This window comes from Achroia grisella, unplaced genomic scaffold (assembly GCF_030625045.1).
Source record: "Achroia grisella isolate CSIRO2021 unplaced genomic scaffold, CSIRO_AGI_Agris_v1 utg2167, whole genome shotgun sequence".
In the NCBI taxonomy this organism is placed as follows: domain Eukaryota; kingdom Metazoa; phylum Arthropoda; class Insecta; order Lepidoptera; family Pyralidae; genus Achroia; species Achroia grisella.
The window spans coordinates 1,643,112-1,931,469 of record NW_026712716.1 but is presented as its reverse complement, the minus strand read 5'-3'; the positions used below and the strand labels follow the sequence as shown (position 1 = coordinate 1,931,469).

General features: G+C 32.6%; 5 protein-coding genes across 8 annotated transcripts; 3 read left to right on the top strand and 2 right to left on the bottom strand.

Moving 5' to 3' along the window:
- The first annotated feature begins 1,583 nt into the window (after positions 1–1,583).
- Positions 1,584–16,572, top strand: LOC131842360 (protein tipE). 4 transcript variants are annotated; one of them, XM_059190899.1, is made up of 4 exons: positions 1,584–1,673; positions 12,867–13,972; positions 15,398–15,462; positions 16,221–16,572. In XM_059190899.1, exons 2-3 carry the CDS (start codon positions 13,011–13,013, stop codon positions 15,423–15,425), a joined length of 990 nt encoding a protein of 329 aa, XP_059046882.1. In that variant the 5' UTR covers positions 1,584–1,673; positions 12,867–13,010; the 3' UTR covers positions 15,426–15,462; positions 16,221–16,572. The 4 variants fall into 4 exon arrangements, with proteins under 4 accessions (XP_059046882.1, XP_059046885.1, XP_059046883.1 ...); XM_059190900.1 differs by having other exon boundaries at positions 1,588–1,673; positions 12,789–13,972; XM_059190901.1 differs by lacking the exon at positions 1,584–1,673 and adding an exon at positions 1,703–1,795.
- Positions 16,573–24,087: 7,515 nt separating this feature from the next.
- LOC131842363 (dynein regulatory complex subunit 4) lies at positions 24,088–30,004 on the bottom strand. Its single transcript, XM_059190905.1, has 7 exons — positions 29,919–30,004; positions 29,417–29,456; positions 28,444–29,136; positions 28,165–28,352; positions 27,462–27,692; positions 26,392–26,534; positions 24,088–24,257 (listed from the first exon to the last, which is right to left on the bottom strand). The coding sequence occupies exons 1-7, from the start codon at positions 29,919–29,921 to the stop codon at positions 24,176–24,178; spliced, it is 1,380 nt and encodes a 459-aa protein (XP_059046888.1). The 5' UTR covers positions 29,922–30,004; the 3' UTR covers positions 24,088–24,175.
- A 1,079-nt stretch (positions 30,005–31,083) lies between these two features.
- LOC131842369 (uncharacterized) lies at positions 31,084–34,089 on the top strand. The gene is made up of 4 exons (XM_059190910.1): positions 31,084–31,407; positions 32,401–32,517; positions 33,252–33,356; positions 33,825–34,089. Exons 1-4 carry the CDS (start codon positions 31,168–31,170, stop codon positions 34,044–34,046), a joined length of 684 nt encoding a protein of 227 aa, XP_059046893.1. The 5' UTR covers positions 31,084–31,167; the 3' UTR covers positions 34,047–34,089.
- A 27,073-nt stretch (positions 34,090–61,162) lies between these two features.
- Positions 61,163–220,787, bottom strand: LOC131842357 (uncharacterized). The gene is made up of 3 exons (XM_059190897.1): positions 219,934–220,787; positions 100,161–100,489; positions 61,163–63,197 (listed from the first exon to the last, which is right to left on the bottom strand). Exons 1-3 carry the CDS (start codon positions 220,082–220,084, stop codon positions 63,057–63,059), a joined length of 621 nt encoding a protein of 206 aa, XP_059046880.1. The 5' UTR covers positions 220,085–220,787; the 3' UTR covers positions 61,163–63,056.
- Positions 220,788–276,569: 55,782 nt separating this feature from the next.
- LOC131842362 (uncharacterized) lies at positions 276,570–279,143 on the top strand. The gene is made up of 2 exons (XM_059190904.1): positions 276,570–276,756; positions 277,224–279,143. The coding sequence occupies exon 2, from the start codon at positions 277,234–277,236 to the stop codon at positions 278,527–278,529; it is 1,296 nt and encodes a 431-aa protein (XP_059046887.1). The 5' UTR covers positions 276,570–276,756; positions 277,224–277,233; the 3' UTR covers positions 278,530–279,143.
- The last annotated feature ends 9,215 nt before the right edge of the window (positions 279,144–288,358 follow it).

Here is a 288,358-nt window from a genome sequence, read left to right as displayed (position 1 = left end):
GCTATTTTATTAAAGTAGGTTAACCACAAACGAATATGTTAACAATATTGGAATATTTGGCCTAAATGTTATTATACTTCACTAATTATATTCGTAATGAAATTCCTTTTATTCAAATATTCATTGTCACATTATATCTACGTCACAAATGATTCTTTGATGTCAGTTCCGTTGAAACCGGGTACATGACAATCTATTAATTATTCAGTAGCCCTAATTACTGTTTTTAATTAATAAAAACTTTAATCATAGCTTTTTTATTTTACATAAATTATTACGAGATCTGTGGGGCGGAGATGAATTTATTATATCATTGTATTGATTTAGATAAAAGAGATACCAGGTTCGATTCTCTGTTGAATGCCGTAATCATAAGCTATAGTGATAGCATTCTCTCCTTCTAACTCGTACCATACAATGGTAACTATTGATCGATATATTTTCAAGGATTATGTGTTTAGAAAACTTTTATTACCTACTTGCTTATATATAAAGAAATAATTTGTAATTATATTCAATTTACACAAAATTATTTGTATTCTTTCTTTAAAATAGTATAGAAGTAATATTTATTCAAATAAACATAATATAAGCACTTTTGAATAGTCCTATTTTTTTTTTATTTTACCACTCATTCGGAAGGAAGACTCATCACAAGAAGAATTAGCAAGAAACTTACGTGTTTCTCTTTTAAATAAAAGTTGTTCAGAATTATATTATTAAGAATCGTGTGTGAACAAACTGCCAAATAGCAAAGTTGATATAAAGAAATCAATAGTTGAGTAACAAAATAAATCAGTTATAGTTATTAGAGCAGATCACAACTAGAACAGCACCCGTTTACGAGCACAACTTTCTTTGTTCATATCTACATATCCGTTTCACCCTGCACGAATTCAATGACGTACGCGTCATTTGACATTTTATCAATATTCAACCTACCCCAAACAACTTTCCCATTACAACGTAAACAGCGAAAACATAGCAACTCAACGGGAGTGATGTGCTCTTCCCAAAATTACGTGCCTCACTATAACATACATTTATGTTGATTTTGACTCGCACCCGAAAGTACAACACTCTTGAATTTTGTATAGCTGTAGCCCTTTAAAGCGCACAGGAAAATGATCCCAATAAAACTTGGTAGTAAAACCCCAGAATTGTAGAGGAGAAAGACTGTCTGTCGCCGTACAGTTGCGGAGCATATGACACGAGCTGTATCGACCGGCTCCGGCGACGCGCGCACTCAAATAAACGAATGTCTTACGAATAAAAATTCCAAATTCGAAATTCAAAATTCAAAAATGGATCAAAATATTTTTAATTTACAACACAAAACTTTTCATAAATTATATTCTAAATTTGAATACGTTCTGAAATTCGAATTTTGATTTATTGATTAAATTAAGAAATTGAATGATATAATTTAATTTGTTTCATTTATGAATTTAACTCCTATTTATAATTATAAAGTGTTTTTCTTTTTAATAATTTATACGTTAATGTCATTAGTATGTGTACATTGAGGCTTTTGAAGTGCCAACAATACCAATTTCACACAGCCTGCGCCCAGTAGTGACTGAGTCGCGGGATCGTGTCGACGTCTAACAATAATAGAGACGTTTTCCGAAAAGGGATACACTAAAAGACGTTTTCCACATAACAACACAATGGTTAAGTGTTAAAATAAGTAGTGTTTAATGATATTTCATTTCAGCAACGGTTATTGTGTGGCAACGCGTCTGTGAATAGCTTTGTTGGGCTGGTTTACTTAACACCTAGGCCACTATTTCTGGTCTGTATGACATATTTGTAACATTCACCCCACTTGTATCCCACTTAGTGTATTGGCTGGTACAATATTTTAATATAGACGGGATCAGGGGTAGAATTGTGTTAAGTCATGTCTGCATTATGGCAAAATTGCGTAAGTTTTGCTGAAAATAATGTTGTTATTGTGTTAACTTATTTTTTTTCAAGAGTTGTTACATAAACGTTGCGTGTTACGGTTTTAATCTTAAAATAAATAGTCGTTAGAGTACACTCAATGGTATTTATACAATTTCGTGCTAGAGTACACTGGAGGCCTTTAATATTAGTATAACTCGAATCTATGACGTCAGAAGTTTCTTTCGTTTGAGGTTAGGTTATGTAATAGGACTTTAATATTAAACTAGTTGTACCTAACGTTTAACTCATTTATAAAAGTTAAAACTAAACTATTTTTATTTTGTGTGTGTAGGTGTAGTGTGATATCAGGAAGTATTGGAGCTTATTTTGTATGTTTGATGATGGAATGGAACTTGTGCCTGTTTTAATAGAATATACTAAAAGAACACCAGTGGAGAATGATAGGATGATCATGAAGTCAGTAGTGCAGTTAGTTCATAGTAGTCAATTCATGATGATGAGTAATCATGATGTAGCGGTAGGGGCAAGTTGACTCAAGCTGGTAGATTGCTAACAATGGAGACTCAGTCAACATTTATACAAGTTTTTTGATAATAGTTTCTGTAACTATAATCCAAAAACTTCTCCAACTACTTGGAGGATTACTTGGGAGGAAGGGAATTGTTAGTAATGTGGTCTAATAACCCTATTCCTAGATATCTGGATTGCCCTCACCGTGGATTTGGGATAATAGTTTGTGTAACTATTGCCCAAAAACTTCTCCGAGATGAAAAATACTCAACAAACTCGGCTTACTTGGAGGGAAGGGTATTGTTAGTAATGTGGACTTATAACCCCATTCCTAGATATCTGGATTGCCCTTACCGTGGTCTCTTCTGGGAACCATCATGTTAAATTCACCATGAATTTATTTAGGGCTATATGACTTAACCTCATGTTTATCTGATCATCCTCCACTGGTGCCCCGCCAGCGTAAACCGTCAGCACAGGCGGGTGCACCATTCCATTATCATCCATAAAAAAAGGATTAATAAAAATACTGCATTCACAGATTATATCAGTTCTACTGATTACAAATTGTCTATTCCAATCGTGATATTGGGAAAATCATTAAAACTATAATGGAGTCATAGCATACAAAGATTGACATCTTGATTCATCAAACAATTCATGCAAGTTCACCGGTTATGAGTAATTTTCTCGGCCAATTTGCAATTTGTTCACTCAACCTTGTTTAAAGTAAATGAGTTTAAATTCACTTAAATTTCCTGTCGCCAAGTACCTTGCTTTGTGAACTGTGTTTGGTGAGATATGGCAGTGGAATTATAGGGTTAGCTGACAGCCCATCCTTTTTAATGGATGATAATGGATTGGTTCACCTATCTGCGCTAACGGTGTGGTACGCTGGCGAGGCACCAGTGAAGGGTAATAAGATGAACATGAGGTCAGCTCAGTTAGCACATACTAACAAATTCACAAGGAATTTATCATAATAGTTTCCAGGAGAAACCGCGTGGAGGTTAATCTGACATGGTACATTGCCAGCAATGGAATCATCACTGAAAATTACTAAGAACTCCTTTCCCACGATATAAACAGTGTATATTGTATGGCAGAGTAATTATAGGGTAAATTCACAAGCCCTCTTTGTCCTCCGAGATGGTAATGCAGATGGATGTCATGGGTATCGCATGATGACGTGATATCCATAATTCTGTTCATAATAGGTGATAGACTCGGTCGTGTAGCGGTTTAGTACACCACTTTGCTTCCGATGGTTTCGGGTTCGATTCCTATCACGTTATAAACATTTGTATTCATGAGTACGACTGTTTGTATCAATGTGGGTGTTTTCTATGTATATTATATATGTATTTAAAAAATATATATCTAAGTTTTTTCTATCAGTTGTCTAGTACCCATAACACGAGCTCCACTTAGCTTGGGACTAGATGGAGGATATTATTATTATTATTATAGGTATAAATGATGGATGCCACTTTCCATCAGATAGCCCGCAATTTCGTACCAGTTATATATATAATTTTTTTTTCTTTTCACTATTCAATATTTTTTATTAATATTTGGATATTTGAAATGACAGACAAGCAAATAAGTCTGGTTAGACCGTATTGCTTGTAACAGCTGTGATATTACATAGGTATTACAAAGGGATGAAAGAAAAAATACAGGTTTGTAAACTTACTGAAGGAAACAAGTTCGTATTGTAAAAGGCAATGAGTACATTTTTCATTCACAAAAGAAATCGGCTTATTGATGATTAATCTATACAAATAAATATAATTGAAGTGTCTGTATATAATTTGAAGTTAACGGCTGTTCATGAATTGCATATGAAAGTATATACGGTAATTACATAAATTTTTTTTTTAATTTTTTATCTGTCTGTCGGTCTTGCTAATCTCTGAAACGGCTGGATCTTTTTGACGGAACTTTCACTGTCAGATAGCGAATGTTATAAGGAGTAAGATAAGCTAGCTTGATTTTAGAATATTATTTATTTTAATTAATAAAAAAAAAACCTCCACACGGGCCAAGTCGCGGGTAAGACTAATAATAATATATAGGTACTGTCACGTCTGTTCTACCTAGGTAGACTTTGTACAAAGTCGTGTACAATTTTTTTTGTTATCGTTTTTTTTCGCTTCATTTAAGACGGCGCCATCTAGTCCCATGGTAAGCAGAACTTCTATTATGAGTACTAGACAAGTGATGTAAATACTTATATATATATATAGTATAGATATATATACATAATATAAATAGATAACACCCAGACCGATACAAACAATCATAGTCATAAATACAAATGTTTGCCCCGTGCGAGGAATCGAACCCGCGACCATCGGAAGTAAAGCGGTGTGTTAAACCACTAGAACACCGAGGCCGTCAAACTATGACTTAAATCAGTGATCGTAATATGTCTTATTGCCACCAGGGCCGATATAAATATATCCCTTCAAAACAAACCAGGCAAAAATAATTTTAAAAACTTTTTAATTTTTTTTTTATTTCTTTTTAAATTTAGGGACTTTTATACCATCTAAGTACATGTCAGTCCCATTGTACCCTAAAAGTAATCACTCCATTACCTAACCAGTGAACAAATTGCCTTAGCCGCACTGTCTGAAGGATCGGCTAAAACAGTTTGTATGGCACCAACATCTAATATATTTATTTCATGGTCTGACGTTATTCCATATCGTAGACTCTCGTTCCTGACACACTCCATCAACAAATGATATACATCCTCTATTGTACCACATACTTCACAATTTTGTGAATTGCTTTTTTTCATCAGGTATGCAAACTTTGCCGATGGATAATGTCCAGAACGGAGTCTATGCATCTTTACTATGTGAGAACGTGTACCCTTCACATAATTGCACCAAGGCACCCGGGGTGGTTCTGTCTGTATTGTCTTGTACCAAATGCCATTAGAATGAGATATACTATCAAAATGGGTTTTCCATTTCTCAAATACAATTCTTTTGAATTTATGCATAACTCCTGAATAATAAGGAGCTATCTCTGTTGGTCTGCCATTTAAGACTGCTGATTTGGACAACCGATCTGCCTCCTCATACCCTTTTATTCCTATGCGTGAGGGAATCCACTGAAAATTCACTTAAAACTTGTTATGTAATGAGGGGTTAAAATTCCTGCTAGACATTTATAAAACACTAGCTGCACTCGCGACTTCGTCCGCATGGAATTTAACTTTATATTTCTAAATTAAAAGAAATGTTCTAAAATCAAAGTAGGCTAAGTTACTCCTTTTACAGTTACCTACCAATAAAAGTCCCATCAAAATCGGTCCAGCCATTTCAGAGATTAGCCGGAACCAACAGACAGACAAAAATTGTAAAAAGTGTTATTTTGGTCTATGTAGCGTATTTATATTCATATGCATGTAGTTAAAAACGGTTATTACAATATTACAAACATACACCTCAATTTTATTTGTATGTATAGATTAACAAATTGATCATCGGTTAGCATTTTTAAGACTTTTTCAGGCGAGAGTAGAGTAGCTATTATTGTTTGGTAATGGACTAGAGACTAGACTAGACTAGGGGGCCCCAATCCATTGCGACTTTGACGACTTTGACAATTTTGACGATTTTGACGATTTTGACGACCTCTGTGGTCTCGTGGTCTAGCACATCGCTTTACGTCCGATGGTCGCGGGTTCGATTCCTCGCACGGCACAAACATTTGTATTCATGAGTATGATTGTTTGTATCGGTCTGGGTGTTTTCTATGTATATATTTACGAAAATAAATGTATGTACTTGTATCAGTTATCTAGTACCCATAACACAAGCTTTAGTTAGCTTAACTTGGGACTAGATGGCGCTGTATTTTATTTTTTACATTGCACTGAATAAAATATTTTTCTTTCTTTCTTTCTTCTTTCTGTGTGAATTGTCCTGAGATTTTTTTTTTCTCAGCTTTTGCTGGTTTATTATTATTATTATTGCGGGGCCCTGGGCCGTGCTCAGTGTGTCCAGTACGGAAAAGGGGCCTGTGAGTAGGTATACTCGTATAGTGCATGTAAATCAGCTTAATATACTTTTATGACTATCCCACTAAGTACAAAACCCTGTTAAGTCCTAAAATAGTTATGCAAACTTATCTCAACCTATTGTTATATCATGCCTGAAACATGTCTGAAATCAACTCAGCTATTTTGGCTAGATCAATAGGCTGGATTCCAGACTAGGCAGACAGTCTGGCGTCAGTTATAATTTAATGGAGCTACAGTTATAGCGTAGGCCAACCAGCTTGTGGATCTGGGTAATTATTATCTGCTTATATTTGTTTTTCTATATATATATATATATATATAAAATTCTCGTGTCACAGTGTTTTTTTTTCTCCTTTTATATGTTTCACCGTTTTTTTTAACGTATATATTTTGATTTATTTTAAATCTTAGACTCCCGCTGCGATTTGATACAGTGTTAGTTGCCATACAAATTGAAATTGAAACTCAAAATATCTTTATGCATGATTTTTATGATATGTGTCTGTGTATTTCTCTGAGCTTAACCAATTTTAATGAAATTTTGAGAATAGGATATTATCTATTTTTATACCCATAAGTGATAAGGGTGGCCCACCTGGAATTTTTTTTTTTAATTTTTCATGTGGCATTAATAAGAATATTAAATTAGAGATATAGAGAAGGTAGCACGTTCATCGAAACATACAAACTGTACAGTTTCTATTAGTATAGATAATAAAGTACGCGTAATTGTTTTTTAAACCTTTCAAGAGTTAACAGTGGTTAAAATGTTGTTTGTCAAAATCATCAATATCAACATTAAGACGAGGAAAACCGCGGGTAAAAGCTAGTTTTCGCAAATTAAGGGTAAACCGCTAGGGTTTCGAACCTCGGCTCTTCTCTTCTTCATGTTTATTTATTTCTCCTCACAAACATGATGGCAACAATACATGTAGTATTGTTTATAGTAAAATACTTAAATTTATTATTTGAATTGATTTGATGTGAGGAGCTGGTGTCTGAGATAGGCATAACCTGTAATACAGATCACCAGGCCCCCAACCGAAATGTGATATAATCGTATGTTCGATCCCCGTTTGAATTGGACGGGGGATCGATCAGAGGGGTCATGTAGTATCTATATTACTGACTAGCTCTATGCCGCAGCACTGTCTTGGTGTGGTAAAATGAGATTGTTTGTCAATATCAACATTAAGACAGAGAAAACCGCGGGTAAAAGCTAGTTTTCGCAAATTAAGGTCATCGAAAGGGGTTCGAACCTCGGCTCAGGCCGTCGTAAGTTCGATCCCCGTTTGAATTGGACGGAGGATCGATCAGAGGGGTCATGTAGTATCTATATTACTGACTAGCTGTATGCCGCGGTACTATCTACGTGTGGTAAAATGAGATTGTTTGTCAAAATCTTCAATAACAACATTAAGACGAGCAAAACCGCGGGTAAATCTAGTTTTCCCACAAATTAAGGCCAATCTTTATCTATATTTGTCTAATAGTGTTGAGTCTTGACTATAACATTTAACCCTTATTACGATCTTTACGAGGCCAAACATCCCCATCTAGAGAGTTTAGTGGCATTCAGACGCCTTTATTTGAAGATGCTTCGGAGATTTCAACGTGTAGTATCTATATTACTGCTAGCTGCATACCGCGGCATTGCCTTCATCAGACAGTCTATGCTCTGATAATGTTAACCTTTAAAAAGGGACTTTTTTTCCTTTATTTGTTTCACTGATATTGTTTTCTTAATATGTTGACTTCAGCTGTGATTTGATATAGAAGTTTTCTTAGGACTAATTATGTTTCTCTGTTAATTATATATATACATATTTATGAACGACGACCTTGGTGGTCTAGCGGTCTAGCACACCGCTTTACGACCGATGGTCTCTATTTCGATTCTTCGCATAGCACAAACATTTGTATTCATGAGTATGATTGTTTGTATCGATCTGGGTTTTTTTATGTACAATATGTATGAATTTACGAAAAAAAAATATTTATTTATTTGTATCAGTTATCTAGTACCCATAACACAAGCTTTAGCTAGCTTAACTTGGGTCTAGATGGCGCTGTGTGTATTGTCCTGAGATTATTATTATTATTATTTATATATACACATATTACATACATATATATGAGATTTGTATGTTTTGTAGGATCAATAAACTCAAAAGATTATAGGAATCTTAATTTATATATAGATAAGTAAATTCTTTATTAACCAATTACAGACATATCTGATATATAAAATTCTCGTGTCACAGTTTTCGTTCCCATACTCCGCCGAAACGGCTTGACCGATTCTCATGAAATTTTGTGAGCGTATTGAGTAGGTCTGAGACTCGGCCAACATCCATTTTTCATCCCCCTAAATGTTAGGGGTAGTCCACCCCTAATTTTTTTGTTTTTATTTAAAGACAAAACAACGTTTGCCGGGACAGCTAGTAACATATATGAGTTACAGGAAAAAATATGAAATTATATTAAAGTCGCTGTCGCTGTCTGTCCCTATGTATGCTTAAATCTTTAAAACTACGCAACGGATTTTAAAGCGGTTTTTTTAATAGATTGAATGATTCTAGAGGAAGATTTATATATATAATACATGTACACCCTTTTGAAGTCGGGGCTAGTAGCTAGTGAATTAATAAAAGAAATATAGGTAACCTTACCGCAAAGGTAAATAGACAGCCAGCTCAGCATACAGATACATCTGCAGCCCTGATATTCTGTTGGCTCCTGTACCTATAATATACTTATCACTACAAATTTACATGAATAAGTATTAAATTGTAGGATTATAAATTTATAATTCCTACAATAACGATTTTAAATAAATAGTTAAAAAAAAAATGTAGGTTATATATGTATAGATCATCATCATCATCATTATCGCAGCCCGGAAGACGTCCACTGCTGTTCCAGTTCACACTTCCAGTTTCTGTCAATGTCATATTTTTTTAATACAGACACTTCTTTTAAATTAAATTCATTACAATTATAAAAATAACAAGTATAAAGCTGAATAAATTTCTTATTTAATAAATTAGCGAAGTTTTTTGTATATTCTCTTCAATATTGTAAAACATACTTTTGTTCTATCACCAATAGTTTCCGCAGCGCACGCGCCGAAAGATATTTTATACCATTTTTTACACCTTGAGTTACGTTACTAAAGTTTTAGTAAAGATCCCTGATCTTTTCTACCAATAAATATAGCCTATGTTACTCACGGTGAATATAGCTTTCTAATGGTGAAACAATTTTTGAAATCGGCAAAGTAGTTTTTGAGTTTATTCATTACAAACATACATACACACAAAAATATAAATCTTTCCTCATTATAATGTTAGTATAGATAAATTACAATGAAATTATTATATTACTATTATTATGTCGGAGATGGTTGGCTGGTTGGTTAAAAAATCACATTGCCCATCAGCTATTTGCACTTCTCTTTCAGTTATTTAAAAAATAATTCTTGTAAAGTTATAAAAATATTATAAACCTTCTAATAATCCGGGTAAACATCCCTATATTTGGACAGGATAGCCGTAAATCATGAAAACTACCCAGGTGCCCTCGGGGACGGTAATTCTTGGTCGGAACTTGAGCTATGAAAATAATATCAACAAAAATTTACAATTAATATTAAATGACGAAATTTTTGGATAACCTGTTGCCTCTTGTTGTTAAATAATATAAAGGATTTTATAATTAAAATCTATTATAATTAAATGAACAATGAATTATTAAAATATGACTACTATTATTCTTACTTCCTTACTAATACATATATAATATTATACATTCGAAAGTAACTCTGTCTGTCTGTCTGTTTCGCTTTCACGCCAAAACTACTAAACCGATTTAAATAACATTTGGCACACAGATAATCTATACCTTGAGGGAAGAACATGGGGTACGTTTAATGTGAAAAAAGGGTTGTAAGTGGTTGTAAGGGGAGATGCGAGATTGCATGAAAGTATCGTCATTTTTTAAGTTAGAATGATGGCACTTTTTTTGGCTTTTTTGGGTTAGATTATTAATTTTTATTCTTTATTTAGTCAAGATTACTTTTCCACGCGGGCACGGCTTGTTTGAATATATATTATTTGAGACTATTATTTGAATAATCTATTATTTATTGCATAAAGATTTCTGAAATGAGGTAATTTATATCTATTGTTTTTTTTTAATTTATGAGAAACAATAAATTAAAGAACTTCTGTTATTACTATGAGTCATAATTTAAAATATCACTCAGTGCAATAAAGTTCTTTACTAATATAACAATTAATTTATTAAAATTAATTTCATATTACAAATTTAGATATTCTTTCGAAAATAAAAAATTATAACACGTGCACGTGCATCTGCGACGTGCTTTGTCTTTCACGATGCATAGTTCCAGCAGTAAACTGCAGTGGACTGATGATGCAGATGCATTCAGCATGCTCTTTGATTTCGAATTTTCTTCCATTTTCTATATATAAATATAATTATATATAATTTCAGACATAACACACTAGTATGTTTAGTGAAAGTTACAATTTGATAGATTTTCTAATTAGATCAGCGCATAAGTTTTTATTCTGGTTGCGTTCTGTGCTAAATCAAACTCATATTTATTACAATTTGTATAAAAAAATTGTTAATATTATATATTTGTTTGTTATTATGTATAATAGAATATAGAATAATACAATTTGATAGCAATGAATAATATATATTAATTTATTACTATACATCCCATTTTATATACATAATTACTTAAATAATTAACCAATAATATCTTATTGTATTTTTTACATTGCACTGAATGAAATATTTTTCTTTCTTTCTTTCTTTCTTTCTTTCTTTCTTTCTTTCTTTCTTTCTTATTGGAATACCACTCTTACATAGACTGCATATGCTCCCCCGTTTTTTCTAATAAACATTTTCCTCCTTAAATACACATACAGACATAGACGTTATTTATAACCAACGGATAAATATAATGATGTTATAAATTCCACAAAGTTGCGGGTAATATTAGTATATCTTACCTACAATATATAGGGAAACAACTTTCAAATACATTTGGTAATGTTCGGGGCAAAATTATTTATATCGGAAACACTTCTCGTAAAATCGACTCCGGAATGCCGGATATAAACTGAAAATCATTACCATATTTGTTAAGGAAAACTCTTGCTGAACATACATTAGAAGGGTATATGAAGAGTTTATTCATTTTTGGTCATATTTTTATCTTTGACGTAGTCATTGTTTAGTTTTAGGTAGACATTATTTCCCTCTGATCGATAGGTCCAGTTCAAACGGGGAATCGAAATTACGACCTTAGATTAAAGTCGTACCCCTCAAGCAGGAGTTGATCTTCAGCCACTCCAAAAGTCCTTCCGCATCGTGGAGTGCCATCCGCACTCGCCCCCTATCGTTTGGTGAAGCTGTAAAGGCCAACTGTGGTGAAATAGTTTGCAAAAAAAAATTATTATTACCAAAATGACAGGATCTTTTTTTTTTATGGATGATAATGGAATGGTGCACCTGCCTGCGCCAACGGTTTACGCTGGCAGGGCACCAGTGGGGGATGATAGGAATGACAGGATCTTAACACGTTTTATTTATAACTAGCTGTTCCCGCGACTTCGTCCGCGTGGAATTTAACTTTATTTTTCTAAAATATAAGTAGCCTAAGTTACTCCTTATTACATCAGCTACCTTCCAATAAAAGTCCCGTCAAAATCGGTACAGCCATTTCAGAGATTAGCCGGAACAAACTGACAGACAGACAGACAAAAATAGTAAAAAATGTTATTTTGGTGTAAGTACATACGTAAGTACTGTATTTAAATTCATATGCATGTAGTAAAAAACATTAATTTCAATATTACAAACAGACACTCCTATTTTATTTATATGTATTTAAACAGTGTTACAATGCTCATAATTATGGGTCAACTATAAGCAACGTTTAGATTGCGAATAAATAGAATGTGATTATTCTAAGGATCATTAAAACTCAGATTAATCCTGCGATTAAAGATAAGGAATCCACGCAATTTTGTACCGTGTAGGTATTATATGTCTGAATGGTCAGGTACTAATAAATTGACACGTAACGAGGCCATTTGAGTAAGAAAAATCGACATGTTGCCTGCCTTTTTTTTAGGTTTGGCATTATTCTGCCTTACTTGCATTCTACAATACGCTTACGTGGTGGGCTATTGTAATGCATTTAGAAGTACGTCGCCATATAAGGCTCCAGATACCATGTCGGTGTTAAGCCTATAATGGTCTTTAAGGTCCAATTCACTTTCAGATACACGGGGAGACCAGATAGCTTTAGACAAAATAATAAAGTAAACCAGCCCATATTAAAGCCCATTTAAATTTATAGAACAATGCAATTAAACGTGCGTGAAAAACAACAGACATAGCTCAACAAGTGTGACAGATTGACGATTGACATGATCATATGCATGAAATGACACAGCCTAGCTGAAACAAGCGCTATGATCGCTACTAGCGACCCCACGCCACCATGGCTGATGAAGAAGTTATACCTCCAACCTTCCAAGAGAAACTACTATTCTATACCACAGCCAGTTTTGTACTCCTCGCCACATTTAGCCTTTTCGCTTTCTTATTCTTAGTACCATTTGTGATAGAGCCAGCGTTCACGACAATATTCATGCAATTCGATCCTGTAGCAGCATTATGTGTGACCGCACAAGTAAAACATTTGGTAGGTGCAAGCAACTGTTCGTGGGCATCCTGCAGAGAAGGTTGCACCAAGGATCTATTTGAATGCACCCAAATACGAGTGAACTACAAACTTGGCGATTATCCTAATATAACAGCGACTGACGTTGAAAATTTGGTGCGGGTAGAAAGAGCTCTGAGAAAGGATTACGAGTACGAGAATTACGAATCTTCAGCCGACAAATCATACCCAGATATGCCTGAAGATCAAGATTTGCCGGACGTGTTACCCACAGGTCTTCAGGGGAACGACTCAGAATGGTACTTCACGGGTGCTCGCCTCTTCCCAAACGTGAAAGGGTGTGGTTACCCACCCATTTTGAATTGCACGATTTTCTATGGGAAGTACAGACCCTTAGGCACAAACTATACTTGCTACTACAGCAGGGTGGACCCCGGTTTGGTGATAACCGAATTGGATATGTGGCAGAACACGCTGAATCTGGTGTACGCGATGGCTATACCAATACCGTCTTTCATAATATCGGTGATATATTTAACGTTTGCGTACTTTAAGATATACAATACTGAGGAGGAATCTGAACAGGAGCCGTTGAAGAATGATGCTGAAGCAATGGCTACGGGAGATGATGAGAAGCCAACAACTCCTGGCTCTGATACATTCAGAGAGGATCTAGCACGGTTTGGGCATCAATTGAAAATGCAGTTAGCAAATGAGAATTCAAAAGAAGGTTTTGAATCCAACAGTCCGCCAATTTCAAACTCTGCTTCTTTATCTGGGTAAGTAGATTCAGTGTTACTAATTTGCATGTAATATATTTGGTTAGTATATATGATATTATTCAGTTGAAAAATAAATAATATGTTTGCATGTGTAGATATAATATATGTGTATTCATTGTCATTGTGTTATCTTCTTTAAATAATAATTATTTCTAGTTGATAATTCTTATTTAATAAATATTATTTTATTGAATTAAAATTATTAAATGAGATTTTTAAATACAAATTATGTTTAATCTACAAATCTATTATCTCCGATTTCATAAACGGCGGTAATATAGTATTAATTAATTATTTAAATTTTAATTTATATAATACTGAGCGAGTGGCTTGGTCGCAGTCAGGTTAATTATAAATATTTCATTTATAAATATTAATAACTATTTAATATATTTATAATATATTAAACATTAACTTATTACATAAAAGTTACTTAAATATTTAATGGAGTTTTATGATAACTTTATACTTCACATTGCGAGCTATCACTATGTAAGCACACGTAATGGACCTGTGTTAAGTAAGTACTTAAAATTCCCTACAACTTTCCACGCAGTGAAGTACTCTTAAAGACCTGCTATTACGTAAATGTAAATACTAAATTTCTCATTGGTGGATATGACAGAGATAGATAAAATATAACATTAAATCTATTTCTAAAAACAATATCAATTATTTGTTCTCAGCTTACAGTTATTAATTTACTTATGGGTGGATATTTTTTTAAATTAAATACAAATTGAGACGAGAAGATGACCATAGTAATTAATATAAATAATTGTATCAAAAAAAATACTTTTTTTTCAAATAAACTTACATTGAAGCAGTTTTGAACAGTCATCACATTTTTTTTAATCTACCGCACATTCGAAATGCTGTCTCATCACAAGAAGAACGAGCAAGAAATTTGCGTGTTGTCATTTTAAATAATTTTTTTCTTACTTTACATTTTTAAGTTTAAGTGTGTGAATACAAACTACCAATTAGCACTAATTCTAAATAATAATTAAACACTCAAAAGAAAAAATATTGAATATACAACCCACTGGTTAATAAGAGGAAATCAGGCATACTGTATATTCTATATGAACTTTTATTAATACACTTTTAGTGTTTCACAGGATATTGAAATTAATTGTTACCGAACTTCCTTACTAAGAACCCTAGAATTATAAATGACCAATCAATATGCGACCTAAAAGAAGACACTTTTAGGTCACTTATTGATTGGTCGTTGATATAAATATCATATCACAGATATACACATACGAGTAGGTAGATATTTCCGATAGAGTGGGTAAAATATTGTTTGAATTTTAAACTCAAGCGATTCTAGTCTTTATTACAGACTCCCTTAAGGTAGAGTTTAGGGTACCACATCCACCTATTTCAAATGCTCACATAATTTATCTAATGTTATAGGACCAAGTCATCCTTCGTGAACGCCTAACCTGAAACTTAACAACAATAAATACCACACAATAGAGGTACGTTCCAAAGCTTTGGCTTCCTTATTCCTATGGACTTAATGCTCAATTTTGTATACACGCGTTAATTTTACACTTCCATGCACCGAAAAAAAAAATCAAGCTCTTAGATAATTCGTACAAAGCGCTAGTATATAGCCAAATGATAAAAAAATTTATTTATGTTTATATATGTAAATATATATTATTATTATTATTTATACTATTTTTATATATTCCATGTTGAAAATTTTGCTTAGATTGCTTGATTATTTCATTTGGTATGCTTATAAAGTTGGATTAACTTTTAGAAAATTTATATTAATATTTTAGATCTAAATTTAGTAATTAGTGTCTTAATTCTTTTTTATATATGATTTGGATTACTTCTTTTCATTTCTATAGATAAAAAATTACCACTCTACTTCAGGTTATATTTCTGACTGTTTGGTATTGCAGTTATATGAAAATATTACCATTTAAAATACCTTTTAAATATTTGTTATTAGATTGAACTATGTTATTATATGACAGCAATAACATAATGTAAAACACTTTAAGCACGAATTAAAATTTTTGATTAATCTTCGGTAATGTAGTACACCTATAACATACTAAATAAATCCGAGGGATGCAGGTTGGCTCGCCCCATATAGGCATGCCAAATATTGCGTTCTTCACAGTTATTAAGGTCTCTGACTATCTCATCCAAATTTACTGTCGTGAATATATTTGTGGGATTCATAGAACAACATTAGAAATTATTTTTTATTTTACAGATGACAGGATTCCTGAAGAGTTCTGAAGTTACCTGAAGGTTACGGTTATAGAGTGTACCACGAGTTAAGGTGAATTTATATGAAAAAGAAACAATTTAGGCAGAATAATAAGTGGTCGATTGTGATTTTGTACAAACATACAATATTATGTATATCTCACTCGTTTACTCCTATAGGAGTGGAGACGAGTGTAAAGGGGATAGCTTAATGAAAAGACGTTCGGATATTATGACGGATATAAGCGAAAGAGATTTTTTATAACGCGTTGTGAAATAAAAATTATATGTATTGAAATATGTCGTGGTAATAATTTCAAATCAAGCAATATTCCATACTAAATTGACATACGTAATTGAACTTAAATAAATAAAATAATATAAAATGTATTATTAATTAAGTAATAAATAAAACGTGTTCATAAAACATTTACAGTGTCATTCATTAAAATATATTTAATTGGTATTTTCATTATAATATTACTTTTAAAATAGAAAATTAATTATATTTCGTATTGCTCAAGCTCGAGTAAAAATACAAATGAAATTATTATCACGATTAAATAAATCATATTAGAAATTAAAGAATTTTATCTTCAATAGGAAATACGTTTTAAGATTTTATGCTCGTATGCTACTGTGTGTCAAATTGCACGCGTGCTGATACCTCCATAATGAACAAATTCATTTACTCTATTTATTTAAAAGTATATATTAATTTCTTCATTAATTAATAATTAAATTTACTGATTAATATTTATGTTATCCTAATTAATAATGCTGATTATAGAAGATATAGATATATTAATGAGTTATATTTAAAATAAATTAGATTGCAAAAATATAGAGAAGAAAAATATCGACAAATATTTAAATACATCGATAAATATATAATTTATTATAAACTATATAAATCATTATCAGTATAATTCATTAATATTATTTGAATATGTAATGTTATTTTGTTATTAATATAAATGTTTATTACGTAATATCAAATACTACATTTTTAGACTAAGCCTTAAAGTTAGTGAGCTTTAATTATATTATTTGATACACAAACGCAAAGTAATGTGTATTTATCTGCGTATCGTTGTATTCATTGGGCACTGTTTTTCCTATACAAATGTTATTGAAGCTACAAAATAATTGTTTGGTTTCACTTATCGTGTAAGGCTTAAAATAATGTATAACTTTAATTATGAATGTAAAAGTCACAATTTTATAATACTAATTGTGATAATCTAAATTAAAATGGATTCGAAATTTGCATCAAATTAGAATATTAATACTGACTACAGTAGTCGTGAATTTTTTATCCCAAAATAAAACTATTATGTTCTGTACAACACGTTAAAAACCTGCCAATATACATGCGAATAGTAATTAGTAAAAAATAGTACATAAATCATTTAGTAACAAGGTCCATTTTTATTTGGATAACCACAAACCTTATTTTAGTGTTCGAAACCGCCCAATCATATAACTCGCAAGTAAGGCAAAACTATTCAGAAGGCAATTGTATGAATTTGTATGGAAACGCGTTTATATTTATATCCTTATGTAGGCGGTATCGATTCTTCCGTCCCATGCCTGAGCTATTTAAAAATTCATCGATAGTTATTGTCCACACCGATCCGAACCGACATACCGAAATAGAAAGTTGTCTAATCAATAATTTTAACAATATGAGTTATGAATATAATTTAACAATATGAGTTTCGAATATGAGTTTTAAATATTATAATGACATTTTTAAAAATAGCTTATATTGCGTGAGTTGTTGTTGATTACTTTTTTAAATGTAATTATTGAATTACGTGAATTTTTATTGCCTTTAATTTCGTCATATACCTACAGATCAAAAAGGCTTGTGAATATTGCATAAATGCTAGATTTAAATATAGTTAGCGGAGTCGTGTTATTCAAATTGTAGTTTCATATAGTTTTGCTCTTTTGTTAACTTCGGGACCATTACTATAGGTTCCAAGTTTTGTAAATATTTAAATGGAAAGTTTTTATTCAATATTTGTTACTTGTAAATTTTTTATCTTAAATATATGTATGTATGTTAATTTATATTCCAAAATTATAATTGTTATAAAGAAGAATAAAAATGCTAAAATATTTATCAACCACTTAGACTGGGAGTTTAATAATTAGCTATTTAATGCTAAAGTCTACGCACATAATTAGAATAAAAATTTAAAAACTTGTAGATAATTAAGTAACAAGAAAAGCCACTTCTTTTATTATTAATTTGAAATTACGAGTACCTATGTTGAAAAAATATGTTTAAAGGAATTCATATTATTCATATAACATCCTTACGATTTAACATATTTTTTTCGAACTAGTCTAAAGCTGTTAGCCGCAGCTGGCCTTTATAGCTTCACCGAACGATTGGGGGTGAGCGCAGATGACCCTCCAAACCCGCGGAAGGAGGCATTTTCTGCATGACGAATACGATTTTAGTCAGAAGGCAGGATGCTAACCTCGACTCAGACCATCGTAATTTCAGACGTTCGGGAATTTAACCTTTCCTCAAAAACTATTGAGTCCATAAGACGTTGTAGTAACTTTTTACAATAATTTAATAATTTATATTTTTACGTTAATGTATGATATGATATACCAAATTGAAACCCAATAATAATTATCTATTCATGAAATAGAACATTCTGTTCCGAGATTTTTACTATTAATTGAAATCTAAAACAATATACAAATCACATCATCGATCGATTTAGTGTGAACAGTTGAAAAAAATATTAACAAATAACGAGAACTCATGCTTCTGTCTGCTATAACTGCACAAGAGAAACGTTGATTCTCGGGAAGTAGATCCCAATGAAGCATACATTCTCGCAATTTAATTTCATTAATCATCTCAGGGTTTCAATATCGTTGTATTCTTTATAACTTGTATTTGGGATTGTAAAAGGTGCATTAGTAGTAATTTCACTATCTTACTATTTCTTATTAAAATACATTGTTTACACAAAACTCACTAAATAATAATGTTGAAATTATATGTTCGAGCGTTTAATTAGGTTACATAAACAAAATATCTTTAATAGCTTTAGTATTAAGTGACAAAGCAATTCATTAATATATCAACGTAATTTAATGTCAAATTATTATTTCTAAATGTTAATTGTATTACGTTAACCCTGTAAATGTCTGAATTTTGGTTGTGTAAATTAGGGTTTTAATGTAGTAACAATGACATCCAGATTATTATTGTCGTTGCGGTAAATAAATATGTAATTATAATGCTTATATCGTTGATATTATTATATTTATTTAATGATAAATTAATGAAAATATGCAATAGTATTTAATTTGTGAACAAGCGTGAATGTAGATATAAAATGTGAATTACAACATTCCACATTCAATAACGTGATGTATAATATTATAAAAACGTAATGATGCATTCGATATGAAAATAAACATTATTATTGTTGTTTTTAAATAACAATGAAGTAAATAAATATTATTATAAAGTGAAGAAATAATGAATGGAATCGAAGAGTTAGCTAAAATATTTGGCGAGCTATTGGAATTATTAAAAAATAATTTGCATAATATTTGAATTGATAAACGCTCTCAAATAATATTTTACCTATATATATATAATTATTTTTTAGTAGAAATAAAGAGAAAATTGTAATACAATAAATACTTAGACTACTGCTTAATATGCGCTATAGATCTTTATATATATTAAAATTATATATGTTTATTAAATTCAAGTTTCTATTGCAGTAGTACACTGTAATAGAAATAAACACATACTTAATCCATTTATCAATAAACAGTAATATATTGTTTTAACAAAAAATTACTTTATTATTAAGCTTTAATCAAATTAAAATCAAACATCAACTAAAAATTGTTGCTTCAAATTCTTGATGTTGAGATTGTATATAAAAAATAACCTGTAAAAATGTATTGGTTGATATTTTTATAAGGCATAAGTTGTGTGCCATTAAAATCATCGAGTCCACAAGTAGTGTGTAGAATGATGTGAATTGCTAATTTTAACCTTTCATTACAATTTGTAAATGATTTAGTGTTAAGATTTCTAAGCAATCTTAATTAAAAAATGTGTTCTAGTTACACACGCGCATGCAATACCTATTTATATTAATTTAATCTAAAAATTATACATTTTCTTTACTATTATTAATTATATTTATTATTAAATTATATATTATTAATATAATTTAATAATAAATGTCACATTATTACAAGTAATCTGCAATATTAAATTTAGCTTTTATTATGTAACTGAAAAGTTAAGAATACCGTATATTACGCTTTCTTATATTATTTAATGCACCATATTAATACAATATATCAATTTAAATGTTTTATAATTTTAAATTAAGTATTATTAAATAGATAATTGGTGGTAATTCATAAATTTATATATATTATTACTCTTGTTCACAATAAACTAATGAAGTAATTGTTAAGGAGCGAATGGTTATATAAATATTATTTAAAAAAAGAACACTTTTACAAGATTTTATATATGTTATTTATTAATGACCTTTAATGATTTTAATGAAACATATGTTATATTTACATGTATTAATTGATTATGAAGTATGTTTAATGTTTTATATATTATATTATATATATAATACGCGTGTAACAGACTTAACATTAGTGCCGCAAATTCATGCTATAACAATGCGAAATATTTGCAATACTCATTGATCGCTGTAATGCGTTTTCATTTCGAACTGTTGCCTTATGACTGTTTTGTACATAAGAATAAATAAAAAAAAAGTTAGTAGGAATAAAGTACACTTATTGGCTTCGAAGTGTGGTGTTATTTATTCACGTAATGTTGACCTTTCCGTTTCCCCATACATTTAGTATGAGCGGATCGATTTGGGATTTGTAATTCGGCTGGTGTACGCCAGATCGTCTTTTTTTATGCTACGATAGTGGTAATCAGGCATACGGCTGGATGGATGGTTTTATTTTTATATTACGATGGTGGCAAACACGCATACGGCACATCTGATAGGAAATGGATTACCGTAGCCTATGGACGCCTGAAACACCAGAAATGTCGCGTGCGCGTTGCCGACCCCTAAGAAACCTTAATGTACCCTTCTTGAAAAACCCCGTAAGGACTTATAGAGCGGCTGTAGGACAACTCCCGCCTGACGTATTACACTTTAGTTTAAGGGCACCGCTAGGGGTTCTAACCTCGGCTCAGGCCGTCGTAATTTCGATCCCCGTTTGAATTGGAAGGGAGATCGATCGGACAGAGATATTGCGGTGACAATCAAAGATTGATGGTAAACGGTCACTATAGCCAATGGACGCCTGTATGACGTGAGTCACGTCCGTATCCTCATACATAATAAAGTGATATCGTTAGTGCTGTTAATGTAAATAGGTGACGGTTAGCACTTACCATAATCTTGTTTGCCATTCGACTTGCATATAAAAAATTTCTCAGAAAGAGTGTTTTCGACCTCGACTTATGCCAAAAAGTGAGTTCAAACTTTGCCGACTGTAAAAACCGCCTTGTGTCTGATAATGGAAACACTGATAACACTGAGCCTCGGTGGTTTAGCGGTTTAGCACACCGCTTAACATCCGATAGTCGGTTCGATGCCTCGGTGTAAATATTTTTTTCCATGACATGATTGTTTATATCGGTCTAAGTGTTTACAATGTTATTACATATTTATTAAATAAAAAATATATCAGATGTTTAGTATCCCATCGTGATAAATTCCCGCTGAATTTGTTGACCTAACTGGGGGGAAAGAGGATTGTTAGTAATGTGGACTAATGATCTTATTGCTAACAATGTTCCATGTCAGGTTGACTTCCATGCGGTTCCCCCTGGAAACCATCGTAATATCTTAATAATTCTTGGTGAATTTGTAACAATGAGCTAACTGACCTGACCTCATGCTCATCTTATCATCCTCCACTGGTGCCCCGTCAGCGTATACCGTTAGCGCAGACGGGTGCACCATTCCATTAAAATTAATTAAAAAAAAATGTTGAATACAGAGTTACAGTTTATACTATATATCCTATATTTATATATACTATACTATATTATATTATATGTTATATAATATAGTATACTTTATTAAGGTTTCTTAAGGGTCGGCAACGCGCACGTGACACCCCTGGTGCTTCATTCGTCCATAGGCTACGGTAACCATTTACCATCAGATGGACCGTGTGCTTGTTTGCCACCATAGAAGTATAAAAATATATATATATATATATATATTATATATACTATATTTATCTTACCTGTGGTTTATACAATGCAGTTGTGTCTCTATCAGACTCATTTCAGTTATCCACTGTGCAGTGTGTAAGCTGAATTTTTGTTGGATGGTGAGATATGTTGTGTGGTGTTCTTCATAGACCACCGTTACCTCTTAGCACCCGATGTTTGCCAATACTATTACCACAGATAATATAATATTACATACTATTACATAACAAAATATACAAAACCAATCAAAGAGTGGAACTCACTCGTACTTTTTTATAATTTAAGAATTTAGTGTGTCCTTGGATTGATCAATCGATTCTATAAATGGCATTGGGGCCGAATTGAAAATTATTAATGACACTATAACGATCCTTAGTATTGCCCGGAACTTGCCGCTAGGGATGATCAATGTAGTAAACATAAATATCGATATTTATCAGCATGACTGTTGATTTTAACTGATGATGATTAAGAAAACTCGTAGCTCGTATTCTTTTCTATGACGCCAACTATTAATATAGTAGTAGTAATATAAATAATAACTATACGAGATAATTCTCGTAGTGTTTATTTTACAGTGTTGTCATTATATTGTAATAAACATCGGTATTTATCACGATGATGTCGAATAAGAAAACTCGTAGATCGAACAATCGATATTTAATATCGATATCGACAATGAACATCATATATTTCTAACATCGAGCATCCCTACTTGCCACTCATTTGTCTTATTCATATTTAATACAGTAATTTCGTATTCAATATACGTATCAATCGGATTGGATAATTTGCTGGAAATATCCTCACGGTCATAATTCTATATAGAGTAGTTAGAGGTGCTGTAAATTTTTATGACATTTTGACATGGGACGAAACATTTCAATTCAAGGAAGCATGACATGACACTGATCTTCTGCGCCTTCCTAAAAGTCCACTAAAATTTTACCCATATTTTTGTGGCTAAATGAACAGACCCTGTTTTGTGTAAAAAAATTCTTTACAACTTTTATTTAAAAGACTTTTACATATTTCTTGCTGTTATCGAGTTATTTCCATAGTTTTTCAACCCAATTCTTAATATTTTCATCCCTTTCCCGCTAACTAAAATCAAAATTTCTTTCTGAATATTATTATTCACGTATTAGTGGATTTATTTTTATATATTGCACCAAAAATGGTCACATCATGTTTAATTTAAAAATTTACTGGACTGTAGGGGGTGAAGGTTGGGACCTCGGGGCGAGCTTCCTTGCCCCGGCATCGACTCCGGGGCGACAACCACCGGGTAACTGGGTTGACAGCCTCGTAGGGCAGGTTTCTAAAACTATGTATATATACTTAGTTTTAGAAACCTAGAACATATTCAAATTAACTTATCCTACCTTAAGAAGTAGTACCATAATTGGGGAATGGTAATATTTTTTTCTTTTTTTCAAAAACTTTTTGTAGGTTTACGGGACCTCTTGACGATGTACGTCAAAACACACCTTCACCGCTCGTGTTTCCCTCCCTGCCCAACCAAATCTGGTAAGAGCCTGCTAGTGCAATTATATAATGATTATACAATGATAAAACATTTATGTTTATGCATTGATTAATTTATTGATTATTTTACAAAATATATAACCATATATGTATTAATGATTTATGTGGAGTACCTAGGTTTATACAACTTGCTGATTTTAAGGATCTTTGGTGACTAAGCCTGCAGGTCCTTGCCCGATGACTGGAGACATGCCAGCCACGGCAACTGCTTTCAACGGCCTGTGAAAAACACGAAATTTTATTCATTTTTTTCAGGCCAGCCCATATTATAAATACCTTATAGACTAACAAATACTATATATTACTGACTAATAATATATAAAGTATAATAATATTATAAAACTAATTCGGATTCTTCAACTCTATGGTCAATAGATATCTTCTGGGAAAGCGCGCTACATCCTAGGCCTGGCCATCATTTACCAACAGATGAGGTAAGACCAAGCGCAATCTCATTATTAATAAAAAAAAAAAAAATAACAAAATATATATATGTATATGGTCAGTATGTCTTAATGGATGATAAAATATTGCTTCCACCAGCAGTAACAGTTTACGCTGGCAGGGCAGCAGTGAATGATGATAAAATGAGCAGTACTAGTGCAATCACAAGATACGATTCCTTTAGAACAAGGGTGTTCAACCCGCGGCCCGCGGTCCGCTTGCGGCTCGCTGGTGTGTTTTCTGCGGCCCGCTAATAGCACAGGCCCAGTTTCAATAGCGACAACAATTAAGCAATAAAAAGTGCATTTAATATAAAATAAAAAAATCCTTATAAAAATATCGATGGTGCGGCCCGCTGTGCAGAATAAAAATGTTTTTGGCCCTTGATTTATAAAATGTTGAGGATCGCTGCTTTAGAATAACAACGTATGAGTATAAATAACAACGTAGTGTGTTTTTTTTATGTATGATAATAGAATGGTGCACCCGCCTGCGCTAACGGTTTACGCTGGCGGAGTACCAGTGGAGGATTATAATGAGCATGAGGTCAGGTCAGTGAGGCCATCGTGATTAAATAACCAAGAATTAACCACGATGGTTTTCAGGAGGAACCGCGTGGAGATCAAACTAACATGGTGCATTGCTAGTAGGGTTCATGATTTCTCGAGCTTTTCTATTTCTCGGGTCTCGAGAATTCTCGAGGTTAATTTCTCGGGTCTTCTCGGGTTGTCGAGAAATTTACATTTACGTACGTTTGGTTTAATTTTTGTTCCAATAACGTCAAAAAACTCAGTGGTTTCATTTGAGACGGAAACCACTGCATTTTTTGTTAAATATTAACTATAAAATTTAACTATAAAATTAATTATAAAACTTTTATTGAGTAGGTATATTTAAAAACATTATACATATTATGAATAAGCCATTTTTTTTAAATACTGAAATATATTAGGTTCTTAAATATGAAATTAGCGTTTTGTCGTACTGGCCACTTTGATCTTAAATATCTCCTCTTTGGTTAGAAATTTCAATTTCAAATTTATACGGCTATTCACTCATGCATTTGTTTTTCGAAAACCGTAATACATGTGCTTGGTTTTTTCTTTGGGTCACTCAGCTTACAAAATGGAAAACTTAAAATATCGCGTCAATATACCTACATGAAAGAAAACCTTAATATCTTGTATTATTGTGCCGCCACGCAATACAACAAACGTCAATTTAATTTCTATATAGGTACTTGATTTCTCGAGTTCTCGACTTTTCTCGAGCTTGATTTCCCGGGAACAGAACCCAAGGATTTCCCGGGAATTCTCGACCCGAGAATTCCCGGGAATGAACCCTAATTGCGAGTAATGAGGCACTAGACACCATTACTAACAATTCCTATCCCCCCGTGCCCGTAGTGTAATTTATGTATGATGGCAATGGATAGAGCATACCTGCTATTCCAATTGCTTAAAAAAAATTCTTGTGACAGATCATGAGATTTTCTTTTTTATACTATTATGCTATTGGCTGAAGTTACAGTTGGTTTTTACAGCTTCGCCGGACGAAAATACGAGCGAATGTAAAGGGTACGGCTACACTAAACAATGGTATTATTGTTCATAGAAAATACCATTTACACATAGAACCCATAAATGTAGTTTACAATTCAATATAAATATTATTATTCAACAGTTTAAAATGTTACAACAGTAATTTCTACAATACACATATTTATATTTTGCGCCATCTATTCAAATACTCTGAAACATTTTAACTTTGCTATATTAAAATACTTAATAGTACTCAATGTTACCGGTAGATGTCGCTACTACAATTAGGTACAAATTCAAATAGAATCCCACGCGCATTCATAATTCTACAACATACCAATAGATGGCGCTAATTCGAAATAACGTACTTGAACCCAAGCTCTTCTGCTGGTATCCCAAGTTTGGCAAGTTTTGCTTCATAAGTAGCTAGAAGATCATCATGGGCCTTTCTTAGACGAGCAGCTTCATACCTTAAATCTTCAACTTGTGTGTCTTTTAGTTTCAGCAATTCCTGAAATCAAAAAGTTAAGGTGTGTTACTAAAACAGTAATTATTATTTTTATATGAGGTACTTGTAGATAATGTAGTTTTGTATAGGTGAAATAATAATTATTATGATTATCAAATCAGTTTCAATATTACAAACAAATCTAGAGAAAAACTGTTTTTATAAAGAGGAAAGGTTTGATTTTTAGTTTGTAATGCATTAAGTTAAAAAAATGTCATTTTTTTAAATACTTTTTGCATATGCGTTATTATATATATCTTATATATATAATATAGACTTGTCAGTGAGTAAGAAAAGCAAAGCAACGCAACGCCGCGGGACACTGCTAGTTCTATTATAATTAAGTGAGCTGTGTTTCAGTTGTTGGGTGAATATTAATAATAATAAAGCAGTGAAATTACAGGATACGACTCATGACATCTTGGTTGACTCTGGAATGGCAACGCATAAGTGGTATCATGTGTGTTACATGATAACGTAATGTCCAATTTACTGTTCATGTATAGAGGGCTACCGCTTACCATCAGGTGAGAACATCCGCTTGTTTGTCATACTAACTATATAAAAAATATATTAGGTATATTGCCAGCTTTTTACGGTGTTTAATAATGATGTGGCAGAATAAATAAAATCTATTTTGATTCAGCAGTATGTATATATACTTTCTTTTCTTTTCTTTTCTTTATATACAAATTTCACAAAAACAAAGACTAACTGCCTATAGTTCAATTGCGCTAACTAGATTTTTTTTTTCAGATTTATTTATTTGCCATGTAAAACATGTTACATGTAACTTGTCAGTTACAAAATTATAAATCAATAGTAAAAATTAATATAAATTAAATTGGTAAATCTTTATTATCTTTACATACAATCGGTAAGGCTATTTTATTTTCATCCCTTAAAAACTTAAGAAAAAAAGATACTAACATGGATTTCCCTCGGCCCCAAATCTCTGTTTTCTAAATTCTTCAACTTCGCTTCCAATAACGCCGTCTTCAGGGATGCCTTCTGCTGCACCTCCAGGACCGCTCTGGAGAACCTCGTCTTCAGTTCGTCCCTCTCCGCCACTACTCGGTCGAACCGCACTTGGAGCACTTCATACTCCCACTTCAGTACTTCGAATTGCTTTTCAAGTGATGTTAGTTGCTTCGTTTTTGCCTGTCACAATATGAACATAATATAATATCCCTGGACAATTCACATAACGCTATCTAGAGTTAATTTAAGTACAGCTTGTGTTAAGACAACTCATAAGTATACTGAGATACTTTTTTTGTAAATAGATATATAATATACATTGAACACACCCAGACCAATTCAAACAATCATAGTATTGAATACGAATGTTTGTACCGTGTGAGAAATCCCAGTACTATCAGGTACTCCTGATGATCTCGGGTTCGATTCTTAGCAGTGTGCTAATAAACCGTGATGTATTAGTACTCCGGAATATCATCGCCTGAATGAGCGGTATCATAGATGTGACTAGATAATAGTGTTTATAATGGGCGACGGTTACCACAAGTGGGCCGTCAGTTTGTTTATCACTATAATTAATAATAAAAAATATAAGCTAATTAATAAACATATTTAGTGTTTATCAAGTTTAATAACTTTTAATAGTACTTACAGCTAGAGCCGCCTTATCTCTATCATAGTTAGACATCTGACGTTTCAGTTCTTTGTTATCGATGATAGCAGCTTCTAGAGGCTCCCGCAGACTCTTTGTTTCTGCAACTGCATCTCTAGCTACCTTCTCTGCTCGTTCTTTTATCTTTTGCATTTCTTCCATTTGCTGTTTCAAACTGCTTATCAAACCTGTTAAATTATAAATAAATATTATTACTATTGTCATACTCACTGTCATACTCAGGCATTAATAAGTTTAGACAGTACATCCAGCTCCTACCTAAATTATTTAAAGTTATATCATTGTAATAATTTTTCAAATCAGCAAAAGCCCTTTCATGATGAGCAATTAATTCAGACAATTGTTTATTTTTTCTTTCTTCGACTTCCGCTATTTCAGTTCTGTGCTTCACAGTTAACTCAATTTTAGTCTCATGAAGTTTCTTATCTGCTTTTTCTTCTATTTGCCTTGCTCGCTCTTGAAATACTTCTCTCGTTTTCGATAATTCTTCTGCATGAATAAGCTTAGCTCTTCTTAGTTCATCTTGGGAAGCTAGTATTTTCTCTCTCATTTCTTGTCTTAGTGCCCTTTTGTCATTCAATAATTCCAATTCTTGTTCAGTGTGTTCTTCTTTAGCCGCTTTAAGTGCAACTAAATTTTCAGCCCGTAAAGCAGCTGCAGCGGCTTGTTGCTCATATTTCAGATGCTTTATTTTCTGCTTTTCAGTTTCCAACAGTGCTTCATTCTCTTCTTGAGCCTCCTCGGTTGCTCTTTCTCTGTTTCTTAATTCCGCTTTGGCTTCATCAAGCTGTTGCCTTGTGATCTCCCAGAAAGTACGAATTTTGTCCCTCTCCAATTGGAAATAATTTCTTTCCTCTCTTTCCTTATCTAATTCCTCTTTTACTCGTAACGTAAATTGCTCGAGTTTTTCTCGAGTCATCTCAGACGTGTCCACTCCATCGATGACAATGGCTGAAATTATAAAAGTGTTTATTTATTATTTATTTTACTTTTATTGGAAAATTAAATATTTAACAATCGATATATAACACACATAACACTATTACCAAGCAACTCATATTACTATGATGCCACATGATAACGTGATATACGTAGTGCTGTTCATGTACATAGGCGACGGTTACCATTTACCATCAGATGAGCTGTCAACTTATTTGTGATTCCAATCATATAAAAAAAGGAATTTGAAATATTTTTAACAAATTATATATAGTTATATAAAAGATAATACCTGGCGCTTTCTTCCCGCCTCCCTTTCCTCCTTTGGGGGGCTGTAAAGTATAAAAAATGTTTATTTACTTATACACTTCATTTGACGACCTCGGTGGTCTAGCGGTTTAGCACACCGCTTTACGTCCGATGGTCGCAGGTTCGATTCCTCGCACAGCACAAACATTTATATTCATGAGTATGACTGTTATGTAAAAAAAATCTAAGTATTTGTATCAGTTGTCTAGTACCCATAACACAAGCTTTAGCTAGCTTAATTTGGGTCTAGATGGCGCTGTGTGAATTGTCCTGAGATTATTATTATTATTATTACACCAAATACAGTAAATAATAAAAATAGTAAATAACAATAAAACTAAATGACACAAAAGTAAGAGTAAGAGAGAGTAAAAATAAAAAAAGAGTACGCAATAAACATAAATATATATGTTCATTAATATATTTATAAAAAAACTTTACACTGTTAATATAAATAAATAAATACATGTTGAAATATTACTTACCATTTTAGTTTATTTTTAAAATTTTAATATTAAATATAAAAAAATATATATATTATTTGATAACAATCAGGATTAAGATCTTTGTGTTCACTAAACCGGTCAACAGAATGCCAATGTTAACTTGGTCGCCATGACAATAGCAGTTTCCATAGAAACCATAAAAACAATTAACGAAAGAGGTTTTACCATAGCAATAGTCACAATGATAAAAGCTTTAGTTGTTATCGTGATAATTATCATAGAAGTAAGAAGATAACAGTTTTATCACGTTATAATGAAAACGGAATTTTTTTTCGAAGTATTTTATTCGTCTCTACTCTACTGCCCGACTTCCAATGGTCGCGGGTTCGATTCCTCGCACGGTATAAACAATTGTATTCATGACTATTGTTTGTATTGGTCTGGATGTCTTCTATATATATTATGTATGTATTAAAAAAATTATATAAAAATATTTGTATCAGTTGCCTAGTACACATGCTCTGTTACCCTAGTTAAAGGGTCTAGATGACGCTGTGTGAATTGTCCGGAGATATCTTATAATAATAATAAATTTATTTCATTAACATAGATGTTGTACAAATTTTTTTTTTACATATCAACAATCACATATTTTGTATGTAAGCATAATTAAATACTTGTGATAGGAGATCACACTCTTCTAGGGTTATTTATTATTATATTAAGAATTTGTTTCTACTGTAAAAGACTGTGTGGGTGTGTGTGTGTGTGTGTGTATGTATGTATGTAAGTGTGGAAGGGTGTTGGATGCAAATGTATGTTTATTAAAATATTATAATCATTATATATATATTACATTGTGACTACATTTCTCAGGACTAGAGTCCAATTGCTCATAGACCATGCTGTCAAAATACACATAGGTACCTACGATTTGGTCAAGGCATTGGATGCGAGCAGTGCAAGACCGATCTATGTGATCATCTTTGGGGGAGACCTATGTTCAGCAGTGGACGTCTTCCGGACTGAAATGAAGATGATGATGACGACACATGGGTAAATCAACAAACCCGGAACAAATCAAAGAGAAGCCGGGATTGGTCGCTAGTGAAATATATAACAAACTGTTTATATAATACTTTTTTCTTAACATAGTTATTTGCAAGAAAATTAACGTCAAAATATAAAGACGTTGTCAGTTCAGATAATCACATTAAAATTATCAGTGTCGAAAACAATGTAAAATAACATAAAAAACCATTCTTCATACAATATATAGGGACCCAAGATGTTTCTTCAGGCTTGCAATACTGTACTTTATGGCGTTATTGTATTAAGTCTTATTTTAATTGATTACATACTTGGTAATGGGCTGGTTGAAATATCCCAGAAGATGTTCTGCAAGTTTGCATGTTTCGTTAAAAGATCTATAAGGGAGGAAGTGAAGCAGGCTGCTGTAATAAGCGAGAATCCTATCAGTCTACCAGTTTTGTTTACTGAAATTATAGTTTTAACTCTGACTATAGCAGTAAGTTCTGTTAAACATAGTTTTCTTTAATGTTCCCTCTTTTTCACGTAATTGTCAACAGCTTCTTTATTTGCAAGATGCGTTCCTTTCTAAAGAGATATAGCACTAAAATCTCTTTCTTTTTCATGCAATTGTCATCAGCTTCCTCATTTACAAGATGCGTTCCTATCTAAAGAGATATAGCACTAAAATCTCTTTCTTTTTCATGCAATTGTCATCAGCTTCCTCATTTACAAGATGCGTTCCTATCTAAAGAGATATAGCACTAAAATCTCTTTCTTTTTCATGCAATTGTCATCAGCTTCCTCATTTACAAGATGCGTTCCTTTCTAAAGAGATATAGCACTAAAATCTCTTTCTTTTTCATGCAATTGTCATCAGCTTCCTCATTTACAAGATGCGTTCCTGTCTGAAGGGATATATAAATAAAATTTCAGCATACGCAGTCATGACAGCTTAGACTTAGTAATGCAAATCATGAGATGTAACACATGTATCACAATATACTTTTTAACGTACATGAAATTATTTTCTGTTTGTTTATTTATAATTAATAAATTGAAAATATGTTTATTTCACAATATAATTCTTAACCTAAAGTCTAATAACCTATAGAACATTTACAAAATAATAAATAATAATCCAGGGCATTACGCACAACATCATCTGGTCCTAAATTATGAAGAGCTTGAAGGTATTGAGTTAAATACTTAGATACGTGTTTTTCATAAATCCATACATAATACAAATAGAAAAAACTGAGTCAAATACTCAAGAAAATAAATTATTGTATTACCCGCGACCATCGAAAGTAAAACGGTGTGCTAAGCAGCTACTCCACCGACGGCATCTTACTAATATTATCTGCAAATAACATTGTACTTAATTTTAAAATTATTAACATAAAACTAAAAGAATTAGACAATCATACAATAAATCCATCGAGCGAAGCCTGGGATGATCACTAGTCTTTCATAATGAACAACTTTGCAGTGTCTAAACAAATACAAGCAAAACCGCGGTCACGATAGACTTGATGAACTACTTCATCAGAGCAAGGAGGCGCTGCGTCAGACCAATGAGTTTCTTGAGAAATGGCGCCTACGGAGGGTAATGTCTTTCCTTCCTTATTATCACCTGTTGCGGAATAATAATACGATGTTGTCAGTTGAGACGATGTAACACATGATTGTGAACTGACAAATCCTTATTTCCTAAAGTTACTTACGCATTTATATGGACATTAGTAGTTCCTTATAAATGCGTAAGTAACTTTAACTGTCTTTCTGTCTCGCTTTTACACCAAAACTACTGAACCAATTTAAATGAAGTTTGATATGCATATAGTCTAGACCCTGCGAAAGGACATGGGCTAGTTTTTAATGCGAAAAAAGTGTTGAAACGAGAGATGAAAGTAGAAGAAAATAAGGGATAAAGTTTTTATGGAAATTGATCATTTTTGAATCTAGTAAACTTAAACATTTTTATTTGTTTTTAGGGTTACATTATTAAATATTATTTCATTATTTGGTCAAGGTCACTATTCCATGCGGACAACGTTGCGGGCACAGCTACTCTAATATATATAATTCTCGTGTTAGTAGCCATACCACGACTTATTTTCATGAAATTGCATACTCAGTAGGTCCGAAAATAGGTTCTTATCTATTTTTATACCCAAATAAATCACGTAGATCTTGTTCATTTATGTATATAGACAACGCTTACCACTTGTGATCAGGTAACAAGTTGGGACAAGTGCCCCATGACATAACTACCTAGGTACTTCATTATAATATATTTTTCTATTATCTTCAACAATCGACGGCAGTTTTTACTTATAGATAAATTGCCAGGTACCCGCCGAGTATTCCTATTTGGATGACGAGCCACAAGAGATCCAGCCTCTGAAACTAGAAGTTCCAATACTGCACATGGCCATAGTCGATGTAAGAATTGTGACTATTATTTTTTTTAATATTATTTTATTAAATTATTTCTCTCGTGACGATGATTGACTTACGGCATCTAGTAAATTTATTTCCGATCTTCTATTTGCTTGTACATTCTTCTGAAAATGAACTGAACGAATTTTATAAATTTTTTCGTCTATAAACAGTAATTTAATCTCTTGAAAGATATAGATTTTTAGCCCTCCTTAGTTCGAGTCTAGATGGCACTGTGTGAATTGTCCAGGGTATATTTTACTAGCTGTACCGACTGTTTCAGCAGCATTAAATTTTTTGCCTATATGTTATCTTGGTGTATAAGCTATATTATTGTAAAGTTTTATTAAAATTCATTCAATAGTTTTTGCGACTAAGAGTAACAAACATTCATTCATCAATACTCACAAACGTGGAAATATTTATAATATTAGTATGATAAAATTATAATTAAATAAACATCTCTTACAGACTCAGGGTACAGCCAGGAACCAACCTGAAAGCGGTGATGCCGGTGATACCATCAATATCACCGACTCTACACTTCTCTCATCGACGTCACTGCTCGATGAAGACTTAGATTCTATACCGGATCAAACTCTTGATCGAATAGACGAATCGAGACGAGTCGAATTAAGAAACCGATACTTGTGGAATGTGACTGAGGAAGATGCTAATAATGTGGAGAATTAATTTGTGTCTTGGCTTGTATTTGTGTATAAAATGTTATCATTATCAGTAATAATTTTTTATTCGAAAATAATGTATTCTTATGTTTTATTAAGCGGTTTGGGCTCATCATCATCTGCTTCTTCCTTATCCCATTCAGTTGAGGTCTGCCTAATATGTTTTCTCTTCAATTCCATCCCTGTCTGTAGTCATCTCATTATTTACTCCCTTTATTACCATATCATCTTCCACATTGCTATAAGGAGTTTGGGCTATTTCTCAAAAAGGTCTGAAGCAATTTAGAGTTCGCTAACTAGGCTCGACGAGACTATAAAAATAACCACTACAAACACAAAAATATGATTGACACGTATTTAAAATTGAAGAATATGACGCTAACAATTACGGTATTAATATTTCTAATGATGTGCTCAGTGCGTCAGCTTTAAGTAATCCCACAAAGCACCCCAACTAATATTGCCAGTGGAGTGTTAAATAAGTAGCGACTAGTGGCGACTTAAGGACGCAGAAATTAATATCTTCACAGATTTGAATTTATTACTGCAAATTACTGTAATATTAAGAAGTAGACTTTGTAAATCGTCTATCTGGGTACCTTAGTCTCACCTACTACAGGGGTCATGACAATTACTTAAAGAGAGGCTCAATCCAGTGTCATTGAATTGGTATTTTAACGTTCCCCCTGGAAACCGTTGTTATAAATTCTGGTGAATTTGCCACGACGGTCTAACTGACCTAGTCCTATGTTCATCTAATCGTCCTCCACTGATGCTCCGCCGTGGTAAACCGTTAGCGCAGGCGGAGGTGCCGTACCATCATTCAATTGCAGACTCTCGAAACTTGATCTGTGTCATATTTTCCCTACTTTTACAAATATTCTTTGCAGTTCCGCTCTTATTGGTCATAGGGTGATATTATATAGCCTGTAACACTCGCAAATAACGTGGCTTTTCTTTGTTAAAAGAATTTTACAAATAGCTACAGTAGATTCACAGATTACCACCTACAATCTCACAAACTTTTTAAAAAAATTAGAATAGATTAAACAAATAAAATTAATCTATGTTTCTAAAGTAGACACACCACTATGTTTGAACTCTGCCTGAACGGACTTTATAAGTCCCTCTGTAGAAAGTAAATAAAATATAGCAAGCCAGAAATAAGTTATATGTTTCCCCACTTTGTAGGGGATTAGGCATTCGCTTTGTGGGATCAAATCGCCTCCGTACTTATTACGGCGGTGTTATACATTACTTATGCAACACTGGGTATTAATAACTCGAAGGGACTCGGATATATTATTTCGTATGACACGTAGACTGTCCTAATTTGCGGATCAGTTCTTTTTGATGAAGCTTCGGTGGTCTAGCAGTTTAGCACATTGCTTCACTTCCGATGCTCGTTTTGTATTCATGAATATGGTTATCTGTATTGGTTTGGATGTTATTTTATGTATAGTATATGTATTTACAAAATAAAAAGTACTCACTAGTTTTTTAGTACTCATAACACAAGCTTAGCTTACCTTGGGAATATTATTTTGTCTGTGTCTTGGGACTATATGGCGCTTTGTGGATTGTCCAGGGTTATTACTATTATTGTACTTTTACTTATTTATTATCCATTTCTATTAGTTGTTCGTATTAGTCTAGTACCCATAACACAGACTCTGCTTAGCCTGGGACTAGGTAGCGCTGTGTGAATTGATCTGGGTTATCATCGTTGTGTACCCTTTGTTGTATTTTAAATGAAAACCGTAGTGCCTTTTTGGAGTTTTTATGGTTAATAATGAAATTGTCCTGCTCTAGTGATATATTTTAGTGTTGAATAGTTCATTTTATCAAGGATACCTATAGGCTTAACATCATGCTACGCCTACGAGCAACAATGAAAACGTAGACGAAGCTGCGCTGGTTAACTAGTCAATTACAACTCTGTTTACAACAAAAACCACGATAATAAACCAAAATCACTACACAGAGAAGCATCGAAGCATATTTAATACTATAATTTAGTTGGTTCAAACAATACACACGTGTCAAGCAAACGATGAAGCACAACCCTTGTTCCACAATTGTGGTATAATGATACCACGGGTTTATGATGGATAGATCCACGCCTTACGGGCTCGTGATTGATTTAGGGTTGTGCCACCCCTGTGGGAATGGGTGGCAATTTTTAAGGAGATTACTAGTGAAAAGTGAACGGTTACGAAAATAGATTTGTTCTTTTGAACTCTATTAATATGTGAAGCAAAAACTTTGTACTGCTTTTTACGAGAATTGCGCATACTCAGGAGTTTGAAATTTGGTAATCTTATTCTTACTAATATTATAAATGCGAAAGTAACTCTGTCAGTCTCGCTGTCACGTTAAAACTACTAAACCGATTTAAATGACAGAAAGGACACAGGCTACTTTTGAATGCGAAAAAAGGGTTGTAAGAGGTTGAAAGTGGGGATGAAAGATGGTATGGAAGAATCGTCATTTTTGAAGCTAAAAGCTTGAAACTTATTTTTGGGCTGTTGATTAAAAATGATTAATATGACATTCTAAGTTTTTAAAAATATTACCCTTAAGGGGGATGATACTACTTTCATCCCCCTTATGGGTAATTTTTTTATACATGTTTATAAATAAATATTTACATGATAATAAAATGGACGAAAGTTTTTACATCCGAATAACATATAGACTATAAATATTTAAAAATATATTATGTAAATTGGACGACATTAATGACAAGTGTGATGCAGACGAAGTCGCGCGAATCAGCTAGTTGTACATATAGAGAAGGAATGCAATTTGGTATTTTTTTTAATTATGCGTAAAAAATACATTACATCAATAATAAAAAATACTACACACATTAAGACACATTACACACGTCTTTGACACACGCATTTGTACTCTTTTATTTATTGTTAGCTAGCTACTCGCCTCAGCTTCGCCCGCGTGTACATGTATTATACATATAAACCTTTCTCTTGAATCACTCCATCTATTAAAAAACCGCTTCAAAATCCGTTACGTAGTTTCAAAAATTTAAACATACCTACATAGGCACCGACAGACAGCGACAGCGACTTTATTTTATACTATGTAAGTCTGTGGTCAAATTGAAAATAAATTAACATTATTTGTCTATAGTCATATTGAATGTAAAGAATAACCATAACAAATTTACTAATTACAATATATTTATTTAAATTATGGACGACCACTGGAATTAGAACTGTCGAACAATTATAGTAAAGAAAGAAAAGACAGAAAGAGACGTTTTGTATTTTTTTACAATTCTACAGACCCCTCTGACAATTTTGTATTATAGCAGATACCCGTGCCTTTCTATGTTATATATATATATCTATAATTATTTAAAAGAGCAACACGCAAGTTCCTTGCTCGTTCTTCTTGTGATGTGACAGCTTTCCGAACGAGCGGTAGATTAAAAAATGTAATGACTATTCAAAAGTGCTTCAATGTAAGTTTATTTGAATAAATGATTTTCTATTCTATTCTATTCTATGCTTGTTTTGAAGCAGATGACGGCTTCTGCCCACCCTCCTTATGCAACATATCTTTACATTTAATTCCATTACAATCGGTTCAGATCTTGATACTATGTTTATATCTTTCATTAAGAAAATGCAAAAGCAATTCGCTTATCTAGTTTCCGGTTCAAAGCATACGACCGACCTGAACAGAATCGCTACAGAATTGATAGTCATTTATCAAGACATTATGAAACTGAATATTCTATCTCTGAAACTGTATAAATTATTACCATAGATATTATTTGTTTATCTGTGGTTATTGAATGTATCTATACAGATAATATATATAAATTATGTGTATATATACATTTTTACATTACATTACACTTAAATACTTACACACGGTGGTTTTGGTGGTCGCGGATTAGCAAACCTTACTTCCGATAGCCGAGGGTTCGATTCCCATTATACGGTGCAAACATTTGAATGCATGAGTATGATTGCTTGTTAGTCTGTAGCTATATCCACGTGTAATTTGTATGTATAAGCTATATTACTGTAAAGTTTCATCACAATCTGTTCCGTAGTTTTTACGTGAAAGAGTAACAAACTTCCATCCATACTCACAAACTTTCGCGTTTATAATATTACTAGATGAAAACCCGGCTTCGCTCGGGTGAAATGTGGGTAGATATTTCTGTAGTCATCGGTTCTCATGGAATATTAAAAGTAATCAAGGCATAGATTTGTAAAGCTTCGTTCATTGTGTTTAATAAATATAGTAAATAAAAAGTGCAAAAGTTTTTATAGAAATTATTTTTATTTTTTTGTAAATTTTAAGTTGGGCTAAAATGAACTTGTATCCAGAGCCGTAAAACAAATTAATAAAAAAAAATTGCCAAATTTGTCTCGCAATCTTCTTGTCCATCCATACTCACAAACGGAACATTACCAAAGAATTGTGGACATATCAAATCTTGCATTGACTTCACCATGACGTCGACTGTTGACAATACCTCTATCTACCATCTTTATTAACAGTCAAGAAGGTTATTATTCTGTTATTATTATAATCAAAATTAAGATATCATTGTAATTGGATTACGATATAAAACAAATCCAACACTGAATTAACCTGACAAGAAGGTTTCACTTGCCAGCAGACTAAAAGTACCAGGCGCCCATGATCGGGCAGGCGATCCATTTATCACCCACCAGTGCTTTTTGTCCCTATTCAATACTTTTTGCGCGCAAGATTAAATTTCGTACGTCTCGTCTCGTTCCAAGTCCGAACCATTAATACTCACCAACTGTTTTAAATTGAGCTACCTCACCCCCTTCTCTTGTTACCAAGGACGACGTTCGAAGTGCAAATTCGAAGGTATACAGAGCTCAGTGGTTTTGGACGTGTCTGTCCCCATCTCGAAGTTAACTTTTTTATTTTTTAACACGTCTGGTTGCTGTTACACTGATTATGATTTTGTGGGTTTGGGGATTACTGAGAAGGTACGAATTGGTATTTGATGACACGTCCCTTGTTGTTTTTATTTTTGACCGCTCTTGTCAAAATGTAATTTAGTGCTTCTCTAACAAAGTTTCTGATATTATAAAAGTATATCGGTACGAGTAATACAGATACCTTGCAACTCTCTGTCTGACATACAAATGAAATTAAACTTAAAGACACTGTTGTACTGCTCTCGTTAAATAAATAAATAATAATAACCCTGGACAATTAACACAGCGCCATCTATTCTCACGGTAAGCAGAGCTTGTGCTCATGGATACAGACAACTGATATAAATACTTAGATATATTTTTTTGTGAATACACACATAATTTGTATAGAAAACACCCAGACCGATACAAACAATTATATTCATGAATGCAAATGTTTGCACATCGAACCCGCGACCATCGAAAGTAAAGCGGTGTGTTACTAGACCACCGAGACCGTCGATGTCAAAATAAAAATAAATAATATTAGGTACCTAAATCAACCACTTAATACTAACATATATTTTGTGCTTACCTATTGCCCTTCCAGATACTTAAGAGTACTTGAGCATCGTATTTTTTTTTAAGACTTGTGGCACTTCGATCTACACACATCTATTGTGCCCTTTTTCAAAGTTCGCTGGCTAGACCCTAGAGCATCGTATAATGTCACGATTTTTTTTTCGAACTACTCTTTTGCTGTTGGCCTCAGCTGGCCGTTACATTTGCACCGGACGATAGAGGACGAGTGTAGATGGTACTCCAAACCCGTAGAAGGACTTATGGAGCGGCTGATGGCCAACTCCGCCCGACGGATACGACTTTAGTCTGAGGGCACAGTTGGGTTCGAACCTCGGCTCAGGCCGTCGTAATTTCGATCCACGTTTGAATTGAACGTGGGATTGGTCGGAATGGGAATCTCACGATTTTAGTTAAGTGCTTATATGCGAACCGATGTCATATTCTGAGATAGTGAATACTTAGTCAAAAGTCCTGTGCAATGATAATCTGTCTTGCCTACTTCAGCCATCACGCATTCATGCATGTAAGGAAGTTTTATTTCGCTTTGAAGTATGTATTGTAACAGTGACATAAAGAGGAGTTATCACTTTAGTTTAATCATATATTATCTGTGGTGCAAGAAGAATGCAGAATGAATACCAATAACGTTAATTTGACGACCTCGGTGGTCTAGAGGTCTAGCACACCGCTTTACGTCCGATGGTCCCGGGTTCGATTCCTCGCACGGCACAAACATTTGTATTCGTGAGTATAATTGTTTGTATCGGTCTGGGTGTTTTCTATATATAATATGTATCTATGTATCTCTATCAGTTATCTAAGACCCACAAGCTTTAGCTAGCTTAACTTGGGACTAGATGGCACTGTGTGAATTGTCCTGAGATTATTATTATTAATATTATTATTACATGACGACATAATGCTGTTCATGCATATTGATAACAACTAACTGATAACTTTACATGGGATGGGATTATTAGTAATGGGGATTAATGCTATCAATGTACCACAAGTTGACCTCCACACTGTCCCCTTTGGAAACCATCATGGTTGATTTTTGATGTTTTCTAAACGACTTCGCTCAACCACTAGTGCTCCACCAGTGTATACCGTAAACATAAAAAAATGTCCGCCAATAATAGGGTTTTTATGGAACTTACGTTCAAAGTCGGTAATTTTTTTTTATTTCACAATTATAATGGTTATATAATACCAGTGTCATCAGCTTAGCAAATAAATGCATACGTTCTTCCACACAATGCAAGACAAATTACATCGAAAATCCTTCAAAACCCGCCCCTAACATTTATAAATCACCAAATATAGTACGTATATTATTTGATGAAAACTACTCCTTGCTAGAATTAAATTGTTTGAAAATAATATTTAGCACTTATAATAATCTCTATTTCAATGACATAAAGTCTAAAATAAACATCGCGGTTACTTTTAAAATATTTGTAGTTGCATTCTAAATTCAAACATTCGAAATGATGACTGTTATACACCAAAAAATGCTAGACCTACGATAACTGTAGTACGTGGTACAATATGAAGGTCTGCTATAAATGGTTTTGTTTTTCAAAATGGCGTCCGTATGAACGGCCACGTGTTAGTCACGTGACACAGAAGAAAATGCAAGCGTCGATCTGGAATAACAACTTAAATGCCATCATTAGGAGTTGATTATAGTTTTTTTTTGTGTAAGTTTGTTCGGAAAGGATTTGTAATAGATAGGGGCATGGTTGGGTATATTTTTTGTTTTATTCGTCTATTTGACTGTAAATAATAAATAAACATTATTTATTGATAAAAGAAAATGTTTCACAAAGTTGTTTCATAGTAAGTAAAAATTGAACCCAAGAGATATACTTAAATGTTAAATAAAGAATTCTGTAAAAGAAAAATATAATTCTAGTTACTTTTTGAAATAATTATATTTTTCTTTTACTATTTTATTTTTATTTGATTCATGAAATATAGACCTCAAATGTCGTTTTAAATTTTGTATACTTATGATTTTTTGTTTCCTTTTGTTTATAATTCAATTTTAGACAATTAGAGACGCGTTATGATTATTACATATACATATAGTGATATGGTTTAGTTTTCTTCAAAATTATTTTTTTGTTTGCCAACACCGCTACAACTAGGTATAATGTACGATTTAAAAAAAAAAGCCACCATAGCCAACTTCTATTTCTACTAAGTATTTATCCCTTCGTTTAAAAAAGAATAATCTACATCGGTTCAATATTAACTTGGCTTACTATCATGCAGTGTAATACATATAACGTGCAACATATATGTTGCAGTTTTATTTTATTTGTGTATAGGTAACGAAAAGACTAGGTACATATATAGAGATATATAATATGTAAATATTGATAAAAACAGAATGAAATATAAAATAAAAATGTATTATTTTTTTCTTCTCTCGTTTGTTGTTTATATTGTATTTTTGTTACATTGCACTGAATAAAATATTTTTCTTTCTTTCTTTCTTTCTTTCTATAAAAGAACTATAAATTTTAAAATACAATTTTAGAAAAAATAAACATTTTTGATTAGCCAGTTACAACTATATATAGACACAAATAATACAGTATTTAATCTCTTTCAAAGTCGGTAAAAAAATCATAAAAATATAACTCTGCTCATTTTATTCCCACCACCAATGACTAAGTAGAAACGTTATTAAATATAAGACACGTGACCAAAAAATTAGCCCCTTTGTAAAACACAAAACGGCGGGCGGTGTGAAACGCACCTTAGGCTAATGTGAATGGGCCTTTACCGGTGGTTAACTCTAAATAGTTTTTGAATTATTCGCTGATTGTATCTAATTTTTTAATACGATTTAGGGGGTAAAAATTAATTAATAATATTTCTGGGAACTTAACTATGACGACCTCGGTGATCTAGCGGTCTAGCACACCGCTTTACGTCCGGTGGTCGCGGGTTCGATTCCTCGCACGGCATAAACATTTGTATTCATGAGTATGATTGTTTGTATCAGTCTGGGTGTTTTATGTATAGTATATATGTATTAACAAAAAAATTATATATCTATGTATTTGTATCAGTTATCTAATACCCATAACACAAGCTTTAGATAGCTTAACTTGGGTCTACATGGTGCTGTGTGAATTGTCCTGAGATTATTATTATTATTATAACTATGTTCATTTGTCGATTTTACGAGTAATTGAAGTTAATCTGGGGCAATTCCATTTTTATATTTGATAATAATGAAATAGTGCACCCTCTTGATAAACACCTAAGTTAATAAATTTACCATAAGATCTGGTCGGTATGCCCATTCCGGCATATTTACCAGGAACTTATCACGATGGCTTCACTCCCTCATGTGTTAATAACTAATAATCATTATAAATATCTCTGGAAACTTAACTTTGTCCATTTTATGGGATAATTGAAGTTATTCTGGAACAATTCCATTTTTAAGTTTTTTTATTTGTTGATAAATGGTGCAGCTGCCTGCGCTGGCGATGCACCAGAAGCTGATAAGATGACCATAAGATCTGATCGGTTATCTCATTCCGGTATATTTACCAGGATTTTATCATGATGGCTTCACTCCCTCATGTATTGCCATTCTAGACGACAACATGTCGTAACATGTCCTTTAATATCAATCAACCTTCAATCTCAACACTTACAAAATAAAGCTTGTTGGTATTGTTGGTTTTGACAGAGGTACCAAAAAGTACTTTGTTATATATCATCAATACGAACAAATCATCATTGTCTTGCCTTTATCCCAGTATTCATTCGAATCCCTAGTGGTGCCCTCAGACTAAAGTCGTATCCGTCAGGCAGGAGTTGGCCTTCAGCCGCTCCATAAGTCCTTCCGCGGGTTTGGAGTGCTATCTGCACTCGCCCCCTAACGTCCGGTGAAGCTGTAAAGGCCAGCTGCGGCCAACAGCATTAGAGTAGTCCGAAAAAAAAAACATATTATATGCTTTAGAACGATTTAGAAGAAAGTATAAAATAATTCCTTTTTATAATAATCAGGGTAGGAAATAATCGAAACTTATCAATAATTACGTTAATATATGAAACATGAACACCAAAACACCCCTGTCGAGACATTTGCATCGATATTGAATGTCCAACCGCTTCTGTTGGATAATCAAGGGATGATTTTACAATGCAAAGATCAGTAAACTCAAAACAGATATATCATAATGAAAAATATAGGTAAATATCGTTGTATTATTTTAGAAACACAATTACTTATATTATTATATTATTAATAATACTATTATACACAATAATATTAATTATATTATTATTAAAATACACATATATTTGGATATTTCGACTTAAAGTTTTTTTATACTACGTAGGTGGTAAACAAGCATACGGCCCATCTCATGGTAAACAATAGCCTTCATAGGCTACGATAACCGTTTAAGTTGAAACACCAGCAGTGTCACGTGCGCTTTGCCGACCCTTAAGAAACCTCAATATACCCTATATTGAAAAACCCCATGCTGTAGTCTCGATAAACCTCGGCGGGAAGTTCATTCCAGAATCTTAGGGTACGCGGAAGGAAGTTCCTCTGAAACAGCACTGTCCGAAACTACTAAGGTTATGCTAATTTTTATTGTATTAGATTTAAAATTTATTTTTTGGCACTTAGCCCATGCTAATTACTAAAAAACTAATTGAAATATTAATTAATAGTTTACTGCCCTGGAAAAGTAGAGGGTAATGAAATAGATGACGTCATTTATTGTTGTTGTTATAGATCTAAAAAAAACATTTAAAATAAAAAATACAATATAGTTTTTACAAACGTAATAACCATACATTTTTATTACACTTTTGTTCTATTTTTCTTCTTATTCTAATAGTAAGTAATATATAAATATTTTAAATGCAGAATACCGTATTTTTATACGTTTATTATAATAAAATACTTATAGCTAAGAGCAAACTACGTGTCTGCAGATAAACTCCGACAAGAGTTTAGCAGAGCAAAAAATGACAAATGTTGAAAAAAAAATGCTTTTGTCTATGTATCTATCTCTCAAATGTATACACTTACGAAGTCAAGGACGCCACTTGTTTACTAATGTGTCAGGCAAATACTCAGACGGGTTTGTACAAAGTTGTATGCGATGTCGCGTCTGTATCAATTACTCTATGGTCACTCACGAATATTATTAAGGATTCCCATTTAGGGGCTGGACAGCGTGTTTAAGTGATATTAGAAGCGAATGCAGCCACGTCATGATTGATTCCGGCAATTTCGGCAGACTGTACACGAGTCGTCGTTATGTGGAAGTTGGATAATGCACTCAATATTAGGTACAGTTAGATACATTAATATGGTAACACTCTATTAGTTCATAAGCGTATTGAATTTACTATGGAAGATTTTTTTAACTGAGTACCTATTTATATATATATATATATATGATACTAATATATCTATATATATATATATATATCTAACTCATATATATATATATATATATATATGAGTTAGAAGATTTTTTTTTAATTTAATATTAATGAGTTTTCTAAGCTATATAAAAAAGGAGCAGTTTAAATTAATTAATTATTCACATACAATATGTCAGTTGTAGATTTGATCGGGGTCATTTTTGTAAACTGTAACTTCATATATTTACACGATGGCAATCACTTACCATAAGGCGGGCCTTCTTTGTCAATATTGTCTTGAATAAATTTATATCGTACACAATAAAGCTATATTGTAAACCGATTTTGATGATTGCCTTCACTGTGCCATAGAGTAGAGAATATTCTCCACTCTATGGCACAGTGAAGAAAATTACACACTCTAGAACTACAGTAAGTTATCAGTAGAGAAAAAATACAGTACCTACTTTTTTTTTTTCGGACTTTTCTAATGCTGTTGGCCGTAGCTGGCCTTTACAGCTTCACCGAACATTATGGGGCGAGTGCAGATGGCACTCCAAACCCGCGGAAGTACTTATGGAGCGGCTGAAGGCCAACTCCTGCACGACGGATACGACTTTAGTCTGAGGGCACCACTAGGGTTTCGAACCTCGGCTCAGGCCATCGTAATTTCGATCCCCATTTGAATTGGACGGGGGATCGATCGGGGGGGCGCCCGGGGACGCTGGTGTGGAGCGCCCGGGCGCGCGCAGGCGCCCGGTTGAATGCGCGATATTGTGTGCTTGAGGTCGTCGTCTTCGCCGGCGAGGACGGTGTCGTGTGTGTGTGTAAAAGTGTGGTCGGGGTGGAACGGGTGGGCCCGTGGGGAGGTTACCTGCCGTTATGGGGTCGTCGGGGTCAATGAGAACGTGCCTCGGGCGACGTTGTCGCGTATGTCGGATATTACTCCTCGGTGCGTAGTCGACCGCACTGACTATAAGCGAATTAGGCTGGGATTGGGCAGAGTCGAAGTAGCGTCGAGACGCTTCCTTCATAAACTGCTTGATGGAGGGCAGATTAAGATCGCGGTGGAGATCTACGCTGCGAACGAACCACGGCGCACCGGTGGCTCCACGCAGAAACCTATTCTGTATGATCTGTAGTCTGTTGATTAAATAGTAGGGTATGTGGGCGAATACGAGACTAGCTTAAGTCATGATGGGACAGTACCTACATGCAAATCAACATATTTTTAAAAGAAGAAAAAAAATGTCCTTTGTAATCTGGCTGCGTATAACACAACTTTAATGTCATCACACAACCCGTCGATGACACAATCCCTTCATGGGTTATTCTCCATATATTGTCATTTATAACAAACTAATGCACCACCCCGGTTTCACCTGAATACTCATTACTAATAATAATAATAATATATAGTAAATACCCAGCAAAAGCTGTGAAAATAAAACATACAATAATAATAATATTTCAGGACAATTCACGCATCTAGTCTAGAGCTTGTGTTATGGGTACTAGAGAACTTATACAAATATATAGATATATTTTCTTTTTCGTAAATACCTGCATATTATGCATAAGAAACATCCAGACCGATACAAACAATTATACCTATGAATACAAATGTTTGTGCCGCGCAAGGAATCGAACCCGCGACCATCGAAAGTAAGGCGATGTGCTAAACCGCTACACCACTGTGACAGTCAACAATTATAGAATTTATTATTTAGCTTTTAAATTAAAAATAGTATATTTTAAAAACTTCAAACTTAGTTTTCTGAATAATGTTATTTTATATATCTATACATATAAATAAAATTGGAGTGTCTGTTTGTAATATTTAAATAACCGTTTTTTACTACATGCATATGAATATAAATACGGTACATACACCTAAATATTTTTTTTACAATTTTTGTCTGTCTGTCTGTCTGCCTGTTTGTTCCGGCTAATCTCTGAATTGGCAGGACCGATTTTGACGGAACTTTTTTTAGCAGATACATAGCTGATGTAATAAGGAGTAACTTAGGATACTTTTATGTTTGAAAAATCTTTTATTTTAGATAAATAAAGTTAAGTTCCACGCGGACGAAGTCGCGTATACGGCTAGTTACAAATAATATTTGCAGAATATACTCGTATGTGTATTTCTAATATTTTTATAACTGTGTACGACAATTATTCATTTTATTTATTATTTAATTATTAATGAGTTTATTGTAATTTGTTATTTGTTATGGGTATTGGTTATCAATTACAAATTCAAATTTCAAAAAATTATTTCTTCGTATAGGACATTTCAGTCACTTATGAACGTCAATTTTTTTATATTATAATTTTTCTCTACCGTCCACTAACAACAATATCTCTATTACAATCTAATCACTAAATTCATATCTACTACATATGTACTGGTACAGTGCTTCCTAATCTGCATCTTGTTATCATAATAAATGACTAATTGATTACGTAGATTGACTAATGATCTAATTGACGTGATTAGATTACGTTTGCAGCATCTATGAATATTAAATTTATACAGGACTAGCTTTTGCCCACGGCTTTGCTTGCGTTAATTTAACCTCTTAGGGGTGGAATTCATTAAAATCCTTTCTTAGGGGATGCCTACGTCATAGTAGCTTTATGCATGCAAAGTTTCAGCCCGATCGGTTTGAAATTGACAAAGTTTCATACAAACTTTCATCCCCTATTTTATCCCCTTGGGGGTAGAATTAATCAAAATTCTTTCTTAGCAGATGCCTACTTCATAACATCTACCTGCATGCCAAATTTCAGCCCGATCCGTCCAGTGGTTTGGGCTGTGCGTTGATAGATCACTATGTCAGTCACCTTTGAGTTATATATATATACATATATATAGATTTGATATTTGTTTATATTATTACGAGCTGTGTCCGCGGTTTCACTCGCGTGATATTTATAACCTATATATTATTCTGATGTATAACCTATATTACTCTAAAGTTTCATCAAAATCCGTCCAATAGTTTTTGCGTGAAAAAGTAACAAACATCCATCAATACTCACAAACTTACTATAATAATATTAATAAGATTACACAGTTATTTTTTTTAGAGATGATAATGGAACTCTGAACCCGCCTGTGCTAACGGTATATGAAAGAAAAGAAAAGAAAGAAAATTGTTTAATTGGTACACTGAAAATAATTTTTAAAATTAAATTTACATTTTATATTAATAATTAGAGTACCAACTAGGTCTCCGCTCAGCATATGTCGTGACGGGGTGCCACGACGCTGGTTTTCAGCGGACACCTTATATACAATAAATATAATAAAATAATAATAATAATACACATACATACATAAATCCAGGCGGACAACACAAAGCAAACATTTACGACATAATACCATATATAAATAAAAATCAAACATACACTACACACTGAAAACATAAAATAAACATAAACATAAATTCTGGTGATACTAGTATTACCCTGCATTACCCCGCTCTTGGAGTGCAGACACATCACGGCACAGTTTTCTGAGTGAGGAGGAGTATTTTTTTTAATTTATTTTTAAAAATTTATGCTGGCGAGGCAGCAGTGGATGATGAGTAGTTTACGACCATCGGAAGTAAGACGGTGTAAATAACAAAAAGAACTGGTTTATTGTAGAAAATTCTCATAGTAGCATTTGTAGATAAAGGGTAGGTACAGTCTTAAAAAGTGTTGGTATCACATTGAAAAGAATAACCCTACATCAACCCGATCCCCAGAATCAAAAAAGCAATATGTAACAAATTTGTTTTTCAATCTCGCACCAATTTTGCATACGGAACCCCGTCACCGCATAGCGCAAGCAAATAAAACGCGCCATTGTGGTTTTTACGATGCGTAAATATTTTTTTTTTTCTATTTTTTTTTTATTTCAACTTTTATTGGCGTCGCAAGGTGGAAATGAAAAGAGGATTTCTCCTTTCATAACCGCTTTCTATTGTCGTCGGAATTTGTTAATAAGCGAACAGGAATACGAGATTTTTTTATAACCTTTTTTCTGTTATTACTGCTGTAAACAATTGTTTGTTTTATTTATATCATAACTCGACATTAGGTTTTTATTATAATACTTTTTTTTATTAATCTTTACATAGTATAAAACAATGTCGTTGTCGCTGACCGTTCGCTTCTATCTTGTAACTAGCTACTCAGCCCGGCTTCGCACGGACATACATGTATTATATGTGTAAACCCTTCTCTTGAATATTCTCTATCTATAAAAAAAAACCGTTTCAAAATCCGTTGCGTAGTTTTAATGATTTAAGCATACATAGAGAGAGATAGCGACAGCGACTTTGTTTTATACTATATAATGATTACGGATTTTAATGCAGTTTTCAGCAATAGATAGAGTGTTTCAAGAGGAAGGTTTATATGTATAATACATGCGTGTTATAGAATAGTAATGCATCCTTTCGGGACGGGTTGTTCATTAAAAATAAAGCGACATTTCCAACCTAGAAATATTCGTATTTAATGAGTAGATATTCTTACCACGGTGGACCAATTACCATTACTTCATCGTATTATCATTTTTCACTCTCAGTGATGATCAGATTCGACCCTTGATCCTCGAATTTTTTCATTCTAACCAGTAGTTTTTGAGATTATTGCGCTTAAGAAAATTGACCAGCAAACTTTTTAGATACGATATTGAAACCTTCAAAAAAGAGCTTATTCCTTTTTAAAAGGCCGACAACGCACTTGCAATTACCCTGGTGTTGCTGGAGCTCATGGGCAGCGGTAGTCACTTACCATCAGATGAGCTGCAAGTTCGTTGGTCCCCTGTGCTATAAAAGAAAAGGTTTAATATTAAGTTATATGTATATATAAGGTTTAGTATAGATTTTTTTACAGGATACAAATGTTATAATAACTTACTACTATAATTATAGTACAATTATATACATTTAACTTAAAAGGTAACTAACTAACATTATTAACCTAAAACTAAAAGCCTTAAAACATATAATATAATAATTAAAATATATTATTAAAAGGAGTCCCTTTAGGACAGATTTTTTTATTCTTTTATTATGTGATTATTCTATTAAAAGAAAAGATAGGGTTGTCTCTCAAAAAGTTCCACAAAAAATCTATCCCTCATTCTGTGACACCCCTGTAATGTGTCAATGTAATAGCTATAAATAACATATAGCATATTAATATTACTTGTGATCGATGATTGTTACCTTGTCTATATGCAAATCGGGAATAGTTCGCGGCTGCCGAAAATTTGAATTTCAAATTTGTATTATTTGTTTATTTTTTCGATACGCCACCTAATAGTGCATACATTGCTATTTGAATACGTATGCAGATTAGTGTGGTTTTTTAGTTTCGACCTTTTGCTGTATGTACTTATTGCAGCAGATTTATTTATTTAAAACAGAAACATGTGTACAAAACAATCGAAGAAACTATGACATTCACAAAAGTATTAGACCACATCATCACTTAACTTTAGGCGGTCAAATTAGAATAGAATAGAATAGAATAGAAAATCATTTATTCAAATAAACTTACATTGAAGCACTTTTGAATAGTCATAACATTTTTTTTTTAATCTACCGCTCATTCGGAATGCTGTCTCATCACAAGAAGAACAAGCAAGAAACTTGTGTGTTGCTCTTTTAAATAATTTATTCTTACTTACAATTTAAGTTTAAGTGTGTGAATACAAACCATCGATTAGCACTAATTCAATTAAATACTCAAAAAGAAAAAAAATATTGAATACATAACCAACTGGTTAAACAAATAATAAGAGGAAATCAGTCTTAGTGATTAGAGCAGACCAGTCCCTACAAGCAGCACCCGTTCACGAGTATGACGGATGAGCCAGCCATCACTGCGCTCGACCATATTTTAGGGAGCCCAATGACCCGGCCCACCACGCCGCCACAAGTCTGGACATTTTAGTGAGCATGACTACTCAAAACACCAGACCACGTCATAGCTACTCACAATTGCCATCTGATGTTTATAGTATTCACATTTCACATAAGAATGCATGCGGCAATTAATACAAAACCCGCTACGCTTTCATATTTCTAAAATAATTGAATCAAGAAAGCAATGAGATAAACAAATTATAACGTTGTATGCTAATAAACTAATTATTTACTTGATATGTTGTCGTCTAAGAATTCGTCTATCCTGTAATAGGCTTTCTTACACAAAAATTGTTTAATATAAGATTTGAATTGCCTCTCTGTCAGATTTAGTGCAGATTCTGGCAGTTTATTATAAAATCTTACGCAATTACCATAGAATGAATTACTGACTTTGTGCAGGCGGCATTTAGGTAAAATTAGCTTATTTTTATTGCGTAAGTTTCTATTTGTACAGTCTTTAAGTTTTCTAAAACTGTCTAAATTCTTCCTTGTATACATGATATTCTCATAAATGTATTGTGAAGTAACGGTGAGGATATTTGAATCTTTAAAACACTGACGTAATGGCTCTCTTGAACCCATACCATAAATAGAACGTATGGCTCTCTTTTGTAAAATAAATATAGTATTTATATCGGCTGCTTTACCCCACAGTAGTATACCATATGACATAATGCTATGGAAATAACTAAAGTATACAAGTTTAGCCGTCGCCACGTCTGTTAATTGCCTAATTCTTCTAATTGCATATGCAGCTGAACTGAGTCTATTGGCCAATTTTGAAATATGGGGCCCCCATTGTAATTTCGAGTCCACTGTTATACCTAAAAAAACTGTATCATTAACAAAATTTACTATTTCGTCATTAAGCAATAACTGTGTATTTATTGGTCTTACATTAGGAAGTGTAAATTTTATACACTTTGTTTTGCTGGAGAGATAATATCAAATTTAAAAATAAAAAACAGTATGAAACTGTGTTACGATTATCGACGCTCTCCTTCGTGTTTATATAATTTCGAAATATACATCCTATAACGTTGCTTACATTTAATAAAATTTAGAAACTTTTTAATTTTATTTTATCAAAACAAACAACACATTGAAGTTAAAAACAAAAAAAAGACCTGCATTCGATATGTGTGCGAACAACATAGCATTATGTGTGTGTGTGCGTGTGTGTATTACAGTATTATATCTTCATTACATAGTATAAAACAAAGTCGCTGTCGCTGTCTGTCCGTCCCTATGTATGCTTAAATCTTTAAAACTACGCAACGGATTTTGAAGCGGTTTTTTAAATAGATAGAGTGATTCGAGAGGAAAGTTTATATGTATAATACATGTACACCCGGGCGAAGCCGTGGCGAGTAGCTAGTATTATATAATATGGAATATTGGAAATTATGTGTTTATTTGTTTGTTGCTTTATGACTAAACAACTCACCGGATCTTAATAGTCGATGATCCCAATCTCTCTGGCTGTATCATATTACTTAGCTTAAGGCGAGACTTCGCATCGCTTTGTGTGTTCTACCGAATATACAACGGACTGTGTTCTGAAGAATTGTTCAACATGATGCCTACGGCTATTTCTTGCATTGCTCGCCATCGATAGGGAATTCATCCCCACACGGAACCTAAGTGGTCTCGAACAGTGCGGTATCAGAGAAGCTTTCACTTAGATTGTGGAATGAACTACCTGCTGAGGTTTTTGAAAAACCCCATGATGTTGTAGTCGTAGATGGCGAGCGGTGCAATGGTAAAAGGTAGCCGTAAGCATTATATCGAATAATTCTTCAGACATCAGTCCGTATATACTCAACAGTTACCACTTCATCACGTCTGCCGTCATGCTTGCATCTTTGCTATTCCAATACATAAAAATACATTTTCTAATAAAGTTTCTATGTCATTTCGACTGATTAAACTGACAGGCCTTTCGATAATGTCGGTTGAAAAGATCGATGGGTTACTTGATAAGCTTCAAGCAAATATAACTGCGTGGTTAAATAAACAGGCTTCCGTACAATTGGAATGTAAATAGATGAAACAAAATCAGTGTTTACGTTAGGGTGGCCAACCCTAAATTGAAAAAAAAACAGGATTTCAAGTTCTATAGATACAGGACAATTCAGTTTAAAAACAGTAATACTCCATTTATGGTATGGGTTCCAGGGAGTCATTGCTAGAGAGTTTTAAGGAATCAAATATCCTCACCGTTGCTTCTCAATACATTTATGAAAATATCATCTATGCCAGAAGGAATATAGACAGTTTCAAAAGAGTTAATGATTGCACTAATAAAAACTTACGTAACAATAACAAACTGATTTTCCCTAAATGTCGTTTGGCTAAAGTTAGTAATTCGTTTTATGGCAATTGCGTCAGGTTTTACAATAAAATACCAGAGTCTGTTATAAATCTGCCAAAAAAAAAGATTTAAATGTCAAATAAAACAGTTCCTTTGCAAAAAAGCTTACTATAAAATTGAAGAATTCGTTAACGATAATAATGTTTTTATAGAAAAACTTTAAACCCATAGCACTGACAATATTATCTGATTATATTAATAATGAGTGCGTAGCGACTTCTATGTTGATTATCGCATGCCTCTTACTTGTTATACTGTAATTATTTATATAAAAAAATTATCTATTAAAAAGAACAACACACAAGTTTCTTGCTCATTCTTCTTGTGATGAATCTGCATTCCGAATGAGTGGTAGAATCAAAATATGACTATTCAAAAGTGCTTGTAATGATTCTATTTGAATAAAGATTATTTCTATTTCTATTTCTATTTCTAATATAGTTGTAGTTAAATTAATATATAGTGCAAATAACTGAAAAATTCAAATATTTAAAATATTTTCTTTTTTATAAAAGTATTTTTGTGTACTGTAGCACTGCAACCTATATATATCTATTATGCTCGTCCTTTTTCAGAGATCACTACCTAGACCCGTCAGGGATATTCTTTGGAGCGATGGTTTTTATCTCCTCAAAATACAGTGTAAACTTTCCAAAGAAGATATTATGTTTATCCATGAGTGGGCTACAACCATATGGCGTTTCCTCTTACAAAAGTATTTAAATACATTTTTTTTTATAATTAAACCGAATATATAATTTAAAATCTATTAAGGACGTACCAGGATACTGTAAAAACTAGGACATGTCCTGGGAAAACAGGACGGTTGGTAACTCTAGTTTACGTGGATGTTTGTGGGAACAGGTAATTACATGTATCTCCCATTCAGTGATGGGCGTAAAATAGATAAAGGGAGAAACATGTAATTCCCCACGAAATATGCAAGCGCACAATATTTTGTGTGAAAGTCTAAAAATGTTGTGTTCAATCTATAGATCGAATTATGTCAACGACTTTGTAAAATAATAAGTACTTTCTATAAAGAAAGTGTGTGAGCTGAGAGTAGAGTGAGTTTAGAGTAGATTACAGTATTTTATGATATCAGTAGAATAGAATAGAATACAAAATCATTTATTTAAATAAACCTAATTTCAGTCATAATATTTTTTTTTATATACCGCTCATTCGGAAAGCTGTCTCATCATAAGAAGAACAAGCAAGAAACTTGTGTGTTGCTCTTTTAAATAATCCTTGTAAGCTCACATTTTACAAGTCAAAACGTGTGAATTCAAAATAGCAATCAGCAGAGTAGTCTTTTAAAAAATGTCTGAGTATTCTATACTCTATCTACAGTGTTTTTTTTATGTTACTGGAATTGCAAACTGAACTAGTTTAGTTTAGACGGAGTAGACAATATTTAGTATTCTATTTAGACTACAACATGGGGTTTTACAAGGTACATTAAGGTTTCTTAAGGGTTCGCAACGCGATCGTACACTCCTGGTGTTTCAGGCGTCCATAGGCTACGGTAACAGTTTACCATCAGGTGGGTCGTATGTTTGTTTGCCACCTACGTCGTATAAAAAAATATTATATGTAGTATATTTATTATTTACTAGTTGTACGCACGACTTCGTCTGCATAGAACTTAACTTTATTTTTCTTAAATAAAAGTAGCCTAAGTTACTTCTTACATCTTCTGTCTTCTATTATCTTCTTACATCAGATACCTGCCAATAAAAGACCCGTCAAAATCGGTTCAGTCATTTCAGAGATTAGCCGGAACAAATAGACAGACGGACAAAAATTGTAAAAAATGTTATTTGGTGTATGAACCGTATTTATATTAATATGCATGTAGTAAAAAACAGTATGTACATATAGTTACAAACATACACTCAATTACTATATTAGTATATGCATGATTTATACACATGACAATAATTTGAATATATTATTACCTTAATGTATTAAACGATAGTCCTGAGCTTATTATTATTACATTAAACGTTACGTACTTATTTAAACGTCAAATGTTGTACCGCGGACGACCTCGGTGTTCTAGCGATTTGGCACACCGCCTTACATCCGATCGTCGCGGGTTCGATTCCTCACACGGCACAAACATTTGTATTCATGAGTATGATTGTTTGTATCGGTCTGGTTGTTTTCTATATACAATATGTATGTATTTACGAAAAAACAATATCTATGTACTTGTATCAATTATTTAGTACCCATAACTTTAGCTAACTTAACTCGGGTCGAGATGGCACTGTGTGTATTGTCCTGAGATTGTTATTATTATTATTATTATTATTTTATATTATTATAATTTTTTTATATTATTTTTTCTCGACTTTCGCCAGTAATCTTGGTATGTACGGGCCTAAGCCAAGTACATAACAATATTCTATCTTAGGTGGATATACCATAATACAAATGTAGGCCTAATCTGTCTGTAGAAACTTTCTAACAATGCGGCATGTATTTAGAACTGCAGCCTTCTGTAGTTGGTATAAATTAGGGGGCAAGTTCAGGGTATTTAGTGACTGATGCATGTGTTTCGGTACGACACCTGTAGTTGAGAGGACGATTGGGACTATTGTTACTTTTTGTAAGTGCCAGAGTCGGGTTATATCTGTTTGTAATTCTTTATATTTTGTTATTTTTTCGGCTATAATAATAATATTATTATGTACTCAAATAGTTTAATAATATAAATAAAAACACATGAAATAATATATAAGAGTAATACAAAACGGATACAATCGAACGACCGCACAATTTCAACTCATTCCTGAAATTCCCCACAAGTTGTTCGAGATGTAGCAATAAATCGTTTTAATTTGTCACTGTACGTAATTAATTACACATTAACTAAATGTAAGAGATGTGTTTTCAAAATAGAATAAATTTATATATGATTGTGGATTGTTATAAGAGCAGAGGAAGACCGAAAAAGAGATGGGTGGACTGTGTGAAAGATGATATTGTAAGAAAGGGAGTAAAGAACGAGATGACTGCGAACAGAGATGAATGGAAGAGAAAACATATAACGCCGACTACAAATAAATGAGTTTCTTCATGTGATGATAACTTAGAAATAATATGTCATAATTTAAATTAATGTCTTACAATGTACAAAGATTATTATATATTAATATGTTTAATAAATATATTACTTATATTATATTCAATAATAATCATATAATAATTAAGAGCCATCTAGACCCAAGTTAAGCCAGCTAGAGCTTGTGTTATGGCTACTAGGTAACTGATACATATACATAGATATTTTCTTTTACTTATATTATATTTAATAATAATCATATATATATAATTAAGAGCCATCTATCATCATATGATAATCCCAATCTAGTGTTATGGGTACTAGATAACTAATATATATACATAGATATTTTTTTTTGTAAATACATACATATTATACATAGAAAACATCCAGACTGATACAAACAATCATACTCATGAATACAAATGTTTGTGCCAAATCAAGCTATATTATATTATACACAAAAGTCTTTCAATCAACACTTTTACGAAAAAATATCCTTATATATTTTTCTTCTATTTATCACACATTCTTATAATTCATCCATTTAACTCATTCTTCATTTTATATATTTAAATTCATCATAAATGCTATTTCTTTTTTTCAAGTGGCTCCACTGAAAATCAGCGCTGTAGTGATACGCTGCAGCGCCAGCTGAGTGGAAGCCTTTTCAGCTCATAGCGAAATATTAGTTTTAAGTTTTCTTTTTTACTCTGTACTATGATGCTGAATACATGATTATTATTATTATTATTATTATTATTATTATTATTAAAAGTTGTAATTATCTATATATGTACAATAAAAGATTGTCATAAAAACACTTGTCCATATTACTGACGGATTCGGTGGTCTAGCGGTTTAGCACGCCGGTTTACTTCCGATGGTTGCGGATTCGATTCCTCGCACGGTGCAAATAATTGTATTCATGAGTATGTTTGTTTGTATCGGTCTTGATGTTTTCTTTGTATATTATGTATGTATTTACTAAAGTATCAAAATATTTATATCAGTTGTCTAGTACCCACAATACAAGCTCTGCTTACCGTGAGACTAGATGGCGCTGTGTTAATTGTCCAGGGTTATCTATATATTTATTTATATTGTTAAATCCAGGCAAAGTCGGGTGGGCTAATATTATTCGACAAAGTTCTCTAATTTTAACACTTATGATACTTTACAACATCGAATTGCGTACCATAAACCTATCGAGTTCTAAAGTTTAACTGAAATGCATCAAGTCTAACTGACCACATTAACTTAACTGCTCAACTTAAACTTAACTCTTCCTGATGTTTTTCCAACATTACTGTGAACGACATCTAACTTAGATGTATAGTACTTGGATACCATATGAGTTTAAAACTTAAAGTGGAGTTGGCAACACTTTATAATGGTCTAGAAAATTGTTTGCAGTTATGATTGATTAATGTTGCCACATTAAGCTCTGAAGATACACTTTACACAACTAAGCAAAAAGTTATATATTGTTTTAAAGTTTTATACTTAATTTGTATGGACTTTGATGAATGAATATTCTAGAAGTTCCTTCTAGTATTGTGAATATAAGTTTGCCACTAATTAAATTTTATAATGTTTTCTTTATGTTATTTTCACATATTTAATTACTTGATGTAGCGGTTCGGCACACCTGCTTACTCCCAATGGTCGCGGGTTCGAATCCTCATAAAAAATCATGGTACAAAATGTTAATGTTCATAAGTATGATAGTTTATATTTTGTTGTTGTTGTTTATATTATGATTTATCTTTCCATCAGTTATAATGTCAAGTCTTATTATATTTAAGTCCTATTCGAGTATTATTATTATTTTATTATTTCTTTTTTAAAATAGAATGATATTTTAATAAATTAAAACACTTTTATTTATAAAAAGTATATTTTCAAATAAAGAATATTAAAAACAGACATAATAATTGGCAGCTTCAAATAATAATGTTTCTTACATAAATGATAATAGAATACAAAATTCATAATTAAGTCACCTTGGTATGACTGAATACAAATAGATTATACAAATAAAGTTTAAAACTAATTAATGTTACATTCACTAATGAAATACTAAATTAACTAAAATATACAGGCCATGAAATATTATTAACATGTAGAATCACACGTCTCTAGAATATTAATGATTAAGTATAAAAATATGAATTAATCTAAAAATAAGAATCATTGTTAATATATTTTTTTTAAGAAATAAAAATAATAATCGCTGTTTCCGTATTGTATGTAACTAAGAAAGACACGGTAGTGTGAATAGTCTTATATCTAAGAATAATTACAATCATATTGCTTAAAGGTTCACTATTAATATACCTTAATAATATTACTGTGTTACAAGCAGGAAGCTTCATCAATATTCGTATAGAAGACACAAGTTTTCATTTAAACTACTGTAATAAAAAATAGGCAATTCAGAAATTCAATTAAGTTCCTTGCCAGTTCTTCTCAATTGAATCTATATACTGAACTGGACGGTAGGGAGAAAAATTTTTTCATTTAAACTACTGTAATAAAAAAATAGGCAATTCAGAAATTCGATTGAGTTCCTTGCCAGTTCGTCTCAATTGAATCTATATACTGAACTGGACGGTAGGGAGAACAATCTTTTTCATTTAAACTACTGTAATAAAAAAAATAGGCAATTCAGAAATTCGATTGAGTCACTTGACAGTTCTTCTCAATTGAATCTATATACTGAACTGGACGGTAGGGAGAAAAATCTTTTTCATTTAAAATACTGTAATAAAAAAATAGGCAATTCAGAAATTCGATTGAGTTCCTTGACAGTTCTTCTCAATTGAATCTATATACTGAACTGGACGGTAGGGAGAAAAATATTAATATAAAAACTTGACGTTCATAATCATCTAAAATGTCTTATATGAATAAATTAATTTTGATTTCATTTGAATATTATTCTTCAGAGTACATTTATAAATCTACGAAGAATAAAAAAAGGTGAAACGGAATAAACTATTAAAATTACAAGAAATTTGTATCAATTTTCACGTGTTTCGTAGTATTTATTAGAGACTAGTTCGTAAAATGCGATTGGAATTAGAAATAATAATAATAGATAAATAAATAATTAGAATTTATATTTATATAAAAAAGTGAATTAGAATTTACTTTTTTTAAAAACTTATTCACTTGCCAAAAGTTTACTGCTTGTGCTAGATTGTTCAATCGAATCAGTCACGGCAACTGATGTAATAAGAATAAAATAAATTAATGAACATCATTTCGTGAATAGAATAGAATAGAAATATTATTTTTATTCTATCAAACATTCAGCATGCAGACTCGTCACAAGAAGAATGAGAAAGAAACTTGCATGTTACTCATTTAAATAAATGTTGTTCAGAGTTACATTTCTAAGAATTTTGTTGTTTAGTTGTCTTTAAAAATGGCAATAGTAATAATTTTTATAGACCAAGGCACAGCTACAATAAGACAAAATTAGAATCATATCGTATCAACAGTTAAAGAGCATGATGGAAGATCGTGGAAAGTAGCAAGAGCTCCACCGACAAGAGCGTGGCCTTTAAATTATGAATGAATGAATAATTTATTACTAAAATAAGATCGAAAACACTCAATACAACAAATAATAACAATAACATTGTGTCTTCTATAACAAATACATATGTAAAGTGTTAATTATGGAAATTTAGAAATCTTTCTCTACATGTTTATAATCTTAAGTGCGTTAAGCATACCAATTTTAATTTATATACAAAACTCTTAAATGCATTATTTTTTATTGTTATTTGCATTTAACTTTGTGCTAACAAATATTTTTGCTACCATCCAAATGTTTAATAATACAAGTAATAATAAAACTAGTATATTGTTATAGATGTGAGAGTTTTATTATGAGTTACATTATTGTCTCTTAATTTTTTGTCTCTATCGCTTACAATTATATGAATTATCTTTTCAAGTGGACAAATGACGTTATAAGTAATCGTGACTATAAACATGACTAATATCCATGATGATTACAATTTAAAGTGTCATGGTGATGATCAAGTCATTAATAGTCTAAGAATTTAAATATCAAAGTAAATACCTGAACCCACTTCAATAAATGAACATGTACCTAGAACATTAGCATGGTATTTTTTTTTATTTTATTCGTTAGCACAAAGTAGCAAAATCCATTCGGCAATTAAGAGTTTCCAAGAGATCATTAGGAAAACTTCTTTTTTTTTATTTAAACCTCATCTTAAATAAATACAATATCACATTTGAACACATGGTTCTGTAATCCTAAAACAAAACACTAAAAATACTAAATACAAAAAGAAAATGGTACCTAAGAAGCAACAAAGTTTTGTTCCCAAAATATTTGTTCCCGTTAACGTAACTTTTATGTTTACAAAACCCGTTAAAATTATCATCACAATTTGTCTATCCAAATCTGACTCATTTACTAATTTGCTATTACTGTTTATAGATTTATTTGTATAATTATGTAATTTGACTTTTTTCGGTCTACTCTAATGCTGTTGGCCGCAGCTGGCTTTTACAGCTTCACCGGACGATAGGGGGAGAGTCGAGATGGCCCTCTAAACTCGCGGAAGGATATGTAGCGCAGCTGAAGGCCAACTCCTGATGGTACGATTATAATTGAACAGCGCTACAGATATCACGTTATCATGTGACGTCTGTGATTCCACTCATGTGTTATCATTCTGGAGAACATCATGTCTCTAATCCTGTAATTTCACTGAATTATTATAACCGAAAAACAACCCATAAAGCAAGCTGTTCAGCGACTGACATAGGTCGAATTTTGTCAATGATAAAGATAAATATGTTTAGATCAGAACTTGGCAAATTCAATGACTCATTCGCTTCGTTCAGGTCTTTCTTCGTCAAGGATGATGTACACAAAGAGTACTACAGGAGATGAGAGATTGTTTGGGAGGGATCCCTGCAGTCCCAGACCTTCTAGACAAAGCCAAGCTAACATATGTGAGATTGGGGTACTCACGAGTTTTTATAACTCTATATCAATGAAAATTATTTTCCAATGTGCTACAAAAATAAACTGTTTATTATAAACCAATTGAACATTAATTAACGGGATTTTTAATAACATTAAAGTATTGAGACAAGAGTAATTCAAAGCCTCAAAAACTTAAATTTACGAGTAATCAACTAGCATCGTACTAATAGAGTATTATTTAAATTATATTATATAGCTACATGCATTTTCGAGTCCAAACAATTAGTCGAAATATATGCTCTAACTGTTTAAGTATGGTTATTTTGTTGTATATATCGGATGCTTAATAATAAAGAGCATTAAGTGAATATTCTTAAATTTTGGAAATTGGATCATAAAGCAATACTTTAAATTACATTTTCATATGTGTAAATATTTTGAGTTACTACAGTTCATTATTAAGAGTGCGATTTTAACACATGCCTTGTCGTATCTGCCCTTGCTTATACCTCTTCATACTCCGATGAATATCCAAAACGTTAATATTTTCTTAAAATATTAATATTTTGCGAATGTACAAAAATTATTTTAAACAGATACAACCAGGACAATTAATTTTATTCTTATAACTAATTATTTACACCAATAAAATTATATGTAATATTAAAATATCCATCTCTTATAAAAATCTCCACCGTAAACAACTTGGCACGAACCCCAACCAACTGGCTTAAGTTTAAATACATTACAATATCACTAAAATAAACATTTCCATTATTACAAATAAAAAAAATAATAAAATGAGATCAATGGATGATATATTTTAGGTTTGCCCTCTTTGGAACAATTTGTGGAAAAACGGACATTTTATTACATTTTTCGTTAAATAAAATCTATTACTTAATCACACATATTTTATACAATCTCAAAGAAGCTGGTCCATTTTACAAAATATTATACTTTATACTATTATATAACTACGTAATAATATTTTTATATATGTACGCATATTATATAACTATGGATATATTTCAACACCGAAAGCGGAATGTTAAATTGACGTTTTAATTATTAATAATTATCTCAACAAGAATCGTAAATAGCAAATTGGACTGCATTTATGGAACAATACCACATTTGCATGAGAATGACAATAATCTTACAGTAATGTTGAAAAAGTGTTTATATCACTGGCATATTATAACAATATAAAAACATTCAATATAAAAACTGCCCCGAGTATCTCTTTTACATTAATTTATAAAATGTATAAAACTTTTTATTATATAAAAATTAAAAAGACATTTCGTTTTTGGTTATTTAAAAAAAATATTTCTATAATAATTATTTAAAATAAGAACATATTTTTATAGTTTTTAATATTGTCTGAATACAATCGTCTTTATTAGATATTCATATTATTTAAATTAAGAATAAATTCTAAATTCAAAATATTGTTCGATCAAAAGTTTTATACATTTTAAATGTGTATAAAATACATATTCATTCCGTTTGACGTATAATATAATCACACAACTTTATACAAAGTCGTGCGTTATTACGTCCCGTATAAAATTATTATATACGTATAAAAATGTACTTACAATAATTATTTATATGAAAAAGCGTGTCGTGTTGAATAACATGACAATTATTCGTTGCACGCTGTACATTGCTGCGTATATAATGCCGTAAGTACTGTTTGAAAGTGTTAGTTCATCGTTTTGTAGACAACAACTTCCAACCTACCATTAACAGCACCGCAGTACAGATGGAGCCGGACAATTTGTTGGGTAAAATTGATGAGAGCAGGGACCCTTCAGATGAAGTATCGTCGTCTTGAGATGCTGCGTCGATCTGTAATCAGAGAAAAATAATTGAACATTGCAACTTTAGTTCCTGTTCATATAGTCATTGTTTCCAAGTAACTCGAGATAAACAACTACATATGGATCATGAGTAACCTAAACCGGTGAGGCGACTGAAATCACAATGAAACACAATACGAGCTTCAAAGCCTTTGTGACCCGGGTCCCTATAAACATGCTGTCCACCTCATGAAGGAAGACTACTGGCCGAAGGGTCACGTCCGTTACCAACCCTTAAGAAGCCCTAAATGTACCATTCTAGAAAAACCCCATAATCAACAAAATAGATAACATTGGCTGGCAGTTTGTTGTAGTAATAAGAAAGAAGACTAGGTAAACGGAGAAAATATATTAATAATAAATATATAAATATTGACAACAGAAAGAATGAATTGAAGTATCAAAAAACAAGAATGTAATATAAAAGAATTATAAATTCAAATACAAATTTAGAATATAAATCTGATTAGCCAGTTACAACACAGTTTAATCCACAACCAATGTCTATGCTAGAGGAAGCTCCTCTGAAACCTTAGACTCTGTGGTCTCTCTGTAAGGTGCATTATTAATATGTATTACAAATTTAATATTACAATTACTAAATAGCACAAAACACATGCGGTAGATTTATTATTTTTTCTCCGAATATACATCTCTTAAAGGCAAGTGCGCCACTGTAATCCGCTCATAAATCGGGTGATCGTAAACTGTACTATTCTCCAACAAAATTAAATTGCCGAATATAAACGTGTATTAAGTATTCACATGTTATTGCTTGCGTGATATAAACCGTCTAAATTGTATTGACTGGGCATCGAAGTGCGCCTATAACACGAACTTGCAGCCCCAATAATAAAAATACCATTTAAATTATCCTTACAATAAAACAGTGGAGTGTATCACTCACTTGAATTGCTGGCTGCAATCCCTTTACAGTTTGCGACTGCAAGATTGCCTGTCTGAATATTTTTGAGGTTTATTCTTTCACTGACTCCAATGGAAGAATAAACCTCAAGAATATTGCTTAATGAATGAATTAATTTTGTTTAATTCCGCTATATATTAGAGAATACATATAGAAAAATAAACGTGAAAGGGATTGTTCAAAATATGGACTAATGACCACATTGCTAATGGTATACCATGTCAGGTTGACGGTGAAGTTGTAAATTTCTGATCATTCTCTCTGATCGACTCCCCCTTCTTTTCAAATGGGGATCAAAATACGACGGCCTGAGACGAAGTTCGAACCCCTAGCGGTGTCGTCTAAAGTCATATCGAGGTTCGAATCCCTAGACTACGGTGCCCTCAGACTAAAGTCATATACGTCAGGCGGGAGTAAGCCTTCAGCCGCTCCTTAAGTCCTACTGCTGATTTGGAGTGCTATCTGCACTAGCCCCCTAACGTCCGTTGAAGCTGTAAAGTCCAGCTGCGCCCAACAGCATTAGAGTAGTCCGAAAAAAAATGGAGTGCTATCTACACTCGCCTCCTATCATTCTGTGAAGCTGTAAAGCATTAGAATAGTAAAAATAACTTTTTACCTCATTAAGGGTTCTACGACAGAAATCGTGTCGCAATCGTATCGTATCAACTAAATACCTTTATACTCGCGTCTCGTACTGAACTTTACGAGTGCATTGTTTTATTAATATCTATAAAAAGTGATTCCAAGTACGGGAGTGTTTGCTAGAAATGTTCTCTCATAGCGTTCACTGTTTACAGTCTTTATGCATTCGCTAAGTTTATTGTTCTCGTGATTTGGTTGAATGCTTACATTTTAAATTTGTATGTTGACAATTAGCCAGTTTTAGGAAATTATTAACCACTAGCTGTTCCCTCGACTTCGACCGCGTGGAATATAACTTTATTTTTCTAAAATAAAAGTAGCCTAAGTTACTCCTTATTACATCAACTACCTGCCCTAAATCCCGTCAAAATCGGTCCAGCTATTTCAGAGATTAGCCGGAACAAACAGACAGACAAAATTTGCAAAACAAAATTTATTTTGGCATATGTACTGTATGTATGTTCATGTGCATATAATAAAAAACGGTTATTTCAATATTACAAACAGACACTCTAATTTTATTTATATGTATAGACTAGGTTACCCGTGCAACTTCGTTTGCCTTGATATTTATCATTACATTACATTGTGTATCTACAATGGTGGCAATCAAGCATAAGTAAATGGTTACCGTAGCCTATGAGCGCCTGAAACACCAGGGGTGTCACGTGCGCGTTGCCGACCCTTAAGAAACCTTAATATACCCTTCTTGAAAAACCCCATGCTGTAGTCTCGTGGGAAAACCTCGGCAGGAAGTTCATTCCACAATCTAAGTGTACGCGGGAGGAAACTCCTCTGAAACCGCACTGTTCGGGACCACTTAGGTTCCAGTGTGTGGGGATGAATTCCCTGTCGATGGCGAGCGGTGTGGTGGTAAAAGGTGGCTGTCGGCATCTTGTCGAACAATTCCTCAGAACACAGTCCATTGTATAATCGGTAGAACACACAAAGCGAGGCGAAGTCTCGCCTCAAGCTGAGTGATTCGATACCGCCAGAGAGATTGGGATCATCGACAATTCTCATAGCACGTCTCTGAACCGAGTCAAAAGGACCGAGCTGGTATCCAGGTGCTCCCGCCCAAAGATGAGAGCAGTACTCCATGTGCGGCCGAAACTTAAATAAGAGAAGTCTCCGGTCCGCAGTGAAGTACCGCCTCGCTCTATTGAGCACACCGAGCTTCTTGGACGCCAGATTTACCTTTTCTTCCAGGTGACTGCGGAACTCAACAGTACTAGAGATGTCGACACCGAGAATCCCAATACTCTTAGAGATGGTAACGGACGTGTTCTGGAATTGAGGAGCCACAGCAAAAGGGGTTTTCTTAGCGGTGAACGCGCAAGCTTGTGTCTTAGTAGGATTGAATTGAACTAAATTCAATTATATCTAATATCTAAGTATTTATTTTAGTTATCTATTACCCATAACACAAGCTCTGATTATAGTGAGAATCAATGGCGCCGTGTTAATCTGTACAGGGTTATATTTATTGTTCTAACAAATTTTCGCATTTCTAAAATTTCGTAAAATTTTAACAAATTACCTTACCATTGTAAATTAATATATTAAGAGAACCATAATAGTAACATGTGTGCAGTATTTAATTCAACAAGATTAGAGACCGCAGGTACAAAATCCCCCTTAGCAAATTAAAATCCGCCCATTGTACAGGGATCGTACAGAATCTGTATAATTTTATTATACCCTAATTTTGGCTACAAATTGAATTCCCGGTCGCTAAATCGCTTTCATTATTAACAACGCGGAGAGAGACGGTGATATATAACTTCTAATAGGGTAGATAAAGACGTAAATATACATCCACCTGACAATCTTGGAATGGTATCAATTGCATTTACATTTTAAAGAGTAAATAAAAAAATAAATTTGTTTGCCACGAAATTGGGTGTACTTACTTTTAATGTAAGCGATATTTATCTTTAAATAGAGACTGTTAAGATATAATTTTAAGTGTCTTTTATGGTAAAGAAGTTACGTTTTACAATTTATACTTTTTAATGTTAGTTTGTTTTATCACAGTCTGTATATAACGAGAAAATTTATAAACTTCCAGCTGTGCCCGAACTTGCGTGAAATTTTTTTTTCTAATGTATAATAAGCATTATTAATGTAAAGTTTCATCAAAATCCGCTCAGTAGTTTTGCGTGAAAGATTAACAAATCCATCCACCCATTTACTCTTCCATACTCATAAACTTTCGCGTTTATAATATTAGTAAGTTAAGACTAGCTGACAGATGTCCTAACTTGACTATGAAGTTTTCTAAAGTTTCGCGCAATTTTTTTATTTTTCTCTTTCTTCAAGAAGAACTTTATCATGACAATAATTAACATAACAAAAAAGGAATGAGCGAAATAGTCCTGCCGTTCAAAAAAAAAATGCGACTTCAGAAGTGCTTGTATTAAGTTCATTTGAATAAAGATTATGTCTATTGCTATTACCCAATTCGAGTTTTAGAAGCTCGTTTTTATTCTTAACCGTAATTATCCATGTGTGATAGAAAGGTCCCTATTCTGGATTGGTGCTAATGCTATAGTTATTTCGACTACCATGATGCATAGGTACTGTTACTGCGAGCGGGACTACTGTTTTAATTACTACTATTTTAATAAAAACCAAATACTAGTAAAAATGTGTATTCTCCCCAAAAGGGCTCACAGCAAGAAGTAACAAAACAATATTAGTCAAAAGTGACATATAAAAAACATAAAGTTTATAAAAAGAATGGTAGACAAGCAGGTACGAAGTCGCGAGTTTATTACTAGTCATTACATAGTATAAAACAAAATCTCTGTTGCTGTCCGTACTTCTTTATGCTTAAATATTTAAAACTACGCAACTGATTTTGAACCGGTTTTTTTAATAGATAGAGTGATTTGAGAGGAAGTATTACATATTATACAATACATGTACACCCGAACGAAGCCGGGGTGAGTAGCTAGTATTAGCTATAAAACATTTTTAGAAAACTATAGATTTGTTTATAATACAAATATTACGGTTAGTAAAAAGGGTTCCATAGGGAGGCTTGTGTCAATATTAAAGATCTACACAGACAGTTTCTTTGATCTTGTACTAAAAGGTATGGAAATATTGGTTTTCAATCAAACATATCAATACATGTTTATTTATTTAGTTGATATCGTCCTGATTGAATTGTTTACTACTCCGGTTTGCGTACACTAAAGACAGTGAGTTCGAATCTGATATGTGATACAAAAAATCTTTTAAGTATTAATTTATCTATGTATATCGCACGGCATAAACATTTGCATTCATGAGTATGATTGTTTGTATCGATCTGGGTGTTTTCTATTTATAATATATATGTACTTAGCAAAAAAACATATATCTATGTATTTTTATCAGTTATCCACTACACCCACGGGGAAAAATGTTGGGTCACTTGATACGATACGACGAACTAATTAACAACATTATAGAAGAAAAAATAGATGGAAAGAGAGGAAGGGGAAGACCAAGAGACAGCTATATCAAGCAAATTAAAGAAAAAGTTGGAGTCGTGTCATATCAACAGCTAAAAGGACTGATGGAAGATCGTGGAAGGTGGCGGGAGCTCCACCGACAAGAGCACAGCTCTTAAATTAAAAAAAAAATCCATTACACTAGCTTTAGCTATCTTAACTTGGGTCTAGATGGCGTTGTGTGAATTGTTCTGAGATTATTTACTATTATAATAATAATATATATTATTATACATTACAATATAATAAACTAACACTACTGAACTTTATTCAACACAACAATGTTGTATCGAATTGTCACAGCAATAAACTTTTATCGATATATTGCGATGAAAATAAAAATTTCACATGAATGAAATGAAGCATCGATAAACTATCGATATGAGTTTGATGTGCAATATTTATTATAATCAAACTGAATATTTGAAATATGACAATATAACGATCAGCTTTCATTATGTAATGATGTGATGAACAATTTTCATAAGAAACGGATAAAATATTTTTATGTTTGTAGCAATTCTTGTCCCTGACGGGTCTAGGCAGCGAACTTTGAAAAAGGCTGAGCACAATAGATCTATTTAGGTCGCCGTGTTACAGGTCCAAGCACCTGACAATAGCCCAAACAACCCAATATAAAAAAAACAGTGTTGATTATAAAACTCCTCCGACTTATTTTTCTTCCTTTTCTTATGAAATTTTGTGTGTATATTCAATATGAGTATAAGATGTTAGAAATGTTTCATACCCCTAAGTGATAAAGTGGTCAACACAAACAAAATATAATTAATTTTTTGAACAGAATTTGTTATATATACTTTTTATGACTCGGCATTCAAAATACATACAAGTACACAAACAAAATATAATTAATTTTTTGAACAGAATTTGTTATATATACTTTTTATGAAATAACATATTATGTTGCTATTAGTAAATTTATATATATGTAATATGATGTTATCTGTGCCGACGAACCGACTAACGAGCCCCTCAACATACATTTTTTTTAATATTACATATATTTGTTTAAGATAATTGACCTAACATATATTATTTACTCCTGCTAATATTATAAACGTGGAAGTTCATAAGTGTGGATGGATGGATGGATGTTTGTAATGCTTTCCCACAATAACTACTGAACGGATTTTAATGAAACTTTACAATAGTGTAGCTTATACATCAGAATAATTCATAGACAATAAATATGCGAGTGAAACTGCGGGTACTAGTATTATATCTTATATATAAAATTCTTGTGTTACCAAACTCGTTTGAAACAGCTTGACCGATTTTTATGATATTTTAAATGCATATTCAATCGGTCCGAAAATCGGCTACTATATATTTTTCATACCCCTAAGTGACAAGGGTTTTCCACCCCTATTTCTTTTTTTATTTTTGTACATTTTTTTATAATGTGATATTAAATATACATACAACCCTAAATTTTCACCCTTCTAGCATATACCACTATTTTTGTGAGTATATTCAATAGATCTGAGAATTGGATGTTAACGATGTTTCATACTTCTAAGTGATAAAGTGGTAATCACAAAAAAAAATTATTGAACAGAATAATATTTTATGACTCGGCATTAAAATATACACAAGCCTAAATTTTCACCCTTCTACCATCAACCCCTATTTTTTAATAGCGATTTTAATTTATATAGCAAAACAACGTTTGCCGGGACAGCTAGTATTTATATAATTTAATTGTGTTTTTAAGATACCCCGTCATGGTTATTTAATGGTGAGACGGTGCAAACATATTACATCAACCATTTTATGGGTTGCTTATAGAACTTTTATTCTAAGCTAAAATGTGCGCTATAAACCAACAGACCAACAATGTCTGACGGCTATAAGGCGCTTTACTTTGACGTTTTAAATCTTCAATAAAACCAACTGCTAACTCTTAGTTCTAGATTTTATCTGCATCATTGAAATATTTTATTGTTCAACTATATGAATGCAATATTCTTTATGCCAAATAGTTTTCCAACGAGATACAATGTGATGAGCTCGGTGGTGTAGCGGTTAAATAAAATACCTCACTTTCCTATGGTAACGTGTTCGAAATCTAGATATTAGAAATATTTGTATGTATGACTATTTATATTAGCCTGTATTAAAATTACATGTATTCAAACAGTTTTATTTGAAATATTTCACCAACAGTTCTCACCTTTCTTTTGCTTATATTTAAAATTAATAAAGCGGTCATTAAAATACACTCCAAAAATTTGTTTATGTAAATTTATATAAATATGCAGTGTAAGTGCAATTTTTTAAACATGTACAAGCTCATTTGATAAGAAAAAGAACTGAGTTTCTTGTCAGTTCTTCTCAGCTCGAAAGCACTCCGACCTGACGGTAGATTGGACATATCATAAGAGTCTGTAATAGACTACACGAATAAAGATATTTAGATTTTTATTTTGAGTGTTTTCGATTGATTTAGCTATTAAGTTTATGATTACTTATTTAATATTTTTATTTAACAGTTAGATACAATTTTTAAGAGGCAACAAAATATCTGACATCTTTTGAATTGCAACGCAGCAATCTTGTAAGAGCATCGTTAAACGCCACATTGGCAACAAACAATAATTTCGAAACATCGATACAACGCACTGACATTTATGACGAAACAAATAAATTATAATCGAATATAAAGAACGCACTACATCGAAGCGTATCGCCGAGTGTGTCACATCACTATAAAATTAAAAAATGGAGCGAGCGCGATGTGCATTTGTTTTTAAGTGTTCCGTATAATAACTGAAATAGGTATACATACGTTGACACAAAATATGTTTTATTAACTAAAGCCTATCAGGTGTATTTTAGTCAAGTCCACGAATTTGTGTACAAAATTGGAATATAAAAACACTAAATTTTAAGAGCTAACTACGCCTTAGTTTATATTACCGTAATTTATTAGTGAAAATCATCAAATAAGTCGTCTCTGAGATTTGCGCTCAAAACGCACAGATATTTTCACATTGTTTAGATATTACGTTGACGAAATCCCTCAATAATATTTATTTTGCATTTATCATTCATGTACAAACAGATATTAGTAGTGTTTTTATTATATTTCTCTATAAGCTTTGGAATTTATAATTTTTAAATTCTACAACGGTTGAGATAAGATACTTTTAGAGAACACTTTATAAATATAATGTCTACTGAAATAAATTATTTTTATACTATAACAAAATATAAAAAAATATGTATTTCATTATTATACTTTTATTTTTATATTTTTATTAAATTTTGCCTATTATTTAAGAACAGTTGGTCATATGTTTTGTACTTATTGTGAATTTAGCCCGTAATACCAACTAACACAACACTTGAAACTGGCCGCGGAACCCCAAGTATCTGGCCGCATAAATGCGTCACAATAAAAAAGTTAAGTTATTCTTTTTTTTACTGAGTATATTTTTATATGTATTATTTACGGTCAAGTCGTAAGGATTTTGGCTAATCGCTATCTTGTAATAAACTTGGATCTCTTTCATCGTAAACTATGTTATATTTAAAAGCAATATTGAACTTTATGGTCTTATCAATAAAGCTTCGGGGCTAGTGCGCGCCACGTGAAAGGTCTTAGGGCTGTCATAAATTATTTATAGATTGAAATATATGATTTTTTTGTTAAGTACATTTATTATTGTTACTGTTTTGATACCGCATGGCTTAAATGGGGAAATGGATAGTTTTCATAAAAGAAATAACAGGTTCAAATTAGGATAAGGGGGAATTAATAAATTATTTTTTCAATCCACTACACCACAGGTTTAGGAAACAGCACGGAAATACCGATGGTCGCGGATTCGATATCGTTGGAAAAACATTGTATTCATGAGTGTTGTCTATGTAACATAAACACTGCTTAGAACTAAGTGGCGCTGTGTGAATTGTACAAGGAGATATTATTATACATAATATATATATTCAACAAAATTGTATTGTACAAATATTTGTACCGTGCGCCGAATCGAACCTGCGACCATCGGAAATGAAGTACTGTGCTGAACCGCTAGATCTCCCAAATCGTCGATACGAGAATGGTATGAATACATTGAAAAGTATTTCATAAAATTACAATATCGGTGTGTCGGCATAAAAACATCATTAACAACAAAGAACAATTTGGTTCAGTAATGACAATAAAAAACGCCAATTAACACTAAACATTCGATAATGGATGGAACCCTTTATCGCAGTTCACTCGTAAAATTACATGCAGCACAATAAACCACATTACATACCTCATTTTAGTCAATGCTTCTCAAACTTCAGCGATATTTTTTTGCGGACGCAGTTGGCCTTTCATCTGATTGCACTAAGAATGAGTACGTAGCGGTTTCTATGTTAATTATCGCATGCCTCGTACTTGTTATTGTGTAATTATTTATAAAAAAAAACTATTCAAAAGAGCAACAAACAAGTTTCTTGCATATTCTTCTTGTGATGAATCTGTTCAGAATGAGTGGTAGAATAAAAAATGACTATTCAAAATTGCTTGTATTGAGTTAATTTGAATAAAGATTATTTCTATTTCAATTCGATATATGTGGGTCAAAGAACCAGAAGCAGTGCAGTGCTTTATAAACTGATATTAGGAAGAGAGTGGTTATAAAGTGGGTAACGGAAATCTATATTCTCGTATATATGTAACCTGTCATATACTACTACAGTTTGGAAACCACTGGCACGCATAAAACAGCGTCATGCGCACGCGCCGCTCACATAAAAATCTCAAATAAAATCTCTGACGTTTATTTTCCCTGACATTGTGTCTGTGAAGATGACGGCGTGATTTTTTTTTAATTTCGTCTCGTCTCGTTAAAGTTTATAGACAGTTAATATCGTAATAACTAATAATTTCTTGACGAGATATTCCTGTGGGATTTAATTTTTATGGGTCGTTGTTGTTTGATGACAAATTTGTAATGCTATTATGTTTTTTTTAATTTATTATGACTACAAAAATAGTACAACACGAGACTATACATATGTATACAGTAATGTCTTATATATGTAGTTTATATATTATTATATTTCATATTTTGACGTTCTGTTCACTTATACAGATTGTTTTGAATTGATTCTAATTCCATATTTTTTATATTACCTTTTTTCTCTATAAAATACATTAAAAAGATATAAATATAGTTAAAGAAATTAATATTATTTCTCTCTGGTTTGTTGTTGGAATACTTGTTGTAAAGTATATTATTTTTGTAAGTACAGACAGTAATATTTGACCTCAGACTTTAACAATAAATAAAAGAGTATACATATATGCCTGTGTATATAAAACACGCGGCTATATATGTAATTTTTTTTATTGAATAATATATTTTTTATGCATAATATTAAAGATATATTAGCATTCTGAACTCCTTCTTTATATAAACTATAATTGTGCGAAATTTCATACTCTTTCGTACGCGCAATTTTCGTAAAAAGATACAAAGTTTTTGCTTCTCGTATTAGTATATAGACACCAAGACTTTTATATTTATATGAATATCATCGCTTCTATAGTAATTTTGTACACATGTTTCTGTTTCAAATAAATAAATAAAGTAAAAAGTAAAATAGATTTCTTATGTACTGTAACATTTATATTATGTATTCTTATGTACCTTTTTATTGCTACACCTTAGGCATTCTAAATTTGAATTATTTCATTTCGCATAATTTTATTTTAGCCATAAAAAAAGTAACAAAAGATATCTTATTCCTCGCGTTTTAAAATTCGAACGCTAAAACAAAAATGGCAATAAGATACGGCCATGTTTAGAACAATAATAAAAATTACAATTTAAAGGGGAGCTGTCTGTCTTAAGAGTTTAATTTTTACAACAAATCTTTTATTTCTCCCTCGGTTTATATCGGCATAGTAAAGAATCGGGAAATAAAAAGGGAAACATAAAAATTGTGAACATCAGATGGGATAATAGAAATGGCCTGTTAGGGGGATGATATTTGCGAATGTGGCAAGTCTTTGATTGATCTTGTATATGTATTCGTCTAGAAAATTCCAATGACTTTAAATAATACTTTAGTTAATTAGTTCTTATATGTAACTACGAGCTGTGCCTGCGATTTCAGCCGCATGAGATTTATAGCCTATGTTATTCTGATGTATAAGCTATATTACTAGTAAAGTTACATCAAAATCCGTTCAGTAGGTTTTGCGTGAAGGAGTAAACATCCATCCATGCATACTCACAAACTTTCGCGTTTATAATATTGGTAAGATAGTTTAGTGTAGTTTCAGTAATTAGACTAATTATTAACTCTATTTATAATTACTTAGAATTTAATTAGATCTTAAAATTCAAGAAATAAAAATGCAAGAAAATTTATAATACAAGTACGTTAAAGAACCAACTTAAAAAAATGGGAAGGCTTTAAATTCGACTAAAGATTTTTAACTTCTTTTTTATTCGATTGCAGGTAGCTTTTGTTTTGTCTCATATTGATATGTATACCAGAAAATAACAGTAGTTTTTTAATTATCTTTAATAAAACAATTGAAGCCAGTATAATCGTGATCTGAACATAGTATTATGAATAATATGTTCTTGAAGATGTACTTAGTTTTTTTTAAATGTACTTAGTAGAAGAAGTACTTTTTTTAAATATATTTAGTTTTTGATGTATTTTATATTATAAATAATAAAAATAACCTTGAACAAATAATACAGCGCCATCTGATTTAAACACATAGATATTTTTTTTAAATACATACATACATAATCATAATCGGCTTCTTACGTATACCATTTATTTGGGGTTGGCGTAATATGTTTTTCTCTTCCATTCATCCCTATTCGAAGGGATAAATAAATACATAGAAAACACCCAGACCGATACAAACAATCATACTCATAAATACATATGTCTGTACCGTGCGAGGCATCGAACCCGTGACCATCGGGCTCGTTAAATCGGAACCCCAAACTCTATTTCATAGACTAAGATAGAGCAAGTGGAATGGAAATCTTTTATTCTCGATACACACGTGTCGTGCATCGTCTAAATCCATCGTTTACTTTACAGCCGATATGAAATTCACATTTTCCATGTTGCGTTATAAAAAAGTAAAAGATCTTAAATTTAATATCGTTTTTATTGTCGAGATTACAATAATGTGGGGCCGCTATTGACTTTTAAGGTGTTTCGCGATAGGACGCCAGATAGATTTACTAGAGGGAGACTCTATAAAGTTTTAGTTTTTAAACAAATACGTTTGTTTAAGAACCACTTGTGCATCTATTTTTTAAATTCAAATTAAAAAATAATATTTTTTTCATGTAGGACATTTTAGCCGCTTATCAACGTATAACATAACATACACAAAAATATGGAAAAATATTAACATAAAAAATTTACGTACATAAGTGGCCAAAAGGTCCTACATGAATAAATGAAAATATTAAAATACATAACAAAACAAATCAAAAATTATTTGTTTTGTTATGTATTTTAATGTGTATTATTATTGTATATATAGGTTTATCCTAAACTCTTACGGCCTTATTACAAAAAGATAAACCTGGTTTACAATATTTTAAACCATTCACAGTTCTTCTTACAATTGAATCTGTATCTTAATTTGATGCTATGGTTCGTTCCCTTACAGAAAAAATATTATTGCAAAAAATTTTACGTATATAAACGGCAAAATAAGTCTAGTTTTTAAAAATATTATTAATTTGATTAAAAATATATTAACTAAAAATTATTTAAATTTTACGACAATAAAAATATATAAAAGACGTTATTTGTTATTTTTTCACTCATTTGACTTTGAAATAGTCACCATTCGAACGATCCAATAAAAAGTGCAACCTAGTCGAAACGTCGAGAGAGATAAATACCTTTATTTACCATAAAATTATTCGTGTTAAGACCCGGTTAATAATTTAAATAATGTATATTAAACACGAAAGTTTAAAAATAACTATATCTGTATGTACTATTACTATAGGTATATCCTAAATTCTCATATTGGCTACGCTATCTCCATACCAGACGGTAACAACACTGTATGTTTATTGCGGACATTATTGCGCAAGCATTTATTCCCATATAAAATCTTTAAAGCTGTACTGCGTAAAATATTTTCATAACAAATGCGCAATGCGTAAAAATGGGGATATTATTAACAATAAATCGTAAAAACGCGTCATATGCGAATCAACACGCCTCGTGTATTTACTGTCGAACGCGTTAAATAGTATCGGTAATATCGGTTTTAGGTGGTATTGAATTATATCTATGTATCGGTTTTCTGCGGCAGATATCGAATTTGTATTTTCAATATCTTTAGGTATATATTTTAAATTATTTACTGGCTGGGCCACAGTGAAGGAATTAAGATGAGCAGGAGGACAGGTCAGTGAGCCCATCGTGGCAAATTCACCAGGAATTACATATAGATATAGATATAGATATAGATATAGATATAGATATAGATATAGATATAGATATAGATATAGATATATATATAGATATAGATATAGATATAGATATAGATATAGATATAGATATAGATATAGATATAGATATAGATATAGACAAAACTAGTTATTAATAAAAAGGCTGTTTAAGATAATTATATTTACATATGGCACATACTACCAATAACCCATTACCTGTAGTCATGGGAATAGATATACACAATAGACCTCTTGTTAATCCTATTACAGTGTTTACTAAGTAGAAAACGACCCTATGCTATTAATTTTAAGGTATCTTTTACATTAATGTAGAGTTCGTGATATTGAATGGCTAATGTGACCACAAGTTCCGTCTCTATGCGTCCGTTGAATAAACGTTAGAAATTTTACAAGCGTGTGAATATAATATAATAGAATGTTATAACTAAAACTTTAGACGAGAACATTTTGTTGAACATAATACAATAGTGAAGAAATTAGAACGAAATCAAATATTCTCATTTCCACTATGAAATTAATATGAGAATATCTGATTTCGTTCTTGGTATGTATATTTACATACTAATAATATAAATGAGAAAATCTATCTGTCTGTCAGTTTATTGCCTTTTCATGTCTAAATGGCTAAAATCTTGATATTAGTCGACATGAATATATACTGTTCTATTAATATAAATATAGGTTGTCTCATATAAAATTAAATTAGAAAACGTTTGCTTTGTTATATTATTTAAATATATATCATCATCATCATCGTTGCGCGTGCTCATGGGCGGCGGTAATCACTTACCATCAGGTGAGCCGCATGCTCATTTGTCCCCTGTGTTATAAAAAAATCAACGAACTAAACATGACCGAACCGATATAACCCTGTATTACCTACCTGCCTACAATCCAAATTAAGAAACATCAAAGTACCGAAAAAGTATTAAGTACAAATCCTTATTTGAAAAGAGATCATATTTTTATTAAAAATCGTTCCAATAATAAATATAGGGACAGTATGCAATGATATTGATATAATCTAATATTACAATGAGGTAGGTATTATGAGACGACAAACAACTCAAAGGGAATAGCATAATAAGCTTGCAAATATAAATCACGCTGTTCTTTGTTGATATCGTAATGAAATCGGATGAATGAATAGGACCGTTAAGGGGAAGCTGGTATAGTTTTTTAATGCTGAAGACATTTGTCCTAATGGTATATCTTAATCTATATTAATAATTACGTCAAGGGGTATAGTAGACTCGAACAAAACCTTATGTGGATAACAAAACATAAAAAAATATTGATTTCGAGTCGACAACATATATCCGCAAAATTCGGATTATGGAGTATTTCGTTAAATTCTAATGACACTGACAAACAAACCGCAGTCGCCATATTTTCATTTCACTAGCATTTTCTTCGGTTTTTGATACTTTTTTATGATAAAAAAGTATGTGTTTTTTTCTTTAAACCTGAAATTGGCCGATTGCGAGACAAATTTGGCAATTTTTTTATTAATTACGGCTCTGGATAGCCCAACTTAAAGTTTTACAAAAAAATAAAAATTATTTGTATAAATACTTTTGCACTTTTTATTTACTATGTTTATTAAACAAAATGAACGAAGCTTTGCAAATCTATGCCTTGCTTACTTTTAATAGTCCATGAGAACCGATGACTACAGAAATATCTACCCACATTTCACCCGAATATTTTTTTATATTTGTGAGTATGGATGGATTTTGTTGTGAATAATCTTAAATATAAAACAGTAATATAGCTGATACATCTGAATAACAAATTGGCTATAATTTGAAAAGATATATAATGATAAATATCATGTGAGTGTTAGAAAAGAAGAGAATATTTTTTTAATATTTTTTTTTTATGTGAATAATCTTAAATATAAAATTCTCGTATCACAATGTTTGTTACCATACTCTTACGAAACGGCTTGATTATCAATTTAATCAATTTAATTATAAATGATTATCAATTTCATATCCCAAAGTATTTTGCCACATAAATTAAAATCAATATTAAATAATAGGGGTTTGGTGATAGCAGAAAGAATATTTAGGGTTGTATGCATTTTTAACGGCTCGTCATAAAAAAAATTCTCTAAAAAATAAAAAACATTTTAGGGATGGACAAACCTTATAGGTATTATACCCTTAGGGGTATGAAAAATAGATAGTAGCAGATTCTCAGACCTACTGAATTTGCATATAAAATTTCATAAAAATCAGTCAATTTCGGAGGAGTATGGTAATAAACATTGTGACACGAGAATTTTATATACATAAGAATATATCACAAAATGTTACATATAACTAACTCGATCCCTTTTCGAATAGAAAAAGAAATAATAAAGTATATCACTTCCCCTTAACAGTGCACCTTAACGAAACTTCCTCTCAGCATCCGCGCACACAATATAGGTAAGTCTGAAATGTCATAATTTGAAATCCAAAAGTATAGAGATAAAAAGGCATCAGTATAAAGATTTCCCCCGCGTTTTCCGCTTTTATTACTTAGACGACTTTTGTGATAAGTGAGATTGGGGTTTTTTTTTGTATGAATTTAAAAAAATTATATTCAGATTGCACGTTTGGTTTTGCTCGTCCGTACTAATATTAGAAATGTGTAAGTCTGTCTGTCTATTTGCTTTTATAATATATACGTGGGCTATGTTCTAGTATACCAAGCCGCGCGGACAGCGTCATAATAGAATAACAAAATAATTGCTATTTTTTAAATATAGTTTAAATTATACAATTCACAATAATATATTTTTAACTTACTTATAATAAAACTGGCTATTTACAGCGACTTTCTATTTTAAGATAAAATTCAGTCTATGTCCATCTTCGTATAACAATTCTATATATATATGTAAAATTTCATCAAAATCAGTTCAGCCGTGATCAGGTAACAAACAAATAGACAGACAGACAGACACTTACTGTTATAAACACTTTTTAATTCGTATTAGCATATTAAATATCCCGTTTTGTCTACTATATGTCACAGTGTCAGTTGCCATAATTCTCCGAAACGACTTAATCAATTTTCATGAAATTTATGTACTCGTATACTCATAGGAATAGGTTGTTACCTATTTTTAACTCCCCTAAGTGATAAGGATGGCCAACCTAAATTTTTTTCTATATTTTTTTTTAATCACGTAATATTAAAAGTACATACACTCCTTTATTTTCACCTTTCGATCATCAACATCTCTATTTTATAATAATGATATTAATTTATATTACAAAACAACGTTAGCCAGGGCAACATATATACACACTAGCTTTTGCCCGCGGCTTCGCTCGCGTTATTTTATCCCCTTAGGGGTGGAATTTATCAAAATCCTTTCTTAGGCTTAGTCATAGTAGCTTTATGCAAGATAGTCTCAGCCCGATCGGTTTAAAATTGACAAAGTTTCTTACAAACTTCCCTTTTTTATCCCCTTGGAGGTAGAATTAATCAAACTCTTTTCTTGCGGATGCCTACGTCATAACATCTACCTGCATGCCAAATTTCAGTCCGATCCGTAAAGTGGTTTGGGCTGTGCGTTGATAGATCACTATGTCAATCAGTCACCTTTGAGTTATACATATATATTTAGATTTCAAATTATAATAATGCAATATACATTGGATATATAGATCAGTGATAATATAGACAACTTGAAGTCATAATTTGCAAATTATTCCGCAATGGCTCAGTAATTAATGTCGTCACAGCGAATAGGTATCAAGTCCGCCAACGCTCTTGTATCTCTTAGATCACTGACACCACTCGGAATTTCATAAATAAAAAAGGATTAACGTTAAAAAGTGCAAAAAGTCAAGCTACCACTCCGAGTTAATGATACGGCACGGCGGGTGCTGGAAAACAAAGGATCGGCACGCTCTCACACCGACATGTAACCCAATACATCTGTGAGGATTAAAAAACAACATAATCTTTGTCTTATCCTTAATCCTTAATCATCATCATCACTACATAGTGTAAAACAAATCGCTGTCGCTGTTTGTGCGTCTATATGTATGCTTAAAATTTTAAAACTACGCAACAGATTTTGAAGCGGTTTTTTAAATAGATAGAGTGATTCAAGAGGAATGTTTGTATATATAATACATGTACTCCCATGCGAAGCCGGGATGGTAACTAGTAATAATATAAATGTGTATGTAGGGATGTTATTTACGCTTTCACTCAAAAAAATACTGAACCAATCATCATGAGATCTTGTACATATGTTTGTGGCGGTATTAGAATAGAATAGAATAGAAAATCATTTATTCAAATAAACTTACATTGAAGCACTTTTGAATAGTCATTACATTTTTTTAATCTACCGCTCATTCGGAAAGCTGTCTCATCACAAGAAGAACGAGCACGACATTTTTATTATTACTTACATTTTTAAGTTTAAGTGTGTGAATACAAACCACCAATTAGCACTAATTCAATTAAATACTCAAATAGAAAAAATATTGAATATATAACCAACTGGTTAAACAATTAATAAGAGGAATCAGTCATAGTGATTAGAGCAGACCAGTCCCTACAAGCAGCACCCGTTCACGAGTGTATATATATTATAATATATATATTATAAACGCAAAAGTTTGTGAGTATGGATGTATGTTTGATACTCTTCCACAGAAAAAGTACTGAACCGATTTGGATGAAACTGTACAGTAATATAGCTTATACATCAGAATAATATATAGGCTATAAATATCACGCGAGTGAAACCGTGGGCACAGCTAGTGAGCAATAAACATATTCTTGATTAATGAATGATTTTTGATTTTGATAAAGTATAACTATTGATTTTCGTTTAAAGTATTTTTTTATGATTTTTTGTTTATTTTTATATTATTCATTCTTTTTATTTACTATGTAAATATATATTATTAAATTTTTAATTTTGTGCTATTATATATTTTGTTCCTATGTAACAGTATGACCCGAAAACTCAAGGTTGAAGGCTTGAGACCCGTCGCATCTAGAGATGTCTCGATTTTTTTCTACTATTTTCGATCCGTTTCCCGCATATTCTCTACAAAACGTCTGACTCAGCTTCCTGCCACTTCATAGCTCAGCAGCAGCTCTAGAATGTTCGTTTTTTACCTTCACCGAACGGTACTCAAAGGTTTGTAAAGAATATTCTCAACAATAAGATTCGAGGGAGCAAAGAGGTTTTGGTGAGATCGTCACACTCGTTGTCAAATATTAAGCTAAACTCTAAAATATAAATTTATTTATTTATTTATTCATTTCAATATTACAACACCATTACAGTATATCCAAATCGGTGTCGCAACTTAATACAGTATACATATATATATATATATCAATTTACAACATAACATATTTTATTACATAATATAAACATTATAAAAATTCTAGATACTTTTGAATGGATAAGATAAATAGATAAGATATGTTCATATAAATATATATAACTCAAATGTGACTGACATAGAGATCTATCAACGCACAGCCCAAACCACTGGACGGATCGGGCTGAAATTTGGCATGCAGGTAGATGTTATGACGTAGGCATCCGCTAAGAAAGGATTTTGATTAATTCTATCCCCAAGGTGATAAAATATGGGATGAAAGTTTCGTCAATTTTAGATCGATCGGGGTTAGACTATGCTTGCACAAAGCTATACTATGACGTAGGCATCCCCTAAGAAAGGATTTTGATAAATTCCACCCCTAATGGGATAAATTAATGCGAGCGAAGCCGCGAGCAAAAGCTAGTTAAATTATAAAAACATTAGTGTTATTGTGCACGAGGATTCACTCCCGTAAAAATGATAACCTATGTGTTAATCTGATGTAAACTGTATTATTACTAACTTTTATCAAAATCAGTTCGATAGTTTTTGCGTGATAGATTAACAAACATCCATCTACATTCACGAACTTTCGCGTTCATAATATTACTAGCTAGTGTCCGCAGTTTCATGTGCATCAAATGTATGGTCTGTATATTATTTTGATGTATAAGTTATATTACTGATTTATTTATAAAAATCCAGTCCAATTTAGTCTCAATTTAGTAAACATCCATCGATCCATACTCACAGACTTTGACGTTTAATCACTAAGTAAGATGAATGGTAAACAAGCTATCGGCTCACCTAATGGTAAGAGGTAACTATGACCTATATAGGTATAAACAGCACAACGATCATGTTACATCCATGACACCACTCGTGCTTTGGCATTCCTAAGGACATGTCTCACATCCTGTAATTTCACATCGTAACATGACCCTACAACTGTAAGCAACAAAGCAAGATTCTTGGCCGTTGAAATAAGTATTGTGAATTTATATTATTATACAGCTATATAATCTTTATAATACTAAAATTGTTATTATATTTTAAGAAATAGGAAAAATTATATACTTTACGGTAATATAGCTTATACATCAGAATAACACATCCTTACTAATGTTATAAATGAGAAAGTAACTCTGTCTGTCTATCTCGCTTTCACGCCAAAACTACTGAACCAATTTGAATCAAATGTGCTACACAGATAGTCTAGACACTGAGAATGGACATACTACTTTTTAATTCGAAAAAAGGGGTTTTAAGGTTTTACAATGGGCGAGAAAAAGTTTGTATGGAATTATTGTCATTTTCAAAGCTGGAAGCTTGAAAATATTGGTTAAAATATTAAATATATTTCCTTCATTTGGTTAAGATCACCATAACACGCAGATGAAGTCGCGGCCACAGCTAGTATCATATAAAAAAACTCAAACATTTCTCAACCTAAGTATCCTCAACCGATTCATACACAATTATAAGCATCACAGATCCTACAGCGTCATTTTTCACCGATTTTTTCAAAGAGATATCCCCCTCATTTGTAACTTGTTTTACTTTTTCCATAATACCATCCTTTTCGTTTTCTTTTTCCTTTTTTTCTTTCTTTTCTTTCCTTTCGCGAATGTCTCGGGTGATTGCTTCACACAAGTATAGTCTACGACCGTGGCATTTTCTTTTTAATCTCTTATCTACTTGATATGAGGGTTGCGGAGGAATATTTAAATGAGTCTCAGAATCAGGTGTTTTGAATGCGACTACTGGTTCTACCGTGTTTTGCTTCACTAAATATTTATGAGTTCGTGATGCTTTTTCGGGTTTTTCGTTACAATCTTATTGTATTTTATGGACCATTTCTTAAATAGGTTTATGTTAATGTTAATAAAAAATCTTTGATAGGATGAATTGTATTGTTTATTGCTTTGAAAGAATTCGCTTTTTGAAGTTATATTTTTTGTCTTTGAAGATACAAAATTTCTTGCTCTTTTATACATTTCATTTTGTCCCAGTCTGGTTAATTTTATACGATATTACTAATGCGTATATCTGTCTGTCTGTTACTTGTTTAATTAGTTTATTAATTATTTAGTCTGAACGGATTTTAATGAAATTTAACACTATGATAGATTGTATCACGAGAACGGCATGGACTGTATTTTATATCAAAAAGTAATCTAGAACACCTAGTATTCATATAGCATATTATAAAAAAAACTTGACGAGTTCATGTAAATGTCACTAATATACAACAAGTAGGTGGTAGGTCTTGTTTTTAAATTTGGTAAATTTTATTATGCATTTATTACTTCGATTATTGAAGTGGCAAAGAGATGCAGTAATAGGTTTTAGGGTACAGTGGGACTGGCATGCACTTTAAGTTTCTACAAAAGTACCTAAATTTCAAAGAAATAAATAATAAGAAACAAAATTATTGAAGTAGGTACATATATAACATTAAGCTATGATTCCTAGACTCGAGTAAAACTAAAAAGTTTAGAAGGAACGCTAAACGCAGGCCATGCCGTGGGTTATAGCTAGTATTTTTTGTATATTCCTAGCATTTCTTTTAATTATTTACATATATAATAACTTCAGATACTACCTTTTTGATATAGATAAGGTATAGATAGGCTATTTTATGTCCCTGTTACGACAAAATCACTAATAAAAATTAGTACTAAAGTAATAAAAAAGAAACCCACAATAAATATCGAAATTAGATAAACAAAATAAAGTAAAAAAAAGACATAAACAGAAAAAAGTAAATTATAAACAACCTATTTATCTTTTTTAATCAAACTAAACGCGTATTTGATATAATATATCCTTTTAAAGAAATCCTCACATAGATCTAGGGATGCCAATCGTACGAAGATTGTTATACAAAATTGAGATTTTCGGCCATTGTTTTCATCCAAGAACAAGTTTGTACGAGATTATAACTTACAAAAATCGGTTATAAATATTGAAACTTACTAATTATATATACGCGTAGTTTGAGTTTTTTTTTCGGACTACTCTAATGCTATTGGCCTTTACTGCTTCACTGGACGATAGGGGGCGAGTGCAGATGGCACTCCAAACTCGCAGAAGGACTTATGGAGCGGCTGAAGGCCAACTCCCGCCTGATGGATACGACTTTAGTCTGAGGGCACCACTAGGGGTTCGAACCTCGGCTCAGGCCGTCGTAATATCGATCCCCGTTTGAATTGGAGGGGGGATCGATCGATGGATGTTTGTGTCTCTTTCACGTAAACATTATTTACCAGTTTTTGATGAAACTTTACAGTATTATAGCTTATCATCAAAATATAAAAAGTAAGTATGATGCTTTATGAGGACGTTACGCTATTACTTACTATTATTTTGTGTTAAAATCGTTCTGTATATCTGTGTTATTATTTATACGAAAAGATATAAGTGTGTTATGACGGTTATAACACACGGTGGAAATTCAACCTGAGCTGAAAGCGAGGGCGTAATAGAGCCGAGTGTGCTAAATACGCACGTATATCACGATATTTAACAACACGCTTGCGAGGATATAGAATAAAAATTCATTTTTTTATAGTCTGTTCAATTTTAACTGTGATGCTCACAGTAGGTTTCCCGCCGTTTTACTTTTTTAAATCAGCGCGCTGCTTACTGGCTGGTGCCGAGCGACTGTCAATTCGAAATTTGAAATAAAAATATCAAATAGCGCGGTTATGGAATTATATACGTTATGGAAGTATAATTCCAATTTCCAATACTATATTTAAAAATAGTATCAATTTTAACGTTTGTATAGTAAAATTTACTTATTTTTATATTTTGTAATGTTTTTAAAGTAAGAAATTATAATGAATGATTAATGTTTCAAGTTTATAATGTATTTTTATAATTACAGAATGAATATTTGTAAGCTGGTAACAGCAGAATATGATGAAACCTCTAACATATAAAGAGCAACACACAAGTTTCTTGCTTGTTCTTCTTATGATGAGACAGCTTTCCAAATGAGCGGTAGATTAAAAAAAAAATATGACTATTCAAAAGTGCTTGAATTAAGTTTATTTAAATAAATGATTTTCTATTCTTTTCTATATATTTACCACCATTGCACATACCATATTCTGGCAAATAAATAAATAATTATGCGTATATAACGCACGCATGTTGTATGAGCTGGTTTATATCACGGGGAGTGTTCTGAGGAATTGTTCGGATTAATACCAGCTGCTGAGTTTCACCACCGTACCACCCGCCAGAAACTGAAATACCATCCTGATCATCTGGATGAATGGCGGTCTTCCACAGTGCAGTTTTCTAGAAACTTTTTGCCTCGCACAACCACATTGTGGAATCACCTTCCAGCAATGGTATTTCCGAACCGATACGATACTGAAAACTTCAAGAAAAGAGCTTATTCCTTTTTAAAAGGCCGACGACGTACTTGCATTTCACCTGGTGTTGCGGGTGCTCATGGGCGGCGGTAATCACTTACCATCAGGTGAACTGCATGCTCGTTTGTCCCCTTTTTTTTTTTTATAACACATTATAAAAAAAAAATTATCGAAAATATATGTTTTGAGACTGCCAACCCTGCAGAGACGATCCGAAATCCCCAACAAAAAGCCTATCCATTTCGGATCACAGCAATTTGCTTATGAATATTAATGGCGACGAACCGTATAAGACGGTGAAAGAAATGAACTGAGGACACCCCTCCGGTTATCCGGACAAATGCTAAAATACATTTGACGGATGACAAAACATGAGAGATTATAAAGAGGCATCTCTTATTTTCCGCACATTTAATATTTGTGAGTGTTTGCTATGTGAAAATAATAATAATAATCTCAGGACAATTGACACAATGCCATCTAGACCCAAGTTAAGCTAGCTAAAAAAGCTTGTGTTATGAGTACTAGATATATATTTTTTGTAAATACATACATATTATACATAGAAAACACCCAGACCGATACAAACTATCATACTCATGAATACAAATGTTTGTGCCGTGCGAGGAATCGAACCTGCGACCATCGGTCGTAAAGCGGTGTGCTAGACCGCTAGACCACCGAGGTCGTCGAAATACGCAGCACGAAATACGCAGTTTTATGTTATTCAGTTTTATTTAGCTGTAAAGTTTATGAATTTTTATAATATTTTATTTTATTTATTTATAAGAGACAATATTAATCTTAAAAATAAAATAAAATTTTGCACTTAAATTCACATTTCAATAACTATTATTTTTTTTATAGTTTCGACTGCTTAAGTAATTTTTTTTTCACTATCCTAATCGTCCAGACTAATTATGTTATTTTTTTTATCACTATCCCTACCGTCCAGTTCGACTAGTGGTAAGAAACTAAACTGGTACATATGTTTGTTTTTATATGTCATTTGCAATATGAAAAATAATCATAGCATTCAAATAGTAAATATGTTATTTATAATACTAAAAATATAAAATAAATCGTGGTTAAAAAAAACAGCATATTCAAAATATCGAAAGTCTATTCTGAACATCTAACGCCAAACAAAGTCGTCTCCCAATAATCCTTTACAGAGAAATAGACTTTAATGATTTCGATGATCTAGTGACTGTGATGACTTCAACACACTGCTTTACTTCCGATGGACGCGGGTTCGATTCCTGTTGTTGTTCGATACGGTACAAACATTGTATTCATGAGTATGATTGTTTGTATTAAGTGTTTTCTATGTATTTATAAGAAAAAATACATAGTACAGTGGTGTAGTACCCATAATACAAGTTCAATATAAATAGCTCGGGACTAGATGGCGCTGTGTGAATTACTCAGGGGTATTAAAAAAATAACCAAAGAGTATTTCTTCATAAAAATATTTTTAGTGATTAATAATGAAATAATAGTTAAATAACGGAAAAAATACAATGAATTAAAATGACACAATAACAAACAAACATATCTAATCCAATATGTAGAAAAACTTAAAATCATAGCGCTGACAATATTATCTGATTGTACTAATAATGAGTGCATAGCGGTTTCTATGTTGATTATCGCATGCCTCGTACTTATTATTATGTAATTATTTATATAAAAAAACATTTATTCATAAGAGCATCACATAAGTTGCTCATTTTTCTTGTGATGAATCTGCGTTCCGAATGAGTGGTAGAATAAAAAATATGACTATTCAAAAGTGCTTGTATTGAGTTTGTATGTATTAATTCCATTTCTATATATTACTGGCTACTTGCCCCGGCTTCGCACGGGTGTATATATATTATATGAATCTCTTGAATCTCTCTTGACTCTATTTATTAAAAAAACCCGATTCAAAGTCCGTTGCGCAGTTTTAAAGATTTAAACATACATAGGTACGGACAGACAGCGACAGCGACTTTATTTAATGCTCAATTTACACTTAGCTCGAGTGGGCAGGGAAGTGAGCAGCGCGAGAGTGTAAACACGAGTAGAAACACTTCCCATGCCATTGGCGCTGCCACTCGCGCTGCCCGGCGCTCCCTCGATTGTCGGTTTTTCGTGCGCGAGTCAAAGGACTGGCAGCGCGAGTGGCAGCGTGTTTTTACATTCAGCCCTCTCGCTCAGTTGTCGCCCGGCAATATTTCCGGCAGCGCGAGTGGCAGGGGAAGCGGCTGAATGTAAACATAGCATTATTATACTATGTAATGATTCTACGATTTATAAGTACATCAAATAAAATACACAACCATATGGGTATTTGAGGCATTAATACATAAATGTATGTATAATACATATAACATACTAACTACATATACATATATATTCTCTTAAACTCAATTCAAGCGTACCATTCTGAGAGATATCGTATTTCATACTGGTAATTGTCTCGGTGCATTTCGAAATGGCTAATAAAAGACATGGAACCATATCTCAGTGAATATTCACAATAACACCTGCAGTTAGTACGCGCCGATGGTAGCCGCTTAATTAGACAAGGGTTCTATGTGATATTGCGCGTTATTCTACCATTTTATATCTCTCCCGCTGTGAATCAGTCGCCAAGAATAGTGCGTGATACAGACTGTATATTTATTTACATTTTGTAATAGACTAGTTGTGCCCGTGACTTCGTTCGCGTGGTTATCACAAACATTTCATACGACAGCCTCGGTGGTCTAGTGGTTTAGCATATCGCTTTACTACCCGATGCTCGCGGGTTCGATTCCCCGCACGGTACGAATATTTGTATTCATGAGTATGATTGTTTGTATCGGTCCAGCCGTTTCCTATGTATAATATGTATTTATTATACATAGAAAACGACCAGATTTATATCAGTTGTCTAGTACCCATAACACAAGCTCTGCTTAGCTTGGGACTAGATGGCGTTCTGTGAATTGTCCTGAGATATTTATAGTTATTTATATATTTTTTGGGTAACTTGAACCGTTTACGCAGCGGACCCAACGGAAGCCCTCAATTTACGCGTTTTTGAAACTTTTTCACTGATGCTTCGCTTCTATTGGTCGTATATAATATCATATATCATAAAGCCTTCCACGACAAATGGACTATCCAACACAAAAAAAATATTCAATTCGAACCAGTATTTCCTGAGATTAGCGTGTTCAAACAAACAAACTCTTCAGCTTTATAATATTAGTATTTATACGTGAATTTTACACGCGTGTGCAATATCGTTAAGTCGTGATGCAATTTTAGTCTTTAAGACCATATTCACAAAGTACATAATGTGTATATTTATTTACATTTTATAATAGATACGTAGATATTGCATGCATGTGCAATGTAGTGTAACGTGTTAAATTGTGTTGCAATTTTAGACTTTAAAGACATACTAATAAAGTACATGTGTAAATTTAAACATGTGTAACAGGATATTGTTTGAATCCTTGAGGAAGATGTTTACGAAACAAAAATAGGGTTATGTTTCATATAGGTAATATTAAACATGACCCTATTTTCGTTTCGTAACCCTATTTGGTAATTGAAACTATTGTAATAATTGGAATATACTAGCTCAATGTTATTGCTTTATACCTGTTATCTATACATATAAATAAAATTGGAGTATTTTAAATTGGATTTGTAATATAGAAATAACCGTTTTTTACTACATGCGTATGAAAATAATTACGGTACATACACCAAAATAACATTTTCTAAAATTGTTGTCTGGTATCTGTTTATAACGGCTAATCTTTGGAGTGACTGGACCGATTTTGACAGGACTTTTATTGGCAGGTAGCTGATGGAATAACGAATAACGTAGGCTACTTTTATTTTAGAAAAAAATCTTTAATTAACTTTTTTGTGAAATTCCACGCGGACGTAGTCGCAGGTACAGCTAGTGATAAATAATATCAACTGTAGATATCAAGGTGAATGTTTAGGTTTGAGGGATATAGCAGTGAAATTATAGGGTATGGATACATGACACCTTAGTTCTTCGGAATGACAATCCCAAATAGGATAATCAGACGCATTATCAACTGATACCATCATGGTGAACGTTTCAATTGAGGCTGAGGTAAGGCAGAGAAATTACAGGGTATAGACAGATGACACCTTAGACCTCTTTAATGGCAACGCATGAGTGGTATACAGTAGTCACACTATATGTCCCATGGTGCTGTTCATGTGTACGATATCATCACGATTTTTCGTTATGGTCCGCGAGCCCGGAACAGGTCAATGTGACCCTGAGTTGGATATGAAAATTTGAGAGATTCCTGTTCCTCAACCTGCCATCGGAACCGTAGTTGACTTTCAACAGGCTTTCACAATTAGCTTAAACATTTTAGATGTTTTCGGAAATGATTGAAGAAATTTGTCTTTAGCTCGCGGACTATCAGGTGGCCCGCCAGTTTGATTGCCATTACAGTTGTATATAAAAACTTTTAATATATATATATACATATATATATATATATATATATCACAAATAAACAGCTCATTAAAAAAAATATTATCGAGTAGGTGCGACAAAGAATGGTTCTATAAACAGAGCAGTCTGTAGGCACTAAAGTTTGTCTTGCGATCAGTTACGATGTTGTTTCAGTTGTGGACAACTTCGTTTACTGCTAACTAAACAGTTGTGGTACAAGGTCAGGTTAAAATTAACGTTACAACTGTATAGGGAGATGATTTTAACTTTTAATTGCAGTTACTGTTTGTTTTTACAAGCTTATTTATGTAAAAAAAAGGAATGTCATGATCATAGTTTTGTAAGTGTAAATTATTCTTATATTAATAAGTGAAGAAAGAACTTTGTAAAAGAATTATGACGTAACCTTAACTTTGTGAGTGTAGTTATTATTATTTATTAATACGAAAAGCAAAAACTATTTGCCTTTGTTTATGAAAATTGTGCGGAAGAAGGGCGTATGAAATTTCGCAGACTTATAGTTTATATTAAATATTACGTTATCCTTTGGTTTAAATAAAGGAGTGAGAATACGAATATTTCTATATTATAATATTAGTAAAATTATTAAAAAATAATTCTCAATTTTACCAAGAGAAATGATATTATTATGATATAATCCTGTAGGATTGCAGTTATAATGTTTGAGTGTCTAATCTTGAAGAAGAAAGAAACCAAAAAGTTGCAAGATTAACCTATAAGTGGGTAATCCTTATCTATGGGGGGATTGTTAGTAATGTGAACGGATAAGCCTATTACTAGATTACTAGCAATTTATCACGTCAGGTCGACCTCCACGCGGTACCCTATCAAATACATCGTTATAAATCCTGGTTAATTAGTCATAATAGGCTAACTGACCTTACCTCATGTTCATCTTATCATCCTCCATTGGTACACAGTTACATTATCAACAAAATTTCTTAGCATATTCAATTTTTTTTAATTTATTCATTGTTTAAAAAAACAATGTGCAATATAATGAAACTAATTTATTTCCGTATTAGAATTCCTCAAATCATTACCATTTCCCCCTGTTACAATTAAATTGATGAATACACCGCCGTTTCACGTGGCGATTCATTGCGGCGATAAAATGTTCAACTAACAATTCGTTGAGGATGTTAACTCTAACTGAAATGAGTCATTGTTCAGATGCTAAGAGCCGACAGGATCGTAACGTAAATCTGGAAATCGTCAGGTACAAAGATGTAAGTTTATTGTGGAAGAGATAAAATGTTTATTACCATCTTCGCTGTTTAATCTATGATTCACTGCAAGACATTTTATTTTTTTTGGAATAATATTTTTTTTAAAACTACTCTATTGCTGTTGGCCGCAGTGGCCTTTTTTTTCGTTTTTCTTCGTGGAAAGACCACAGACATAGAGTCCGTGCTCTTATTATATTAACCTTTTACAGTTCAATTTGACTTAAATTAATTAAATAAATCAGTAAATATATTTTGGCCAGGCCCCATATAACAAATTTATGGATGTCAATATATTAATATAAAAGTAAAATAATAATAATAAATAACCAAAATTAAGTATAAATTTTGCAGTTGGCCTTTACAGCTTCAGATGGCACCGTTAGGTGTTCGAACCTCGGCGCAGGCTTTACTTTCAACTCTACCTAAAATACGTTGTAATATGCAATTAAAGCAATTCCAATAGATATGTAAATATTTGTGTTGTTCAGAATCGAACCTGTGACTATCGAAAGAATACTTAACCATTTCACTATCAAGGTACCTATGTAGGAATTTGACACACATAATCTATGAATAGATAATTTCTTATTATTTATATGATAAGTATAATTTTTAAGGTTTTCATTCCAGATACTTTACATCAATGGTCAATACTAAACTAAAATCAACTTTAGTAAGGCAATTAATTTGATACTAAAATAAGTTTTATTCTACTCTCAAAGACCAAATCTCATCAAAACGCGAAAGTTTGTGAGTATGGATGTCAAAAAAGTTTCATCAAAATCCATTCAGCAGTTATTCTGTGAAAAAGGAACAAAGATCCATCAATCTATCCATACTCACAAACGTTTGCGTTTATAATGTTAGTAAAATATGTAATAATAATAAATAAATAACTCTGGACAATTAACACAGCACCATCTAGTTCCACGGTAAGCAGAGCTTATGTTATGGGTACTAAACGATTGATATTAATACATTTTTTTAAAATACATATAGAATATATATAGAAAACACCCAGACCGATACAAACAATCATACTCATGAATACAAATGTTTATACCATGCGAGGAATCGAACCGAAGTGTACTAAACACAAAATTTTAAAAATAAGAACATAGAAGCAATTGTAATGAATATCTACTTTACATATAGTGGTCACTCTATTCAATTTTGAATTTAAAATTAATCTGTATTATTGTAAACATGTGTAATATTAATTTGAAAAGAATACGAGCTGAGTTTCTTTTCAGTTCTTCTCATCTCGAAATCATTCCGAACTGACGGTAGATTTGACATATCATAAGAGTCTGTAATAGACCTACATGAATAAAGATATTCTGAATTTGAATTTGAAATAGACAGAAATAACTTGTCTATTCATGCATTAAATCATAAGTACCTACAGTAAATAAATTACAGTAGTTTGACAGGCGACCTATTTGAGTCAATGTGACAAAAACAAACGTGTGTAACTCTGAAAATAGCATCTCTAGTGGACTGCAATTATGCAATCTCTCCATTTTAACTGTTCATCATCGACTGTACCTACGTCCTATTATTTTTGTTACTATTTAGGAGTATTAAGCAGCTACTCATAAGTCCTAAATAGCAACAAAAATAGTAGTAGTGTTGATAAATTAAAAATAAATGAAATGACAGCGTACCTATCCCATTTTCTGTATTCTTTATGGTAACATAATATCGTATTTTATGTTATATATATATACAAAAAAAGTTAAAAAAAAAAAATACAACACTACTCTGTGTTCCTAAACTATATACTCTGTAAGTACTGTACTCTGTGTGTCTCTGGTTAAGTCCACAATAAAACACTAGTAAAACTGTGCATTAATCGTTTAATTATAAAATAATATTAAAAAACCAACAATTTACAATATTATATTGCTATTAAAAATACATAATAAAGTTAATTAAATAATACAGTAAATAACCAAAATCAATATATAAAAAAAAATATATTTATATTGGTATAATTTTTATTTATGTATATAGGTATTTATAAAAAATATATTCATGTGTGTTGCCCATTGCAAGTTCTGTTGAGTTGAAGACAAGATGGCGCTGTGTGAATTGTCCTGAGTTATTATTGTTGTTAGAAATGTATGCTTATAACATTATTTAAGCTTGAGTCGAGAACTATATTAGAATTTAGTAAAAACAACATCAAGATGCTTGATAGTAAAGGAATGTTGAAAATATTATTTTAGTGCAATTTATCTGCGACAGGACTCGGCGACATGAAGAATAGAATAGAATAGAAAATCATTTATTCAAATAAACTTAATTTAAGCACTTTTGAATAGTCATAACAATTTGTTTTTTATCTACCACTCGTTCGGAAAGCTGTCTCATCACAAGAAGAACGAGCAAGAAACTTGTGTGTTGCTCTTTTAAATAATCCTTGTAAGTTTACATTTACAAGTCGAAACGTGTGAATACAAACTACCAACAAGCACTGAAGTGATATGAAAGCACTTATATATAAATATTATAGAACAAAGTGGTCCCAGGTCTGCCTATTTGTATGTTAGCGATAACGACGAATATATTGAATGAATTTCCTTACTTTTTATTACCAATTGAAAAAATGATTTCCCAAGTATATTTAGGTGTATTATTAATTAAATTTTTATGTAAATTAATTAAAAACCTGTGCGAAGTGTAGTGGGTAACTAGTTATATTCTTAAAACAAGCCGTCTCTACATTTCGTTGACTTGAACGGTAACAGCAAATAAAAACAATTTTATTTGAACGTAAACCTATGTATTTGGCGCAGATAGATATGTTTAATTTCGTTTCAGTCAGCACTTTCATTTTATTGTAACATTAACTTTTACTCGATACTTTAGTTGGGGCGGATTTAGATATAGGGGGAAATCATTAATACCTAAATCCGTCGAAAGTGGATGACAGATGAGAGAAACTTACATCTGTGATACTGTTGACAACAATGTCGCTAAGAGTTACGCATTTTGTAATTTAATCTTTATACGTAGAACCGTATTGGATATATAATGTTTATTAATCAATTTTATTATATAAAATATTAATAAATTCTTTAGTTTATTATAGTATGATAATAAAATTAAACTTTACATTTATAATTCAGACGAACGATAACGCCTGATATTTTACAATAGCAATATTTTGAGGGTTTGAAACATTCGGTATAATTCTACGAAGTAGGCGTTCAGTAAGCAACAAGGACAGCATAAAATCACTTATTTACAATTTAACAAGAAAATTCCGTGTTAAAGGCGAGTCTATGTCATGGTGAATGCTACACTTGACATGCCTACATTACATTTCGCTAAGCATCATTATTGTCGTGTCCTTTGCGCTCATTCTGCAAGAAGGAAGACCTTAACAAGGCGACCTATTGTGCCATAGAAGTCAGTAAGTTCTGGTCTAATAATATGTAGATTATATTACTATTATACGAAAAAAGAAGCTAAGCATATTAATATGCAATGCGGCAAAGAGTTAATTAATCCGATCTGTTATCTGTTCTTACATTATATGCAGAGACAGTCAAAAATATACATTGAAAGTTGTGTTTATTATTCTCTATATTAATACATAAAGCAAAAACTTTGTACCGCTGCGGGGACGGCGGAGTATAGAATTTCGCACGTTTATTGATTATATCGAGAACAAGTCCAGAATGCATTTTTTTTTAATTATGCATAAATAATTAAATCCATTAAAAAAAGAGTACACACCATACCATCTATTTGACACAAACACGCATACATACTCTTCTGTTTATTATTAAAGTCTGTATTCAAGTTGAGAATAGTTTAATATTTTTTGCTATAGGCTTTTACGATAAAACCTTCATAATGTTCAAACTTGACGACCTCAATGGTCTAGCAGTTTAACTGCACTGCCTTACTTCCGATGGTCGCGGGTTCGATTCATGTTTGTATCGGTCTGGGTATTTTCTATATATAATATCTACGTATTTAGGAAAAAAATATCTATATATTTGAATCAGGTATTTAGTACCCGTAACACAAGCATTAGCTAGTTTAACTTTGATCTAGATGGCGCTGTGTGAATTGTCCTGAGATTATTGTTATTATTGTAATAATTGTAAATAATTATAATCGAATTTCGACCTCTGAGTCGAGTTTAAAGATACGTCCAGCCGTTTTGTCATTTAACCGTAATACAGCCAGACAATTTTGCATCTATAATATTACGGATAATTTAAAGTTGAATCCAAATGTTTTAACATCAAAGCTAAAAATAATAATAAAATTACATATAATACTAAGTATCATTGTATAAATAATCATCAAGCCGTTTCAGAGATAAACTAACCGCATTATTACATAAAACGTAGTAAAAACACGAATTGTTTTTCTAAAACGCACGTGTTTGAAACTCTTTGTTGGACATAGTGAGTCATTGCCGACCGACGAACTGTGGATAAATGCATTAATATAAATATGCGTATAATTATAATTGTTTATATCTTCGTTATTAGTACCTTCACGACTATATTCAGAGATGGGGGAGTTTAAGGATATATATACATATATAAAATTGGAGTGTCCGTTTGTAATATTGACATAACCGTTTTTAACTACATGCATATGAATATAAATACGGTACATACACCAAAATGACATTTTTTACAATTTTTGTCTGTCTGTTTGTTCCAGCTGAATTCTGAAGATCTCAATTTTGATGGAACCTTTTTTGGGAGGTAGCTGATGTCATAAGGAGTAAATTAGGCTTTTTTCTTTTCTAATTTCAGAAAAATAAACTTAAATTCCACGCGCACGAAATCGCGGGTACAGCTAGTTATGAAATATATTTTGACTCTAATGAAGTGCCAGTTGGTAGTTTGTATTCACTTTAATGTAAATTTAGGTTAAACAGTTATTTAAAAGAGCAACACGCAAGTTTCTCGCTCGTTCTTCTTGATGACACAGAGCAACACGCAAGTTTCTCGCTCGTTCTTCTTGATGACACAGAGCAACACGCAAGTTTCTCGCTCGTTCTTCTTGATGACACAGAGCAAGACGCAAGTTTCTCGCTCGTTCTTCTTGATGACACAGAGCAACATGCAAGTTTCTAATTCGTTCTTCTTGTGATGGCATACCATTTCGAATGAGCGGTAAATTCAAAATATGTCTATTCAAAAGTAAAGTATGACTATTCAAAAGTGCTAAAATGTAAGTTTATTTGAACTAGTGGTCGCTGAATCGTCGATATTCGACCATAATAAACTTTAATTATATGTAAGTTTCAACTTTATTAAGAGTATATTGTCAAATACTGTACTTATATGTGTGTATTCAAATACATAGTACATGCATAGTGTTTTTTTTATTGATTTAATGTTTGTATAATTAAAATAAAAAAAATATATTGTACTTATTGTAACAATTGCTATAGATAAGATGAGCATGAGGTCAGGTCAGTTAGCCATCGTGACATATTCATCGTGAATTTATCATGATGGTTTCCAAGGGGAACCGCCTTTAGGTCAATAGCAATGGGGTCATCAGTCGACATTACTAAACATCACCTTCCTCCAAGTTAGTTCTGATTATAAAAAAAAGACACTAATAAGTTATTTAGTGTGTGACCCAATTGCTAACTATGTGTCGTGTTTTTTTTTACCACAGATACTAGTTCCCCTTACCACTACTATTAGTGAGTGCGTAGCGGTTTCTATATTGATTCGGCATGCCTCTTACTTGTTATTGTGTAACTATTTATTTTAAATAACATCTATTCAAAAGAGCAACACACAAGTTTCTTGCTCATTCTTCTTGTGATGAATTTGCTTTCCGAATGAGTAGTAGAAAAAAAAATATGACTATTCAAAAGTGTTAATATCGAGTTTATTTGAATAAAGATTATTTCTATTTCTATATGTAATTCACTCCCATACTGATACCATCCCTTGGTAGGTGTACTCAGGTGATAAAAAAAAACAATATGTTAACCATATTGTTTTTTTTTTAATTGTGTGTAAATTATTAATAAATATCGCAAAATTTATTATAACAATATACCTATTTACTTTGCAATATAATCACAAAGGTACGTTGGCCTACAACCGCAAAGCAAACCACAATCAATTAATTATTTCACGCGTATTGCGTGTCAATTTAATTAATTTACATCATCTTTTCATATTATACTACAGACTTATTACAATACTAGTTAGTATTGTTATAAAACGTAATAAATCTGTTACTGGGTCCGCGTGGAATTAAATAAAAATACTAAAATAAAAGTAGCCTAAGTTACTCTCTATAACTGACAGAAAAAAATTATTATTTTTGTGTCAATTTAATTAATTTAATGTATAACCTTCATAATTATATAACAGATTTACATTACTAGCTGTTAGCTGCGGCTTCGCTCACGAGGACTTAAAATAAATATATTTCTAAAATAAAAGTAGCCCAAGTTACTCCTTATAACATTAGCTATCTGCGAAAGAAAGTCCCGTCAAAATCGGTCCAGCCATTTCAGAGATTAGCCTGAACAAACAGATAGACAGACAGACAGAGAAAATATGTAACTTTCTGTTGGAAATCATTTAGTTTTTTTTAAGCCGCTCGATCCAGCCGTTACATTTTTTTTATGTAATTACAATATATTCTTTTATATGCATTTACTGAAAAGGAAACGTTTCAATTTTATTTATGTGGGAATGAGGATTCGCGAATAACAGGATGATTATTTTATAGAACTCCTTTTATTTAAATTACAAAAAAAAACATTTACTATGATACATGAAACGACCTAACTATATGGCAGTCTACGAGGAAGAGAGCGATGCCCATCCTCTTTTTCCATTCATTCCTTTCTCCATCCATTCACTCTTTCGTTTCTATCCATTTGCTCCTCTGTTTCCATTCATTCATACTCATTCGTTCCCATTCGTTCATACCGCCAAGTTTCAAATCCTACATTTATTTATATAGATTATTTTATACAAGTGTGTTTGTTGTTTACATTTTGTACTTCGCAGAATCTTTAAAAAGTTCTTTATTAAAATAGAATGTGCGTTTTAATAATTCTTATCAGTGTAATGCTATTATTCTAGTTTTAGAAACAAAGTTGTTATCTGTTTTAAGATGGTCTCAAAGAATAGGTTTATATATCTTCCTACATTTTTGTATATCTTGCTTGCAATCTTAAACTGAGAAGTGGAACTCAGACGTTACGGGGAAAAAGGCGATTATTAGTAATATGGATAACCCCATTGGTAGCAATAAACCATGTCAGGTTGAAATCCATGATGGATATTCCCTGAAAACTCATGGTGAATTTACCACGTTGGAGTAACTGACCTGACCTCATGCTCATCTTATCATCCTCCACTGGTGACTCGTCAGCGTAAACCATTTGCACTAGCGATTTACGCTAGCATTATTAAATTTAAATTAGGGAGAATAGAGTGACTACCAGCATATGCCATTGCATTGTAGTAACCAGAAGAGTAGCACAAGTAGCACCCATTCACGAGTATGACGGAGTTGCCAGTATAAACACAATGTTTACATAAAACTAACAATCTCAATATAACTAAGTTTCACCATCGTACCACCCGCCAGAAACTAAAATAACATTCTGATCATCTGGATGAATGGTGGTCTTCCACAGTGCGGTTTTCTAGAAACTTTTTGCCACGCACAACCACATTGTGGAATCAACTTCCAGCAATGATATTTCCGAACGGAAACGATAACGATATTAAAATGTTCAAGAAAAGTGCTTATTCCTTTTTAAAAGGCCGACAACGCCCTGGTGTTACGGGTGCTCATGCGCGGCGGTGATCACTTACCATCAGGTGAGCCGCATAGCGTCCCCTGTGCTATAAAAAAATCTTGTTTCACTTACCTCATCTGTATCAGATGTCACACCGTCAGCCACGTCCGTTCCTCCCTTGTCCCTCCAATGCTTCTCACTCGACACAGAAAACGTAAATCTGCTATCTCGCCGCGGACTCAACAAGAGGCCGGCAGGAGTCCTAGGGCTTCCGTACGTGAAGATCTCCAAGTTGGTAGTGGAGAATGGATCGTTCCCGTTGTCGGTTCTGGGACAGACGAATACATCGTCTTCCAGGTCAGTGTCGAAGGTCAGCGTGAGTGGAGGTGAGGATGCTGAGCGCCTACTGTGAGCTATAGAGGTTGTTGGCCTTTCGACGTCCGATTCGGAGTATGGGCGATCTGAAAAGAAAAAGGAATACAGTTGAGTTTCGTGCCAGTTCTTCTCATTTGAATCCGTAAACTGAACTATACGGAAGGTAGGGAAAAATCTTATTAATATTATATAAGCGAAAGTTTGTGAGTCTGGATGGATGTGTGTTACTCTTTCACGCAAAAACTACTGAACGGATTTTTAATGAAATTTTACAGTAATATGGCTATACAAATCAGAATAATAGACACAGCTAGTATTAATACAAAAATTTGTAATACATAAGTGGACGAAATGTCCTAAATGATTAAACAGCTTTAGCCACGCAACTTTGTCTGCATCACACTTACTTGAAATTCATGGTTATATGTCGCCCAAATTTAATATCTTTTTAAATTATAGCCTAAATTTTATTCTGATGTATAAGCTATATTACTGTAAAGTTTCATCAGAATCCGTTCAATAGTTATTGCTTGAAAGAGTAAGAAACAGCCATCCATACTTACTTGAGACCTCGGTGGTCTAATGGTTTAGCACACCGCTTTACTTCCGATGGTCGCGTGTTCGATTCCTCGCGCGGTGCAAACATTTGTATTCATGAGTATTTTCTATGTATATTATGTATGTATTTACAAGAAGCTATTTTTTAAATTATAGCCAATGTTTTATTCTGATATGGTAAGAAAGGGAGTAAATAACGAGATGACTGCGAACAGAGATGAATCTTCCATTACAAAAACATATTATGCCGACTACAAACAAATAGGATAAGGAAGAAGCAGATGATGATGTTTTATTCTAATGTATAAGCTATATTGCTTTAAAATTCCTCAAAATACGTTTAGTAGTTATTCCATCATCAGTAGCTAAGCCTTCATCTTGTTTCCTATTCCAATTAGAAATTAAGATTACATAGAAATTCACAGAATTTACATTGTCCTATATAAAATTTACGTCGAAACTTTAGAGAGTTGATAAAAATAGAATTACACACGAGTACTTTAATGCAGGAGAGATTTTGATATCTATAAATAGTTTGTAACATCAAATCAAGCAGTTTAATAGGGACACGCTTACATTCAATCTTTATTTATAACTGTACCGTATAGCTGTGCGTCCTACCACGCGGACCTAGTCGCGGACTAGGTCCGCGTGGTATAGCGACATTGGATCATCATCATCCACAGCTGAACATAGGCCTCTTTTAAGGCGATCTTGATTAGCATGAAACAGGTAATAACTTAACCCAAAAAACCCACAGAAAAAGTTTCATCGTTCTAACTTCAAAACCCTAATTTAATTTACCCCCTTAAGGACTTTTTTTTTACTTTAAATTTCAATATACAACAAAAATAAGTTTCAAGCTTTTAAAATAACGACGAAATTTGCAACTCGTCTTCTAGATTGGGTAGTCAGAGAGTCGTAATATGTTTGAACTGACACTGGTCATTCGTTCCTCCTGGAGGATGAAGGTTGGGGCCTCGGGGCGAACCACGGCAACAAATTCGGGTGATAACAACCCTCGATTAGCGGGGTTGTAAGCCTCTTCGGGTGGGATTTAACTTATGAAGAAATACAATAAATTAAACTTAACGTAAATTAAGAATTTGTTAGTTTTAGTGTATTCGCAAATTAGTGTTTGAAATACCCAAATTTTGTTTATTTTTAACTACTATAATGCAGTTGACCGCAGCTGGCCTTTACAGCTTCATCGGACGATAGAGAACGATTGCAGTTGGCACTCCAAACCTGCGGAAGGACCTGCTGCGGCTGAAGCGGCTGAAGGCCTACTCCCGACTGACGGTTACGACTTTAGTCTGAGGGCACCGATAGGGGTTCAAACCCGGCTCAGGCCGTCGTAATTTGATCTCCGTTTGAATTAGGCGGAGGATCGATCAGTGGAAATTTTGACCCAGCATAGCAGGGGGCGAATGTGTCAATGTTTAGCGAATTATTTTATTTGTTATCGGTGTTTCCAACAACGGGGGATCAGTTAGAGATAAAATTCGAATTTCGAATTTTTTTTGTTGTATAGATTTGAGCTTGTTAGCTTTGTAGCGTAAATCAGAGTAGTACATCACTAGGACTTGACTCTCCCAATGCGACTATAAAATAAGGTAATTAAAGATGTCTCAGCACAGATAAAGTACAATCTATAGTAATAAATCACAGTTTATTAACCATTTCGCCTACGTATAGTTCTTGTGTGGGCAGTAGGTTACAGGGTCACTTAGTTTTAGCAAAAGTTTAAACTTACCTTTTTTTTAATATCCGCCTGTCTCATTGGTCTAGTGGTTCAGCATACAGTTTTGTTTCCGATGGTCTCGGGTTCGATTTCTAGCACGGTGCAAACATTTGTATTCATGAGTATGATTGCTTATCTGTCTGCGTGTTTTCTATTTACATTATGTATGTGTTTGCAAAAACATTTAACAATTTATACAGTTATCTAGTACTTGTAACACAAGCTCTGCTTAGCTTGAGACTAGAGGGCGCTGTGTTAATTGTCCAGGGTTATTATTATTTACATATATTATTAAACAAAAAAATTGTATAAATTCAATAATATATTATATATTGAATTAATATTATAAATTAAAACAGGTCATGTCCTTCAATATTAACGCAATAAAGTATTTTTTTTAATTTCTGGGACTACTCTTATGCTGTTGGCCGCAGCTGACGCTTACAGCTTCACCGGACGATAGGAGCCGAGTGCTGTTGGCACTCCAAACCCACGGAAGGACTTATGGAGCGCCTGAAAACCAACTCCTGCCTGATGAATACGACTTAGACTGCGGGCACCGCCAGGTGTTTGAACATCGGCTTATAAATAAAAAAAATATTATGATTAGCTTTCAAGAGAAGACTTGAAGGATGTTATTTGGTTTGGTAGCGGAGCCTTCCGAGAAATATTTAGTCACCAAGATTAACAACATCAGACTTAGCAATACGTAATTAATTAAATTCCAAGTTCCTACAACACAGCTACCATTTAAGTACGCAATAAATTTATATGTTCACTTTTTATTTTAATTTGGACCCGATGAAATGTTTTAGGGACCATTATTAATATAGTTAAACGGGTTTTAATGTGAGTAATTTTATGGTAAATAAAGGTATTTGCCTCTATCGGGGTTTCGACTAGGTTACATTACACATCATGATCAGATCTGTGATCATGACTGATTAAGTTTTTAGGATTACTAAATTATATAGGCCCATGAGACGATATATGATGTGATGGCCTGTGAACAGCTCTTTTCGTGGCTGTATAAACCGATACGAGAGCGGCATGGCCTACCACAGGCTCGACAAGAGAAATTATTGGCAGTAGTCGGTATTGAGCCGCCTAGATGACCGTTCCGTCTCTTGTCAGTAAGTCTTTAAATAACGAATTACCTGCCAATATGACTAATATTATAAACGTGAAATTTTGTGAGTATGGATGGATGTTTGTTACTCTTTCACGCAAAAACTCAGTTAAACGGGTTTTGAGATGAATAATTTTATGGTAAATAAAGGTTGACGATTTGACCAGGTTACACTAGCCGAGGTCACGAGCTGACTGAATTAAGTTTTACTAAGTAAACAACAAATTTTATATTAAAGTTTGCCTGTCTGTCTTACTAATGTTATAAACGCGAAAGTTTGTGAGTATGATAATAATAATAATAATAATCTCAGGACAATTCACACAGCGCCATCTAGTCCCAAGTTAAGCTAGCTAAAGCTTAAATTATAGGTACTAGACAATTGATACAAATACATTGTATGTTACTCTTTCACGTAAAAACTACTGAATGGATTTTAATGAAAGTTTATAAAAATATAGCATATACATCAGAATAATATATAGGGTATAAATTTCACGCGGAACGGCTGGTGTGAAGAATGGAGACCAAGATGACGAGCAAAGAAAACGGCACCGGTAGTCGTAAAATATTGTGTAATTGACTTATATCATATAAAAAAAATATAATATTATAAAAAACATAAATAATAAAAAAGGTTTATAAAACAGGAAACTGTTTGTACAATGGTAAATAACGCAGTAATAAAAATAAAGTAGTAACAATGGTAAATCAAAGTATTTACCTCTTTCGACTAAGTAAAGGTAACTTATCTCTCTCGACGTTTCGTCCCATGAATGGATGGGTTTGACTTTGGTTTCTTTAGGTGTTCTTAACATTTTGAAATGTCGTCTTAATGTCTTTCGGAATAATATATATATATGATCATGAAATTATATGTATATATAGATAACATTTTGGTTCACCTACATATTTCTTTCAAGTAGTCTGTCTCTATAATAAAGTTCCACCTATAGCACAATGAAAAATCAACATTGTATTTTAGAAGACAATAATGACAAATACTCAAAGAATAAAAAACCTATAGGGGCCCGACAGAACAAAGAAAAGCAATTTGTTATCAAGCGAATCGATGGAACGAGTACCAGGTTAGCAGAAGCCACGAAGAGTTGGATACAAAATGTATATGTATAAGAAACACAAATTAATAAAATCTTGGACCGTCCGAGGAGCGAAACCCGTTCCGTGACACACGTGCAGCGACCGGCCGCCGCTAGAGAGGGATGCACTGTGCTGTTGTCTTGTTCTAAATGCAACGTCTAGTATTATATGGCTATGGTCAGATAAGTGTATTATTTTGATTTTTTGTAATTATATGTCATAACCAACAAACCAAATGGCGAGGTAAATACTTTGAAAAATTATGCTATATCTGTTTTTCGCCTTTTGAATCTTAGAACAAAATTATCTCAGAACTATTTTATTGCACCTCACACATACTGCTTGAGTTAAAACTATGAGCAATTCTGAAACTAATACTAAACTGTACTTGCAATAAAAATAACTTTATTACAATAATACAACATTTTGTTAGTGTAATTGTTGTACTTGGACGTGTATTACTAGATAGATAAGCATTTTACTAAAATTAAATTTAAAAAAAAAAGTTTTTTTTTTTTAATTTGAACGTAGAGAATTCGGACGAGCGAACATTGATGAATGGAAGAGAAATTGACATGATGTGAAGAACACATTACGACTCCAAATAAATGGGGTAAGGAAATAGCAGATGATGATTTTATACGATTACGATAGAATAGAATAGAATAGAATAGAAAATCATTTATTCAAATAAACTTACATTGAAGCACTTTTGAATAGTCATTACATTTTTTAATCTACCGCTCGTTCGGAAAGCTGTCTCATCACAAGAAGAACGAGCAAGAAACTTGCGTGTTGCTCTTTTAAATAATTTTATTATTACTTTACATTTTTAAGTTTAAGTGTGTGAATACAAACCACCAATTAACACTAATTCTATTAAATACTCAAATAGAAAAAATATTGAATATATAACCAACTGGTTAAACAATTAATAAGAGGAAATCAGTCATAGTGATAGATTTATTTATTTATTTTTACAAACTTGACATTTTCATAAAAGAACACAAACACATAGGGACAGACAAAACGCGGAAAATGTAGCCTAATTTACATAACAATAAACTAGATGCTTATATTAAATATAATATAATACAGAAAGTATTATAACTCGTCATGTCCATACAATTCTTTCCCACTGCACGCTGATACGCGAGCTTGATGTTTTTTTCTTTTTTTTTTATCGACACTGGATGCGTAACACAGGTGTTCAGAGCTTACGCCTATTTACAATAACTCTAGGTTTTATTATTGTTTATTTAAAATACATTGTGTTGACCACAATAGTCTGTGTGTAATACTATTTTCAAAGTATAAAATTTGCCAAAAAGAATTTTACTTCAATTTAGAAATAACAAGTTTTATTCTTTTTTCAAAAAAAAATTTTTTATGAAAAGGCGTAACAAGTTACCGTCCTACTTTATAGTATATAGCCTATATATGTATGGTACATGAACTACGTGTATCTGTAAAGGCCAGTTGCGGGCAAAGGTATGAGAATTGTTTAAAAAAAAAATCAGGACTCTATGAGTCACTGATGGTATCCCTTGTGTATTTCCATTTGGTAGAAATAAGATATCATGCATATGCTTTATAATATAACTAGGTCCCTTGTGACTGCAAACTTCACAAAGATTTACAGATTTTGCCTAATGGAAGAGGAAACGCCACTACACATTCTATACTACAATCATACGCACTCTTGCATAAACAAAATATTCCTTTAGAAAGTACACACTCTATCCTGAGGATATAAAAACCATCGCTACTAAGAATATCCTTCAATTCTTGTTACTGACGGGTCTAGGCAATGAACCCTAAATTATGGCGAGTACAATAGATCTATGCAGGTCACAAACTCCTTAAAAAACATGTCGCTTATCATCGGATTGTCAGCTTGTTTTGCTATTTTATTTATTTATTTAACACAATATAAACCTACAGCTAATGGCCAACACGTTTATATTTTAAAACTATTATACTTTACTATATATACTACTTAAACTATACAATGACCAAAATATTCTTATTTTATTTATTATGGAAGGCAAGGCTGTACACGTCAGCATCTTAGACCTTATATGAAATTAAATTTAATAATTGCAATGCTCTCATAGTGAGACAATTACTAGCGTGCATTGTGCCTATATCACGTGCTATACCAGTTACATATCATCATCATCATCATCAGCCCACTGCAGTCCACTGCTGGACATAGACTCAAGGTACGCCAGTGGGTACGATTTTCAGCCTTACTCTTCCAGTTACTGTACACAACTCTACGTCGCTTCACCTAACTGCGGGGCGTCTACTCTACGTTGCAGTTTCCAATCTCCACTCTAGAACACGTCTACTCTAACGAGCATCGGTACTGCGACATATAAAACCAGCCCACTGTCAATTCAACTTGCAAATACGAAGAGCTATGTAGGTGACCTTAGTTCTGCGGCGAACTTCGTTTCTGATTTGATCCTTTAGACAAACTCCAAGCAGATTCGGTTTTAATCCCTCAGAGAAACTCCAAGCAGATCTTTTTCCATAGCTCGTTGAGCGACTTTAAGATGGTGGACGAATCGTCACCAACCAGACGTCCAGTTACATAAAAAAAATCCCTCAGAGAAACTCCAAGCAGATCTTTTTACATAGCTCGTTGTGCGACTTTGAGTAGGTGGACCAATCGTCAGTGTCGACGTCCAGTTACATAAAAAAAAACTTAAATATTGTATTTACTGGAATCACAGTTTACTTGCGAACTGATTTCATCAGTCTCCTCTTGCGGTACATTAATTTGCTAATTCGTATGTAATTCCAACACTAATGATAGCCGACCGTTCACTAGAAACGCATAATGGTAGGTTTGCGCAAGCGCAAGTGGGTAGCAAATTATTTGTATGAGTTTTCATACTGCGATTATACGACGACAAACTGATAATCATTCGCATAATATTACTAATTTTATTATATACTAGTAAGTAGCTGCGACTCGGTTCACAGCTACATTTGTAGACGCTATCTGTTACTTTATTAATACTTATTTATTTATTATTAATTAACTAATAGATATCTTAACATCTAAATATAGTAGTAATTCAAAATGTAAATTTTGTTACATTGTTATTTGAAGTAGATTGAAGAATGGATTGACATTAAACTGAGGTAGCGAAAGTTTAAGGTAAATTATAAAACAAAAATAAGGTAAGGAGTAATTGTAAATATTGGCGGCACAGGAGCAGGGGAAATGGCATCAGAAGTGAAGGTGAGTGTCACTATATTGGAAAGGGTCCCTAAAACCACAGTCACAAGTCTCAGGCACTACTTGGAGTTTTTCTTCCTGTAACACAACAACCCGGTATCCGTGTGGTGGTTCCAGGGAATGCTAGAAAGTCGTCATTATACGTTAATAAAAGAGAAGGGAATACAAATAATGAACTGTCTGGTGGTGTTTTACTACACATCATAACTGCTAAGTAAGGAGTGAAACTTCAACTTATAAAACAAAACCATTACAACAATATAAACAGTTTCGTACTTACTATGTTTAAATGTAAACGCTGAGGTATATATAAGTAGCACATCAAACACTTGGGTGCAATAAAACGGTCAGTTTTACGACAAACATAAATCAACCATCGACGGGATCTCGATCATCAAACGACAAAGTCCGTGCAGAGAAAACGCTGCTTAAGTATTTAAACTTAGAAATGGGTAATTGAAATATATATGTTTCTGACATTCTAACACTTTAAATACTTCATCAAAAATGTTATATATTTTTTATATTTTATCAAATTAATGTTATTTTGCAGTATTAGTAATTTCTGTTTCACTGCTTAACAGTATTATGTTATTTTGTTTAATTCGGCTATAATTACCACGAATATTGTAAACTTGACTACCGTCACGACCTTATGTTTTACAATTCCTGAAAACTAAATTGTTTTGTTGTACAATGAACATATTAGTTAGTATGAGGTGCCCGTTCTTTACCCCTGAAGCGGACTCGGTTATAAGGTGTTTATGTTTATTACGTTTACTATCTACCCTTTTCTTATCTTTACTTTCTCTATCCACCTAAACGATCTTATCGTTAAGCAGTTTCTTGCAGATTATTTATTTATTTAAAACTTTATTGATTTTGTACAATAGGCGGGCTTAATGCTAATAGCATTCTCTACCAGCCAACCTTAGGGAGTGCAGAGATACTCGAAGGCGGTTTAGTTTTAAGAAATTAAATGTAATTATATTAAATAGATATAAGATCATACATATACATGATAATATACTACATACAAACGAATTATGAGCATACATACATACATATTTATATATATTATAAACATACTACACATATAAAGTCATCGGTTGAGATTAACTGCAAGAAACTGCATAAGGATGAGGTCGTCTTTTGTAACATTTATTGTATATTTACTAGTTTAAACATTTCCTGCATAAAGACCATAAATAAATAGATTATCAAGACTCCGTACTTGCTGTTCTGTAGCAAAGCAAGCACACTCGGCGATATAAAGAAGTTGATGACTTCATAAAAAGTAACATTTCTATTCTTGATTTAATCTAAAAATGTATTATTAAACCTGTTGATATTAAATGAAATAAATTTAACACTTGGTTAACCAAGGATTAGACAATGAGGCTTACCTAACGGCAGTTAAGGATATTCCCATAATTAAACTCGTTTTGACCAACATTCACACGTCGTTGACCACTGCCCTCCCAGCTCGATAGATTTGTCACAACTATCAATGTTTAAAGTGATTATTCCAGTATACAAACCGATGACTCCGCACAATCTATTGTCATCATTACACCATGATTAATCGATTGACTGATCGTTGAAGATTCTCAGGATTATGTCCATCTTTCGGTCCTTACGGGTTTGAGGGATGATTGTGAGAGTTTTTTTAAGCGATGACAGAATGGTGACATTCCTATTGGTATGGCGTGAGTTGCATTAATCGTCGTTTAGTAGATAGTTCTTTGGACCGGAATTGTAATAGTTGATAAGTTAATTTTACATCTGTGTTGGGCTTGATTTATTTACCGCAGTTTCAGTTGTTGTTGTAAACGAATTTCTTTTTAAAGTTTTGCGATTCTGTGTTAATTATTTGAAAGTTGCAATTGTACTGTTCGCGTGACTCAAGTTGTATTTGAAACTGCTAAATATTTTGTCCATTTTATAATTTCATTATTAATAGTAGTATGTTTAATTATGTAATTATTAATTACCTAAGGACTACATAAAGTATTGAATAAAAATAATTGAAATATTTTTTACTATCTTCGGGAGTAGTGGTTAAACAGGCTCTACTTACTTTGACTGCGGTATCAAATACTATATAGTACAAATGTTTATATTTTTGTCTAGGCAGTTTCTATTTAATTTGTAAATACATTGGTTTTACAAAAAAATATATATTCTGTATCTGCTTTATTTGCAACAAGGTGAATCTGTGAATTATCTCAATGGCTATTTATTACAAAAAAGGATACTTGTGTATATCTCCTAAAATTATGTTTAAAAGTGCTAATATTATATGATATATATTAAAAAATAAATATACATGGAGATATATTTAATTGATTTGAAACAATTTATCTGCATCAAATATTAGAGCTTAACCCAACCAGAGGCGTACAGGCGTTTTGATATGATTACCTATTATTATACTTAATTGTTCTAACCATTACTGTGATATACGAAATCATAGACAACGGATCATTAAATGCGATCAAACCATCACTCCGACCATAGACTAACATTGATGCTTTATTTAATGACTTTTTGTGAACAATAATTCGTTTGTGTGGAACATTTTTATGTTTATCCACCACTGGTTTACGTCTACTATTAAATACAGTAAAATTATTAGTTTCTTTATGGTTTCTAGTGGTGGATCTGTGGTTTGGATGGTCTTTAAGGCTCGTTTTAGGTGAACGAAAAAAGTGTTTACCATATTTCTTAAATCTCTGACTATTCGATTGCTTTTGATAAAAGGTTGTCATGCTATTCTGACATGTTTATTGGTCTTTAAATTATATTTATATGGATAGTTAATGGATGTTAATTTATATGTAGTATTAATTTATAAATGATAAAGGGTTCTAGCGGTTTTACACAGCGCTTCACTTTCCATCTGAACTAGGCGAGACAGAGGTATCCTTGGAGATCACTTTATATAAAGTTTAGTTTGAAAAAAACGGAGACGAATCCTTAGTATGTAATATAAATTGTAATATAGTAATAACTATCATACGTACGTTTGTACATAACAATCGCAACTGTACAACGACGAGTTTATTTCCAAAGCGCGAGCGAGTCCAAACGTTGTCATTGTATGCAAATACATTTCAAACCTCAAACTTATTAAAGCGTCAATACACGACACGATTAGTCGACTTAATTTTGATCGTATTTCTCCGCAGTTACGAACACGTTTTTTTATTGTATGATGATGGAATAGTGCACCCGTCTGCGCTAATTAAACGCTGGCGGCAGACCAGTGGGATGAACATGAAGTCAGGTCAGTTAGCCCTTAGTGATAAATTCACCAGAAATGTATTTAGAACCAACATATGTAGAGAAAGTGAGTAATAGTCATTGAGGAAAAGATAGAAAGAAAGAGGGGGAGAGGAAGCAAATGAAAGATAGAATTGGAGTCGTGTCGTATTAAGGTTTAAAGAGTATGATGGAAGATCGTAGAAAGTGGCAAGAGCTTCACTGACAAGAGCGTCGCTCTAAAATTATGAATGAGTGAACTTATTTAGTTATAGACAAAAATATTAATATTAGGTCTATTATTTATGCCGCGGAATCGCGGTACAATGCTAACGCTATATCCCGACTTCAGCATTGGCGATATTAAGTACACCGTGTATTTATTGAGTGGTAGTGGTAGTAAGAATCCCACACTGCCCCTCATCACACCTCACGATAAAAAGAAACAAAAAGGCCTTTATTTCTATGAGACTAGAATAGAAAACAAACTGGCGACCGACATGACGACAAATAGTCACCATTGCCTTTAATCATAAAGAATAATATGGACATCCCAAAATGAATGTATGATGCCAGTACTCTTCAATTTTCCCATGACAGCTCAGATGACACGCATGTATACCCTGTAAAAACTACTACATTCTATATCGGTGCAGAACCATCTGGGATGCCGTACATCTGTACCCTGTAATTTCACTACATCCTATCTCGGTTCAGAACCATCTGGGATGCCGTATATCTGTACCTGTAATTTCACTACATCCTATCTCGGTTCAGAACCATCTGAGATGCAGTATATCAGTACCCTGAAATTTCACTACATCGTAATATGTTTAGAACTATTTGTGATGCTGTACATATGTACCCAATAATTTCACTACATCCTATATCGAAGAGAACCCCCTGAACTTGACAGATCGACCCGATCGATCGGACGAGAAATCGTGTCGTCTGTAGATGCAGTTAATTATTATGCTTGAGCACTAAACAGTATGAATAATAAATGATTTCTAGCAACATACTCGTACTGTTGTAGACGAGATACAATTTTTTTAATATTATTTGACTGGCTCGGTGTGTAGCGGTTTAGTACACCGCTTCACTTCTGATGATCGCAGGTTTTATTCCTCGTATTCATAAGTATGATTTGTATCGATTTGGGAATTAATATTTGTTGTCTAGTACCCATAACACATGCTCTGCTTCGCATGGGATTAGATGGCGCTGTGTAAATCGTTTAGGGATATTATCATTATGATCTGTGAACTATATTTCATCTGAATCTGTCGAACCGTTTTAGTGTAATTGAGCAACTAACATTGAAACATACCAACCTAAAATGGTAGTTCATGGTGATAATAATAAAAAAAAAGGATCGGGTAGGCCCTAAACAACCCGACAAATAGATAATATCAGCTGTGCCCGTGGTTTCTCCCACATGAAATTTATAGCCTTTGTGTTACTCTCAAGTATAAGCTGTAAAGTTTCATCAAAATCCGTACAGTAGTTTTTCCGATTAACAAACATTCACCCCAATCCATCTATATATACTCACATACATTCGTGTTTATAATATTAGTAAGATAAAATCCGTACCTTTCATCGGAACAGAATATAAACAGACCATAATATTCACTTATTATATGCTACAATTTGTACGTTTGTGTTCAATAATACAGAAATAATTCCGATGGAGAAAATCTAATTTTATTAGCTGGAATGTTGCCAGGATAAATAGAAATACTCGTATCATATGACCTGGTTGGGAGATGTTAGAAATTGTTACTCATGCGAATATCATTTGGTATTGTGTAATGAGATTGTAATGTTTTGATTTTATTAATACACTTAAAACGATTTATTACATATTGTAAAAATAAATTGAATTTTTAAATATAAGTTTTTTTTAATTCTTCTAATGTTATTAGCCGTAACGGGCCTCTATACCTTCACCACCGCATAGGGAACAAGTGCAGAATGCAATGTAAACCCGCGGAAAGATCTTTGGAGCCGCTGAAAGCCCATCCGTCAGGTAAGATATTAGCAAATATGGACAGACAGACGAACGAAAATTTTTAATATAAAGTTTTATAATATAAATACTGTATATACTTTCATATGTATTTAGTAAAAGGCTGTTAATGTCAAATTACAAACGAACAGATCAATTTTCTTTATTTGTGTAGGTGAATAAAATCTTTTGAGTTTAACTTCGAAATATTCACTTGACTTGCTTAATAAAGCAGTTAACACTACATTTAGGTTTATGTAAATTAATTCAAAGAAGAGACGGAGAGTCATTTCCTTAATTACTGCCTTCTTAATAACTCGAGGAACAATCGCCTGTCTGCAACACAACAAAAACAGTTACGAGTCCCCGGCTACCGTACTACGCATCAGTCAAATGGTAATATTGACCATTGTTGCTTTGATGTAGTCGAGAGTTTAAAAATACCATTTTCTGTACCTTTTACAAATTAATGATAAATTGCTTTTAGTGTTGCAATGTCTGTGTCCACTTCATCAAGTTTTAGAGCGATTTTCTATGCTTATACAATTTAAAAAAGCATAGAATTGGTAGATAAATATTTTAGAATATGCGATAATTCATTGCATGGGGTATGAAGACGTGATATCTTAGTACTCATTAATGGCAATGCAACTACGTCAATTGTTCACGTGATGTTTTATGATGCTGTTTATGTACAACATGATATATTATCTTAGACTTCAGAAATGGCAACGCTTAAGGGTTTCTTTTTCAAACGATGTCGTGATATACTTTTTAATATTCAATGTCGATTATGATCGACATTGAATATTAAAAATATATTAAAAAGTATTGTATATTATTACATTAATTCGAACATTTGGACAATTACTGAATGATACAATAATTTATTTTTCAAAGTATTCTTTGATGTCATAAAAATTGTTATTATTAAGTCATTCATGAAGCTTCGTTTTAAATAAATTGCAGTTCACTGTTTTTGTTTCATTAGTAATTTTACTGTATAACACATAGGTCTGTTTACGAAAGCTAAGGATATAAATAATGGAATACATAAGCTGTTTATGGAATACATATAATACATAAATAGCTTATGTTATATTTGTTTGAATTTGGAATGTCACTAATTACTGGTTAGTAACTAATTCCCTTATTTTTGTCCTTTGCTTTCATGAACAGACCTATGTATTCATGTACAAAATTACATATTTCGCTAATGTAAAGCGTATGTGTAATTGTAAATGTAGGTACATAAGAGAGTTCCCTAAGATACAAAAAAACGTATTAACAATTGTGAAGTTACAGCCCGTATATCGGTACGTAATTTATTTGCGGGCAACCATACTATTTCGTTCGAAAATTTTATAGCACAAATATTTTCGACCGGACGAATCCGTTCCAAAATTTTATTGCATTTAAATATTTTCGGCCCGTATCGGAACGCGCATTTCGGTAGCTGCGGTCGCACAAAATCGGCACCGACCAGAAATTTTCGGCACCACCGATTTTGTGAAACAGAAAACCGTTTTTTTATCGTTGCGGATTCGCGGACCAGCTTGCGGTTTGGTTTTACGATGGCCGTAAAAATCTGAATCGAGAGTCTATCTTGTGATTTGTGATGCACCATGACGCGTGGGTGTTTGCTACTGTCGTCGTAGTGATGTGATTTAATAACTATTTATATCGATATCTTATAACCGACTTCGAAATTAGACATTCTCAATACCACTAGTATTATTTTGGTAACACGAACAAGAGAACAAATGATCGTTTATATTTATATTACAATATCTTTGGCAATTCTCAACGGGTTGTGATGACCTGGATACGTATTGTTTTGAGAGTGATTTCTTCTATAGTGCAGTGTAATATTTTGAACAGCAATGATGAGTTATTATGAATATATACTGTAATACCACCGTATTAGAATACATATTCGTAAAACTCATCTCATCAAAATATTAATGTAATACTGTTAGTTTAACTGTTTATGGTAATGTTTTAGGGCATGTTATGCGGAGGAACGAGGATCATGTCTTATGGAAAGTGTATAATATGAATGTGGATGGATGTAAAGGAGAGGACGCCGTAAGAAAAGATGGATGGAGTGTGTGAATGATATGAATAAAAGAAGAGTATGTTCAGATATGACGACCGATAGAGAGCAGTGGAAGAGAATGACATACTGCGCCGACCACAAATAATGGGATAAAGGCAAGGCAATGATGATTGTAATGTTTTAGTATAACAGTATTAACGAAAGCAAATGAGAATCACCTTATTTGTTTTGATAATATTTAGTATACATACTGTTCCGCCCTAAAGATCGTAACTCGAACAGATTCTCCAAAGAACTCAATTTGAAAATGAAAAGTTTCGTGTGAAATTTTACTTTCATTTTTGCATAATTGATTTTAATATTGTAAATGTAACATATAACAATAAAAAAAAAACTTATTTATTAAAAATGTCGATATATTTGAGCAAACACTACACGTTATCAGTCACACTTTAGAAAATAAAGGTAACACGCTATCGACATATCGTAAGAGCCATCTCTTAAGGGCACTGACCTAAAAAAGGCTTCGGAAACGAAAAAAAAAGATATATTTTATTTTCGAGATACAAGTACTATCGTGGCATAAATTAAAGGGTTTATTATTTTCTCTTTTTCTTGTGCCACGTGTTTTGGATGTGAGCACTCGCGGAGGCTTGGCGAGAAGTACAGTCCGCAAGGAAACTTAGTTATTTTAAAAATAAACTGCATGTAATGATAAAGTCTTTTTATTTTATAATCTATATATAATATATATTATTATACAATGTCCCCTCACTGCGTCTGTCTGTCGCTGTAGCGTTGTTAATCTCACGAATTACTGAACAGATTTTTATACCGATCTCGGTGGTTTAGCGGTCTAGCAACCGCTTTACGACCGATGGTCGCGGGTTCGATTCCTCGCACGGCACAAACATTTGTATTCACGAGTATGATTGTTTGTATCGGTCTGGGTGTTTTCGATGCAGAATATGCCAAAATTTATGTATTTGTATCAGTTATCTATCAGGTACTCATAACACAAGCTTTAGCTATCTTAACTTGAGTCTAGATGGCGCTGTGTGAATCGTCCTTAGATTATTATATACTGTTTCATCCAAAGACAATATGATTTCTGTTCGTGCAAAGATCCGCATCTTTGGTCTTAGATAAAATTTACGAAAGTTTTCTTCTTACTTATTATAAATATTTGGAACATTTTGTGCCGAATTGTTGACAATAATCCGATTTTTATTGTATTACAGATATTTCGATTCTGTAATTGCCATACGTTATATATATACAAGTACCGGTAAAAAAAATTACACGTACTTATTGTAATGCTTAGTTGTAAAGGGCATAAGCTGAGCGCTATATGTTATAATCTATGTTATGTCTATGTTTTCATATCATAGTACATATAACATAGTATCCTTGAGACTAAACAAGGAGTAACGGGAAAAAATAATAAATTTCAATATACCTTGATACAAACCGAGCGATTATGTAATCCATTTAATTCATCAAAATTTATTCCTAAGTTAGGCTAAGTTTATACTAATAATTAGTTTAAGTTAGTCTCAGTAACCTGCTTAGCAAGAGACCCGAGAGTCGTAACTCCTTGAGTAGATGACGGGGCAAAGATGTTCGCCCCGAGGCCCCAACCTGCACCCAAAGGGGGTGCAAATTACCAGTAATAATATAATTGTAATATATCTTATTGTAAGATAATATAAAAATAATATCACATAACAATTAATACAGCGTTATCCAGTCCACGGTAAGCAGAGCTTGTGTTATAAGTACTAGACGACTGATATAAAAACATAGATATATACTTTGTAAATACATACATAATATACATACAAAACACCCAGACCGATATAAACAATCATATTCATGAATACAAATGTTTGTACTGTGCACGGAATCGAATCCACGACTATCAGATATAAGGTGGTGCGCTAGACTATGCTAGAAAATAACATGACACTAGAGTACAGAGGCCGTGTACTATTTTACCTGGCTTTCAGCTTATTGTACTCTATACGATGTAACTCTCTATATGATATAAGATAGAGAGAGTCTAAAAAAATGTTGAATAATTTATTAGAAGCTCAGTGTTGGAATAAATGATTCATGGATCTCAGCAACACCGACGATTTATCAGTGACATTATTGAAACATTAATGTTTATTTTAAACGAATTATATAAATATATAATAAACATTTTATAAATAGAAATTATTAACACAGGTGCTGAATTATGTATATTAAAATGTCATAAAAAACTAAAATAATTATAACAGTAATCCTGTTATGTTTATAGATGAGGTATCGTTTGTTTTTTTAACAAAAAAACTGACGACTTTGGTGGTCGGCTTAGCACACTTATTTCCGATGGTCGCGGGTTCGATTCCTCGCACGGCACAAACGTTTGTATTCATCAGTATGATTGTTTGTATGCCGGGGTGTTCTCTATGTATATTACTAGATACTCGTCCAGGCTTCGCACGGATGTACATGTATGTACATATATTATACATATATGTATATAAACCTTCCTCTTGAATCACTCTATCTATTAAAAAAACCGCTTCAAAATCCGTTGCATAGTTTTAAAGATTTTTGCATACATAGGGACAGACAGCGACAGCGACTTTTTGTTTATACTATGAAACTAACTACTCGCACCGGCTTCGCACGGGTGTACATGTATTATACATATAAACCTTCCTCTTGAATCATTCTATCTATTAATAAAACCACTTCAAAATCCGTTGCATAGTTTTAAAGATTTTTGCATACATAGGGACAGACAGCGACAGCGACTTTATTTTATACTATGCAATGATAATGATGTATGTATTTACAAAAAAAAAATATTATTGGTATCTGAATGTTCTCTATGTATATTATGTATGTATTTAAAAAAAACTGTTTTTGCTGTCTCTACCTAACAATATCACGATTATTACCGTTCAGTTACGTATAAACTGGCTCACTACTGGCTTTACGCGGTACCGCTGTGTGCGTAATTTATATATGAACTGACACCTGGCTTGTGTTGGTGTGTGTTAGAAAACTTGATGTATTATGTTGTTGTATGTGTATTTTAGTCCGTTCGCTGCATACAACGTGACCATTTATTCTTTGACTCAAAACGGGACATTTATTTACGTCAATTAATAGACGGTTAATAAAAAAAATCTTTAAGCATTATTGTTGGGGCTCCCTCGGTTCTGTAGCGCATCAGAGATGTTTGCAGCAGCGCGGGTAGATGGATTTGAAGCCATAATGCGTAAAAGAGCTGCATCACTGATGTCTAGAATTCGGGGGAGCTCAAACAGCATCCTAACTGTTGCGAATATACCTGATTGTCCGCTCCAGAGGCGCTGGATATCGTTGCATTGTGGACCCAGTGCTTCTGGACGTGGACACAGATATATGAATTAAATATATTTACGTATATGTATATTATAAGTTACTAATATAGTTTTATAAGTTTTTACTAACACAATATGGATGTAATCCGAATTAAAATTAACTAAATAAATTATCCAGAAAAAGTTAGCTAAAAGTTAAGTATTGTCGGATGAAAAAAATTGCTTTAATAACGCTAGTGAAGCTTATAAAAAGTTAGTTTACAAGTTAAGTATTGTCGGATGAACAAACTTAAAGCTAGTGAAGATTTTAGGTAAGACTGAAACTCTTGGCACTTTTTTTTATAATCACATTAATTATCAACAACAACCGGCCCGATCGACCGCACAAATTTTTGCGGAGTTTCCAAAAACGGGATAATTTTGTCAATTTTTTTTAATTATAAAAACGGACAGTCCCGTTTAAAACGGAACGTCTGGTCACGCTAAGCATACAGTCTCGATATCGTGTGCTTACAGATTTCGTACCGAACTTTTTGTGTGTACTTTTTATTCTATATCGCCAATATTTTTTCCCCATCTGTACATTAATAAGTGGGTCGGACGATTTTATCAATTTTATAATTGGACGGCGCGGACTATTTTCGTTGTAGTGTATACATTTTTTTTTGTAATATGATACGTTGATGGGTATTGAATTCCACGTTGGGATATTGGCAATTATGATAAAAAATATGATAAAATTACATGCTACTTTATACCACGGTATATGATAATAATTATATTTTTAACTAGCTGAATTTCATTTTATTTTCCTAAAAGTAAAAGTAGCCTAAGTTACTTCTTATTACATCAGCTACCTGCCAAAAAAAGTCCTGTCAAAATCGGTCCAGCCATTTCAGAGATTAGCGACTTGGTCCGCGTGGAAGTTTATTTTATTTTCCTAAAAGTAAAAGTAGCCTAAGTTACTTCTTATTACATCAGCTACCTGCCAAAAAAAGTCCTGTCAAAATCGGTCCAGCCATTTCAGAGATTAGCCGAAATAAACAGACATACAGACAGATGGACAAAACTTGTAAAAAATGTTATTTTGGTGTATGTACCGTATTTATATTCATATGCATGTAGTAAAAAACGGTTATTTCAATATACAAACAGACATTCCAATTGTATTTATATGTATAGATAGGAATGTATAATATATTAATTTTATCAGCCTCTTTAGACTAGAGGATTGCTTCGTAAGCTGTTTTTTCGTTAATCATTAAACAAGCATAATGTGTAAATAATGTCTGTGAAATGTACTAGTTATTTACATCGACTTTGGCTGTTTTATTGCTCTTATATTTTTGTAGATATTAGGCTAAATAAGGCTAACTTTTGCCTTATATAGGTATTATTACTACTTAGTATGATAAAAGATAACGTGTACGGCCTCATGATACAATCTTAACGTCAAATTTCGTGAAGATTTGTTGAGGTGTTTAGTCGTGAAAATGTAACAGACAAACAAACAAACATACTTATCAACAAGTTAGTATTAGTAGAAAAATACCCTTCCGATTGATCCCCAGTCCAATTCGAACAGGGATCGAAATTACGACGGCCTGAGCCGAGTTTCGAACCCTAGCAGTGCCCTCAGACTAAAGTCATATCCGTCAGGCGGGAGTTGGCATTCAGCCGCTCCATAAGTACTTCCGCGGGTTTGGAGTGCCATCTGCACTCGCCTATCGTCCGGAAGCTGGAAAAGGTAACTGCGGCCAACAGCATTAGAGTAGTCTGAATAAAAAAACACTGTTGAAGACATAGTACAAAATGTGTCACTTTGATAAAAGTGAATTGAGTGTAGTAATAAAAAAAATACTCAACAAGATCCGAAACAAATGTGATCGTATCTATCACGAGTAATTTCCATGTGGCAACCGGTACCGTTAGCAAAAACAAAAGCCTACCATCGACAAACTTAAAAGTAAAACCACGCAACCGAATGACAAGGGATTATCGACTTTACACCATAACAATAAAGTGTTGGTGATAATTTTCCACGTGTTACAATGCGTGTACCGGTAATGTAACACGGAGATTAGGGTTGTCATCTCTAAAATTTTGAAACCAGAACAAGACGCGTGAAAACCCCGGATTTTAGAGTCCAGAATATATATTATAAATGTCATAAATCAGTTTATTATTTATTTTCAGACCTTAAAATGAAATGTAGAAAATTTTATCATCATTTTAAATGTACCTAACAAAACAGAATCTTACTACAGTTTGTTACAGATTGTTTTAATAATCAGTTTGATTATTTTTTGTTCTTAAAATAAAAAACAAATTATTAATATACTTTATTATTAAATTTAAAAAAATTACATTACTCTGGGCGCTGGAAGGTCATTCCACAATGTGGTTGTGCGTGGCAAAAAGTTTCTAGAAAAACTCACTGTGGAGGACCGCCGTTCATCCAGATAATCAGGATGGTAATTTAGTTTCTGGCGGGTGGTACGGTGGTGAAACTCAGCAGCTGGTATTAATCCGAACAATTCCTCAGAACACTCCCCGTGATATATGCGGCAGAAAATGCAAAGAGATGCAATAACTCGCCGCAGAGCCAATGGGTCGAGTCTGTCACAAAGACGTTGATTACCAATCCCGGACAGATGACAACCCTAGCGGAGACGAGAGTGTAGTGATACAAAAATAATATAATAACAGTAATATTGTTGTTATTATCTGCCACTTATAGCTGTACCACTGTTTGGTTGCGTGTGATGGACTTATGATTGTTTTGAATTGACATTATCGTTCAATTCTTGAGCCAAGTTATAAGAATAGAATAGAATGGAATAGAATAGAATAGAATAGAAATAATCTTTATTCAAATTTTGCTTAACTTACTTAATATAAGCACTTCTGCATAGTCAAATTTTTTATTCCACCACTGATTCGGAATGCAGACTTTACAAGAAGAATGAGCATGAAATTTGTGTGTTGCTCTTTTAAATAAATGTTGTTTTAAATAGATTTACATTAACAGGGATTAGGCATGCGACAATCAACATAGAAATCGCTACGCACTTAATCTTTGTTCAATCAGATAACATTGTCAGCGCTATGAATTTTAAGTTAGATATTTTCTACAAAAATGTATAAGGATATTTACTTTTACTAAAAAAAGATGGATGGATTGTGTCAAATATAAATTCAAATTCAAAATATCTTGATTCATGTAGTAAGGTATATTACAGACTCTTATGATATGTCAAATCTACCGATTTCGAAATGAGAAGAACTGACAAGAAACTCGGCTATTCTTTTCAAATAAACGTTGTATATGTTTACAATAATTTAAATTCGTTTTAAATTCGAATTTGGGAGAATAGAGTGACTTCCAGCATATGCTATTGCAAAAGTAAAAAGTCTAATCAGTGTTCGTAGCTTAAACAGACCAGTCCCCAAAAGCAGCATCCGTTCACGAGTATGACGGATGTGCCAGCCATCATTGCACTCAACAATATTAGAGGGCGCACATTGACCCGGCCAATTGGCAAGGCACATCGACATTATCAAAGATGATATGAATAAAAGGAAAGTATGCTCAGATATGACGGCCGATAGAGATCAGTGGAAGAGAATGACATACTGCGACGACCACAAATAATGGGGTAAAGGCAAGGCTTTATAAGGACTTTATATGACGAGCGTGCATGGCAATAGTTGTTCATGCACGGGATTTTCATTTAATGTTAGACATAGACACCTATATAAATATACATTGTAAATAAACTGGCTTAAAAAAAAATTCAATGGAGTTTCTTGACAGTTCTTCTCAATTGGATCTATATATCGAATTGGATGGTAGGGAAAAAAATAAATTTAGAATGTTAAAATTTGACGTTCATAAGCGGCTAAAATGTCCTACATGAATAATTGATTTTTGAATTTTGGATTTGAATATTTTGAATTTTGATTAGTTGTTTATGCACGGGATTTTCATTTTATGTTAGACATAGACACCTATATAAATAGACTTGTGATAAGTCTGCGTTCCTAATGAGTTGTAGAATAAAAGATAATGAATGTTCAAAATATATATCAAATTTATTTCTATAAATATTATTTATGAAGTTCTGCTGAACAGTTTAGTCTTCAAAAAAACAAACAGACATTTTAACTTTATTACTGTCTGTACATAATAATCTAAGGACAATTCACACAGCGCCATCTAGAGCCAAGTTAAGCTAGCTAAAGCTTGTATTATGGGTACTAGATAAATACATAGATATTTTTTTCGTAAATACATATAGAGAAAACACCCAGACCGATACTAACAATGTTTGTGCCGTGCGAGGAATTGAACCCGCGACCATCGGAAGTAAGGCGATGTGCTTAACCGCTAGACCATTGAGGTACTCAGTACATGTTTTCTGGTACAGAATAAATATGAACAAAAATAATCTGTACTAATACGATTTTCCACAAAAGTATTTTTGGGGCGGCGTAATACCTTTTTTATCCACGAATAATAGGCGATAATGCTACGTTGATTATTTTTACATCAGACTGAATATAATACCCTATTTAGGGGTTTGATAGCTTTGAATAACAGGTGCGTCCCTTGTTTGTACATGTTCATATTCAATTAGATGGATTTTTTTTTAAATACTTATATAGGACAAGGAAATAAAAAAAAAATTAAAACAATTCACACAACGCCATATAGTCTCAAGTTAAGCAGAGTTTATATTATAGGTACAATTGCAATAAATACGTAAATATTTTTTTTTGTAAATACATACATAATATACATAAGAAAAATTCAGATTAATGTAATCAATCATGCTCATAAATACAACTGTTTGGACTGTGTTTGGATGTGGACAGGAATCGAACCCAACACCATCATAAGGCTGTATGCAAAACCGCTATTTTGTAAATACATACATAATATATAATACAAACAACCACACTCATGAATACAAATGTTCGATTCCTCGCACACTACAAACATTTGTACTGTGCGAGGAATCGAACCCGCGACCATCACTATAGCAACATAAGGCGTCGTGCTAAATCACTACACCAAAGATTTAGATTTAGAATCCAAAGATATTTTAGAATGGCCAGTAATAAACGTATCGAAAACTCTTCAATAACTAAATAACTTTTTACCATAAACAAATATTTAGTTGCTAAGTAAAAGAGTTTTTAATCAATTTACAGTTAATACTTTAAAAAAATGTAAGAATCAATTTTATTATATTTTAATGCTTGGCTAAACCGATCAATTGGTATTTAATATGAAGTTAGATTGTAAGATGTTATTTTTTATCAAATCAAAAGGAGACGCGCTAAACTAGTATAACTAATTTAAAGTCTCAGAGGACCGAAATAAAGCGAATCAAACCAAATTATATAAAGGATACACAATCTCGCCGATTTAGATGCGCACAACAAAAAATATACCAATAACTTTAATTGGTAAACTCTAAAATATATCTAAAAGCAACAAAATAAGCTAAAAAGACCTCGGCTGAAGCAACAAAACAAAATAAAAGAAAAAAAGAAAAGATCCGTCACGAACATAGGCGAGGGAGAGCAAAAAGAAAAAAACAACTACACAAGTTCAACGTTTATTTTGGTTGCGTCTCACTCGTACACATACTAATATTGTATCGCTGTCTCTTTCTATCAGGCCGAACGCTGGACACCTGTGCCTTAGTTTCCCCTGAGTACCAACGACCTCTCCACCAGTCCGGGACGGAACGGCACAAGTATTACAGATAGAATATCTAATTTCATATCTAAATGTATATGTATACGGTGCATATTGGGGTGATGGTGATGTAATTATAGATGTGTTATTTTTTGAAGAAAAGCAATCATTGTCGTATACCGATTTGATTCGTAGCTGGTTCGAAAGCTTCGTTTTTTTTTTGTTTTTTTTTTTTTATGTTTAATGCGTAAACTAATGTATTGTAATAATAATATGAACACCTGTTCCATACTAATCCTATTGTTGAAATCCTACAAAATGAGGTAAATTGTGGACCCAATATTTGTGTGCGATTTTTTTTGTCGTACCTACCAACAGTGCATTAGTGATGAATAGGGTTTTGTTGATATTTTTTATTACTTACTACATAATAGGTATATGTTGTATATTATGAGTATATAATGTATGTTTATATTTGTCTGAGTGTTTTCTATAGATATTTTTGAAATAACTAATTTAAGTATCATTTGTCAAGTATATATATGTTTACTGTTGTTATATGTAATATGTACCTATATTTATTATATATATCGCTACACAATCATACTAATATTATAAACAAGTTTGTGAGTATGGATGGATGTTGAATGGATGGATTTTTGTTACACGTAAACTACTGTACAGATTTTGATGAAACTTTACAGTAATATAGCTTCGAAATCAGAATAACACAAAGGCTATAAATTTCGCGTGAAACCGCGGGCACAATTAGTTAATAATAATAATAGTAAACTAGTACAACTCATACAACGCCATCTAGTCCCAAATTTAGCAAGTTTCGTTCTATAGGTCCTAAACAACTGATAGAAAACCTTACACACATTTTTTATATATATTTTTACATTGGATACGTTCAGATCAATGTTTATAGGCGACGGTTACCAGTTACCACTTACCATCAGGTAGACCGAGAGCTTGTTTGCCATTACAATTACACGAAAAAAATAAAATCACGAATTGACGGCCTCGGTGGTGTAGCGGTTTAATACATCGCTTTACTTCCGATGGTCGCGGGTTCGATTCCTAGCACGGTACAATTGTAATCATAAGTATGTTTATTAGTATCGGTCTGGGTGTTTTCTATATATATTATGTAGGTCTTTAAAAAAATATCTAAGTATTTATGTACCCATAACACAAGCTCTGCTTACCGCGGGACTAGATGGCGCTGTTAATTGTCGTGGATTATTTATTTATGAAAATACAAATTTTTGTATAGTACAAGAATTGAACCGGCGACTATCGCCAATAAAGCGGTGTGCTAAACCACTACACCACTGGGTTGTAAAAACTAATTAATAATTACTAAATATATTCGAAGCCAATTACAAATTTGTAGTACAAACATTTAACACGTGATCGCATGTCGCTACTAATATTGGATTGTTAGTTTATTGTTGGTTGTGACCGGAATAGAACCGAGATACCGGCGGTGCTTGTCTTGTATTACTTGACAACTTAACAATTATCTCTACCGCATAAAACCATGCATAATTTCCAACGTTTAATGAACTATTTATTTAAAATCAATTTAAAACATTCATGACTTTGATTATATTTAAGACTAGCTGCACCTGCGATTTTTTCAAAAATTAAAGTAGCCTAAGTTACTCCTTATTACAACAGCTACCTGCCAATAAAAGTTCCTTCAAAATCAGCCCAGCCATTTCAGAGATTAGCGGAACAAACAGACAGACAAAATATATAATGTAAACTGGTATCTGAATTGGTAAGAAACTCGACTCGTATATGTTATTTGTCATATTTTTTAAAATATCTACATATACTAACACTGTGAACTCGTGCGATGCATTTCAACAAGTAAACCTATACTAAATAAACAGCGAAAGGGTAACAAAGTAACCGCTGCCAGCGGCTGAGTGAGGCGGTTCGCTAATGCGTTCTGGTTTTGACACAGCGCTGAAATTGATTTATTATCATTCACGCCTTTGGCTGTATGACTGAGGTTTGTTTCATTTGTGGTGATATTTTGAAATATTCCCAGTTTGCTCTTTATTCAAACTCTAAGACTATAACATACTAGCAGTGCACGCGGTTTCATCCGCGTTAAATTTCAATATAAAATATAGCCTATGTGTTAATCTGATGCATAAGCTATATTACTGTAAAGTTCCATTAAAATCGGTTTAGTAGTTTTTGCGTGAAAGAGTAACAAACATCATCATATTTTTATTGTTTAAGGTAGTTATTTTGTGTATTATGTATACATAGGTATAATCCATAATTAATTATTTTTAGTATTAAAATATGGTGAATTTGTTACGATGGGTTAACTGACCTGACAACATACTCATCTTATCATCCACTGGTAACCCTTAGCGCAGACGGGTGCACTATTCCATTCATCTATAAAAATAAACATCATAACGCACTTATATCTTCTCCATAACGTTATCATCCATAAAAAAACCATCATAACGCATGTATATGAAAAATAATAAATTTCTTGATATTCTACATACTTAATAATAATAATAATCTCAGGACAATTCACACAGCGCCATCTAGACCCAAGTTAAGCTAGCTAAAGCTTGTATTATTGGTATATGACTGATACAAACATAGATACATTTTTTTCCTAAATACATACATATTATACATAGAAAATACCCAGACCGATACAAACAATTATATTTATGAATACAAATGTTTGAGCCGTGCGAGGAATCGAACCCGCGACTATCGGAAGTAAGGCGATGTGCTAAACCACTAGACCACCGAGGCTATCAAACGAAGTCGGGAGAAACAGTTAGTTTTTTCATAGAAATGTATAATCTTACTAATATTATAAACGCAAAGGTTTATGAGTATGGATGGAAGTTTGTTAATCTTTCACGCAAAAACTACTAAACAGAGTTTGATGAATCACACTTATACACCAGAATAACATATTGACTGTAATTAAAAAAAAACATACTATGCCAGTTCGTCAAACTTATTCAATTTATATCATCTCAACACTGCTCTACCAATTACCAACTAAGTCATATGGTTTAGATTGACTGGAAGAGATCTCTATCACCATCCTTGCTCATGTTGTTTTTAATATATATGTACTATTTTAAGTTACAAGTGCAATTAAGATTTGCACACGACTTTGTCTATAAATATAACTGTAGCAACAAATGTCCTGCTTTATTCTAAATGCTGTACTGTATTATATGCAAAATTTCATAATTATAGGTTAAGCAGTCGGCGCGTAGTTATATGTAACAGATAAATTGTTTTTATATATAGACTAGCTGTTGTTTTGCCTTAAAATATAAAAATAAAATTTAGGGGTGGACTACCCCTAACATTTAGGAAGATGAAAAATAGATGTTGGCCGATTCTCAGACCTACTCTATACGCTCACAAAATTTCATGAGAATCGGTCAAGCCGTTTCGGAGGAGTATGGGAACGAAAACTGTGACACGAGAATTTTATATATAAGATATATATATGACTGTAATGAACTTTAAATATTTAGTTAATAAGTTATGTACTGTATGATTTATGTATATAATATTACAGATGTAATTCTGTAATAATAAAACCTTTGTTGATTCAAGACTCTATTCTACTTAAATTTGATCTAAAATAAAAGTAGGTAACCTAATATATAGAAATCTATATAAATTACAAAAATAATCATAAGTATCGGTTGATCCTACGTCTTACAACAAACTTTAATTATTTAACTTCATACAATTGGCAGATACAACACCATGCTACATTTTCTATCAGTCACCCCTAGTAGCTTAAAAGTTATTTTTTAGGCTGTTAATTAAATATAACTAACTAAGGTGGTAAAATAAAATAATTATTTTTTGAAATACGTGACTCGTCCTCTATTGTACGCAGACGAAGTCGCGGTCACAGCTAGTCTACTATAAAAATAATCGGTTAAAGCAAGAAAATAGGCACATAAAAAAAGTTGAATATTAAAAAAAAATACAGGCAATATAACTCGCTTTTAGCCTTATAAAATAAAAAAAAACCTGTCCTCAAACGGCTACTTATTTTATGGGAATATTTTTTATGGCCGTATGAGTGTAACCGAATCACGACAGGAATGGTTTTTTTTTTTCCAGCCGTGAATACATTATTATGTTGATTTGTGTGAATGATAAATGATTTTCCGACAATACACCGACGTACAAGTGTTAACTCTAATTGATTATGTTTTAAAATCAGCTTAGATTTAGGGTTCCGCTTGTAATAATTTTTCTATATTTTTATATCTAATAGAATAGAAAATCATTTATTCAAATAAACTTAATTTAAGCACTTTTGAATAGTCAACATTTTTTTAAATCTATCGCTTATTCGGAAAGCTGTCTCATCACAAGAATAAGCCAGAAACTTGTGTGTAATAATAATAATAATGATAATTTTGTCATCCACAGGAATTATACCAAAAAGTCTGAACAAACACCTAGACACGTTGCATATCCCCTCCTCTACAATAGACTTATTACAAAAAACCGTCATACTAAACACATGCCGAATAGTAAGAAAATTTCTTTCTTCATTACATAACTCATCCATGCATGCTTTTCTAAAACAAAAGTAGCCTAAGTTACTCGTAATTACATCAGCTACCTGGCAAAAAGTCCCGTCAAAATCGGTCCACCCATTTCAGAGATTAGCCGGAACGAACGTTTCGGGGGTGTATCGTCCATAATAGAATATTAAATATAAAAATTACATATCTAATTCCTAATGAAATATATTCTTATGTATAAAGTTTTCGTGTCACAATGTTAGATTACCATACTCCTCTGAAACGGCTTGACCGATTTTTATGAAATTTTATACGCATATTCAGTAGGTCTGAGAATCGGCTACTATTCTATTAATATTCTATTTTTCATACCCCTAAGTGATAAGGGTTGTCCACCCCTAACATTATTTTTTTATTTTTTGGGCATTTTTTTTTATTATATGTTATTCAAAATACATACAACCCTAAATTTTCACCCTTCTATCATCAACGCCTATTTTTTTTGTTTGCCGGGACAGCTCATTTTTGTAATAAAAAAAAACTGTACGGAATCCCTTCATTATCAAATCACTCTGCATTTACTTATAATTCCCACTGTATCGTTACCGAATTTAAATATGAATGTAGGGATCAATATCATTAGGTACTTTGTCGTGAAATGGACACTTTATACTTAGGGGTTGAAAAAAAGAAATAAGATATTAAATGAGGAATAAAATTATTGGGCACTGGAGATTGGGAACCGCTGGGGTGTTAAAATTTTTTTAGCTTTGTATTATACTATATTAATAGTCTTGTATAATTTACACAACATCATCTAGTCCCAAGGTAAGCAGAGCTTCTGTTATCTAAATATATATAACTCAAAGGTGACTGACATAGTGATCTATCAACGCACGGCCCAAACCACTGGACAGATTGGGCTGAAATTTGGCATGCAGGTAGATGTTATGACGTAGGCATCCGCTAAGAAAGGTTTTTGATTAAGTCTACCCCCAAGGGGATAAAATAGGGGATGAATTATTGTATGAAACTTTGTCAATTTTAAATCGATCAGGCTGAGACTTTGCATGCACAAAGCTACTATGACGTGGGCATCCCCTAAGAAAGGATTTTGTTAAATTCCACCCCTAAGGGGATAAATTAAGGCGAGCGAAGGCGCGGGCAAATGCTAGTGGTTAATATAACTCTTATATATTTTTTGTAAATACATACAGAATATACATAGAAAACACCTTGACTGATACAAACAATCATACTCATGAATACAAATGTTTACCGAGCGAGGAATCGAACCCACGATCATCGGAAGTAAAGCGCTGTAGTGGTTTACTACTAGACCAACTAAACCAACGAAAACGAACTATTCCTGTGCTACGAGGACAGCCATATCTTATTATTATTAATGTTATAAATGTGAAAGTTTGTAAGTATGGATGTTTGTTACTCTTTCACACAAAAACTACTGAACGAATTTTGATGAAACTTTGCTTATGCATGAGAATGACATATAGGCTATATTTTATATTGAAATTAAACGCGGGTGAAATCGCGGGTACAGCTAGTTTTATATTATGTAGTTTGTTTGTCACATAAATTATTTTAAAATAAAATCACGTGAACAGATGAAATCGCGTGAGATAGCTAGTATAAAATATATTTAATTACCAGTGCCCCGAGTAGTATTAAACTATTAAATGGATCTGTAGATCAATTTGAACAAATTAAAGATCAAAACAGCAGATAACTGGTAGTATTATGTATATTGTATGCATGTGGCTACCGCACAAAGTTGATCGACCTGCGGCCTGCGCGCGCGCATCCCGTCCGCTTTTTCTTGTATGTCTGTATTGTTCAGTCGCTAATGATTTGGTGCCGTGTCATTCTAATATAATATACTAGCTAACTCGCGCAACTTCGTCTGCATTACACTTACTTGATATATCATTATATTTTCCACAACTGACTTAGTATGTTTTTTTAAATTACAGTGAATATGTTATTCTGGTGTATAAGTGTGATTCATCAAATTCCGTTTAGTAGTTTTTGCGTGAAAGATTAACAAACATCCATCCATACTCATAAACTTTTGCTTTTATAATATTAGTAAGATTATATATTTTTATGAAAAAACTAATTGATTCTCCCGACTTCGTTTAACGGCCTCGGTGGTCTATCGGTTAAGCACACCCCTTTACTTTCGATGGTCGCGGGTTCGATTCATTAAGATCATCTAGTCAGTTGTGGAAAGTTGCTTTTTTTCGGATTACTCTAATGCTTTTGTTGACCGCAGTTGTCCTAACTGATTCTCCCGACTTCGTTTAACAGCCTCGGTGGTCTATCGGTGAAGCACACCGCTTTACTTTCGTTGGTCGCAGGTTCGAATCATTAAGATCCATTCATCTAGTCAGTTGTGGAAAGTTGCTTTTTGTCGGATTACTCTAATGCTTTTGTTGACCGCAGTTGGCCTTTACAGCTTCACTGGACCATAGGGGGTGAGTGCAGATGGCATTCCAAACCCGCGGAAGGACTTATGGAGCGGCTGAAGGCCAACTGCCGCCTGACGGATACGACTTTTAGTATAAGAGCACTGCTAGGGTTTCGAACCTTGGCTCTAGCCGTCGTAATTTCGATCCCCGTTCGAATTGGATGGGGGATCGATCGGAGTGGCAACCGGGGGCACCTGTGTGGAGCGTTGTATGCCCTTTGCTTTTATTAAAAAAAATTATGCCCTTACGCTGAAAAAGACATTTAGACACATTATCGCATTTATTGTACTCGTTTGGAAAATATGGATGGAAGAATTAGTCTGGAAGTGTGTGTATGTGTATAAAAACATCCAAAACACTTTCACCTCATCTTATATTTCAGAACCTCACTCGAGGTATCAAAAGAGGTTAACTCACCTCTTAAAGATGCAAAACAAACCGTAAATTAAACGCCTGATAAATCGACGGCCATAAGTGCAATACGGTGTTCTGTGTCCGGCTTGGTGCAAGTGATAAGCGGAAGCGATTCAAATTACTTATTTAATTTGCAAGAAAATTAACAATACGATGTTTGGTTTACACGTACGAATCTAGTACTACTAGTATTTTATGGTAAGAGAATACCGTGAGTGTTGTTTATCCCGATCTTTCATTGGGCAATCTAGTGACGGTAGTTGAAAAAACTGCTCCCACCGACATTGACATCGCTATTACTTCAGTCAGCTCGTGATCACGGCTAGTGCAAACTACAAGACTAGGTTACTCGAAACGTCGAGAGAGGTAAACCTTTATTCACGTTAGAACCCGGTTAACAATATAAATAATTTATTGTTTAATTGTTTGTAAGTTTAGAGATGTAATTTATTATTATTTTATATGTATATAAATAATTTATGTATATTTTTCTTATAAATTTACATAGTAGTGTCGGTTCAACTCCGATAAATAATTTAATGATGTCCAGACAATTAATGCAACAGAAAACAATTTGGACGTAAACAATATGACAATTTTTTTATCACAAATATCTAGTTTCCGAACAATAGCACACAAGTTCCAAGGAAATAAAATAAAATTTGATTTAATTAATATTTACATTTCTTATTTTTTGTAGCTATTGAACAATAGGAATATCTAAAAGGATAGGAAGTTCTAAAATTTTTATTAATTATTTAATTTTTCCAATACTCTGATCTCTTATGTTTTATAGCTATTTATTTTTCTGGAGAAATACCGGTAGTCAGTCCAATTTGCAGTCACTTCGTGCCGAAATTGCAAGTTTTAACACGAAACAAATACTAATTAACATTGTCTGAATACTACCTGTAAATTATACTGACAAGTGAATGAGTAATGCTCTTAATAATCTGTGAAACGTTCGTGTTACAATATACGCTGTGCAGCATAAACAAAATTTCTTTTTTCTTAAACATCGAAGAAGACAAAGTCATCACTCCATACAGATTTGTTATAGATGTTTGTTACCAACCTTTATACAGTTATACTTTATTTTTTCTTTTTAATACATTCATTATTTTTTATGTTTTATATGTGTAGATGTTAGTGTATTTTTATTAATAATTTTGTCATAATGTTCTGCATAATTTTTGTTATACTGTATTTAAGTATATATTTAATTTTAAGAATTTTTAATATTGGTGGAAGAAGAAACAATTTATGTATTACGGATACAATTTAATATTTCACTCGCAAATATAGAATTGCCAGCAATGCTACATTTAAAATATTTTTAAATTTAACAGTTTTTAATTAATATATATGGATTAATAAACAAATGTACAGGTGAAAAATTTTATATTTCACGTGTCCTAAACTACTTCACCAATGAGGTTATCATAGTAAGCAATTGTATACAAAAGTACAATTATCTCAAGAATCTAAGGTTTTATGTTCGCTATAACCTCAACACCTAACCCTTATTTTCCGACCATCTGTTTCCAAGACCAGATATATAACAGATGAACATTCGGCACGTAGAGACATGGGTAAACTCCAGATGTTTGACCTACCTCAACGCACCACGCTCCTATCAGTTGCGTTAAGGAGATACGGCCACAAGAAAGATATTGGTAAGATTGTTTTGTATTCCCAGTATGTAATAAAATTTTGTTATCATTTTCATAATTATAAATGATTTCCACATCTTTACGTAATATAACATGAAGTAGCTTTCGCTGTCTGTCCGTTTAGCTCATTTAAACACTACATTTACTCTAAACCACTAGATAAAAAACCGTACTTTATTACGATGCACACTAAAAAAAAATGCCCTGAAAGCAGAATGTGTGGCACACTACATTTACACTAAACAAGTAGATAAAAAACCGTAGTAGTTAATTACCGATGCACACTAAAAAAAATGTCCTAAAAGCAGAATGTGTTGCCAGATTTGCGCAGCTACTCTTACAAAATAAATTAATATATTGAAAAGATCCAAGCAGTGCTATATTCTTGACCAAAAAATTTTTTATTTCCTATTTTATTGATTTATGTTGGTGAGAGTTTTGTATGGCATATTTTTATAATTTAAGATAACCTATAATTGACATAGTAAAAAGTGAACTATAAGAGAGTATTTTAAAAATAATATAAATAGTACTTTATAATCATAAATTTATTAAAAAAAAATCAACTGTGTATCAGGGAAAAGAGATTACAATAATGCTTGCAGCATAAAAACATCTGTGTATGGTAGAAATGTGCTTACATTAATAATACTTGCAGCAAAAAAGGCCAAAAAGTGCTGAAAGGTATATATTGATTCGAAGTTTAAAATTAAAAACAACTGGTTAGTTTTCAACTCCCGCAGACGGTCTGACTTAACAAACTTTTTTACCATTCCTCATAAACGAATAACAAATGAAGTATAAACACCCAAGCGCCGTCACGAGAAGTTCCCGACTATTTATTAAACTGAAATAACCGGAATAGTAAACAGAAGTTTCGGGCGTTCAGTTTATTGTTTACTACGTTTCACTTTGCACTGAAAGGTTGTTATTGAAAAATGCAGGTGTTGAAATTAAAAACCTCTGTAATACTTAATGTGGCTGGAGCGGGAACACAACTACTATTTTAATTAAAAATCAAATAATAATAAAAAAAGGTGTATATTTCCCAAAAGGGCTCACAGTGAAGAGTAACAACAGTTAGTCATCATCATCTACTTCTTCCTTATCTCATTTATTTGTGGTCGTCGTAATATGTTTTTCTCTTCCATTCATATCTGTTCGCAGTCATCGCGATATTTACTCCCTTTCTCACTATATCATCTTTTACACAGTCCATCCATCTCTTTTTCGGTCACTTTTGACTAACAATAGTTAGTCAAAAGTGACATAAAAAAAAGATATTAAACATACAAAGTTTATAACAAGAATGGTAGACAAGCTGCCATCAACAGATATTGTAATTGCTAAATTGATTTCTGCTAATATTTAAACTTTACTTGCCAATTGGTGGCCAAGACCAAAATTTTCGAAATATTTTTAGACATTCAACATCTAATTTAGTTTTTATTGAAACGGTTATAAAATACGATACGTAACTGTTATATGGAACAAGAAGAATATTCTGTTTTGATGGCCTTGATGGTCTGGTGGTTTTGCACTCCGATGGTCGCGAGTTCGATTCTCTGCACGGTACACATATTTGTAGTCAAGAGTATGATTGTGTGTATTAGTTTGAGTTTTTTCTTTGTGTCTTATGTATGTATTTACGAAAAAATAGTATTTAAATATTTATATCAGTTGTCTAATGTTCATAATACAAACTCTGCTTGGGACTATGGAGGCAGACTTCAAGTAGGAGTTGGCCTTCAGCCGCTTCAAGTCAAGTCAAGTTCAAGTCCTTCTGCCCACAGAGTCTCGGAGTGCTATCTGCACTCGCTCTCTATCCTTTGGTGAAGCTGTAAAGACCAGTTGTGTCCAACAGCATTGGAATATTTCGAAAAAAAGGCCCTGTGTGAATTATCCAGCATGTTTTTTTTTAATATTATCATTATCGTCACAGAACCTACTTCCGTATTCTGTGATTATCATTACCACTTTACACCAGGAGGTTTGCTATTACAGCCACATAAAAAAATCTATAGTATTGAAAGCTTTATACATTTTGTAATAAAACAATCGCATCTTCGTCTGTTAATGAACAATACAAAGTGTAGTGGTACAAAATATAATATTTTCCAAGCCATTATCCTCATAATGGAGGAATGAGGTAACACGTCAAAGGGCGGTGTGTCGGCCCTTTTAGAAATTAGGAACATGTGTACAGAACTTAAAAAGTACGTCATGATTTACTGTATATACTGTATTAGTAGTTTTTTATTTATATTAAAGAGTAAGGCCCGTTGGGGTTGAATTAATATAGGTCCCTAAATTAATAAAAAAATATATATTATAGATTTGGCACCTTGTGGACTAACCCACCAAAAATGGTTCGTAAATTATTAAAGAGAAAAAAAAGTTTAACTTGTTAAAAAGATTACCAATCTTTTTAACAAGTTAAAACAAAACACAAGTCCTCTCTTCCAGGTTGTCTGTAAAAAATTTACTATTACTTTTCTATTTACTATTTTTCTTATTATGTTTCTTCTGTCTACACAATAAAGAGTTTATTATTATTATTACTACATGTAATACGAGAAAAACAAAAAGAATTTATTGTTATCTGAAAACATTGTACTCCTTTATTAGTAGTAAAAATATCAACAAACAGTTAGTGATAATGTGCATTAAAAATAAAAGTTAATGAGCATTAAAAATTAATATCATTTAATGTTTACAACACCGTATACATATATAACGGTGTCATTAAAATTGTAATGAACATTTTGTAAAGTTTATAAGCATGGCGCTAGATGGCATTATAAACAAATACATATAATTTTATGATGCACTAAAACTCGCTATTAAAGTTTGGTAATGTGAAAGATATAAATAACAGTTCCAAATTCAAAACATAACAATATTGCAGCAACACGTAATGATACTGGCCTGTATGTAATATGAATGAATAATAGCAATAGAAATAGAATAAATACATAATCGATAGAATAGAAGGATATGAAAATAAAAGAATATAAAAAATATTGGAAACTTTTTTTTGTTGCTCATTTATAAATATGTATGTAAATACGAATTATTAGAGCTACATAGAGTTGACTATCCGTACCACTACTGCTAACACTGCACCCTAGACACTACATTGCTGCAGGTAGAAATGGTGCCACTTCATCATTCACTTCATAGAGATGTCTTTCTCTTACCAACAAACTTCTCTGCCGCTTTAGAGAAAAAAATTACCTACGGATATTACCCTGGGTTGAAGGGGATGGGGATATTGTATAATTGAAAAAAAAAGCAAACAACATGACGACTCTATTATACATGGGATCATAATCACATTTTCTTAAATAATGTTCAACTTCCAATAATGGTTATGCTTCATCACAAGATTTGACATCCGTGATTCCCCTTCATGCATTGCTATTTCAACCATAGCACATCAAAGGTGTCATGATATCGCTGGCATTAAGCAGCTTGCAAAAGTAATCAACCTGGCAGTAGAAATAGGTGAAACAGAAGTTCCACGGAGTCGAATTACTTTGTATTTAAAATAATAATAATAATAATAATAATAATAATAATAATAATAATAATAATAAATTTATTGTGCATAAAAGAAACAAATAATTACTAAAAGGAAATAAAAAAAGAAGGATATGCAAACAAAAGGCGGCCTTATCGCTTAAAGCAATCTCTTACAGACAACCTGGGAGATAGAAGCATTGAGTAACGGAAAGGTAGATGGCGCACTATAAAAAGTTAGATATTATATGAATACTAAATACATACAAATACCATTAATATATATATACATATAAATAGAATACACATACATATACATAAATAGAATATATAATTAAATACATGTCTAACAAAACATGACATTACAGCAAGATTTTTAAATGGAGAGAAAGTGAGATTTTACTAGGTTTTTAAAAATGGAATGGGATTGGGCATATCTGATAGAAAGTGGCAAAGAGTTCCAAAGACGAATAGCCTGGACAGTGAAGGATTGGGAAAAGAAGTTAGTAGAATGAGGAGGGGTTACCAAACAAAGACGCCTCGTACTGCGCAACTCTCGGTCTTGCGAATCTTTATGAAACACGAAGATCTGTTTTAGGTAACCAGGAGTGGAAGAATTGAAAAGAATAGAATAAAGGAGGGACAGTAAAATATTATTTACATTTTTCTTTTTTTTTTCAAAAGTCATTTATTCATGTAGAACATTTTGGCCGCTTATGAACGTCAAATTTTTACATTCTAATTTTATTTTTTTCCCTACCGTCCAGTTCGGTATATAGATCCAATTGAGAAGAACTGGCAAGAAACTCAATTGAATTACTTTTTTTTTAAAGCCAGTTTATTTACAATGTATATTTATATAGGTGTCTATGTCTAACATTAAATGAAAATTCAGTGCATGAACGTGTCATTCAAGTAATCGTTTAGTGAGTAATAGGCTTTGCTCAGTAAATATGATTTAACAGATGTTTTGAATTTATTTAAGGGTAATTCCAACATATCCTTTGGTATTTTATTGTAAATTTTTATACCTATTCCCATAAAAGACTTATTAACTTTTTCTAAACGATACTTGGGGACAGCAAGTTTGTCTTTAAATCTAGTATTAATATTATGAATATTGACACGAGAGTAAAATTTAATGGTTAAACATTACATTATTAACCAGAGGTGGTAGCTATCATACAATATTATTTCTCACATCATGATTTAATATTTCCACCACGTAATGTGACAATCGGTCAGTCGCCCGGCATACAGTGACCAGACGTGACCATGCATGCATATGCCGAAGATAGCGGGCGATAGTGTTTGTTTTGATCAAAACATCATTATAATTAACACACTACCGCTTTTCTTTGCTGTTGGGTAATTTATTTAAATCTTCTAATGTATTTACATTGTGATTATTGATTATAACGATGAAATAGAGCAGAGTGACGAGCGCAAAGAAAATTAATTGCGAATGAAGAATTGTTTTATAGTGAACTCTAAGCTCATTGTAATAGGCACTAGTTGAGAATAGTATAATAAGTATGAAGATAGGTGAGTTAAAATATCGTCGAGATTTTTCCCAATATTGTTTCTAAAGAGGAGAGGGAGTTGTAACTTATATATTACCCATTTATACAAATAAATTCCCAATTAACAACTTTTCACTAAATGCATATGATAGTTTATACAGTACTTATATAAAAAAAAATTGATAATAATTTTTAAAAATATTTGTCTGTCAATCTGTTTGTTCCTGCTAATCTCTGAAATGACTGGACCGATTTTGACAGGACTTTCACTCGTTAACACCTTATTTAATTTAGGCTACTTTATTTCAGAAAATGTATTTATTTAAATAAATAAAATAGTTTCTCGCGCTCGGACTTTTGACATACTGGATACTATATGATAATTATATAGACTCTGCAATATGGTAGAGTAAGGCAGGGTAAGTATAATAGACCCCAATGAGTCGAAGTGCGATAGGATAAACCTGACCCCAAATATGAGCACAAAGATAAGATAAAATAGTAAAGTCAACATAGGTATGTACTTTTCATTGTTATCTATGAAGGATACACAAATAAAAAAAAATACATGTTTAAAAAGCCTTTTCTCCATTACTATAAGTAAATTTATACAAATATTATTTGTTAAGTTTAAAAGCGATAATGTCAGAAATTACTGGTTCGTATTGTTAAATTATTTTAGTATTGGATAATCCATTTATCGAGAAAATTTATAAGCTATATATAACATATAATATATATAACATATAAGCTAGATATAACATCACGCTATAACCTATAGGAGTGGAGCAGTAATAAAAAAAAGTTGCAAATATGGAGTCTCTTATGTAACATAGATAAAGTTGATAGTAATAAATAATATTGGATGATATAGAACGGCCTATGATGGTATAGGAGCGGGGATTATTAGTAATGGGGATCAACAGTGACCTACATATGGTTTCCCCAATAATCCAGCATAATTAATTCCTTGTGAATATCAAAGAGATCAGAACTTGGGATTGTCAGTAATGAGTCATTTCTGGTCGATCCCCATATGGTCTTCCCGCAAACCATCATGATTAATAGACACTTTAGGGCAAATGATTGTTAGTAATGATAGAGATATTCAGTGGATTACGTATACAGTTGTAAATATAATTTATTTCGTTCCGATTGCAGTTGCACGTTACATACAAACTGTTACTTAGCAACAATACTTATTTTAAATGTGATGGATTATACTTTTTCTACTTCAATCAATGTGCCTAATACGGTCCCTTAATCCATTACATTTAAGACATTCCACATCTCTACATTTAAATAACATACATAATATAAAACAATATACAGAAGAGTAAACAATAGAACTACTAGCAAAAAACATATCCAAAATTAAATCTGTTAAAATACTAATAATTTCTGTAGGACCTATATGATAGAGATATTTAGTGGATTACGTATACAGTTGTAAATATAATTTACTTCGTTCCGATTGCAGTTGCACGTTACATACAAACTGTTACTTAGCAACAATACTTATTTTAAATGTGATGGATTATACTTTTTCTACTTCAATCAATGTGCCTAATAAGTAATACGGTCTCCCAAATGTACCATCATGATTAATTCCGGAATTTGTCAACAAGATCAACATTTGGAAATGCTAGTAATGGGTACTAGTGGCCATACCATGTCTAGTGGATTCCCATACGATCTCTCCATTAAACCATCGTGAATCATCAAAAAGACCAAAATTTTCATTGTTAAAACCGTTGTCATACTGTCACTCATGTGTTGTCATTCTGGAGGACTAACATGTTATGATTTATATCTTGCAATTTGTTAGATATTGCTAAAAATCAACTGTAAACAAACACAGTTTGCAAACACTGTGACATCCTCCTCCTGACATATTACACCTCCAGCATGACAATGCATGAGTGACAGAATTACTCATGCGTTGTATCTCCTAATTTCTTAGATATTACTAAAAATCAACTGTAAACAAACAGAGTTTTCAAACACTTTGACATGGTAGTCACACATGTGACATGAGTGATTCTGTCACTCATGCGTTGTCATTATTTCGGTCGGTTATGACCTGTGACTTGCAATTTCTTAGATATTACTAAAAACCAACTGTAAACAATCACAGTTTGCAAACACTGTGACATGCTAGTCTCCTAGCATGACATAGCATGAGTGACAGAATAACCCAAGCGTTATCATTCTGGAAGACTAACCAATAAGACAATGTTATGACACTGTTACATGTTAGTCACACATGTGACATAAGTGATTCTGTCACTCATGCCTTGTCATTGTAGAGGACTAATATGTCATAATAATAATAATAATTTATTATCAGACAACATAGTCCATTATCTATATCTTACAATTTCTTAGATGTTGCTAAAAATGAACTGTAAACAAACTGTTTGCAAACACTGTGGAACCGGTCCGTCGAAACGGGTTATTAAGTTGTGGGCGTGGAGCGGGCCGAAGACCGGTAATCTTACGAGTATGTTATGTTATTACTTTACTAGTTACCGCAGCTGTTACTAGAACCTAGATCTGATGAGATACGTTTTACAAATCCATCCTCCTTCTTATAAATGTATACATGTAACAAGAGCTGTTACCCGCGGATTCGTCTGTGTGTAGTTAAAATAAATAATATTTCCAAAATAAAAGCCAAAGCTACTCCTTATAACATTAGCTATCTATGAGTTTAAATCCAGTCAAAATCGGTTCGGCCGTAATAAAATTCAAGTGTCATTTAGCAATTTCAAATTAACAGCTTTTCATTAATCAAAACTAGTTAGACTACTTAGATCAAAAAATCTTTGTCTATTTGTTCTTGCTAATTACTGATATGGTTGGACCGTGTTTGATGGAACTTTCACTCGCAGATAGCAAATTTAAAAGGAGTAATTGAGGTTACTTTTATTTTAGAAATTTTATTTTTATTTATTAAGTCGCCACAAACAGACACTTATATTTCATGTATTTATATATATGAATATATAAACTCGCTCAGCACTATTAAATTGCGCCAACATCGCTTGTCCGACGAGTGCGTACCGTTAATTTTATTGTTCCTACACAAATAATGCATTACGATGCAAGTCGACGCACTATATTATATTTTGATGTACCTTATATGGCGCCAATTGGAATCGTTCATTGTATATATAATTCGTCAAACTACATTGTACAGTCTTTAAACCAAAGATTATGTATATGTGTATGTATATGTGCATGTGTATGTGTATGTGTATGTGTATGTGTATGTGTATGTATATGTAGGAATAAAAACTGTTTTAAAGATAATAATCGCAAATTTATTGCATGACCTCATACATTTCTTATTACACTTTATTATTTACTACCGTTCCTTCCCGGTTTGATCTCTTGATCGTATTCTTAGACTAAGGTAGACTAGTGGACGAGTTTTTACAAAATTACTTCATTATGATGGTTGTGATAATTCGTATATATAGATGACAGTTACAGTTACCATCTACGATGGATCCCCCGTCCAATTCATCGGGGATCGATGTTACGACTGCCAGAGCCAAGGTTCGAACCCCTAGTGGTGCTTGCAGACTAAAGTCGTATCCGTCAGGCGGGAGTTGGCCTTCAGCCGCTCCATAAGTCCTTCCGAGGGTTTGGAGTGCCATCTGCACTCGGTCTGCATCCCCTATCATCCGTGAAGCTGTAAAGGCCAGCTGCGACCAACATCATTAGAGTAGTCCGAAAAAAAAAGGTACCATCTTGTTTAGTTCTAGTTATATAAAAATAACAACTATTTTAATAATAAATATTAATAAAATAATAAAACAGTATTTTTTTTACAATAAAATGTAAACAAAACTGACATTCAACTTGCAAACTTGTAGTCCTTGACAGAATAGTCCTCCGCTGTCTACGCAATTCAAACATCGTAAACTCACCGTTCGTTTCATTTAATATCTACCTTAAGTCTTTATCAATAAAATGTAATTTTAATTGCATCAATATTGCACATGTTGCTATTTATGTTGTTGTAAACAATTGCATATATGCAATTCTCATTTGATAGGCATGTTTATACTGAAAATGGAAGCTGGAAAATCGTTGAACATAATCTGCATGCCCTTGACATTAGATGCATGCTTTGCACGTTTATAGAATATTTATAAAGTTATCTGTACGTATAAATACTCAGGTTGTATTTATTAATTCTACAAAATAATATTAATAGAACTTTAAACCAATGCATAAATAATTTACAAAGAAATTCCCAACAATGAATATTGTAAGGAAATTTCTTTTTCTTCACTTCTATCATTATCATATAACTCATCCATGCTTAGCGAAAAAAACATATAAAATATATGTAAAAGAATAATAATAATAAATTATTTATTTATCAAGATTTTTCTTTTAATCATAATAGCATTGATTCCAACACTAGGCTGGGCCTGTCCTGTAGAAACCAGAACACGAATTATGATGTAAAAAAAAATACGAGCTGAGTTTCTTATCAGTTCTTCTCATCTCGAAATCATTCCGAACTGACGGTAGATTTGACATATCATAAGAGTCTGTAATAGACCTACATGAATAAAGATAATCTGAATTTCGAATTTGAATTTGAATTTAAGTCTAAAAGTAAATCTTAAATAGTACAGCTTAAAACATATTACACTAGCTGTGTCCACAACTTCATTCGAATAGAATAGTGCCCTTAACCAAAAAAAAAACAAAAAAAATGGATTCATCGTTCAAAATGACGAATTTTCATTCAAAGTTACATCCCCTATTTTATTTTACCCCGTTAAAGGTATAATTTTCATAAACTTTGAATGTAATATTTTTTTGTATTTAACCAATCACCCAAAAAATAAGTTTCAAGCTTCTATCTTTAAAAATGACCATACGTTCACACAACCTTTCATCTCCCTTTTCAACCCTTTTTTTGAACCCCATTGAACAATGCTATGTCCTTTCTTAGGTTCTAGACTCTCTATGTAATAAACACCATTTCCAATCTTAGATTAGTAGTTTTAGTCAGTCATTTTCGTCAGGTAGACCTTCAGTCACTCACTCATTTATACAGAGTTACTTTCGCATTTCGCATACAGCTTTATTAATATCTATAAAAAAAATATTTAAAAGAGAAAATGTTTACGTGGACAAAGTCGCGAGTACAGCTAGTACAAAATAAATGTCCGATATCCAGTCTATGAACGTCTATAGTATTCTAATGTCGGTACGTTATCTTTACCTCATATGCGCAATTACAAATAAACACATCATATAATACACATATTTATACATATATATATATATATAAACATTAGTACGTACAGACCGACCGGCGTCTGTGACATCACAACTCTTTGTTTGGACCGCCTTTGTTAAGCACTGTTTGCTAATATTGTTATATTTCCAGTGTTGACGTTAAGTATTAAGTTGTGAGACACTTGTGTTAACAGGACGAGTTGTTTAACTTACCTTTTTAAATAAATTAAAAATAATATGTATATTCAGGACTCTTATTCGAGTGAGGGTAGGCAGAGGTGTTGTCAAAATTTGGTGTTATGATGAACGTAAACAGAGAAGAATTCTAACAATTATTTTGAGTTTTATTACGTTGATAAGATACTGCAATAATTGTTTTCCTGATAGAGATATGTACAGACAGTAATCAGGTATCATTTTCTTACATAATAATAATGAAGTGTGGTAAGAAACCAGCGAAAGCTGAGAAAATGCGACAATAATAATAATAAGGAAAGATGCGGAAAGCGGTGCTGTTAGATTCTGCCCGTATTGTACGCCGGTTTTTCTCCCTGGGGCCCTGAACCCCGGCCGACTGTGCTTCTGCCGGGGGTATGTTGCCATCTCCTCTCCTTAAGAGGGGACATGAGAATTTGTTTTAAGTAAAAATAATAATAAGCCGGTCTCCATCCCTGGGGCACTGAACCCCGGCCGACTGTGCTTCTGCCGGGAGTAAGTTGCCATCTCCTCTCCTTAAGAGGGGAGATGAGAATTTTTGTGAAATAATAATAATATCTCTCGACAATTCACACAACGCCATCTAGTCCCAAGCTAAGCACAGCTTGTGTTATGGGTACTAGACAACTGTTACTGTTTGTATTAACTTGTTCTATGTATAATATGTATCTACCTTAAGTCTAATATGACTTAAGGTAGATACATATTATACATAGAACAAGTTAATACAAACAATCATAGTCATGAATATAAATGTTTGTATCCGTGCATGGAATCGAACCTCGGAAAGTAGAAAGCGACCATCGGAAGTAAAGCGGTGTCCTAAACATCTCAACCACCGAGTCTGAATGTATAAATATATTTCTTATTTATGATACTTTTATTAACTTTTATATAATAAATATTTTTTGGTTAAAAGTAAAAGTTACACAATTTCTTGAGTAACGAGAAATTAGATAATAACAACAAAAATATGTTCTCAAATTCTAAACCAACATACCATAGCAAGATCAATCTTGCAATATTATTCTCAAACGAGTGTACTTCCAAGAATAATAAGCGTATTGAATATAATTTTACATCTAACCAGTGGCACACGAGATTTGACCTTGGAGAGTTCCAAATAAGGGTGCAATTCCAATGCAGAAAGACATCGGCTCTCAAGGATGCAGATCTAGGAATGGTTACAGCATTAGTAGCAAATGCCATTGCAACAGATCATGACCACCAGCTGCGCTCGTGTGTCACCATTCAGAAATAACTGGACCAAACTGGGCAGACTTACTGGCGGCACACGCATATACAGATATGTGATGATACCAAAAGCAGGTATCGGTATGTACGCTTAAATACCGATTCGGTGAAGTATTTTGTACAATACTAGTGTTTGCCGACTTTGTTAGTGATACGCATACAGATATACGAATAAACAAATTTCTGTAAAATGATACCAAAAGCAGGTATCGGTATTAAATGTTTAAATACCGAATCGCTGAAGTATTTTGTACAATACTAGTGTCTGCCGACTTTGTTACTGATATGGATGTACGAATAATTCTGTTGCTATAAATGAATAATTTTTGTAACAAATAAATTTCTGTAAAATGGTACCAAAAGCAGGTATCGGTATTAAATGTTTAAATACCGAATCGCTGAAGTATTTTGTACAATACTAGTGTCTGCCGACTTTGTTACTGATATGGATGTACGAATAATTCTGTTGCTATAAATGAATAATTTTTGTAACAAATAAATTTCTGTAAAATGGTACCAAAAGCAGGTATCGGTATTAAATGTTTAAATACCGAATCGGTGAAGTTTTTTTTTTACAATACTAGTGTTTGCCGACTGTGTTAGTGATACGCATACAGATATACGAATAATATAAAAAAAAATTGCGCACAAATGACTGCATTAGCTTATTACTTAGCTTACCTTAAGAATTGAATCTCATCATTCATCGAAATTGCATCCAGCATACAATAATAATAATAATAATTATCCATCCTCATCATTCATAATTTATACTATCATTGTTTGGTGATTTTTACCCGCAATGATCAGTCTATTACCCCATCAAAGGGAGATATATAATACATATATACAAAATAATAATAATAATATCTTTTAAATATGTAAAGGAAGAGAAAGAAAGAGAAAAGATAATAATAATAATAATACTCTTTATTCTTCATAAAAAGTATTCAGTATATCAGGAGGCCTTATCGCTAAAAGCAATCTCTTACAGACAACCTGAGCTTACGTTAGCCGATTAAGAATCGAACCCAAGACTAGTTGTATTATCTATTACAAATATTTATTGCTAAATACGTAATACAATTGCAATTTGTATTAGTGTTATTACGTACGCCAATACTCATGACACTGAGTTGTTTACATCTTATTGAGATAATTGTTATGCAATATAACAAGTGTTATCTAATAACAACGTGTCTATGTACGTACATACAACGTCACTTTGTGATAAATTGTTACATGCTTTTATAATTACAATAAATTATAGGCTTTTTTCTTTGTCTTGTTTTATAATATTTATTGTTTACTAGTGACTCGCATCGGCTTCGCTTGTGATTAATCTGAGATACGATAGTACGCTAGACCCTTACTACTTTGGATTATATTCTGCGAAATATGGACATATTTAACATGATTAATGAAATAAAAATATCTCTAGATTCACACAGCGCACTGTATAATAAGAGTTTATGAGTACTAGACAATTGATACAAATAAATATATGCTTTTTTTTGTAAAAACATACGTATTATATATAGAAAATGTCCAAGCCGATACAAACAATCATACTCATGAATACAAATTTCGGTATAGGTTGAGGAATCGAACCCGCGATCATCGGAAGTAAGGCTGCGTGTTAAATTGTTAGACCAACGAGGTCGTCAATTAATAGATACTTACTCAATTAACAAACACTTTTTTAAGTTATTTGTTCAAGTTACGAATAATAAAAACATAAGAAGAATAAATTTGCTTTAATATAGCTGGTGAAGATTTTAAGGAAGAATAAAACTCTTGGCACGGTTTTATTAAATTCATCTTAATTAACATCACAACTGACTGGCTTGACTACTCAGATATTAGCGCGGTTTCGGAGAACGGGACAATTTTGCGTCCCAGAGTTAATTTTGGGACACCTGGACACGTAATTATAAAAAGGGACAGTCCCGTTCAAATGTTGCATTGACATAGACAATGAATCATAGTGCTAACTATCCCACATGAGATATTAGTCGTAAAGATATATTTTTTTTAAATTACATTCAAGAAACAAAACTGCCAGTTACGTGTCCATAGAGCATACAACTCAATTAAACTGGCATTCCTTTAAAAGAATCTGTCATGTCCTGACAAATTCTATTCCATTTGAAACCAACAACGGCCAGGAATGTCTCTTAAAACAGAAATACCACGTATAGGGGACTTTTGTCATTTAACCTGAAATTAAAATGTCGAAAATCGATGTTACTGTCAACTTGTCAGGGTCCCGGCTGCATTTGTCATGTTGCCGGCACAATTTTTTAGGTTTACCCCAAGATTTGGGGAGATCACCGCCTATCCTTAAATAGTATGTTTTTAAAGGTCGACATGTTAATGGACTTCTAATTTTGTTTTGTTTTAAAAGAATTTGCAGTACATTAAATAATGGTTAAAAATTGTTTTTCAAAAAATAATGAAAGAATTAGGAGATTTTGAAATACGTATTGGTTTTCATAATTTATAGAATTTCTAGAAGGTGAGTCGTATAGAGGATTTCCATCGACAACCTGGGCTCGAACCGTCCAGCAGGATCTTTTGACGATGGGTTTAATACCTGAATGGACTTAATATCCAAAAAACAGCAATATTCAAAATACTAATACTAGATTTAAAGACAGACTTGCTATCCCCAAGTATCGTTTAGAAAAAGTCAATAGGCTGTGGGGTCGGTAACAATAAATATATAAATAAAATTTCCGCTCAACTAATAATTGGTATATTGAAAAGAATAATATTAACAATAGATTATCTTAAAGAAAATATAGATATATATATGGAACAGAGCTGTATGTGGCGAGTGACTGATGATGTGAGAATATTTTATAGGTGAAATGTGGAACGTGTCAGTCTGGTCTGGAAGCGGCCAGTTGTCATGAAAAGAGGTAATGATGTGAAATGATTATAATACAAATTTATACAGTACACCATAAGGCTTTTTATGGAAATAGGTATAAAAATTTACAATAAGATACCAAAGTATATATTGGAATTACCCTTAAATAAATTCAAAACATCTGTTAAATCATATTTACTGAGTAAAGCAATAGGCTTTACTCTCACTAAACGATTACTTGAATGACGAGCGTGCATGGCAATAGTTGTTCATGCACAGGATTTTCATTTAATGTTAGACATAGATACCTATATAAACATAAATTGTAAAAAAAATGGCTTTCTTAAAAAAAAAGTAATTCAATTGAGTTTCTTGCCAGTTCTTCTCGATTGGATCTATTAGGTAAGGGGAAAAATTAAAATTATAATGTAAACAATTCGACGTTCATAAGCTGCTAAAATGTCCTACATTAATAATAATGTATGATGTTAGATCTTCTATTGAATCTAATCACAATATAGATTTAAATGTAATTTAATAAACTTTAAAGGTAATCTGCAGTACTGAAAAATAATATTATTTAATTTATTAAATGACCGCATTATGACTCAATATTAAATTCAAGATAATGATAGTGAAGTGAGTGGCAAACGTCGATTGTTTCGTCTCTAATTATGAATACTTCGAATTTGTATGATATCATGCAAAATATGAATCATTAATAGACTTAGAAAACATTATAAAAGATGTTACACTAATTATAATTAATATAACCTAAGCTAATGTAAATTGTATTGCGTAGTTTAATATTATAATGAGCGAAGTTGACATCAAAACAGTAAAATAGATTCTATTGTTACTCTCCAAACATATTTTAATTGGTCATTGAAGCATTTATCAAAATAACAAATTGAAAACAATATATCAAACACACTCGAGGAAACAAAACAGTTCAACTTATGACAAATGCATTTCCATAATTTAAAAGTCCCCAAAATAGTACAATAGAGGAACGAGAGCAACTTAATCTCAACTAAAAATCTTCTGAACTTAAATGAATATTAATAAAGTGGGGACAAAGAGTCACCCTAATTTGGGGTAGGCCAACTAAATTCGAATAAGTCAAAAGACAAAACGCTGCTTAAAACTCGACGCCTGAACGTTTAGATTAATGTTTCCCTTTTTTACTACACTTTTTTTGGGAGCTGACAAAAGAAGCCCCTACGTATTGAGACAGTCAATAAATTTGGTTGTAATTATAGTTACGGACGTTTTGTTGAAAGGTAATCTGAGTTAAGACTGGATCAGGTTGTTAAATTTATCAGTAAAACAATAAGTAGCGTAGATAATAAATTATTGGATGCTTCTAATAAAAGATCAAAAGGAAATGGTTTTAAAGCCTTCGTCGTTACGCTTATGGATTACATAGTAGCATTTAGAACAAGTTATGGGAATGGATACTGAACAGATTTAAGACTGTAATGTGTACAAATTAAAAACAAAATTGATTCCTTACCTGATGATAAACTACTTATATTTTAAATTAATATTTAGCTGTATTGTTAGATACATTTGCTTTAAAATTATTGATATAATAATTAATATAATTACTGTAAACTTACTGCACTTAAAAATAAGAAAATAATAGATTGTAATGTTCAGCTTCAGCTGTAGGTATATATTAATTCTCTTGAATATTTCTCTGATACTTTTACGCCATTTCATGTGATAAGATATCATTGGAATAATATTCAAGGTTGTTAAATAATAATTGGACAAAACAGTAAATCACTGATTATAACAGTTTCGGTGACTTAGTGGTTTAGCACGGCTTGACTTCTAACGGTCGCGGGTTCGATTCCTCGCATAGTACAAATATTTGGACTCGTTTGTATCGGTTTAGATGATTTATTATATTGTGCATATATTTACCAAAAATCTGTATCTAAGTATTTACTGGTATATAAATTGTTTAGTACCTCTAGTAATAATACAAGATCTGCTTGGTTTGGTACTAGATGGCGCTGTGTGAATTATCCAGGTTTATTATTATTATTGTCAATTATCTTACTAATATTACAAATGCGAAAGTTAGTGGGTATTGATATACATATATAGGAATGGATGTTTGTTACTCTTCCATGTAGAAATTCCTGAACGAATTTTAATGAAACTTTACAATATTATAGCTTATACATCAGAATAACATATAGGCTATAAATTTCAAGCGGGTGAAACCATGGGCTACAGCTAATACTTTATAATTACATCATCATCTGCTTCTTCCTTATCCCATTTATTTGGGATCGGCGTAATATGTTTTTCGCTTTCATTCATCCCTGTTCGCAGTCATCGCGTTATTTACTTCCTTTCTTACCATATCATCTTTCACACAGTCCATCCATCTCTTTTTCGGCCTTTATAATTACAATACGTTTAAATTTTATTCTGTTCCATCCAATATGCAGAGCTTAATTATTATATTGCAATTCAGAAAATTCGTCATTAAAATGCAATCACCATCGTCTGTAAAGACGGAATGATTTCCAAACTCATTTCGCATTCATAAATTGACCGTTAGTAACAGTTTGAAAAATTAACGACTTATAAAACGAACTAACTCCTCAATAGACTTAAGCTTTAAGGAGCCACTTCAAGAACTTCCACCGTGTAGATGTCAATTTTGCCCAATCACCACTGTAACATAAAATGTAACGAGGACACTTAAGCTCAGCGCAGACGGCACTGAAGTTAGATCCACTCGAGTTCCGGATTTCCCAGGAACCTGGAGTTGAATATGAATTTGAGATTTACGTGACTGAAATTTGGTTAAATATTTTTTTAACTATCTTCTTGTAAGTTTTCTCTTTAGAATTAAACGTTTTGATTGTTAAATATCCTACGTATATAATTCTTTAAATAGCGTAAATAATCAGTTAGAGGTAATTGATTTAGTAGCTTATATTTTACCAATGTTGAAAAAAGCATCTAGTGATAAAGCTTTCGACTAGCTTTGAATTTCTCGACTTATACTATACTATAACACGTTATATATACATATAAACGTTCCTCTTGAATCACTTTATCTATTGCTGAAAACTGCATTAAAATCAGTCGCGTAATATAATATACTAGTTATACTTGCGACTTCGTCCGCGTGGAATTTAACTTTGTTGTCCTAAAATAAAATATTTTTCTAAAATAACAGTAGCCTAAGTTACTCCTTATTACATCAGCTGCCTGCCAATAAACCTCTCGTCAAAATCGATACAGCCATTTCAGAGATTAGCCGGAACAAACAGGCAAGCAGACAACAATTGTAAAAAATGTTAGTTTGGTGTATGTACCGTATTTATATTCATATCCATATAGTAGAAAACTGTTATTTCAATATTACAAACAGACACTCCAATTTTATTTATATGTATAGGTATACATATATAAACGTAGAACATATAGTTATATAGTTTTTACATTGGTAAAATATAAGTATATATTAAAACAATTACCTCTTCTTACTGATTATGAGTTCGTAATATGTATTGTTTGCAAGACAATTCACATCCATCTCATTCTTAGTTAAACGGAGAACTAGCTTCTTTTATGATACTAGACAACTGATATACATAGCAAACACCCATACAGATACAATCAGTCATACTCATTAATACAAATGTTTGTACCATCGGAATTAAGACGATATGGTAACCGCTACACTATCGAGGCCGTCAAAGTTACTATAGGAGATAACAGTTTCGCGTAAGCAAACTCGCGGTAAACAGTAGTTATTTCATAAAGACTTAGTAGCTTTATGCTTCATCTCATCTCACATAAGTTATAAACGTATAAACACAACTACCCTTTGGTCCATTGCGTCTAACAGCACTCTTAAGATATAAAGCCATATCATATATGTTATAACTTAAGTATGAAGCGCGGTCAATTGAGCTAAGATGTCTACATATATATACTAACTAAGTATGACCAGATAAAAATTTCAAATTTCATTTAGTGACAATTTGACAGACGTTCAGACGCTTTTGGCTTTTGTAAAACATAGAAAGAGTCATCTACGATTTCGTAGCTACACTCTTTAAACGTAGTCCATGTATGTATTATTAATTTATTATATGTAAATTGGTTGTATACATGCTGTACACGCGACTTCGTCCGCGTGGAATTTAACGTTATATTTCTAAAATAAAAGTAGCCTAAGTTACTCCTTATTACATCAGCTACCTGCCAAAAAAGTTCCGTCAAAATCGGTACAGCCATTTCAGAGATTAGCCGGAACAAACAGAGAGACAGATAAAAATTGTAAAAAAATGTTATTTCAATATTACAAACAGACACTCCAATTTTATGTATGTATATATTAATAATATATTAGACATAAAATAATATAGTCCTTAATAATTTATTATTTCCCCTTTTGGAGGTTGTTTGTCAGCTATATTTAGCCTATTTACATACAATTAATTATTACCTCTTTTGGTCAGTGTTACAGGCTGTATGTTGACCCAATTTGACAAGTTATGCATATTAAAAATAATGTGAGCAAGGATGGGCTTATATATAAGTGTGTTTGGATGGATGGATCGTGGATTCATTTTTTTGTAAATACATAGAAAACACCCAGATCGAAACAAACAATCATACTTATGAATACAAAATTGTACTGTACGAGGAATTGAACCCGCGACCATTGGAAGTAAGCCGGTGTGTTTAACCGCTATACCATCGAGGCAGTCAAGTTTGAATGACATTACAGTTAAATATAAAATGTCGAATAGATTGTGTCTATATTTAACGGAATATAAATATTTAACTACAATTAACTCAATACAATTACACTTACAATTACAATGGTTAATTTTATAACCCTTATACTATTTTCGGCAACATGGGAACCATTTGCCACTCGAGGTTGAAGCAGTTCTAATAGTTTAATAACGTCTTGCCAGCTCAAGGCACTCGAACGGTTGTATTATTGGTAAATTGTTCAATAGATTTTTTTTTATATGGGAACGTTTAGTATCTGAATTTGTATTTCATACCCTGTTAGTCGGTATTATATACTAAACCGAAAGCCAAGTGATAAGAAAACTGAAAATAAGTTTTCAATTCTACCTAAATTATTAATACTACAAAAATTATTGACCTAACTACCTTTTTTATTGATCTATTGTGTAATATATACTTTGAATTTTAAGAAAGCCTGTATATAAAAATTATCCTTTCTTTCTTTCTTTTTCTTGTTGTACAGGATAAAAGTTCTGAGGAAGAATTTGTTCTAACGCATTGGCATGTATTTCTCTATCCTGCCTATTTTTGGTGCCAAGCGACTTGCTTTCTACGCTGTATTCTTAAAATCAGTAACAATAAAGATCAAACAAATAGTAGGTCACAAGTGTCACATGGTACAAATATGTTACTGAATTCAATGCTGCAGCAATGCAAAAAAAATGTTGCTCCTTCAGCAAAAACGCACACTGGCTTTTTGCCAGTGCGCAGCAACAATGCGAGCAAACAGCAAACAATGATTTTCAGAAATAGCATTCAGTGTGTAACATTGTGTTAAAGGGTAGTGAAATTATAGGATATAAAGTTACAACCATGTTACGTCCGTGAGCATACCATATTACGTCTGTAGAGATGTTCATGCCCATAGGTGACGATTATCATTTTCTATCAGGTTAGCAGTTATTGTAGTACCTCTTAGCTTATGTGCCTTAAAAGTTAAATAAAAACAAAAGACAGAATATAACGGGAATTTAGAATCAACAACTCAATTGTAGGCCGTCAATTCGTACAAACATGTCGCCGTTTTATTTACATGTAAACCTGTGCAGCAGTGACAGAGACAGCACGAGGTAGTGCATCGTAGGCAATAATTTTCCAACTCTCATCAGTGTAATTGGTTCTTGTTTTACTATATATTTATCGATAAGTTTACTATTTGTAGTAGAATTGCGTGTACGCATACAACCTGCATGGACATTATTTTTAACCGGTTCGAAAATGGAGTTTGTTATCAATTGTATAGTAATTCAACTATGTAGCATATAGAGCAATAATTTCGTACCTGTTTCATACCAGAGAGCAACTTTATTTCTTTATTCCTACCTAAGATGATAAGATTCATAAACAATAAGTGCTAAATTAAAAAAAAAAAGAATAAAATTATGATTCATCATCAATAATGTCACATGTATGTCAATGACTTACGTTACCCTCAGTTACAAACGTTTGATTTGAATTTCAGACATATAATGAATAAAAATACATTGAAATTGTATTGATTTAAATCTATGCAGACGATATTTGGAGTCATGAACTGAATATGGAAAGCGGAAGGTCGCATATGATGGAAGGCATTGGGGAGGGTCTATATGTAACAGTAGATAGATAGATATAAGTTAAAGTGATGATGATTAATGATAAGCCAGTTATGGACCACCGATCTTATATATACTAATGCAAACGGTTCATATTTTACAGCAAAGGTCCTAAAATCTGCTCAGTATAACTCTGTAGTTTTGTGGGAGAATAACCACTTTACAAAGTAAGAATACGATTTACTTTTTCTGATTGCTAAAACAGAAAAGCAAATGAAAAAGTAAAAAGGTAATGAATTAATACAGCTATTATTCATTAGTAATTCCTTTTACAATACCTTTTTTAAGGTTGTTGAATAGGGTTTAACGGTTTAAATTAGATTGTGAATTCAGAATTACACTAACTAAGCTACAAAAGTCATATTTATTTTCTGAATTTTAGCAATAGAATTACACTAATGAAATAATTCATATTTATTTTGTAAATTTAAACTACATATAAAAAAAAGCTAAAGGCTTGATTAATGATCAAATTATAAAGCATTATAATCTTCATGATAGCATAATAAACGCGTGTATCTTATTAATGTGTTTAATAATAATATGTAACGTATAATTATCGTTATTAATATTTAATCAGATAAACATATCCAGTCCAACTTTGTCATGACTGCCGCGAGCGATTTTTCATTAGCATTCGACTCAGTCACTCAGGCCAAGTACCTACGTGGCGTGGTAACTCGCAGTGGAATAATAAAACAGATACGCACATAATAAGGTTCGGACGTGGAATCAAAGATTTATTTATCACTACTCATTAATATGTTTTTCTTTCTTATAATAAATATGTTTATACATATATGTTACAATTGGAAAAAGAAGCAAGATAATAGATACTTTTTTTAAAACTTTCGCGTTTACACACTATCAATATAGTTAAACAGGTGTTCAGTTTAAACACCAGTCAGCTCGCAATGTAGTTAAAACATCGAGAGGGGTAAATACCTTTATTTACCTTAAAATTACTCTTGTTAAAACCGTCCAATTCAAACGGGGACCGATATTACGATGGTCTGAGCCGAGGTTCAAACCCCTAGCGGTGCCCTCAGACTAAAGTCGTATCCGTCAGGCGGGAGTTGGCTTTCAGCCTCTAATAAGTCTTTCCTCGGGTTTGGAGTTCCATCTGCTCTCGCCCCCTATCGTCCGGTGAAGCTGTGAAGGACAGCTGCGGCCAACAGCATTAGAGTAGCCCGAAAAAAAAAAACTATATATATATATTTATATATACTCGTCGAACACTTATACAAGAGTTATAAAACGTAGTCCTAACAATCTGAGGAATTACCGTTCATAACTGCATTTAACTCCTGCTATTACATGGTTAGGTTGACTAACTGTTTATTATTTCAAATTGAACTTTATACACACCAATTAAGGATTGTTTTTGGCTAATTTACTGTTATTACAGTGATTCGTTATTTTGAAAATTGTAAGATAATGTGCAAGTAATGCGTACATAATGTAACATAATGAAATGATGGATTATCCTGTATTTTTATGCATTAAAAGTATGTCATACGATTATGTCGTAATTTCTTTTGCAAGTGACTTCGAGAAGTTTCTTTTTTTGTGTGCATGTGATATTTTGTATATATTTTTGTAACGATTGTTATGAGTATAATTTTTGAAATGCCTTTTTGTAGTCTACCTTGCTATAAAGGTTTATAGTCTGACACTATAAGTCATAGTAAAAAAAAGAATTATTGCTTAAGTACTGTTTTTCGTAACTTTAACTTAACAATTAAAAGTAGAACGTTACGTTTATTATGTGATGGGTAGACAGAAGACATTTCCATTAAAAATATATAAAATTAAAGCTTGACGGCCTAGCTGGTCTTGCAGTTTAGCACACCGCCTGACTTTCGACTTCGGGCTCGATTACTCGGATATTTTTATTTAAGTTTATATTATACATGTATTTACAAAATATATATATAACACAAGTTCTGCTTGACGTGAGTAGATTGTGTGAGAATTGTCCTTAGACATTATTATTTTTTAATATAACAGAATTGTCATAAAAAGTAATGTGTAAAAATTACAATTCTGTAATTTAAGATGTAATAATAATTTTAAAAGTAATATAATGTTAATGAGTTCGCTTGAGAGTGTACTTATAAGTTACCAGACAGATACATCTATATAAAACATCGTGTCCCCGTCTGTATTTGTGTGCGCAACATTTTTTTATACGACCGTAATTATTTTTACGCGCAACTTATTTAAAACTTAGTGTACACTAACCGCACCAGATGCGTACAAATTCTAAAATTTTTACGACTCAAGCCATATCCACGAACACGTGCCTACGTGCGCGCGCGCATTATTTTCAATGTAAATAAATATGACATTAAAGTTGGCTCGCGACGCGCAAATGTAAACACACCCTTAGATGGGGTTTTATGGGGTACGGTAGGGAACGGTGAAGAACGAATTTTTAGTGTATAACCGAAATGACATCTTTGCTATTAGTTTTTTTTATTTGTCCACTTGTAAACTTATAAAGAGGTGTATATAAATGTATTTGGGTGTACTAGTAATTGCCAATCGAAATTCGACCATAATTATTTTAAGTTACAAGATTGAACATTATTAAGATAATAATATAATATGTGTATAAAATAATAATAGTGTGTGTAATATTTTTTATTGTTTTAATGTATTGTCTATGCATAATTAAAAAATAAGTTATTTATTTATTTTTTATTTAGGATCAGGAAAACAGGTACCTGTTTTTGATCACACTTAGACTCATAGATCAACACAATTAGAAAACTTATACTTATTTTACATTTTCTATGTACTATGTTATTGTAAACCCAACATGCATGATCACAAATTATATTAAAGTATTAAAATATTTGGGTCGCATACAAACTAATATATTTTCTACTTATAATTATTATAGTGTATATGTAGTAGGTTGAATGAGGAAAATATATGAGATATGTTTGTTACAGGTTTTACTATAGATACGAGGAAATGAATTTGTATGTGCGAGAGTGCGTTATGACGTAGCACGCGTTCTCTATATAAACTATAAGTGTGCGAAATTACAGACTCCTCTATCCACGCAATTTTCGTAAAAAGGGTTACAAAGTTTTTACTTCACGTATTATTATTATTATAACACTTTATTGCACCAACATATAAAGGACATGAACGAATTAAAAACAAAAAAAAAACTAAGTACAAAAGGCGGTCTTATCGCTCTTACAGACAACCTTTGGAAAGAGAGTATTTACAAAAAAAAAAAATAGAGTAGGTGGCGCATTAGTGGAAATATAAAAATTGTATACACTTATGTAAACAAAATAAAATATAGTACATACACAAATTTACATATATATACATACATACGAATACACAATAATATAATATAATAATATAGTATACATCAAATAATTATACATAATCAAATATTACACATATAAACCAGAAAAAAAAATTATATCATACTAGTTAAACGTATCAATATAATATTATTATAAACCAACCATGTAAGCACTAACATTATTATAAACTTTATCTTGCCAACAGACTACCATAGAGCTTGGCAAATTATTGGTACGAATAAATATTATAAAAAAAAAGACAAACAAATACCAACTGCATTCAAGCGATGTGCTGAACTGCTAAACTACTGAGGGCGTTAGTGACCTTGATTTGGAGGATATAAATCTTAATTACTTTATTATACGGAACCGTTTTAATATGTACACAATTATACTTTTTTTTTAAGACAACACGGTGTGGGGTGCACGTACTTTGATGTTCATTTGTTTGTGTATTTTGAACACAATAACTGTGTACGCAGGTTTTTGTGACTGTAAAGAAACAAATGATTATAGAAAGCAAACCAACCCCTTCTTTAGATCTCAACACTGCGTCCCACAAAGCAAGTTTGTTAATAATAATAATAATCTCAGGACAATTCACACAGCGCCATCTAGACCCAAGTTAAGCTAGCTGAAGCTTGTGTTATGGATACTAGACAACTGATACATATACATACATATTACATATTTTTTTTGTAAATAAATACATATTATACATAGAAAACACCCAAACCAATACAAACAATCATACTCATGAATACAAATGTTTGTGCCGTGCAAGGAATCGAACCAGCGACCATCGATCGTAAAGCGATGTGCTAGACCGTTATACCCACTTTATCAAAATCCTTTCTTAGGGGATGCCTACGTCATAGTAGCTTTATGCATGCAAAGTCTCAGCCCGATCGGTTTCAAATTGACAAAGTTTCATATAAACTTTCATCCCCTATTTTATCCCTTTGGGGGTAGAATTAATCAAAATCCTTTCTTAGCGGATGCCTACATCATAACATCTTCCTGCATGCCAAATTTCAGCCCGATCCGTCCAGTGGTTTGGGCTGTGCGTTGATAGATACCTACGTCAGTCACTTTTGAGTTATATATATTATATTTAGATTTCACGTGAGTGAAACCGCGGGCATGGCTAGTATATATGAATATATTATTATTGTAAATGGACAAATGTAATCAGGGCCGTCTCCTCAAGTCTAGATATAATAAACAAACTTTAGTACATGCATCTCGGTTGCAGGTGTTCCGCGCAATTACAACTCGCTCCGAGTATACGTGTCAAGGTCCAATGTTATACTGTCTGTTATACTGCAATCAGTTAACATACTGGTAGTTTGATTGAATAAAATTAATTGATACTCCATAAACCAGTAGACTTACGGCACAGAGACGTGGTCGCTAACTATGGGCCTCATGAATAAGCTCAAAGTCACTCAGAGGGCGATGGAGAGGGCTCGGGGTTTCTCTTGATTGAATCAGAAATGAGGAGATCCGCAAAAGAACCAGAGTGCCCGATATACCCCGAAGAATTGTAAAACTGAAGTGGCAATGGGCAGGGCACATAGCTCGTAAGCCATTGGGGCAGTAAAGTCTTCGAGTGCCGACCGCGGACCAGAAGACGCAGCGTGGGAAGGCCTCCAGCAAGTTGGACCGACGATCTGGTTAAGATCGCTGGAAGGCATTGGATGCGAGCAGCGCAGGACCGATCGTCGTGGAGATCTTTGGGGGAGGCCTTGGTTCAGCAGTGGACGTCTTCCGGGCTGAGATAATGATGACAATGATGAAACCAGTAGACTGATACTGATACTGATAGATTTCAGCAATCCAAGACAATTCACACATAGACACACCTACCACCTAAACTCAAGGTAAGCTAGCTAGAACTTGTGTTATGGGTAGGTACTAGATAACTGACACAAATACATAGATATATTATTTTTCGTTAATACATACATATTTTACATAGAAAACACTCAGACTGATACAAATAATCATACTCATGAATACAAATGTTTGTGCAGTGTGAGGAATCGAACACGCGACCGTTGGAAGTGAGGCGATGTGCTACACCGCTAGACCACCGATGATCAATAATATTTAGGGATGGCCCAATGGTCGAAATTCGACCAGAATTTATTTAAATTATATGTTTGAATATCATTAATGTTCTATTGAACTAATTAAAAAAAAATTGCCATCTGCACTCTTCTCTATAAGAAACTGTAACTGTAAGAAATTTCATACTCCTTTCATACGCATAGGTAATGAAATGGGCAAGGATAACTGAATCCATTAGGTAATGAAATGGACTTCCGCAAAATAGTACCAACTCAATAAAATATAAGAGTTTCGTTATTTATATTATGTTATAATATATTTTTTTATACTACAATGCTACAATGCAAACAAGTATACGGCCCATCTGATGGTAAACAGTTACCGTAGCCTATGGACGCCTGAAACACTAGGGATGTCACGTGCACGTTGCCGACACTTAAGAAACCTAAATACCTTCTTAAAAAACCCCATGCTATATGTAAATTTTTTTTTTTAATTATGCATATAAAAATTATATTAAAACAATAAAAATTGCACCTAGAAGCATACGATATTCTTCATTTGTGATTAAATTTCAACCCTTACATAGTCTAGGTCAAAATAATATAAAATCATATTATATATATTTAAAGTCTTGTTACCAAGCAAGCTTTCAATAATGACAAGGCAGGCCGTATGCCTATTTTTGTTTCCACATTATAGAAAATTAATTCGTTTTGACTCGAACTAACAAACATACAGTTCTCTTGAATAAGCTGTTTTAAAATATCATTTAATGTTCGAATGATACATCTTAAGAGAGTAATCTTGAACTGGTGTCCGGTTACAGTTCAAAAGGACCGTCTTGCCAGTAACGATACTATGTCCAAGTCATAAGCTTGTAGCGATTTATTTTTATTTATTACCAACCCAAAAGATATAACTGATTTTGAAAATTCCTTTATATCATAGAAACCTCATAAAAACCTACATTATAATGTGTATAATATACAAGATGGAGGCGAATTTTTTTCAACGAAGTTTTTCATGGATAAACCGTGTGGGTGCCGGGTCCATTGTGTTTCAGAGAGGGAAATTCCGAGCAGGTCCTGGGACTTATGGCCCTGTAGTTGTAGGTTCAATGAGCTTTTTTGCCGACGTACGTCCACTGACCTTTTATTTAATTAAAAAAACAATTGTGTTATTTAAATAAAATAGAGATCCTTATAATAATAGCGGGAATACACTTAATGTAGGGATCTCCATCTTTTTTGTAATAAATTTTTAGCTACTATAACGTAGTTTTTTTATGGATGAAAGTATTTTAAAAATAAGTTGTATCTTTTTGTGTTAATCCATTATAAATCTTTTTAAAATGTTAGGTTTAATAATTCGACATAGTTGTATGCGTGGCTTTGTTTGAATACATACTTGCTTTTTTATTTTAATGAATGCTATATAGACTTTAAATTCAAGAATATTTGGCTTTCTTTTAATTTGCATGTCTTTTATGGTAAATATTGCTGAACAAATTATTTTAGGTTACAACTTATGTACTGCACCTATATTTCATAAATAAATAATTTCATTTACTTATTTATACTGGGCGTTGAAATTTTCATGAGAGTGAATGTAAAACGCTGTCAGCGTATACCTTGTGCCAAAGGTTAACTGAAGCATCGACTGTAAGCGTTCAATTTGTCGGTAATTAACTGTTAAAGAAACGTCAGGTTTGTGTTGGCTGCAGATATTATCTGGAACCCGACACTGTCTGATAGGCATACAAGTGAAAGTGTTTATATTTATTATTAATAGAATTGAATCGCAGACACGAACATGGTCTTGTAGTTTCGTAAGGGATGAAGGTTTGAATCTTGGGGCTAATCCCTGGTCCCCATTATCATCTCCGGAGGTAATAATTATTCTCTGCACCGCCTATGGTTGACTGGTAGAAAATGCCGCATGGTGTTAAGTCCGCCAAATGTACTGTACTATATATTGTATTGTGTGCATTAAAGTAAAATAAATAATCCCCTTTCCCCTCTACCCGGGGGTTACCCGGGTAGAGGGGAAAGGGGATGATCTTATTAGTAATAATGTACCATGTAAGGTTGACCACGCGATTCTTCCTGGAAACCATCGTGATAAATTCTCGGTGAATTTGTCACGTAGGCCAACTGACTTGACCTCATGCTCATCTTATCATCCTCCACTGGTGCCCCGCCAGCGTAAACCGTTAGCGCAAATGTGTACACCATTCCATTATCATCCATGAAAGAAAACTCAGGATAACGGGGTCTAAACGTATTATTGGGTGCATTACTAGACTTTCATTGACTAATACTGGTTATCAGTACCCTGCTAGGAGGCAAAGGATGGGGCCTTAGGGCGACCCCGTTTGTCCCGGTATCAACTCTGGGGGCAACAAACCCTGGGTAACGGGGTCAAAGTCTATTATTAGGAGCATTACCAGACTTTAATTGACTGACACTAGTAATCGGCACCTCCCTAGGGAGATATTGGGGCTCGGGGCACCTTTACCCCGGTATCTACTACGGAGACAACAAGCCCCAGGGTAGCGGGGTTAAAACCTATTTAATGGAAGTGTTACTAGACTTTCATTCAAATCGAATCAAATCAAATCAAATATAATCAATGGGGAAATATGTGGACAATTTTATTAATACTGACATTCTTTTAATATTTATATCATATTTCATGCAAATAAATACATTTAATTTAATTTCATTGCATTTCAAATTTATTTGCGATAAACATAGGTTTACATTGAATGTTATTATAATATAATACCCCATTATGTTTTGACACTGGTCATCGGTACTTTCACCCCCATGGCCCCTCTATGGGGGTGAAAGTACCATCTAGGGGGGTGAAGGTTGGGGTCACGGGGTACCTTTGCCTCACTATTAAGGGGGGTAACAACCCAGCGCTAAGAGTCTTATAATCCTGCTATCCGGAGCGATATGGTAATGTAAGGATGACTGTACTTAGTAAGTAACCTGCTGGTTACTTAAAAAACTAACTTAAGCGAGGTTTTGTTTTACCACTAGATGGCGCTGTGTGATTTATTCGAACTACTTATACAATACTGTACACTTACACTAATACTATACAATAACTACTAATATTACTTATACTAACACTATACAATAACTACTAATATTACTTATACAACAGCACCTTAAACATAAATTTAACGAGTTGCCGCACCTATTTGTGTATAAATTTTACCCACGCCTTGTGTATTCGTATTTAAGTATAACGTAATTACAATTCTAAAATATTAAACTGTAAATGAGGAGCGAAGTGTTTTTGTACTAATTAGTATTCACATAGTGTAATGGAGGATATAAGTACGAACATCGAATGACTATTATATAATGCGATATATGTATGTAGAATCTTAATGTACATTCAGGTAAGGTATTAGACTAAAATAAAAATAGTATTAGCACAGATAATATATAGTATTAGTATGTAATATTATATTATCTGTGGTATTAGTTAGTAAACCTTAATATATCTTATATATAAAATTCACAGTGTCACAGTTTTCGTTCCCATACTCATCCGAAACGGCTTGACCGATTCTCATGACATTTTGTGAGCGTATTGAGTAGGTCTGAGAATCGGCCAACATCTATTTTTCATCCCCCTAAATATTAGGGGTAGTCCACCCCTAAATTTTTTTTTTATTTTAAGGCAAAACAACGATTGCCGGGACAGCTAGTTATATATAAAATTCTCGTGTCACAAAATACTCCTCTGAAACGGCTTGATCGATTTTTATGAAATTTTATATGCATATTCAGTAGGTCTGAGAATCGGCTACTATCTATTTTTGATACCCCTAAGTGATAAGGGTTGTCCACCCCTAACATTATTTTTTTATTTTTTGGGCAAATTTTTTTATTTATATTTTATTATTATGTGTCATTAAAAAATACATACAAACCTAAATTTTCACCCTTCTATCACTAACCCCTATTTTTTTATAGCGTTATTAATTTATGTGGCAAAACAACATTTGCTGAGTCAGCTAGTATTAAACATAAAACTCTTTTAAATAGGTATTTGTTTTATTTTACATCTTCTTTAATTTCATTATTTTAAATTTTACCCTTAATAAAGTCGTAACGATAGTGAAAGTATCTGTTTGTCAACTTATATGGTAGGGCTTCACGTAAAAATGTCTGGAAGAATTTGAATGTGATATTTAAAACATGTTATTAAATATATGTCAACATATATTCTAAAAAAAGTTGATAAATATATCCGCCAAAATGGCTAAATGATTAATTTCTATTATCTCTATTTTTTTTATATTTTATCAATTACTTTATGAACGTAATGTAATCAATAGATGGCGTAGCTATAATAATAATATCCCTGAACAATTCACACAGCGCCATCTAGTATCAAGTTAAGCAATGTTTGTTTTCTGGGTACTAGATAACTGACCGTCTACTGATGAATCGTGTCGTATTAATATTTAAAGAGCATGATGGAAGATCGTAGAAAGTAGTAAGAGCTCCACCAATAAGAACGTGGCTCTTAATTTAAGAATGAGATTGAGGCAACTGATATATATACTTTTTTTTGTAAATACATATATAATATACATAGAAAACTAATGCAGTCATACTTATAAATACAAATGTTTACACCATGGGAGAAATTGAACCCGCGAGCATCGGAAAGTAAGAGGTTGTGCTATACCACTAGATTACCAATCTGATGATGCATTATTGTTTGGTTTATCGTCAAAAGATGGCGTTTATAAAATACGCATATAAACTCCAAAGTATAGTACAAAATGTAGATTTAGGCAAAAAGAATAGGTAACAAAATCTACTGGCTTTTAAAAGGCAAGTACATGTGTAATCAGATGAATAAGTTTTATAACGGACAAAGTCGCGTGTAAAAAGTAATCATTCAATCTAATTATACTAATATATATAATAGTCATAGTCCAATATATCTATAAACAGTGAATAGAGATAATTGTAATTGATACTGCACTCACGTGCTCGCTGTAATTTGAAATAAATTACAAAGCGCTTGAGTAAATTACAACTTTAGTAAAATACAAATGCACGGGTTATAGTTAATTTTATCGATTATTGTAATAGGAAATATAGTATATGGTGGTGCCACTGAATTCATGTCACTGGAATTACAAATACGCTAATGGCCGCGGGTTCGATTCCTTGCACGGTACAAACATTTGTATTCATCATTGTGATTGTTTGTTCTAGGCGTTTCCTATTAGCTGGGATGGAGGAAATAACAGCACAGATGGTATGCGATGGACTTCTTAGTATTCTATGGATTCTCCAAGCAGGATCTGGATTCATCGTGTAGCGGAGAAGGAGCAGCAGTTCCCGGAAGTTATGACCAAACCTTGTCATAAGTTCCTCCTCACTTCTCCTTACCTATACCTGGAGAGGTATAAGTATAGAGAGCAAATGCATATGGCACTCCTAATCTGCGGAACTTATGGAGTGGCTGAAGGCCGACTCTTGCCTGACTGATACTACTAGAGATATGAACCTCGGTTATAGTGGTATTTTTTTTTTATATAACATAGGGGACAAACGAGCATGCGGCTCACCTGATGGTAAGAGCCGCCCATGAGCACCCGCAACACCAGGGGAATTGCAAGTACGTTGCCGGCCTATTAAAAAGGAATAAGCTCTTTTCTTGAAGGTTTCTATATCGTATCGGTTCGAAAATACCATTGCTGGAAGGTGATTCCACAATGTGGTTGTGCGAGGCAAAAAGTTTCTAGAAAACCGTACTGTGGAAGACCGCCATTCATCCAGATGATCAGGATAGTATTTCAGTTTCTGGCGGGTGGTACGGTGGTGAAACTCCGCAGCTGGTATTAATCCGAACAATTCCTCAGAACACTCCCCATGATATATGCGGTAGAAAATGCACAGAGATGCAATATCACGCCGCAAAGTCAATGGGTCGAGTCGAGTGGTAATTTCGATCTCTGTTTAAATTGGATGGGAGATGAGATCGGAGGGGCAAATTTCTCTCCCTGTTCGACCAAATCTGGTAGGAGCCACTCTAGATGCACTTTCTGTTGTACATCTCAGCAGTTAAAGATAGGCCAAGATCTCTACTAGTACTATACGTTTATCGCAGTATTGGTTAGAACGAGGTTTGCATTCTATGACTAGACTGGCTGCCGCGGACGAATTGGCGAGAAGAGGATCAGGCATGACGGTAGCAGGCCCCCTCCCGCTTCTGCCAATACCATTCTCACAACTTCGATCCTGGATTCGCCAAAGATCCACTGAGATACAAAACCAAAGATGGAAACAAACGACCGATTGTAAACAATCAAAAGTGGCAATTCCCAGAACAAATCAACGAATAACAAAACGCCTAATAAATCTGGACAGGCATAACATAAAAACAATGATAGGGACAATGACGGGCCACTGTCCCTTAAACAGACATTTGTACACAATAGGTGCTACAGACAGTCCCCTATGCCGGGGCTGCTTTACAGACAGTCCCTTATGCCGGAGCGGCCGTTTCCTCGGCTGCTTAGCCGAGGAAACGGCCGCTCACGTAATCCTGGAGTGCGAAGCAGTGACCACACAACGAAATCAAATCCTCGGAACGGTGAGGTCGCTCCGAGAAGCCTGCGAAGACACCAGGAGACTTCTGCGCTTCTGGGAGGAGCTTGGCTGGCTACGCTAGTAGCCTGGCTCTACACGCACAACGGCCCGAATGAGAGGCTAATTGCGGAAAATGGAGTCCAACCGACATTGACATTGACATTGACTAGACTGGCTGGTATAGCAGTCGAAGTATGTTTGGATATTCGGAAAGAGAGTGTATTGTTATCTTGCATTCATATTAATATATCAGTGTGACCTATCTATATTATTGTAAAATATTAAACGTGTTTTTATGTTACTTTATCTTGATCAAAAATATATACTGTTTATCTATTATTGTAAGTTATTTACTTGTACACCACTAGTTACTCTGTTAAAGTGAGAAGTTCGAAGGTAACTTCCCTCACAGTATTCAGCATATGTCTTATATATATATAACATATTAAGGTTAATAAAGATATCTTTATCATAAAACATTACCGAGATTGCAATCGTATAATCGTATAGCCACATTTATCTCCACCTGAGGCACTATATAGTGGTATACATAATGATGCTGTGTGCATGTACATTATCTAAGATCGTCCATCTCGTAACTGGCTTTTGAACCCGCTGGTAGCTCCCGTGCTACTGACATGCAGGGTTGTCAACTCTATTTGTTATTTTATATCTCTATATACAATATACAGCTAATACGTGGTCAAGTGTCTTGAGTAGTCATGCTCACTAAAATTGTCCAGACATGTGGCGGCGTGGTGGGCTTGGTGTTTTGGTTCCCTAAAATATGGTCGAGCGCCGGCTCATATGCCATACTCGTGAACGAGTGCTGCTTGTAGCGACTAGTCTGGTCTAATCACTACGACTGATTTATTCTTATTTTGTTACTCAACCAGTTACAACGTAACTAACGATATTTTTGACAACATCGAATTTTTTTACGTCAATATTGTCTGCATTTTTGCCACTTATACACCAATTTGTACTGTTTCACGCAATTCCAAGACATATTTTGATCGAAATTCAAAAAGAAGATTTTCGTTTTGACTGTAATTTTTACATGTTTCCCTGAAGGAACCGATTACGATCTTTAAGAGAAGCGTGAGAGTTTTCATGTAATTCTATACAAATATGATCAAAATCATTATATGTGAATTGTCGTGGGTTATATTCCTTTATATTTAATATTCAAATATTCAAATATTGCGTCAACCCTATATGGCTACCGTTGAGCGCCATCACTTTTTGCCTCTGATGTCTAATGACAAAGCCATCATTATCTAATCACGAGCCGTCAGATTTTTTTTATAATATGAACCAAACTAGGTAGGTGTTTCAAACTGTCCACCCGTCGGTTTGTCTGCTACTCGATTATGTAACTCTATTACTAAAAATTCTTCTTGGTAATATGTATATTAAAATTGCAATTTTTGTATACCCAACTCCTGTTTCTGTCCCTAAGTTACCTAAGCTAGGTTTACCTCCTAGGTTTGTAGTTCCGAGTCACCTAAGCACACATTCTAAGTTTTGTAGTCCCAAGTCACCTGAGACCACATTCCTACTGTTTGTAGTCACCAAGTCATCTGAGCCCACACTCCTAGGTTTGAAGTCCCGAAGTTAACTGATCCTAGATTTCTAGGTTTGTAGTCCCCAAGCCATATCATCATAAACCCATAACTTTATATAGATATATCAATCAACCTATTAATGAGGTATAAAAAATAGGCAAATACCGGTATAATACTTTACTTACATACTATTGGTACGGTGTGAGTGGTAGATATGTATTTGATTTGTTAGTTACCTGGAACAAAAATAAATTCTTTTAGCATAACAATTATAAATAAATAAACTATTATCACATAGCATTAACCTTATCATACTTAAGATATTTTTGGAAGTACATACATAAAATTTATAGATAACAAACAATTATAGTCAGGAATACATATGTACGTTTCTATAATGCAAAAAACCAAACACGCGACCAAGACCATGAGAAGTACGAGCCTAAACCGCTATACCAGTGAATCAGATATAATGATAACGTTGGTATAATGTCTGATACGTTGTTGCACTTCAAACTAAATAAGAGTTTCAATTACCTGAACATAGTCCACGCATTTATTCTAGTTGCGTATGATGTTCGAATTTAAAACTGCATAATTGTACCGTAAAACTTGTTCTCATTAACTTAGTACAACGATTTAGAAAAAAAAATAGAGTAACAAAAAAAAGTCGTTTGCTAATTGGTTTGTAAGCTTTGTTTTGGTTGAGGGTGAAATAAGAACAGAATAAGAGGCATGTCATATAAGAATATGATATCTTAGGCCTTTTTAGTGGTAGTAGTCCGTAGTGCTATTCAAATATATAAGCGACAGTTACCATTTATCAACAGTTGCCCGTGGCTTGTATGCCATTGTATGTACGGGGCCATACATACATATAATATTACGTCAGAGGGAGTTCGAAAACAAAGTCCACACAGTTTGTGTCAGAATTTCTAGAAGAAATCTATGACACCTCTTAATTTTAGTATTAAAACACGTAATCTTAACCTCTATACACTATATACACTACATATTTACATACAAATAATTTATTAATAGATTTATATTATTTTGTTTAATTCCGATGTATGAGATTACATACATATATTTTGGAAACCTGGTCATCAAATACCAATTGTTGTGGAGTCTACTGAACGAGGCATCTTCGGGTATTGAATAAAGTTCGGATATAGCTTGGAAGTCTAGTGATGACAGTTTAACAACCAAATTGCGATGGAAACTCTGTGTTGACCGTTCCGCAACAAAACTGCGACTTTTCAAAAGTAAGAATATAATAAAAAATCATTTATTCAAATAAACCTTCATTGAAGCACTTTTAAACAGTCATTACATTTTTTAATCTACCGCTCATTCGGAAAGCTGTCTCATCACAAGAAGAACGAGTAAGAAACTTGCGTGTTGCTCTTTTAAATAATTTTATTATTACTTTACATTTTTAAGTTTAAGTATGTGAATACAAACCACCAATTAACACTAATTCAATTAAATTCTCAAATAGAAAAAATATTGAATATATAACCAACTGGTTAAACAATTAATAAGAGGAAATCACATAGTGATTAGAGCAGACCAGTCCCTACAAGCAGCACCCGTTCACGAGTATGACGGATGAGCCAACCATCACTGCGATCGACCATATTTTAGGGAGCCCAATGACCCGGACCACCATGCCGCCACAAGTCTGGACTTTTTAGTGAGTAAGACTACTCACAACACTCACGTCATAGCTACTTAAGTATTAAGAAATAATGTTAAATAAGGATTATTAACCATTAGGAGTTATCTACATATACAATCTGCCAGCTACCACCAATCAGCTATTCATGCAGACATGTTGACGCTACACACGTAGTACATGTCCTAGGTCCAGAACTAGGACTTGATTGAACGTGTTGAATAGTGATGCGACCCGTTATATATCGTGACACAAGTGTAATGTATACACTAGTGAGGAGCATAACTTAACGGTTCTGAACTTGAGGCATGAGAAATTATCGATTTAATGAGTATATCCCTATTATGAGGAAACTATTTTTTTGTGTTTAGTGATTTATTACCCTTAGTTACTCACAAGCGTTTATACCCCTCCGATCGTCCCCCGTCCAATTCAAACGGCCTGAGCCGAGGTTCGAACCCCTAGTGGTGCCCTCAGACTAATGTCGTATCCGTCAGGCAGGAGTTGGACTTCAGCCGCTCCATAAGTCCTTCCGCGGGTTTGGAGTGCCATCTGCACTCGCCCCTAACGGCCGGTGAAGCTGTAAAGGCCAGCTACGGCCAACAGCATTAGAGTAGTCCGAAAAAAAAAAGCATTTATATTACAAGTTGAAGTACCCTGAGTTACAAGAGGTTGCGAGTTTAAATCTGACCTAACAAAACTTTCATTTACCTGTATACTTTTTTCTTTGACTTTTTTGAGTTACGTTATGGAATATCTTTTCTTTATTTGGTCAAGGCCGCTATGACACGCGGACGCAGTCGCGGGTACAGCTAATATTTAAATAAAGATATGTTTGAATCATGGTAAAAACCGAAAAACATATGTTTTGGGTCACCTCATATCAATACCATAAAAAAGAGAAACGTCAAAGTTACTGAAATTTAATACTTCATAAAACAAGGAAGATATGCAACGGTGCACTATAATTTCCTAATGCAACGCGTGCGCACACAACACAATACAACTGGGTCAAGATCAGTCTGTTAATCATTTGCGATTGTATCTGTACAATTAGAACTCAATTAGGAAGCAATATTAAGAATTCAATAATACACTACAATTTTATATGAAACCTAGCTAGCTATTTCCCGCGGTTTTACCAGCTCACAAAATTTAATACAAGAGCAACACGCAAGTTTCTTTCGTTCAGAATTAGTGGTAGATTAAAAAATAAGACTATTCAAAAGTGCTTATATAAAATTTTTTTTAATAAAGATTATTTCTAATCTATCATATAACAAGCTGTGCAAGAGTAACAAGTTTATCATTATGCGCTTAGCTTAGTGCAAGGTGTACCCTGTCCACCCACACTAGTGTGGGAGTGCGGTACAGGTTGCAAATTCGGTGTCAGATTGTATCGTTGCAATAATCTCCTAAACCTCACTCAGACTTATAATACTAAATTTTGTTTCATTATTATTGCAACTCATATAGATAACTTTAAAAAATGTTATTGTCACTGGAGCGACTACTATTTTAATTAAAAATCAAATAATAGTAATAAAAGTGTATATTTCCGAAAAGGGCTCACAGCAAAAAGGAAAGTAACAATACATAAAGAAGTCAAAATTAACATATAAAAAACAGATTCTAAAAATATTATGTTTAGAAATAGAATGGTAGACAAACTGCCAGCAATAGTTATTGTAATTGTTGAATTGATTTCTGCTAATATGCTTAAACTTTACTTGACAATTGGTGGCCAAGCCCAAAATATTAGAAATATTTTAGTATTAGAAGCAGAATTAGAATTAATCTTTATTCAAATAAACTTAATATAACCACTTTTGAATAGTCATATTTTTGTATTACCATTCGTTCAGAACACAGACTTATCACAAGAAGAATGAGTAAGAAACTTGCATGTTGATCTGTATAGAGGACTTATGTATTTTTTTGAGGTATAATGGTGAGGACTAATATTTGGATTCTTGGATAAGCGTAACAGCAAACAAGTTACAAGCTAACAGTCTATCTGACGGTAAATAGCATCATCATTATCATCACGTAATCCGCAGTAGCAGTCCTGTGTTACCATTCCAGGATCGAAGAATCGAACCCGCGACCATCGTAATTGAATCCGTGTGCTAAATCACTGGACCAATGAGGCCGTCAATTATAAATACATTTATGGTTTATGTTACACTTCTCTATGAGGAGGATACCTGAAGGAAAATTATAATATATTTTTTTAAGTTGGTAGGTAGGCTTTTTTTCGGACTACTCTAATGCTGTTGGCCGCAGCTGGCCTTTACAGCTTCACCGGGCGATAGGCGGCGAGTGCAGATGGCACTCCAAACCCAGGGAAGGACTTATAAAGCGGCTGAAGGCCAACTCCCGCCTGACGGATACGACTTTAGTCTGAGAGTACCGCTAGGGGTTCGAACCTCGGCTCGGTGGGTTAGACTATTGAATATTTTTTCTTTATTCATTCAAGGTCACTATTCCATACAGACGACGTCGCAGGCACAGCTAGTACATTATAAGCAGAAGTATTTACTAGTTGGAAGGCAATAAACCTAGCAATTACAATACACCGTCATTATATAGGTACGCACAGTTAACACTTTCCTACGCAAATCTGTAGGAGATTAGGCTTTACGAAATATTCAACACGAGCAGGTGTTGAATATTTCTAAATAAGTGTGTTAAATATTTCTAAAATAGTTATAGACACGTATTTCCTAAGACAACTAACATCAACTGAATTATAGTGTTTATATGCTTCTATAATAATAATAACCCTGGACAATTAACACAGCTTTTTTTTCGAACTACTCTAATGCTGTTGGCCGCAGCTGTCCTTTACAGCTCCACCGGACGTTCGGGGGCGAGTGCAGATGGCACTTCAAACCCGCGGAAGGACTTATGGAGCGGCTGAAGGCCAGCTCCTGCCTGACGGATACGACTATTGTCTGAGGGCACCACTAGGGGTTCGAACCTCGGCTCAGGCCGTCGTAATTTTGATCCCCGTTTGAATTGGACAGGGGATCGATCGGAGGGGCGCCCGGGGGCGCCGGTGTTGAGCGCCGATTGCGCGATATGGTGTGTTGGGGGTCGTCGTCTTCGCCGGCGAGGACGGTGTCGTGTGTGTATATAAAAGTGTGGTCGGGGTGGAAATTAATACAGCGCCAGCTAGTACCACAGTAAGCAGAGCTTGTGTTATGGGTACTAAACAACTGACAAAGATTTTTTTTGTAAATGTATACATATATATGCTTTGATAATAATAAACCTGGACAATTAACACAGCGCCATCTAGTACCACAGTAAGTAGAGCTTGTATTATGGGTACTAGACAACAGATATAAATACTTACATTTTGTTTTTTTGTAAATATATCTTAATCTTAATAAAGGCAAAAGTTTGTAAGTGTGGATGTTTGTTACTCTTTCATGCAAAAACTACTGAATGGATTTTGATGAAACTTTACAGTAATGCATCAGAATAACATATAGGCTATATTTTATATTGACATTTATATATTGAAATTTAACGCGAGTGAAACCGCGGGCACAGCTAGTAGATCATATACAAGACCGATATAAACAATGAATACAAATGTTTGCACCGTGCGAGTAATCGAACCTGCGACCATCGAAAATAATGCGGTGTGCTAAACGGCCGAGGCAGTCAAAAAGTAATATAACAATTAACCATAAACAAAGCAGGTATATCTCTCGTATCATAGACAAAACTATTTATTACTTCAATTGAATCTCTATGCGTATTAAATGCGTTGGTCAGTCTGTCTCTCCGAAACTGTGTCGCAACAAGTGGGTTGTTATTGATGGCTAGTCCCCAGTTTAATTATACTGTAATAACTTAAGCAGGCCCTATAAATTGAGGTTTCTGGTTTTAAATATACATTACTAACGATTAGTAACTATTATGAACCGATATAACTACTTACTATGTAGAAAACCTATATTTCCTATTTAAGGAATCTCAGTTATCCTGATTTTGTACTGAGGTTTCTAAAACGTCGTATATGTGAACACCTCAGTTCAGCCGACAAGCAACTGGATTTGTTCGTAAAATTGTTGTTTACTAATATTATAAACGCGAAATTTTGTGAGGTTTGATGGATATATGGATTAAAGTACTGCACGAATTTGGAAACCTGGACATATTATTATAATCTATTTTATACATGTAAAAATTCATTTCATTTAGAGATCAGAATAATTCAAATTCATAATATCTTTATTCATTAATCTACCGTCAGTTTCGAAAGATTCCGAGATGACAAGAACTGACAAGAAACTCAGCTCGTATTCTTTTCAAATTAATATTATATATATTTATAATAATACAGATTCATTTTTAAATTCAAACTAGGGAGAATAGAGTGATTACCAGCATATGCTGTAACACATCTTTATTAATAATATAAATTAAAAGGTAACTCTGTCTGTCTGTTTGCCTGTCTCGCTTTCACGCCAAAACTACTAAACCGTTTCAATAAAATTTGGTACAGATACTATAGACCCTAAGAAAGGACACTTACTTTTTACTTAGAAAGGCTATTTTATAATGCGAAAAAGGGTTGTAAGTGGTTGAAAGGGAGATGAAAGGTTGCATGGAAATATCTTCATTTTAAAGTTAGAAGCTTGAAACAAATTTTTTAGGCTATTCATTAAATATAAATAAAGAAAAAGGGTTGTAAGGGGTTGAAAATGGGGATGAAAATTGTATGCAAGTATTGTCATTCTCAAAGCTAGAAGCTTTAAAGTTGTTTTTAGATTGTTGATAGAGTTGTATGGACTTCTGTATCCAAATTCGTCATTATTGAAACTTTTTTATTTGGCTTTTATTGGGTTAGATGAATATTTTTTCATTATTTGGTCAAGGTGACTATTTTAGGTAGACGAATTCGAAGGTACAGCTAGTAGGTTATAAGTTACACGTAGGAGAAACTGCGGGCGCAAAAAATATAAACCAAGGCAAGGCACCAAGGCAATAAAAGAATAGAATAAAATAAAGATAACAATATAAATACATAATATAAGTATTTCGCCACTTATAAATATATAATCTTCTATACATAAATAATTGCAGTGTCGTTAAATATCAGTTCTGTACAAATGAAATGGCAGACTTGCTTTGCATCAACAAAGTTGCAACTCATACTGAATTCACTAACGAAACTCTTAATGCTATAGAAATAGATGTCATTTTACAAGGCGAGTGTAAAACTGCTTGCCATGTAGGATTAAGGCTTACGCAATGTCAGCACGACTCTGATGTACTGTTTTGTATTTGTCTTCCAGTTTTGCTGTCGTCGAAATGTTCGTAGAGGGGGAAAGGGGATTGGAAGTAATGTGGACTCATGACTCCATTACTAGCAATGTACCATGCCAGGTTCTTCCACGCGGTCTCCCCTTCCACCATCGTGATAAATTTCTGGTGAATTTGTCACGATGGGCTAACTGACCTGACCTCATGCTCATCTTATCATCCTCCACTGGTGCCCCGTCAGCGTAAACCGTTAGCGCCGGCGGGTGCACCATTCCATTATCATCCATAACAAAATAAATGTTCATATATATAAATACTGAAATACCTGAATCTTACCAGTTCCCATTACTAATAACCCCTCTTGGTTATTAGTAATGGGAATTTGTAAGATACATACATACATACATTGGTGAATAGTTGGCAATAGTTTGTATAAAAAATAAGAGAGAATAATATTACTAGCTGATACGGCAAACGTTGTTTTAATAATAATATATTTTTTAATAATCTCAGTACAATTCACACAGCGCCATCTAGACCCAAGTTAAGCTAGCTAAAGCTTGTGTCATAAGTGATACAAATACATAGACTTTTTTTCGTAAACACTCAGATCGATACAAACAATCACACTCTGGAATACAAATGTTTGTACCGTTCGAGGAATCGAACTCACGACCATCGGAAGTAAAGCGGTGTATTAAACAGCTGTACCACCGAGGACGTCATTTGTTTTGCACTATAAAGTGAAGTACTAAAATTACAATAAAAAATAGAGTTTGGCGGTAGATGCGAAAATTTAGGAGAGTATGTATTTTTAAACCTAGATCATAAAAGAGAAATTAACAATTAATAATAAAAAAAAAATTGAGGTAGGTTCTTCTTATCACTTAGGAGAAGAAAATATAGATAAGAGAAGCACCTCTTTTTACGAACGGAAGAGTATGAAATTTCACAAACATAGTTTATAGAGAAGGATACACTCCTTCTCTATGCTAATCTTTTGTATAATTACGCATAAACAACATTGCACGCATTAACCATGTCTATATTACATACATAGAAGTGTTACCTTTGACATTATTACCTTAATAATGTTCAAATTTATAATTTAAATTAATTGTGGTCGAGTACCCACAGTGTCCCACAGCCACTAGTTTTTTAGCTCCAATAAATGTTATAGAATCAATTGTCAATTTCATATTGAAACTCTAGCTAGATATAGACGTGAATACACATATATAATAGTAGGTACGTATGTATAAATATAAACATAGACACATGAGCTTTTGCAGGCAGGGAACAGCAGAAGCGGTTTTGGAACCGGTTTATAGAATACTGCACGTTGACTCTGAGAACAATTCTGTGGAGTAGATATATTTTATATTTATTTTAGACTGTTTCGGTAGTCTAGCGTTTTAGCAGACTACTAGCGATGGTCGTGAACTCGATTGCTTTATATTTAAAGAAACAGATAGCTCTATCTTCACGTCTATCATTAAGTTCCGTTTAGCTGTGATAGGAAATAAACAGACAGATGTGATAGACTTTTGCATTTGTAATATAATGTTTACATTACATTACACAGGTACATTGGGATATCTAATGGAAATAATTAACTTAAAGAAATATTAAACTTATTGTTGTATTGATACTGTTCAACGTTTGTAAATGGAATGCGTCTAGAATTGGACAAAAAGATAAATTTTGCTAAAAGAAATAATTTATACAAAATTATTTTTGACATTTTTCAAAATACATTTTCAGAACCTCAATCAAAGCAATGTGTCTTAATTTATGAATCAAAATTTAAATCAGTAATAGTTATTATATTATCTTCGGAGTAGTTTAGATGTAATTTAAATGTAAAATTAATTTAGAAGTTATGACGGTAGCTCCGTCATAACTTCTAAATTAAATTGTGACCCTAAACTCCTAAATAAATAAAGCGTTTTTATTTTAATAAAATTTGTTAAACATACTCGACTCAACAGCTTCTGAGTCCTGAGGCTAGATTTTGCCACGAGCGTCTTTATTACCCCCAGTCTACAGATACTATCGGTCTCTACGTACAATCACTTACTATAACTACGAGTATGTCGTTTCCTACTTCAAAATAAGCCTTACTTTGTTTGAAGTAACGATTGGTGTTCGCTCTTGTTTTATTGTCACAATCGCTTGTTTGTTCAAGTTAATAGATAGACGTGTATTGAATATCTTATTCTTTATTCTATATTTATATATTAATACGTGAAACAAAGACCTTGTACCCATTTTTACGAAAATTGCGCCAATGGAGGAGTATGAAATTGTGAACACTTATAGTTTATAATAATAATAATCTTAGGACAATTCAGACAGCGCCACCTAGACTCGAGTTAAGCTAGCTAAAGCTTGTGTTATGAGTAATAGATAACTGATACAAATACATAGATTTTGACATATTACACATAGAAAACACCCAGACCAATTCAAAAATCATACTCGTGAATACAAATATTTGTGCCGTGGAATCGAACCCGCGACCGTCAGACGTAAAACCGAGGTCGTTAAAGTTTATGTAGATAAGGTGTGCAGAATGGTAATATTTATTAAATTTATGTATAAAAAAATATATTAAAACAATAAAAAATATTAGACACATTACCTACCATGTATTTGACATACGCATATATACTCTATTGTTTATTGTTGAAGTCTATGCTCAAAGTTGTTTAGTACTGATAATATATGTTTGTACGTATTGCACGAGGACCGCTCGTATTATTATTATCTGCTGTAAGTATATGATAGTACGTAGTAATATAGTATATGTTACATATAGTATTTACGATAGATAATTCTACAACCGAACTACGCAAGTGCAAGCGATAAGGGGCATAGTATTGCGTTATATTGAACTCTGCTTAAGGGGAGTGTAGTGATAGTAAAATTATATACTTATTGTTACACTAGCTTTTGCCCTCGGCTTCGCTCGCGTTAATTTATCCCCTTAGGGGTGGAATTTATCAAAATCCTTTCTTACGGGATGTCTACATCATAGTAGCTTTAAGCATGCAAAGTCTCAGCCCAATTGGTTTAATATTGACAAAGTTTCATACAAACTTTAAAATTTTATCCCCTTGGGGGTAGAATTAATCAAAGATTCGTCATGAACATCTTTGTCAAATTTCAAACAGTGGTTTGGGCTGTGTGTTGATAGATCACTATGTCAGTCACGTTTGAGTTATATATATTTAGATTAGGTATCATGAACTAGTAGGTTAACTTACTTAGGTCGTGTGTTTGAATCTCGCGGCACTACACTTACTAAATTGCCCAGTGTTAGTTTAATAATAATAGACTAATAAATAATATATATATTGATTTATATATTTAGCATATGCCTAATTCCGATGGTATAATTCCTCGCGTGCCGTGCGAGGAATTGAAAACATTTGTCTTCAATGAGTATGATTGTTTGTATCGGTTTGGGTGTTTTCTATGTATAATATGTATATATTTATGAACAAGAAATATACATATGTATTTGTATCAGTTATTTAGTACCCATAACACAAGTTTTAGTTAACTTAACTGGGTCTAGATGGCGCTGTGTGAATTGTTCTGAGATTATAACATTGAGTGTATCCAGGAGATATATCATGGTCAACACCAGTAGTCCATATCGAGGACTACTGATTTACTTCTACTCAGGTTGTATTTTTGATTCTGGCCGCACAGGTTTGGTTAAGTTGGATATATACATTCTTAGTTTGATACTAGATGGCGTTGTCTTAAACATAGGTTTGTATAATTATCTTGCTATACATGTTAAAAGTACAATATCTATACATTTGAGCACTTACCAATAAATACACATTTAAAAAACGAGTTCATTCTTATCATCTAAGACTTCAGCCTTAATAAAACTAGTTAATAGAGTCATTTTATCGGATGCTGGTAATATTCATTTTCTTAATTGTTAATGTATATATCTCAATATATATTACTCAAAGGTGACTGACATAGTGACCTATCAACGCACAGCCCAAACCACTGGACGAATCGGGCTGAAATTTGGCATGCACGTAGATGTTATGAACAGCTCAAAAAGGATTTTGATTCATTCTACCCCCAAGGGATAAAATAGGGGATGAAAGTTCGTATGAAACTTTGTCAATTTTAAAATCGGGCTGACATATGCATAAAGCTAATATGACGTGATTAATGATTTTGATAAATTCATTGTTTAACGACGCATTAATATATATATATTTATATATACTATGTAATTAGTATATTTATTGTATTAAAATTAGGTCAATTCTATTAATGTATATGTATTTATGTGTATTTTTTTTAATACAATTCTATTTTAATTCTATTAGCCGCGTTTATGTATGTCTGCACATCCCTAAAGTTGACTCGGAGAGAAAGCTATAGCATTAAGTCTATTTTTTATACCAATTTTAGAGGTCAACAAAGCTAATAAATATATAAATGCTAAGTGCTGCCATCTGTCGTGTATTGTCGGTAGACATGTTTGTTTGATCTGTATTTAATTTCTTTTTTATCTGTGCCACTAGTAAATTAGAATACGTTATTTTAGGTTATGGTATAATATGATTTAAAACAGAAAAGTGATTTATTGCATCATTAACGCATACAATACTCGATTCGTAATGACCTAAGTACAAACAGACAATACTTATGAGTAAATCGGGACGTGTTACCATTGAATTTATAACTACATACTTAATTACTTGATTAATGAGTCATTGTTTAGACGCATTAATATATAAGTTAAGTTACGTTTTGTGTTTATTACAAATAGTTGATGCTTGTGATCGTTTAGTAATTCTTTAGTCAGAATAATGATAAAGGTACTAATAATGAATAAGCTACATTGAAAATCCACATGATATTTTGAAAATTAAAAAAAGAAAAGAGATAATAATCATAAAGGTGTCTGCAATATGAGCGTCTTACATCTATATCTGTCTGGTATTACACTTTTATTATTATTATCTCTTCATTTTGAGACTTGAAAAAAGAATAAACTAAATTATAATAATGATAAAGGTGTAATACCGATCTGCTTGTCTTAATCTAAATCTGTCTGGTATTACACTTTTATTATTATTATCTCTTTATTTTGAGACATAAAAAAAGAATAAAGAAATTATAATAATCATAATGGTGTAATAACAATCTGCGTGTATTAAATCTACATCTGTCTGGAATTACACCTTTATTATTATTATCTCTTTATTTCGAGGATTAAACTAAAGTAAAGTGTTAAGAAAGAAAAAAAGTTATAATTATATAACTTTCTGACGTTAAAATTAGATATTTGTTTACTGAATTAAAAATCTTTTCTATTTAAGATATATCGAGAAATCACAAATTCTTTTAAAAATTATCTTCAAATAAACTTCAAATCATTTGTGCTTATTTAATGTTATAATAGGAAACAGGCTACGTCTTAAATAAAATAAAATAAAATATAAAATAATCGTCAGAAACTTATTTTCATAACATTTGTTCACTTAAGTTAAAATCTGTTTAAGATTTGTCCTGTAACTACATGACGACACAACGACGACCTTGGTGGCATAGCGGTTCAGCACACCGCTTTATGTCCAATGTTTAACGACAAACATTTGTATTCACGAGTATGATTGTTTGTATCGGTCTGGGTAACTTCTATGTATAATATGTATGTATTTACTTATCGTCAGTTATCTAGTTAAACAAGCTTTACTTAACGCGGGACTAGATGGCGCTGTGTGAATTGTCCTGAGAAAAAAAAATGATCATCGTGCTTATTGAATACTAGCTGGACCCGCGAATTCGTCGGCGTGGAATTTAACTTTATTTTCCTAAAATATAGATAGCCTAAGTTACTCCTTATTGCATCAGCTACCTGCCAATAATAGTCCCTTCAAAATTGGTAGAGCCATTTCAGAGATTAGCCGGAACAAACAGACAGACAGTAAAAAATGTTATTTTGGTGTATGTATCGTATTTACATTCATATGCATGTAGTAAAAAAGGGTTATTTCAATATTACAAACAGATACTCCAATTTTATTTATATGTATAGATTATAATGGGAAACAGGTTATTCCTTAAATAAAATACAAAATAATCGTTTGAAAGTTATAAAGACTGTTAGTCTGCTCGCTTAAGTTAAAATCTGTTTAAGATTTGTCGTGTAACCACAGAATCTATTTATCGTGCTTATTAATCTATACACATAAAGAAAATTGGAGTGTCTGTTTGTAATATTGAAATAACCCTTTTTTACTACATGCATATGAATGTAAATACAATACATACATCAAAATAATATTTTTTACAATTTTTGTCTGTCTGTCTATCGGTCTGTTTGTTCCGGCTAAAATCTGAAATGGTTGGACCGATTTTGACGGGCCTTTTATTGGCAGGTAGGTAATGTAATAAGGAGTAACTTAGGCTACTTTTATTTTGGAAAAAATCTTTTATTTAAAAAAAAATAAAGTTAACTTCCACGCGGACGAAGTCGCGAGAACAGCTAGTATGTAATATAAAAGGAATCAGGCTGTGCCTTAAATAAAATTAAATCAAATACAAATTAAAATGTACGTTATCAAAGGAAGCTAAACAGCGCACGCGATAATTTTATAGAAAATTATATTAAAATTAACTAGTAATGATTAGTTTGTGGTTCACTGACAAAGATTCCTTACTTAGACCGTTTTACACAATATCTAAGAATAGAATATATTTGTATGTTATTGACTCTATCTAAATATATATAACTTCAAGGTGACTGACTGACTGATATAGTACCAATAAATATGATATTCAAGGTTTGTAAAATCTTTACCCTTAAGAGTGTAAAATAAAAACGACGAAAGTTTATATGAAAATTCATCATTTTTAAAGCTAGAAGCTTGAAACTCATTTTTGAGGCTGTTGATTAAATATCAATAAATATAATATTTAAACATTAATTTGATATGCTTAAGAGAGTAAAATAAAATAGGATATGCAAGTTTGTATAAAATTTATCATTTTTAAAGCTAGAAGCTTGAAACTCATTTTTGAGGCTGTTGATTAAATATCAATAAATATAATATTTAAACATTAATTTGATATGCTTAAGAGAGTAAAATAAAATAGGATATGCAAGTTTGTATAAAATTCATCATTTTTAAAGTTAGAACCTTGAAACTCATTTTTGAGGCTGTTGATTAAATATCAATAAATATAATATTTAAGCATTAATTTGATATGCTTAAGAGAGTAAAATAAAATAGGATATGCAAGTTTGTATAAAATTTATCATTTTTAAAGCTAGAAGCTTGAAACTCATTTTTGAGGCTGTTGATTAAATATCAATAAATATAATATTTAAACATTAATTTGATATGCTTAAGAGAGTAAAATAAAATAGGATATGCAAGTTTGTATAAAATTCATCATTTTTGAAGATAGAATGATGAAACTGTTTCTGTGGTTTTTTTTTTTTTGGGTTAGATTATAAAATATTATTTCCTTATTTTGTCAAGGATAATATTCCACGCCGACGAAGACACGGGCACAGCTAGTCATTCTAAAGTAAATTCCACGCGGACGAAGTCGCGAGTACAGCTAGTCTAAAATATAATAAGAAGTATCCTGGTTTAATTGAAACAAAATTTAAATCTACTATTAAAATCTGTGATACCATTTGCATGCACTGGACGGCAGTATTGTTTGCTATAGGTTTATGCCTAGACAAAAGTAGCTACCAATAAGCAAAATTTTCTTATTTTTGTATTCCTGAATAATGTTACAAGAATATCTAACAAAATAAATACTAGTATTAGTGGGGAGTGGTTAAATCGTAAATATATTATACATTCAATTCGCTTTGTTCATCGTTATTTAGGTCATGAATTCAGAATGTACTCGCGTTTTACGATGTGATAAAATCATATGCCGATTGTAAATCATTGGATTAAATTATATCTTATTGGTGTTTGTTTAAAGTGCAAAATAATTTTGTGCTGAGTAGACACTTATGTCATACTAGCCGTTACATGCGACTTCGTCTGTACATTTTTGTTATTAAAATGAATAAAATTTCCAAAATGTAGCCTAACTTCATCAGATAATAATCTGATTGCACAAATATTGAGTGCTTATCAGTTTCTATGTTGATTGTCGCAAGCCTAATCCTTGTTAACATGTATTTACTTAGTACAACACTTATTCAAAGGAGCAACACGTAAGTTCTTGCTCATTCTACTTTTGGTGTCACATGTCACATTGTATTTTGTGATGACGATGCTGCTGTTTACAAAAGCGATGATAACAAAACACTATCGACCAGACTGTTAGCTTATTGGACAAGAAAGAAAATAATACTTTTTTTTTAAATACAATTTACATATTTTTTTAATACGTTAGTTTCTAACTAGAAATTTCTATTAATATGGAAATTTATAATACCATTAATGTATAATATACTATTTCAATTATTTTTGTGTTACTTAAATGTTCATTTAAGAATTTTTTTTTTAAATAAATTTTTAAAAAAAATTGTTATATACAGAGATTTAAAAATTAAATGAAATCCTAGATCACTTGAATGTGATTTTTCATACATATCTATAAAGTAATATTAAATATTTACTATACGTACAGTTATCTTAATTTTACAAAATTGAATTTACTATTTTACGGTAAACATTCCAAACTTTTTGTTTTTAGTGCGTACCAAACAATCGATAAAACACAATGCTACTGTTTCATCGATACAATTTTCTTAAATTACATATTATAATGCAAAGAAAAAAACTAATTCTATTCCAATATTAGATTAGCTTACAACACCACGGTCCGGTTACGGCATCTACCATTTTCGACCGCATAATATTATATTTTCCAACACCGCAAAACCGTTTGCTCGATACGACAAACTGGAAACACGTAGGGATGGGATACAAATACAACTTACATTTATCGATATACTTTTAATACAATTTTACTGGTGACATTCTAACCAACGGCATATTTGCATGCCAAAATGCTGAATGGAGTAATTTCAGTGTATGTGTGTTAGAATTATTTAACTTATATATACATATATATAAACAGATGTTAAAAAAATAAATGGGTGTTATTTTGTGTCTATTGTAAACGCACTGAATACATATATTTTCTTTCTTTCTTTCTATCGTGTAAGTTATTATTAAAGAAACATGATATGAAATATTTGATCTATATAATCTGTTGGCAATAAAACGACGAAGGTAGTCATACAAGTACATTTATCATAATAATAAATGTATCAAAATTTACTTTTTCAGATGGTATTTGTTTAAGATTTCTTTTGTCTAAACATTGATCCACATTTAACAACAAAGTCTGTGAAAATTTCATCGTAATACGACAAGCCATTTTTACTAGAAAACTTAAGATAAACATACAGACATTGTCTCATCACGATTTTATTGTATATCATTAAATCTATATTAATAATAATCTTGTAAATTAGTGCTGCTTGTAGGGACTGGTCTGCTCTTATCACTACGATTGATTTAATCTTATTGTGTTTTATATTTGAGCCTAAATAAATTAGTGTTGGTTGGTAGTTCGTATTCACACTTTTCGACTTGTAAAATGGGAACTTACAAGGATTGTTTAAAAGAGCAATACACATGTTTCTTGCTTATTCTTCTTGTTATGAGACAGCTTTCCGAATAAGCGGTAGATTTAAAAAAAATGGTCGTCTATTCAAAAGTGCTTAAATGAAGTTTATTTGAATAAATGATTTTCTATTCTATTTTATTGTATTCTTAATAATAATTGATTTATTTGTCAATGATTTTGGGTACAGTACAAGATGTTAATGAAGACATTACCATACAAAATCTGCTTATATGAATATATCTATATCTGCGTATAAATATTTATAGAGTAATTTATTAAAATGAAAAAAAAAACATAAATATCAAATTCAGTCTCTCATTCTAAATCTATATACATATAAATAAAATTGGAGTGTCTGTTTTTTTAATATTGACAGAATCATTTTTACTACATGCATATCAATATAAATACGGTACATACACCAAAATAACATGTTTTATAATTTTATCTGCCAGTCTCTCTATCTGTTTGTTCCGAGTAATCTCTGAAATACCAACCGATTTTAACGGGACTTTTTTGGCAGGTAACTGATGTAATAAGTTACTCCAACTTAGGCTACTTTTATTTTAGAAAATAAACTTAAATTCCACGCGGACGAAGTCATGAGTACAGCTATTCTATAAATAAAAAAACGTCGATATCGACAAAACAACGTCACTAATAGAGAAAGAGAGGAGATGCATTAAAGTGTATGGTAGATTTGATCAGCGCACGCGCCACAGTCGTAATACTGGTTGGAACATAATATTATTGCGATTATTCCTATCTCGCATTTGACAGTGTAGACCACCGGATGGAATAAATAAATTATGAAACATTTCTTAAGAGAATATACACTACATATATATCTATACATATAAATAAAATTGGAGTGTCTGTTTGTAATACTGAAATAACCGTTTTTTACTACACGCGTAATAACATAAATACGGTACTTACACAAAAATAACATTTTTTACAATTTTGGTCTGTCTGACTGTTTGTTCCGGCTAATCTCTGAAATGGCTGGACCGATTTTGACGGAACTTTTTTGGCAAGTATTTGATGTAATAAGAAGTTACTTAGACCAGTTTTATTTTTGAAAAATAAAGTTAATTTCAACGCGGATGAAGTTGCGGGAATAGCTAGTATATAATAAATGTGTTGGCTATTAGCTGCAGCTTTTTTTTATATTACTCCTTACTAATATTATAAATGCGAAAGTAACTCTGTCTGTCTGTCTGACGTGCATTTACAAAAAAACTACTGAACCCACTTAAATGAAATTTTGTAGACCATATTCGCGTATAAAATTTCATTTAAAAGGAAATATATTTTTTATGCGGAAAGAGGTTGTAAGAGTTTGAAAGGAAATGTAAGATTGAAAATATCGTCATTTTTTAAACTAGAAGCTTGAAGCTTACTCATTGGACTGTTGATTAAATATAAATAAACATCACTTTGACGACCCGGTGGTCTAGCGGTATAGCACGCCGCTTTACGACCGATAGTCGCAGGTTCGATTCCTCGCACGGCACAAACATTTGTATTCATAAGCATAATTGTTCGTATCGGTCTGGGTGTTTTCTATGTATAATTTGTATATATTTACAAAAAAACATCTATGTAAATGTATCAGTTATCTAGTACCCATAACACAAGCTTTAGCTAGCTTAATTCAAGCCTAGATGGCGCTGTGTGAATTGTCAAAAAAAAATCACTTTAAAAGTTTCTAAAAGTTGATAGGTAATATATAAAACAATAAACGATATGAAGTTTGCATGGAAATTCATCATTTTTGAAGCTAGAACGATATTATGCATGTTTTATTTGTAAAATAATTAGCCTAAATAATTAAAAATGCTATCCAGTTAGTATTTCACGCAGACAAAGTCGCGGGCATAACTAGTTTAATAAATAAGAAAAGAGGCAGTCGTTTAAACCATAATTTCATAATCGTTCATTATCACAAACGAGAGTGCATCATACCACACGTTTATGTTGCTATACCACGACACTGTGGTAACGTGGTATAATAAATCAAATGTTAAATGCGCATATTCGTGGCTCTGGATGATGTATATTATGTGACCACTTAGCACAGATGACTATTAGACGGTAGTGTTTTATGGCAGATAAAAAATATTTTGATTTATATGTGGCGATGCATCTTATTTCTCACTATCCATTAGCTTTTAGTGTTATATCAATACATAATTGGTTATAGTACTTTATACCATATACAATTTTATCAGCCTCGGTGGTCTAGCAGTTTAGTACACCGCTTTACTTCCGATGATCGCGGGTTCGATTTTCGCACGGTGCAAACATTTATATTCATAAGTATGATTGTTTGTACTACATATATTAGGTATGTATCACAAAAAAATGTAAGTACTTATATCAATTGTCTATTACCCATAACACAAACTCTGCTTACCGTGGGACTAGATGGCGCTGTTTTAATTTTCCAGGGTTATTATTTATTTTAACGTAACATAACATAGGAGTCAAACATTGTAGGCAATAAAAATGATGAACAACGAGCAAAGTTAGAGGAAAAAACTGCCCAACAGGGCCCTGAAACCTTCTCTGGTGTGCCTCGTTGGCTAGAATTGGGACATCTCAAATAATAACTAAAAAGGAAGCACTTAATCTTTGGCAAAACATGCCAGGATTAGTACATTCAAAAGTCCTAATAACGGGGCACTCGAATCAATACATCATCAATATCATGACTACGGCCTTCACTGGACACTGCAAATTGATTAAATATATGGCAAAATTAGGCCTGAGCTTAACAAGACTCTGCAGATTGCCAAGCCGAAGAGGAAACGCCACTAGAGACTAAACTCCTATGTAATTGTAGCCCATTCATGAATAAACGCAATATCTCCTTTGGAAAGTGTACACTATATCCTGAGGAGATAAAAATCATCGCTCCTAAGAATATCCTTCAATTCTTATCCTAGGCCTAAGTAGAGAACTTTGAAAAAGGGCGAGCACAATCATATAAATACAATCAGTTACACAGATCTCTGCAGGTCGCAGTGTTACAGGTCTTAGCACCTGATAATATACCAAAACCTCTTTAAAAAATTAATAACAGTTACGTATATACATGAAAGCACTACGGACATCACTTTGTCATGAAACACTTCGAAAATATCTGACTGTTCGACGACCAGACTACAACGCCGAATAGTCAACACTAGGCTTCCAAACCATATCTAAAATATATTCATAGAAATAGAAATAATCTTTATTCAAATAAACTCATTACAAGCACTTTTGAATAGTCATATTTTGATTCTACCACTCATTCGGAATGCAGATTCAAAACAAGAAGAATGAGCAATAAACTTGTGTGTTGCTCTTTTTAATAGATGTTTTTTTATAAATAATTACAGAAAAAATATTTAAACAAGTAAGAGGCATGCGATAATCAACATAGATGTCGCTACGCACTCATTATTAATGTAATCAGATAATATTGTCAGTGCTATAGATTTAAAGTTTTTCTATAAAAACATTATTATCGTTAACGAATTCTTCAATTTTATAGTAAACTTTTATTCATTGCCTGATGATGCCTCGTTTAGAGGTGAAACATATATAAGAGTAGACCTGATAAAGGTCGGAATTTGATCACTAATGGTGAAGCCAGTAGCGGTGATAAAGTTTCCGCACTAAGATCTCACACATGCGAATTGTAGTGGAATTAAACAAAATAATATAAATCGATTAAATAACATGGACATCGTAAAAAGATGGATTGTGGTAAGGATCAAATAAACTTTGGTTCTATTCCAATAAGTTCCCAACAAAATCATATAAATCCATTAAGAAACGACTTAGTAAAAACATATATTGTATTGTGGTAAGGATCACTAAAACTTTGGTTCTATTCCACTTAAGTTTCCAACAAAATGTTACAGTCACAGGCTGAACTAGTGTAATATCTCTCCTATATCTTGGATAGTAAAACTGTCAAAGGTGTGTTTACATATACTTTCAATGATGTTTACTATAATACAAAGTACTTTTAGTAAGACATGAAATGATTCGTAATTCTCTACAAAGCACGTAATTTTATAGGTTAAAATTTTATTAACACCTTCAAATTACAGTTCGGTGTAAGGTACGTCCAGTTTCTCTTTGTTAACTTCGCTACCGGCTTTTATGGGAGGGTTAAACTCAAGTTACTTTGTGTCGAGTAATTCCCGGCTTTACTTATGTTTTCTAACTTTAACTTATGATTTATTCGCAGTGCTTACCACTGATTCGTTTGCAGACTGCGTCGGGATATAAGTTTATAGCTCTCGTAAATTTTATGATAGTATTTACTGGGTGTTATCAATTACTATAATAAATATGAGTGTTTATGTTTTTGTGCTGAATGCCTAATTTGACGCCCTCGGTGGTCTAGGAGTTTAGCACTGCGTGGTATTTCCGATGGTCACAGGTTTAATTCCTCGCACAATGCAAACATTTCTATTCATGAGTATTATTGTTTGTCTGTATGTATTTAGAAAATACATATTTATATCACCTATTTAGTAACTATAACACAAGCTCGGTTTAGCTTGGGACTATATAGCGCTGTGTGAAATGTCCAGATGTTTGCATTGTAATTACGAACCTAACAGGGTAAGCATAGTGATAAAAAAATTACAAGTGTATGATTTGCGGCCGCAAGTGTATGAATATATGATTTTTGAATTAGAATTTGTATATGTTTCAGTAATGTAGACGACGTTAAGAAATAAACTTACTTTTTCTTTTGAAAAAGAAAAAAAAATTGTATGTATTTTCTTTTTCAAAAACTTTCTACTTTGAAAAAGGAAATACATACAATGAGAGAGAGAGAGTGTTTTTTTTAAATTTATGTTAATGGAATGATGCAGCTGGTGGGGCACCAGTGGATGATGATATGATGAACATGAGGTCAGGCCAGGTGAACCCATGGTGAAAATTCACCACAATTTATCACAATGGTTTTCAGGGGAAACACGTAGAAGTCATACTGGATTGTTAGAAATGGGGTCAGCAGTCCACATTACTAACAATCCTCTTTACACTATCCCCTCGGATCCGACTGATGTTACGACGGCCTGAGCCGAGGTTCGAACCCCTAGTGGTGCCCTCAGACTAAAGTGATATCCGTCAGGCAGGAGTTGGCCTTCAGCCGCTCCATAAGTCCTTCCGCGGGTTTGCAGTGCCATCTGCACTCGCCCCTAACGTCCGGTGAAGCTGTATAGGTCAGCTGCGGCCAACATTATTAGAGCAGTCCGAAAAAAAAATTTACACTATCAAGAGTGATTCAACTAGAGAATATTCTAAATGAACTGATCGTCATTAGCTGCCCATCATCGCACTGCATTATAAAAATGAGCTGATCCATAATAAGTGCTCATATTTGTATCATAATTTGTACACAATACACACTGCTTACTGTAACCGTAAACAGAAAAATAATAATAAATAACCTTGGACAATTAACACAGTGCCATCTAGTGCCACGGTAAGTAGAGCTAGTGTTTTTTTTTTTTTGGATGAAAATGGAATTTTATTTTATTCAGTGATGTAAAAAATACAATATAAACAACAAACGGAAAAAAAAAAGAGCAAATAAAATGTACATATAATTAAACTTAATTTACCATAACTTGGTGTACCCACCTGCGCTAACGGTTTACGCTGGCGGGGCACCAGTGGAAGATGATAAGATGAGGTTAGGTCAGTTAGCCCATCGTGACAAGCTCACCAGGAATTTGTTACGATGGTTTCCAGGGGGAACCGCGTGGAGGTCGACCTGACATGGTACATTGCTAGCAATTGAGTAGAGCTGGTGTTGTTGGTACTACGATATGAATGCGCAAATACATGTACATAGAAATCACTTAAATTCGTCTCTCTCTCTATTAATATGATCATTCATCTTTTTTTTTTTTTTAACGGGTGGGATATGTGAGATTCGTACTCACTAAAAACTCCTAAAAAGTATTCTACCTCGACAGCTGTAGCGACGGCCAGCTCTGTGAGGTGTTTAGAGGTACAACACGACAATCTAGGTAGTTTAGTGGTTTAGCACACTGGTTTACTTCCTATGGTCGCAGATACGATTCCTCGCACGATGCAAACAAACATTTGTATTCATGAGTATAATTGTTTGTATCGGTCTGGGTATTTTCTATGTATAGCATGTATATATTTATAAAATAAGTATCTATGTATTTGTGTCAGTTGTCTAGTACCCATAATACAATCTCTGGTTACCTTGGGACTAGATGGCACTGTGGGAATTGTTCAGGGATATTATTTTTTTTTTCCAATAATTCTCATCTCCCCTCTTAAGGAGAGGAGATGGCAACATATTATTATTATTAGTAGTAGTATATATATATAGTAGAGTAATACCTTCAAACCTTATTATTTTCACTATTGTCGCATTTTCTCAACTTTTATCGGTTTTTTTACCACACTTACTGGTCGAAACGTTATAAAAAATGTTCAATAAACAAAACTGCCGTGTGTCAGATAGGTACCTACTGGTATAGAAGCATCCATTAACTGGATATAAAAATTATTTTTTATTTTACAACCAACTGCCATCGGGCCCATTATTGCCGACTGTCACGATGACGCTGCGCAGGCGCACGCGTCGCGTGTGGCTCTCGAGTGTCGAAATCTGTTTCCTACTGTAATTAGTGTGTGTAATATACATTTATATTACATTAATAATATCTCCTTATTTTACATTTTTCTATTATTTCCGTATAGTTCCCTCTATTTAATTTGGCTGTACTTATAATTTGTTTATCAGATCATTAAGTATTTATTTATACATATTTTTTAACTTTATGTATATTTATATATGTATATTATTTTATAGAAATTTATATATATAAATATTTTTTTATTTATTTCTCATTTTTTTAGTGCACCGCTAAGAACCTTTATCTGCACTACTCGTGGTTACCTGGTAGATAACGCCGCAAGGTGTTAAGTCCGCCATATGTACACATTGTTTGTATGTATTGAAGTTAAACAAATAAATTAATTAATCATACGTTTGAAAAAATTTTTTATGTGAAATTAGACTTTAATTCTAAATCGTTAGAGTGGATTTTCAAAAATTTGTAACTTACACATAATTCAGTATTGTCCATACATTAAAAATACTTTTAAAAATTCAATTACATGAAATTAGACTTTAATGTCAAATATTTAGAGTGGATTTTCAAAAACTTGTAACTTTCAGTTAATTAACTATTGTGCGCTTTATAATTACTTTTACAATTCGTTGTTCAGTTAAGTTGATCATTTGAAATATATCTTAATAATTAAAGGACTTAAGGAGAGAGACTGAAGGCCAACTCCTACCTGACGGATACGACTTTAGTCTAAGGCATCGATAGGGTTCGAAACTCAGCCACTCCTTATACATTTATAGTTGCACATCGTGAAAGAAATTTGGAAAAAAATCTAGAAGTTTCTTTTGGTATAATTCAATTGTAATTAACATTTAAAATTCCTGGGTTGGCTTGCAAAATAGTAGTTGAGTGTACGTGCTTGGTTTGAATTATAAATTGTTATACAGACCTAACTAACACGTGTACATACATGTTCTTAGTTGGGCTGTGACATTGTATCTATACAATCGAATATTTTGTTAGCATAGTCGATTAAATATAAATAGATTTTTATAGAATGAAAAATGATTTTTCGTAATTTAATAAGCCATCCTAATATTTGAGCCTCTTGGCCTTTGGGTATCCTTGTTTTTTTAGGTCACAGCTTAGTCTCGACTTTTAAGACTAATTGAAAATAATTCGTTTGTAAAAATAATAGATATATTTTATAAATATAAACATGTACAAACTCATTTGAAAATAATAAGCGCTGATTTTCTTGTCAGATCATCTCAGCTCGGAAGCACTCCGAACTCATTGTAGATTTGATATATAAGATTCTGTAATAGACTAACTTAAATAAAGATTATTTGATTGATTTATTATTATTAAATATAATAATAAAAAAAAAGATCGATTATTTTGTCACATCCCTAGTTCTCGGTTGTCTAATGGTGCACATAAAGTTGTTCGTAATACACTGATGAGTTGATATGACCTTACAAGTGGAGTGAATAAACCTTTGTCCAGCGTACTGCTTTAGTATTGTTACAGTTGCTTTTAAAATAGAAAAGTGTTTGGTATAGCGTTTATTCTTAGAAATAGTCATGATAAATATATGTATGTATATATATATTAGTTAATTTTTTTTTTTTATGAAATCGCGAATAATTCACAAAAATACAAATAAACTATAAAGACGGGTGAAATAAAGACGGGTTAATGTTTGAATAATTAGATAATGTTAGAATACAAATAATATTTATTCAAATAAACTAAAAAGTGTGAAAGATGATATGGTAAGAAAGGGAGTAAATAACGAGAGAACAGGGATGAATCGATTACGCCGACTCCACATAAATAGGATAAGGAAGAAGCAGATGATGATGATCAAACTAAAAATTAGTATTTTTTGAAGTTGAAATGTTAATTTATCATAGAAAATAGTTTATTAAAATAGAAGTTATCCATACACAATTTTACATGTTCACTGGTGAGGTAATGGAGTGATTAGTTTTCGAGTACAATAGGACCGGCATGTACTTAGATGGTATAAAGTCCCTAAATTTAAAAAGAAATAAAAAAAAATATGTTGTTTATTTTGTTTGTTTGACATTAGAGTAATTTTCAACAATAATAATAAACTAATTCAAATGTTAAATACATAAACAATAAATAATTGATATAGAAAAAATCGCGTAGCGTCAGTCCAGTCCCAAATGAAGACAAAATTGCAAGGTAATCCTATAGGTATGTCTATCAAATACTTTTTTAATTATGTAGAGGTATTACTTAAATAGAAGCAGGGATTGTTAGTAATGGGAGTTAGTGGCCTAATTACTAGAATACCCTATCAGGTCGACCTCCGCGCGGTCCCTCCTGAACAACCGTGGTGGTGAATTTCCTAGTGAAATCGTCATGATGATGCTCCATCATCATGACGATTTCACTAGGAAATTAGGCATGCATATAGGTACCATTAATACAGGCGGATCCACTATTCCATTATCATCCATTAAAAAAAATATACTTTTGTATCGTACGGGAATCGAATGCGCGACCATCGGAAAGTAAACATGCCAAATAGACTAGATAGATTATCTTTACCTAATGGTTTTTGCTCATTATAAAGATATTCTACTTTTTTTGTATTAAAATATTACATTCAATATAAAACCTTAATTACAAAAAGTAAACTCATCTATATACCCATACTATTATAATTTAAAGTAATATAAGATATAATATAAAAAGAAAAAAATACGTTAACATTTATGGATCCACGATTATTAAAGTCCATCTATCGCATTGTATCTCTATTTATCGACCAACTCACTTAAAAGCGGTAATGGAAGGCACATTGGCAAATAGTCACGACGTCTGTGACATTCATTATCGACAATCATGACATTGATGCCCCTCCGCTCTACTTACTGTTTAGGTATTTTGTACATGTACTGATTACTACCTTAGATCTCCATAAAGTGTTTTTTTATTCTACCACTCATTCGAAACGCATACTCATCAAAAGAAGAACGAGCAAGAAACTTGCGTGATGCTCTTTGTAATGATGTATCACTTTATCACAACAAATATTCGACGACCTCGGTGGTCTAGCGGTCTAGCACACCGCTTTACGACCGATGGTCGCGGGTTCGATTCCTCGCACGGCACAAATATTTGTATTCATGAATATGGTTGTTTGTATCGATCTGGGTGTTTTCTATGTATAATATGTATGTATTTACAAAAAAAATATCTATGTATATGTATCAGTTATCTAGTACCCATAACACAAGCTTTAGCTAGCTTAACTTGGGTCTAGATGGCGCTGTGTGAATTGTTCTGAGATTATTCTTATTATAAATATCAAAGCATAGTGCCATTAACAACAAAGTACCATCTTAGAGTTCAGCCATTACGTTGCTGGACAATTTTTAATAAAAACACACGTTCAAACGTTATAGATGATAAATTCGATATACTTTTACTAAATGAAGCGTAACGCCCATAAGCCTCTGTGCTTTCTTTATTTTGTTGGTGCATCAACAATACGGCTCTACGCGTTTGAAATAACCGCTATTAAGCTATTCTGAACCTTATGTCTTTGACTTAAAAGGATCAGTGTTGATATTGGAATGGTTTTGTAGATCCAAAGTTGGTGAAACTCTGTATCAGATATTGTCTATTGAAGCTTGTGCAGTCGATGTTGCTTGCAAATGATTTATGATTTTATTCCGGTGCAGACTTGTCATTAACTTCATAATCTCATTTATCATAAAAATGTTGGATAAGTTCTAAAATTGAAGTAAATTATGTAATTTTGATAAATTATAAATTACACATTATTTATTTATAATACGAAATACTTTTTACAATTTAATTTCTCGTATTGTAACACATACTAAGTATTACAATGTTATATTATAACATTTATACAATATAATATAATTATTGTCATATCATTTTCTTATATTATTAGTAGTGCTCGTTTATATAATAGTAGGGACGCGCCCGGCTTCGCACGGTTGCATTAAAAATCATTGAATTTGTCGGTTTGTTCTATACTATAACACGCATATACTATAAATGTAAACCTTCATCCTCAATGACTCTATCTATTGCTGAAAACTGCATTAAAATTCGTTGCGTAATTTAAAAGATATCAGCTAACAGACAAGTTTTAAGTTACGTAAAGATTCGTCTTTTTAAATATGATTATATTCGCTTAAGTATATTCTAAAATATTAAATTTGAATAACGAAGAAAGACTGATTAAACGAACACAATCATCACTTAACAAATCTGAAGAAGAAGAAGAAACTAAGGAAGAAACCAAGAGTCGATACTTAAATTTAGATTAAACAATAGTTGTGCTTCATTACGTCTTAAACATCTATCATTATAGATCTTTGATGATGTTGTTTAATCTGCTTAGCCCATTAGAAATATTTGATCAAAATTATCATAATTTTTGGACATAAATTTAATTAATAACAATTTATCAATTGGATTCTCAAATATGTAGACAATTGCCTCAGACTATCCCATCCTTCTGGAGAGTTGATATAATAATCCTGATGTTATATTATAACTAGTTGTGAGAACTTTCTATATCCCTCCTTTTAAACCCTTACAACCCATTTTTCGGATTAAAAATTAGCATACGTCCTTTCTCAGATTCTAGACTATATGTGTACTAAATTTCATAAATCTGTTTAGTAGTTTTGGCGTGAAAGCGAGACAGACAGACAGAGTTACGTTCGCATTTAAAATATTAGTAAATTAATACTCTATTTTATGTAGTTTATACAAGCCTATAAATTCAGGGTTGCAGTAGATTAAATCGAATGTGGTCGTGTCAAATTACTCCTTAACTTCTAATCGAAAGTTAATCTGACGTATAATAAACTTTGTATGATCGATTGATATTACTGTTACAACGTTTATTTTTTCATTAACGATCTTAATATTATGTGATTTTAGTTCGTTTTTATTATATATATAAGGTTCAGTATCTGTTGAATGTGTATCGTTAATGGTAGTTTTAGGTTTGTCAAAGTTTCGGTCAGCTTCACAATTTTTTGTACGGGGTTACAATGAGAGATTAGAGACAGAAAAGTGATTGAACTTTATGGTTGACTGGGTCGTACGGTTTCTGTTTTAATAAGGTTTAAAGTACATGTTATGTAATATTGAACGTCACTGGATGGCAGCGTATCGTATTACAGTTTTGTTTTAAACTAGCTGTTACACACGACTTCGTCTGCGTAGATTTTTTTTATTAAAATAAAATATCTGAATAAATCAAGTGGGCCCCTCTCGAAACCATCAGGTAAATTTTCGGGGCTATCATCATCATGATATCAACTACCATCAGTATCTCTTCATTCTCTTGAGCTATCATTATTATCAGTCTCAGCGATCTAGCGGTTTACCACTTGATTTTCGATGACTGCAATTCCTCGGTGCAAACATTTGTATTCATAAGTACAATTGTTTGTATAGGTATCGGTGTTCTCTATGTATATTATGTATGTATTTACAAAAAAAAATATCTAAGTATTTAGCGGTTGACTATCCATAACACAAGCTCTGCTTAGCTTGGGACTAGACTAGGCGTTGTGTGAATTGTATAGGGTTATTATTATTTTCATTAGTATTATTTTGCTTTATTTTCTCAGCTTCTTCTGGTTTGTTACTCTTTGTAACATTTACCACATAATTATTATTAAGAACAGTTTCATACTTATTAATTATTATTATTATTATATTTATTAATTAAAAAAATCCTCCATTTTAGGTATGCACGCGATAAGAACTCTATTAATTTCTCTTTATTTTATATTTATACAATTATATATGTAGGCATTGTTCCAGACGAAACCTATAACATACGATTCTGTGGTTAACAGTGATTCACGATAATATTGTAAACAATGAATATACTCATATGTGATGTACCTACTTACTGAAAATTATGCGATGTTATTCTCAATAAATACGCAGCAATTAGTTTATTTACCTGCAACAAAAAATACATGTATGTGATATATTTATATATAATCTCGCGAACATTTATTCATGTAGGACATTTTAGCCACTTATGAACGTCAAGTTTTACATTATAATTTTTTTTCCCTATCGTCCAGTTCGGTATATAGATCCAATTGAGAAGAACTGGCAAGAAACTCAATTGAATTACTTTTTTTTTTAAATCCAGTTTATTTACAATGCATTTATATAGGTGTCTATTATATTGTACGGCCTATAGTCCTGGTCCTAGACCAGTATTTTTCAACCTGTGGGCCGTTTTTTGGTGAGTCTCGGGTAAAAGTTAAGAGGCTGTGTTCCAAATAATAGGTTAACAAGTGTTTGTTTGACTAAAGATTATTTATTTTTCTATATTATTTTCTGGACACATAATAATCTAAATACATATAACTCAAAGGTGACTGACATAGTGATCTATCAACGCACAGCCCAAAGCACTGGACGGATCGGGCTGAAATTTGGCATGTATGTAGATGTTATGACGTAGGCATCCGCTAAGAAAGGATTTTAATTAATTCTTTAATTCTACCCCCAAGGGGATAAAATGGGATAGGGGATGAAAGTTTACATGAAACTTCGTCAATTTTAAACCGATCGGGCTGAGACTTTGCTTGCATAAAGCTACTATGACATAGGCATCCCGTAAGAAAGGACTTTGATAAATTCCACCCCTAAAGGGATAAATTAACGCGAGCGGAGCCGCGAGCAAAAGATAATGTACATGATAATGATACATATACACCATAATAAAAACAAACTCTCATTCTTTTAAAACGCACAACGGTTATCTTGTGATGATCGCTGATTCAATTCTTGCATTATGTATACATACAAATATTTATATATACATATATATATACATACAAATATTTATATTCATTAGAGTATTATTTGGGTGTACTATATTACAATATATTAAGTATATGCATTCAGGTAAAAAACAACAACAATATAATAAGAAAGAAAAAGAAGATTGTATTGACAGAAAAACTAAGTTAGCTTTGTTATTAATAATGGTATTACTATTATTATTATTATAACAAGAGTTTATTTTATGCATAATAAGAAAATATATAATATAAGAAAATACAATAAGAAAATCAGTAAATAAAAAAAATTATTACAAAAGGCGGTCTTATCGCTATTTTCTTACAGACAACCTGCTAACAAGGAATAGGACTAAAGTACATAGAAGAAGCAGATGGCACACACAAGACACTATAATTATTAAACGAATAAACGACATACATATATAGATATATATAAATAAACTTACACATATACATACAAATATACAACATATGGGAAGATTTCAGAAATAAATAGGAAAAAATGAGCTATAGAGATCTTAGACGATTTTTCATCAAGTTAGAACAGGTTACAAGAGATGAACGTACACAATTCAGATTAACGTAACTGATAATTTGAGCAACAACATATAATCCTAAAGTTAAATATCTCTTTTGTATAATGCGACAATGAAGAATAGATAAGAATAATGTCCCAGGTAAAGACAGAAGAAGGTTTCTTTGTATATCGTTTGAAAGTCAGGTAAAAAGGTTGAATCCATTTTGATACATGTTACGACTTACAATGGACACGTCTGAACATGTCCGTCAATATAACAATGTTGCGGTTATCAGTTGTAAACAAGCGTGACCATTTAAACATCTAACCAAGCATTCTATTGGCAATACGTTCTGTTTTTAAGAATAAAAATTAATACAAAACACTTGAAATTCATAAGCGCCTAATATAGCCATCGAAAGTAATAATCATGGTCAGCATGGTCTATGGGCAATTGGACTGTAGTCCTGAGGAATGTAGTCACAATGTAATATATATATACAATGATTATAATATTTTAATAAACATACATTTGTACCCAACACCCTTCCACACTTACATACATACATACACACACACACAGTCTTTTACAGTAGAAACAAATTCTTAATATAATAATAAATAACCCTAGAAGAGCGTGATCTCCTATCCCAAGTATTTAATTATGCTTACAAGGAGATCCCAGCCCCGGCATATATAAATAAGAATATGTGATTGTTGATATGTAAAAAAAAAAAAAATTGTAAAACATCTATGTTAATGAAATAAATTATATTAGTGGTTAGTAATATTAGTAATTAGTAAATCTATTCACAATCGCAAATAAAATTGTCTTTGGTTCTACTAAGTTGAAAAAAAAAAATCGGTATATGAGAACTAGCCAAGTAAGAACTTAGGTTACAATATATTGTCCTAAGTTATAAGTAGAAATGATATTTTATATTGTCATAAATAAATTTCAAGATCGACTATTGAACTTGGCACCCATTTAGATCTTACTTCTTTTGTTCAGGACTGACCATTTTCATCACCGATCTAAACGGGTGACCAACTTAGCACCCGTTTAGATCTTACTTCTTTTGTCGTTGAAGTCAACAACCAAGGCATACATCATAATACTTTTGTATTGATTGACGCATGCATCCTCATGTAAAGTGCGAATACTGTAACTACCATATAGTAATTTTAAGTAGCTATGACGTGGTCGAGAGGAACGAGTAGTCATGCTCACTAAAATGTCCCGACATGTGGCGGCGTGGTGGGCCGGGTCATTGGGCTCCCTAAAATATGGTCGAGCGCAGTGATGGCTGACTTATCCGTCAAATTCGTGAACGAGTGCTGCTTGTAGGGACTGGTCTGCTCTTATCACTACGACTAATTTAGTCTTATTGTGTTTTAATATTTGAGCCTAAATAAATTAGTGCTGATTGATAGTTTGTATTCACGCGTTTCGATTTGTAAAATCTGAACTTACAAGGATTATTTAAAAGAGCAACAAACAAGTTTCTTGATTATGATTTCTTCTTATGATGAGACAGCTATCCGAATTAGCGGTAGATTTAAAAAAAATGCTGACTATTCAAAAGTGCTTAAATTAAGTTTAACTGAATAAATGATTTTCTATTCTATTCTATTCTATAATACTGAATTGGATATCATGTCAATCATTTTCTCTGGTCTGAAAATATCTAAAATAACTTAGATAGTTGTTAATACAACTAAAGCCTAGTGTTGCTGATATACTGGCCACATACTTTTATAGTTCATATATTATATTTTTCTAAAGAATTTTATTATATATTTTTGTATACAGAACATTTTAATATCGAATAAAGATTGTGACACACAACAACACCTAGTAAAAGTTAGCTGCAGTTCAGAAGGTGGCTTGAGGAGTTATACCATCATAAATTATTTATATTATATTTGGGAGTTTAGATTGATAAAAACAAAATCATTTTAAGGAACCAGAAAATCAGTGAATTAAAATTAAAGTTCATAGAACTAACCGCAAAATGCTATTATTTCCGAGAAAATGCCTCATTGTTCGATGGGTCCAACAGGAAAACGTTTGCTTTGTAATTTTCTCGGAAGCCAACTTTTTGTATTCATCCTGTGATGATGTTATTTATAAAATGACCTACCTCAAACCATCATCTGATGATGTTGATGATGAGATTAATATTTTAAACCGCCGAAATGAGTTATTCACATGAAGCGACTTACCCTAAACCATCATTTGATGATGAGTTGATGATGAGATGTATATTTTAAACCACCGAAATGAGTTATTCACATGAAGCGACTTACCCTAAACCATCATTTGATGATGAGTTGATGATGAGATTAATAATTAAAACCGTCGAAAGTGAGTTATTTACTAAGTGTCCTTCCTCTAATCGTCATTTGATGATAAGTATAGATATTTTAAACTACCGAAAATGAAAGCAAAAGTAGTATAGTGTTATATCGTTTGAAACTTGGAAGTGATTGTTAGTATTTTTTATTGGAGAGTATTACGGCTGGCAACGGCAGTGAAATAGGGTAATATAAATAAAATTATTTACCAAACTTATAGATGTATTTAGTGGTAGCGTATATAACACAATGTAGCAAAACAATATAATAAGAAATATATGTCAAAAATTGTATATAAAAAATATATGGTTTAAAAATAGAAATATCTATAAAAAGAGGACTGTCGCCAACAGAGAGTTTGGGCTATTGTCAGATATTTAGACCTGTAACACTACGACCTGTGTAGATGTGTTGTGCTCGCTCTTACTCGAAGTTCGCTACCTAGATTCGTGAGGGACAAGAAGAATATTCTTAGGAGCGATGATTTAAAGTTAAAAGTTGTTAGCAATAAAAACCACTATTCTCTGATAGAAATGTTTGGACTAATCTGGTGGAAATGTTAGGAATCAACGCTGATAATTATGATACCCTATGACATTGTCGACACCACTCAAACGTTGCCATTTTAGCAAACGTTGCCATTTTAGCGGACTAAGATGTCGGTGTCTTATTAATCTCTTATCCTGTAATTTCACTACCTAATCTGCACCCTACAACCAAACCACAGCAAGCAAACTACCTGCGGGTGATGTAGGTGAGTCTGAGGTATATCCACTTACTTAGATTACTTTTTACAGCTTTCCTCTTGTAATTTAGATTATAATAAAATAATAGAAATAAACTTTATTCAAATAAACTTAAGATGAACTTTTGAATAGTCACATTTTTTTATTCTACCACTCATTCGGAACGCAGACTCATCACAGGAAGGATGAGCAAGACACTTGTGTGTTGTTCTTTTAAATATATGTTGTTTTAAGTCGATTTACATTAACAAGGATTAGGCATGCGAAAATCAACATAGAAACCGCTACGTTACATTTATTATGACCCGACTTCTGCCACTACTGGTGCCCCGCCAGGGTATATCGTTAAGCAGGCGGGACCACTATTTTATGGTCACCCATAAAAAAAAATCCCCCCCTCCGATCGATTCCCCGTCCAATTCAAACGGGGATCGAAATTACGACGGCCTGAGCCGAGGTTCGAACCCCTAGTGGTGCCCTCAGACTAAAGTCGTATCCGTCAGGCAGGAGTTGGCCTTCAGCCGCTCCATAAGTCCTTCCGCGGGTTTGGAGTGCCATCTGCACTCGCCCCATAACGTCCGGTGAAGCTGTAAAGGCCAGCTACGGCCAACAGCATTAGAGTAGTCCGAAAAAAAAAATCCCATACACGTTTATTACTTGATCCATCGCTAAACCAGTTTTTGATTGCTCCAGAAACATTTAACTCCCTAATGAACGGTTTCAAACAGAGTTTATCTGTTCCCATTGTAATATCTCCGAAACCTCGTCACGATTTCCAACAATACGCAGAAGCAGCTTGGGAAGATACGATGGTATTTAACTAATATAATTTTTAGTTATAAATAAGATAAAATCTGTAATAATAGCCGGTTTTTGATGGTTGACGTTTGTTTTATTATGTTTTTTATACACAAAGAGACAGAGTCCAAATTGTCTCTAAAATAATCAGATCTTATACTAATGATTGCATACTGGACAACGGATAGACATACCTTTATATCATATTTATTAAAATAAAAATATATATCAACAATTATGAATATAAAAATTTCTATTTTGAAGGATTCAAACTAGAGACCATTTGAGTCCATCCGACACCGGAGGTACGCACACAATGTATAAAGATATTCAAATATTAATGTAATAAAAAAATTAAACAATATTATGTTATTATTATAACTATATCCCGCTGAATTATCATAAAACATAGCAAAAAAGTTACATTATCCCTGGACAATTCACAAAGCGCCATCTAGTTCTAAGTTAAGCAGACCTTGTCTTATAGGTGGGTACTAGACAGATGATAAATATACTTAGACAATTGTTTTGTAAATACATACATAATATACATAGAAAACACCCAGACCGATACAAAGAATCATACTAATGAATACAAAAATCTGACTCGTGCGAGGAATCGAACCCGCGACCACTGGCAGTAAAGCGGTGTGAAATCCGCTAGACCACTGAGGCAGTCAATAATATTCATGTAACCTAACCCTACCGCCCAGTTCGGTATATAGATCCAATTGAGAAAATGACATGCGTATATTTAAGTAGAATGAAAATTTTCGAGTGCTTGTTGTTATAATGAAGTTATAAAATAAAGGGATTATTACACTTATTTTCGTAAGCAATAGTGCGTGTCAAGTTCCCACGTGTTTTAAATAGTAAGTAAACTTGTTGTACCCATTAATATAATAGTAAAAGAGCAGTAACAATGTCATACGTTAGTCATAAAACGTATAAATTTACATAAATGACAATTACAGCTAACCAGCACAGATTAACTGATAAACAGAGATCGCAGTATATTGGAGGAGTTATTTGAAAATTCTATATTTTTTTCATGGATGATAATGGAATGGTGCATCCGCCTGCGCTAACGGTATACGCTGGTGCCCCACCAGTGGAGGATGATAAGATGAACATGAGGTCAGGTCAATTAGCTCTTGGTGACAAATTCACCAGGAATTTATCAGGATGGTTTCCAGGTGAAACCGCGTGGAGGTCAACCTGACATAATATATACTGTTTTAAACTTGACGCGGTCATTATTTATACGTATAATTAGTAAAAATCACGGGATCTTACCACGTTTTATATTTATTTGCTGAGTTCCCGATATTTCGGTAGTGTTGAAACACCACCATGTTCCAATCACTGGATTGAACTAAACTAAATAACTACACCAACCAAAAGTATTAACATCAGAACGGCATTATATCCCAAGAATGGTTAGAGAGGCCATTGAAATACAGAAATATAAAAATTTCAATCGAGAATCTGGAATCCAGTGATTGGTTTAATTAAACAAAAACACAAAACGCGATCGAAAAGTGTATTAAATGTACGTAAAGATACTGTGAGTACAGTTTGCCGAGATGAATATCGAGCGAGTTCCAGTAGTAGCAACAAACGAAGACGAGTGAAGGTAGACGCATATGTCTGCCCATAAAAAAATTTCATTTTCCATCTACCCGCTGCTCTTCAGTTTACCCGTGATCATGGTGGTTGAAACACTACCGGAATATCGGGAACTCAGCAAATAAATATAAAACTTAGTAAGATCCCGTGATTTTTACTGACATAATATGTTATGAAATTTGTTACAGTATTATTACAGTGTCATAGAAGAGGTTTCTGCTTCGTGAGTGTTATTTTTATTTGGGTTAACAAATACTGTATAATGTGCAATGTTTTTTTCTGACTACTCTAATGCTGTTGGCCTCAGCTCCCTTTACAGCTTTACCGGAAAATGGGGAGATGGCACTCTCATGATTAATTCCTTATAAATTTACCACGATGGGTTATTACCCCGGCTTTGCACAAGTGATTAGAAATCTTTGAATTTCTCAGTTTTTCTTTACCTCTACAACATTTATATGTTATAAACCTTCCTCTTGTATCACTCTATCTATTGCTGAAAACTTCATTAAAATCCGATGCGTTATTTAAAAGATCTAAGCGCATAGACAACACCGCTGACTTTTTTATACTATGTAAAATTCATCATCATCATCATCATCATAATCATCGGAAGACGTCCACTGCTGGACATAGGATTTGATGTAAGATAATATATAATATAATAAAAAATAATAATATAACTATGTAAGATTAAAGAAACATTATGTATTATTAAAAAAAATTACCTACAATCTATAAAGGTGATCTGTTTACATCTTAGATATCTATCAAGTGATAATATTTATTTTTAAAAGGTCGTAACTTACTCTGTAACGATTAAGAAATCTGCGCTTAGTTCTTTAATTGTTATATTTGTTTAAAGATATCTGAGACTTAACTGCTCTGTTACTCTATGACTACTAAACAATGGAGTGGAGAATGCTTTGTCTCAATATAATTGGTCACACGTGCTCGCTATTGTATTACACTTCTAACACAAGATATTAAGAAAACAATCCATATTGTGTTAATAAAATTAGAATTACTTTTTATACTTTTTATTAAAGTTTTGTCCTATTTATGAACACAAATATTTGTATTGTTTGAAATCGAACGAGAGACCATCAGAGAGTAAATCAGTATTAAATTATTAGACTCATTGGTTTTTATACGGGCTTGGTGGTGTACCGGTTAAGCTTTACACCGGTTTAGTACCTATGGTCGCAGGTTCGATTCTTCACACGGTGCAAACATTTGTATTATTATGAGTATGATTGTTTGTGTCGGTCTGGGTGTATATATGTATGTGTCTATGTATATTATGTGTACATTTAAAAAATAAGATCTAAGTATTTATATTAGTTCTCTAAGTACTCATAGCACGAGCTTTGCTTGCGTAGGGGTAGATGGCGCTGTGTAAATTAATTATCTAGAGTTACTTATTTATTATTATTATTTCATATACAAAAAATAATCGTAAAATATGATTAAAAACTTATTGGTTCTTTCATAGTCAAATGCACTTTTCATTTCACGGAGTATGATGGATTTAGGTAGGCCCGAGGGACAGATAAAAAATGTTTTAGTACCTCCAATTAGGGTAAGTAGTAAGAGGTTTAATGTTTTATATACTTTGAAATAGAATCCGGTTTAATAATAATTTGTTTAATATTCTGGAATTATATTTAAATCCTAACTAATATTATAAATTGGACAGTAACTCTGTTTATCTATCTGTCACGCTAACACACCAAAATTATTAAACTGATTTTGAAAATGAAATTTTATATACAGATAATCTAGATTCTCAGAATGGATAGGCTACTTTTTAATGCAATAAAACGGTTGTAAGAGCTTGAAAGGTTAGACATTCAATGTTATTATAAATTTTACCTTTAAAATATTGGTTAAGAAAATAAAATATTAGTTAAGAAAGTTTGTATGGAAATTCGTCTTTTTTTAAACTAGAACTATGAGACGTTTTTTCTATATTTTTTTGGGTTAGTTTAGGTTAGATTACAAAATATTTTAGTTTACCCAAGATCACTATTTTGCACGGACTATGTCGGTAACAGCAAGTTTAGAATGTAAAAATACAGAGATTATTAGAATATAGAGTTAAAGTTTGACCTATCCTTGACATTTTATTGTAACCAATAGGTCTATAGCGTATTAGTTGACAACTTGTAAATTATAAAGGACATAAACACTTACAATGTTATTTGATGATCATAGTACATGTTGATACTTGATGTTAATTGCTCATGTTTTTTTATAGCACAGGGGACAAACGAGCTTTTTTTTTATAACACAGAGGACAAGCTTGCGGCTAACCTGATGGTAAGTAATTACGCCGCCCATGAGCACCCGCAGCACCAGGGGAATTGCAAGTGCGTTGTCGGCCTTTTAAGAAGGAATACGCTGTTTTCTTGATGGTTTTAATATCATATCGGTTCGGAAATACCATTGCTAGAAGTTGATTGCACAATGTGGTTGTAGTCGTAGAAAACCACACTGTGCAAATAAATAAATTGAAGTTTTTTCTTTCATTTCACTAAATGCATATAAAAGTATATACGGTATTTAAAAAAAAAATTTGTAAAATTCTTCTGTCTGTTTTTTCTTGAAAATATCTAAAAAGACTACACCTACTTTCACTCGCAAATAGCGAATATTATATATTAAAAAATCTATAATATATAAAAAATATCAAAATTTATGTATTTTAATAATAAAAAAAGTTTAATTCCACATGTATGAAGTCGCGGGTGACTATTAGCTAAAATATACAAACAGACATACCCATATATGTATAGACAAATAGTAATCATTTAATTTTTGTCATTTTATCTTTTAGTTCAGTTTCGTGGAAGGTGGACTTACAGGGAAGCATAGGTTCGTAGAAGCTGATTCTGTTGACATCATTCAGGAATTAAGATGAATTCTTAGTATTTACATTGTTACTAAAGCAATAACAGGTTTGATTGGATTATTACACTACTGTTAAATATAGGAGGCATAAGATCATGAGGCTCGCCTATTGGTAAATGTGTAAATATTATTTCTTTCTTTGTTATATCTAATTTAAAGAATTTCTTTTATTGCATGTCACCCATATGCTCAATTATATCCTTAAGTTGCTTGAAGAAAATGTTATTAGCAATAAGGCTGCCTAATTGTAATTTATATTATGTTAGAGCGTATTTTTTTTGTATAGAAGTAATCTTTATTTGAATAAGCTTAACATGAGCAGTTTTGAATAGTCCTATTTTTTATGTAGTATATTTTACTATGCTAGTGATGATGAAGCATACGGCCCATCTGATAGTAAACTGTTACCGTAGCCTATAGGCGCCTGAAACATCAGGGTATAACTCGCGGGGTGCTGATCTTTAAGAAAATTATATAAATATTATGAATTCAAAAGTTCTTGAGAATAATAGCTGTCTGTTTGTTGCTCTTACGCAAAATCTACTGAATTTCGATTGGAATTACTTTTGATCCTTAAATAGATCATATCGTAACTATCCTATAAGGTAATCTAGGATATTTTTTACCCGAATTCAATCGAGCAACGACTGGGTACACTGCTAGTCGTTCATACAGATATTTTTTTTATTTTACGGTTTTGTCAGATTTGATCTGATAATCTTTCTATTATAAATCAACTTGTGTTGATTGACCATCAATCTAATTTGCGTAGGTACACATCGATATACCATCACGACTATTATACTAAATGGGGTAGTCAGAAGCTTGGTAAATTGTTAATATAATGTTGAATAGCAACACTTGACTTTTATTGTAATAATTATATTTTAATAAATTCTACACAAACTAGTTTTATTTGTACTTTGTGGTCTGTAATGGGGTCATTTTATGAACACATTCTCCCCTATAAACGTATAAGAGTTTTATGAACCGTCTAATATCTTTATAAAGGATTTAAGAGATTTACATATCTTCTTTATTACATTTCAAGATTATGTTGTGTTGTAATTGTTGTTTATTAACTTTTAAATTTACGAGTCAACGCTATAATGTAACAATTTGGTGGTTGTCGCACGGTTTTTTAACTGTTAGTTAAAATACTCGTATGTTATTTTGATGAATAACGTAATGATTGTGTACGTTAGCAATAATAATTTTTTTTTATAATATTTAAAGAATAAAACTGGTTAATTTCGATTCAGAAATACCCAATAAGGGTTCAACAAACAATACTATATCTGATATAAAATCTATTTACGATAAATAATTTCTTTGTGACTATTAAATCATGTAAATGAAAATATAATTAAATTTATTGAGCCTGGGTTGAGATTAAATTTATATCTATTAATAAAACAAATCGCTGATTTCGTCTGTCCTTTTGTTCGCTTACTTTTTGAGCATACAACAGATTTTGATACTGTTTTTACTAACATTATAAGATTTATTTCTGAAGTGTATATTATATTGTAATGCATGAATATAGTCTAATTATTTAACATCCTAGGTAGTTTAGAATAGAATTGAATGGAATTTAATTATTTAACAGTCTAGGTAGTTTGCTTTATTTTCGATGTATCGATCTGAGTGTTTAATATATATTTATTACTAGCTACTCGCCCCGGCTTCGCCCGGGTGTACATATATATACATCTAGATGGCGCTGTGTGAATTGTCCTAAGATTATTATTATTTTTTTTTTATATATATAATATATATCTCCCATTGATGGGGTAATAGACTGATCATTGCGGGTAAAAATCACCAAACAATGACAGTATAAATTATGAATGATGAGGATGGATAATTTTTAAGTGAAAGACAAAAATTTGCGGACTATTCTAGAAGTGTTTAATATTACAGCTTTTTGGAGAAGGATGAAAGTAAGTGGGTGAAGTTGTAATATCTTGAGGCTAGTGTGTAGGGATGTTGGGATGACATGATATTATTATTATTTATTTATTTATTTTTTCTCAGCTTTTGCTGGTTTTCTCTATTATTATTATTATTCTATAAAATAAGCTATATTCGAGTATCTTGCTTGTTATTCTTGTAATAAGTCAACTTTCTGAATGAGTAGTAAATTAAAAAAAAGGTAATGACTATTCAAAAGTGCTTACATTTAATTTTATTTATGTATTCTATACTATAGGCGACGCTTATCACTTTCTGTTATGTAGGCGCCAGCTCGTTTATTATTCCAGTTGAATAAAAAATCTAGATTTGAATAAATACAAATCTACTTCCATAACAGAAGTTGTATATTGTTATTCAATAACAGTAACGGCAGGTTATTTAAATTCAAACCCCGTTGCAATAAATTACTATTCCTCCCACGGAGACGAATGTTGGGCCATCGAAAAAAAAAGGTCAAAATACACCAAATCGGGAATAGAACTGAACCCAGACAATGCTCTATTGAACTTGTCTGGACTTGTATAGATAGCAAAAAAAAAAAAGAATGCTAAGTGCGACTTCATTTATCACACAAGGTTCCGTGTTAAAAAAAATAAAGCAAAAACGGAAAGAAGATTGAGAGATTTAAATAGGTTCGAAGTCGAGATCTTTGGCGTCTGTAACCACTAAGCAAAAATGCTCTTAACTATTATAGATTGTGTATGTAATATTAATGTTATAAATCTTTAATATTTGAGTATGCATGTTTGTTAGTCTAACACGCAAAAATTACTGACAGGATTTTAATGAAATTTGCAAAACTAATAGATCATATTATATATATTAACAAATAGAAGTATTTCTTGTGCAAAGCTAGTGTAAACTGCTAGTTTAAACTTGAACACTTACGATTTTGTAAATTACTTAATTTAAAAAAACCTTGACCAATTCTAAAACCTTTCTTATCTCTAGAAAATTATACTATTAATAATAATAAATCATTTTAGATTTACTAAAAATAAATAAATCATTTTATTTTACTAAATAAAAAAACTATTCAATAATCTTCGGCCTCGGTAGTGTAGCGGTTTAGTACACCCCTTTTCCGATGGTTGCGGGTTCGATTCCTCGCACGTTGCAAACATGTGACCAGGGCAGGTTCTTGGTTACTATAAAATGACTATTACCGTAAGGAACCCTAAAGCCTGGACACCTGTTCAGGACAACACCTGTGGAATATATTAAACCCTTCTACATACATATTTAGAGGCATACGGTGGGTCGGAAAAAAAGGATTCGATGAGCTGATAGCAAAGTTATAGAGTTTATTTTTAAAATAGCGAGCCTGCACATTCTTAAGTATGTGAGTTCCTATTTCGTCATATTATATATGTATACTTCCAATAAGATTATGATAATAATTCAAAAGTGCTATTTTTTTTTAATCTTTATAGTACAAAATCATGAATACAAAAGGCAAGCTTGCCATATGGCATTTTTTACTGGCTAACCTTTAGGTAGAAATAGAAAGCGTTGTAGGATTCTATTATGATCAATAATAATACAAAGTGGACGACCTCGGTGGTCTAGCGGTCTAGCACAACGCTTTACGACCGATGGTCCCGGGTTCGATTCCTTGCACGGCACAAACATTTGTATTCATGAGTATGTTTGTATCGGTCTGGGTGTTTTCTATGTATAATATCTAATCTATGTATTTGTATCAGTTGTCTAGTACTTAGCTAGCTTAACTTGGGACTAGATGGCGCTGTGTGAATTGTCCTGAGATTATTATTATTAAACTAGCTGTCCCGGCAAACGTTGTTTTGCCATATAAATTAATAGTGCTATAAAAAAAATAGGGGTTGATGATAGAAGGGTGAAAATTTAGGATTGTATGTATTTTTGTATCATAAAAAAAATAGAAATTAAAAATTTTGTCTAATAAATAATAAAAAATAATTTAGGGATGGACTACCCTTAACATTTAGGGGGATGAAAAATAGATGTTGGCCGATTCTCAGACCTACTCAATACTCCTCCGAAACGGCTTGACCGATTCTCATGAAATTTCATCACGGAGGAGTATTGGAACGAAAACTGTGACACGAGAATTTTATACATAAGATATTTGTACTGCGCGAGGAATCGAACCCCTATGTAAGTGATGCTTAACCGCTATACCATCGAGACTATTATAACTTATAAATATCTTTATGACACGAATGTAAATTAAATATAGACCATTAAATTATGCAAACAACAGGTGTAACGTAAACCAAAACTTAACTAGAATAAAGTTAACCATCACGTGCATAATTATTACAAGGACCTTAACAATATTTTCCGAGTAATAAATTTAACTGAACAAGTGGGTACGGGCAGTATGTTAATTTGTGTTATTTATCTTTGAAACTAACGGTTATATCTCTTACTATGTTTAAGATATTGCGGAAATTTATTAGAGTTGTGCGTACATATATTATTTTTATTGACTGACTTTGTACAAGACTTTGTATAAAGTTCACCAGTCAATAATATATGTCTGATCTATATTAACTAATTTTTTTATATAATTTTACGATTCGTCATTAAATATTCATAACACTCTTCACTCTTTTACTGTCAACTCCCTATTTTTATCTGCAATATTAATGTATATTGCAAAACAATTATTGCCGAGCCAGCTAGTAATTTTATAATAGTTTTAGATGAGCAAAAGAGAGCGCCGTGGTGGATTGGTTTGCCATCCTGATATATTTAGGAATTCTTATTTGGCTGAAAAAAAAATGTGTCTATTCACATATATATATCATCGTCATTGCCTTGCCTTTATCCCATTATTTGGGTCGGCGCAGTATGTCATTCTCTTCCACTGCTCTCTATCAGTCGTCATATCTAAACATACTCTTCTTTTATTCATATCATCTTTCACACAATCCATCCATTTCCTTACAGCGTCCCCTCCCTTTACATCCATCCACATTCATATTATACACTTTCCATAAGACATGGTCCTCATTCCTCCGCATAACATGCCCATACCAGCTCAATCTGTTACCTCGCAACTTTTCTATAACCGGCGCAACTTTCAAACTTCCTCGTATATACTCATTACTTATTCTGTCATTCCTGGTAACCCCACACATCCATCTTAACATTCGCATTTCTGCCACATGCACACGCCTTTCGTCCATCCCCTTTACGGCCCAACATTCAGATCCATACAAAATAACAGGTCTTATGATAGATATATATATGAATGTATACATACAGTTACTTAATATAACTTTATATTTGAGAAATTCCGCTACCACTACCATGTGTAAGACCACAAACATTCATTACGGAAAACTGACCAAATTTAGCGACCTAACTGCGACTCACAAGACTTCTAAGCTATATCTGAACTCTATTCAATGCCTGATGATCCTTCGTTCAGAGGCGAAACACGTATCGCAATATGGTTGTAGACTCAATAACGATCGGAATTTGATCACCAATAGAGAAGGTCGAAACGATGGTCAGATTTCCGCACTGAATGTTTGTGGTCTCACACATGTTAATTGCAGCGGATTTAAACAAATTAATATAAATTCATTTAGTAATTAAGTGATTTTCCGCAAAATAACATCTAATTCGATACAAATAGTGCTTATTATAGCAATTCTATTAATACTAGCAACCAAAATGCAATGGTGTCAACCTTAATCCAAAGTAAACCAAAACCTAATGAAAGGAATAGAGTATTACCAGTTTTTTTTTTATAAATAGAACTATTTATGATCTATGATGTCCATTGAAGCATCGCTTTACACTTGAAATTGTAAATCGAAATTGTCACAAGTCGACCGATTTTAAAGCCGTGACTTACATTTTTTTTTATTTCTGATCATTACAATTATAAATGTCTCTTATTCCCGAGTATTAAAGGAGGGATTGGTATTTTTTTTTAACATAAAAAGAACAGTGTCTCAATTGGACCACACAATGGCGGTGAAACCCATTTTGGTAATTCAAAGAAATTAGTTTTCGATTAATGTTTTTTTACACAATTGACTTTGATTCACTAGTGTACTAGTGAATCGAAGTCCTAAGAAAATAGCATATTGAAGTATCCCCAATATGTAGACTGTAACATTATTGCACTGTACAGCTAATGTAACAAACCTCCCTAAAACACACACATCTCGTAGTTTACGAGATAAATCAGGCTTTTAGGATATGTTTAATATTGATAATAGCTGCAGATACAGAAAATATTAAAACACCTTTCGTATCGATCATTGAGTGAAGTTTGACAATAAAATTAGTCTGCGAAAAGATTTAATAGAAATATTAATTTATGTTTAATTAGTTAAAATAAAAAAATAATAATATTGATAATTTAAATATTATTAATTTCATCGCCGTCATCATTATCCTCACGATGATTATCATTGCATTATTATCATTCCCACTGCATTCCACTGCTGGATATAGACCTTTTCCAATACATGCCACTTTGCACGATCTTCAGCCCTTCTATAAAATTATACTTATTACTACTTACTATAAAACAAAGTCGCGGTCGCTGTCTATCCGTGCGTATGTATCCTTAAATCTTTAAAACTACATTTGCATTTTGAAGCAATTTGAGACTAAAATTATTAAAATGACAAATTAACATGTAAATTTACTTTGTAAAGTTGCGTAGTTGTAGAGATCATGACTGAGATGACAATCTTATAAATTCCAATACACACTCATTCATCATAATTACGCCCTATAAAGAGATCACTTCTTAGGATTGTCACTTGAAATATTTTTTATTACATTCTATTGTCATTAGTAAATTAAGTTTATAAATTTAATTTTTATATCCTTACATATTGGCACATAATGTTCTGTTTCTTTAAATTAATAATTGCATAGTAACTGCTTATTATCTTTAGGGCATTGGGGTCTGGACTACTTTAGACACTGTACTGGACTTGATGTCACATTCTTTTTAAGAACTAAGAAGAGAAGAAAAACTTAAGAACTATTGTTATAAATACATACTTAAGTCCATTTTGTACCAGTTTTTATGGACAGCAAACTTATTACTATTAATATTTGGCAGATTTTTTCAAGAGATATTCTATTTTCCAATAAGACATTTATTGACACTCTACAAGTCTCAAACTCTTCCTAGAAAAAAATCTCTATCTATTTACTTTCTTACAATATTGTGTATAAATATAATTTATATCTATAGAATATATTTATTATATCATATTATAATAGCTTTTCACTAAGGACGAATGAAAGGTAGAAAGGTATTAAAAAAATTAATTTCTGTCTGTCTGTTTTTTATTGTTAATCTCTGAAAAGGTTGGATCGATTATTTCGGCACTTTCATTATAAACTGTAACTTATGTTACTTTTATTTTAGATATTTTATTTATTTTTATTCCACGTGGACCAAGTCATTGGTAGAAGCTAGTCATCTATATTATGAATGATATTTTTAAGCAATAATTTTCCAGTTTTAAATTTCCAATAAGTATCTCATAATTTTTATGTTTTTTAAAACCGATTTCTAATTGGTGATCTAATTTATTATAACATTACCTTTATTTATTTTATACTACTTATCATATACTTCCCATACTACGCCATAAAGTATTCTATTGAGTCACCATGCACTGATTTCTTGCACTATTTTTGAGGTCGTCAATCCACCACGCAACACGCAATGTGTTTGCTTATTCTTCATATGGTGAGTCTGCGTTCCGAATGAGCGGTAGAAAAAAAATCGACTATACAAAAGTGCTTACATTAAGTTTATTTGAATAAACACTATTTTTATTTCATCTTGTGAGGTGTTCCCTTAATCTGTGTTTATCTCCAGGAGTCCACCATTTGGCAGTCTTATTTCCTTACCAATTACAGTAACTTAGTGGATGGTCTACTGCCATTTCAGCACGTCAAACTTATCGGCGCGGCGTGGTGGGCCGGGTCATTGGGCTCCCTAAAATATGGTCGAGCGCAGTGATGGCTGGCTCATCCGTCATACTCGTGAACGGGTGCTGCTTGTAGGGACTGGTCTGCTCTAATCACTATGACTGATTTCCTCTTATTAATTGTTTAACCAGTTGGTCATATATTCAATATTTTTTTTTATTTGAGTATTTAATTGAATTAGTGCTAATTGGTGGTTTGTATTCACACACACTTAACACACTTAAACTTAAAATGTAAAGTAATAATAAAATTATTTAAAACAGCAACACGCAAGTTTCTTGCTCGTTCTTCTTGTGATGAGACAGCTTTCCGAACGAGCGGTAGATTAAAAAATGTAAGGACTATTCAAAAGTGCTTCAATGTAAGTTTATTTGAATAAATGATTTTCTATTCTATTCTATTCTATCAATCACTGTAGATCTTTTGCAAATATTTTTATTTTAGATTCTATTATGCAATCAAAGACTACTTCCAGCCTTCTGTACCTCGTTTTGCAATTTGTGGATTTTTTTATTGTGTGGAAAAATCTTCAAAAGATCGTCCCACTGCAAGAGAGATGATGAAATGGTCTGTGAGTAAGAACTCATTAAAAACCACATGGTGTACGTATGAGTGTCTTTATCAGGCGACTTCATGTTAGCATACTGCTGTTCGTGTCGTTGTCGCTCTATTTGAGGAATACTAGAGCAGTAAAAAATTAAATGTTATGAAGAACAGAATATATTAATACAATTCTTGTCTCTATAAATTTTACACTATTTTTGCTGAAAAAAAAACGCCTTTTTTATTCTAATTAAGATTTATCTAATTTAGAAATAAGGGGAAGTGATTGTAGAGACTCGCCTATGTTATGTATGTGTAGATTATATATGTCCGTCTCCACAAAAATATTTAATATAATTAAATTTAATTTATTAATCAAATTTGACTGTCTGTATTGACTAATATTTTGGGAATATATTAAGGACATGTAAATATTAATTATTTTATTATTTTATGTATGTATATACAACTGATAAATGGCACATGTTGTCTATTGTATGTCAGAAATGACTAATGTGTTGAACTAATATATGTTAATTATGTTAAATATTATTCACTATCTCATAATTATTTTACTTGGATCTTTTAAAGTGTTTGTTATATTTATCCAATAATATTAGCATTTTCAGAAAGGTCTCAGTAACATTTTAATACGGTTCTTGTTATCATTCAGTTAATAAATGCTCTCCTGTTATTGTTGATTTTAATATTCATTAATAATGTTCAATTACTTTACATTGCTTCATAATAAGTGCGTTCTATAATTCTATTATGGAATAAGTTTTTTTATTAACTATTGGGGTCAGCAGCCTCGAGGGAAACTAGTGTTGTGCAAAACTGGTCTATATTAGCACTCAATCAGATGAGATTTTAAATCTAATCATCAATATTTTTTCTATTTAATTGTATTAGTGCTAATTGGTGGTTTGTATTCACACACTTAAACTTAAAAATGTAAAGTAATAATAAAATGATTTAAAAGAGCAACACGCAAGTTTCTTGCTCGTTCTTCTTGTGATGAGACAGCTTTCCGAACGAGCGGTAGATTAAAAAAAATGTAATGACTATTCAAAAGTGCTTCAATGTAAGTTTATTTCAATAAATGATTTTCTATTCTATTCTATTCTATTCTAATCCAAATCATGATCATCATGTAGTACCTTAATACATATTCCACCTTTCTAAATTCCAATAAGCATTAATTATGTTAGCTACTTCCAATTTGGAATCTAATTCCAAGCTGTTTTTTTATTGTCTTGTCTTATTTACAATTTCACTTTTATCTGCCTCATTTGTCGACAAGCCCGATGCATGTTTGTCTTGAACTTCACAATAATATGTCGAATCGTAACCGGTCGCGACCAGTCCCACAGAAGTTGAACCGTGTTTCTTGACATCGTCAAATGTAAACATTGGCTATTTTCGTCCTGATTGATGATCAGCCGGCCTGACACTGTTTATGAGTTTTAGCAGTGTACACACATACGTGGTTGTTCATTGTTTGCACGACGATACTAATTTGCTGGGCTATTAAAAAGTTTACATGTCGCTGTTATTTTTACAAATGTACAGCAATACAAATAATATAGGAAATTGCAAAATATTAAATTTCAATGATGTAAAATTTGTAGTTTGTATAAATTTTTAAATGTTGTATTTAATACACATTATTTACCTATGTTGATAACTGAGTTTTAACATGAATAATTTTATTGTAAATGAAAACCTTTCGAAAAAAAGGAAGAGAAACCTTTATAATGTAAATCATTTTATACGAATGTATAGTAATACAAATAATATAGAATATTTCAAAATATTATATTTTAAGAATGTAAAATTTGTCTTTTGAATTAATCAATAATTATTATTTTTATATTTTCGTGTTTAATATATATTATTTATATTGTTAATTTGATCTTAACACGAATAACTTTATGGTAAATAAAGATATTTCCCTCTCGAGAAAAAGGAAGAAGAACAGAAAGAGAAATTTTTATAATAATATAATATTTTTTAATTTTTCACTGAAACAGAACAAAATTATTTCAAAGTTCATAATTAATGTGCACATATTAAATTTGCACGTAACTATAGATATTTCTAGATCTTTTTTTTTTTACTACTGTGCATGATAATATATTTTACCACTTTCGTTATTTTTTTTTAAACTTTACACTGTAATTATATAAAAGTTTAACTTAAACCGCCTTCGACTATCTCTACACTCCCTAAGGTTTAATGCTATTAGCATTAAGCTCGCCTATTGTATAAAAATTTCAATAAAGTTTAAATAAATAAATTATTTCAAACTCTGTCAAGACTTAAGATTTTGTTGAATAAGCAATATCTAAAGATATTTCTTGTATTGTGTCTCAATTTAAATTTATCCGCATAGCTCCAATATGACAATAATTAGTCATTTCAAAAAGTAAAACAATAGTCTTGTTTTTTCTAACATAAATTATATTCATAAAAAAATATGTTATCAATTGTTTGTGTTTAGTTCAAGTACACTATACAGGAAAATGGTGGCCGTAATTGAAAACGCACTTGTTATATTTTTACAAAATAATATTTATTTCACAAATTGTCCCATTGCAATGCATGGGTATGTATACAAAATTAAACACAATCCTGTTATAGATAATTGATTACATGATGTATATATCAGTATCGTATTATATGTAAATAATATATTCACTGACGGGATTATTCGTATAAAAAATCAGATCCTTACAATTAAATGCAATATTTACAAGTTTGTTCATATAAAAAAAAAACGTAAAAATATACAATACGCATATTGATAATCTTTATACAGATCGTGAAAAACAATTTTTTTAATTGCTCATTTTTTTAAATTTCGTTTTTTTTAAACAGTACATAGTAAAACAAAAATCTACAATAGCAATATAACATAATTATAATCATACACTGATTTATTTACAATAATACTAGAATTTGGAGTCAAATATATTTCTGACGAAGACAAGCGTGGTACCTAGTTAGTCTTCAAATCAAACAATTTCATAATATTTTCACCTTGATTTTGCATAATTAACTAATATTTGGTGTCTAATTAGATTGAAGCAAAAATATAGCACTTAAAATATATAATTATGACTATCGAGATTATTTGGAACTAAAATAAATTTGAGATCCACATTAACTAAAGAATAATAAATGATTTATTAAATGCTAAACCGCCAAGGGTATTATTTAGAATAAAATAATTGTAATAAATTAAACTACTAGAAATCATTTTCTTAAAAATTGACAAAAATAAAACAAATAAGGAGATCAAATGAAATTATCTTTAAAAACTTAACAGCCCTAATTGATTTACACTATTATATTACACCGTCACTTCAGTTGAACGCTGACAGAACTGATGGTTTATCATCAGGTGTTGATCGCCATTAAGGATATACAGAGATTTCAATATTAAAAACAAATGCATCGCAAAATATCATTAAAAAATCACATTTGCCAAAAAAAAAGTTATTTCCAAAACTTGTTTCGTTTGGAGGGGTTTTGTCAAACTTCACTCAAATTTCACGAACTTAAAGCATATTTTGTAATAAGCACATAAATGTTAGAATCGCAATGACCAAACAAAGTGACGGGGCCAATATTTCTCCCGTCATTTTATTACGGCCAATACCACCTTTAGTTATTTAAGTGCAGTTGGACACAACATCTCATTAACTTTAGAATTATATACAAAAAGACGAACAGTCTTAAAAATACATAACAACAGTCCAGATCTGCTTTGCAGTATCACCGTTAACAAACACTTAAACGTTAGGATCTTCATCTTATCTGATGGTATTGAAGAGTGATGATGTCAGTGACACTTTTATAATGGCCACGACCATTACTAGGTTGACGATGTAGGTCGAATTGCATCTTAAGTGGTACGGTGGTGGGTTAATCTCACGAGGGCACTCACCTCGTCTGTTCTCCTGAACCTCTTGGCCAGGCTGTCTTGATACCAAGATGTGGCAGAGCACCTCGTACAACTCGGCTAGGAGTCGGTTCAACCTAGAGAAGTTCTCCTCGCTCGCCTCTCTCTCACTTGGCAGATTGAATGCTATAGCCATCTTTGTCTTTCGCAGCGTCTTTTTCTACGGAAGAAGCGTGGACAGAATGCCGTTTGTTTTTTATGCATAAATACTGCGGCGGCGATTTAAATAAGTGCCTCACGCTTTTTTAATGTCTCCCGTTGTAGTAGAATTTCTCTGAATTGCAATAATTTTACAATTTTCCCACCTCACCAAAAAATTTTCTTTTCAAAGTCACGAAAATACTAAGTTGTGTCTTCCAGCGTAAAACAAAATTATTGGCTTGGATTAACGTTCGAAATGCGACGTAAACAATCACTTTCACAGTTCATATGGCACAATAAGTTCTAAGTTTAAAAACCACAGTTGAAAATTTGGCTTCGCCGAGATCACGTTATCAGTCCGACCTCAGAAAGTTCACAAGTTCACTAACAAAAGTTTTTAATCAAAACTTCGCACGGGCGCCGTCCATTTCACTCGCAACTCGATAATCGACCGATAGACAGTACGAGCGCGCCAACTAACGCATAATGCATCGCTCCGATTATTAGATGTAAACAAATCTGCACTCCGCACGCCGATCGACAAAAGAGGTCGGCTGACGACTATTGTACGTGCGGCCGCTGCGGAAGCAAATCGTGTAATAAGGGATAATACTTCGTGCACATCATTGCCTCGCTCACCGTCCGCCGCATGTGTTGGTGCGGTGCATAATGTAAGCACACACGCACACAGCCGCGACCCATTTGATTATAAATAGTGGAACGCACGGTAGCACGTTCCCTTCGCACTCTACAACCTCGACACGTTTTCCTGTCTCGTTCACACTTTCTCATTGTTGCATCTTCCTTTCTCGTGTCAAGCTGGTTACATCATGTAATAGCAGCGCTCGAGTAAATGTCTCTCTCTCGTTCTGATGACACGTTGCGATCCCTTCGCGAGCGGGAAGGAGAGTGTTACTGCGCTTTTGGATTTGGAAACGAAAAAGCGCGCCAAAGCGAATTAGCCAATCGGAGCGGTTATTTAGTATGGGGTGAGGTGACGTAAGGATAGAGGACTCGGTGTGCGGGGTTGTTAAACGGAGAGCGTTCACTCGGCTACGGGCTCGCCGCCGAACTCCTACTAAAATACGTATTGTGATACTGACGAGGTTTAACGGCTCTTTGTTCGGACGTCCGCGAAGCTGGTTTTAACGCGAGTTTAGGTTCGGGCTATACGATACTGTGACACGAGTTGGCGCGTGTGTTTTATTTGAAGCGATACAGTAATAGTATGTTTGTACGTTCACATATAAACCCGTTTTACTGCCGTGGTTTTGCCATACGCGCTTGGTTTGTGCAACCGAAGGTGTTTTAGGGTTTATTGGCTTTGGGTTCGAGTGGAAACCTTTGTTTAGTATTGGTTCAATACGGGCAATAAAATTGATACCGCGGTTTTCGTACGTAAAAACACTTAATGAACCACTCAAATAGATCGACAAACTGTGTTAATGTAATTGCTCAATATTTAACTAGTTTCACACTTGTAATATTCGGTTAACAGTTCAATATAGTTGAAATAAATTGTAAGTCAATAAAAAAAATACTTAGAAGTGTCTCACTAAATATAATTTAAATAAAACATAAACACAATCTAAAATATCTGTGATAAATTAATAATGAACAAACTCCGAAAATCTCGTAAATGATGTAATAAAACAAAATACGTGTAAAATATTCAAAAATACTAAATATTATTTAGGTTGCTATCGTGATATTTTACGTAAATATTTTTGTAAGTGAAAATATAAAACGTACTTAGAAGTAATATTCACTTTTTACTTAACTAAAATTCGAGTTCACGGTCGCGCTGCATAGAGTAGAACGGAAAATGTACTAAAATATCGGAAAATATAAAATAATGACTGATGATTATTATGATGATACTGATTTTCATGTTTTTCAGCTGCTACAATGATTTATAATATTACAGGTTATGTATATACAATCACTACATTATTTACTACACAACATATAACATTTTACGATAAATATTTAAAATTAAATTAGAAATATATATTTTGCAATAATTTTTCATCATATAATTTTTTTAAATACATAATCACTCAGTGTTTTGTATACATATGTATACAAAACACACAGATCAACAAAAAGAGATATACTCATGAATACAAATGTTTATACAGAGTGCTGTATTTTTTTTCTATGATCATTTTTTATTTATACCTTTATACTTTTCTCACACAAGAAAATATTTCTAAAAATTTTATCCATTTTAATTTTTTTTTTAATTTTCATAGTTTTTAACACTATTGTTACAAAAAATTAATATTTACGATTATTATTTTTTATAATGTTTACAAATAATTAATACTTACCCGTGAAATAATAGGTTTCAGAAACTTTTAAAACACCTCTGCATCCAATAATTCACTAGAGAGCACTGGGCAACCGCGGAATCAAACCTTGGTAGATTGTTAGTCAATAACAGGCCGTTATGGAATTAGTCATAGGCAAACAGATTTATTTTTTACCTCAAGGATTCCCCTGCCGTAAAGAACAGAACAAATATTATTTAAAACTACACATCATCGAAAGTACGAGAAAGAATTCGTGAATGACAATAATCTTTAGTATTTTGATTCCAATGAATCAGTACTATGACTATCACATAGTCATCATTACATAGTATAAAACATAGTCGCTGTGGCTGTCTATCTGTCTGTCTGTCCTATGTTTGGTTAACTCTTTAAAACTACGCAACAGATTTTGAAGCGATTTTTTTAAATAGAAAGAGTCAAGAAGTAGGTTTATATGTATAATATGTGTACACCCGTACGAAGCCGGGGTAGGTAGCTAGTTCATTCTTAAAAGAATAATAATAATAATCCTAGGACAATTCACACAGCGCCATCTAGTCCCAAGTTAAGCTAGCTAAAGCTTGTGTCACGGGTACTAGATAACTGATACAAGTACATAGATAATTTGAAGTAAATATATAAAAAGCATTTCAAATGAAAACATCTATGTACCTTCATGGTAGGGCCTTTGCAAAGTAGGCAGAAACAATCGAGAACTATTACCTTCTAGTCTTATACACAACTCTTGTTTTAGTCACTTTCATAACTCGTCCCATGAATTCCTGACAAGCTAGAGTTTCATGACTCCTCCTCTCAGAAAAGGAGTTGCAATTCAAATGCTTTATGAGTTCGCTTATTTTTTTTAATTACAACAGAATAAAAAAAAGTCCAAATTAAAATTAAACATGTCCAAACATGTCTCTACAGTCAACATGAAAGTGGGTCACCCTACAATGACTAAGCAGTATTGAACGAAATGTCAATGCATAAAATATGATTCTACTTTGAACTTAATTCTTTTATATTGAGTATTTATATATTATACAGCAGTATACACAGCAGCAGCATCCTCGGTGGTCTAGTGGTTTAGCACACCGCTTTACTATCCGATGGTCGTGGGTTCGATTCCTCGCACGGTACAAAAAATAGTATTCATGAGTATGATTGTTTGTATCGGTCTGGGTGTTTTCTATGTATAATAAGTATTTATTTACAAAAAAATATAATAAATATATATAAGTTGTCTAGTACCCATAACACAAGCTCTGCTTAGCTTGGGACCAGATGGCGCTGTGTGAATTGTCCTGAGATATAATTATTATATATTTTTTTATTTATATGTCATCTACAGTGGAACCCGCAACCATCGGAAGTAAGGCAGTTTACTAACCCGCTAGGGTTTAGTACCTACACTGCCTTATTTTAAATAATCACGTGGTGATCTCGCAGTAAACATTTGTATTTATGAGTGCAAACAATTGCACTCATGAATACAAATGTTTATTATTATTTGTATTAATTATTTATTAATAATTTGTCCATGCATATCAGTAGACTAGTTGGCGCTGTGTGGACTTTCCAGAGTTATTATTATTATTATTAATATATTTCTCTTTTAATAAATTTGTTATCGATAAACATTTTAATATATAATATACATACCAAATTAGTGTATTTAAGAAATGTGTATGATTGTTTTTGTTTTATTTACGTATTTTAAAAGTTAATAAATAATTATATACCCAACTATATTATCTATTAAGAAATAGGACATTTTTCATACCAAAGCATAAGAAGTCTACAAATCTTTCATACCAAAAGCTCTCGTTAACTTTAGAAACACTAGCAAAATTGTATTACCAAGTTTCGTCAACAGATGGCGTTACTAGTCCTAACTCATTGCTCTTATTCTGTTATTTGCTATTTTATGATTACAATGAATTAATTTAGAACTAAATATTATATTATCTGTAGTAAAAAAATAAAGATAAACAAAGTTATTATTTGTGTAGTACATTAAGTTGTGAATTACGTTATTTATGCATAGTATAGTTATGTGAGGAAGGAGAGAATTGCAATATGGCGATAGTTTCACGACAATGTAAGTCTTAAGAATGCGTTATGTAAATCCCCCCAAAGTACTGGTTTTAAGGGTTTTATTTTAAATAATCATATACTATTTGCTGTCGTTTAGAATAATAAATAATATCTAAGTCATAAAATGTAAGCGATTTTGAAACTATACCTATTTTGATACTGGCACATAATAATAATTTTATATTTTTTCATTGAAGTTGTCTTTTGTTTTTATTGGAATTGATTTTTTTTTTTATAACACAGCGGACAAACGAGCATGCGGCTCACCTGATGGTAAGTGATTACCGCCGCCCATGAGCACCCGCAACACCAGGGGAATTGCAAGTACGTTTTCGCCCTTTTTAAAAGGACTAAGCTCTTTTCTTGAAGGTTTCAATATCGTGGAAGGTGATTCCACAATGTCGTTGTGCGAGGCAAAAAGTTTCTAGAAAACCGTACTGTGGAAGACCGCCATTCATCCAGATGATCAGGATGGTATTTTAAAGGTATGATTGTTTTTTTTAGATTAATACAGTTGTAATTATGCGTTTGTATATGGACAGAGATGCAAAGTCTCACGGCAAAGTAAATGGATCGAATCATGAAAAATTAAAAAAAAGTGTTTATCAAAGAATGTTGAGAATCCGCTATTTCTTTATACTCACGCCACAAATCAATACAAAGAGCAATCAGGGCAAGTCCAAACCGTAAAATCGAGCAGTAGCTGCCACGGCGTATTAAGGATTACCGCCAAGACGGGCCCTTTGAAGTTGACGTACAGTCAACCACATAAAGATATTACTTGACACGGTGGTCAAGTTATACTGGGAAGAAAATTAATTTTATTTTATATTTAGGGGTTAATTTTTGTTTTTATATTTCCATAAATTCTGTAGCGGTGTATTGTGCTACTAACATTGGGATGGGTTACAAATTCGATTCCTGAAAAATATATACAGCTGAGTTTGGTTGTATTATTCAAAGGTATTTTGTTACATACTGTAAAAATTTACTGTCTTTGTGTATATCACTTTTCAGTACCAAACATACAATCTGCTTCGTCTATAACTAGAAGGCGCTGTTCAATTGTATTTATTTATATTATGTAACCGTTACGCAACACACTTAGCGGAAGCACTCAAAATGAGTATTTTTTGTCACATTTTTCATTTTTGCTCCGCTCCAGTTGGTCGTGGCGTGATGTTATATAGTCTATACCACTTCGGGACAATATACCTTTCTAACAATGAATTTTTAAAATCAGATCAGCAGAACCGGAGATTACCCTGAACAAACAAACATACAAAGTTTCCTTCTTTATAATCCTTACTTCCTTATCCTTACTAATATTATAAATGCGAAAGTAACTCTGTCTGTCTGTCACGCTTACACGTCAAAACTACTGAACCGATATAAATCAAATTCGATACACTGATAGTCTAGACCCTTAGAAAGGACATAGGCTAATTATTAATGCGAAAAAAGGGTTGTAACGGGTTGAAAGGGATATGAATGTTTGTATGTGTATGTGTATTGTATATATGTGTTTGTAGGCTATTCATTGTTGGTAACCAGTCAACAAACGACACAAATATCTATGTAATTGCTTATTTTGTATATAACAGTATGGAAGTACCTTAATTTTTTAAGCTAGTAGCTTGAAATTTATTTTTTAAGCTGTTGATTAAATATAAATAAATATGACATTCAAAGTTTGTAAAAAAATACCATTAAAGTAAGATAAAATAAAATAGGGGATGAAAGTTTGTATCGAATTTCGTAATTATTGAAGCTAGAACGATAAAACTTTTTTCTTCGTCTTTTTTGGATGTTTTGTTTTATTTGGTCAAGTTTTCACGCGGATAAAGTCGTGGGCACAGCTAGTATTTGTATAGATAACAATTAATCTAAACTGAGAGTTAAAATAAAGTACAGTTTATTGTTGTTAAGCTGTTGTAAACAACAAATAAATGCATTTAATAGTTATTATATGACAATTCAATATTGAATCCTGAAAGCTTTTTCATTAATACATTATCAACGAACAGATATTCACGTAATTGGTTGGTAGTGGCAATCTCCGATCATATATGTAACTAGATTTATGATAACGAGTGAGTATCGAGCGACAGATATCACATGTGTGATATCTACGTTCAGTTATGCCTCAGTGGTGTAGTGGTTTAGCACCGCTTTACTTCTGATTGGTGTGGTTCGATTCCTCTAGCGGTACAAACATTTGTAATCGTGAGTATTGATTGTGTGTATTTTCTATGTATAATATGTATGTATTAACGAAAAAAAAAAATTATCTACTTATTTTTTTTTTAATTCATATCACACGGGCCAATTAGTAAGCATTGGATCTGTATGAAATTAGAAGATTCATTTGTATCAGTTATCTAGTACGCATAACACAAGCTTTAGCTAGCTTAACTTGGGTCTAGATGGCGCTGTGTGAATTGTCCTTAGATTATTATGTACAGAGAGTACAGGACAATTCTCCTGAGATTATTATTATTATTATTAGTATGAGTGTTTTCTATGTATATTTTTAATGGATTGTATTGGAATGGTACACAGGCCTTTGCTAACGGTATACGCTGGCGGAGCACTAGGCACCGGTAAGAAGATAAGATGAGCATGAGGTCAGGTCAGTTAGCCCATCATGACATGGACCAGGATATTATCACGATGGTTTCCAGAGAGAACAGCGTGTAGGTCAACCTGACAATAACTATACATAGTTTTATTTATGTAATTATATAATTTTAGAAGTATATTTGTACGTTTACACCTATATATATATTTTTTTTTTCTGTATTAATCTATTTAATACTTATAAAATTGCACCGCCATACTATCTCTGATCAACGCGTCGGTTGACTGGTAGAGAATACCATCAGGCATTAAGTCCGCCATGTATACAATTTTGTGTGCAAAAGAATAAATAAATAAATAAATAATAATAATAATATAATGTATTAAGTATAATAACTGTTAGTAATATAATGTTTTTACGGTAGAGTTTTTTAACTATACCGTAAAATAGTGACAAAAATCATCAGACATGAATCATTAGCATCTACTATCTAAAGCCACAGGAAATTAGTAGTTGCGTGTAAATGAGAAAGAAATATGATGTTAATTCGCTGACTAATTAATAACATCGACGGCTTGTTACAATGAAATATATTGGGCTCGTACTCCTGGATACAGATATCACATAGATAGTAATAAATAACCCTGGACAATTCATACAGCGTCATATAGACCCAGTTTACGCTTTATAAAGCTTGTGTTATGGGTACTAGCCAAGTAATACAAATACACCCAGACCGAACAAACAATCATACTTATGAATAATGTTTGTGCCGTGCGAGGAATCGAACCCGCGACCATCGGAAGTAAGACGGTGTTATATAACTATAAGTAATGTAATGATTTTAGGGTAGGGTTAAAAGTAATGACAAAAATCAAAGAATCATACCAATGATTCTTTGATTTTAGGTAAAGCCACGGTAAATTAATAGTTTTAAATACAAAACATGTATAGTACCTTACATATGGCAACACTGATTAACACGCGGAGGCTTTCAGATGTGCCCGGGTGCCATTAATTTTAATGGTCTCTGTATTTTAGTGTAACGAGACACCTGATGTTCAATTCATATCACACGGGCCAATTAGTAAGCATTGGATCTGTATGAAATTACAATATTCATTTTGGACTCGCTGGTCTAGTGGTTTAGCACACCGGTTTACTTTCGATGGTCCAGGGTTCGATTCCTTGCACGGCCCAAACTTTTGCATTCAAAACTTGTTTATTGATCTTTATGTGTAACTAGGTGTGCCCACGATTTCACGCGCGTTAACTTCCAGTGTATAAATTTCAATAAAAAATATAGCCTATTGCTTAATAGCCAATATTGTTCTAATACATAAGTCATATTACAGCTAAGTTTCATCAAAATCCGCTTAGTATTTTGCGTGATAGAGTAAAAAACATCCATCCATACACACGAACTTTCGCATTTATAATGTTACATATATTTAATTGACGTTTTTTTTAGAACACAAACATACAAATACAAACATTCGAGTTTGTAATATTACTAGCTTTTGCCCGCGGCTTCGCTCGCGTCAATTTATCCCCTTAGGGGTGGAATTTATCAAAATCCTTTCTTAGAGGATGCCTACGTCATAGTAGCTTTATGCATGCAAAGTCTCAGCCCGATCGGTTTAAAATTGACAAAGTTTCATACAAACTTTCACCCCATATATTATCCCCTTGGGGATACCACCCCTAAGGAGATAAAATAACGCGAGTGAAGCCGCGGGGAAAAGCTAGTTTATACATATAATACATATTTCTTCTCCTGTTTTTACTGTTTCTTTCATTAATTGTATTTTTCTACAAAAACCGTCTTGCACTTATCTCTTAACAAGCATTATTTACCAGCTTTACCAGCACAGCGCTCATATCTTTATATATAAAAACATGTCACGTTGTTTGTCTATAGACTCCTAAACTACTGAATCTATTGCAAATTTGATGTGCACATTGCATGCAATTTGATCCAACTTAAAAGATAGGATAGCTTACATCACAATTTATAGTTGCAATATTATTTTATTCAAGAACCTTAACCATAGCAACGAGTGGCCGGCTCTGCTAGTGTTATATATGAAAGTAAACATTTGCAAAATATATCCCATGGGGTGGCCAGGCTTAAAAACTATTACAACAGCGGTGGATTTAAGTGTTTAAAATGAAAAGGGGAGGCAATCGCAGGAAAAGCTTTCCAATATGGACCCGCTGAAATAGTTTTTCATTATGCACCGTGCGAACAAATATGCCAACGCAAAGTTTCATACGTGAATTATTTTTCACAAACCATGAACATATACAATAATATATATTATATACATATATATATATGGAAGAAGGATTTATGCATTTTATTCTTTTTTTTAAATAAAACTATAATAAAAATTATAGTTTTATTTAAAAAAGAGAATTGACAGAGTGGTCAGAACGAGTAGGACGATGTAAGACGATTTTAAGAAGTTAATGAATAATTAAATATTATAAGACTTTTCGTCAAGTCTCACTCGCGATAATCCAATATATATATATATATATTATTTATTTCTGTGTCGTATGTAAATATGTATGTCTAATAATATGTATTATTGTAAAGTTACAACGTGTTTGTAAACTGTAATGCGCCGCTTACTAACTTCTCAGTTTGCCCTATGGTTGACTGATAGAGAACGTCCTTTGGTGTTAAGTTTGCCATATGTACATATATATATTGTAATTGTGCATTAAAGTTTAAATAAATAAATATTGACCTCGGTGGTCTAGCGGTCTAGCACACCGCTTTACGTCCGATGGTCGCGGGTTCGATTCCTCGCACGGCACAAACATTTGTATTCATGAGTATGATTGTTTATGTCGGTCTGGGTGTTTTCTATGTATAATATGTATATATTTACAAAAAAAAAAACTATGTACTTGTATCAGTTATCTAGTACCTGTAATACAAGCTTTAGCTAGCTTAACTTGGGACTAGATGGCGCTGTGTGAATTGTTCTGAGATTATTATTGATATTTTTTTTAAATTGGCACATTAGATCTAGAGATAACTCCCCTTCCCCCTACAACCTTACCTCTTTCGATATTACTACAGAACAGATTGTTAGTAATATGGGTTATAACTAGCAATAGCTAGCAATGTACCATATCAGGTTAACCTCCACGCGGTTCCCTCTGGATACCATTATGATAAATTACTGGTAAAATTGTCACAACAGGCTAACTCCTGCTTTTGCCACCTGCTGAGATTTTTTTTTTTTTGGGATGATAATGAAATGTTGCACCCGCCTGCAATCCGATGACTTGACCTGAGAATTGTAACTACTTATATTTTATTTTGTGTAATTGTCATGACATACAAGATGATGGGAAGTGGTAACCGTTGTATATATACATAAACAATAGAGACTATGTAAACAAAGCTAGGAATACAACGCGTACGGGAATAAAACAGTCGAAAAGGATGTCGGTACAAAGAAAGCGATTTTACAATAAAAAACACTGGCATTGAGCTATCATGTGACCCTCGCCATACGACTCATATTTTGATTTTTTTTTATGGATGATAATGGAATGGTGCACCCGCCTGCGCTAACGGTTTACGCTGGCGGGGCACCAGTGGAGGATGATAAGATGAGTATGAAGCTCAGGTCAGTTAACCCATCGTACCTGCTGAGTTTGGCCACCAGTTTCACTGAAGGATAGCGGGGGAGTGCAGATACACTCCAAACCCGTGGAAGGACTAATGGAGCGACTGGAGGCCAACTCCCGCCTGACGGATATGAGTGTAGTCTGAGGGCACCTAGGGGTTCGAACTTCGACCCTCGTATTAATTTTTGATTTCAATCCCCGTCTTGGACTGGGGACCGATCGGGTCCTAATACTGCGCAACATAAGTTATTACATGAAGATTAAGGGCACTAACTGTGCCCGCGTGAAAATAGCCTATATGTTATTCTAATGTATAAGCTATATTACAGTAAAGTTTTATTAAAATCCGTTCAGTAGATTTTGCGTGAAAAAGTAACAAACATCCGTACTTACAAACTTTCGCGTTTATAATATTAATAATAAGATATATTTACTATATACATATATATAAATATATGTATATAGTAAAACAGCAGTTGACTGATTCACTGATTAGTACGCGCCGCCGTGCTACGTAAAGAGGTCATTGGACGAATGGCCAAGAACTATATAGAGCGGTTCATCAGATTATTTTACACATATGAAAAACAAGTTTTTGTTGCTTATGACTAAAACTCGACCGCAAAACTCAAACTATATATTTGCCTAACATTATATTGATATAAAAATATTTTTATTAATGTAACTGTATTGCGAACATATTGCATTTTATTATTAACTAGCTGTAGCCGCGACTTCGTCCGCGTGGAATTAAACTTTATTTTTCTAAAATATGTTTTTAAAATAAAAGTAGACTTAGTTATTACATTAGCTACCTGCAAATAAAAGTCCCGTCAAAATTGGTCCAGCCATTTCAGAGATTAACCTGACCAAACAGACAGGCAGTCTGACAAAAATTGTTAAAAATATTATTTTGGTGTATGTACCGTATTTATATTCATATGCATGTAGTAAAATAATGGTTATTTCAATATTACAAATACTTTTATAGGGACTCAATAGGGCGCAACTCGTGATATTTTAAACAATTGAAACATGTCCTTACTCCTTCACTCAATCCGGTATAGCTCCTTAAATACTAGTGTGATTTAAATGAATTTGGTATCAATTTAAAGCTAACAGTTTAACCTTTCAAATGGTACTAATATTTATTACTCTTAACTAGTTATTAAGTACTCAAGATCGCGTGGAATTAATTCCAATTAAGTGATTCCATACTTTTACTCGCCAGTGTCGTACCCATAACAGAAACTTTAACTAGCTTAACTTGGGTCTAGATGGCGCTGTATGAATTGTCCTGAGATTGTTATATTATATAACTTTTATAAGTCGGTTAAAAAATAAAAAAATAGAATTTTAGCCACTCTGTGTATATAATATCTTGTCCACTAGTTTAGATATTGAAGAGAGACAGTGAGCATCCTAGTATTGTACAAAACTGTATTATTAATGCATTGCTAGCTTGCAATTGCTGATCTCTTTGTTCACAGTCCGGTGATCGTCATGGGGAAAGTATGGGAATACGAAAGGAGCAAATCTACATATCAAGCAATTCTTAGTGAAAGTTATTTTTTACGTTAACTGAAATGGTGGTAATTTGTTGTTGTTTTTTGGACTACTCTAATGCTGTTGGCCGTAGCTGGCCTTTACAGCTTCACCGGACGTTAGGGGCGAGTGCAGATGGCACTCCAAACCCGCGGAAGGACTTATGGAGCGGCTGAAGGCCAACTCCTGCCTGACGGATACGACTTTAGTCTGAGGGCACCACTAGGGGTTCGAACCTCGGCTCAGGCCATCGTAATTTCGATCCCCGTTTGGTGTGGAGCGCCCGGACGTACGCAGGCGCCCGGTTGAATGCGCGATATTGTGTGTCTGAGGTCGTCGTCTTCGCCGGCGAGGACGGTGTCGTGTGTGTTGTAGTTGTTAACATGAATATTTATTTATTTATATAACTTCAATGCACAAAATACCAAGGTAAAAGTACATATGGCGGACTTAACGCCTTACGGCATTTTCTACCAGTCAACCACAGGTTGTGCAGAGAATATTGATCTGAGTGTTTTCTATGTACATATATGTTTAGTGGAGGATAATGTAATGGTTCACCCGCCAGCGCTAACGGTTTACGCTGGCGGGACACTAGTGGAAGATGGTAAAATGATTGTGAAGTCAGATCAGTTAGCACATCGTGACAACTGTACCAGGAATTTATGACGATAGTTTCCAGGGGGAACCGCGCGGAGGTCAGTCTGACATGGTACATTGATATTGTATTTGCAAAATAAATATTTAAGTAATATTAGTATCAACAATACAAACTCTACTTAGATTGGGACTAGATAGCGCTGTGCGATTTGTTCTGAGTTCATGTTTATTATTGTATATAATAGTTGTAGTACAAACTCTGATTAATCTAAGACTAGATGGCGCTGTTAATTGTCCAGGATTATTAGAACATTTTTCAATATCCAACGCCCAAAGTATTCAAATCTAAGAGAATAATAACAAAACACTCAAATTTACTGCCTACACAAACATAAATACGGACTCTACACGTCCCTGGAGAACTGACTACCTACTGCTGATAGCAAAAAATACTACACACAGCTGAACTTGACAAAAAATGTAAACAAACTTTTTTTTCTACTAGTTCGGACGTGTTGTGGACGGGAGATAACCTTTAGGGTGTACGAGATAGTTACCGACAGTCTTACGTGATCTATAATAAAATAAGTTTAGAATGTCTTTTCAAAACTAAAATTTGTATACCATACAACGGTGACAAATTTTCTTCAATAAATTATTAAAAAACTATAATTCTTCAAGTTTTACGTTATAATGACTAAAATTAAGTGGAAATACAGTCTATATAACTGAAGGTTTAGAAAAGACGCTTCATTTAAAAGGTCGTTTCCAAACTAAATTTTAAGTACCACAAAACATATTTTTTCTATAGATTGTTAAGGAGGTTTCCGGTTTCTAGAAGGATATTTAGAAGAGGAAGTCTTTATGGAACAACCATTTGGTTTTATTAAAAAAGGGCAAGAAAATAAAGTTTGCCTGTTGCGGAAGTCCCTCTACGGTTTACAACAAGCTAAGGAACTATAATTCTTAAAGATTAAGTTATTTGTTTAATTATATTTTTATACAAACCGTGTAAAAATTGTTCATTGTAGCTACATATGTACATTTTAATTAAATTAATTATTATCTATGTAAATGAAACGAAAGTTTCTTATATAATATTAAAATTTCTTCTAATTAGTTTTCTTAATCATTCTCTATAATTTTTTGACAAATGAAGTCCTACAGCAAAGTTCTACAGCTTAATTACATGTTTGATGTTTTAATGAATAAGTGAAAAATTTATCAAGTGATATAAATACATTTATGTCATTTAAAGTAATATTATATAATTGGTATTTTCAACAGCAGTATGTAAGCAAGTGAAATGAAATGGAGTGTGAATAACATTAACTCTATATTAAAATAAATGCAGTTTGAAGTGACGGTAATTCTGTATTTCACCCTACGCAAACGAGTATACTACGCAAAAGATTTGTTAAAAAAAACTTCTGCTTGCCTGATGGTTAATGAAAAAAAAAGATAAAAAAAACAGTATCTTAAAACCATTAACAGATAAGGGTCCCATTAGAAAATAGATAATAAATGTTACAAAGTGAAATAAGGATATTGTATTGCAAGCGACACAGATAACGAATATGCAGATCCTTAGTGCAGAGCCATTGTATGTATTGGCCGATTGTTTGTTTGTTTGAAATGGTAGGTAAAAGTGCCGTGAAGTATACATGAAAAGTGCAAATACAATATTATATTAATTTCGCAACGTTAACATATTATTTTACATTTAACATTTCATTTAAAATCATTTCGCATTCAATGATCAAGGACGCCGCGCGTACTCTATTCAATGATTAATCAGTTATATTTTAAGTATCATATACAGTTTTAAGACGAAGAAGAAACCTTCTTCTCAAGACGAAGGTTCACGACCAATGTGTGTTGCCAGTGATGACTTACGGAACAGAGACGTGGTCGCTAACTATGGTCCCCATCAACAAGCTCAGAGTCACTCAGAGGGCAATGGAGAGGGCTATGCTCGGAGTTACTCTGCGTGATCGAATCAGAAATGAGGAGATCCGCAGAAGAACCAGAGTAACCGACATAGCCCGAAGAATTGCGACTCTGAAGTGGCAATGGGCAGGGCACATAGCTCGTAGGACAGATGGCCGTTGGGGCAGTAAAGTCCTCGAGTGGCGACCACGGACCGGAAGACGCAGCGTGGGAAGGCCTCCAGCAAAGTGGACCGACGATATGGACCAGATCCCTGGAAGGCATTGGATGCGAGCAGCGCAGGACTGATCATCGTGGAGATCTTTGGGGGAGGCCTATGTCCAGCAGTGGACGTCTTCCGGGCTGCGATGATGATGATGATGATACGGTTTCAATGAAGTTTCTATTAGTATCATTTATCAGATTGATTTTTTTTACCTTTCAGAGTCTTTATAGTTTCAGTACCACCCGAACATTATGTAATTTACAACTTACATGAAATTTTTAATAACACAGTCCGTAATACCACAGATAACATAATATTACATAGTAATACTAAATTAACTAATGAATTGTCTTCCAGATAACAGTATACAACATAGTGTAGCGGTATAGCATACCGCCTTATTTCCGATGGTAGCTGGTTCGATTCCTCGCACGGTACAAAACTTTTGTAGTCATGAGTATGATTGTTTGTGTCGATCTGGGTGTTTTGTATATATAATATGTATCATTATTTATAATAATAATAATCTCAGGACAATTCACACAGCGCCATCTAGACCCAAGTTAAGCTAGCTAGAACTTGTGTTATGGGTACTAGATAACTGATACATATACAGAGATATTTTTTTTTTGTAAATATATACATATTATACATAGAAAACACCCAGACCGATACAAACAATCATACTCATGGATACAAATGTTTGTGCCGTGCGAGGAATCGAACCCGCGACCATCGGTCGTAAAGCGGTTTGCTAGACCGCTAGACCACCGAGGTCGTCGTATAAAAAAATCTATGTTTGTATTTGTATTAGCTGTCTAATACCGATACCACAAGCTCTAGCTGGCTTAACTTCGGTGGCTTAGATCGCGCTGCGTGAATTGTCGTGAGATGATTATTATTATTATTAATTTTAAAAAATATCATGAATATAAATTTACATATATCACATATCGTTACATAGTATATAACAAAGTCGCTGTCGCTGTCTGTCCGTCCCTATGTATGCTTAAATCTTTAAAACGATAGAGTTATTCGAGAAGGAGGAAGGGTATAATACATGTACACCCGAGTGAAGCCTTGGTGAGTAGCTGGTTATATGTATATAAAAGTACCATATCAAATAAGAAAGAAAAAAATTGATGGACCAGAAAAACGCATAAAACATTAGCTAACTGAGAATGAAAGTCCTGTCAAAATCAGTCCAGTCATTTCAGAGATTAGCAAGAACAACCTTTTGGTATACTATATATAAAAAATATAACCAAAAAAAATAACCTTTTGGTATACCATATATACATTCATATGCATTTAGTGTAAAGCTGTTTATTTCAAATAACCAATAGACACTTCAATTTTATTTAATTGTAAATTGGGTAATATCAATATCCTAATTTAACAGATTTATCTCAAGATATATACCGAATCGAAACAAAGGAATCTGTGAGACGCTGTTAGTTTGTATCTAGGTTGATTGAACGACACTAAGGCGGTTGTTTTACCATGTTCACCAATATCTTCCATATATATATATATCTTAATAATATTATGAATGCTAAAGTTTGTAAGTATGAATGTTTGTTACTCTTTTACGCAAAAACTCTTGAACGGATTTGGATGAAGCTTTACAGTAATATAGCTTATACACCAGAATAATACATAGGCTATATTTTATATTAAAATTTATATATCGAATTTTAACGCGAGTGAAACTCTGGGCACAGATATTGTATATATATATTTAAACTAGCTGTACCGGTGACTTCATCCGCGTGGAATAACCTCAGATAGAATAATATTTTTAATTATCTTACTCAAAAAATAAACAAAAAGTTCATCGTTCTAGTTTCAAAAATTCGGAATTTCCATACAAACTTCCATACTCTTATATATATATATGTATAATATTTTTACAAACTTTAAAAGTCATATTTATTTATATTTAGTCAACAGCCTAAAAAAGAAATTTCAACTTTCTAGCTTTAAAATTACAATACTTCCCTACAAAGTTTCATCTCACCTGTCAACCCCTTACAAACCGTTTTCGGATTAAAAAATAGCCTATGTTTTGTCTCGGCGTCTAGTCTATCTGTGTACCAAATATCATTTGAATCGGCTCAGTAATTTTAGTATTAAATCGAGACAGGTAGACAGTTACTTTCGCATTTATAACATTAATATTGATTAAATCATTAATTTTTCACATTAATCTGGAAACATAAGTATCATCAATTTTATCTCCTAGTTAAAAAAACTGACTATTAATAGAGATAGCTTTACTCTTATCGCACTCATACAGACCGAAGCCTAAAACCCTAGCCTACGATCTAGGCATTTACATTTGTTTAGATCAGCAGCTGTTACAGACCTATAAAGTTACATTTATACACGTTTTATATCTAACATTTACATTTAGTTTATTCTAAATATGGTGAACAGTTCGATTTTTGACATAAACGGAATCGTCTCAGATATTTTGTATAATTTATATACATAGTACAAATATTTCTCTATGACCTTTTTTATGTAACATATTTATTATTTGTTTATTAAGATTTTGGTGGAATTTCGCGGGTAGATAGCTAATGTTATAAGGAGGAAGTTAGGCTCCGTTTATTTTAGATATTTTATTTATTCTGATAAAAAAAATCCTTGGTCTTAACATCGTTTACCATCAGATGAGGTACAACAAAATGGAAATCGATTTATAATAAACAAAAACTATTTTAGCTCTACAATTACATGTACAATTGTAAAATGCAAATCAGTGATAAGTATTTATTATAAATTTGTTAACAAAATTTATTACACCACAGATTATATTATTTTTTTTTAATCATATTTTTGGACGACTCTAATACTGTTGGCCGCAACTGGTCTTTACAGCTTCACCGGACGGTAGGGAGCAAATGCAGAGGACTTATGGAGCGGTTGAAGGCCAACTCCCGCCTGACGAATACGACTTTAGTCTGCGGGCACCAAGAGGTTCGAACCTCGGCTCAGGCCGTCATAATATCGATCCCCGTTTGAATTATCGATCGGGCATTATATATATCGCAAAATATATTTCTTTTATGAGCTATATAACCTGTGGCTGGTTCAACCAAGTGACCTAGTATAATCAAGCATTTATACAGTAAATAAAGTACAGCTACTGATATTGCAAATTAATGGTTGTAGTACTTTGTCAAACATTACAACCGATCTTGTTAACCTTGAATGTAACTAGTTCGTTTGTTTGAGATTTGAGATCGGCAGTCTGGCAGTTCGCCGTTCTAATCCAAGACATCAGTATTTGAAAACAACGTTTCTCAATTTTAAGTATACTGTAATCTCAAGCAATTATATGACTGAGTGAAAATATTGAGAGTAGTCTGGTTACCGAACAGTAGACACTAGTCTTCCATACTTATATAGTTTATATCCGAACTCTATATCTATTGATAATGTTTTGTTTTGAGGCAAAACTGCAGAGAAACTCTCAGAAACTTTATTTATCTGATAATTTTTTTTTATATTACGATGGTGGCGATCAAGCTTACGGGCCCATCTGATGGTAAATGGTTATCGTAACCTAAGAACGTCTGAAACACCAGGGGTGTCATGTGCGCGTTGCAGACCCTTAAGAAACCTTAATATACCCTTTTTGAAAAACCCCATGCTGTAGTCTAATGCTTCGTTTTGAGGCAAATTGTAAAGAAACTCTCAGAAAATTTATTCTTCTATTCTGTAATCATAAATATAAAATTCTTTATATGTCAACTTATTTTATGGAAATAAAACTAATGTTTATTGAAATAAACTTGTCTATGATATAACTTTTTAATTGTCTATTTTTAATATAATTGTCATTTATTTCATTGTAGTGTAACGATGACAGTTCACGTACCTATATCTAAATATATATAACTCAAAGATGACTGACATAGTGATCTATCAACGCACAGCCCAAACCACTGGACGGATCGTGCTGAAATTTAGCATGCAAGTAGATGTTGTGACGTAGGCAAGCGTTAAGAAAGGATATTGATTAATTCTACCCCCAATATAAAATATGGGTGATAGTTTGTATGAAACCTTGTTAATTTTAAACCAATTGGGCTGAGACTTTGCATACATAAAGCTACTATGACGTAGGCATCTCCTAAGAAAGAATTTTGATAAATTCCATCTCTAAGGGGATAAATTGACGCGAGCCAAGCCGTGGGCAAAAGTTAGTAAAATGTATACCTTCATTTTTATTGTTTATATATATATATATATTGTTACACACAAGGTTGTGTCACAAACAAAACTTAATATAAGAAGTTTTGAATTTCTTATTCCTTGTATAGTAAAAATATTTGTACTCATGAGTATGATTGTTTGTATTGGTCTAGCTTTTTTCTATTTTTATTAAGTAATATTATGTATATATATAAAAAGTGTGTTATTTGTATCAGTGATCTAGTACTCATAACACAAGCTCTGCTAAGCTCGGGACTAGATCTGTAACCCAGAATAATTCATACAGCGCCATCTAGTCCCAAGCTAAGCAGATTATTAAATTACAATTTGTCATCATCATCTGCTTCTTCCTTATCCCATTTATTTGATCGTAATATGTTTTTCGCTTCCCAGAATAATTCATATCATCTTTCACACAGTCCATCCATCTCTTTTTTGCCATAACCATCCACATTCATTTGTAACATCTTTCTTAAAATATTATCCTCGTTCCTACGCATTACATGTCCATACCATGATAGACGATATTAAACACCGGTTACAATGTATTCATTCTTTATATGTATATAATATAATTAAAATAATACTTCTTTCACATCACACATCATTGTTTATGTTCTGTAAACTTGGTTACCATTACAATTTATTAAAAAAAACGTAGTAAAATATAAAACTTCCCTTTTTCGATCGGTTCAAAAAACCATTGACGCGAACTAGTTTCAAACAAAAAGCCTTCTCCAATGCTATAAACATATATCTATAGATTGTTTTGTGTTTACACAGCTGAGAGATTCGGATTAGCAGTTTTTATGTGGTACCTCGCCGCGTGGGAGTGGGTTCAGTGCCGGTTTTGACCGATTTAACGATCATACAATGACTGCCTTTATTTGCATGTTGAGTTTAATTTATCGTCTGTATTTTTAGATCTCTTTAATAATATGTTTGAATGTTTTTGGGAATATCTATATTTTTATAATGGTATCAGAATTAGAGAGTGTCGTGATGTACTTGTACTTGTAGGTGACAGAGGTGAGTTCTACTCTGATCAATACTAAATAAGATATTGTTAATTTATATTACTAAGTGAGATCTACGATGATGTAGCGTAGAGTAGAGTAGCGATAAACAAAATTAAACAGAGAGACGGCTGGTATAATGAAAGAATGCTAATAACAATCTCAGGACAATTCACACAGCGCCATCTAGACCCAAGTTTTTAAACCATATATTTTTATATAATATTTTTGACATATATTTTTTATTATATTGTTTTGCTGTCATAAGCTTGTGTAAGTAATTTTATTTATATTACCCTATTTCACTGGGTCACGTAATATACAACTGATACAGATATACTTGTTTTTCGTGAATGTATTTACGAAAAAAATATATATATGTGTGTATATTATATATAGAAAACACCCAGACCGATGCAAACAATCATACTGATTAACATTTGTAATGTTTGTGCCATTCGAGGAATCTAACCCGTCACCATCAGAAGTAACCGCTTCACTTTCGAAGTTCGCAGGTTCGATTCCGCGCACGATATCAGCTTTTGTATTCATGAGTATATGTGTTTGTATCGGTTTTCTATGTATTTTTTTTATATGTACATTTGGATTTATAAATCTTAGGCCCCACTGCGATTTGATACAAGGAAAGTTTTCTATGTATATTATGTATGTATTTAAAATAAGTATCTGTGTATTTGTATCAGTTGTCTGATAACCTCTGATGTTGTCTGATAAGCTCTGCTAAGCTTGGGACTAGATGGCGCAGTCTGAATTATTCTTGGTTACAGATCTAGTCCCAAACTTAAAAAAGGGTACTGATTGGCACCTGAAACGACAGCTACTAATATAATAATAGCTACCCAATATAGAAAGGTCCACTGTTTCAATGTATTATTGAAACTTGTAATTAACTTAAATTTATATCCGGCAAATAGAAGGCATTGCGGTTAGAAATTTATATTTAGAAATGTTTTCCATTGTTCGAGAATTTTTCTGTTGACATGTTGTGAGGCTTTTAGTTTTACCAATTATATACATACTAGCTACTCGCCCCGGCTTCGCACGGATGTATTAAGTATATAAACCTTCCTTTTGAATAATGCTATCTAATAAAAAAACCGCATAAAAATCCGTTGCGTAGTTTTAAACATTTAAGCATACATAAGGACGGACAGACACCGAGAGCGACTTTGTTTTATACTATGTAATGACTACCAGATCCGGCCAAGCGTTGTGGCTAATGTTCTTGAATAAAATAATATTGCGACTACAAATTGAGATGTAAGCTATCTTATCCAACTTGAAAATTTGACACAATGTGCAAATCAAATTTGCAATCAGCTCAGTAGTTTAGAAGTTCATCGCGGACAAACAACGTGACACGTAATTTTTATATATAAATATTTTACTTTTGTATTTAGGTAGATATCTATCTGTATTCGTATCGAGATAACACAAACAAAATTTAATTAACAAGTGTAAGGAAATAACACATAAGAATAATAATAATAAAACACATAACAATTTAACTTATAATAAAATAAGAACATAAAATAAACATTAAAATACATATTAGGTATTTCACTGTATTTACTACCGCTGCGTATTAAACCCCTACATATATATCACAAAAACACCCTTTATACAGTACATAAATAAACAAAAACAACCATATATACAACAAAAACATCCTGTATACGAAAATTTTTATTCACATCACGTACAAAACCCTTCCAATCGAAATTAGAGCAAAAAACCAGTCGAACTACTTGCTGTTAACCTTTTTTGAGACCAATACAACTTGTAAATAATCTGATTCCTTTAGGCAAGTGACAATATTGCTTACATTTTTAGGGCCCTTTCGATTTTATTGTTTTTGATAAAATATCAATCATTTTTATAACAATCCATATTTAAATATATGTGAACAACCCAGGACAATTACCACAGTGCCAAATAACCCTAAACTATATTTTTTTCGGACTACTCTAATGCTGTAAGCCTTCACCGGACGATAGGGGGCGAGTGCAGATGGCACTCCAAACTCGCGGAAGGACTTATGGAGCGGCTGAAGGCCAACTCCCGCCTGATGGATATGACTTTAGTCTGAGGGCACCGCTAGAGATTCATCAGCTCAGGGTAGAGCTTACCTATATTATGGGAACTAGACAACTGATAAAGCTAGAACTTGATGGCCTCGGTGCAGTTTAGATATCGCCTGACTTCCGATGGTCGCGGGTTCGATAACTTTATTTATATTACATAAAATTAGGATTTTGACCATATTAAAACTGGTTTACAAACTCAGATTTTGACTTTACTTCCCGTGGTCGCAGGTTCGATTCCTCGCACGGCACAAACATTTATATTTATAAGTATGAGTTTTTGTATCAATTTGAGTGTTTTTTACATAGAAAGTAATCAGAAAATATGTATATCTTTGTATTTATATGAATCTAGTACCCATAATACAAGCTCTGCTTAGCTTGGGACTAAATGATGATTTGTCTTAAGATAATTTATTATTTTTATAATTACAATGGCAATACTTATAAGTAGTAGTTATAAGAATTTAGGATTTCAGAACTCCTTCGAAACGGTTTTACCGATTTTAATGAAATTTTATATGTATATTCAGTAAGTCTGAGAATAGGTTTATAACAAATTTTTGTACCCCTAATTGTTGAGGGTGGCACACCAATCCCCATTTTTAAATAGCAATGTTAGTAGAACGTTTTCCGGGTCAGCTAGTAAATATATATATATATATATATATATGTATGTGTACATTAAAGAAAATAAACATAATAATAAAACTTGCTAATGTTGCCTTCTCTAAGCTTCAACACGTGCATTTAACACAAAGGATTTTTTTCCCAAACCTGCCGGAGAGTAGGTCAGTATTACAAAAAAATTGCCAACATTTCTTATTCATATCAACTATTCCTTAACCTAAAGGGATAACGTTCATTTTCGTATACTTTCCTATAATGGTAGATTTGTTTTGAAATTCTACCTGTTGCAATAAATTGGCCGGTCCTCTATACAAAACTAGGCAAGAGTGGAGAATATGGTTATACGTGTAACATGGAGACATTGTGTGCGATTTTGGATTGCATATTGTTCGAAAATTGGTTATTTTGTAGTTTATTATAAAAAAAGTGTATCGGAAGTATATGTTTTAAATGTTTATAAATATTACTTTGTACTTAATATTTTTATGTATTGTGTATGTATTTATAATATGTATGTTTTATTTTATAAACTGTATATATATGCGTGTATGCATTTCAAATCTTTTATGTATTTGTCAATTGTCAAGTCCCAATATTTTACAATCAGACCAGAAATAATTTATTCGTGTAAGACTTTTTAGCCGCTTATGAACGACAAATTTTTTGTAATAATATTTTTTCCCTATGGTACAGTTCAGTAAACAGATTCAATTGAGAAGAACTGGCAAGAAACTCAACTGAAGTATTTTGTTTAATAGTAAATTCTGAGTTATTAGGATTTCAATTTTCTTTCCTCTTTTCTAATACTAAATATTTTTTTAATAGCCACATTTGAGGGTTGCAATTTCTGTGCCCGCGTCTTCGTTCGCATTGTACGCCGTTTTTGCAACATTTTTCACTGCTTCTTCTCTTCTTTTAGTCGTAGCTTCAACTTTTTTAGTCAATTGCGTAATGTTATATAAAAGTGTTTAAAGCCTTCCTCGACAAATGGACTATCCAACATAAAAATAATTTTTCAATTCGAAGCAGTAGTTCCTGAGATTAGCGCGTTCAAACAAACAAACTCTTTAGCGTTGTTATTATAAATTATAAATTTTAGTATAGACACAATCTTTCCACTTTTCTAATACTAGTTTAGGTTCAGATGGACCGTTATAATTTTCTAAACAAAGTTCCAATCTAAACTCGCAATAACAATTTACAATTTTGACAATGACCAACCCAAAACGTTAACCGCAATCACCGATTGTTATGAGTCATTTCCCGGACAATAACAAAACAGGATATCGCTTACCATTTAACTAATGACACTTAACTGTGATGGTTTTGTTAAATAAAGAGTAAATCTAATGTACAACTACATTTCCTGTAATAAAATGTGTTTTAAGAAATCTTTTGTTGTTACTTAACAATTTTTTTATGTAATTGGACTGCCAAACAAGCTGTCAATCTAATAATATTTCAGTACAATTCCCATAGCATCATCTAGTCCCAAGCTCAGCTTGTGTTGTAAGTATTAGACAACTTATACAACTATTATTTTTTTGTAAATACATGCACAATACAAATAGAAAACACCCAGACCGATAGAAACATTAATACTTATGAATACAAATGATTGTGCCGTGCAAGGAATCGAACCCACGACCATTAGAAGTAAGGCAGTGAGCTATACCGCTAGATCACCGAGGCCGTTGAGGAATGGCAATCAGGTGGACCGCCAATTAAAAAATATTGGTAGTAAATTAAAAAGTATTGTAAAGAAATATAGGACTGAAATGAAATGAAATGAAATTTGATCCAAGAAAGGTTACTGCAGTTACAATTGGTTTTAGAACAAAAGTATAAAATTAGTCTATGATCAATCATATATCATAGACTATATAAATTGTCTATTGGTGGTAAATTAAAAAATATTGTAAAGAAATATAGGACTGAAATGAAATTTGATCCACGAAAGGTTACTGCATTTACAATTGGTTTTAGAACAAAAGTATAAAATTATCTATGATCAATCATATATCAATTGTCTATTGGTAGTAAATGTGTATTTAGTCCCATATTAGTTTTTTTTACTTAATAATTGTATCGCATGGGACTTTCAATTATGGTGACATCGTTAATCTAATGATCCATGCTTTGCCCATAGATTCGTTACCGGATTTTCCCATGCAGGTATCATTTGAGGGTGTTTTTTTTATAAAAATCGGTTACATGCAAGACAGTTATAATTTGTATTCATTTAGGCTTTTAACTATTGGTTTATAATAATAATTATAACCCTGGACAATTTACACACTGTCATCTATTCCCAAGTTGAACAGAACTTATGTTGTATGGGTACTAGAGAAAAGATAAATGTATAGATACATTATACATATAAAACACCCAGACCGATACAAACAATCATACTCATAAATATAAATAAATAATCCTGGACGATTAACACAGCGCCATCTAGTCTCACGGTAAGCAGAGCTTGTGTTATGGGTACTATACAACTGATATAAATACTTAAATATATACATATTTTTGTAAATACATATATAATATACATAGAAAACACCCAAATCGATACAAACAATCATATTCATGACTATAAATTTTTGAGGAATCGAACCTGCCACCACTAAAGTGTGAATTGTCTTGAGATATATATTTTTTAATTAATTATTTGTCACATTTACCTCTTAGATATACTTAATCTGTATTGTAAATACAACTTAAAAACACAACGTGTTTACTTTGCTCTTTCTAATCCCCTTCAAGAGAAGAAGACAAAACATAGACAGACACAGTTTATTGTTACTAATAAAACACAGCACAATAACTCACGTTTGAACACCCATTATGAGGTTTAAAACTGACAATTATACATGGTGCTTCTTTAGCATTTGTTTATAGCTTTATATATGGTGATCTAATTCTGGCTTTATTTGTTTTCGAGTCGTATATGGTATTACTGTAACTTATACATGTGTTTATGTATGGGATATTGTATTTATGGGTGTTAAATGTAAGAAAACATTTTAATATATAAGCTTTTGTGATCAGAACTAAGTTAGTTAAGTTAATGATTGATAATGTCTATGTATATGTGTTTGCGGCTGTTAGTGATGTGTCTTGATGGTGAATGAAAATCAGAGATTCCTGGCTAGTTTTTAATTATACTTGAAATGGTTTACAATGATTCCGTATGATAATGCTATGCGATCGATAGCGAATTCGAATATGAACTTATAAGGGTTATTATATTGTGTCTGGCCCTGAAAACTCGACTGTTGCAGGGTTGCTATATAAAAATAATATTTTGGGCCACACATAGCACAACCGAGCCTGAACAATACATTTATATGTATATTTTAATCTGTAGGGGTGCTTCTGACTGTTATAAAGGTGGCTGGCCAGCACTAGAATGGTAAGACAGGTCAGTCAGCCTATCATAGCGAATTTAATCATCCAGATTTAATCACGATGGTTTCCAGGGGAGATCCACTACAGGTCGATCTGACAATACCATAGCCCCATATAAAACATATTTGTGTTACAATTTGATTTGTTTTGTAAGAAAAGTCTTATCGTAATATATACAATTTATCTGTACTTGTTACTACTAATTTTATTTAACGGCTGTATCGATTTAGATATTATTTTGTGTGTATTTCAGTAGTTCCTGATGTGAATGGACGAGTTGAAATTGTAGTCCTGCTTTGTCGGGTAGGTCGTCTGCTGGGTCCATTGGTTTAATGTAAAGGTTTTTTTTATATACATAATAGTAATGACAAACAAGTAAACATTACGTATGAAGAATATATATATCTATATATATTCTTCATACGTAAAGTCTTAACATATTTAGACTTATGTTTAAATTATAGGTATGTTTAAACATATATATATATATATATATATATATATATATATATATATATATATATATATATATATATATGTGCATATTACAATGTACAATAATTTTCTGGCCAGTTACAAAATTTGATTAGATTTTAATTAAGAATTGCATTTTTTAATTTAAAAAAAGATGCGAAGTGCTTTGTTCTATACATTCTTTTGTTTCTTTAATATGCTAAAATCTGCAAAGACATTATATTATACGGCTTTTGCATTCACATCGCTGCAATGGGTCGGTAAATACCTAATAATACCATCCTACCCAAGTACGGAAGGTCGTAAAATGTTTTATAGGAAACGCAGTTATCACCAAACATAATTAAAACCATTGTCTTGGGCTAACAAAAATTACGGGCACCATAAATTGTAAAGTCGAGGCGTCGTTTAAGACGCCATATTTAAAATAGTATCATAAAAATATCCCATTCCATATCACCAAATACGTTGACCTGCCAACTTTAGAGCAGAGTTAAAAAAATTTTTTTTGTAATTTAAACACACATCATACTTGCAGGCCTTTTAATATATAGAAAATAAATCCAGCGTTTTAAATAAAAACTATTTATACTAGCTGTTACCGCAACCTCGTCCGCGTAAACTAGTGACTTTGACCAAATAATTAAAAAATATTTAGTAATCTAGCCAAATAAAAAAGTTTCATCATTTTAACTTCAAAAATGTATACAACCTTTTAACACCTTACAACCCTTTGTTCGCGTTAAAAATGCGCCTATGTCCTTTCTCGTGGTCTAATCTATCTGTGTAAATTTCATTTAAATCGGTTCAGTAATTTTAGCGTAAAAGCGAGACAGATAGACTGAGTTACTTTCGCATTTATTATTTTAGTAAGGATATTACATCAGCAATCCTACCTAACATTTTTCATTAAACTATAAACTACTCACTAGGTGGTACTGTATTTTTGGGTTTTTGTTAATTTTTCCTTCTTACATTGTATTTTTACATACAGGACAGTTTTACATACCTTACATTTAGAACCTTATTATATTTACTTTCACTGATTAGACTTTTTGTTTTTGCAATAGCTTATGCTGGTGGGCACTCTATTCTCCCAAATTTAAATTTAAAAATGAAACTGTATTACAAAGTTTATTTGAAAAGAATACGAGCTGAGTTTATTGTCAGTTCTTCTCATCTCGAAATCATTCCGAACTGACGGTAGATTTGATACATCATAAGAGTCTGTAATAGACCTACATGAATAAAATCATTTTGAATTTTTTAAATTTATTTGTACATTCAAATTTTCCTTTTATTAAAATTTCTAATTTTTTAAATGTAATTTATTTGGACGGCATAAGGCCAAGTTATGTTGGTTAATGTGGGACCAAAAAAACGAGAGGTAACATCGATATACTTGTGGAGGGGATTGTCGCGACGTTAAATATTTTATTGGTACTTAAAGTGGTTTATTATACAACTCCGAGATTACTGTAATAGGTAAAATCATTAGGGCGAGATAGATCAACGACTTCGAGTAAAGTATGATATACAAACAGACAGATAATAATAATAAAAGAAAACCAGCACAAGCTGAGAAAATAAATAAATAAAGAATAATAACAATAATATCTCAGGACACTTCACACAGCGCCATCTAGTCCCAAGCTAAGCAGAGCTTGTGTTATGGGTACTAGACAACTGATATAAATACATGAATACATTTTTTTTGTAAATAAATACTTATTATACATAGAAAACACCCAGACCGATACAAACAATCATACTCATGAATACAAATGTTTGTACCGTGCGAGGAATCGAACCCACGACCATCGGATAGTAAAGCGGTGTGCTAAACCACTAGACCACCGAGGCTGTCAAAATAATAATGTACAATACCAGTACATTATTGTAATTTTTTTTTTATATTGGGTTGTTTGGGCTATTGTCAGGTGCTTGGACCTGTAGCACTGCGACCTACGTAGATGTACTGTGCTCAGCCTTTTTCAGAGTTCGCTACCTAGACCCGTCAGGGACAAAAATTGAAGGATATTCTTAGAAGCGATGGTTTTTATCTCCTCGGGATAGAGTGTATACTTTCCAAAGGAGATATTAAGTTAATAATGATCTCAAGACAATTCACACAGTGCCATATGGACCCAAGTTAAGCTAAGTAAAGCTTGTGTTATGGGTACTAGACAATTGTTAGAAATACTTAGATTTATTTTGTAAATACATACATAATATACATAGAAAATGCACAGACTTATACAAACAAACATACTAATAAAAAAAAGAGAGAGAAAACAGTATAGTATAGCGGTGTAGTAAACTTGTTTTTTTTATTCTGTAATTGGTGCAAAAAAGGATATAAATCTATACATATAAATAAAATTGGAGTATCTGTTTGTAATATTAAATAACCGTTTTTTACTACATGCATATGAATATAAATACGGTACATAACCAAAATAACATTTTATTCACTTTTTGTCTGTCTGTTTGTTCCGGCTAATCTCTGAAATGGCTGGACCGATTTTGACGGGACTTTTATTGACAGGTAGCTGATGTAATAAAGAGTAACTTAGGCTACTTTTACTTTAGAAAAACTCCACGCGGACGAAGTCGCGGGGAACAGCTAGTAAAAAATGAAACTGCCAGTAATTCTCATTGTAGGTCTAAACTAACAAACGATGAAAAACAACTAATACACTAAAATAACCCTGTCAACGTTGACGATGTAATAATCAATATGTATGTTTGGTTTAACTCATTGTGATTGATTTTAAACCCTGTCAAATTTACTGTACACTATACATTTTAACTACTTAACCTCCGGGGTATTGAGCGTTCAAGTTATGTTTACGAGGAAGTTAATTTAAATTAGGAACGTCGTAATGTCACAGCGTTCCTACTCCTAGTGGTATAGTATACCTACTCGAAATATTACTGGTTGTGGGTTGAAATCTGACAATTGAAAATTTATACAAGTATTTTTATTATACAGATATCATTTTCAATAGTCAGATTTTGAACATTAATGACTTAATCTAAATGGTTATTTTAGTTATAATAATTATAAGATATTATTTTCAAAATAAGATAAGATCCTAAAATTAGTTTTGGTGTACGAAACGGTGTACGAACTCAAATGTTTATGTATCTTTTGTTCTGGCAATAAATAAATATAAAATATATCATCAAATATTATTTATCTAAATTAAATAATATATTTAAATTCTTAATTCAAAATCAAAATTCAAGATCTATGACTATTATTTTTTTATTATTATTATTATTAAAAACATTAAAAATATAATATAAGAACTAAAATATATTATCAAATATTATTTATCTAAATTAAATAATATATATAATTCTAAATTCAAAATTGTAAATCAACTATGACATTTATATCATTTGAAATTTAGAAAGAAATTGATATCTGACAGAAATAAGTCAAAATTCAAGATTCTTTATTTGTAAAACAAGCGTGATTACATAAGGAGATGATGTACATATAGAAGGAATTTGTCCGACATATTTAGCCTAGATGACATACAATATACTTAAATGCTATAAAAAGATATTAAATTTAAATGTCAAACAATAATAAAACAGAACGATGTTATAAGTGATCGACCTAAATTAAAAAAAGTATCTAATATTCCAAATTCAAAAACTAAATTAATAAGCACTCATTTAGGTTTTTAAAAATATATGTTTTTATTACTCTATCTAAGCCATGATCCGGATCTTGTATGGATCAGAGGCTGGCCAGAGAGATTGAAGAGTTGTCGTCTATCGTACTATGGGCATGTAATGTGTAGGAATGAAGATAATATTTTAAGAAAGGTGTTACATATTAACGTGGATGGTTGTAAGGGCAGAGGAAGGCCGAAAAAGAGATGGATGGACTGTATGAAACATAATATGGTAAGAAAGAGAGTAAATAACGAGATAACTGCGAACAGGGATGAATTGAAGAGTAAAACATATAACGCCGACCACAAATAAATGGGATAAGGTAGAAGCTCTATTTTAACTACGGATTGTATTTTTGTTTATACTTAAACTAATAATCTCAGAACAATTCACACAGCGCCATCTAGACCTAAGTTAAGCTAGCTAAAGCTTGTGTTATAGGTACTAGATAACTGATACATAGTTTTTTTTTTGTAAGTACATACATATTATACATAGAAAACACCCAGAACGATACAACCAGTCATACTCATGATTACAAATGTTTGTGCCGTGCGAGGAATCGAACACGTTAAGGAATTTATTTGTCACCTTTTGAAGGTATGTTTTTCAAAGGTAATTGCATTGTCATACTACTTGTATCATAAATAAAACCCAAAAAATTGCAAGACCTTCGGTCGTAAAGCGTTGTGCTAGACCGCTAGACCACCGAGGTCGTCGACTGATAGTAATTATAATTATAATTTTAGTAATAAAAATGAAAACATTAGGCCCATGACTACAATTTTATTCAATCGCCATAGTGCACTACTGCGATAATATTATTTAACGAATAAAATGACGAAACCTTGTGATTTATGGCGAAATAAAAAAAAATAGGCAATCTCCGTTAAACCATAGACATAAAGTCGTTCCCTTCGCTTCGTGATCTCAAGTAACGACATCTTATAATTACACTGTCAGGGTTAAAACTGTTTACAGTCTATTGTCTTTGTTTGTGGATATATTTATTTATTTCGGATATTCATCGCGGGTTCGATTCCTCGCATGGTACATGGCATTCATGATGATTGTTTCTATATGTCAGGGTGTTTTCTATGTATATTATGTATGTGTTTACAAAACAAAAATGTATCTATGTATTATTATCAGTTATCGAGTACTCATGGAACTGCTTGTGGGGACTGGTATGTTCAGTTAAGAATACTGAATAAACTATTTGCTTTTGCAATAGCATATGCTGGTGGTCACTCTATTCGTCCAAATTTGAATTTAAAAATTAATCTGTATTATTGTAAACATTTTTTTTTATTTCTTTTTTAATTTAGGGACTTTTGTACCGTCTAAGTACATGTCAGTTCCATTGTACCCTAAAACTAATTACTCCATAACCTCACCAGTGAACAAATTGCCTTAGCCGCACTGTCTGAAGGATCGGCTAAAACAGTTTGTATGGCACCAACATCTAATATATTTATTTCATGGTCTGACGTTATTCCATGTCGTAGACTCTCGTTCCTGACACATGTATATATAGCTGAGTTCTTCGTTCGTTCTTGATAGTTCTTCGCATGTCGTAATAAAACAACAAAAACGGGGACCGATGTTACGACGGCCTGAGCCGAGGTTCGAACCCCTAGCGGTGCCCTCAGACTAAAGTCGTATCCGTCAGGCGGGAGTTGGCCTTCAGCCGCTCCATAAGTCCTTCCGCGGGTTTGGAATGCCATCTGCACTCGACCGGTGAAGCTGTAAAGGCCAGCTACGGCTAACAGCATTAGAGTAGTCTGAAAAATAAAAAAATACCATAAGCGCCTGTAATAGACCTACCATACATGAATAAGGATATTTTGAATTTGAATTTCAAAAAAATCGTAACACAAGTTCAGCTTAGCTTTGGACTAGATGGCGCTGTGTTAATTTTCCAAATGTATTTATTATATTATGTTACTGAACTACTATACTATGTTATTAAGTTTCTAAATATATATCTAGCGATTCGTCCTGGCTTCCCATTACAAATCTTTGTATTTCTTGCCTTGTTCTATACTATAACACGGATGTGTTATATATAGAAACGTTCCTCTTGAATCACTCTATCTATTGCTGAAAACTGCATTAAAATCGGTTGAGTAATTTAATATATATAAGCAAATAGACAAACCAATACTAAAATATACTCTGCTATGTTGATGACATTCACACTGAAAATAATTAATTGAAATTCATGTATTTATCACTACAGTATGGAGTACGCAGCGCTATATAGGCGGCTCAGTACCGACTACTGCCAATAATTTCTCTTGTCGAGTCTATGGTAGGCATATCGGTTTATACAGCCACGAAAAGAGCTGTTCACGAACCATCACGCCATAAATCTATAACAGACGCATAAGTCATTATATATATAGTATATATGTACATATATATGGAGTACTACATAGATTTATATATGCTTTAAAAAAATTGGATTCCCAAATTATTATACTCTATGATTGAAATATTGTAGGTTACTTGAGGTCACCTTCGCATGATCAAGGTTATACGAACAAAGTGTAGTAAGTCGATTATTTAAAAAAATGCGAACATCCGAAATAAACTAATAGCGGTCAGTGTAAAAAAATTGATTTATTTGTATCAAATAATCCGTAACAATTGGTAATAACCGTCAGAAGAATAACGTTGACTAACAAAATAAAAAAAAAATGCAATAACATATGCTGGTGGTTATTACAATCACCCTAATTGAATTTAAAGATACATCTGTATTTTTTTATTATGTAACAGCACATTAGAAAAAAAAGAGCTGAGTTTCTTGTCAGTTCTTCTTAGTTCGAAAGCACTCTGTAAAGATATATGATAAGAGTCTGAAATAGAGTTACATGAATAAAGATATTTTGATTTGATTTGATTAATGGTTTACTATGCACATTTAACTGATACAAAAATAATGTATTAATGTAAAAATGTAAATTTTATGTTAAATTTGTTACTGATTTTCTAGTAAATCTATACCGACAACATATAAAATTAATACGATACTAAATTTATTTATAATAATTAATTTGTCATATTTATAATTTATTTATTTACTAGCTACTCACCCCGGCTTGGCAAGGGTGTACATGTATTATACATTTAAACTTGAATTACTCTATCATAAAAAAACCGCTTCAAAATCCGTTGCGTAGTTTTAAAGATTTAAGCATACTTAGGGACGGACAGACAGCGACAGTGACTTTGTTTTATACTATGTAATAATGACTATAATTATAATTACTTTATTTATTATATTCATAACTTATTTATACAAAATTTATTCATGTCAAATTTAGACATGTCAATTGTTGCATTACAATGTCGACTGTGTACAATTCTGACTACCCTATCAGGGATAACAGCCGTGAAGGTGCATTAATAAGAACCAAGATACGCTCAAATTAACTGCAAGTCTGAACTTGACCCGGCAACTGTAAAATTATAAAAAAAAACGAAGCATTGTATACAACACTCATTGTGTCTAGTCACGCACCGTTTACTGGTTATTTAATTTATTAACGCTTATCTTTATAGCAATAAGACCTATTTTTCATTATAACAATAGAATATGGAAGGTTATTAAGTAAAGAGTTATGTTAAATACGATATAAGCATGCGCACGCGACTGTGTATTGGAGTGCAAAGTGTGTTATCCCAAAAATATGACTTTTTATTACTCAATGAATTTATTTTCATATTATTTTCAATTCCGCTACTATATTAATATATTTGTACGTGTGGTGTCACCGTAAGAATAGCACCACCCTATCTCTTCCCGTGGTTATCGTAAAAGGCGAGTAAAGAATTCCTCGAGCAAAGCACCGGCAGTAGCGTTCTACCGAGTAATTACCACCACTCTGCGATCACCAACTCGTGTGCCAAGCGAAGATATTGCCATAATAGCCATTATAGCAATATCCACTCAAATGGATTTACATCCAAGGCCCCGCAAGGTGGATTTGGTCAAGATCGCTGGAAGGCGTTGGATGCAAGCAACGCAGGACCGATAGTCGTGGACATCTCTGGGGGATGCTTTCGTTCAGCAGTGGATGTCTTTCAGGCTGAAATAATGATGATGATTAATAATTTTCCGAATATTTAGTGTCTCACATATACTCCATATAAATCCGTCGAGCAATTAAAAAGCATTTTTTTTAAATGCACTTTAAGTAATGAAAATGACACGTAATTCGATAAAATATATGCGCATTTAACTGAATTTGCTATGAATTATAAGATACCTATATTCGCACAAAACATCATAAGTGTGTCATCGAAATATGTGAATTTCGCAAATGGTTATGAATATCTGTGTTTTGCACATTTCAAGGCGAAACAATAATCTTAGCCACTGACCGTTTTGTGTTGCTACAGCGCAAACATGATTTCAATTACGACATTTACATTTGTTTTTGTTCTGTCTCATTGTTATTGTATTGAAGAAAAAAATAAATGGTTCATCTATGTATTAAAAAATGTAAACCAGTCGATTAAATGATATAAATTCATACATTATCTCATAATAGAATATTATGTGACTGAAGATTATAGAGTGAATAGTAGTGAGTGAATAATAGTATAGAATAATCTTGGATAGTTATTCAAAACTTTTTCTATTTCCTTTTTGATCTTGGTTTTTTTTTTGAGTAAAAATGATGAATGATTGCAATGAACAATGATTGTAAAAAAATTGTCCTCTTGTAATATTTTTGTATGCAATAATTTAATATTTTTAAAATAAAATTAGAAATGTTGAGTTACATCGCTTTGCTATGTAACAAACATCATACAATAGACCATTTCTTGCTCAGTACAGTTATCACTATTTTCCCACGACTATTGTTTTTATTAATTTATTTTTTAATTTGCACTCTTGCCAAACTAGCGTTACATTTGACGATTTAGAATACTTGACTTTATTTCAATAGCATTACAGCAGAAATTTGAATTCCTTAGATGAAACGGATTTACTCTACATTCGCGTGGTATTTAAAATGATTCTAATTACAAATTGTTTACTATTTTCAAGAATGTCAATGACCTTCGTGATGAAGTGTCAGTTGGATATTTCGTGAAATATTGTGAATTTAAATATGGAATTCTCGAATTCTCTAATTCAATTTTCGAACTCTTTCAAATCTAGATCAATTTGAAACAGGCATGTATCGAAACCTATAGAATAAATAATTTTAATATTATAAATGCGAAAGTTTGTGAGTATAAATGCTTAGATGAATGTATATGTTTGTTATTCTTTCTCGCAAAAACTACTGAACTGATTTTGATGAAACGTTATAGCAATACAGCTTATACACATAGGTTTTAAATGTCATATGGATGAAGTAGCGGGCATAGCTTATGTTTATAGTTATTAATAAATATAATTTTATATATTTTTTTTTAAAACGATTGCACTTTCAATGTCATAGTGCATATCCTACTTATAGTACTTAATTATGCTATTTAACAAACTATATATATATTTACAGCTATATAAGGTATGGTTAAACAAAAACTTGACAACTATAATCCATGTTTTTTTATTTAGTTTTTATTTATATTACTTGATTAGGAGAAAAGTTAGTTTTTAGATTACAGAAGATAAAATGCAAAAATTGCATTTTTGCCGGATAGATAGATAGAACTTCAACTATTGCAGGATGCGAAAATTACAATTCCGACATCATATTTTTGCACCAAAATGCTACTATTGTTATCATTATTGCAAAATTTTATTGCATGATGGGAAATTTTTCATATATTTGAATGAGCGTCTGCTCCCCTTTTTTTAAGCTGGGCGGAATGTCGTTTTATCGTAAAAATTAATGTGACGATACAGAAGTGGTGGACTTTTTAATATTACTCGGATATTATTATTTATTAGGATAATTATAAACATAATGTACCTGTAAAGTAATAGATATTATAGATAAGAAAAATATAAGGAAACCCAAAAATATATAAATAGTAAATAATCTGTATGTTTTTAAATATTTATGAGGTAGGATAAATATTGTAAAGACAATATAACTTTGTAGGTAAATAAAAATGTAAATAGCCTGGAAGTTTATATCCAGGATGGTGTGTGATATGAAATAAATAGTAATAGTATAGTTTGTAAGTTCCTATGTATAAGCTAGAAAAAAATATTCTAACTAGATATGGTGCATCAAAAACAATACAGATTTATTCAAATGAGACATTTATTGCAGTCAGCCAATATCCGAGAGGAATCAATAAAATTTATACAAAGACGTATATTTATACATATATAAAACAATTATTAAATTTAATAAAATTCCTTAACATAGATCGTAAATAAGAATAGCAATCAAGCTACGTTTGAATTTGGAAAGTAATTTTTTAATAAAAGCGTTCAAACTACTTTTAAATTTAGAACGTAATTTTTTTAATAAAAATGTTCAAGATACATTTAAATATAGAACCTATTTTTTTTGTTTTTAAAAGCTGTCAAGCTATGTTTATATTTAGAACGTCAATTTGTAATAAAACAAAGAAAATACAAATTTCAATACAACTCCTTAACGGATCACATATATATAACAAAAAAATGGCCGAGCCGCAGTTAAATTTGGAACGTCACGAGACATCAATTCCGCCCATTCGTCCATCCACGATTTTTACTTTTTTTGTTAAAAATCCATAGAGTTATAAAAATAAATGAGGCTTCGCGAGTGCTGGGGCGAGGACAATAGTTACGTCATTATATTCGGTCATTTGGACCGGCTATGGTTTCGACGGGTAACTGTTAGGGGGAATAAATAACCTGTAAGCGTTTGAGGGTTGTGATAAAAATGTTAAGGTTTCTACAATTGTGATAGCGATCTGTGTATAGAATATATGAGAGTGGTGTGGCTATATCCTAATCTAAGTTCCTAATAATATAAATGCGAAGCGAAAGTAGGGATGTTTGTTACTCTTTCACGCAAAAACTACTGAACAGATTTAAATAAAATTTTACAGTAATATAGCTTATGCATCAGAATATACATACACTATATTTTATATTGAAACTAAATGTGGGTCAAACCGCGGGCACCTCTAGTATGAGATATATTATGTCTCTCTCCTTGCCTAGCCTTTTCCTATTTTATCTGACAGCCTCTGTGGTGTAGCGGTTTAGGACACCGCTTTACTTCCGATGGTCGCGGGTTCGATTCCTTGCACGGTGCATAAAATTTATATTCATGAGTATGACGGTCTGGGTGTCTTCTATGTATATTATGTAGGAATATACAAATTAAAATGAAGAAATGAAAAATATCTAAGTAGTTATCATAAGTTTGTATTTATGTCGCAATTTGCGTTTTAAAGTTTAGTGCTACAAACTTGTGGAAGTGGTTAACCTAATTACATTGTACAGAGAATGCATATTGTAAGCCCACTCCACTTCGTCTGGGGCCGACTTGGATGACCTCTCAAATTTTGCATAACCAATTAGTGTTGAACAAACAAAAACAGGCTTTTCGGTTTGAAAGGGGTTGTTATATTGACACATGTTATGATAAGGAAAGTTGATTTGCTACGTCTATAAGTACATTTTTATTTTGTATAATATTTAATTAATTTTTACTTTAATTTCAACGGTCCTTAATAAATATTTTTATAAAACCTAATATTAGTTTAAAAATGTCTTGAAAAGTCTATCTATATCTTTAATATAAGCGCGAAATGCCCGATATTTATGATGTCTATTTGTCTATTAATTTAACAAAAGATATTTTGGAAAAGATCTTTCTAGGATTAGTTTATTGTTACAAATACATAAATAAATAATATATATATAAATAACATAATACATACATAATATGATGCAATACGTAACATAACATAAATACAAAAGACATATAAAAAAAAATCATGTCAAATTAATTGATTGACAAACACTTAAATGTAAAATCAGAATACAGAATATGACGACGACGACCTCGGTGGTCTAGCGGTCTAGCACACCGCTTTACGTCCGATGGTGACGGGTTCGATTCCTCGCACGGCGCACATTTATATTTTATGAGTACGATTGTTTGTATCGGTCTGGGTATTTTCTATGTACAATATGTATGTATTTACGAAACAGAAAATTATCTATGAACTTGTATCAGTTATCTAGTACCCATAACACAAGCTTTAGCTAGCTTAAATTGGGTCTAGATGGCGCTGTGTGAATTGTCCAAAAAAAGAATGAAAGAAAATATATGTACCTAACATACATTTTACTTACATCTATGAACTTGTATTAGTTATCTAGTACCCATAACACAAGCTTTAGCTAGCTGAACTTGAGTCTAGATGGCGCTGTGTGAATTGTCCAAAAAAAAGAAAGAAAATATATGTACCTAACATACATTTTGTACTGAGTTTACGTTTTAAAATCAATAGAATTATTTCAGAAACTGTATAATTAATCAATTGTCAGAGTTTGTATAGTTCACTATCAATTAACCGACTTCATTGAAGTGGGGTTATGGTTACGTCCTCTGTACACAGAGCAGTGTTTACTCTAGGCCCTGTCTTAGTTCTAAGGTGTTATTATTGTAAACATACATTGTTGTTTAAGGAAAGGACAATTGTCACATTACATAGACCCCTAGAAATCCATTTTGATTATAACGCAAGCTTAAAACAACATACATAAATATATATATATATACTAGCTATTGCCCGCGGCTTCGCTCGTGTTAATTTATCGTCATAGGGTTGGAATTTATCAAAATCCTTTCTATGGGAATGCCTACGTCATAGTAGCTTTATGCATGCAAAGTCTCAGCCCGATCGGTTTAAAATTGACAAAGTTTCATAAAAACTTTCATGCCCTATTTCATCCCCTTGGGGGAAGAATTAATAAAAATCCTTTCTTAGCGGATGCCTACGTCATAACATGTACCTGCATGCCAAATTTCAGCCCGATCTGTCCAGTGGTTTGGGCTGTGCGTTGATAGATCACTATGTCAGTCAGTCACCTTTGAGTTATATATATTTAGATTTCCTTATACAGCGTCGAGCTCAAGTCTCAAGTAGAGCTTGTGTGTACTAGTCAACTGATAGAAATAATTAGGTATATATTTTCTGTAATTGCATACATATTATAATCTCCTTCGATCAATCCTCAATCCATTTAAAACGGGGGTCGAAATTACGACGGCCCGAGTCGAGGTTCTAACTCTTAGCGGCGCCCACAGTCTAAAGTCATATCTATAACGCCTTCCGCGAGTTTGGAGTGCCTTCTGCACTCGCCTATTGTCGGTGAAGCAGTAAAGGCCAACTGCGCCCAACAGCGTTAGAATAGTTTGAAAAAAAATATATATTACATAGACAACACCCCCACCAATACAAAAAATCATACTCATAAATACAAATGTTAGTAACATTCGAGGAATCGAACCCGCGACTCCCAGAAGTAAAGCAATCTGCTTAACCGCTCTACCATCAAGACCACACAGTATGAATAATAACTTCAAATACTTATTTTCGTGTATAATCTAAATGTAACTGCAAACAAATATAACTCATAATAAGAAGGCAATAAATTACTTAATACTTCAGTATGATGAGTTTCACAGAGTAATTGGTCGTTAAGATACATTAAAATAATTCAGAAACATGCATAAAAGTGACTCAATAACAATATTTTCAATCATACCTAATAAATTCGTGGTAATCCTGAGATGATTAGACTCTAATTCACAAGAGTGTAGCGGAAAGAAATATTTACATGAGAATAAAAGAAAAACTACGTGAGAATGACGTACTCGTGTCTATATTAGGTACTAGACACTCTTATCTCTCTTATTTTACTAAACTTTTTAATTTAATAATTCAGAGAAAAAAATTACCTCACCTGGTTCTTTCTCTCTCTCTCTCATTTATTACCACTATACAAATTCCGCTTAGCTTGGGATTACTTGACTCTGTGGGTTAGTACAATTATTTATAACTAGCTTTTACCCGTGTGAAATTTATATATGTTATTCTGATGTATAAGCTATATTACTATAAAGTTTCATCAAAATCTGTTCAATAGTTTTTGCGTGAAAGAGTAACAAATTTCCATCCATACTCAGAAACTTTCGTGTTTATAATATTTTTAAAATTGACTAATTGTCACAACGCCTACTGACTTGACCTCATGCTCATTCTCCACTGATCCGGCAGAAACTGTTAGCGCAAGTGCTCAATTCCATTACAATGGATAAAAAAATATAATAATAATAATAATAATCTCAGGACAATTCACACAGCGCCATCTAGACTCAAGTTAAGCTAGCTAAAACTTGTATTATCGGTATTAGATAACTGATACAAATACATAGACATATATTTCTTTCGTAAATACATACATATTATACATAGAAAACATCCAGACCGATACAAACAATCATACTCATGAGCACAAATGTTTGTACTCTGCGAGGTATCGAACCAGCGACCACCGGAAGTAAGACGGTGTTTTAAACCACTAGATCATCTAGGCCTAATATTTGTTCAGATTAAAGTACAAAAAGTGAAATTAATTAAAATTAAATTTAAAAACTATTTTTATTATTATATATTACCAAATAAACTATTTTCTTTCTTTTTTTCTTGAAATATAAATAAAGAGCGTGTGACTTGTACCAAACAGCAGTAAAGTCAAACCAACTGCACTGAAGCTATGTAAATGAGCGCTGTGTTTATTGCTTCTAGTTTTAATTGAAGAGCAAACAGAGGTTTGATGTTGAACTGTGAAAACATCACCACCTGTGCCGGCAGTACCTCACATTATGATTTGTAAGGGCTCTGTATGATAGTTGAGTTTGTGTGCCACGTTATTGTTGTGTCTTGTTTTGTCTTACTCAACATAATAAGTCACTCAACATGATAATACGAATGATTGTATGGGCTCTGTATAATAGGTGAGTTTATGTGCCACGTTATTGTTATAGCTTGTTTTGTCATACTCAACATGATAAGATACTCAAGAGTTTCTTATTGTGTTGAGTATCTTATCATCTTGAGTTTATGTGCCACGTTCTTATTATGGCTTCTTTTGATTCATATTATCACGTTGAGTATCTTACTCAACATAGTAAAATACTCAACGTGATAATATGAATGCCTGCAACGATATTAACGAATTTTTACATGAAATTAGATGACATCACAAGGACGAAGACCTATCTTGTATCTGATAAAAAGCAGACAAAGTCGCAAAATGTAACAGAAGGCAATGCCAATCCATATTTCAGGCATGAAAAAACGAACTTCTATCTGTTTATGAAGGATAACGTAATAAATACTAGTTAGATTAAGGCAAGACTACAATGAAGGTACCACCTTTCTATGTGAAAGAGAATAATCAAAAACGGTGCAACTGAAAAAAAGTTCTGCGGTAAGAAACAACAAAAATTAAATACGAGAACTTTAATTTATGCGAGACTATATCGAAAGTACGAGTTTTTAATGTTATTAATAATCATCAAAATCGGTGAAACAGAAAATGTTTTGAGGTACAAGACAACAAAAACTAAATACAGTCGAATCGAGAAGTTTCGAAGTCTGTTTATAATATTTACAAGTATAAATAAGATATCCCAAAAGTTACATTTCAAGTCAAATTCAAATTCAAAATTCAAATTCAAAATATCTTTATTCATGTAGGTCTATTACAGACTCTTATGATATGTCAAATCTACCGTCAGTTTGGAATGATATCGAGATGAGAAGAACTGACAAGAAACTCAGCTTGTATTTTTTTCAAATAATAGTGGAACATGTTTATTTGAAAAAAATACGAGCTGAGTTTCTTTCAAGTAATTATGTTAATGACTAATAATTTGTTTTTCATACTTCCATATTAACTTTAAACCACATTTATTAGTATAAAAACGAAATTAACCCCCGGCAGTCATTATACTTTGACAAGTTTAAAACTTGATACATTTTTACCGCGTCATTTTATATATTGGAACGTATCAATTTCAATTTAAAAAGTTAGATAACTAATTGACGGGTGTGGAGAAAATGGTATATTTTAGACACATTATCTAACTTTGAAGTTTTAAATATTAAATTGGTCGAGGGAGCGTTTTACCAATTCATATATATATATATATATATATATATTATAACATCTTATTAGTATTATAAACGCGAAAGTTTGGATGGATAATTTTTTTTATAACACAAGGCACAAATGAGCATGCAGATCACCTGATGGTAAGTGATGACCACCGCCCATGAGCAACACCAGGGGAACTGCAAGTACATTGCCGGCCTTTTAAAAAGGAATTGCTCTTTTCTTGAAGGTTTCAATATAGTATTGGTTCGAAAATACCATTGCTGGAAGGCGATTCCACAATGTGGTTGTGCGTGGCAAATCGTTTCTAGAAAACTGCACTGTGGAGGATCACCATTCATCCAGATGATCAGGATGGTATTTTAGTTTCTGATAGGTGTTATGGTGGAGAAACTCAGTAGCTGGTATTAATTCGAGCACTCTTTGCGATATGCGGTAGAAAATGCACAGAGATGCAACATCTTACCGCAGAGCCAATGGGTCGAGTCTGTCACAAGATATGAATGGATGGATGTTTCTTACTCTTTCACGCAAAAACTACTGAAACGATTTTGATAAAACTTTACAGTAATGTAGCTTATACATCAGAACAACACATATGTTAGTTTATAAATTTCATGTGAGTGAAACTACGGACACAGCCAGTTTACAATACAATATTAATATCTCAGGACAATTCACACAGCACCATCTAGTCCAAACTGAACAAAGCTTGTGTTATGGCACTAAACAACTGTTGAATACTTATATATCTTCTGACTGATAAATATTTATAAATATTTATATATGCGTATAATTAGTAAAAATCACGGGATCTTACCACGTTTTATATTTATTTACTGAGTTTCCGATATTTTGGCAGTGTTTCAACCGCCATCGTGTTAAAACAGCCGGAACTCAGCAAATAAATATAAAAATGGTTCGATCCCGTGATTGTTACTAATTATACGTATATAATAACTGCGTCAAATTGAAAAAATATTTATATATATATTTTTTTGTAAATACATACATAATACACATAGAAAACACCCAGATCAATACAACAGTCATCTCATGAATACAAAGCGAGAAATCGAACTTGCGACTATCGGAAGTAAAATAGTATGATAAAGCAGTTAGACTGCCAAAGCCATCAAAATAAAAAAAATGTTTTATTTTCCTACACAATGTTGTTTAGAACTTTAGGTCTTTTAAGATAAAGTAACTTTTGGTTTGATCACCCTGTGGTAAGTTTATTGACCTACAATTATTAAGTAGGTATACGCCAGGGCACAAGCGAGAAAACCAGTTATTTCAAGGATACAGTACTTGACCCTAAGTATATAGTTTTATAATGCTTTCTGCAAGACGTTATATGCACATAATAGACTCTGATTTTGTATACAACATCTTACTTATACAACGCGAAAGTTTATGAGTATGTATGGATGTTTGTTTCTCTTTCACGCAAAAACTACTGAACGGATTTTGATGAAAATTTACAGTAATATAGCTTATACACGAGAATAAGACATCCTTACTTTCTTACTAATATTATAAATGCGAAATTAACTCTGTCAGTGTCTGTCTGTCTCGGTAAAAACTACTAAACCGATTGAAATGAAATTATACACGCATAGTATATACCCTGAGGAAGGACATAGGGTACTTTTATTTCGAACAAAGGGTTGTAAGGGGTTGAAAAGTGAGATGAAAGTTTGTATGGAAGTATTGTCATTTTTAAAGCTAGAGGCTTGAAACTGTTCATTAATTCACAAATGTTGAGCTGTTCATTAAAAAAAATGAATATGACAATCAATGTTTGTAAAAAAATTACCCTTAAGGAAGTAAAATAAAATAGGGGTTGAAAGTTTTTACGGAAATTCGTCATTTTCCCATATATATATATATATATGGGAAAGAATTTTGTTTGTTTGTTTGTAATACTTTATTGTACAATAATATTATAAATAAAAGGACACAATTGACTTAGAAAAAAAAAACATGCGTACAATGGCGGACTTATCCCAGAATATATTTGAGTTACTGAGAGTATTTATTAATAATTTTATTGGGGAACTTTATTAGAACCCAAAAAATATTTTGAATTATTATTATATTTTTAAATTTTAGTTTTTGTAATACATAATATATACTGAAAACACCCAGACCGAGAGATACAATCATATCCATGAATACAAATGTTTGTATTGTTATAAGAGCAGACACAGCAGCACATGTTTACAAGTATAATGTGTATAATGTTATATAATTTTTTTTTTAATAGAATTTTTATTAAAGTTCTTTTTATAATGTCATAGACACTTAGAAGTGTATACAATATCTTATATAAGCATTAGTAACACGGTGTCCGAGCGCGGTTAACGGTGCTTGCAACTCACTTCCTTTTATTTAATGTTGTACACTTCACGTTTTAACTACTGTTCTTCATGTCCAAGTCCACAAGTATACGCAATAAAATTAGATTATTCATTTAATTATTAATAAATTGTCAACCCTGTTACGGGTTGCGTAAGGCCAGGCAGATGCTGTACTTGTAGTTGAAAAACCTCAGGCAGTGGTTTAGGGTGAGCACTAGGTCCTTTTTCAGGACCGCCGTGGACAAAATAAAGATCGCCGTCATGATAGCCAGACTCTAATAGGAGCTGGCAACAATAGATGAAGATATAAATTCCGGTAGTCGCATCCAGCAGGAACAAAAAACGATTTTAACTTATATTTAACGTATTAATAAAATACCATACTTAAAGTTACTAAGTAACCCATTAAGCCGTGGCCATCGTGTGGCTGAGTGGGATACTCCAACCAGTTCCCGGGACTTGTGACTCGGTCATCTTGTGTCATCTTCACCACTCGTGTTTCTCTTCCTGCCCAGATGAATCTCGTAGGGTCTGCTAGTACAGTTTTAGATACGTGTTCTAGTAATAAAGTATACAGTAAAAGTTTTATTTATTATTAATAATAGATAAATATAAAAAGGACTAAGCGAAAAAATATCAACGAAAGTTATATTATAAACGGGTACAATGGGTATTTTATTTAAGAAAAAAAGTGAGAATAAGCTGACTTATCATCTGAAGTTAAGTGGTAGCTATAAGCTATAGTTGAGTACAGATATATCACTAAAGACATCACGTTATCATGTGATGCCATTGCCCTCTATACTCTAATTTCACTGTCTGATCTCACCTTAAATATGAAGACGACTTTTAACAAAGTCGAAAGTCAAAAGTTGTTAATCAAATCTTTTTAAAATGTATCTTTTTCAATTAATGTTAAAAATATTTAAATGTTATGTTATTTTGTTATATAATGTAGCGAATTAAAGATTAAAAGTATAGAAAATATATTTTTGTTTTTATTTGTACGTTAACAACAACAAAACAAACATACAGAAAATCAAATCTGTTCTCTTTACAATATTAGTGTAGATACGTTTTTTTTATGGATAACCAGGGGCACCAGTGGAGGATGATCAGATGAACATGAGGTCAGGTCAGTTAGCCCATCATGATAAATCACCAAGAATTTATCACTGTGGTTTCCAGGGAGAACCGCGTGGTCTACCTGACATGGTACATTGCTAGCAATAAGATCATCAGTCCACATTACTAACTTCCCCCTTTCCCGTTAGCATAACAACGGTTTACACTGGCGGGGCACCCAGATGAACATGAGGTCAGGTCAGTTTTCCCAAGAATTTATCACGATGGTTTCAGGAAGAACCGCGTGGTCAATCTGAGAGAGATCATCAGTTTTGTTTTTTTTTATAATAATGGAATGGTGCCCCCGCCTGCGCGGTTGGTTTACGCTGGCGGGGCACCAGTGGAGGATGATCAGACGAACATGAGGTCAGGTCAGTTAGCCCATCGTGACATATTTACCAGAAATTTATCACGATGGTTTCCAGGGAGAACCGCGTGGTCAAACTGACATGGTACCCCCTTTCCCTCAGCATAGAGAGGTTAAAAGAGGCACAACTTGGTCACTAGATGGAGAATACACAATACAAAATATAAAATAGGTTCATGACATTAATACTCATAGACAGGCATAGATGGTACAAGTCGCGTATACAGTGCACGCCACTCTACATACATACATATATACTATTTACTACGTACATATAAGTGAGGTGATTGGTAAGGGTGCATTCATATTGATGACTTGTTGTAATTCTTACTTCCTATTTTCAACAATGATCGACTACTATATATTGTCTATATATTTATGATAATGTAATTGTATAGAATAGAATCATCATCAGCCCACTGCAGTCCACTGCTGGACATAGGCCTCTCCCAAGGCACGCCACTGGGCACGATCTTCAGCCCTTCTCATCCAGTTACTAGAATGTCATCACTCCACCTAACTGCGGGGCGTCCTACACTACGTTTGCCAATTCGCGGTCTCCACTGTAGAACACGCCTACTCTAGCGAGCATCGGTTCTGCGACAGATATGACCAGCCCAATGCCACTTCAACTTACAGATGCGAAGAGATATATCGGTGACCTTAGTTCTCTGGCGAATTACTTCGTTTCGGATTTCAACCCTAATAGAATAGAATAGAATAGAAAATCATTTATTTAAATAGACTTAATTTAAGCACTTTTGAATAGTCACATTTTTTTTTAAATCTACCGCTTATTCAGAAAGCACAAGAAGAATAAGAAAGAAGCTTCTGTGTTGCTCTTTTAAACAATGTATGTATGTATTATCTATAATGAATATGTAATTGTGTGATTAGTAACAATCAAATGAACGATCTATCTATCTATCTACTACAATATATCCTCAGCGCTGAAGTCTAGAAGCTCGACATCAAACACGGATTATTTCCTATAATTATAAATTATAAATTGACTAGCTTTTGCCCGCGGCTTCGCTCGCGTTAATTTATCCCCTTAGGGGTGGAATTTATCAAAATCCTTTCTTAGGAGATGCCTACGTCATAGTAGCTTTATGCATGCAAAGTCTCAGCCCGATCAATATAAAATTGACAAAGTTTCATACAAACTTTTATCTCCTATTTTATGCCTTTGGGGATAGAATTAATCAAAATCCTTTCTTAGCGAATGCCTACGTCATATCATCTACCTGTATGCTAAATTTCAGCCCGATCCGTCCAGTGGTTTGGGCTGTGCGTTGATAGATCACTACGTCAGTCACATTCGAGTTATATATATTTAGATTCCAATTTATTATTATTACATATGATTTTATTATTACTCAATTTTGGTAATATATATTATTTTGACATTTCATTATTTGGAATAATTATGAAGTTACATTGTTCTTAGAAATTCATTCATAATTCTATATTCAGCTACATTTTGAGCATGCACATTTAAATTGTTTTTAATATATTTAACAAATATTAATAATGTAATTAAATATTTTAATAATGTAATTTAATATTAGAAAAACAATACCGACCTATCTGGATATCATACTTAATTATTCCAAAAGAAATTAATAAAAAATGTATTAAAATTAAAACCGAATTAAGCATAAAATTAAATTGAAATATTAATCAAAAAGATAACAATAGTAATTAAAGATTAAAAGATAAAATATACAGATATTACAAGTTTATGTAATTGTCTTTGCCCAACATTAAATATAGTTAGGTATATATAATATATTGTAGTTTGTATTTTTGTGGTGCAGTGAATAAAAAAGTGTTGTCATCTTATTTTTTTATTAGAAATCAGAATCTTTCACTATTTATTCTAAGTCAATAATCAAATAATTTCTATACTATATAATAAATATGTATACCATATATTAAAAATTTTAATACTTCAACTTTCAATATTTGTGTATAACACTTTACAATACGTCCTCATTTCTAAACAATAAGTACAAGATTCTATTCCCCTTTAAAATAATATTTTCATATTACTACTACCTAGTCATTGCTTTAAAATATATATTTAAAACTACAACCGCTTATCCGCAAAGCTGAAAGTGCATAATTGTGGAGAGTTAGTAAAAATATGATATTAGTATATCTTCTTCACAAATTAAAATAATATAGTTATTAAGGGCACTTAAATACTTACAATAATTATTGTTGTGTGTAACCATGTATGTACCAAACTACCCCTACTAACCCCCACCCTTTTTACAGTAAACGATTTGACAACCACTTCTTTATTCATTCTAATTGCATTTAACTAGAGTTGTAATAATAAAGTGCAATACAAAACTGATAATTATGTAACTACAAAGTTAAAACAATATTTCTTGAAAAAATGCAGGGATTTCCACAACTGGAATCGATCAGTACATAGAAATGTAGCGTAGGGACGTAATAACACTTTTATGCTCGTATTTGTAATTATGGAATCATATGTTATTAACCTCTGTGGTTTAGCGGTTTAACATGTTTTCCAATGGTCGCGGATTCAATATTTATACAATACAAACAATTGTATTAACGTATACATTTTTTTTATTAGTCTGGATATGTATACATATATATTTAAGTAATTATATAAGTTGTCTAATGTTTGACTAAATGACCCGATGACTAAATGTTTTATAAATTTTATTTACCATGTTCGATTTTCCACAAAGTTAACTAATAATAATATATTTTTTTAAGCTACAAACATATACAGGTCTTAAATAATTTTCAAAATTTGTAATTGTATGAGCTTGGGAACTGAAGTGAGATAAAAGTTGTAGGTTTATCTCACTTATATTCAGCTGCTCCATAAGTCTTCTCGCGGGTTTGGAGTGCCATCAGCACTCGCCCTCTATTGTTCGGTGAAGCTCTAAAAGCTCAGTTTTAGTTTAATGTAAGAGTAATTTCAGAATAGAATAGAATAGAAAATCATTTATTCAAATAAACTTACAGTGAAGCACTTTTGAATAGTCAATACATTTCTTTTAATCTACCGCTCATTCGAAAAGCTGTCTCATCACAAGAAGAACGAGCAAGAAACTTGCCTGTTGCTCTTTTAAATCATTTTATTATTACTTTACATTTTTAAGTTTAAGTGAATACAAACCACCAATTAGCACTAATTCAATTAAATACGCAATTCGCATTACGCATTTCAATTTCTAGAAGTCCTCCGAAATGACAACATATTAGTGGGTAACAACTTAAGTGTCACAAATCGGGGATCGAAATTACGACGGCCTGAACCGAGGTTCGAACCCCTAGCGGTGCTCTCAGACTTAAGTCGTATCCGTCAGGAGGGAGTTGGCCTACAGCCGCTTCATAAGTACATCCGCTGGTTTGGAGTGCCATCTGCACTCGCCCCCTACTGCGGCCAACAGCATTAGAGTAGTTTGATAAAAAAAAAGTAAATCATTAATATTACTATCGTATGTAATGAAACAAAGTGCTTCAATACGTTAACAAATATGAATGTAAATTCTATCTGAAACTTAAAAGAATACTAGTTAAGTATTGGTCCTTCCGCTGGTTTGGAGTGCCATCTGCACTCGCCCCCTACCGTCCGGTGAAGCTGTAAAGGCCAACTGCGGCCAACACATTACAGTAGTCCAAAAAAAAGCGTCACAAATTCATTTTGTCATGCTATATATGTCAGTTAAATTAAAAAACTGGCTGAAATGAAGATGAAACAATAATACAATAAAAATAAAACAAAATCTAAGCTTCATAATAAACGTGGCCTTATTAATGCGCCGGCGCAGCTGCACGATGCGCACTCGCTACCGGTTTTGTGGACTAACAACTCCCCCCTCTCGTAGTACGGCTGTATCGATCGACGGTCAAACGGAAAATTTTATAACCTTTTTTTTTCGAGTTCATTTACTAACTGGGAACAAATTTTGACTCGCAGCTTCTTTTATTATTCTCGTCTTAATAAACAACTAGAGTTGTGGTCCTTGAACAGACTCAAAAAGAGAGGGCTATTTTAGTAATTCCAGTAGAAAATAAGTAGAGTTGTGATCCGACTCCGAAAAATGAGGAGGAGGTTCTCAATTCGGTTGTTTTTTAATGTTGTTCATAAATGTAATGTCAGATTGGACTCATTTTATTTATGAGTTTTTGGAGTCGGTTTTTTTTTTAAACAAATTATTTTAGGGTTTAATGAACAGCCGGTACACTGCTGTATGTTATATGGGAATTTGCAAAAATGAATTTATTATATGTATTTATATCAGTTGTCTAGTACCTATAAAAGAAGGTCTGCTTACCGTGGGACTAAATCACTTTGCTTAACTTGGGATAAGATGCTGTGTGAATTGTCTAAAGCTATCTTATATATAGAACTATTGTATATATATGAATTAATATAGATATATAACCGTAGTTAAGTCCCTTTTGTATTTGTTTTTTTTGCACAATAAAGTTATTATTATTATTATTATATATAAAATTCTCGTGTCACAATGTTAGTTACCATACTCCTCCGAAACGGCTTGACCGATTTTTATGAAATTTTATACGCATATTCAGTAGATCTGAGAATCGGCTACTATATCTTTTTCATGCCCCTAAGTGATAAGGGATAAGGGTGGTCCACCCCTAACACTATTTTTTAATTTTTCGAAATATTTTTTTTTTAATAAATACCCGTATTCCATCACCAACCCCTATTTTTTAATAGCGATTTTAATTTATATGACAAAGCAACGTTTGCGGGGTCAGCTAGTTATTATTATAAAATTATTCTTAAAATCGCAAAATACATAGAAAACATCCAGATCAATACAAACAATCATACTCATGAATGTTAATATTTGCATCGTGCCACAAATATACATAATATTATGTATGTATTTACAAAACATATCTAATAGTATTTATATCAGTTATCTACTCCCCATAATACAAGCTCTGCTTACCGCGGGACTAGATGGCGCTGTGTTAATTGTATAGGGTTATTTATTTATTTGTTTTAAAATATATAATAGTATTGTTATTCTCATGTTGTTTAAAAAAAATACTGAAGTAAATATTAGTGGTGTTACCCATACCACAGATAACATAATATCCATACTTTCATTAGTTATGAGTATATTCTGTTAATGTAGTTAATAAATAAATCTTATTAATATTACAAACGAGATAGTTTACGTGTAAATTAATTAATAATAGTTTGCACTAAATGGAACTGTATGAATTGTCCTGACGTAGTGTTATTATAATATAATAACCGATCACTACACCTTGGTTTTGTGGATTATGAGAAGGCTTTTGACTCTGTGGACCATTGGGCTATGTTCGATTCCCTCCAGCGTTGTCAAATAGACTACAGATATGTCACGTTGCTGAAAAATCTGTACAAATCAGCAACCATGACTACGAATAAATGACTATGAAGCCAAGGTCGAACTAAAGAGAGGCGTGAGACAAGGTGACGTGATTTTGCCCAAACTCTTCTCTAACGCGCTGGAAGACGTTTTCAAGTCACTGGATTGGACAGGTATGGGCCTTGTTACGGAAGGAAGGATGGACTGTATTAGGGCTGGTAAAAAATGAGACACGTTCTTAGGTGAGGTAAAATAGCTGTCATCAGCTCGCTAGCAAAAATATAAAGACAATATGGCATAAGAAAACAAATAGTATATAAAAACAGAACGTCAAATAAAATTCAAATATATATAAAAAACATAAAAACTATCAAAAAGGTTGCCATCCGCAACATCCTCCCCAATTTAGCTGATGGGCAACCGCACCACAATGTTACGAAAGGAAGGATGGACTGTATTAAGGCTGGTAAAAAATGAGACACGTTCTTAGGTGAGGTAAAATAGCTGGCATCAGCTCGCTAGCAAAAATATAAAGACAATATGGCATAAGAAAAACAAATAGTATATAAAAACAGAACGTCAAATAAAATTCAAATATATATAAAAAACATAAAAACTATCAAAAAGGTTGCCATCCGCAACAGGATGGGCAACTAATGGACTATTTTAAGCTGGCATCAGCTCGCTAGCAAAAATATAAAGACAATATGGCATAAGAAAAACAAATAGTATATAAAAACAGAACGTCAAATAAAATTCAAATATATATAAAAAACATAAAAACTATCAAAAAGGTTTCCGCAACATGAAATTTGGCTACATTATTGCATCAGCTCGCTAGCAAAAATATAAAGACAATATGGCATAAGAAAAACAAATAGTATATAACAGAACATCCATATATATAAAAAACATAAAAACTATCAAAAAGGTGGATGTTTGTTACTCTATCACATTATTGCAAAAACTACTGAACGGACTTTGATGAAATTTTACAGTAATATAGCTTATACATCAGAATACATATCAGTACATAGTATAAAACAAAGTCGCTGTCGCTGTCCGTGCCTATGTATGCTTAAATCTTTAAAACTACGCAACGGATTTTGATGCTTTTTTTTTTAAATAATTCAAGAGGAATATTTATATATATAATACATGTACGTCCGTGCGAAGCCGGGGCGAGGAGCTAGTAGGCTATAAATTTCATGCGGGCAAAATCGCGGGCACAGCTAGTACATAATATATTCTACTACGTTGTTGGTAGGTACCTACTAATCGAGGTAGGTACTGAATGGTTTTAATTTAAAACCTAGTTTTTGCTGTTGAATAATGCATATAACATGTAGTGCCAATATACTGCGAGACGTACGCTATATAAACGCGAATCTAAATTTAGATATTGGTGCGAGCGAGACGGAACTAATGCTCGTGCACAAGCCCACAGATATAATATTTACTAGATATACCAAAAAAATATATTTATTTTTAATATCCTATAAAATGGAATAGTGGAACAGAATAGAAAATCATTGATTCAAATAAACTTAGAATAAAAAGAAATGAAAAGAAAGAAAACACGTTTATTTGATAACAACAATAACAATAATTTTTAATTACAATCTGGATTATTTTGGTACCAAATAGGTCTCCGCTCACAATATGTCGTGACGGAGTGTAACGACGCTGGTATTATGCTGGAAGTATAACTACTTACTTAATTTAACTACTTTTAAATAGTCACAGTGTTTTTTTATCTACCACTCATTCGGAAAGTTGTCTCATCACAAGAATTGGTAATCAACGTCTATGTGACAGACTCGACCCATTGGCTTTGCGGCGAGATATTGCATCTCTTTGCATTTTCTACCGCATATATCACGGGGAGTGTTCTGAGGAATTGTTCGTATAAGTACCAGCTGCTGAGTTTCACCACCGTACCACCCGTCAGAAACTGAAATACCATCCTGATCATCTGGATGAACGGCGGTTTCACAGTGCGGTTTTCTAGAAAACTTTTTGCCCCGCACAACCACATTGTGGAATCTCCTTCCAGCAATGATATTTCCGAACCAATACGATATTGAAACCTTCAAGAAAAGAGCTTATTCCTTTTTAAAAGGCCGACAACGTACTTGCAATTCCCCTGGTGTTGCGGGTGCTCATGGGCGGCGGTAATCACTTACCATCAGGTGAGCCGCATGCTCGTTTGTCCTCTGTATTATAAAAAAAAAGAGGAACGAGCACGATACAAACATGTTGCTCTTTTAAGTAATTGTTGTAACTTTACATTTTTAAGTCGAAAGGTGTGAATACTAACTACCAATCAGCATTAATTTATTAGAGTCAAAATATTAAATACATAATAAGATTAAATCATACACTTAGATTGTGTAATGAACTACATGCCATGGTTTCCTTGCGAGATTACAGCATGGAATTTTTCAAGAACGGTACATTAAGGTTTCTCGTCGTACATGATGCCCACGGTGTTACAGGCGTCCATAGGCTACGGTAACCGTTTACCATCAGATGGGCCGTATGCTTGTTTGCCACTATAAAAATATAAAAAAATCTCTGACTGACGAACTCATCGTTTTATACCCCTAAGTGTTTTTGGGATTTTTTTATGATGTATCATTAAAAATACAGACATTTTAAAATTTTCACCTTTCTCCCACTAACCTCTGTACTTCCATTTATATGGCAAAGCAACGTTTGTTGGATCATTTAGTTTAGGTATAAATTTGTCTGCTTGGATCTCAGAACTCTGACAGATAAAAATACAATCAAATAAAAATAACAGCCAAATTGATATTTCCTTCTTTTGAAAGTTAGGTAGAACTGATAGACAAAAAAATACAATTGAGATTTTCTTTCTTTTATAAGTGTAGTAAAACTGACAGACAAGAAATACATTTTCTTTTTTTTGAAGCTGGGTAGAACTAATAGATAAAAAATACATTTAAATTGAGAATTTCCGTCTTTTGTAAGTTGGGTAGAACTGACCGACAGAATATATAGTCAAATTGAGAATTTCCTTCTTTTAGAAGTTGGGTAGACTAACAAACAAAAAGTACAGTTAAATTGAAAATTTCCTTCTCTTAGAAGTTGGGTAGACTGACAAACAAAAAGTACAGTTAAATTGAGAATATCCTTCTTTTAGAAGATGGGTAGAAATGTCGCTTCCATAGATCAGTATATCTGGTACCAAACAGACTTGTCTTGCGCGGGCGCACCCCACCTCCCCCCGCGCCCCTCTACGCTACCCGCGTGCGTAAACGTGACCCCGCAGATGAACTCTCGAGTCTTTTTTTTTTTCTTTTGATCTGTAGAGGTGACGCTTTAAAGTATTATTACAACTGGTTTTCGGTGTTTATTTTTAAAATACTAAAACCTTATTTTCACGATATTGTTGAGGTTGCTGACATTTTGTATGTGTGATAGTCATAAAATGCAACTGCGGTTATTATTGTGCAATAATTATAACTCATTATAAAGTTATAACTGGATAATGTTATTTAGAAAAAAATATGTTATTGAGAGTATTGTGACGTAGTGGTTACTAGTCTGACTTACTGAAGAGACTGTAAGTTCGAATCTGGTACTTATATTAATTTATATATCTAACTGATTATAAAGTGAATGTTTGAGGTAGACTATAAAAAGTCGTCTGCGTGGGCACCTTAGTCTCACCTATTTTAGCGAAGCCGCTTTCTTTTTAAGATCGATTTCGGTTGTAGTATGCGACTATATAGTTAAGTTACACGATAAGTTATTAATAATAATACCCCTGGACAATTCACACAGCGCCATCTAGTCCCAAATAGAGGTTGTGTTATGGGTACTAGTAAATAGATGCATAATATAAATACAAAACACCAGCCCAATACAAATAATCATACTCATGAATACAAATGTCTGTGCCGTGCGAGGAATCGAACCCGCGACCATCGGAAGTAAAGCGGTGTGCGAAACCACTAGACCACCTCAACTCTAGAGACACGATATCTTATTCTCTCTCTCTATTATCTATCTTTAATGGTAACGTGTGAATGGTATCACGGGTGAAATGATAACGTGATGTCAGCAGTGCTGTTCATGTGTACAGCCGATTGTTACTGCTTACCATCAGGTGAGCCGCATGCTCGTTTGTCCCCTGTGCTATAAAAAAGGTGAACTATCATTTTGTTTGTCATTGCAATTACATAAAAAGAAAGTGTACGTAGTAGTCTGTTTGTGTCAAAAATTAATTATAATAAGTATCGTCTGTCTGTCTTTTTGTTCTTGCTAATATCTGAAACTCGACCGATTTGGCTACTTCTATTTATTTTAAATATACAGTCGGCGGTCCATTTAGCACAGGATAGAAATGCCTGGAGAGTATTGGTTGGAAGGAGCATTCCTGGTGGTCACGACCCTCAGTCTTGAGGAACCGACAAAGAAGAAGAAGAATTTATTTTAATAAAAAGTGGGTTAAATTACATACGGATGAAGTCACGGGTAGTACTAGTATTATTATAAAGAGAACGTAAAATCTATAAACATAGAAACTTTTTATAAACCAACCTGTAACGAAAAATTGTCATTAAAAAAATTAATACAAAATGTCACCGAATAACTCAGTATGGTTTAAAAACGTCAAATTATTATATAATACAAAACAAAAAGAAATATTTGTATTTATTCATAATGAATGCAAATTAAGAGTGTTGTACTTACCACATACAAACAACATGACTTCATTCATGGTAGCTTTTTGGGAATTAATTATCAATACTTTCCAATAATGACAGGTAATTTTGAGGTGAGTAGGTTGTTGATCTCAGATTAATAGTAATCAACAAAAATTAGGTACAGTCAACTTCATATAAATTATAGCTTTACAACTGTACATAATTATTATTATCATACTTAATACAGACGATATAAATATTTGCTAATATTATACAATTATAATAAACACATTGTTTATTTGTTTCCTTTTTAACGGTTTCATAGTTTTGTATGAGGTGTTTTATCCCGACCAAACTAAAGGTCCCGGTCATATAGACGAAGTCACGGGCAAAAACTAGTTACATACGTTACATAGTCAGTATATAATTGTATTGTTTTTGTTGTTTCAGTCCAAATTTTGCAACATATTTTCAATCTATTTCCAATACGAAAGGGTTCTTAATTCCGTGACATCTCATTGAAATTATTATAATAACTGCGTAAATTATTATCGTGTCTATTAGTCACTATATTTGTATTTTGATGTTATTTTTCTAGAGCCTATATAATGGAGCAAATATTCATGATTGAAGTTTTTGTCAAAAAGATAATTTTGAAAATCGAACCGCCTCAGAAAGATGAGTATGAACTTCGGATGGAAGCAGAAGAAAGAAAAAGAGAAGCTGAGGCGTTAGCTGCAGCAGAAGCGGCAAAAAAAGGCAAGAAGGGAAAACCACCTAAACCAAAGAAACCCAAGAAAGGGAAAAAAGGCAAGGAACCACCAATGCCATCGGAAGAAGAAATGAAATTTATGCAAACTTGTACAATGCAAATGAATTGTTTACCACTGTTTGATTTTTATGTTGCTCATGACAATTTCATACCACCACCTCCACCGCCACCTCCTCCTAAAAAAGGTAAAGGTAAACCTCCAAAACCGAAAAAGGGTAAGAAAGGAAAAGCCCAACCAATAAAAATTGTACTTCCCTCAGAACCTTTGCCACAGCCTCCATATTTCGGAGTTGGTAATTCCGTAATGTTTCTTTCGAGACCTTCGAAATTAGAGGAGGTATTAAGAAAAACACCAATTTATATCACAGTTTGGAATAGGGACTCAGAAATGAACTGTATAGGTTTTTGTGTTGTTGAGTGGCACGAGTCGTTCTTTGATTGTCTTCAGAAAGCTGGTGATTTGAATCCTGTTAATATGGATCAAGCAGAATATAGAGAAACAAAGAAACCTGAAATGGTTACAAACACAGTAGAATTAACTCGACCATTACAGTGCGAGGAAGATTTGAAAGCATCTGGAGAAATAGAATTTTACATTAGACTGTCATGTTTGGGCAATAGAGTTATTAGCTATTTTGTTGCTTTACCTGAAATGGAACGTTTGCCTGGTAGAAAATATTTGACAGATGATTTGAAATTAAAAGATGTTGAAGTGGTAAGACATTGGGATGGTACTACAATAGAGGCTGTACCACCTGTGGCTTACTTTTTCGGCGCTCCAGATATAATTAGAGAACCTATAAGACCTGAAGAAGAACCTGTTATGTATGAAGAGTATGAAGCGCCATTTACTAGAAGTGAGCTAACCATACTCGCAATGGGCTTTCCAAAAGGACCTTGTGGAGGGACAAATTGCCCAAAACGAATGGATTTTAGAGGTAGTCAGCATCAGTTTATTCACGGTGAAACTATTAAAGGCAAGTATCAACATGGACAATTTGTTAATAAAAGAGATGTTCATGGACCATGCGGTAGACTGGATTGTCCTTTGGCAAAAAAAGTTCGCAGTTACCTCTGCAATGAGGGTAGTTACAAACCTTGCAGAAAACCTTGTTCTAAAGATTATTACTAAATAAAAAGTACTGATAATTAATTCAATAGAATATTCTTTGTAATCTAATTAATTAGCTCCTAATCAAATTGCATGAAACGTGAAATCCATAAACCACCTTATTCGCTTTTTAATATTCAATTAAGAAATTATAAGGGTTAACTACGGACGAGCATCTTTTATTGAAGTTAAAAGCATTATAAACTACAATTAAACGTTTAATTCTTTAATAGACTCGTATATATGACTCATAAATATATCTGGACGTCAGTGCGGTGGACATTGTAGAGGCTATTCCATGCAATTATACGCAATGAACGGTAATTATCAGTTTTAAAAATTCGCAAAGACGTTACGTGTGGTATTTTTTATTATTCTAATTATTAGTACAAATGAAATCTGTTTTGAAGAATTTTATTTTTAAATATGCAAGAAACCCTTAATTGTAGTTTATTTCGAATCCATTGCATTCGAATTGGATATAACAAGGACTGAACCTGTTGAATTAATTACGCCTATTAAGCTAATATACATTCAAGATGAAATTTAAAACATTATTTTGTTACAATTCAAATTGAAGACAAAATGGCTGCTCTACAGTTCTTTCGATATAAGCCCTAATGATATTTGTATAATGTTGAATATCGTAATGTCTTTCATGGCGAATTTCTTGAAAGCTCTCAAGTATATCGTTTTTAATTTTTGTCAAAATATCCTTAGTTTAGATGATGAAACTAAGTTTAGATTTTATTACATATTACATGAATATATATATACTAGTAAGGAGCTAATTATTATAATGCTCCGATCTTTTGGACCTGGACAAACAAATGACGGAAACAAAAGCTGTATTTAGATTAAGGGTGAAATAGGCAGAGATATGCTATGCTATGCTATGACATCCTAGTCGTCCAAAATGGCAACGAATGAGTGATGTCACATCATGATAACGTGATGTCTGTAATAATGTATATGTATATAGGCGATGGTTAGCACTTACCATTAATTGGGCTGTCAGCTTGTTTGCCATCAATGATCAATTTCGTAAAGAAAGTAATAAAACATTGTTAATCGTACTTCATATCTTTGAGGGACGATACGCCATCTCTTTTATCTTTGTTCATGTAGGTCTATTACAGACTCTTATGATTCGGAGTGCTATCGAGCTAAAAAGAACTAACAAGAAACTCAGCTCGTATTCAAATGAGCTTGTTCATATTTACAAAAATAGATTCAATTTTAAATTGGGGAGAATAGAGCTCATAATGATCATCACCCAATTTCCTCCAAATAGCACAAAAGACGAATACAGGTGGCTAGTAGTTGATGTAATACATATTGACTTCTTAATTAATACCCTATCGATACTTTAAAGTAATTGATGGTAATGATATTATAATGACCAATGTCATGACTCAATCCACTTTCTCTGCTTTGTCCAACGCCTACATCAACAGCGTTTATATTAATCAACTCGTAAATTGGCATGTAAATCCTTAAATTATTGTACCCAGTACAAAAATACATTCTCGTTTCCTTGAAAATTACTCATTTACTTACTTTTGCCTGTCCCCCTTCGTAAATTATAAATGGAGACGGACAAGGTTCGTGGAAAGTTGCTGCTTAAAAGAATCTTGCTTATACTGTACAGTTAACATTGGAATATAGTATTGGTATTGAATATTGATACCAATATGTACAAATTTATATATGTTTTGAACAAAAACTACAGCTGACTCAGCACACGTTGTTATGGTATATTTATATAGCATAACAACTATACGTACGTATAGCATAAGAAATATACTATCGTTATTAGAAGATCAGGATTGATAGTTAAAAGTTGCACATTTAGGGTTGTATATATTTTAATGGCGAAAAATAAAACAATTAATAAATAAATGCCCAAAGATTAAAAAAAAATACAGAGAGTACCACCCTTATTACTTATAAAATATTTATAATCCAACTACAAAGACACTGGCGTAAGCCGATGTAATTACCAAAATTAACCTTGACCCACTTATTTATGTAAATAAAACTGTATTATATTTTAATACTTTATTGCATGGGAATTAAGATATAAATCGCTATGCAATTTAAACAAAAGTTTATAATAAGGAATAGCTCTTAATTCAAATGTCCAAAGAGGTGTATTGTAATCATTTTGTTTGATATTTGCACATCAGTGCCGCGTTACGGTCCCTGAGTAGGAATAAAGCGGTTGGTAATTACCTTTTGAAATGGTTTTAAAGCTTTTTAAAAGCGAGCTGTTATCTTTTAAATCTTATTCGCTGCACTGAGATTTAATTTCGATGGTGTGATGATAGCATCGAATTAGATTTATCACTGGTACTTGCTAAGGTACTTAGAGGGTCTTCGGCATTGGCAAAACAAGTAGAGCTGACACTCAAGTTTCTTGCTCATTCTTTATTGCTAAAGTACCTACATTTTTATTATTATTATATAATACTGATGCCCGGATGTCAATTTCCAGGGATCCTACTTTTTTATTTACACGTACATTACAGGATACATTCAAATTAACAGTAAATTATTTTGTCTTACTCTAGGTACAGTATTATGTACACAGTATACATTTTCGCCTTGCCTTTTTACTCTTTACATTTCCTTATCTTCTATTCTTATTTCGATTCTATTTGCTATTCTTACTTTACATTTGCTCTATTTAAACCGAAGATGACATCAAAGAGAGAAGAACGCAATGTAGGTAACATTGCGGTCTTCTCTCTTTGATGTCATCTTTGGATTTGGCAAAACAAGAATTTCTTGCTCATTCTTCTTGTGATGAGGTTGCGTTCTGAATGAGTGGCAGAATAAAGAAATATAACTATTCGAAAATGCTTATATTTTATTTGCTATTATAGCTATATTGCCATGTTATAGATATTACAGAATTCGTTCTGAATGAGTGGTACAATAAAAAATTGTAACTATTTGAAAATGCTTACATTAAGTTTATTTGAATAAATATATAAGATGCTAGTAATGCTATTGTACCGACATTACAGAATTTATTATAAACGTTTACCTTTCATACATAAAATATTCTCAAAACTAATGTTTTTATTACGTAGCGAGAATAGCTCAACTAATAATGGTCTATCTGGTAACCTAACTGATTGTACCCATCGCCTATATTTTTGATGATGATCGCTGGTTCGATTCCCCGCACGATACAAACATTTGTTTCATACTTATTCATAAGTATAATTGTTTGTATTGGTCTGGGTGTTTTCTATGTGTATTATGTATGTATTTACAATAAAATATATTATATTCTATTGTAAATACATACAATATAGGTCTGCTTAGCTTGAGACTAGATGTCGCTGTGTGAATTGTCCAGGACTATTATATTATTATTATTTTAGTAACATATTAAAGTCTACTTTTTTTGTACTTATATTTTTTGTTCTAATATTCAGTGTAGTTCCATTGAGAATCTCTCAGTTAGAGAGAATTTATTAAGATTTATAAAAAAAGAATATACAATCTTTCTCTGTATCACTCATGGTTGCCTAGTACACAATGACTCAAGGTCTTGTTTTTTTCGTGGATAATAATGGAATGGTGCACCCGCCTGCGCTAACGGTTTACGCTGGCGGGGCACCAGTGGAGGATGATAAGATGAGCAGGAGGTCAGGTCATTTAGCCAGTCGTGAGAAATTCACCGGAAATTTATCACGATGGTTTCCAGGGGGAACCGCGTGGAGGTCAACCTGACATGGTACATTGCTAGTAATGAGGTTATGTGTCCACTTTACTAGCAATCTTCTTCCCGCCTGTAGCAAGGTGTTAAGTCCGCCATAAGTGCATTATATATGGACGTTTGAAGTTAAATAAATATAACAATAATGATTGTTATGAAAACAGTAGGCAAATGCGCGTAATCTACGCAAAGACAACAACGTTTCGTAACAAACTCATTTGCGTATCAATTACGCTAATGTATTCAAATTGGCGAGCACAATACAGTATTATGCGTATGCAACTAGATATTTACTGCAAGGTCTTTTTGATAAAGTTGCACTTATGGTTATAATAACAAAGACAATATGCAATAGTTTATATTCTATTATTTGTTATGCGATGAATAAAGGATTTCAAAATTATATACTTGCGTACTTGATTACGTAAGTCCAGACTTATAGATTTTTTTTACAGCACACTTGCGTCTCACCTGATGGTATGTGATTACCATCGCACATGAGCACCCGCAATACTTGGGGAATGGCTAGTACGTAGCACAGTAGACAAACTCACTTGCGACTCACCTGATGGTAAGTGATTACTGCCGCTCATGAGTACCCGCAACAGCAGGGGAATTGCAAGTCCGTTGCCGGCCTTTTAAGAAGGAATAAGCTCTTTTCTTGAAGGTTTCAATATCGTATCGGAAATACCATTGCTGGAATTTGATTCTCCATGATGAACGTGGTTGTGCGTGTCAAAAAGTTTCTATAAAAACCGCACTGTGAAGAACAGCCATGATCAGGATGGTATTTTAGTTTCTGGCGGGTGGTACGGTGGTGAAAATCTGCAGCTGGTATTAATCCGAACAATTTTTCAGAACATTGATCGTGTAATATGAGGTAGAAAATGTTTGTTTGAATGTCTGAGTTTAAATTTGGTCGACACCAAAGAAAACCTTGTTCCTCAGTTTATGGTCAGTAATGGTATCTAATGTGCAATGTGAGGTTGACCTCCACGCGGTTCTCTTTAAAAACCACCTTAATTTTTTTTATCTATATGTATGTAAATATAGATAAATAGAATCACCGAATATTTATAACAAAAAAAAAAGTCTAGAACTACTGTGTCGATTTGAGAAATTATATTTGAAAGCTACAATAGTCTAGATCAGTGATTCCCAAAGTGGTCTATATCGACCCCCAGGGGCTGTAAACTGTAAGGGGTCTACGATAGCTATCATCTTGTTGTTTTTACTTTATGTTTTTAAACATAACTACAGTTAGAAATTTACAAAAAAATCAATAGCAGGTGAGAATGGGGTGTCTACCCAAAACCAAAAAGTATGGCAAGGGGTCTACGTCCAAAAAAGTTTGGGAACCTCTGGTCTAAATTGACATAAGCTAAATATATATTAACATATACAAAAGTAACAAAACAAGGGTGGGCAACTGGCTATTTTGTAAATACCCTTAACGCCTATAAGAAAGCAATAGCAATGATACTCTCAGCGTGAAAGCCTACCAGACATTCAACATTGTATGGTATTTCTTCAGATAAATAGAATAGAATAGAAATCATTTATTCAAATAAACTTACATTAAAGCACTTTAGAATAGTCATCACATTTTTTTTCAATCTACCGCTCATTCGGAAAGCTGTTTCGTAACAAGAAGAATGAGCAAGAAACTTACGTGTTGCTCTTTTAAATAATTTTATTGTTACATTTTTAAGTTGAAGTGTGTAACACATTTACCTAAGTGAGGTAAATACCAATAGTAAGCCTTTACCCACTACTACCCTTCAACCGCTTTCTGTTTTTACCCAATGGTTAGCCGATCGAGAATACCATTAGGCAATAAATGAGCAAATTGGACATTTATTTTAGACTAGCTACTCGCACCGGCATCACTCGGATCTACATGTATTATATATATAAACCTGCCTCTACAATCACTCTATCTATTAAAAAACAGTTTCAAAATCCGTTATATAATCCGATACCTAAATAAATAAATAAATATATACACTTTTATTTTTCCAGATTTTGATCATTTATATAGGTTATCACTCACCATGAGGTCGATCTGTAAGGCCTGCCAGGATACTAGGAGGCTTGTGAGCTTCAGGGAGGAGCTTGGCTGGCTCCTTTACTAGTCTCAACGTATAACGGCCCAAATATATACATACGAACTCTGTTCTGCATACGGAGATCAGAGTCCATATGTATATATTTACCACTTACCATCAGGGCAGTCAGCTTATTTGACATTGTAATTATATAAAAAAGATTTATGTATTACTATTCAATGTCATAATATGTGTCATGTGTGTCTTTTACAGCCTTGTCTGTCTGTGAGTCACGATGTCCAAATTAATGAAGTGACTCTAAACCAATGGTGTTTAGCGATGAATCATAGTTTAGTTATTGATTATGGCAAGGTATTGGTTATTATTAATTCACTTATTGATCTCTTTCACTTACTAATATTGTTGTTTATTTGTACATATCACTAATTATTAATTCTAAACAGCCGGCACTAAAGTGGCAATTCCTAGGACAAATCAAAGAATGACAAAACGCCTAATAAATCTGGACAGGCATAACATAAAAACAATGATAGGGACAATGACGGGCCACTGTCCCTTAAACAGACATTTGTACACAATAGGTGCTACAGACAGTCCCCTATGCCGGGGCTGCTTTGTAGCCGAGGAAACGGCCGCTCACGTAATCCTGGAGTGCGAAGCAGTGACCACACAACGAAATCAGATCCTCGGAACGGTGAGGTCGCTCCGAGAAGCCTGCGAAGACACCAGGAGACTTCTGCGCTTCTGGGAGGAGCTTGGCTGGCTACGTTAGTAGCCTGGCTCTACACGCACAATGGCCCGAATGAGAGGCCAATTGCGGAAAATGGAGTCCAACCTACACTACACTACACTAATTCTAAAGTCGTTCTGTTTTAGAAATCACTTAGAATATAAATAATTATGCTTATTATAGCGGTTTTTGGGCTGTTGTCAGATGCTAAGACCTGTTTCGTGCATCCAGCACAATAAAGGATCTATTGTGCTTGCTCTTTTTCAAATGTCGTTGTCTAAACCTTTCAAAGACAAGAATTAAAGGATATTCTTAAGGGTGACGATTTATCTCCTCAGGATAGAGTGTATACTTTCCAAAGGAGATTTTTTTTATGGATGATAATGGTATGGTGCCTGCGCTGACGGTTTACGCTGGCGGGGCATATCATATTCATTCATTCATACCACTGGTCGGCCTGTTGTCTAAATTCGACCACAATTAATTCAGTAAGACTATAGACAAATGATATTGAAGACAAACAGCAATATAATTTTGTGTGAATACAAAATGCCAACAATACAAACAATCTTTGGTGAAGGTGGAGGGCTTTGTTCAGCAGTGAACGTCGTCCGGGCTGAGATGATGACTATGATGATGACAAAATGCTAAACAGCAAATGTGATGTACTCGTAAATAAATAGTTTCTTGAGCAACAAAATAAATCAGTCAGAGATCAGAACTGACCAGTCCCTACAAGCATAATCAACTAAACAAACCATTTTTTTCTATTGTTCTCTGCCTAAGCATATAAAAACTTTGCTAGGCAAAAACATCTAAAATAGCTACCGTTCTTATTTTAAAAAACATTACCATACTAAACATAGTTGAGTGAAAATTTATTTTCCACTTTAAGCATAAAAGTAGAACAGCTAAATAAATGTGAAATTACATCAGATTTCTGTATGGCGTGACTATGTTTTCTTTGTTGCTTAGGAAGTGGTGATTCACTGACAGGAATTCGATGTAGCGTCTTGTAGTGTTCTTGTAATGTATGCTTATGTAACTGTATAAAACTAGGCTATGGAAATATGACTCATACCATAAAGTTTTCAATTTGTTGCTTTACACCTGTTTAATTATACTTTCTTCTAAATACTGTTATCGATCCAGCCATCTGAGATTAGCAGAAACGTACAAACGGACAGACACAAAATTTTATGTAAGTACATTTTATACTTTCATACGCATTTAGTCAAAATATATTAATTTTAAATTACAAACAGACACTAAAATTTTATTTGTATAGATGAAAATTTATAAATATTTTTTTTCAGTGGATTTGAACACAATTTAGTGAAATTGTTAGAGATACTAAAATTAGTGCATAACAATAGTTGTTCATGCACGGGATTGTTATTTAATCCTAAGATTAACAATTATGATTAAGATTAACAATTAACAACATCAGACATAGACACAATACAATACAATGAAAATACTAGCTTTAAAAAAAAAAGAAATTCAGTTGACAACTTGCCAGTTCCTCTCAATTGAATCTGTATACTGAACTGGACGGTATGGACAAATATTAATAAATTAACGTTCATAAGCGGCTAATGTCCTACATGAATAAATTAAATTTGTTTTTGATTTAATTTTATTTAACATTATTATTTGAAGTCCTCGGTGATCCAGCGGTTTACACAACACGCCTCACATCCGATGGTCGCGGGTTTCACCAGAAATTAAACAGGTTGAGACATTATTAGGAATGAAATCATTATTCCCTAATACCACAGATAATATAATATTACATATAACAATCCTCTCTCTCCCTCTACCTTTCTGGTATGTTGCGGATTTCATTCTTCTCCACATTTGTATTAATGAGTTTGTTTGTTTGTAACGATTTGGTTATTGTCTATGTATGTTATGTATGTATTTCCAAAACAATCTAACCATACATTTATATTAGTAGTCTAGTAACTATAACACAAACTCTTCTTAACTTGAGACTAGATGGTGTCGTGTCAATTGTCCTGATATATTATTATATACATGCTTTGTTTTTTTTATAATTTTACATTTGCCGGGTCAAGTTCTTTTTTTTTTATATTTAAATACATTTTTCCACAGACATATTCGTCCGTGCCTTTTTTAATTTACTTTAATATTATAATATTTATTTAATTTCCATTTTTGTACAACTCCAGCCGAGATGTTACAATTTGCCTAACAGTGACACCGAGGCAGACCTTATCCGTCTGGCCCAGAACCACCGCTGGCCGGCCGGGTGAATTGACAACATATGTCACCCATCTTTATTTGGATAGATTTATCAATATGCATATACAATTATATAAATCTTACACTACTACTAATTTCACAGTTTTCATTACATTGTGCAATGTAAGAATTCATATTGTAATAATACACATTATGAATTCTTACACTGCATATACAATTATAGGGGCCGGGTCAAGTTCAGACTTGCAGTTAATTTGAGCGTATCTTGGTTCTTATTAATGCACCTTCACGGCTGTTATCCCTGATAGGGTAGTCAGAATTGTACACAGTCGACATTGTAATGCAACAATTGACATGTCTAAATTTGAATACAAAACAGTAGAAGAATAAATTTTGTATAAATAAATAATGAATATAATAAATAAAATAATTATAAATATAATCATTATTATACAGTATAAAACAAAGTCGCTGTCGCTGTCTGTCCGTCCCTATGTATGCTTAAATCTTTAAAACTACGCAACGGATTTTGAAGCTGTATTTTTTAGTAGATAGAGTGATTCAAGAGGAAGGTTTATATATATAATACATGTACACTCGATCGAGTAGCTAGTTTCAATAAAATGCAGTTAAGTTCTGAAAATCTAATAGATAGAGATACACGCTCTAGTATTTTGAATATTAGTATGTGTACACATTTAGTGTGGAGGATAGTAGAGAATATAAAAAGACACATATGTCCCACGTATCATTTGACCAAATATTGACATCATTTTGTTCTGAAGAGCACTTTGTGTGTTTGTACGGTATGATATGTTTGATTTGAAAGTTAAACTACAATATGGCGTGAATGAACTCATGTAGCGTATATAGATATGAATTTATTAAAGGTTTTTAGGCAGCTACTACGGACGAACTAGCCATAAAATGGTTATACGGTTATAATAACAAAAAAAATGCTTTCTTAGTATTTTTTTTTATTAATTTTTCACAGATATAGAGTCCGTGCTTTTATTATATTAAGCGTTTACAATTCAAATTGACTTAACTGATTAAATTTCTAGTAAATCAGTAAATCGTTTTTGTCCA

Bases quoted from the DNA above. Each gene is read 5' to 3' on its own strand.
- LOC131842360 (XM_059190899.1), top strand. From the start codon at position 13,011: ATGGCTGATGAAGAAGTTATACCTCCAACCTTCCAAGAGAAACTACTA. The intron at 13,973-15,397 runs GTAAGTAGATTC...CTAATGTTATAG, and splicing joins AACTCTGCTTCTTTATCTGG to GACCAAGTCATCCTTCGTGA.
- LOC131842363 (XM_059190905.1), bottom strand. The intron at 28,353-28,443 runs GTAGGAGCTGGA...ATAATTTAACAG, and splicing joins TATAACTTTAAATAATTTAG to GTTTGATAAGCAGTTTGAAA. The intron at 27,693-28,164 runs GTAAGTACTATT...ATATTGTGACAG, and splicing joins GAGATAAGGCGGCTCTAGCT to GCAAAAACGAAGCAACTAAC.
- LOC131842369 (XM_059190910.1), top strand. From the start codon at position 31,168: ATGTTTCTTCAGGCTTGCAATACTGTACTTTATGGCGTTATTGTATTA. The intron at 31,408-32,400 runs GTAAGTTCTGTT...ACAACTTTGCAG, and splicing joins TTTTAACTCTGACTATAGCA to TGTCTAAACAAATACAAGCA. The intron at 32,518-33,251 runs GTAATGTCTTTC...TTTTACTTATAG, and splicing joins AGAAATGGCGCCTACGGAGG to ATAAATTGCCAGGTACCCGC.
- LOC131842357 (XM_059190897.1), bottom strand. From the start codon at position 220,084: ATGGCTATAGCATTCAATCTGCCAAGTGAGAGAGAGGCGAGCGAGGAG. The intron at 100,490-219,933 runs GTGAGTGCCCTC...TTTTCTTTTCAG, and splicing joins GGTTCAGGAGAACAGACGAG to ATCGCCCATACTCCGAATCG. The intron at 63,198-100,160 runs GTAAGTGAAACA...CTCTGATTACAG, and splicing joins TGACATCTGATACAGATGAG to ATCGACGCAGCATCTCAAGA.
- LOC131842362 (XM_059190904.1), top strand. From the start codon at position 277,234: ATGGAGCAAATATTCATGATTGAAGTTTTTGTCAAAAAGATAATTTTG.